We start from the raw sequence: 286,672 nt of genomic DNA on the forward strand, positions 1-286,672 counted from the left end.
CCGCAGTACATCACCGAGCCCAGCGTGTTCCGCCACGGATCGTTCGTGTACAGGCCCCGACCTTCGGCGCAGTACCCGGGCTATCCGCCTCTTCGGCCTGAGGCCGCCACGCCTTCCTCGGCGAAGCTAACCACGGCCCAGTTGGCGTACGTACTCATCGGATCCTGCACGGCACTCAGCGTGCTCTGCCTGGCGGCCGTGGCCGGCTGCAGCTTCCACCGCTGCCGGCGTCGACGGCACACTGCCGCGGCCGCTGCGCGGGCCGCAACGCACCTTCTGGACCCCAGCTGGTCGCTGGGCCCTCGCAACGTCGGCGGCACGTTCGGCCGCTGCAGGCTTCCGTTTGGCGCGGCGTCCAGCCTTCGGGGCGGCGGAGCGGGCCCGCCACCCAGCGAGTGTTCGACGTGTGTGCCGCCTCCCAGGTGCACCTGCGTGGCCGCAGCCGCCGAGTGGTCGATGCCCGTGTGCTGGACGTCCAACGACGAGCGCCTCGTGTGACGCGGGTCGCCATCGATCGTGCCGCCGTTGCCACAGGCACGCGACGCGGTGTGTATACCTACTTATTTCGGCGACTAGAAACATGGCGCTCCGCGCGCTGCCGCTGCTCTACGTGAACATGGGCGGCGAGATGCTCTACATCCTGAGCCAGAGACTCAAGGCGCAGCGGATAGACGCGGACAAGGCGCAGCGAGGTACGTGCCGCTTTCCCGGCGGTGGCTCGACGCGGCTCGGCTCGCTGAGCGCACGCTCCGTCGCGTGTTTCCCAGGCAGCGCCCCCCAAACAGACCGCAACGGCCCGCCACTGCTGGACAGGGACTTCACATATCGCTCGTGCGGTCGCTGTTCCGCAGCCTCGTTGCACAAAACCCGGCTACTCTCGCCGACGCAGTCTGCCGTAGACAATTAGTGGAGTAATCAGACTTAGCGACAAAGGAACGAATCAGGGTAGTGAGTCTTCGATTGACCTGCTGATAAGCGACTGTACAAACTATGGAGTTTACTTGTGCTTTGGAACCTTCGTGAACGGCTAGCATTTACCCATTGCCGTTGCTTCTGTGCACGAACGAAGCGATGTGTTCGTGTGGTTGTGGTCAGTAAGGACGCTGATGCGACTTGCAGAATTGAACAGTGGTCGCGTGGAAGGGATGTTGCATATTTCGAGCTCGGATTTGTTTGGACCGCGTTTTCCTGTTTGCAAAAGGAAATACACAGTAAAGCCATTTATATATGTATCTGACTCTTCCTCTAATTGCTGCACGTTTATTTCGTAGGCATACTCATGCGCTGCTTATCTACTTAGTTGGTTCCCTTGCTGCTTTTTATATGACATCCACACTAAGAAAAGAGTTATGTTCTGGGGTGATTGTTGTCACATTTAAGTGACCTTAAATGTAACTATATCCACGGATCACGTGTCCCACTTCCCTCTAATCTCTTTGTTACTCGCCTATAACAGTTTCATGCACGACAGAGATTGATGCTGACATAGACTTAAAACTGTAGTGATACCGCAGGAACTTTTTTCTGTTACAGTGGCTGGCTTCGTCAAAAGCGTTTTTGAAGTGCAAACCTAGGAGTGAATTAATATGCACCACGATGATCGATGGTTTCAATCCCAAGAATAGATATTCAGCTGTTCTTCATGCACAATCCAAATGCAGCTTCGTAGTCGTTGAAAAAAAAATCGAGTCCCCTTACTCTTACATGGTACCAATGCTGACGCCAAATTTCGTGAATAGTATTCCCTCACGCTAAACAACGTGGCCTCTAAACTTATAGGAAAATATTACGATATATACCCTTCACTTTTCAAATTTCAAAATATCATTAAAGATATGTCGTTTCAGAGTCGTGGTCCAGAGCTGGCTCGTATAATTTTCATCGATCTTCATCTGTACCTTAACACAAGTTCTCGCGTTTTTTGGCTTTTGCTCACCGCCCTGTCTTATTGTGGGCTCCTGCGTGCTTACTACATTTATATATAGAATGACTGAAGTGTCTGAGGAGTATTGTAGTATTACCACTATAGTATTTGTCTGTGGACTCTGGCACAGCAGGTCAGGGTGTGTCTAGGAATATTTTTCCTGTGGGGGGTAGGGTGAGGGGGATACTTTGGCAACTGGTGGTTGCTTTGAAGGCGGTTAAATTTGAAGCATAAAAATTTTGTTTGTTGCGGCCCTGCAGTGCAGAAGGTGTGATGAGCCTATGTGTGTCGGCAGGATTTTGTCTTGAGGGGGGTGCAAACCAGTGTTGCATCGCCCTGGTAAGCGGGAGGGGGGGTGGTCCCTTTTGCCCCTTCCTGCCGACACCCGTATGCGCACTTGCTGCCATTCGCCAACTGCATTTGTATTTTCAGCAGATGCCTCCTGTATATACGCCTAAGTAGATTTGATGCAATTTGAGGACAAGGGACCACGTATGCTGTCCCTAGCTCTGCAGTGTAGGCTGACAAACGCGTGCAATTTGTGGCCTAAAGGTACCCGTTCATGCCGTAGCCCGATTTTACCCCACCCCTTTTTTTTTCAGATGTATATAATTGTAGCTGCGATCAGACACCTAGTTTGATAGGTTTTTTTTAGTTAGTTCTAGCGAAAGACAGGGCAAAGGGAGACAGAAGGAGACATACGGTGTTACCCGGGTGTCTTCCTCTGTCCTGTCTTCCTGTCTTTTACTCGCGCTACGGTTTTTTTTTTTTAATACGGGATATCAACAAGCCCACATTGCGATCCTAGTGGGCAATGAGAAAAGCTCGTGTGCGAATTCGGAGCACGCGTCCAAAAATCGATCTCCGACCTTTTGACACCTATGTACCCATAGCTGTCGCAGTGGAATTGCCTATTCACACCCGTGCGCGCTAAGAGTACATGTGAGGAGACCATCAATCATCTGTGCCATTGTTCCCGCCTCAATATACCAGACTGCAGCATTTCCTGTGTAGACTTGGTCATTCGGATTTGATAGAACGAAAGCTCTTGGGAGCCGTCCATCACTACCCCCGGCAAAGAAGCCACAAACGGGCTCTGCGTCATGCTTGTAAGATGTTAGATGAGGGGTCCCAAAAACGCTGCCCGCCGACCTTCCGAAAGCGTCCCACATGTGACGGTCTTTTTTTTTTTTATGACTAGCTGTTTGTGACATTGCTTAACGGGGCTCGAAATATTTTCTTGTCTGTCGTGATTACTAACGCTTTGTTCGGTTAATCTAAACACATGTGTAGTTTTGTGTTTGCTTATTTGTTTTATGTGAAATTTCATGCGATCACCTTGTGTTGAAACCTAACCGCGGACCGATAACTCTATGCTTGAGTACCTATTAGTCACTGTTGCTGATCGATGTTTTTCGAATCCTGACGTTAAATCGTTTTCATAAATGATGGGTGCAAGAGATGCGGGAAGGACCCCCTTTCAAGTGGCAACCTTCGCAGACATTTTGTCCAGGATGGGCTTTTTTTTTTCTCAAGTAACCATACGCAATCATCGTTTCTCGCGCTTAAGTGTCCCATTACGACATAGCACAGATACAGTATATAGTGCATCGTGGCAAGAAATTTAATAATAATAATAATAATAATAATAATAATAATAATAATAATAATAATAATAGTGGTTTAGCGTCCCAAAACAGTGAAATGATTATGATAGACGCCGTAGTGAAGGGCTCCTGTAATTTCGACCACTTTGGATTTTAACTTGCACCTAAACCTATAGATACACGGGCCTCATACATTTTCTCCACCATCGAAAATGCACAAGAAATGCCAAGAGTGTATTCGCAAAACAAATAGTTATTCTTTTGAGACGAAACAAGCTCCACTAGGCGTAAATTTTTTTTTCTTGGAGCGTACACGAGCCCAACAACTCGAACGGCACGCATGAAGACGGTCTCTGGCGTTGCGCTCTTGTCCTTGGAATTCTTGTCCGAGGTACCACACGAACTGGAACGCGCAGGTCACGTCGCCTCGAATTCAAAACGGCAGTGATCGCATCGATCGCGCATTCGGTCTGTATAGCAATGAACAACCGCGGACGCTGCAGTGATGTCCGACATCGTGGCGGCCATGTTCGGAGGACGGCTGCTCGACGAGCTGTTTCGACCTCAGCCGCTCTACTCTGCTCGGGCGCTGCGATCGCTCTTCGAGAAGCTGACGCACACGTCTGTCATGCGACTTAGCCCCGCCAGCATGGACAAGGTGAGTGATTCCGACCTGTAGTTTAACCCATATTTATTTATTTATTTATTTATTTAATTATTTATCGATACTGCAGGCCAATATGCTGGCCCATGCAGGAGGGGGCAAATACAATAATACAATGACAAGGCATTCACGAAAATACTAACAATTCAAGAAGAAAAAAAACGTACAGTGCAAGACTCTTGCATCGCAAAACAATTTACACAAGTGATAGCAACGAAAAGAAAAAAAAATCTGAAGACAATAACAGGGCCACTACACACAGCATGCGATTCACGACACAATTGTAAGAAATGTTTAAACACTGATCATATTTGTACTAAATATTAAGAGAGAAGTTCATATCGCGCATGCAGAGGGCCTTGTGGCATTATTAATCGTTGGGCAAAAAGGGTAGATCGGGATACACACATATTGTGTGCACGGTCACTCCTTCCGTTAATTGTCGCTTACACTAATAATAATATCAACGTCTAATAATAATATTTCACGTTTCAAAACTGCGATATGATTATGACGTACGCCGTAATGGAGTGCTCCGGAAGTTTCGATTATCCGGTGTTTTTTTTATTAACGCGCACTAACACCGCAAAGTACATGCCTCTCCCATTTTGTATCCATCGTAATGCGAGAGATAGCACGTTGTTAGTTAAGACCTTGCTAATTAAGACATAGCTTACAATATAAGTCAGTCTTAAGTTCTGTAGTTAGTGCAGCTTCGCATCACTATAGTGCAAGCAGCCCACATTCTTTTCCCCTGTTTTTTATTGGAAGGAACGCGCCGATGTTATGACGCTTTCGACAATGAGCACGCCGAGTAATGGAAGCGAACGTATCCCACAAGCATTGCACGCAGCGGTTTAGCTTATATATAACGTTGAAAGACAGAATGTTTAAACAACGCATGCAGCAGTAATTATGTAATATGATAGTACTTTATTGGTCCTTATTAAAACAGTGCAAAAGGCGAAAGGCTCAAAAAGTCTTAACACGAGGGCTGACTGACAGCTGATTGCTTTATTCAAGCGAAACAGAAAAAGAACGAAGAGCAAAACATGCGCACGCAATTTATTCACATAAGGGTATACTACACTTGTAACATTATTACGTCTTCTTGCCTATTAAAAGGTGTCTGCCTAGTGTTCACTGAACCGCCTGGGGTTGTATACCCCAGAATTCATCCGCACGACCGCCGTTTATAGACACACAGACTCTGGCATAAGAGCGATAGCTGAATCATGGTGACATGTGTGTTAGTTGATTGCGTTACATGATTGCGAGTCGTTCGTCATGTGCATATGTTGCGATTCGCATGTTTTGTTCTTCCCTTTCTTTATCTGTTTCGCTTGAATAAAGTAACCAGTTGTCAGTCAGCGCTCGTGTATAGTCTATGTCATAACGTCTTTTGCGCTGAACGCAAACCCTTCTTAGCGGATGTTCACACGGGGAACCTTTACAATGATGTAGCCGTTGTACATAAGATTCCCACAAGTTGCGGCAAGGAGTATATCGGCATGTCGGGCCGTTGTATTAATAAGAAAGCATGCGCTGTTACTTAGAAACGATTCAGGTTCGCATCTGCCACATCATTGCAAAGATCGCTTGCACGAACCTCTGATGAACAGCTCGTGCATTTTACGTCCAAGCAAAGATAAGGGGACACGTGAACTAGCGGAGGCGATGTATATTAAGCAAACTGAAGACCAATGCATCATCGTCTCGTCTTTGTCTGTTTGAAAATGAGTTTGATTTCTTAGCTGATAGGTTGTGATGGGTCTGGTGCATTTTTTTTGTTGCGTCGTTTATGTAATTGTACGCATGCGAGGGGGTTTCGTAAGCTAAGCATCGATTTAGTAAAAGTCAGTTGCGTCTGCGCGCTTGTCCGTGTCCCTTCTTCGTCCATCGTCTTCGTTTTGCGCCTACGATTACTGTCCAAGCTGTGCACCAACTACAGCCCGTCAGCAGACGTTATTGAGTGTAACGCGACGGTAGCGTGTTTGCGGCAAAAAGTGCATATATAATATTGTGCACTTTTCAATGGGTAACAAATCGTACGTGGTTACTGCGTTTCCGTCTATCCGATTAGGGAATAAGAATAATTTATAGTTAAGGCATCGCGACGTATTCTCTTAGTCGCACTTCGAGGCTTTGATGGATTATTAGTGTGTTGTATTGTATTTCTTTGATCATGCTCTGAGTGGTGCTTTCGGGTACTTGGGTCCCGTCAGGCAGATGACATCTGCCTTTTGCCCTTGTATCCGAGTCTGAAGTAAAGACAATAACAACTGTCATGCGTGGCATTCACGTCGACGGGGGCTTTGCGTTCCTCGCGCGCAGCTGTACGACCTGATGTGCATGGTGGTCAAGTACCAGCTGTGGGCGTGCTCCAGTCCCCGCGACCTGCTGCCTCTCACGCTCAAGCACCTCGAGGCGGCTGGACCAGGCGGACCAGCCAGTCACGTGGCTGCAGCCGTCCAGAAGGTCAGCGTTGTCAGTCACGTCACGCACTGACGAACGCGCTTCGGCGGCGATAATTGGATGATGACGCCCCTCGACGCCGAACTGTCATTCATGTCCGCGGCTTTAGTCAAAGACGTCATATTTGCGAAACCATCGTGCGACGGAGGTGCGCTGTGCCGTGAGTTGTGGCCTGTGTTACGCCGCGAATGACATCATGCACCGCCGCGTTTTGGTTCAATCGTTCTCAACCGGACAGTGTGGCGCTGATCGCAATTCGTCTGTTTCAATCGATTTGGTAGCAATACTGGCAGTTATTTGCTTCATGTTTTTTTGGGCGCAACTGCATGAACCTGCAGTATTCGCAAGGAGCAGCGTGGTATGTGTGAAGAACGGTTCAGTATACAGGGGTGTAGGCAGAAGGGGGTACGGAGCACCCCCTTCGTCTGAAAAGGAGGCCGGACAGGCAGATGTGGTCGAGTCGAGTGTCATATTGGGGTCTGTATGCAATCTCGAAAAATGGGGGAGGGAAGAGGCACGGGCCAGGTTTGCCACCACCTGGCTGGCTTATTATAAAGTCTGTTATAATAAGTTCATACGCGCAATCAGTTCGTGCATACACCATATAATATCAGCATACGTATGTTATCGACGAATGCACATTGACGTGTAATGCTCAATCAAATCGTCGCGCTTCATTGACCAGGCCTGAAAATGACAACTCATGAGTACCTTCTCGAGTTAATTAGCTGCTCGATGATGGCCCGCTCAGGCTAACATCATTAGAGCACGCGTGAACCGCTATCTTCATTGCCCGAGGCACTACCGTACCCAGAAATTTCTTTCGGGGGGTGTTTATGTGTAGAACGGCTAACTTGGGTGTCTGGTTGCAACAGACGTCATCGTCAGGCTTACAAGTGTCGTTTCACTGCGCAGCATCTTGAGCCCCTGGACTTGGCTAGCCTGCAGAGGGCGCGCTACTCCCTGCTCCGCTTCTACCAGGACCTGCGTGTTCGGGTGCGTATCGCGTTTTTGGGGCCGGTTTCAGAACACACGCACGCATGAATGTATTCGAACTTGGCGTTTATCAACTTTCTCGTTTCCCCGGACCCACAGTTTTTCCCTACCGTGAGCATGAGAGCTGTAGCGTTCGTGGTTTGGGTATAAGGTTTGTGGCGATTCCTGCGAGCCTGCGGCTTTTCAGCGATCCAGGAAGGAAACGGGTCACGTTATGACACCGTTGCTGATGTGCCGTACCTGATGCCAAACCATAATGTGCGAGTCAGTGCTTTTTTTCATTGATCAGTGCATGGACATCCATCCCTGTAAATTGAAAGCGTGCATGTTTAGCTGTTTTCATTCGGTCTTTTCCGGAGCGTGATATGTAGTTTGAATTGGCAATCACAGTTTTTTTTTTCTTTGCTTGCTTAGCTGGCTACTATCTGGCATCACATGTGTATATAGTGTATGAAGCTTAGCACATGCCTGCCTGACGCAGGTGTCGGTGCTGCTTCGAAGTGGCGCACAGCGTCCGAATGGCCAGCTTGCCGTAGTTGCAACTCCGCCAGCGGGAGGCCCGCGCCCAGGAACCATCAAGTGCGCACGCTCTTCGTGAACGAGACACAAGCTGCCTTTACATGCATACACCTGACCCGGTTGTTGCAGGGAATGGGCTCCGGGAGGCTTCCTGCTGTCCGAGAGGAGCTTCGTGGTCGGCGACAACGGAGAGGCCGCCGGCACTCGGCCCGCTCTGGGCACAAACATGCAAGTGTTTACCCGTTCACATCCTTCACTGCGCCGCTCGCAGTCATTCAGTACGTGACGCCGCAGCCGGTAAGGTACTGTCGTGGTCTTCCACTGGACTGAATTACAGATGACGTAATTTGTTGCTATATTTGGTTCCTGCTACCAAGCTCGAAAGCATATGTCAGGCTGCGGTTTTACTTGAAGCTATCCTTTACTTTATAAGTAACACACGTAAAATGAATCCTTAAAATATTCCTCGGCAGCGCCTCGATCGCGACATCTCGTTTCGACTGTTGCTCGTCAACGAGTACATTGACGAGCAACACACGGGCATCACAGTACACGGGCATCAATCATTTTGCCTCCACCTCGATGCGACCGCCGATGCCGGAATTGAACATGCGACTTTCGGGCCAGCAGCAGAGCATCGTAGCCACTGATACACCGCAGCGAACTAAATACGAAAAAAAATCAAGTATGTGCTGCTCACGACTTTGTTCCTCCGCTTTCCGGGGAGTAGAGGCGGCAAGAAAAAAATTAAGAGTGGCTACGCGTTGTCATATCTGACTTCTTTCTGAAACGTTCTACGCACTGAGAAGTATATTAGATGCGAAGCAGCTTTTTGACTAGCCTGTTTAACGTTGTCCCTCCGTCCGCACCGCGCTTCCCTGGCCGAAGGTGTTGGGGCGGTGCCAAGCAGGTCGCGCCTTCCCTCGCAGTGCAAGCACAATGACGCCACTCTCTCCCTAGTCTGTCGCCGCGTGTCATCTCCCTCGCTTCACCCTCTCCAACGCTCGCAACGTTCGAGCGCACATCGACCGAACAGTCTCTATCTGCGATGAAACTTACACGAAACCCAAACCACCTCGCGTGTCTTTGCTAGTTTGAACAAACGTTTACTCTGGTAAACGCTACACCGAGTTTCGCTTCAGACCGTTCTTCCAGCACTCGCGACATCAGAGGTCTTCAACTGCCATTGTGGTCGAAAGCTTGCACGATAGCCTTGCACGTCAAACAATGGCGCGCAGGCCTGACTGAGTAAAGATATATAAAGCTAGGTTCACTTGAGGCTCCACCTTTACCCCCACCCAACGTTTCTAGATTACATTGCCCCGTTCCCATGCTCCATTCTGCGTTTTCTGTTGATCGACAGTAGGTTTTCATTGCCCAAACGCCGCGCGCTAACGTCTGTCAGTTCCCGGAAGAGTCCGCACTCGCGAGTTGCGCGCACGAGATGCACCTCTTCAGCGTACATACATACACGCATGCACGCTGTGTCGGCAGGTATTCTGGGGCACCGTCGGTGTCGTCGCCAACGACTCCACCAAGCACGGGCGTGGCCGAGCTAGGACTACTGCTGCGCCTGCTGGGACCTGACGACGAGGAGCCGGGACTCGCCAACCTCGCTCTCGACGAGCAGCTCCTCAATTGAGCGCCGCCGTTACTTTAGCCTGTCGTCTCGGCACGCATTTCTCCAAGAGCAAAATAAAGATCGATGCCATTTACGTTTATGCTGTCGTCGAACATTTCTTGTTGTATGTTTAGCCCACACATATAGCGAACAAGTGCTCTTTTCTTTATTATCGCGATTCAGTCTTGCCCTTACGGAATAATGCTTGCACTCGAAGAAAACCACTAAAACATCGAAATAGAAACAGTTCCCCCTTCCATATTTGCACGTTTTAACGGCTTTCTTCATACCTGCCCTTGGAGATTAGACACGGGAAGCCTGTTGCAGCTCCTTTTTAAAGCGCGCCAATGGCTCCACAAGAAACCTTCAAATGTACTCGCTGCTGTCCTTCAGAGAGGGCCGAAGAAATCCCCAGACAAGCTGCTGTTTAGTTCCCAGCGGAGTGGAAAGGAAGGCGTAATTTCGCTTATCGTCATCATTTCGCGCGTCACACACATCCCCCATTGTGCAAAGTACGCGTGCTTTCTGGAGCGTGCCGAAAATCTCGCACCGCGATAGCTGAAAGCTGCGCAGAAGCGTCAGCTTTTTGCGCATGCACTTACGCATGCAGTGTGTGTGTGTGTGTTGCCACGCGTGACACTTTAAAAGCGCATTAGGCTTGAGTACTTCTGAAAACATTGTTTTAAAGAATGACGCAGCAAGGGGAGCGGTACACACGAAGCCGCCGGGAGTTAGGGTAGGACAGGGGTGGGAGCCGTACGTGTGTGAGCATGCGCCATCCACTGCGGTGCCGAACTCAACTGAAACGCGGTTGATCGGTTTAAACATGCAAGCATACACGTATGACGCGGCGGCTCGAATCGACCCATCTAGCCTACAGTTATCTCATCGTTACGAGCAGCATACCTTGTAACTTTGCGTTTCGTGCGAGACGCGCTTTAGTAAAAATCGAACTACCCGCCATTTCAAGTATGCTGCGATTGGGATTGTTGTGTAGTAGACAGCGACCTACTTGACAAAAGACGCGTAAAAAACCTACAATATATTAATTCGTTTTTTTTTCACGTTATAAATGTTTACATTATAACTGTGTCTGTCTTATATGCAATAACTTGCAATAATAGGTTTGTTTTAACGTGCCGCGGCTGTTGTTCGGCTGGCATGTCGGCTGGTCACAGGTTGCTGTAACAGGCGGGCGGTTGTAGCAGCTTCGTTTATGATTACGCTATCCCGACTTTTGTCATAATAGATAGCAATTTTCGTGGATTTGGTCACACCTTACGCGCTTGTGAAAGCAAGGATCGTGAGTACAAGCCACATGTCGTCTTCCTTGACCACCTGGGCTGCGCTACGGAGGTAATCCTACGAGAAGTGAAGCTTCGTTTAGTTTTGCTTCGTAGTGTGATCACGGGCAACTGTCTGCAGCAGCGAGCGCCACGCACATACCCAAGCAGAACGGCTTAATGGCTGGTCGACAGTGACCTTGAAGCAAGCTTTTCCTGACGCGCCAACTAAAAAACGAAAACAACGTGCTCGATGGTTTCAGTCTTGGGTATCGTTCGTACTCAGCGGAGAACACAAGGTGCTTTCAGGAAGAATACCTGAATGCGCTCATTCACACCCATTCGTGCATGCGTATTAAGTCGGGATTTCACAAACAAAAGTCTCATGTAAGCTGTTTCTTGAAAGCAAGCTTGAACTTAAATGGTAAAATTGTGCATTCCACATTGTTTTTTGTAGCATATCATGTTCGCGTCATCCGTTTCACATCGTTTCTTTTTTTTTTTTTACCATGCAAGACGCATGGTCTTAGTAAGCTTCTGCTGTCAGCTGTTAAAAGCTAGCTTTAACTTTGGTGGTCCCGGTGTCTCGTGTAGCATCATATAATCCTGTCGTCGGTTCGTCATCGTTGTTTCTTTTCTTTAATCATGCAGGGCAAGTGGTCTTCGTAAGCTTCTGCAGAAGTCTCGAGTTCCATGTGGTAGTCCAACGCTGCGGCATTACACGCCCCGACGTGCCGTCCTTTATGTGCCAGGCAGCGATGAGAGAAAGATAACGAAGGCGTTCGGCCTAGATGCTGACTGCATGGTGCTGGACTGTGAGGATGGCGTGGCAGCCAATAAGAAGGTGTGGACTCCATCCGTACGATGACTGCATTGAAAGGATATACATTTGTGTCGTATGCGTACATTTCAAGTGTTTGTCTGCAGCAAGCTCGGCACTACTACAAGATCAATGAGAGTAAGGTTGACATAATGAACCAGAGGGAAGTGCACTTGATGAGTGCACCAAGAAAATGAAATGCTTACGCTCGTGAAAAATTATTATTATTGTCAGTACAGCAACCTAAAAAAAAAAAAAAAGACCTGCTTAAAGCCCTGTTCTACAAGGACTTTAGATGTCTTGTTATGCTAATGAAAACAAATCGTTGCATGAGCATGTAGGCTTCAAGTGTCTGTCATTCCTTAATAATAGCTATGTTTCTGTTACAGTAAAATGCTATTCTGACTACCTTTAACAGCAGAATGATAGCCAAGTTGACAATGTTTACACGTCCTGGCATTCTTTAGCATAACAAGTTGTCCAGGCACCAATCGGTGTTACTTTTTCTCTGCAGTTATAGGCTGATTACAACCAGCTGACGATGTCCCATTTCAGAAAGAAGCACGTGAGACAGTGGCTCGTGTGCTGGACAAAGGGGAGAGGCCACAGGGATGCAGAGACCTGGCGGTGCGCATCAATGCTGTAAGCACGGGCCTTGCAGAGGATGACATTCGATGCCTCCTGGGCGCTTCTCATCTACCCAACACGATGCTGGTGCCTAAAGTGGAAGAGATCAAGCAACTAGACTGGGTAAGCCATTAGCATTAAGGCGCCATCAAGGCCAGGCATTTTAAACTGTAAAGGTTTATTCACGCTAGTGGTCGGCAGAGGTCGCATGACTGACCGTGACTGCTGATCGAGAAGTGACTTACGGCAACTGACATCCACAATAGCTAGCGCAACATGCCTATCACCAGACACAGATGGGGCCATGGCTGTTTGATCACGCCATGACCATCTTGTGACTTTGTGATTCTCACGTCTGATTGATTCCCAAGTTTTGAAACAGCTGAGAAAGCAAGTACTGAGGGTCTGGAACAGTCACCTTATGACAAAAGTGATCATTCACGTCTTCTTGCGACTGGTTGTTTCGTGACCAACTCTGTCACACATATGCTGCGAGTTGCTGGCATGAATGAGCCTGAAAAAAACAACAACAATGAACTGTGGCACTAAATACTTTCAACCAGTCAGGCCGATGTATCGCTTCCATGAATTTGAATGCACTGCATTTTTGTAAATGAACAGCTGTAAGGAAAGATTTTTTTCAAATATGAGTGTCATTTTTCAACATTATAGGTTTCTTGTTCATGCGCTTGCTTATGTTGTCCGTCTTTGCACAATAATATATTTTTACAGTTTCCAAGTCAGACAAAGAGTTAGCAATAGGAAAGTAACATTTTACTATTGTTTTAAAAATACAGGATGACATAACTCGGCAAAAAGCAGTGTTTTGTTAGCAAGGTTGTGTTCATTGACAAGTGTAATATCATTTTCTCCTTTCTTTTTTATAATTAAAAGGCTCTCATTTTTATTCATTTGTGGTTGTGTAATCATTAAAGTAACTTGACCTAAGAATGCATGGCAGTTTTGTAGCTAAGCTCTACAAACAGAAGGTCTGTAATAGAATGCCTCATTTGAAAAGCAGGGGTTGGGGGTGTGGGTAATGATGCTTCTGTCTGGCCTTTGAGCTATCTGATAATTCGCACATGCCTATGACTTCAGGCACAGGGGGCTAGAATCGGAGCCACATTGTGCTCGGAGGCTGAACTGTCCTCACCTCATGCCAGGTGAGGGACCAGGTGGAACGGGCTCTAGGCGAGCGGCAACATCGACTCGAGCTCATCGTGTGCATCGAGACAGCACTGGGCCTACTCAACTGCCACCAGGTGCTCCAGCATGCCTCTTCCATGACTCACAGCCGCCTGCAGTTGGCTGGCCTGCTGTTTGGTTCGGATGACTTCACGGCCAGTATAGGTAGGCGCTTGTTAAGGCAAATATAAAGCAAAGCTTGTGACAAGTTAGAGGTTTGGGTGGCATGTGATATCGCATGTGAAAAGCCCGCGCCGTTAGCTGTTCTGGGAAAGAGCAGTGCTTAGAACAAATGGATGCAGTTGCACCGTTGTACAGTTCAAAAGTGGCCTGCAGCAACAGTACGTCACTATAGCTTGTTCACTGGAACTTATGGTATACACAATTGAAATGATGGGCCATGAATATTGCCACTTAGTGAAGAGGTCGTGGCTAAGTAACATGGCTTTAAAGTAGGTCAAGTCGCTCTGTGTCTTAAATCAAAAGCGTACTCCTACGTGCAGGAGCTCGTCGCACACCGGAAGCTACAGAAGTTCTAATGGCGCGTCAGCAGCTGGTGGTGTTGGCGAAGGCATACGGTCTCCAGGCTGTTGACATGGTCACAATAGACTTGAAAAGTAAGTGTGTAAGGTGCCTTCTGTAGGTGTGAATCGGGACAGCTGCCATGTTTCGCAGCTTTGAGGTGTTTTATTGTTTGTGTATGAGAGTAGCACTGCCAAATGTTTTTGTAATTTATTTCAGTGTAGCAACGTAACAGAATGTAGCAGAATTTTCTGGTGAAATAAACTTTTGAATCACCTACTTATTTTCTGTAGCATATGCAAGTCTGTTGCTAATCAATAAAAATGAGGACTTTTTTTTTTTGAGGGAGCCAGGGATTTAATGACCAAGTTTCAGGAAGCTTCATTTACCCAGTGTGCCAAAATGCTGAAAAAACACTATGAAGTCTGTGATGTCCTCATCAGAGGTTTGAGCACGGAATTTAGAAGAGATACTTTTGACATTGATAACTGTGCATAAACCTGTGGTGGCAAAAATAGCGACACTACAGTAGACTTTTCTTCAAGACTAACTCGAGGGACACAATAATTTGTTCGTTTTATTATAAGTGTCCCGAAAAACCAAATGCTGACATGCCAAGTAAACCCAAATAGGTTGCTTGAAAAACTGAATGACGTATACTTGTAATGGGGCGGAAAGGAACGAGAAAAAGCATTTATTTGGCTGAGCTTAATAAAAACTATGCTTTCAAGTAGATTATTTTGACTAATTTAATGAGTACTCGATTTGGTGAGTTCATAATAAATATTCTCCTGAATAAATTGCTATCACATTTTAACAACAGAACTGTAGTACGACCCTATTTTGACGATCAGAAAAAAAGCTAAAGAAGTAGATACAAGCAGAATGTTCCTTCAAAGAATGGAGAATTCATTCTTGTGGCTGTTCACTTTCTAAGAAGTTATTTTTTACTGGCTTTGATATCACTTTTGAATACGCCTGCATTGTGTACCGCTACCTTGACAAAGTCAGTATATACCAAGTTGCTTATGACAGTCTGCGAGCTTTCCTTTGAGCTTCGGATATTTTCTTATTTTTAGCAGTAACTTTTCCTGAACGACATGCAGCTGAAAATCTCTGTTGACACTTTTCTTGATCACAAGCCTCGAGCACACACAAAAGGCACGGTGCAGCTACATTTTGTGAGCAAAATGACCTTCCGTTGTGCACTTTCATAATCAAAAATGGAGCATCAAAATTAGCATATGTCATTGGGAACACATACGACACGCACAGGCCCTATGCAAAACAACACAAGCTGACCACAGCACATACTCAGATGCCATTGTGTGACTGCCCCTCTGATGGGAGTGCTAGTGCCGCATATGTGGTTTTCGTTTCATGTGATTACAATGCACAGACAATCTTTGTTCCCATTTTCACTTTCATTTGGCTTTTCTTGGCACCCCTTCCCTTGCATTTTCCCCTCTAGCCAAGCTCTTGTGCTCTTTTGTTCTCTACTGTACTCCTGTCGGCAAACTAAAGAACGTGAGGAGAATAGGAAAGGAGGAATGCTTTTTGTTGCTTTGTTCACTGATAATGCTGGCCCTTTCTCCACCTGCAGGCTAGGGCTTAGGGAAGCACCGGCTTTATCTGTTGACCTTTCTATTCCACTTATCTCGCTTTCTCCTTCCATGTCCCAATCTGCTTTAGATTTGCTTCGAGTTTTTGGGCCTGGAAGGTTTTTTTTTTTTTTTTTTTTCAGTTTGCTTTCTTTTGTTCACCTGAATGTCCTCATCAAGACTGTAATGTTCTTTGCACAGAATTCCCGTTGTTGTTGGTCGCTGAGAGAGGTAGTCTTATCAGAAGAGTCTTACACAGCTGAAGCGCAAAAAAGGGTAACAACAAACTAAGAGAGCAACGAGGACAAGCACCAACTTCCATTAAAATTTTATTGCAAACCACCAAGAATCTATACCTGTCACATGACATCACAGTCAAATCAATGAATGAACAAAAATAAAAATAAAACTCAAACAGCAGTGAATTTACATGGAAAAACCACATGCCAGTGAATTCAAGTACTATAGTTGTTTTTTTTGTTATTACTATGTATAGATGGCTTGGTGACGCAGCTTCGATTTGCTATCGCCGCCACCTCAATGGTGAGCCTTACTTTATTGTTGGAGTGAGCAGCCAACACAGTTGTTTTATCATACATTGGTTTGCACTTGCTCTGCGCAATGAGTCACCAGGAAATCATCAGATCCCTTTTTCACTTTCTGGTTATGTTCAAGGTTCAAGTCATCTCACATTGAGGCATCTGCCTGTTTGTCCGACGTAACTTAGACCACAGCTCGAAGGTGCGTCACATACTGCATTCTTCACACATTGAACAAATTCATTCCGGTGCTTAGTGTTACACTCGTTAAGAGGCCTTCTTACAGGATTAGTTCTTGCACATAACTGCGACAACTTATTCGGCGCAGAAAATACTACTGAGACCCCTGCCCTATGATCAATCTTCTTTAAATTATGTGAAATTCCATGCAGGTATGGAATCGCAGCCAAGTAGCCCGCTCTCACACCTTGTTATCAGAAGAGGCCTGTTACGTAATTCGTCTTAAGCATTTTTTTTGTTTTTTTGCATTGAGATTATGGGCAACCAAACAAACACTCCTGTGTTGTTAGTCCTAAGCGAGAATTCATCTTAACAGAGCTCGTCTTACTAGGCGTTTACTGTAGAATTTGTAGAGAATAATTCATCAGTCTTAAACTAACACATTGGCTGAATATAGCGTCCCTGGTAAGACTTTTCTGGGAGCTGAACAAATTTGAATCTTGTGGCCAGTCTTGGTAGCAGTGGTTGAACCATGGAGCTGCCGACAGTCAGGTGGAAGGCAGGAGGAGAGATACGTAGACTTGCTGATTGGTTGGCTTCTGTGACGACGTCAATAGTTAAGGAGACGGCACAGCGTTACATGCGAGCGTTGAGTTCACCAGACTCTGCTGACAAGCTACTGTTTCAGCCTTGTGTAAAACGCTGCTTAAGTGTGTGTGTGTGTGTGTGCGTGTGCAGATGAAGAGTTGCTGCTACGGCAGTGTGCAGAGGGGGCGGCCATGGGGTTTACGGGCAAGCAGGTTATCCACCCATCGCAGATTGCACCAACCCAGGAGGCCTTTGCCCCAACTCCTGCTCAACTCGACAGGGCACGGCGCCTCGTCGAGGAATTTCACCAGCACCAACGACAAGGAAAGGTTAGGAACCACCAAATCACCTAGCTGCTTGCGCTCATCTACATACAGACGGTGAAACTTCTGAGTGTGCTGAAGGAACCTCTGTGTTCCTGATATGGGGAAAAGAAACTGAGATTGGCAAACCGCTTTTAATTCTAGTACGACATGTGCAATTTTATTTTTGCAGGATAATGATCTTGTCAGGACATCTAGTCTAAATGGGACCATTAATGGGACTTTCTAAAACACAATTTCTGTAGCCTAATGAAATTTTATTGTTGAAAATATATGTGTTCCTGAACCAATTTTTCATAACATGTTTCTTAAAACAAAACCTTTCAAACAAGCAAAAGGAGTGTGTCCAGATTTGTCCACGTTGACAAGAGTTTTGCAGTACCTTGAAAAAAAAAAAAGCGTAGGCTTGCTCAGTCACGAGGAAGTGCCCAAATAATCTAGTTTGCTTAATTTACAGTGTCAAATCAATGAGGTAAACCTTAAACTTTCAAGATATTGGTGCAAGCAATTTTTCTGTGAAATCCATTTATTGTCGTTGTACTACCACAACTTGACTGTATCCAAATATAAAAAATGCCAGCATTTCTCTTAGATTCATTGGGGAGTAATGTGCATGCCATTCCAAATGATCCTACTCAAAAAAGGACCACTATTTATGTTCAGACAGCATTTTTTGAGCTAAAGCATGCAGTGGACAACTTCTGCTTAATAATTTTTTAAACATTAGTTTGTTAGTATATACCTAATTGGTGTTTTTCTTTAATCACCTCTCTAAATATAGAATTTTTTTGTTTAAGAGAGAAAACTATACGTATCTTCTGCTGGCATTGCCATATGACAATTCTGTAACAGTTGACTGTGCTGTTGTGATGGCGTACGTAAATCCGTTTTACAGAAATGTCCTCCCCCCCTTTTTTTTCTCTATTTTTCCCCCTGCATTGTGTTGTCTATAAGTTAGTTACTAATCATGCTACATTCATTGGTGGTCTAAGCATATTTGTAATCAAGATATAGCAGTGCGAGTACAGCTTGTACAAAATTAAGTAAAGTGTTCAAATGTGACATGCAGAATGTTCAAATAGCACACGTTTTCTATCATGTCATCTTGCAGGGAGCATTTGTGTTCGAAGGCAGCATGATCGACATGCCCAGTGTGCGACAAGCACTCAACATTGTGGAAGCAGACCAAGCTATTCATGGCAAGCCTTCTTAAAGCAAATAAAGAAAGCTTCATATTCGTGTAAACCCTCCAGACCTGCTTTGTATGATCACATGAGCTGAAAGAACACCAGCTAGTGTTCCAATTCAGCCAATCAACACCTCTGATAGCACAATATTTTTTTTCATTAAATGGACCCATCGCCTGAGGCACCACCAGACCATCAACAGTCGGTATGATGGCACAGGGGTTAATTTCCTCTTTTCCCCGCCTCGTCCGAATGAACATTTAATATTTTATTTGTTTATTCATTCACTAAAAGGATCATGAACAAAAATTTACAAAGGAGCTCCTTCAGGAGATGCCTAAGTCATGCACAAGCAATTTGTTTTATTGTACGTTGCTCCTTTTGTCGTGGGTAGTTTTTGTTTAATAGCGAAGTTATCATAGCTTGGTGTAAAATCTCCATCGTGACCCAAAAGCTGTAATCATCATAATGAGTATGGGCCTCAGAAATTGGGAGAATATTACTACTCAACCCTGGTTCACTAAAAAAAAAGAGAAAAAAAAAGCAACTGACAGGCATTCGTAAACCGTTTGGAATAACCCAGCAATAAAACTGTGCCCGCTCGTTTCAGTGTGGCAGAAGCATCTGTACAGAGTGCTTCGGCATATCTGCACCAGAGAGCATTAGGAACGAGAAAGACAACAGTGACTGCTACGAGACCTCCAAAGCAATGGAAGCCTTACACGTACAATGATGTGCCTGTAGATCTGTGGGAGGGGTGAGCGCTTGGTTTCAAAACATTTCCAGTCTCCAGAGTTTGAATATTTGTGCCGTGTCACTGACTGTCTATGGTTGAAGGGGAGATGCTGCTTGAAAAAATGTTTATTTTTTAGCCTAGGACAGTGTATTTCTTGCTGTTTACAAGGTTTTTGTGTTGATTTCTAATATGTAGTTAGTGAAACAGTACGCTGCTTATTCTTTTGTATCATGGCAATGTGTAAAATATAGCTGTAACTTCCCGCATTTTTTGTATCATAGTTTGAGTAGTAGTGGTTCACCGTACAGAGGATTTTCTGCATTTGGGGTTCTCGTCGCATAATGTCGAAGTTGTGGCACAAATCGTGTCTTACCTTTAGCTTCATTCTTTTATTAGTAAAGCATTCCTGCTTGTAACAACGTTTCGAGCGTCGAAATTTTCTTACTCATATGGGGCTGTGACAAAGCTGCTTAGTAAATGGTGCACATTAACAAGCCAATGGGAACAAGTGATCACTTACAAACACTTTTAAAAAATAAACGAATCAAGAAATCAAAAATAAACGAATCAAGAAATAAACGAATCAAGAGAGTTGTCGCTGCATCCAGTTATGTTCTGTAATACGCTGAAGAATTCCCATTCAGAGACATGAAAATTCTCTATTTCAGAGATTTTTTCCTGCAAACGTTGTCCAAATTCCCTGCATATTTTCCTGCACAACAGTACTGATTTCCGCCCCCATCCACGCTCACAGAGTCCATAATTACACGTGTCAAACGTACTGGCGACTTTTGAAATCGTGATTAACTCCTCCACTGCCGCACAACAAAAGCATGACTTTACTAATTCATATACTGTTAGTACACCGCACATTGTGGGCTTCAAGTCTAACACCTTTAGTGAACTAGAAATCGCTCCCCGTAATTATAATTAATATATATCAAGGGCTATGCTAGCGTGGCGCATGCGCCAAAACCGATTACAGCGGATGAAGGCGCACTGTGACCGTTACTTATCGGTCGTCATAGGATATTCCTGAAATTCACTGCGATATCACAAGGATTCCTTTTTTCCCTCTGGCTCAAAATTACAGGTGGAAATTATCCATAAGAGAAAAAATTACCTGCACGGAACATCACTGGCTGCATCCAAATGCATTACCTCATGTCGCACGGAATATTTATATTCCGTGCTCATTTCGCTTTCCGGGCCTTGCAGCTCGAGTATACTGAGAGTAAAAGCACTGCTAATAAGGGAAGGTGAAACCGAAAGAAGACTATAGTGCCAACTGAACAAGAGCGCTCTTTTAAAGTACTCACACTGTGACAGTCAAAGCAATTGGTTTAAGACAGATACAAAACACCCAGCTCGCTATTTAACGGCATCACCTTAAACAGCTATAAGTTTCCCTATACTAATGACACTAAACATCACTGGAGCCTTGTTGAACGTTAGAAAACACTTCCATAGCAACAGAATGCTACCGAATGTTGTTACACAAAAAAGCATTTCGGCAGAGTTGTGTGGCCCAGGTTAAAAATCGGCCACTGTCGGAGGGAAGATCATCCGCAGCATGACCATGGGTTTGCATGGCAGTCCAGTTCACTCAAAACTGGCTTGGCAGCACTGTATTATGCAGTATTGTTGCTCTTTGGTGTGTAATATGTTTACGCTGTTTCTGTGGTAGCACAACCGTACATATGCAGTCACGCTTTGTCCTCTTTTAGAAGGACGGAGAATGACTGGGCACGTCGGACATCATAAATGATATGAACTCAGCTTTGCTCATTTGCGCTGCGCTGGGCTGCGCTCTTTGTAGAGCTTCCGCACAACGATATGTGGAAGCTCTACAAAGAGCGTAGCGCAGTTGCCGAACATGCTGAGACGTTGGATCACCGGGTAAATTTCGAAGCGCCAGCCATCTTTGAAAGCGAGCCGAACTGGAGGAGAAGGTTATTACTCGTGTCATGGCATATACAGTGGACAGCCCATAACATCAACTGCTCTCTCGGAACCCTTTCCCCACTGTATACACATGGACTGCGCTCCACGGCAAAACAAGGGAGAGGGGGGTCGTTATCCGCCCCGTGAGTGCTTTGAAGACGCCGCTGCTACGTAGTCTCCGCAATCACCCCCGAGGAAGGAACCAAGTCGGTTTCGAAATGTCGGGTTTCTTCAAAACTTTTGGTTGGATTCTAAATCATCTCCCAATTCTATCTGTAATCGGGCTTTGTCTGTGACACAATTGATAATGATATTTTCTAGGGTTTTATGTTATAATCGTATTATATGTTACAACATAATATCGTATATTATGTTCGTATATATCGTATATTATGTTATAATCGTATTATAATTTTATGTTAAATGTGTGTCGCGAAAGCTGCGAGAGTGTTAAATTTTATTCAGCGTAACTTACGATGTTCGCATCAGCGACTTAAAGAATGTGCGTATTTGACGTGTGTATGACCAGTCTTAGAGTACGCCTGCGCTGTGTGGGATCCGGCGCAGGTATATCTTAGTGATTAGATAGAAAAAATACAGAATAGGGCGGCAAGGTTCGTCCTGGGACGGTATCAATGGCGGGAAAGCTCTACTGCTATGAAACAAGAATTGAATTGGGAGCTGCTTTCATCGCGTAGAAGAAAATTGCGATTAAAACTTTTATATCTAATATTTAATAATAAATCTGGAATCAATAAGGATATGTATTTACAGACGCCGTATTATTTGTAAAATCGAATTGATCATTTTTTTAAACTGGGGGAATACCGTCCCAGGACTGGAATTTTTGCAAATTCTTTTTTTGTCAGAACAATACATGAGTGGAATGGGCTCACAAGTGTCTGCTGTAAATGAAAATTTGTTTCTTTCGAATCTGTAACCCCCCTGCTATAACGCCTTCGGGCGCTGCAGGTATACTTCAAATAAAGAATAATCACGATATGATTATGTTTACACATTAATGGGCGAAAACAAAGCTCCAGGTTAGTTGCAAAAAGTCGATCGTTTGGCAGCAGCACTCACACGTTAGCCTTTTGTTTAGCTATACTAGGTCTCATGCCAAAAAATAAGCTCCTAGATTTTTGTGGTGTGGTCATTTCGAACCCGCGCTTTAATTATGCTCATGCATGTTTGTATGGATACACGCATGAGTGTGTAGAAAATGTCACATTTTTCAGAGGGTGGGCGGAGGAAAGGCGTTGAACTAAAGGTCTTTTAAAGATAGAGCAATTCCATTAACGAGAGTTAACAGTGTGTTATCTTTCCCTCGCTTCAAATTCTTTCTCCTTGGCACTTTGTCCCCTTTGATGGACCAAAGTACTTTCAGTAGTGACAGCGGCTTCACTCCAAGGTGCTAAGCATTAGAACACCGTTCGTGTCCACTTGATTCTTGGCCTTTTTATGTGCCAACATTTGGGTCAACTTTTAGGCAATAGCTTTTCCGCCTTAATGCTTGAAACAAATGACTGCTGGATTTTTTTTCTGCGATCACTTCCTTTGAAACAGCAGTTCGCGAAGCGAGGCATGCCAGCATAGGACATTTGCCAATGACTGAGTATTAAAATGAATTTTAACAAAACTGGTTCAGTTTTAGCAAGGCACTTTTGCTCACTAGAACAAATAGTAGAACTTATGAATGTGCTTCAGCAATTTTGTTACTTATGTGTGACAAAAAATTGAGTTTACACTAGTTGCATAAAGCTAAGGGAATACTTAAGCGAAAAATAATGTTTTTTGTACTATTAAGGGGTCCGCCCTACTCACGGCTGGTGCAGAAGCCTAGCTAATGTTCCAGCCGTTCACAGTCGTACCATGCACAATTAACATCCCCTTCCCATACCTCGAGTCATAATAGCTACGATTGGTTCGGGGAAATAAGGCAACATGCTAGGTGCGCTCTACGAAGGTAACAAAGGGTAGGCTTACACCCTTGGTTGTTGATCGCTTTGGCTCGCAGAGAAATCTGGAGTTCGTCGTCCCTGTCTGGTAGCTGGTGCCAGAGAGAGCGTCTCCCTGTCGGCACGCTCGTTTTCTCCAGCCTCCTGGTTTCCCTCTCTCTAACGAGGGTTGCTTTCTCTCGCCGAGGGAGAGTAACCCGTTTTCGGGAGCTCAGTGAGGAGGGGATAGCGCACGCCCGTCGCGGGGTGAACGGCCCTTCTAACAAGGCACTGCGCCGTGTCGCCTGTAGGCAGACAGAAATTAGGTGCCTTCTTCCTTTTCCTCACGAACCACTAACAACGACCCTTCAAAAGAGGCTTCAATGTCTCTTATCTCAACAGGACTGACGTGTCCTCGCAACTAGGCTGCCACAAAAGGGAAAGGAAGCATGGGCACGTGTGCTTCCCCACAACTATTAAGTTACAATTTTATAATGCCGATAACATTACTCGTACCGCGAGAAGACATTTGTCAAGCGAGCAAACCAAAGTTATCAAACTAAGTTAATTCATTGTTTCGCTTTAGTACCTAACAGCGAAGCTATTAACAGCGAAGCTATTAAATCTTAGGTTCTTAGTATGGCCTTCTTGGCTGATTCTAGGTCTTTCCTTGGCATAGACACAGTAGAGTCGAACCACAGCCTGTCCCAGACTTTGCAAGGATGCCCAAACTCTGGTGTGACAACACGAGAAGTTGGCTAGCTGTGGCACCGCCAGTAGAAGCGCGGGCCTTTTGTTGCTTGTACTTGGCTGGCGCGGCTGGCAAACATGGCACAGCAGTTGCACGGACTGTGTGCGTTGGTGGGCGTGGCAGATAAGCAACGGTACGGAGGCTTTTTTGAGAAGACCCGAAATTTTACTTTGAGATTCAAGAGGTTTGCTTTTAAGCAGCGAAAATGGGAGAACTGCTTTTAATTTTAGTATGACATGCAGCGCTTTAATTTCTCTTCTGGAGGGGTACATTAGTGCTGACTCTCGAGGACGCAAATTTTATGACTTAATGATAACTTATTGCTGAAAATATATACCAACAGCAATTACTTTACAAAATGTGCTGTACGTTGCTAATAAAGATTCTTAAAACAAGCTTTTTTTTAAAAAAACAAGATTTTTAAAACAAGCCGAGTTTGGCCAAATACGTCCTCACTGATGAGAGTTTGGTATTTTGAAACAATGCATATGCTTGCTTAGCCTAGTGGGCGAGTCCAAGTCATCCAAATTTTTTCGTTTACTAGAGTCAAGCGAATTAGGGTGTGGGTGTGCATTCTTTATTCTTAGCAACTCTTCTTCCGCCATCATTAATTTTGATCCGTGACCGAGCAAGGGCCTCCCCTCTGATTTTTGTCAAATCTTTCTTTACCGTAGGGGGTGGCGCTTACTCAAGATTTTACAGTATTTGCGAGGCATCACTGAAGTCTCATTGAAAGTGTTTTTTTATGTGCGTGCACTTATAACCTATGTTTGTATATAGGTACCTTGTAAGATGTATGCAAAAAACAAAATAATTTTCTGTTCCAGTTTTGTAGATTATCGTGAATTCACCAATTCTTTTTCACCCGCAAAGCCACCGCTTCTGCCCTTTCAATTTGCTGCGCAGCTCTCACTGTGTCTCCATCTATCTTGGCCTTCCACCTGATCAGATTACTGCCACGTGCTTATAAAACATCTCTGAAAAATCATTGCATTACCGACCATTTCTTAGTCTTAGCCATTGCTTTTCTCACAAGATGTTTGGCGCTAACTACCGCAATAGCTAGGAATAACTTTGTTCCAAAATGTAACAGACAAGCATTGCCTATTGCACTTGCATTGAAAATAAAATATGGGATCCTATTGCGCATATAAACAAAAGATAAAAACTGCCTATATTTGTGTGGTACAGTATAGGTGAACATGACTCTCTTTATGTGCCAATCCAACACTCGTAACAAAGATATGGCTGCTCTCAGAACAATTTCAGAGGTTGAATTTTACAAAAAAAGTACGTTCTCTTGCAACATGTCTAAAGGAGTGTACCAGTGCATGCTGATGTGGCATCAATGTAATGGCAACATGTGATACATTTGGTTTCTAATAAACGTAGTTTAAAAAGATTATCAATGTTTTTCATCATTCTGAAGAGCGATTGGGCAAGAAACCAGGAACATCAATCAAAGAAAAAAAACAGGAAACAAGCCCGGACTGTGAATTGAAATGTCACAGAGCAGATATTCTGTGCTTGTTTCGCATTTTCTTTCTATAATGTCCCTGTTTATTCACGCAAATCGTAATCGCTGTGAATTACGAACTTGCCTAATGCTCTATACTTCTAAATTAGAGCATTCTGTTCTAACACATCATTAAGAGGAACTGATGCATACCTATTCAAGTAGAACATCACTGAATGAATGAAGTAAACACATCAAAACTCTTTACTCAGCAGTTTCGATTTCTGGCATTTGATTTCAAGGCACACAGCAGTCGGAAGCACCCAAGAAAGTTAGAGAGGAATACTATTCTTCCAACGAATCGGGCAAAAGTCAACAGGCAAAGTTTGCTGGGCATTCTAGCGAGGTCCTTTGGAGGACTCGGTGCTCCGCAGAAGCCTGTCCTGCTTTTGGCGCCGAATCTTCTCTCGCAGTAGTCGTGTCCGCATGACAATTAGAGGTACGGGTTTTTTTTGATCCTGTCGTGCCCGCGTGTCCTGCAACTGGAGTGAAGCTGCCATGTCTATGTCATCTGGTATGTGGATGTAGCGTACTTGGCGTCCCTGAACAAAAAAGCTTGCGTAGTTCTTCTCACCGCTGGGGCCAACCACAGTCGCATCGCTCAGGTCCACATTCATGAACCTGCACCGAGTTGACAATGGACTTGTGAAAGCTGCTATTTCTAAAAGGTACTGAATGGCACATTCCATAAACCCTGAGGCACTTTCAAAATCTCTGCATATGTAAGTAATGTCTAGGCCTTTGAGCAAAAAAAGGGGAATTTTTTTGAGTGGCAGAAATTTTTTTGTTAGACACAATGAAATGAATCCGACAAACATGCCAAGGAAATTATTTGCTGCCTTTAACTGTACTGTGGTAATCATGGTGTAAATTGAAGTGAATTAAGGTGGCTGAAAATCCAACCTGTCAGTAGGATTACGTGATTTTAAATTAATTTCAATTCACATCATATTTATTAGTTAGCCAATGTACACAGCTGCAGCCTTGAAAAAGACTTCTCTAGTCGAAATGTTGGCTGTAGCAATGCCTCGTGTTCCAAGGATATTTTATCGCTTAAAGCTTCCATATTTCTGTGAACTTTTCCACGTTACTTAGGCCCTTGAGCAACACTTGAGTCACTGTGCCAGTCTGCTTGGAATTCTGCTGATAATTCACCACTTTGTATTTCCTATTATTTGCTGCAAATGTATTTGTATGATATATGCAAACGGGACTAGCGAAATTCGACTTTCTCTTTTTTTTTTTTTTTCCTTTCGTCGCATTTCACAGCCTTCGGACTTCAAACGTCGCTGCCCAGGAACACCGTTTTTTTTTTTAACGCTTCCGGTTCAGCAGTTTCCACAAAATAAGAAAATGCGGACGTATTGGCAAGCCTCACTGAACACATTTTTCGCAAGCTTCCGACCACATCGTATTGTTAGATACACGTAAAAAAAAAAAAAAAAACTGTGCATGGATGTCGTACACTGAGTGACAACAACATAGCCAGTGTGGACTCTCACCAGAGGCCCTGAAGCGGGCGAAGAATAATTAACCGCTTCAATTCATTTCCACTCAGAAAAGCCGGTGCGCATTTGAACCTGCCACATGATTACGCTACATAACAAGCGAAAGGCAGCGCTTTCGGCATTGTTCCTCGCATCTGTGTTGCTACCTCGTGCGAGTGCAGGTTCAATTAATTCTCATTAATTGTTCGCGTTTTCGCTGCGTGACCTGCGTGGAGTATGCTGATGGTCTTACGCGTCCACACTTTCAACGGTGCCCCAGACGCTTAGTTCGTTGCGCAGTTCAATCGTAGTCTGTCGGCCTCGCAGTGACTGTAACATCAACACCAACGACTTCGCCACCAGCGCCCGCTCCCTCGGAGTTGCCATCACAGCAATGAGAATGAAGTAAACTTAAATTTTTAGTGCATTCGGTGAGCTTTGTTTCCAGTACACACACTAGAGAGCACGTTATTCAACAACGTTTTGCAAACGCAAACTTCGCACAGATTCGCGCCATTTGAGCGAAATGAGGTGGGTGTCTAGTTTGAGCAAAGCCGCTCTTCCGCAGTTGCGTGCAATTTTTTTACCTAATTTGCAATGTTACAATGTCGCAGCTACTTTTTTAGGTACAATTTTTTTATTTTTACAAAACAATACAAACTATAGAGCGGTTTTTGTTTCGAAGTTTGTATTTCTCTACGGCAACGGTTACGGCCGCTGTTGGCTTCAGCACCCGCCATCGGCTTCCTAGTGGCTTCCCATGATCTGCCGTTCGAGTCGAGCGGCGCCCTCCGTTCTCTGAGCCTGTCTGAGCATTCGGAACTTCTGAAAGTATTCGAAGGGATGGCAACGACGCGATCGGTGATTGCTTTCGATGGTTGAGCCGGGCATTGAGCTGCACAAGGGTCGCTCCTTCGATCACCGCCATGAAGGCCGACGGGAAAGACGAGCCGGTGATCACCAACAACCGCTTCACGGCACTGTGCCTGGCGTGGAACGTGATACTGTCCATTCTCATTGTGATCCTGAACAAATGGGTGTACGTGTACGTCAACTTTCCGAACATCACCATGACCATGTACCACTTTGCGATGACCTTCGCGGGCCTGCTAGTGTGCCGCGCGCTGAACGTGTTCCAAGTGAAGAAGCTGCCGCTGCGTCATATGTTGCCGCTCGCCACGACTTTCTGCGGCTTCGTGGTTTTCACCAACCTCTCCCTGGGTCACAACACGGTGGGGACCTACCAGATCATCAAGACGCTCACCATGCCCACCATCATGGTCATCCAGCACTACTGGTACAAGAAGAGCTTCTCGCTGGGCATCAAACTCACGCTGGTGAGCGCATGAAAAAACTCGGCAGCGTTGTTACGCAGGCTTGTCTTGGGAGCATATATTTGAGACCTACACTATTCAGAACGCACGCGTAATGGTAAAAGAACGCAGTGTAAGCACCGGCTGCAACATCATTTATAAGTTGCGAGTTTACTCGGCTGCACGGTCGACGGTGGCTTTATAATGTTTCTGTGCGTGATACTCCACGTTGTCACTAATTGACAGTCTCAAATGAGATGCTCTAGTTTCCTACCCTTTTGAAAGTGGCAGCTTTCTTGCATCAATAATTCCACTCTTTATAGAAGCCTGAAGAAGAATGTAAGAGCGTTTAGTATTCATGCCGAGAACGCTGATGTTTATGGCAGACTTGTGTACGAACCTGATGCAAACAGGTCTGCGCAGGTGCCGCTGACGTTGGGCGTGTATCTCAGCACCTACTATGACATCCGGTTTAACATCCTTGGCACATGCTACGCCCTGGCCGGTGTGGTCGTCACGTCCCTCTATCAAGTGGTGCGTACTTTGTAACACTTGGGCATTTCGTTTGCATGTTGCATAATTGCTCATTGCAGAATTTGCTCTGTTTGCCTCGGTGGCACAGCGATTATAGTGTGCGGCTGCTTACCTAATAGTGGCAGGCTCAATCCCGGCCGCTGCAGTCAAATTCCCATGGACGCAAAATGCAAGAGGCCGGTGTACTGTGAAATGTCATTGCATGTATAAGAAGGAACACAAGATGAGCAAAATTTTGGGGGCCCTCGACTGCTACATGCCTCATAATCATATCGTGCTTTTGCCACCTAAAACCCAGAATAATATTATTATTCAGATCCTGATATTATAGCTCATCTCATCTGACTTGTTGGCAAGACGTGCTTTGCGACATGTGTAGACTAGTGCAGCAAGTAACTACTACTCCAAATCAGTGCAGGCGTTCTTCAGATTGGTTTTTAGAGTGTGTTTGTGCACTGTATTTGTGCTGGCTTTCAAGTACAGTCTAACCTAAATAATGATAAGCATGGGTATAACAAATTAATTAAATTATTATAGCAAAGTAGGTCTTTAATGTTTCTCACCAGTAGCGACTTGTCACAGTTATCCGATGCAACAAAGGCTGAGGTGTTCGTTGGTTTGGGCAGGTCAGTGTGACATACTGCAAGCTTAACAAGTGTAGAAGATGAACATTAGTAGAAAACTTAGACACATTACCAGTGCATCACTGTAAACCAAGGTTTATTCAGAAACAAGCTTTTTATAATGTCTCCCAGCACATCTGACAACCATTATCATCGAAAACAAATGAACTGCATTTGTACATATGAATTCATGTGTATTTCTATGAACGCTAACAGTTGCGTGCTCACCATGTTACCGACGGTAGCAATAACCTCACTTGTCTGTTTAGCACTGGTCCTGTGTGCATGCATTTTCCTTTAGCATTAATCTATTTTGCTCGTCAACATCATTGCTGTAACAAAGTCCTTTTTGTGTGAGATGTTCTGTATTTGCTGCCTTTGACCTTTGCAACTTTGAACCAAGTTTGTCGGAGAAACGCATCTTTGACTGTGGTCGTAAATAGTTGATTCTTTCATCTCGTGCAGTGGGTGGGTGAGAAGCAAAAGGAATTCCAGGTGAACTCCATGCAGCTGCTCTTCTACCAAGCGCCCCTCTCAGCACTCATGCTGGTGGTGCTGGTGCCGATAGTCGAGCCACCCTGGGCGCCCGGAGGATTCCTCTATCAGCACTGGAGCTGGCTGCACTTGGTGGGTTCCCTGGTGGACTTGATGTTACGTAGCTCGCTTTCAGCTTTCTTCTGTGTCACTGCCTGTTGGTTTCTTTGGTGGTTTAGTGCACTTAACAAGGACTTTATATTTACGAGCATCTAAGGTGCTTGTTAAAATAAAAAGCCCTAGATACCTTATAAAGAGTGAAAAATGATTGTCAGCGTCAACATGACTGATACAAAAAATAGTCATATTATGGCACCACCTCATGACTTTATCATAACATGATGTCATCACATGGCATTGTCAATTGTTCAGTTGTCTAATTACGAAGGCAGTGCAGTACCATTATAAGTGCAGTAAGTTTTGAGGGCCTTCAATTGTGGAAGCAGGGCACTACCTTATTAGATGCAGAACAATGTGGGAGGTGGAGGGGGGAGGGATCAGTACATCGGCTGAGAGAAAAAAAAAAGATGGCTTTTTTGGTGAATGCACAAGGGACTAAGAGAGTTCTTCGCGAAACAGCACTCGGCTGTGCATTAGGTGTCACTTCAGCTTAGCTTAAACCATTTGCACTAAATCCACTTTGACATAAATGCATGAGACTGTCTTGTTTTCGAATCCTCCACAAGCCAATAATGAAAGTGTAACGAGACTGGCAGTGTTACAGGGCTTCTGACCTGATACTGTAGTGTAATGCGTGCAGCAGTAGTGAAGTTCCATCAAATTAACTCATGACATGCCTTTACTGTGCACACCTGTTTTATGAATATCTTAAGTGGTGTACAATTTGGACCTTTCTGGGCCCTCTGGTTCTGCTGTGTCTCTGAGGCACTCAGCTTACACACATCTCTTGGCCGAGACTCAATGCTGACATCTGTTGCAGATGCTGGTGCTGTCAACGGGTGTGGTGGCCTTCCTCGTGAATCTGTCTATATACTGGATCATCGGGAACACTTCTGCAGTCACGTATCCTTTATGTTCACTGCCATCTGCTGGTGATGGCTGCAAAACTGATCCAGTTGTGTTTGCCTGGTAACCTGAAACTTAGGATCGATTCCTTTGAGAAGGCCTAGACAAGTATACTATTGTAGAAAAACATTCATTCTTTTTCCCTCTGTTTCTTGATGTTGCAATATGAGGCGGAAATTCGTCAGAGGGAAGCGTGCTTTTTATTGTTAATTGCAACCATGTGGAGCCGAGTCCCTCTATTCTTACTCATCTTGTTCCTGAAGCGGTCATGATTTGCGGTATCCTGTTACAATACACAATAATCATGCGCTTCAAGCATCTTCCGAAGCACGTTGAACGAACCAACGCCACAATATGTGTACAATTTGAGTGTTGACTTGACGGAAAAGTAGAAAATGTAAGGGTGTGTGAATATTCAATATTTCAAATATTTTTCAAATAGTGTGCTATTAGATTCAATCACCACTGGAGTTTTGCTATTCAAACTTCCCAAAGACAAATACAGTCAACGTCCGATTGAAAAAGACCGTTCATAATTATTAAATGCTTCACCTCATCATACTCTCGTATTGCTGCAAAGCTGCTTTTTATAGTCCACCACAGTCGAATTTCTCAAAGACAATCGAATTACAACTAAACCCCCCCCCCCCTCAGAGTTTTGATATGCTTCACCTCATTACATTATTGTACTGTGGCAAAGCCACATTTCAAGCTCTGTTATCATCGAACATGTATTGCCTCAAGAAAACGCCAGTTCTAACATGGAGATGATAAATGTGGCTTAAGTAGGGACTCAATTAATGCTGTTTTTGACATGAAATTCGGGCAGCAAGTTCGAAAAAATTAAACACCGAAAATTTTTAATATCCAAAATTTTATATGTTTTATATATTGATGTCTACGAAGCAGATTTGGAATTCCGGATTTGAAGGAAGCACACTTTTGTCCGTCACATCAGTTGGGCTTCCACAAGTGTTGAAAGAGGAGGAGAGGCTGAGCGAATAGCATCTCTGCATCTCTGTAGGCAACACTACCGTTGCTAAAACATAGACAGAAATACAGTTTGGCCTCTGCGTTGCCTCATTCTTGTTAAGAGAACTATGGAACCCCGTTAGTGCTTCATCGACCTATCCATAAGAAACGTTTTCATGTTACTATAACTCTCAAGAATATGCTTGGGAATCCTCTACAACTTTGCTTAAAAGTATTCGAAAGATATTCTAGAGGCATACGAAAAATATTTGAAAAATATTCGATTTGCGCTGACACTTCCATATTCGAACTTGCTCCGCACCCAAAATTTTGCTATTAGCTCATTGCACAGCTCTAGAAAAAAGTCTTTCTATCATAAGTGACTTGTAAATGCCTGTTGTATGGCTTGCACACTTTTTTTTGCTTTGCTAACCATCAAAAGAAATGCTATTATACACCAAAATCTAGAGATGGGCATTGTCATACTTTTGAACAATGTGCGAGTCAAGGTGTTCTGGATCCATCGCACCTGTTTTTTATGCCTGAGTGTTCACATAGTCTGATGAGACTATTTGATAACAAACTTGAAAGAGTAGGCTGTTGTGCTTTTGCGTCAGCAAACTTGCACACAGGAGGAGCATGTTATATTGCATCTTGAATGATGAGGTTTACCCACTTATGAGCACATTTAGGGACCTCTTGTGCTTTTTCGATGGTAACCTAATAATCTCCTTCAAGAGTATAGTGAAGTGTGATTGACTTGCCGTTGTTAACATAGTTAAAAAAGGCAGAGCACAAGCAACGAATTCGATGCATGCGCATTGTATGTGCAAACATATAGAACTTAGTTCTCATTCAAATTCTGAGATAAAAAAAAATACAAATACTGCATTGAAACACAAGACAGCATACTACAACTGGATAATTGTGCAAATGCTCTCATTATATGCTTAGCTATCCAGGCCCATATTATGTAGGGATAGTTTGGTTTAATGCTATTCACTTCTTATTATCTGTCACACTGAATGCCCGATTATGGTCGTAGGTGGAAAACAACATTTCTGAACCATTAAGAAAGGGCGAAAATAAAATTCTACAATTATATTGCATATGTAACATGGGCCCGCTTGCCGCTTGTGCATAAATTAATCCCTTGCTTTATGGGCAAACACTTATATTTAACACAGCCACATTGAGCATGTGTAACATCTTTGTTACATTTTGCGTTTTCGGCTGCTGACCCAAAAGTCATGGGATCGAATTCCGGCCACCGCGACTGCATGATGATAGAAGCGAAATGCGAGACGCCCGTTTACTTAGATTTAGGGGCAGGATACAGAACACCGGATGGTCAAAATTTCCTGAGCCCTTCATAACCGTAATGTGGTTCTGGGACATAAAACTCCTAAAACTATTATTATATCCCATGTTGAATTTATCTTGAGTGTATAGTCATAACACACATGTCGGCGAAAAATATGGCAGCTTTTCTTTACATTTTCTAACTTGTTATATCTGCGTTCTTTGTGCCATCAAGATGAAATGACAAAAATGGAAAAGCGAAAGGGCCGTGTATCAGGCATTCATTCATTTCTTCATTCCTTCCCTCTTTTGTTGCCTGTGAAATCCGGTTATTTCAGTAATGCCTCATTGTAGCATATAATAGTTAGAAAGATGCATCATTATCATGCTCCTTGACCATGTGGCCACAGCTACAACGTGGTGGGCCACATGAAGCTGATGCTCGTGCTCGTGGGCGGCTTCGTCGTCTTCCAGGACCCCGTACATACCGAGCAGGCCATCGGCATTGTGGTCACGCTGACGGGCGTGCTTCTGTACACGTACATCAAGGTGCAGCAAAGCGCGAAGGAGAGGCCGGTGGGAGCCAAAGCCACAATGGCATAGCCCTTGCAGTTGCACTCAGTCTCAGTCTAGCTACTCCGACAAGATCAAGCATAGAGCATACAGGATGCACCTGCTGCGGTGGCTGGCAGCACCAACATTTTGTTGCCGGTAGTGAGGTTGCTGGTTCATTTCCCAGCCTCGATTGCATTATGTGAATGCAAAGGTGATGTCACAGCCCTAGATGAGGGCCACTCCAGTAGGGTGGCGTATCAGTCGTGCTTCAGGAGGCCGGAGAATAGCACTGACAGTATGTTGCCAATAGCGAGGCTGCAGATTCAATTCCCTGCCTAGAGTGCACGTACACCAGTGCTCCTTTCAATCCACAGTTTACTTTGTGCCATGATTTTCGATTATGTTGAGGTGTGCCCTGTATATACACTCGAGCCCACCTGTAGTATTATGATCAACTTTTCTGCGCAAGACACGTTTGTTATAATTGGGCTTTCCCCTCGCATTTAGTGATAAGAAAGAGGAAAATATTGATTTACAAAGGTGGCGCTTACTGCATTTATGCATACTGGCAGAAATTGGCAGCTAAGATCTTTTTCAGGATTGTCAAGCTGGTGACAGCTCTCCCCGGTTTTTACGAGCTTTGAATGTGTTCATACGTAAGGCCCCTTTGAATACTCTTCACATGCGAAAGCCGTCATAGCTCTTCAAAATTGCTTCATTGTACCACTAGTCTTGCCAAGACATCTATGTCATTGGCATAAATGGTGTACTGTTTCAAAGACTTACGTTGACACTTAAGTTTCACCATTCCAAGCAGGAGGAAACAGGGCCAGTAAACACGCTCCGACTTTTTTTTCTTTTTCCACCCCTCAAACGAGCTCTCGTCAATTTATACAGTAGGCTGCGGTAATCACATTTTCCGTATATTACAGTAAGGCACGTTGTGCCGACCTTCTATTTCCAGAAACGATTTCCGCGCCTATTTCCTTCACCTGACCAATCTCCCTCCTGCGTGCAGTGATGCATGCTTGCCCATGGGAAACTTTACGTACGTCTGAGCTTGTCAATCGGTTCTTTGCTCTATGAAACTGGGCCTTGGCCCTGCAGTGATGCAGTTTTGATCACGCAGTCTGAAATGTCATTTTCTTGTGGTACCCTGTGTTGTTTTGTAGATTCTGAGACTACCAGGAGAAGCAGCATTGCCAGAGCCAAAGCCTCTGAGATAAAGAGGCATCTCCACTAAGGGAGGGGTGCTTCTCGAACGGCGCCCATGTTAGAAATATCGTGCTAGGTCGTTGGATGTGCACCGATGACATGTCTATGACGCTGTGTCACGTTGCCGAAGTGGGCAGAGTAACGACAGTGGGTATGCCTCCCCCTCCCAATATTGAAAAGGGGCGGCAAGGCCGCGCAAAAATTTGAAACCAGCTGGATCAGATGTTCCAACCCCTATAACTTCCTTATTATAGCATGTATTGACAAAACTCTTGCAGTAGCATGTTCACATAGCAAAAGTGCGCATATTTATTTTCATAACAATTTTTGTGATTTAGCATTGTTTTCTGGCTCTTTGAAAATCAATTTCCTTTTATTATTTACTGTTTTGACCTCTTTACGTGGTGCCTTTGGCATTTTCCTTCAATCTAAAAGTCAGACTTCAGGACACTGCTCTTTGTCATATATGGACTGCAGTGAACATAATCGTTACCATGCCAGCCACTATGTAATTAAGTGGATGGCTTGGCCTGAGGGCACTACTTCTTAAATGACCTGCAATGCTTATATGGAAGATCTGGTAAATATAATAGAACAAATGGTGCAACAGGTTAGCATGAAGGCAGGCTCAGACTTTAGTCCCACCGGAATCTCGTCTCTTAATCACTGCCCTTTCGAGATGGTAATATACGAACCATATGGAAACGCCTAATAAACATCTGTCTTATTACAGTCGTGTATCCCTTCCGTAATCACGCGACATTCTCAAATGGCAGATTTGCCTATCGATTCAGATCGTGTACTCTTCGTGGTTGATGTGCATGTTGACTTTGTCAGCACGATTTTCAAACAGATGAAGAGCTGCATCACTTGTGCATATGTTAGTTGGCTTTAGCCTAACTGTGATGTCCGGCTCTTTCCAATTGCACTGCTGGTATCAAACTACTATGGCTTAACAAGCTTCCTTGCAATGATAGGGAGCATGGGCACTCCACTAGCCATACAGTTTCATTAGCCTGTGTGATGTCTCTATTGCAACAGAACTTGCACAAGGCAAAACAGAAGAATGAGAAATGAAAAAATGAAATTTAAAATGACAGTGATTGGCTGCATTCAAGCAATATTCTTGGTCGGGGACCACTGTTTTGTGAAGCTGCTGCACTGTCCCAGTTTAGTATGTTTGTTGTATGTGAACCAACCAGGTGCTCATTTGCCGTAACTTCTCATGGAGCCCCTTTGGTTGAAAACAATTATTCTTTTGTGGCCATAAGCTCACTTCAATTGGAAACGTCATATGTTTCTTGAACTGCGCTGTTGACTCAAAGCCTTTTACAACAGTGGCATTCATGGCACATTGGCACATGTGTAGCTCAAAATCCAGTTTGGGGTCTTCAAAACATCACAATGTTCTCACTCCATGGTTGCTTTTTTAATTGCAAAGAATGAAAAAAGGTGTGTCTACATCTTCATTCTGTGGCCTGAGCTTTCCCATTATGCAATGCTATGCACATGTTGTGGCTTTAGTTCCCACCTACCGTACGTAGACTCTTTAGTACAAGCTGTCTGTTCCTAGATCACTCAACTGAGGACCAGCGTTGGTGGTGATTGGGTGGCTGATAGTTTGGTGGTCGCTGGCTTTTTCAGAAATAACCATAACGTGTGCAAGTACAACGTATAGAAGAGGGGCAGTGAAGTTATGACATGTCTATTTCCGATGAAGACAGTTTGGAATTTAAGCAGGAAGGAGTTGGCAGCGTGACAGAAAAGACACAAATGACTCAACAGAAGAGGTTGAGCATTGACAAGCTTCGTCATTCTTAACACCAGGCAACGCTAACGCATGTGCTCTTCCATAAGGAATGAGTTACTGCTTTTCATACGTCTGTTTCACTTGTCTGAGTGGTTGTGTCATTTGTCCTTGTTTGTTGCTGCACAGCTAAAGGAGACCACCAAAGCTGCGCTGCCTTCACCAGCCGAAGCCAAGCCGCTCATCAAAACCTAGTCAAATACAAACCATGTTCCTCTGCCTTACAGGCAGACCTCACTTGCAACAAATATGTGATCAGGATTTGTTACAGCCTGGTCACTTTTGTATTAAACACTTGTTTTGGTCACCATTTAGCTGTGTGTTTTTTTTTTCACTTGCAGACTTCTCTATGTCTTTGATAATGTAACAGCCGATTTCTGTTACCATATTAGTCTACTTCCAAGCAGTTAACTTCAACTCAGCTCATTCGAATTAGTCATAAAAAGTTTTGTGTTAGCTAACTGTATTATGAAACATGTTTTCAGGCTGCTGAGCTCGAATCAGGCTACGGGTTCATTCTTCATTTGCATGGCCAAACAATGCAGCTAAAGTTAACCAGTTAGGGGACAATACAAAAAGTTGCATGTCAGAATGTGGCCATTTGCAATGTCAAAGCTGCTAATCTGCAACACTGAAATTTTAGCATTTATAGTGCCTCTCTATAAAGCTTCCACATTATCCTACTCCATTTAAGACTGAGATATTTAAGGTGCACATAAAACCCTGGATTGCATAACAAGTTGTGGAATCATCACTTACTGCCAGAAGCTTAAATCTACACTGAACTTTGGTTTGATTTCATAATAAAATTAGGGGACCCTAAAGCTGCACCTTTAGGAGTTGAATGCGATAGTGTTCCTAGTGCGTATTTCAAACACTTAATGCATGAAACCTTTTCCAATTTGCTATGCGCCCACTACGTGGCCTTAAGGGAATAGGCGTGATAGCGTGTGTGCCTTTTGTAGTGGGGTACTGGCTTTCAACCATGGGACTATATTGATAATCGCATATTCTGACGTCCCTTGGCAATGAACGCTTGTACCACGCATTATTACAGAAATATTTCATGTTCCATTGTGAAGAATGTATAAGAGACGCGTGTGTTTGTCAAGCATGAAAGCTACTTTCACTGCGTTTCCAAGCAGAGGAAGTTCTTTTCACTTTTTTCACAAGCAGAGGCGTGGCCATGTGGTAGAACATCTGTTTGCCACGCAAATGACCGGGTTCGGTCTCCACTGGGACCAGTACAACCCTGGTTTGGTCCCCACTCTGCTCCAGGATTTTTTTATAATTCATTAATTTTTTTATTTGCATCATTCTCGATTTTTCGGTCACGCATAGGATAATGATTTTTTGCTCACAACCACCGATGCTGACACCGGAATTTCTGTGGAACGATCTCTTTAACGCTATCACATTAAAAATGTCTAAATGCATAAATGTAAAGAAATTTGGTGTTCACACTTTGATTAAAGCATATTTCATCATTTTTTTTTTTGTTATGACCATGTCTGTGTAGGTTACACCGGATGTAACACGTTCCTATGTTACTTTCATTATTTACAATACTACCAGCCCCAATAGGAGTTCTTGTATGGTGGTATAGACAATTTTGTGCATAACAGCTTGTAGCACAGCACCAGTCATTGCAGCAGCCACTATTTGAGCATCCTAGGTGGGTTGTCACCGTCGCCGTGATGTTCCGAGAAAAGCCTAAGCCCTGTATTCAGAAACGCTCCTTGACTTGCCCCCGCCATCAATGCAGGGCGTTTGAAACGCATTTGTTCCGCCTTGGCACCGCATGCGGGAGTGCGTTCGAAACGTGTTTGTGCTGCATTGAAGGCGATGGCAAGTTAAAGTCAAGGAAGTATTTGAATATGGGGGTAAGTGTGGTTATGCTGGCTAAGGAATAGAGCTTCTTCCAGGCTGCGCATGTCCAGGTGTTTTACCACCGCGCTGTCTTGAGCACCTTTTTGTGGTGAGATGTCGCCGGTCTTGATTTAATCGGTAACCGAACGTTAACACAAAACTTTTTGCGGCTAATAAAACGCGAGCATTACGTTGTGTAGGCATCTAAACAATAGCACGCACGACGATAGACTTGCATGCTGCACAAATATTACAGGACACGCAATTGCATCGAGCGCTAGCTGTGAACTCAAAATAGAAGTGGGCGCTTAGGGTTTGCGTGATCAGCGCATCGCACTGCCCCTATCGTAAAGCTTCCCCACAGCTGGCACCGAGTCGATGCGGGTGCGATGGGGCAGTTGCGATCGCGCAGGCGTTAGCTAGCTCGCGCCAACGTTACTAGAAAATTCTAGCAACGTTGGCTCGCGCAGCCACACGCATATCCCGGCACACCACAGTGCTGGACACAGCACAGGAAGTGCTGCACACTGTTGATGTTGATTTGACCGCAAAGATCGGCCGGCTCGATCGAAATGCGAAGAGAGTCATAGCGCGAGAACAGAACGACGACACGGAGACAAAACATTGAAAGGGGGAAATGGTGCATCTTAGCTGTTGTAACTACATTTTCACCACTGCGGTCTGAAACAGTATAGTAAGATTGCCCTTTCTCTTCTGCGGCGTTGTATTATTAGCGGAAGACTATCGTCATCATCATTTTAATAGCGGAAGCTATCATCATCACAAACGTGCACGTGTTTTCTCACGGAGCTTCCTCCGTGTGCTTTCTGCACCATGTTCCGCCACAGAACATCTAGATGTTCCGCTCACAGAGCGGTTCTGCTCGAGGCTAGAAGAACACGTGCGCCGATTTGTTCGTCGCGGGACGCGATAACTCAGGTGAGTGAGAGAACAATTATGGATTGTGGGAAAGAGAGAAAGAAAAACAAGGACAGGCAGAGAACAAAGAAAATCAGAGCTAAAGAAAAAAAAAACAGTTGCAGCGAGAAATAAAAAAGGCCGAAGAAAAAAATAGAAATAAACACAGACAAAAAGAAGAAAGAAACCAGGCAGTACGTCCAGCTCCGCACTTCCTGCAGGTGCTCCACTGTGTTTGATTACATCAACGCAACTAAAAGATTACCGAGCTAGTGAAGCCTAACCCTAACCTTGTCAGATCTATAGTTTATAATTCGTAGCTATGTCTATCAAAAACAAGAGATGGTTTGACCGCTTGCTCAGCAAACATTTTTGTTTTTTTTGGTAGTATTATTTTTAAACTACTTTTTCAGATTGGCTTCATTTTCAATATAGTTTCATTTAAGTATCCTGCCGCCCGGTTCTTGGCCCATCCCCCTCTGTGGGTGAGCGCCATCCATCAGAGGTCATCAGCATCCTGCAGGTTTCACGCACTAAGGCACGAAGCTGACTTATTCTTAGATATTGTGTTTATGTTAAATTTCTTGTTCCTCTGCGCTATATTATTTGTGAGGTCAAACCTTCCCCCTCTCCACATTGGTCACTTCCGAGGCCACTGACAATATGCGCGGTACGTACCATTTGCAAGCAAGAGAAATCTTGCATTAATGAAGTCGCCGTTATTTAACACGCTGCTATTTAGCATTCTGAACATTCTGCTATTAATATTCTGGCAGCTTTGTTTCCTTGTGAGGAAACACTACCTGAAAATTTGTCTCACAAATAAGAAAACCAACCGCAAAATTTTGGAGCAAGATCGAAACTAAAAATTGTCACGGGCAACGCAGTAAATAAAAGTTCGTCTGACTGAGGAACGCAGCACGTGGCAGTCGTACGTTGCCCATTCACTGAACTTTGATTATATAAACTGCATATGATGCAGTGACAGCGAATGAATCTAACCTTTAGATACTTCTTTTTTTCTTTTTCCGCGTCAGCACTTTGAATGACGTCTAGGAAGCGATCAATTGACCCTCACCAATTTTAAAAATGCCACGAAAGAGTTCGGTTTCCCAGTAATATTTTCGGAGAGAAAATTAAGGGCACCTTTTAGAAGCTCGCGACGACTCAGAACGCGGCTGCGGTAATCTCATTTTTCCACAGAACATCTACAATCAATTTTATGCTTTGTCTTACGCAATATTGTCGACAAAGAAAATATATTGCTGTCAGATTTTTTTTTTTTTTGCTGATTTACACGCTGAATCATGCGTACTAGCTGAACACAGGACTGATGATTCGATGAGCGGATGGTCTATAGCGATCCCGTATTCCAAGAGATGAAAAAGAATTTCCTGATAAATTAAATCGTCGTCTGTATAGCCAGTTTGTACAAACCTTGCACGTTCCTATTATCTACTTTTTTGGAATAAATATCCAATTTCTTACACCACGAATATGTTTCGTTTCCCAGTTATGCACTTGCGTTGCTTTATTACCCGTACATGCGCATCAGTATATGAAGATTTGAAAATGAAAGAACCTCCTGTTCTCCTCGTGCATTCGCATTCTGAGTAGCAAGAATTAGGCTGCGAACGGCGGTGACGCTTTTTTCGTTGCATAAACTTTAACCATAGAAACAAACACGTACCCGAGTCAAACGCCCGCAATCTTTTGGTAACAGATCCTCCAAGTCCGAATTGGTGCACATTTTTATTCCTTGTGCTTAATAATGTAACTGTTGCGCTTCGATCTAATCGCTCACGTTCAAAGCGCAACTCCGCAAAAGCACTGTTTCTTTTTTTTTTCTTGCTCGAGGGACGATAGCGAGGGGGGGTGACGCCCACAAACTTCAAACGGGCGCAATGGGTTCATGCAGCAAATCCTTAGAATTCGCTATCTTAGCCTACGTCGCAGTTTCGTTAAGAAGAAGCCTTTTTTTTTTTTTTTCCCTCATTCATTCAGTGCGAATGCACATGTGAGCGAAATGGATGCACTGTTGCGAATGCAGAATGCCGACACGGGACAGAAAAGTTTTCAGAGCAGGGTATCCGAGAACAATCGGCCACTCCCACCAGCCAACACACGCAACCTGGCAGTATGCAGACACAGCCTGTATTTCCTAGAGTAGCCTGCAGAGCTTTAACGGCTGTACCTATCAATTAAATGCTGCTTTGCGCAACCACGACCAGGAGAGTGAAAGTTTTTCTGAGCTCTCTGAACTGCGCGAATGCCTGCAGTGTTCTCCCCTTCTCTCCATACACTCCCTGCATGTGCCAGTTGCCGCTGTCAGCGCGGTAGCGCACCAACTGTTTGGTCGAGCCAGGAGTGGCTGAAAATGTCGTCCCACCAAAATGGGAAATAAAACTTCAAGTAACTGCAAAGCAGATCGCATGAAATAATCACGAAAAATGTTTTACATTTTTTGTAAGTGTTCCGGTGCACAAATTTTGTTGGTTATGTGTTTCTACCCTGATATTGAATGTTGTTTATCATCCGGGCATCTTCGGTTTCTACACTAGCATTGTGGGTATGATTCAAGATGGCGGCACCCATATTGAAGTGGAAGCGCGTTACAAATACAACAGGACCAGCGCCAAGGCCTCGTCATGGTCACCGAGCTGTTGCTATCAAAGATTTAATGATCGTGTTCGGCGGTGGCAACGAAGGGATAGTGGATGAACTTCACGTCTACAACACATGTAAGAACTTTGGCGGGCTCGGCTTCCGTGCAGCTTGCTAACATGGCGCCGTGTATTGTCTATGGGTGCAGGAGTTGGAACCGCACGAGCCGTGATTGTTCTCGGCACCCTTCGTTTTATTGCATAGTGGTCAGGGAAGCATATAAAGTTGCTTTGCGCGCGTTGCGATCCTTGACTGCTCGCTAATGAACGATCTGACGCTGATCGTAACGCACTTTCGGCGTCATATCCAACATGGCGGCGCCCTATGAGTGTCATGAGAAAACGTTTCGTGCAGTTTTCGTCGAGTGCTGTGAAGAAAAAATTATCGGACCGGCTCGATGTTGGCCGCGATGCCCCGGGCGTTGTTGCTTTGCGTTGTCTTCGCGATCTGCGGTGAACAGCAAAAGTGCGAGCCGATTGTGTTAGGCGGTCCTGAGAACTTCTCCCAAGATGGCGTCTGTTTGTACTATGTTCGCTACCATGGCGGGCGCAGTGCGCGCGCGCTAGTTGACGGAAGTTTGGAATATATAGCGTTGTTTTCGCACCATCGGCGTACTGTTAAGAACGCGTACGTCACCTTTAAGTTTCGTCGACTTCTGTGAAACGCTGAGTGAAAGCGGTAGTGTAGGGGCGTCTGAATGTGTTCCTGCTCTGTGCTAGTCGTCGCTCCTATGCGCCGGTTAGGCCTAAGCCGCGTCAGATCGTACGCGGCGCCTCTGCTGGTGGCTGGTGCGCTGCCGCCGGATTCTTTGCGGCGCCTTTTTTGTTTTTGCAGCAACAGTGTTGCCATTTCTACGTGCCGCAGTTATTTTCGGTTTCTGAAACTTTAGAAGCCAAAGCATAGCTTAAGATCGTTCCGATCGCAGTGCCCGTTATAACTTTACTCGGAGCTCTTCAGTGGTTCGTATTTGATGTGTTCGCTGGGTTTATGTCGCCCATTGCGTAATCCCGCCGTACAGTTTCGTTATATTTTTGAAGTTCAGCGATATGTGGTAGTCTTGAGCTGCAAACCATGGTGTGCACGTTGAAGACGCTCTCTGTTGCTGATCTCCGATGGTGTTCGAACGATCTAGGGTGACTTCAAGCGTTTCAATTTCATCAATTCCCTTTCGCTTTCATGGACACTGCTTTCTGGCAGTTTCAGATCCGCCAAAATTTAGGTTATTTGTAAACTGACGATGAGAAAGAAACTGGTCTGTGGAACGCCAAAATTCGGACAATCTGAATGGTGCGCATCATTATTTGCTTACAGAAACTTCGGGTGCGTGTAAAAAAAGTTTTTATGCATGGGAAAATGTGGAATGTAAAAATTAGGGCTCACACAAATTGCACCACAGCAATATATGGATAAATGTTTGCATGATTAAGAACTAGTGCATTTAATTCTTTCAGTTTTCACAAGTTAAATACGTCATGATTAGTTATCGAGCTTATTTTTTGAAATATTGCCAGAATGAGCAGTTGAACAGTTCTGGCTTCAGTTTAAATGGTGTAATATTAGGGTGGCATAAGGAAGCGGCCTTGGGGTAACTTTAAATGGTCATCTGCTGTTATGTTACTGGTGTTACTCTTGACCACTTACGTTTTGAGGTTTTAGCAGAAAAAATGCAGTGGTTCCTGGTTTTTTGCCCGCACACCCATCAACCACATGGAGGCCATTATTGACGAGGTGCCGCACAATGGGGCTCAAGGTTTGAAGCTTCATCTGTCTCGAATGTCACCCTGTTGATCAACGCGAGAGGGGGGGGGGAGATTGAAGAAATTCAGATATATTCCTGGGCACTACGAAATTCAGGCACAGGAATATCACCCAACCCAATCTCAACTGGGCCCGCTCTGTTCAGTGGCAGCAACGACAAACAGCTTGCTACACTAATCCCATCATTATGAATCACTTGCACCTTGATTTGTATACGACAGACTTTTGCAAGTGCTGCACTATTTTAGGGCCACACTAGCGCATATTCTCTAGGAGTTTCCATCACTAATTGGCAGAACTAGGGACACTGCTTCCAATTACTTTCGGGTGCTTTAGAAGGTCACCCTGCTCAGCCTGGGATTAGACCACGAAATCTGCGATCCAGCAGGACAAGAAAACCGCCGGTAGATGCGATATCTCGGCCAGCTCCTAGGCGAGAACCCAGCTTGGAAACCTGCGGGAACTCAACAAACTTATTCACTCGCTCACTAAGTTACAGCAGCTGCTCCTCTAGGATTTTTCGAGAGTCAATGAAAGGATTAAGTTGCAAAATACATGGTCATGTGTTGAGCGACCTCATACACGACAAAAAAAAAAAATTGGAAAGGGAAAGCCAACTTTACAGAGACATGAGCTGCAGTGGTGTACTGCATTTTGTTGTGCATTGTGCACAAGCACAACAGAAAAATACTGGAATTACTGTACATTAAATGTCGATGAGGGCCTTGTGAACACACTGAGAATTTAATCAGAACAGAAACAAACATTAGCATCTATGGCAAAATCAAGTAATTTAATACTTCTTACTTGAGCGACGACGACCACGGTGTCGGCGGCAACTTTCTTCACTCACGGCTCCCGCACTCGGCCACTCTTCAAAAAGTTGTGACCCTTCAGGGCCTTTCTGGACTTGATCTGCTCCCGGGTTTTCAAACTCGTTCTCGAACGAGAAATTTATAAATATCGCAGCTGTTGATGCATGGCCACAACTCCGCGTCACTTACACAGTCGGCTTTCCAGAGGTAGCGCTGCGGTGTAGTCTTCTGGTGAGGCTGACATCGTGCTCGACGCTTCCTGGAGTTAGATCTGCCTCGCCTAAGCACTCGATCATGCTTGTAAGTTACGCTAACGCCTGGAAACACGACTGCGCTGCTGCACTCCCCAGCCGCCTCTGACAAAAAAATGGCTGCCTACCCAGCGTGCATAGCGTCGCCGCCGTTCATGCAAGCTCCCTATTGTGATACAGACATCATCTTGTACGAGGGGGTATTCATTCATTGCCTCGTTCAAGTTTGGTAGGGGTCCTCGGGCATCAACGTCACACCAGTTGTATATTTTGGAAAGCTAGGCTGAGTGTAGTCATTCCATGACATCGTCATGTGCTGTGCTTCTTCTAGTTTCACTTCTATGACTTCATGCGCCCTCCTTTCAATCTTTTCTCTCTTTTTTTTTTCTAAGGCAGTCTTATACCCGAGTGAAAATTGTTTTTGACTGTGGTGGCTTTTGTGTCTGTGCTTGCAGCTACTAACCAGTGGTTTGTGCCACCGGTCAAAGGAGACATTCCTCCGGGCTGTGCTGCCTATGGGTTTGTGTGCGATGGAACGCGACTGCTGGTTTTCGGTGGCATGGTGGAGTACGGCAAGTACTCCAACGAGCTGTACGAGCTGCAGGCCAGCCGATGGGAGTGGAAGCGGCTTAAACCGCGGCCGCCCCGGGGTGCCCCGGGGCCCCCGTGCCCGCGCCTGGGACACAGCTTCACACTCATCGGCAACAAAGCCTTCCTCTTTGGCGGGCTGGCCAATGACAGTGATGACCCCAAGAACAACATCCCTCGGTGAGGGATGCTCCTCATGTTGAACGGAACTCATGGATGGAGCCAGTATTGGGAGATTATGAGGCTGTTGTGAAACATTGTTACAGCGGGTTCACTTGCTTAATAATTATGCCAGTGCTAGTAGGGTGAAAATTGGTTTATCATTACTATAGTAAATTATAACAATAATAAGCCTTTGATTGTTGCTAAGAAAGTTCTTGAAGCATTTTTTATCCTTTTCAAATGCCACCTATGAAGAACTGTCCGTAAATGTGTGAAATCATTACACGGTTACTTCAAAGCACTCAATATTTTGTTGCAACAAGAATAATGAAAAATCTTTTGAATGTATGTGTGTTATGGTAACTCATCCTAATAAATTTGTAATTAAATAACTCTTTACCCTGAAGTCATTGATGCTTGCTTTCAGCATAAACAGAACAAAATCGCGGGGTAAGAATATAATGCAAATTCATTTTTGCTTATGTCCATTTTGGGCAGAAAAAAAAATTCTGCTTTTCCCGTTACTTGCAGAATACTACACGTTGCACGGCTCGTAGAACATGGTACTGCCTTAAAAAAAAAGATACCATATGCAACGGTACACTGAAAAATCAAGATAATGAACACTAATTTACTATGCAGCAGGGTCAATTCATGTAAAACTCTATATATCTCGCTCTTTCTCAGCATCTTCTTGATGCAAATAGCAAGAACAAGTGGTGTACACAATTGTGTACATAGCATCTCAAGCGGTCAAGGTTTGTATAAATAGCTTGGCTGCTGCAAGTAGTGTGAGTTGCGCCATAATTTATGTGAAGCACCTTGCATCAAGAGCTGCGGTCACTTAAAGGATTTTTATTCTTATGCAGGCCTTCTCTCATCTTTGTCGATCAGTTGGGGCTAAGTTTTATCTTATGCAATCATACCTGTCACACGCAAGATTGTGGTGGCTGCAATCTGTGTAGGTGGGTGCATATGCCTATCTGAAAGCGGCCATGTTACAACTCTACATGCAGGTACTTGAATGACTTATACACGTTGGAGCTTCGGCCGTTTTCGAGCTCAATGGCGTGGGACGTGCCACAGGTGTTCGGGCAGCCCCCTCCCCCGCGAGAGTCTCACACGGCGGTAGCCTATCAAAGTCGGGAGGGGCGACAGCCGCGGCTCATCGTTTATGGTGGCATGAGCGGCTGTCGCCTGGGTGACCTTTGGCAGCTGGATGTGGACTCGATGAGCTGGAGCAAACCGCAGGTAGGCGGTGTGGCTCCGCTGCCTCGGAGCCTCCACTCTGCCACACTGATTGGCCAGCGCATGTTCGTTTTTGGCGGGTGGGTGCCGCTGGTGATGGACGAGAACAAGGCGTCGACGCACGAAAAGGAGTGGAAGTGTACCAACACCCTGGCCTCACTCAATTTGGACACTATGGCATGGGAGCCGCTGGCCATGGAGGTGTTCGAGGAAGCCGTGCCGCGCGCACGAGCGGGCCACTGCTCAGTGGCCATCAACTCTCGCCTGTACATCTGGAGTGGTCGGGACGGGTACCGCAAGGCGTGGAACAACCAGGTCTGTTGTAAGGACCTTTGGTACCTGGAGACCGAAAAGCCGCCGCCGCCAACTAGGGTACAGCTTGTGCGCGCCTCCACGGCTACCCTGGAGGTCTGCTGGGGAACCGTGCCCACAGGTTGGACTTGTTTGAAGGTTTCCTTTGTTGTGAGGTTAGTTTAAAGAATGGCAAAGTGGAGTACAGAGTAATGTAGACTAGTATATTTTTTAGAGCCCTTGTAGAAGGAAGGTCCTACTTCCATTTTACTCAGTTTCATCTCCCAAAATGTTGCATAAGTATTTCTCATTCTGTTGCAAATTATGAGATACATTTTTTTTCATATTTTGGTTGCTGTAGTTCAAGAAATGTCCTCAAACTTATTCGCATGAGTGAATAATCTGGCATGCAAGACTATACCTTTTAAAGGCCCAACTTGAGATGCGCTTTCAAGACCCACGGTGTCACACTTTGTTGATGTTGATAAAAGGGGCATTGGCCACCCACTTTCCACTTTTTATTAGTGTTTTGCTCTGACAAGCCTGTGTTCACAAGAATGAGCTTATTATTTTTGTTTTAGGCACCTAATTCTCTAATGGCCGAGAAATGGAATATTCAGTTCTGCCTTCTTTTGTGTGTTACATCGCTTGAAGGTGCTGAAAAGTGAACGGTCATCAGTGGGGCTAGTCAGAAATGACTAGCCCCACTGATGGCCGTTTTTGTAATCCTTTCTTGTGCCAATGCTTTTTTCTCTGACTGCATTACATAGATAAGGCAAGTTTATACTGTAAACACTGGAGTCTAGATGTGCTTTCAAATCTATTGTCCATTTAGTTTTCAATATTGTTGCAATGCTCAGCTTGATACCCATCTCGCATGATCTTGTGCAACAAAATTGGATGTGTTGGCATATCCAAAGCATCCTGTGCTGAGTCAATTTTTTGAAAGGGATAGTATCTTCGAACTGACCGAGAATACTGTTGAAGGTTGAAGTTGAGCAGAATATGAACCCACGGCCACATTTACGAAACTTGCTCATGGAGTGTCTTTGTCGTGTTGCAGTGGTAATGATGTGGCTTTTGTGTGGTATGTTATGACACTGTCAACATAATTTTGTTTTATTCTTAATTTGATTTTATTGCACAAGCAGCATTGCAATATTCCATATGGGAAGATAGAAACCATGTCCTTGTAAAAATGTGTGTTACGTTCGGGTAAATGTGGTATACACCCTTTCGATATAGGCAGCCCGACCACAGTGGTTTCATTGCTTCCTTTGCAGCGGACGCCTACGTGCTGCAGCTACAGCGTTACGATGTGCCACCGACCAACACGGTGCCACCACCTCCCGTGGCACCACCGGCGCAGCCGGTGGCTACACCACCACCTGCTGTTCCTGCTGCTACAGCTGCCCCATCTACGCCTCCCGCTGCGACTCCCGTTGCGAGCCCCAAGATAGTCACACCAACCCAGTTGCGCCCAGTTCGAGCCCCTGGTGGGTGTACTGGTGTACTTGGATTTGAAAGTGCAGCTAGTTGAGAAAAAATTTGTGAATATATAAATTCGCAACCAACTTGATTAATGATCAACTGCAGTAAAATTTAACTTTGACGCTAAATTTATGTCATTGAGTAGCATATACCAGGGAAGCTGTCTTGGTAACAATTGGCCTTAACATGACCATTTCTTTTTGTAAAGCTTCCTCGCCTCGGAAAATTTTTGCAAAACATGTTTGCTTTGATGTCATTCTGAGCTGCCACTTGGTTCTTACACTGCCATCTGCGTATCGGTGGAGAGCTACTACACCAAAAAGACGGACTTGTTATGGGGTCTTGGTGCTGTGCTGATCACATTCCGTCTAGAGTTTCATTTCATGTACAGTAGAATGCAAGAACACTTGAGTGTAGGTTAAACCCGAGTGCTCAAGCTAGATCTGAAGTCCTGCGCTACACTGACTCTTCTAAGCCACAATGTTTTGTTTTTGGGACATTAAATTAACTCTCCTCCTGGCTAACATGTCTGATCAGCCTTCCATCTAACGCTATTCGGTTATTTCAGTGACGCAGGTGGCACCACAAGGCCTGCCTCAGAAGCTGGCACACGGTGATAACAATCTGCGACGCAGCTCGGTGTTCAGTCTTGTGGTAGTCATGGGTGCACCTTCAGGCATCAAAACTGCGGCGGGCCCATGACCACGTATTCCCCTGCGACATACGCTGTCAGGAAGTGTATTACAGTCCAACCCACTTACCGTATTTACTCGAATAATTCTTGCACTTTTCTTGATGGAAAACGGGCGCAGAGTTGGGGGGGTGCGAGAATTACGCGGGGAAAGCTTTCCACGAAAATGTAGAGCAAGAAAAAAAAAAACGAAGTGGCTGCAAATCGAGATTCTCACACCAGCATCTAACAGCAAGCTTTGAGAAGTACTAATTAAAATTGACCTCAACAATAAAAGCAGAGGTTCAACACAAGGCAAGATTTATTTGAGACAAAAAAGTGCAAGCAAATAGTCGGCAATTGGAACGCCATACGCAAAGCTTGTGGGCGAGCGGTAGCGTTCGTCGCTCAACAGGAGCCCTCGAAAGGTAAGCGTAGGATGTCAGTATTGCTCTGATGGCTATTGGTAGCTGATGGCTATTTAACAGAATTGTCCGCAGTTTCCATCTGAAGAGATAAAGTTTACCATCAATCCCAGTATTAAGCACACGGCGGGCCCAACGCGTCTTGGTGGCTTTCAGCTGCCGTCGCCAGTAGCGAACACAAAACTCGTTGACTCCGAAGGGCCTACCGGTGGCCCCGTTGCCGTTTTTAGTGCACGATCAATCACTTTCAACAAGCAGCCGTGTAGCTTCAGTATTGCCCCGTAACGTGACAAGATTACCGACACAACATACAAAACACGCTGCAGCACGTAATTGCCGCTTTGGCTTGGATTGGATTGAATTTCCGTGCAATTGTAGCACCCCTGATGGTTAAGAGATGGCGTGCGCTATCATCATCAACGGCTGGAACGAGCAGACAATGTTATTGCGGCAATTTTCGGGGGTGCGATAATTACTCGAGGAAAAAAAAATCATGTTTTTGTTGGGCGATGGGGGGGGGGGGGTGAGAATTATGCGAGTGCGTGGATTACGTGAGTAAATACGGTGTTATGATCCCAGATGTAACGATCCATCGGTTAAAATGACCATATTTCAGTGCGCTAACAATTTTCCTATGCTACTCTTTGAAACCGAGTCTATATACAGGAAACATTTTTTAAAGCCTCATACATTTACAACGAACATTGGCGGTAAAAATATGGTGCGTAGGATGCGAAAAAAAAATGTTACAGGCATTTGAAGCACGACATAGGTGGTTAATCGCGTGTGCCCCGCTGCTGTTTACTTGCGACGAAGATACCGTAGATTGCAGCGAGCATCGCATGCAGACTTCAGACTTTGCGAGCTAGGTTTCTCACTTTCCAGTTGTTTCTTCGCCGGTAGACTGGAAGTGAGGGGAAAAAAAAAAGAAATAGGAGGCAGCATAAGGACTTGTGGTCAGCTTTCGCACAGCAAACTTGCGTTCTTGGCATCTACAACCACCGATTAACCAACAATGCCTTCGAACCAAGAAGCCATAAATGGGAGAAGCGATAACTTTCACTGCGACGCTCAACTCTTCGACACCACAATGAGTTGCAAAAGATTTCAGCTATTGCGGGGATCGGACGATTAGTAATAACGACTTCGGCACGGTTGTGGCAGTGCGTTAATGGATAAGCTTTAGAGAAGAGCGGTTGCGCGGTAGCCGGTGGCGATGAACGGGCCATTTTGACTTACCGCCGGCAATCTTATCTCAATCATCTGCAGATAGCTTCTCCGCATAGTAACGGCGGTCAAGCGCGTCATGCTGCCTTTAGCGTACCAGTCTTCAGTGGAATAGCGAGAGTTCATTGCGAACGGGGTTGAATTCACTCGGGAGCAAACGGGTGTTGTTTAACACACGAAAAGGCCTAACTTGTCAGCGGAGGGACTGTTCTTCGCACTTTTGAATAAAAATGCACAAGAAAAAAAAAAATGGTTTGGCCATTAAGTGGACGTTTTTATGGGCGGGTCAATATACAACAAATTACTGATATTACGGCGATTTATCGCGGCACTTTCGAGTTCATTATGAACGGCTTCGACTGTATTTGTAATAGCGTCTTTTTTTTCCTCTCACAAACAAGCGCTTAAACGCGCGAGCTCTGCTGTTTCCAGAGGACAGCAAACATCAAGCTAGCGCGACCGTTCCCCTGAACGGGTGTACATCGCCAAAAGTATCGGAAGGCGTCCAGGGCATGCCCTTACCCTCTACACACGCCACAGACTAACGCCCGTGCAGATTGGGAGAATGCGGGACATTGTAGTTGGGCGGGTCGACTACTTCTGTAGACGAACCAGCGAGACGAGTTCCTTTCCCCTAGCTACTGTACCCTAACTGTCGCTGTGGTACATGCTACATGCCGAACAATCATATTGAAATATTTGGGAAACCTGGAAGGATTTAATCAGAGGTGATAGAGGGCAGGGCGAGTGGCGAACTCGGCCAAGAAGTTATGATGTCGAATGGTTCGAGTCGTAGTGCGGTCAGTTGATCGTAAAGAATCGAGTGATGACACCATCCGTGCACTGTTTTGTTGAGAGTTGCCGGGATGACGATCAGCGCTGGTGTTCAAGTGTTTGCTGGAACAGAAATATTTGAGAAACGTTCAAAGGATTGTGGCTACACACTAGTGGTGCATATTCAAGACCTCGGAGTGTTCTTGTACAGTCTGTAATATACAGTTAAACCGGCTTATAACGCACCTCCATGTAATGAATTCCTCTATATAACGAAATTTTTCTATTCCAAGCAGTTACTCCATAGAAGCACATGTATTTGTGACCTCTATGTAACAAAGTAACAGTGGAAAACAACCTTGATATAACAAATTTTCCCCACGGACAATCTAGGAAGTTCGCCCCGGATTTGGTACGAGCATGCGTCTTCCGCGGGCACTTCGCCGCTGAAGCGCGAAGCGGTGGCTGCGCGCTTGGAGCAGCAGGCGAGAGCGAGCACTCGTGATTGCGCATGAGGCGGGCAGGCAAGCCTGCGCCCCACAAGCTGGCGCTGTTATCGTTATTGTCACCGTGGACGCATGCGCGGATGTGCCCCTTCTCCCACCAAACCAAAAAAGTTGGCAGTGCCACGCTTTTAGTTAGCGTCACATACGTGGGGCCACGCTTCATATGGAGGGCACTTTACCGAATGGTTTTTTGCGGTATCCGTGTCGCTTGTTCTTCGTTTTCGGCGCCATACATCCGTGCTAGCATGGTCTGCGCTTAGTGTGGCCTCCGACGACGTTCAGCTTTGCTCTTTGTTTTTCTTCTTTTGTCCCTAGCCAGGAGATGCCAGATTACGCACTGATAGAAACAGAGACCACGGTTGCTTCTATCTTGCGCCACGCCGCGAGTTTGTGGGACCATAGTTTTCGTGATTAGCTCGAGAAACAACACGACGGCGCATTGAATGCAGTGCAGTGGATGCGATAGCAACAAAGTGTAATGTTATACGAAGTACGACTGGCAGCCAACTCTTTTAGATCCGATATCGCGGAAAATGCTGGTGTAAGCAAATACGGCCGCTTAAGGAAGGTGCTCTTTTCACACAGTCGCGAAGCGCTGAAAGCGCGATAATGCTTGCCAAGATAACATGCTACTCAAATGACCCCCCCTCCCCTCCCCTGCGTTGTTTTATGCTCGTTCAAGGCGGGTCGTTTCCTTTCTGTTTGAGCATTCGACGTTGGTTTCAACATGCGGGGGGATGTTGTTATATGCGCCCTCCAGGCGATAAATGGGCGTGCTCATTTGTTCTCTGCTTCGGCAGCGCTTGCGCCCTTTTACCCGCTTGTAAAAGTTACGATGCACGGGGTAATGCTATCAATTTGGACTTTTCATGGAACATGGCGGCGAAGGCAAAAACCAGCAGAGAGCGTCCATATAATTTCTATCACAATAATACCGTAATTACTCGAATCTAACGCGCACCTTTTTTCCGGTTAAGCGAGTTCATAAATCGCATGCGCGTTAGAATCGAGTACGAACAAAAAAACTACGGTCAATCTATTGCCATCGCAAATCCAAAATGGCCGCTCCCTACGTGCGTCGGCATGGTGCGTCGGCTATTTCTGCCTATGTGTTTACCATGTGCGGCACTTACGTGTGCTGAGGAGTTCGTCATCTAGTAGTGCATTAGCATCGACGACGTGGAAGGGCCGACTCCAAAAACTCGAGTGCACCACGAGGCCGCTTTTAAAAGTGTGTAGAAACGGACGGAAATCGGGCTGCATCGCGGTCCTTCTCGAAACGTGCGTGCGGGACCGGCGGAAACAAAAGCAGAAGATTGTCGACAGCAAAGCTTCACGCAAAGGCTTCAGTGAACCACAGCAGGGTCGGTTTCCGCAAATTGAAGAGCTGCTCCGCGAGTATGTGCTCGAGGAGCGAGTGGCACAGCGGCCCATGACGACAGAACTGCTCCAAGTGCGGGCTATGCAATTAGTCTTAGAAAAAAGTCTAATGTGGAGCCTGTTTAAAGCGAGCAGGTGCTGGCTAATTAACTATATGAAGAGGAAAGGCTCTTCCCTCCGAAGGGGAACATGCATATGCGAAAACTTTTGCGGAGAAGTACGATGAAAAGCTTTACAGTTTTCAGAGGTTCGTCCTAAACTTGCGGCGCAACAACGGCTACCTGCTTGGGCAAATCTGGAATGCCGATCAGACGCCTCTTTACTTCGACATGCCTGGCACCACAACTGTCGAGAAGAAGGGGGCGAAGCAAGTTCGCGTGCTGACATCGGTCCACGGTAAAACTACAGTGACGGCAATGCTCTGTTACACGTCAGATGGGCACAAGCTTCGCCCGTACCTCATATTTAAATGGAAGACAATCCCGAAAGGAATCGTTTTCTCGAGTGGTGTGATCGTGCGGGCCAGCAAAAAAAAATGGGTGCGCGTTGCAATCGATGTCTTAGGTTTTTTTTTTTTTTTTTTTCGCGGTGGAAATCGGGTGCGCGTTACAATCGAGGGCGCGGTAGAATCGAGTAAATACGGTAATGCAGTTTTTTTATCACTAAATAACTGTTCTGGGTTTGCTCTGCTTTCAGTTCTGGTTTTGTTAAAATTCTGCTTTTATTTTTTAATTATTGCACCGAACCTGCATAGAACAAAACCCTCTTTATAAAGAATGTCTCCTGGAATTTGTAAATTTAATTATATCCGGCTTGGTGTTTATGTGATTGCATTTGTAGCACGATAAGTTCGTTCCCGTTCTTCTAAATACCCTCCAAGTGATTTTGTGGATTGTACCTGATGCCTGCCGAGTGTGCAAGTTTGTGTGATGCAGAGTGGGCCCGAGGTGAACTACAGGTCCGAGGCGCCACTGCGGCGGCATGCGAAAAGCCACACCTTCTTCTTTATTTAGCAGCCGGGCAAATGGTGTGACCAATTGCTTTACCTTCATTCAAACATATCTGCGTATCTTTAGCGAGGGAATGTATGGTCTGTGGCAAAACCTAGAGGGCCCGACGTCTTTTCCTAGTCAAGATGCCCACACTTGGAGATCGCCTCATTCTCATCCTGTCTGCCATTTTGACCTACTGTTGCGCCACCTACAGTCGCTGGAATGATAGAACTTTTGGGCGGCAAGGGCTCTGCATCTTCTTTCTAGTGTTTGTCAGTATCTTGAGCAGCCCCACAAAGAGGGAATTGGGAAACGGACCTTTAGCATCAAATTTTTACAAAGCCAGAATACTCCTGATGCACAAAATTCTCCATGTCAGCTTCACATGTTGTCCAGTAGCAGAAGAAAGTTTTATTCCACCACCAATGGCAAGATGGCAACCGCATTTTTCTTTTTTGTGCGTGTGTGATAAAGGCTGGTGCTAAGTTTGTCCACAAGCCTTATATTCTCAAGCTGCTGCGCTTTCGTTTTTGAAAAAATGATATGCATTTTCTTTGCAGCTTCATCTTGTTATGGGAATGTGCGTGGGAGACTTGGTGTTGTGTTTACTGTGTTGCAGGTATGGCCCAGCCGCAGACTCCTCCCCAGGGCTCAGCCATCCGCGTACCGGCAGCTGCGTCATTAGCATCTGGCCTACGAGGTGATCATTTTCTTATAAAAAAGTATGCCTTGTCAAGGTTTATAGATTGCATCAAAAAATTATTTTGGAGGCATTCCTCTTCACATTTCTTAATAAGCGTGGTCTTGTTTTAGATTCTGTAGAAAAGAAGGCTACTTAGCACTTACAGTAGGAACTTTTGTGTACAGTATTCCCTCTGTTCTACTGGGTGCCTTCCATTAATGCAGGTCAAAGGCATGGTATGGTAAGTGAAACCAAATTCGTGGAGTTGTCAACTCCTTTGCCACTATTATCACTGAGATGATGACAGAGTACATTTTCGTGCAGGTTGCCGATTGGAATGTATCGGTTTGTAAACTGAAGCTAATTACATTCGAATCTCGATAATTCGAACTCGGAAGGGCCCGAAAATGTGTTTGAATTAAAAGAAGTTTGAATTAATGAAAGCTAAGTAAACAGAGGGCTCTCCATGCAGTGGCGCCTGCGCATTGAGCTAACACACGAGGGGAAGTTTCAGAAGACTTACATTTATTCACAAATCACAGGACGCCCGTCATTAATTGAAGTACAATTTAACCTGCTTATAAGAAACCTCCATATAATGAATTCCTCGATATAATGAAGTTTTTCAATTCCTCGTCGTCGCTCCATAGAAGCACATGTATTTGCGACCTCTATGTAACAAAGTAACAGCGCGAAACAGCCTTGATATAACGAATTTTCCCCACGAAGATCTAGAAACTTTGCTCCGCGTTTTGGTACGTGCGTGCATTTTCCGCAACTGCGAAGCGACGGCGGCACGCACGGTGCACAAGACGAGAGTGAGCGCTTGTCATTGCGTGCAGATGCGCGCGAGGCGGGCAGGCGGCTGCACACCGCGAGCCAGCGTGGCCGCCGTTCTCACCGCCGTGGGCGCATGCGCTGGTGTGCACCCCCCCCCCCCCCCACACACGCACACACTCCAACCCCAAATAAAAAGCAGTGCTACGCTTTTAGTTAGTGGGCCGCGTTGCCTGTGGAGGGCGCTTTACGGAATAGTTTTCCGCGGTGTCCGTGTCCTTCGCTCTTGGTTTTCGACGCCGCGCGCGCGTGCAGTTTCACTGCGCGCATGGTGGCCCCGGCGACGTTCAGCTTTTTTTTTTACAATTTTTTTCGCCACCGCCACTATTCACCGGGTATATATATATATATATATATATATATATATATATATATATATATATACAGTCGATTATACGTCCCCCGGTCCTGAGACGGCCTGCGTTTTACGACGAATTGCCTTGGTCCCGGCAAAGCCCCCATAGAACTAATGTATTGAAAACCTCAATTCTACGAAGCTTTATGCCGGCCCCGCCTCGTACGACGCTTAGCTGGACTGTCCGAGAAAAAAAAAAAAAAACTACGATGACGCACGCAGGCTGCCACGCAAGCACACTGCGGCCGGATGAAAAAAAAAAAGTCGGAAAACCGAGGAACCGAGTTCATTCCTCCGCATGTTCTAGCACACTAACCGCGCTGCCACCACAGGACCTCTTCAATTTTCCGACACGCTGTCGGCCATAGCTAGCCAGAGCCAACGTTCTCCAGAGCTAGCCGGAGCCCATTCGTTTTGCTTAGTCACATTGCACTGCGCACTTTCGTTGGGGCCTTCTTTTTGTTTTGTTTTCTGCCTTCTTTTGGGTGGTTTTGTAGTGACAGCTGTGAGCAGGTAACATGGCAGATAATTTCAAGCTCGCTTTCTAGTCTGCGATAACTTTCACTAGATTTCGCATCATTGTACCGGACGTGTTGAACGGCGATTGTTGAGCCTGTCAACGTTTGGGACAGCTGCGGGAACCAGAACTAGCTGCTGTCTAGCTATCAGAGGGCAGGGGAGTTTTAGCCCCTCGCGACTGGTTGGAGCTTGCGCAGACGTACGTGCTTGCAAGAATCGAATGGGCCCACTGCCTTGTTGCCTTTCAGCCATTCCTTCACGCGTTTGCCTCATCGGTGGGTTGTGCGCCGCAGCTGCTGCGTCTACGCGCACAATTTTCAGTATTCGGACATTGGTGTGCGAGGAATCTTTCGAATTCTTGGTCGCGAGTGCTGCATCTCGCAACGTCGCGGAACCGAAAATCGCTGACGCTTGCAGAAAAGCTTCGCATAATCGAGGAGGCGTAGAAGCGGAGCGGAGCAACAAAGGCCAGCATTTCCCGCGACCTGAACATTCCCGAGTCGTCGCTGAAAACAATCCTCGCAAAGAAGGACAGCATCCTACTAAATGCGGCAAAGTTCGGCCTGAACAGGAAGGCCGCGAAAGATGGCAAATATGCTGCCATGGAGACGGCCCTCGTTGAGTCGTTGCGTCAGGCCCGCAGTTCAGGAATGGCCGTGGATGGCGCAATTTTGAAGAAGGCGGAGACAGTTGCATTGCGCTGCGGCATTGATGACTTTAAAGCCTCCAATGGCTGGTTGTATCGCTTTAAAAAACGCAGTGTTGTGTACAGCCGCTGCTGTGGAGAAAGTTCGTCAGTCAGCTCCGACACTGTCGAAAAACGGACTGCATTGCTGCCGGAACTGATACGGCAATACAAGCCGTCCGACTTGCTCAACGCGGACGAAACTGGATTATTTTATAATATGCAGCCAGAGCAGACATTAACATTCAAAGGAGAGAGCCGTCGCGGGGGTAAGCGAAGCAAAGAGCGTCTTACTGTATTGCTTTGCACTTATGAAGACTGCTCAGAAAAGCTTCCTGCCCTCGTGATCGGCAAGTTTGGGAAGCCGCGATGCTTCAAGAATTTGAAAAGGCTGCCGTGCCAGTACATGCAACAGGAAAGCCTGGATGACGGCTGCTATGTTTTCAACATATCTGCAGCAGCTGGACTCAAAAATGGGGGCTAAAAACAGAATTTTCTTCTGCTTGGCAATGTGCCATGCCATCCATTAGATACATCGCATTTGAGAAATGTGAAAGTTACATTTCTGCCCCCCAACTTCACTAGCCAGCTGCAGCCACTTGACGCCGGCGTCATCAAGTGCATGACGCAGAAATATCTGAAGTTTCTGGTGCAGCGTCGGCTGGCGGGCATGGAATGCAAGCAGTTGGATAAGAAGCTTTCTGTGCTTGATGCAATGCACTACATTGCTAGTGCACGGAACGCTATCACGCCAGAAACCATTGTCAACTGCTTCAGGCACTGCGGTTTTAATAGAAGTGGTGCTTGTTCTACCAGTGAAGCTGCAGTGCCTGTTGACGACGAACCAGACTTCGCCAACCTCGAGCTGCCTGAATCCTTCGCGGACTATGATGGTGCCGACGACGACGTTGCAGTGTGCAGTGCAGTGTCGCTGGATGACATTATCGAATGTGCGTCCTGACACTGCGGGAACTCCGACGAGGAAGAGATGGATGACACTGCAGAGGCTAGTGCGTCCGTTCCGACGTACACGGACTTGTTGCGTTACGTCGACAACATTCGGCGGTTTATTTGCGCACGCAACGAGATCGGCAACTTGCTGCCAGATGTTGCAGCTCTCGAAAGAAAGCTGATGCATCGTGGCTGGGCAAACTCGCAGAAAAAAAATCAGAGATTTTATTAAAAGGTGAGAATAAAGATTTGTTCACACCTCCGATAAAATGTGTGGTCGTCATTTTTTTCAAGTAATTTAATCTACCTTTATCGGAGCAGCGTAGATTTGTGCCGCGGACTTTCTTACGCATTATGTGACAACTGTTGTGGGGCAACAATGACCATCACTGCCTATATTCTTGTTTTTTCGATTATACCACACCCTGATTATACGACGATTTTGCGTGGTCCCCTGAAAGTCGTATAATCGAAGTTCCACTGTGTGTACGTGTATATATATATATATATATATATATATATATATATATATATATGGAAACTCAAGAAAGAAAAAAAAAAGCTGCCGGCGCTGGGCACCCTGGAGCTCCTCACAATGCGATGACGTGCGCTTGTCTCCAAAGCGTAACTTGCCCCATGATTGAGTTGGGATGGGTGCGCTTATCTTTCGGTGGGCACCTTCCTGTGCTCATCTCCAACATGTACTTTGCCCAGGGAATGAGTTGGGATGGGTGCGCTTATCTTTCGGTGGGGAAAGTCACTGTGGGGAAAGTTGGGCACCTTGGACTTTGACCAGAACGGTTGCGCTTAGTTGCCCGGCGCACAAAGATCCCTTCGCTCGCTGGGCAGGCGCTGTCTGCGAAAAGAGTGCGCTTTTCAAAGACAGCACATTAGCAAAATTACCTGGGGCACTTGTTAGTTGGCACTCATATCTGCACTTGTGATGTGCCTCGTTTTTGTTTAACAGCGTGTTAAGTGTCGAGCCATAAGCGTTGTTAGTTCGTTCTCGTCCTGTGTGTGTGTCATTCATGCGTGAGCCATGCGCTGCACGTTTCGATCTGCTTGCCGTTTTCAACATTACATTCAAAGTTGTTGCTATCACATTCATTGCTCCGCGCTTGCGGCGAAATTGTGACTTCCTAGTTTCGGACGACCGTGTCCTCACCACCACGGGGATGTCAGATTAGGCGCTGATGGAAACTCTCCGGGACCACAGTGACGACATATCTTCGAAGGTCAGCTCGTAACGCGCTTCTGTCTTGTGTCGCGCCGCAATTTCACAGTCTGGCAGCTTTCACGAATAGCCAATCAGTTCTGGTGACACGACGGTGCTTTGAATGCAATGCTATGAATGTGATAACAAAAATTGTAATGTTATAAGAAATCAGGCTGGCAGCCAACTCTTTTGGATCCGATATCGCAGAACTTGTAAAAAACGCTGGTGTGAGCAAATACGGCCGCTCCAGGGACAAGTGCTCGTTCAAGACGGGTGGTTTACTTTCTGTTTGAGCAATCGATGGCAGTTCTAACACCCGAGAAATGTTATCCTATGCAGTTTCCAGGCAACACGGGGTGTGCCGACTCTTTTGATCTCTGCTTCAGCAGCGCTTGCGTGCTTTTACCCATCGTGAAAGTTACGATGCGATGCGTGGGGGCATGTTACGGAACATGGCGGTGACTGCAAAAACTTGCCAGAATGTCCATACAATTGCTGTCGCAATAATATTGCAGTTTTTTACTGTAAAATAAGTGTTCTTGGTTACCTCTGCCTTCAGTCCTCCTTTTGTTTATTTTTTGAATTTTCGGGCCGAACCTGCATATAACGAAATCCTCATTATAACAAATTTTCCCGGGGAATTCATCAATTTCGTTATATCCAAGTTTAACTGTAATTGGTGATAAGCGTTTGCGAACGTTTGCCTTGCAGCGAGTCAATCAATCTTGCACGCAGCTGGCAAAGCATTTCTACTTCGGCTTCAGCATTCTCCTAGCAAAAGAAGTAGCGTGCGGTGTCCAGCGCCGACGCTCTCTAAAGACGACAAAAACTTTTGCGTAGCTACACAGCCGCAGCGTGGCCAGCATGTGACCAGAAAGGAGGAGCGCATCCAGGCAGAGAGAAGCAGATCGGCATTTGAGAGAAAACCATGGAGGAAGGAAAAAACCAACACTCCACGGCAGCTTTTTTTTTTCTTCTCGCGCGCATTGTTGAAAGGAGAAGGGTTACGTGGCAGGGACGGACAAGGGGGAAGCGTGGCACCGGCGCTTGAGGAACCCCCCTCCCCTGTCCTGAAGGCGCAGAGCCGTGCTCCCACAAAGGGCAAGGGCTGCAGAACATAGTGTCTTATTCCTTTCCTTCAACCACACATTCATGCAACCCCAGGACAGCTTTTCCTTTTTTTTCCCTCTCTCCATGTGCGGCGTTGAAAGGAGAAGGGTCTTTACGTGGCAGGGACGGAAAAGACAGAAGCTTGGCACAGACTTGTCGTAGATCGGCATTTGAGAGAGAGCAAACATTCCACCGCAGCCCTTTCTTTCCTTTGCGCGCAGCGTTGCTGTGTCCGAGGTGCTCACGCAGGATTGGGCGGGGTGCTGAGGGCATTTTCGTAGCACGGTATGTTCGAATTAATCATTGCACCGGGCGTTTTTGCCAATTGGAATACACGTAGCTTTGACGGGACCTCATCGTGAGTTTGACTTAAGTGTGTTCGAATTAATGAGATTCGACTATGAATGTGCCGAAACCAGTGGTTGCAAATGGAATGCAATGCAGTGAAATGCATCTACAACAGAATGCAAAGGTATTCAGAAATTTTGGAAACCTCGTACTAACTGGCAAAGTGTCTGGGACAAGCAAGGGCCATAACCATGTTTGCATTAGTTTTCAAACCATTAAGAAAATGCAGAATATGATACGTTGCTGAGTCAGGCATCTTGGGGCCCACTGATAAAGAACTGTAGGACTAGCAGAATGATAGTGTAAATAAGTTTTCATTCACTCTGTGGGTGTGCTGCTTTTCTAAAATTAAAATTGAGTGTACAGTTAGACTAGAAGTTTCTGCCCATAATGTACAGTTATCTTTGTGTGTACATTTGCATACACTCAAACCTTATAACAAAATCACATCTGGCACGAGAAAATTTGTTATAAACATATATTTGTAGTGCTGCATCTGTGACAGAGCTGTTTTTCATTTTCTTTGTTATAATCGATAATTCGTTATATTCGGCATGTTTGTACAGCTGTACCCCTTTATAAGAGACACATGCAGGGGAGTAGTTCTTGTCTCTTATAAGAAACGTCTCTTCTAAGCAGGGTACCACGTTATCGTTTTCTGTAGTCAATGCCCTATTTTGATATACAGTCAAACCCCTTTATAAGAGACAAATGGGTGTAAGAGACATCAGCGTGCCTGCAGTAAAATGTGGGTTCATAAGAAAGTACATACGGGGTACCCTGGTTATAAGAGACATCTCATATGAAAGAAAAACTGCTGTCCGGAGCATAAAGGGGTTTAACTGTTTGTGCAGTGTACTTCTATTCCCAGTTGTCTCTTGAATCATGGCATATTCGGTTGACCGCTTTGGTCGTCTGGCTAGGAGTAGTTGCCAGATGCCGGTGCAGAGGCAGCATACCAACCGAATACGTTGGCGATCTCGGAGCAGCGTGCCTGTAGCGCCACCGTGCAGCCAGTGCGGAAAGCTGCCGGGTAAACATCCTGCGCCGCATTGACAAACGGCGCCAATCTGTTTAGTGGACATCTCCAACAGAGCTGGATGTAGCGACAGACTTTCGAGCTTGCCACATAAAACTGGCAGCTCTCATTGTCCGAGCTGCTATCTTCAAGACAAAACGTGGCTGTCTGAGAGCTGCAGTAATGACTGCATTGACGTTTCCTCAGCCTTTTCTAGCTGCCTTCTTATTGACATAGTGCATTTATGGCTTTGTAGATGTGAATTCGCCACACGCGCTCGTAAACGCCGCTAACAATGCACGTGCATGAAGTATTATGCGCCTGGTGATTCCTCTTCCCAAATACGCGCTTGCGCTGTTGGCGCTGTTCATCTGATTCACCTGCTGGCAGCCACGTGATCCGCTGGTTTGTGTCATGTGATCTGCCCTCCCGGTCAGATCGCACTACGCTCTCACTTCTAAGTCTGAGCGTACAAAAGTGCTCCGAAAGAACCAACCGAATTTAGTCCGAGCACTCGAATTCTACCTCCTGAACGCTTGGCTACGTTTCAGAGCGCTCATAAACGCCTAACTGAATACACCATCACTTTCTCTTAACAAGAAGTTCAACTGTATGGAGTAAAGTGGCACGGAGCCTGGTATTTAAAAAGTGTTTATTGTACATTAGCCCGTCATTTACCCCTAGCACATATTTTGGGCTAAAATTCTTATGCACCGTGTTTCAGTGTACTGCCATAATCAATTCTGGACATTCTGCTTGTGCGCCTAATGTACAGGTACGGTGACATTGGTGCGTACTCGGACGCCAGGCGTGTCTGGTCAGCAACAGATCAGGGTCATAGCCACAACCCCGACTGGCCAACAAGTGGTCAAGACGGTCACTGGAAACCTACCCACAGTTACGGTGAGCCTGCAAAACACTGGTATTGGCTTCGGGGGGGGGGGGGGGGGGGGGGGACATAGAAGTTATGAGCACTTTTCATTTTCTGCGATCGGTCTCAGTAAAATTTGAATATCACCAATGTTGTAAAGTCGTGAAACTGGCCATGAAACTCCCTAAACTGTCAAAATTATCCAGGCTGTGTTAAAATGCAGGGAAGCCTGCACATACTGTATTTACTCGCATAATAGGCGCACCCTGAACCAAGCCGTGACCAGTAGCTCTGCACCGTGTTCGCACGTTTGCATTTGGATGCCCTCTTACGTTAACTGTAGCAAAGAAAAAGAAAAAAGGCCGTGCCAGCTCCACGGCTCGCAGAGTGAGGAAATAGGCCTGTTGCGGGGGGTGTCTTGAGTTTACTACCTTCGCACCGGCGCGGCTCTGGCCGTGCGCACTCTGCATGAAACGTGCGATCTCGTCCTTGTCAAGTGCGCATTGAGTTTCCTGTTGGAAAAAGTGTCGTCGTTATTGTGTCTGCTACCTTGTCCGCAAATTTAAAGGCTTTATGGCTTTCTGATGCGAGCTTTCGCCTTATCTGCCACTACGCGGGCTTGCACTAGCTTGGTGGACTTTTGTCGCTGTTGATTTCCTGGCAGCGAACTTGAACATTGTATTATGCACGCTGCTCTTGTATCACTGCTTAAGGGAGGACGCGGTGTTTGTATAGGAAAATGCGGCCAAAAAGATAATTTTTTTAAAACCACATTTTCAGTTTTTGCAACCATTCTTCTATCGAGATTCCAAAATATCTCCACTAAGAACCATACCCCAGCGACACAGCCCATCATGTTAACACATGGCGACACTCGCACACATGCTCTGGGAGTGTAGAAAAACTCCTCCGGACTCTACCTCAAACAAGTGGGAGAGGTCCCTCTGGAGCTCACTTCTCGCCGACCAGCAATGGGCCGTCCAGCAGACCCACGAAACGGCCGCCAGGTACTCTCTGTCGGTCCCTACGTGGGAGACGCCCACTGCGTCCTAAGCACGTCCTGCAGCACTGAAATAGTTTTTTCATTCCATTCCATTCTACTAAAAACCATCTGGAAGTGCTTTTAAAAATGTGTTGCACTTGCCGAAGTGGCGAGAATTATCGCAGAAGTCACGAAAAAAAAAAAAACGTTGATTCTCAGAAAATTTCAGCTCCGGAATGGCGCGACCGGGCTTCGTTGCTTAGGGCTCGTTGGAAAGAGCGTTTCTCTGTATTCAAATTCCGCGCCTCAGCTGGCTCCTCCATTCGAAAAAAAAAGTGCGCAAACAGCAAATGTCTGAAGGTCGTCTCGAAGCCTTCAATTGGCAGTGTATGCCTTGTTGTTTTAGCGCGCCTCGCCATTCGCCGAACCGGAACAATGCGTCTGCATTTTGCGTCTTGATGCGTCACGAGGTCACAGCAGTGGAAAATTACGCCATTTAGTGATGTGTGCGCACCTGTTCTGTCTGCACTGCAGAGGCACTCATTTAGAATTGTGTTGTAGTTAGACCTGTCAGACTGGTGCAAGCGAGAGCTCAATTACAAGAAGGCGATAATGCCACATTCTTCTCTGACTGACCCGTCAGACAGAACAGGTGCAGCATTTCGGACTTCCTGACGAAGACCATTGCAGAACCACTCTTTGTACTCGCAATCGAACGAGACATGTTTTCGTTATTATAAGGGGGCGTCGCGGCAGAGTTTACTGCTCGGAGTCTTGGCTAAGCCTAGCTAGCTCCGCTCACGATGCTGATACAAGCGGAATGCAAACTTTGTGAACAAAAACATCACGCCAGTGGACTAGCCACAGTGTGCTTTGTGGCAAGCAACTAATGAAATCTCCCAATGGCGCTTTAAAACAACGGTTGGACATATTGTGCATCGGCTGCGAACCGACCGGCCGTGCTCGCCGCGTGTCTACCGCCGAAAGGCAAGGCCGAACATGTTGTGCGCTGATTTGTCGTCACTGAGCCTAAGCATGTCAGCATATATTGTGCATCGCCAACGAATCCCGCCACTTAGAATATAGCGTGCCGACTTTCTGGACTCTGCGGCCCTGCATATCGAGGTGAAATAAAGCACTCATGTTGCAATACGGTATTCACTCGCATAATCCTCGCACTTTTTTCGGCGGAAAACCGATGCAAAGTTGGGGGGGGTGCGAGATTCACGTGGGGGAAAACTTTCCACGAAAAGGTACAGAGCGAAAAGAAAACAAGTGGTCGCAAATCGGGATTCTCACTACAGCAACTAACAGCCAGCTTTGAAAAGTACTGATTAAAATTTACCTCGACAATAAAAGCAGAGGTTCAACACAAGGCAAGATTGATTTGAGACACAAAAAGTGCAAGCAAATAGTTGAGAATTGGAATACTGTACGGAAAGCTTGTGGGCGTTGCGGGCATAGTGGTAGCGTTCGTCACTCAACAGGAGCCCTCAAAAGGTAGGCATAGGATGTCAGTATTGGGCTGATGGCTATTTAACAGAATCGTCTGCAGTTTTCATCTTAAGATATAAAGTTTACCATCAATCCCAGTCTTAGGCACACGGCAGGCCCAACGCGTCTTAGTGGCTTTCAGCTGCCGTCACCAGTAGCGAACACAAAACACTAGATCAGAAGGCGGCTATGATAAAAGCCGTCGAATCGGGGACCAAGAAAGGCAACGTGGCAAGAGACTTTGGCGTATCGACGAGCACACTGTCAACCATCTCGAGCAAGCAGGAGTCCATCATCGACGCTGTTGCACGTGGCGTAAAAGGGAGCGCTAAGAGGGTGATGGCACCTGCCTTTGAAGCAGTCGAAAGGGCCGTTTTTAAATGGTTCTTGGACATGCTGGCCGTGAATCTGCCGGTGAGCGGCGCCTTGCTGCAAAGAAAAGCGAGAGACTTTGCCTGCATCATGGGCTATGACAACTTCGTAGCAAGTTCGGGTTGGCTCCAACGCTTCAAGGAGCGCCACGACATTGTCGGGAGAGCGGTCTGCGGCGAATCGCAATCTGTCGACGAAGCAGAGGCTACCAAGTGGGTAAAGAAAACATCGTGCGGTTGCTAGAAAAATACAGCGCGGGGGATATTTTTAACGCGGATGAAACCGCTATCTTTTTCAAGATGTTGCCGCACAAGACGTTAGCCCTCAAAGGCGAGCCGTGCCATGGTGGCAAACAAAGTAAGCTGCGGATCACTGCGCTACTTTGTGCAAACATACCGGCTCTGAGAAGCTGCCAATTTTCGTAATTGGCGAAAGTGCATCCCCTCGCTGCTTTAAGGGGAAGAGGCAGCTCCCAGTCAAGTACGTAGCCAATCGTAAAGCCTGGATGACCAGGGAGATTTTTTCAAAATGGCTTTGCGAATGGGACGAGAAGCTGGCAAAGGCGAACCGCAAGGTGTGCCTTGTTTTAGATAACTCCACCACCATACCGCTGCCGTGCTTCAAAACATCGAGCAGCTGTTCCTTCCTGCCAACTGTACAGCAAAAATACAGCCGCTTGACCAAGGCGTGATTATGTCGCTGAAGGCAGGTTACCGCAAGCGTGTGATAGACAAGCTCCTGCTCAACATGAGGATGAAGCGAGACACCGATGTTGACTTGTACGCTGCGCTTGAAATGCTTCAGGCAGCGTGGATGAGTGTGACGGCGACCACGATCGCAAACTGCTTTCGACACGCCTCATTTGCCGCCGCACCAGATGCCAGTGATGAGCCATCAGACGAGCCCACTGTGCCGGACGGTTTTGCCACATCAGACGAAGTCGCTGCATCATGGACGGCACTTTGTGACGCCGGTGTTGTGCCTGACAGCGAGTCGTTTTGCGACTATGTGAGTGCGGACTCGGAAGTGGTGGCAACGGAGCAGCTCCTGGATGACGATATTGTGCGCGCTGTCAGTGATCGTAACGAAACCAGTGACGATGACTCTGTCGACGAACAGGAGACAAACGTGCCGACGGCGTCGGAGGCATTAGACGCGGTGGACGTACTGCGCCGCTACTTCGGCGCTCCTGGGGGCGGCGAAGATGACTTGAACATTGTGGCCGTAGCTGAGCGAGCCATGGTTTGCATCAGGAAGATGCATCAACGTCCAATTACAGACTTCTGTGCAGCTAAGTCTGCCTGAAACGTAAGCTGTGTATTTTGAAGTGCATTAAAACAGGTGCATGACTTTTTCCTGTTTATTTGGGAATGCGGTTATTTTGTTGCATACCACCGTGCGGCGGGATACTATTTCGGCCGCTATTTTTTTTTGGGTAAGTACAGTGCATAATATTTGCGGTAAATGCCTGCTACGGCTATAAAGAAATATTGGTTATAACGAGCAAATAGCGGCGGCCCTCCAATTTCGTTATAACGAGGTTCAACTGTACATTATACATGCTCCTTTTATGTGAAAAACGAAAGAGAGACTTTCCTTACCCTTGAAAATAAATTGAAAACACGCTTTCAGTTTCGATGTTAAGAGCTGGTAAATGAGGTGACCGGAAGTTTTTTTGGGTTCATGGCTTACGACCTTCAAACAGTCTATAGCTCGTGATTGCATTGAATTAAAGCATAGAATGAATATAGATTACTATAGACGTATAGATTACTATAGATTACCATCGCCCTCACAGACAACAGGTCTGTGAGGGTGATGGTTCTCTTATACTGGCATTACTTCCTTATGGGCTAACGGTGTCTCTGTGGTTCCCCTGAACAGACTCAGCATCAGGTGCAGCAGGTCCAGCAAGTGGCCGTGTCACCCTCGGTTTCAACCACCGCTGCTGCTGGGTCTGCAGGGCAGGCACAACAAGCACAGCAACCCATGTCCGGCATGGCAGCACTGGCAGCCGCGGCAGCTGCCACTCAGAAGATGACGACTGTGACCAGCACAACTGCAGCTGCGTCGCCAACGCCGGCCATCCGAGTGGTCTCCCCGTCAGTTCTGGCTCAACAGGGACTTAAGCTTAGTACCCTGCCCATTCAAGGTACAACCTCCGTATGCAACCGTAGCTTAATTATAAACACGTTACAAAGCCAAATTCGCTATTGCTTTGAGAAACTGTGCCTTATGCAGTAATACTTGGATCTACAAAACCCTGCAATGAATTATTGTGTATATAAAAAAATCCTAAAATTGCCTTGAAATAATTTTAATACACAGTGTAGACCTCTTAGAACGTGACCGTCTGTAGTGCAGAAGGGGTTACAATGCAGTCTTTTTGGACTCTTGTTCACCTTCCCGTGCCCGTGTATATGCATACCACTTATTGTTCAGTCCCCCAAAATGAAATATTGGTTATTATGCGGTTGCCAAAAAATCTTCGTGATTAACGCGGTAGCAAGTGCACATCTGAAAGTAGGCGTGCTGGGGAGCAAGGAACGAGCTCGTTACGAAGGAGAAAGGGAAGCCGAATTATTAAACGAAGGGCAGAGGGAAGAAAAAAGAAACAAAAAAAACACTGCATGCTGCGCGGGCTCGCCGATAGAGGAGGGCGGTCGCCTCGGCGCCGACGCCACTACAGTGTACTTGCGTCGCTAGCATGGCTCCAGTCATGTGCGTCAACATGGCACATCTTTATCAACCCCACTTAACAGTTTTCTGTCGAGAAAGCATCACAATTATCAAGGTTGCCACAAATATCGCTTTGGCTACCTCATCCGTCAATTCAAAACCTTTTACGACTTTATGATGCAAGCTTTTGCCTTCGCTGCCAGTGCACTGTTTCACGTAAGTTTGATGGGTTTTGTCGTTGTTTACCGTATTTACTCGATTCTACCGCGCCCTCGATTGTAACGCGCACCCGATTTCCAACGCGAAAAAAAAAAAAGTGACATCGATTGCGACGCGCACCCATTTTTTCTCGCTGGCTTGCATGATCACACCACTCGAAAAAACGACTCCTTTCGGGAGTGTCTTCCATTTAAATATGAGGTACGGGCGAAGCTTGTGCCCATCTGACGTGTAACAGAGCATTGCCGTCACTGTAGTTTTACCGTGGACCGATGTCAGCACGCGAACTTGCTTCGCCCCCTTTTTCTCGACGGTTGTGGTGCCAGGCATGTCGAAGTAAAGAGGCGTCTGATCGGCATTCCCGATTTGCCCAAGCAGGTAGTCGTTGTTGCGCCGCAAGTTTAGGACGAACCTCTGAAAACTGTGAAGCTTTTCATCGTACTCCTCCGCAAAACTTTTCGCATATGCATGTTCCCCTTCGGAGGGAAAAGCCTTTCCTCTTCATAAAGTTAGTTAGCCAGCACCTGCTCGCTTTAAGGGGAGACGCGGGTCGAAAAGTCGCGGTTTTCCGGAAAATTTTCGCTTTTTTTTTCCGCCTGTATTGGCATCCTTGGACTATAATCTATTACTTCTGAAAATATCAAGCTGAAATTCGCACGAGAAATTATCAAAAAATGCTTCCAAGTGGGCAGCGGTGACGCGAGAAATGCGCGAAAGTCGCGAAAAACGGCGAAGTTCGCGTCGTCCTGTCGCGAAAACGATGCGTTGGCCGCCATTTGCAATCGTGCACGCATGCTGCGAAAGCCGTATCCTTCATAATCCACTAGTAGCCAGTCTCGTGCCTTCACGCAGAATAAACAAAAAACGAGAAAAACAACGCGTACGTCACGCGTTTTGAATATCACGGCACACAGCGCGAGGCCGCCATTGGACGGCGGTGCGCTCCACGCTCCTCCCCTTCCTATCTCTCCGGCAAAAGAGCGAAGCCTCGGATGTCGCGACCGAGTTTTTCTGCGTTTCTCTGCATTTTTGCGTCATGGCAAGCCCGAAGAAGTGCAGTTCAGATAATCGAAAGTTCAGAACTCGCCACAAGTATCGAGGGAAACGGCATCGGACGCTTCGCAAAGCGACAGCGAACGACGATGTCGCCCCCGACCAACGCCCCGACGCTCCGACTTCGGATAGGCCTAACACCGTCACCGAACCCTGCGACAGTGGTTGTGAAATAGCCGCTGCCGTGGAATTCGTCAGTGCATCCCAAAGGAAGATTGGATTCTTCGAGAGTGAACGTAGACCGGTAGATGCTGCTACTGCGAACATGCTGCTTTGCGAAATCGATGCGCTGACGGCACTTGTGGCGGGTGCGCAATGCCCAACCTGCCGCGAACGGAAGCTCGGCTTGTGAGAGGCAGCTGGAAAGCGCAAAGGACTTTCGGCATTCCTCGAACTGTGCTGTCAAAATTCTGATTGCCCTGAATCTGCACTTTCGTTCACGCACACGTCGAGACGTACTGCTTCGGCCGGGGACCAAGGAACGAGCGCTCGTTTTGACAGCGGCAGCTCGCGTGACAGCTCTGCTGTAAACGTGAAGGCAGTTCTGGCAGCACGCGCTATAGGCGCAGGCCACGACCAACTTTCACGATTTTGTGCGATTCTCGGTCTTTTGGAAGCCCGATGCATCATAAGACATTCAACGGCATTTGCAAGAATCTCCATGGTGCGGCGGTGACGGCAGTGAGAAAAACTTGCACCAGGCACGAAACATCACGAAGGACGCAGTCGGCGGCAGAGATGTGCCAGTCATGTTTGATGGCACCTGGCAGAAAAGAGGTCATAAAAGCCACAATGGAGTGGGCACAGTCGTGTCCCTGGACACGGGGCTCTGCCTCGATTTTGAAGTTATTTCGAACTACTGCCATGCTTGCAGTATACACAGGGACCTTGGGGAGGATGAAGAGATATGGCGAGCTTTTCATCTTCCAGTTTGCCAAAAAAACACTGACTGCTCATCCCATGCAATGGAACCTGCGGCAGCTGTCAATATATGGCAGAGGACCTTGTCTTATGAAACTCCACTGCGATTCACCAGCTTCCTAAGTGATGGTGACAGCAAGGCCTACACTGCACTCTGCGAGGCAAATGTATACTGTGACACCCCCATTGACAAAGAAGAGTGCACGAACCACGTTGCAAAGCGCTTGGGAACTGCCCTACGGAAATTGGCAACGCCACTGCCACGAGGCGAAAAACTGAAAGATGCGACAATAATAAAACTACAAACATATTACAAGATCGCCATCACGAGCAACAAGGACAGTGTCCGAAATATGTACACTGCCATATGGGCATCATATTTTCATTGCTGCTCCAGTGATGGTGCCAGTAGCCACAACTTTTGCCCCGCGGGACCAAATTCGTGGTGCAAGCACAAGCGTGCGGAAGCACTGGGGGAGCCTGCACCACGCCACACCCCACTGTTGACGAAGGCTCAAGGATTGGCAATTATGCCTATCTACAAGCGCCTTACAGAGGAGAAACTCCTTATTCGGTGCCTTCATGGCAAGACACAGAATGCAGCCGAATCGCTGAACAGCAAGATATGGCTGCTATGTCCAAAAACAAAGTTCGACTCCAGAACAACTGTGGAGACAGCCACCGCTCTTGCTGTACTCTGGTACAACAAAGTCCACAGGGGCTTTGAAGAAGTGCTCGAAGGCATTGGAATTCTCCCCTCACAAGATCTGGCCACACATGGTGACCACTGTGACGTCATGCGCATCAGGAAGATGAACCTGAAGCAAACTGCAGAAGCGAGGGCACACCGTCGCAACTCAGCGAAGAGAGCTCGTGTTGAGGACACTGACCGCAAGAGCCGTGAAGGACCAAGCTATGGTGCAGGGGACTTCTAGACACTTGCAGTGCATTCAAGGCAAGGTACTTTTCATTGTGCCCCAATTTGATGCAAAAAGAATGATTTCCTAATAAATGCCAACTTTGCGAACTTTCAAACTTGTTTTTCTCATTTTCATTTTTTCTGACAGTTTCACGTTTTCCGGGCAGCCTTTTAGAAACTTATATTCATTGTATAGTAACGAAACTTGGCACACATATTCTTCAACACATGCAGAATGCAAATATCTACTCTAAATTGCAATGCCTACCAGCATTAGTTGTGAAAATATTAGCTTATTGTTTCAAGGGAGATTGAAAATAATAAGTCATTCAATACAATTTTTTTTTCTTGGTTCCAATATTTCTGTGACATATCTATATAGATATTTGCACTTTTCAATCTACCAAGAGTCAAATAAGATCAGACACAGTGCTTTTACTGAAAGTTTAGTACATAAAAGAGTGCCCGCAAAAAATGTAACTTTTTGCTATTGTTTATGGCATAACTCAATAATTATAGCAGCTACACAAAAAATGATTGCATATATGAAATCTGCATGAAAAACTATACTAATAACAAACTTTTCAAGTCTCTATTACTAGAAATAAAAAAAAACTTTTTCGAGGAGCGTCTCCCCTTAAACTGGCTCCGCATTAGATCTTTTTCTAAGACTAATTGCATAGCCCGCACTTGGAGCAGTTCTGCCGTCACGGGCCGCTGTGCTGCTCGCTGCTAAAGCACATACTCGCCGAGCAGCTCTTTAATTTGCGGAAACCGACCCTGCTGTGGTCCACTGAAGCCTTTGCGTAAAGCTTTTCTGTCGAAAATCTTCTGCTTTTGTTTCCGCCGGTCCCGCACGCACGTTTCGGGAACTCCGAACGACCGCGATGCGGCCCGATTTCCGTCCGTTTCTGCACACGCGATGACTGTTCTTTTAAGGGGAGACGCGGGTCGAAAAGTCGCGTTTTTTTTCCAAATTTCACCTTTTCTGTTTTTTGTTGCTTTATCATCTTTATACATTATATTTTGACATCTGAAAATATCACAGCGAAATAAGCATCAGAAGTCAGTGAAAAACGCGTCTGAGTGAGCGGCAGTGACGCACGGCATCACGAAATTTACACAAAACGGGCTGCTGTTCGCGTGCTCGCGGGGCCGCGAAGAGAGCTGTCCGCCATATTGCGGCCGCTGGCTCGTGTAGAGTTGTCCTTACTCTCCACGATCCCGGTTCTTGAAGTCTCGTACGTTCACGAAAAATCTAAAAAAAAAGCAACAAAAACAGTCTTTTCCCGCCGTTTCAAACCGCGCGCCACTAACGCAGGGCCGCCATTGGCTGACAGCACCCGTGTTTTCTTGCCGTAGTTCGCTTCACTGTTTTCCGGAGTTATTTTTCGCTGTTTTCGTGCGATGGCAAGCCCGAAAAAGGCCGTTGCCGACCATCGGAAATACAGAAGTAAGAACAAGTTCAGAGGGAAGCGGCGGAGGACGTACAAGAAAGCCACCGCCAACGAAAATGTCCGCGACGGGCCAGCGGCCGGTAGGCCTAACATCGACCACGGCAACGTCGACCATGGCAACTGCGACGACGAGATCAACGCTGCAGTGAATTTTGTGAGTGCATCGCAGAAAAAGATCGCGTTATTCGAAAACGACGTCAGGCCGAATGCCGATCGTGCCGAAAGCGTAGTGCTGTGCGAGTTGGGTGCATTGACGGCCGTCGTCGCAGGCGCGGCATGCCCCGTTTGTCACGAGAGTAAACTCGCAGTTCGGGCACCGAATAAAAAGCGGAAAGGCCTTTCGGCGTTTCTGGAGCTACACTGCGAGAATGCGGAGTGCTCGGAGAGCATCCTTTCGTCCGCGTACTCGTCGAAGCGGGTCGCGTCAGATGGCGGCCGCGGTGCAAGCAGAAGCTACGACAGCGGGAGTTCGCGTGACGCCTTTGCCGTGAACCTGAAAGTGGTGCTTGCAGCGCGTGCCGTCGGTATCGGGCATGAGCAACTTTCACGATTTTGTGCAGTAGTTGGATTGCCAAACCCTATGCACCATAAGACCTTCCATGCTATCGGCAAAAAGATTCACAGTGCGGCAGTGAAGGCTGTCTGTGAAAACATGCAAAGGGCACGCAGCGTCACCAAAGAGGTGGCTGGTAACAGTGACGTGCCAGTCATGTTTGACGGCACATGGCAAAAAAGAGGCCACAAAAGCCACAATGGTGTGGGAACTGTAGTGTCCTTGGACACTGGTTTGTGCCTGGACTATGAAGTGCTTTCCAACTTCTGCCTGGCGTGCAGTTTGCATAACGACATGGGAGGCGATGAAGAAACATGGCAGGCGTTTCATCATCCCGTTTGTGAGAAGAATTGCGACTGTTCTTCGCATGCCATGGAGGCCGAAGCTGCAGTGCGCATTTGGCAGAGGACTGTGGACTATGAGACACCCCTGCGGTTCACCATCTTCCTAAGCGATGGAGACAGCAAGGCCTACAACGGGGTCTGTGATGCCAACGTGTACCCTGACACTCCAATTGAAAAAGAGGAGTGCACCAACCACGTGGCGAAACGTCTGGGCACCGGCCTGCGGAAGCTGCCAACGCCACTTCCACGAGGGGAGAAGCTGAAGGAGACCACCATCCAGAAGCTTCAAACTTACTTTCAGGTGGCCATTGTGAACAATCGGGGAAATGTCCACAAGATGTACACTGCCATATGGGCCTCATGTTTGCACTCGTGCTCAACAGACGGTGCTGGAAGTCACAAGTTCTGTCCTGCAGGCCCAGACTCGTGGTGCAAGCACCGACGTGCTGAGGCGCAGGGCCAGCCTGCACCGTGCCACACCCCCCTCCTGACCAAGGCCCAGGGTTTGGCAGTCCTCCCAATCTACAAGCGTCTCACAGATGCGAAGCTGCTTGCCCGGTGCCTCCACGGCAAGACACAGAACGCGGCCGAGTCCCTGAACAGCAAAATATGGCTGCTGTGTCCAAAGACCCGGTTTGCTTCCCGGACTGCTGTGGAAACAGCCACAGCCATTGCAGTCCTGTGGTTCAACCGGGGCCACGCGAGCTTTGAAAAGGTGCTGGAAGAGCTTGGGGTGCTTCCTTCGGAGGCCCTGGTTACCCTCAGCGACCGCCGAGACAGCATGCGCATGCACAAGATGAATGTGCGTCAGACCGCTGAGGCGAGGGCACACCGTCGCAGTGCAGCCAAGAGGGCCCGGGTGGAAGAGTCCTGCCGCACCAGCCGGGAAGGGAAAACCTACGGTGCTGGAGAGTTTTAGACAACTGATATTCCCTCTGGACATGTGTGTATGTGTTCAGCACAAGTTTCGTGCTACTGCGTTTTTCATTTTTGTAAATACAGACTTTCAAACTTTCAAACGCGTTTTTCTCATTTCGCAATTTTGGCCAATTTGCATTTTTTGCGGGAAGTGTTTCGGGCACTTAGAATGGTCATACGACGACGAAATTTGGCACACACATTGAGGAGAGTGCGTAGGGTGCCGATATCTACTTGAATCAGCACAACCTATCAGCTGTAAATATCTATTAATAAATTTAATGGTGGTCGAGTGGAAAAAAAAGGGTAGTTTGCTACACAGATGTTTTTTTCATAGTTTCAAAGTTGGAGCACAATTTCTAGCTAGATATCGGCACTCTATGGCTAATAGGGAGCAAAAGGAGCCATTGAACAACTCTCTGCATGAACATTTAGTATGCGCGAAAGTTCCCGGAAAACTTATCAAGTTTCACCATTACTTGAAACACAACTCCCAAACTATTGCACTTATGTAAAAACTGATTACAGATTTGGAATCAGGAGGAAAAACTGCATCAGTGGTCCAATTTCTGAAGCTCTAAGTTGAATAACAAAAAAAAAGTGCTTTCGAGGAGCGTCTCCCCTTAAAAGCGGCATCGTGGTGCACTCGAGGTTTTGGAGTCGGCCATTCCACGTCGTCGATGCTAATGCACTACTAGATGACGAACTCCTCAGCACACGTACGAAGTGCCGCACATGAGAAACACATAGGCAGAAATGGACGACGCGCCATGCCGACGCACGTAGGGGGCGGCCATTTTAGATTTGCCGATGGCAATAGATTGGCCGTAATTTTTTTGTTCGTGCTCGATTCTAACGCGCATGCGATTTATGAACTCGCTTAACCGGAAAAAAGGTGCACGTTAAATTCGAGTAATTACAGTATCTTGCGAATGCGAACTTCGTACAGTGAAATCTCCTTAGAACGAACCACACATTAACGAACTTTTTAGATTAACAAACTTTTAAAAATCCCACGCAGACTGCTAGTAGTTTGAATACAAATCATTTCACTGCTACGTACTTCAGAATACCGAACTTTTCAGAATAACGAGTGTTAATTTAGTTCCGTGTTATATTAACGCCTCAGTACTACGAACTCATGTTCTGAAATCCGTCGCGACGACGACAAAGCGAACGGATGCTTTGCTTCTCGGAAGACGCACGACAGTGCGGAGCGGTGAAAAAACGAAATGGCGACTTTCTTTTTTCTTTTTGTTGAAACACCGACGCTGCCAGTTTACAAGCACAGTGAGGGGGAAGGCAACACGCGAGGGCAAGGTCAGCAAGGCAGAATGAGAGTTGCAGAGCAGGAAGCACGGGCGCGGAAAATCTGAGACAGTGAGGGAGCAGAAAATGAAACGCGAGGAATTTTCTTTTTTCGAGCTCTTTTTTCCCTCGGAAGATGGGATGACAGCCGCGACGCATCGTATTTTCCTTCTTTTGCCACTTCTACACATGCTCTAGGAGGCCCTGATTGTCATTCGTGTTCATCTCTTTTCGGTGATTACTTATCAAGTCCGCGAAGCAAGTCTGCATTCACGCTGCGGTACTACTACAAATGAATTCATCTCTGCTTGTGGCGAAGAAGCGGAATGAATTTTCGCTTACCGAGAAAGTGGATATTCTTCGGCAACTGGAAGGCAAAAAGCAGGCTGTTGTGACCAAAGAACCGAATCGCACCGCAGGAATGGGGATTTGCGGGAGGCCTTCGCGCTACAGTTTGTGCTTCATGTGTCAAACACACACACAAAAAACACAGACTTTTTTAAACTAAAGGTGCATTTTTCGGTGTTCACTTGTGCATTTGTTTCTTGTGAAAAACGAGTTCGAGGACTCACCGTTGTAAAGGTAAGTCGTTTTGGTCGGTGAAAAATAAATATATATGGTTAATATTTGGGCTTTCACTATAACGACCTTTCAAAATAACAAACACATTGCCGCGACCCCCTGAAGTTCGTTATACCGAGGTTTCACTGTATCACACATGCTGTTCTTGGTTCTGTGCATGAGTGCGATTTTTTCGATACCGGATCTTCATGTCTTGGACAATCTTCTCGCTACAACATCGTAGGTAGGCGTACAACAGTTAGGCGTAATCGGCATTGGTTAGGCTTCGGTAGAGGTCGCATGCTGTCTAAGTTGCGGTATGGTACGAAATCAACGAATCACTTTGTGGTGGCTGCACTTGACGGGAAGGGATACATATTAATGAAACTGAGGGTGGCATCTGTAGGGCTTGAACGCAATCTCATTGCGACACCTTGAAATCGGGTGCACGCCTGTGAAATTGAACAATTGGCATCTTTCAGCCCGGGAAACTTCGGACTTTATTCTGTGTTTCGGACTTGATTCTAAGATAGTTTCTGTGTAATGCGCATAATCGATGCGGTCTGAGGTATAGTCGGTAAATTTTCACGATGATGCTTTCTTTGTTAAACCCCCGACTCCCCTCCCTTTTTATGTTAAATTCGTTGGCAACGTGGCTCTTTGGACATTTTTTTTTTTTTCAGCATTTGGAAATTTAAATGGTTGTAAGCACCACCCATCGCATGCTTCAATTCTCGGGCATAGAGGATGTCTGCTCAACACGTTTTCCCCAACTGCGGCCCTTGGAAAAACTTGTTTTGATTATAGTGCTGTACCGCTTATTGTGTGAATATACGTGGCTTACGTTATAAGTGGTCTATACTGTATAAAATATTTTGTATATTCAATTACCTACACACAGAACTTTTCTGTGATGCGCTTCAGATTTGATGTCTCTAGGTTTTAATGTATTACATTTGGCTGGTTGTTGCTGCATCCTGCTTCTGATTGCCACAACGCCCACTGTCGCGTTAGCAAACCCGTAGCGAAACCATATGTGAAGCTTTTGCCTGAGCATTCGAAGGTTGGAAGAGGAAGCACATGTTTAAGTATTTTGTTCAAAACTAGTAGGGCATGCAGGCCCCGAGGAATTCCCTTGTGCCTGCTGTGGCCACTTTTCGAAATGAGATGCCGTATACAAACCAGTTCCTGGTTACGATACTTGTTTATGCATTGTAAAAACACATTACACAAAAGTGCTTGTAGGAAAAGACTGTTTCGCATATGAGGCTACATTTTTCTCATGTTGGCAGGGAAAACGAGGGAAAAGTACGGGCATGTAGAAGGACTTGGTTCACTGGAACTGCTTGTGTGTTCAGGGAGCCCTACTGGAACTGGAACCGTAAGGCTGGCTGCTCCTGGTACCCTGCTCAAGGCAGGCACCACCGTCGGTGGCAAGCAGATCATCACTGTGCACAAGGGGGCTGCGGCGACGTCCCAACCTCAGATTGTCACCCTCGTCAAGACTACACAGGGTGTCACTTTGGCCACGGTGAGAGAAAACTGTATGCAAAAGCCTTATGCGAATACAGTCGAACCCCGCTACAACAAAACTGCATACCTGCCAAGTCTCCCGGATTGGCCGGGAGACTCCCGGATTTTGACCGTTTTTTGCGGTTGTACGGTTGTCATGAAAATCTCCCGGAAATCGAAATTTCTGTGCCTGATCTGCCCGAAATGACAAAAAAAGCAGCTAAATCCATTCCAGGCTTTTCGAACCTACCTCATCTTATCATAAATGAGTTCATGGTAACGTACAGTAGAATCTCAGTGACGCGAAACCGCAGCAAATAAGAAATTGTTAAATTCCCCAGCCAAATTTGACTGTGTTTATTGGGTCTAAATTTGAATGTTATGAACACATTTCCTAATCGCGGTGGGTGATACGAACTTTAGTATGGAAATCGCCGAATGAAGGCCGAGAGCAGTGTACTCGAAGCTTCGGAAGTACGCGTGCGATTGATGCACTGCAGTGCGTATGATTGTCGTTGCCACAACTGCTGGAGACAAAACCGCGGTCGCTCTTGACACGATCATGTCGCTCTTGACACTGATCAATCAAAACAACGCTGCTTTCCGCAAACTCTGCGGATAAACCTGCGGCAGATGCTGTCGTAGATGGCATAAAATGACTTAGTTTTGAAGGGGCATGCGCGAACTACTGTTTGCCGCAACCGCAGTGCACAAAACCGTGGTCGCGGTGACGCGATAGCAATCTACGAGCTCTGATACACCAAAGTGGCACTGAGCAGCCATATTCCCGTTCGCTTCTGCGACCTCTACAACATCTAGTTTAAATGCAGCTGAGTACTGCTTCTTCGTACCGCTACTCATATTCAGTGAACGAAAAAAAAAAAAAAAGACCACTAAAGATGCAGCGCTATGTCATGTGGAGCAAAAAGTCTGAACAGATCGGAAGCAAATCACGAACTCAAAGAAAACAGACAGAGGAAAAAAAAAAAAAGCCTGCAATTGGATTTGGATGCGGATATGGCCGCATCCGGCTTCTCAAGCACATGCAAGCCACATGTTGCCAGACAGCGGCGCACTTTTATCTAGACACCACTATGTAAGACGAGAGGTGACTTTATCGTATTATTTTATTGAAAATATCTCGACTTATATTCGGGTTTATACGGTATGCCATTCTTATCATCCATCACTCGCAGTTAGCTGATTTTGTTGATAACGCAGACGAACAGTCGCTCTGATTAGTAGCCACACTGGCCAAGCGCGAACATAACCCAGCAGCTGCGTGACGGAAACTATGAACCGAGCGACTGAGCTTCAGCTTTGGATCATCTGCGGCTCAAAGCAAGCCAGTGGCAAAAGCAGGGCAGTCTCATTGCCATCGCTATCGAACTATGGTGGCGCCCTTTTGCTGAATATCAGTGGTATAGTGGCGGTTTCTGGTGGTGCCAATGCATGTTTTAGACTTCGTTGACGCATTTTCAGGCTCTGAAAATGCATCGAAATGTTAAAGATTGAGTTTACTGCATAAAAATAAGTGTCTGAGCCTGAAATTGCATTGTAAAATTTCGTTGTAGTGGGACGATCGAAGAAAAAGTGTTTGTGGCGACAATATTTATGCATTGACACCTATGGACTGCTGATGGAGAATCAAGAATTTCGTTGAAACGGCATTTGTTGTAGCGGTGTTTGACTGTTCTTCCAACAGCAGGAAGATGACTGCACTGTCGAAGTGTTGCAGCCGAATGGAATGCGGTGCAAAGTGATAACAGCATCGCTCAAAGGTGCTCGCCAATTGCGGATCACAAACTTCTTTTCAATGTAACTGTAAATAAGGTGTTTGTGTTTTGCGTCCCGCCGCGGTGGTCTAGGGGCTAAGGTGCTCGGCTGCTGACCCACAGGTCGCGAGATCAAATCCCGGCTGCGGCGGCTGCATTTCCGATGGAGGCAGAAATGTTGTAGGCCCGTGTGCTCAGATTTGGATGGACGTTAAAGAATTCCATGTGGTCGAAATCTCCGGAGCCCTTCACTACGGCGTCTCTCATAATCATATGGTGGCTTTGGGACGTTAAACCCCACATATCAATCAATCAATTTGTGTTTTGCATTAAATGTCCGTCACTCGTTGCAGTAACATTGTTAGGCATCGCGACCTATGTTTTAAAAGCAAGACGTTCCGGTGCTCCGAGCAGGTAAGTTCTGCTGTCAGATGATTTAATGAATGTGAGTGGTGCTTTGGTGCTGCTCAGTTCAGAACTCTCAGACGAACTTGGGACCGTTCAGCGATCCTTGGAAGGGGGGGGGGGCTGCGCTTCCGGCAATTAGTGGGCGATATGCCTTCCCGTCCTCACAAATAATAATTTGTTTGAAGCCAATCAACAGGAGCGTATGAAAAAGCCTACTAGAAGCGTTGTGATATCGAGCTAAGCTTTGTTGCTGTGCAAGAGCCACATAGCGTCCTTGCGTCTACTGTTACAGCACCGCGGTGCGATTTTATTGATAACTACTGCTAGTGATCAAGTCTCTTTGTAAACATGCTGGGGCATTCTCCAGCCGAACCAGCCTGCCCCATACTGCTGAGTGAAATCGAAACGATCGTCACATGTGCAATGCAATCAGGTAACCTCTCCCCCCCCCCCCCCCCCCCCCCCAACGCAAAGTCTTGATATTGCGGACTTCCGATAAAATGGACTTACTTTGCCGGATAATAATGGTTCACTGTAACGAGAGTAGACTGTAGTGATTCTGGTCGAATGATTTCAAATTGAGTTTGAATAGAAGATATACCACATATTATAAAGAAAAATGGACATATTTGTCATAACCAAACTAATTTGCATAATACAGTAAAATCTCGATGATACAATTACGGTTGATGCGAATTTCGCGATAATACGAATTTAAAGGTTGTTTTAGATGGACTAGATTGTATAAAATACACTGTGATTCAGTGTTATACGAATGGCTTCCCCAGCCACGGCAGAGGATACCAATGTATCATCTGCCATGGCTGGCAGATGATACATTGGGTCCGAGATGAAAAAATTGGTCCGAGAATAATTTTCCCGCCGCCAGTAGCATATCGCCTTTTTGCTTCACGGCGTTGGCTTCACCGGCTGCTCTATCTTTCAAACCACATGATGTCAACAACCAGCTGCAAATCAACATGGTGGCGAAGGCATCGGCGGTGGGTTGCGTCGACCCTATCGCGAACTACCGGCACGGCACACCACAGCTCACACCCTTGACACGGACGCGGTCGTCGAGAGCCTGGCTTAGATTACGATTGCTGATAACACCGGAAGTAGAAGGTGCAGCAGCAGCGAGCCGGCTTGCCCGAACGTGCCTTGCTTTTTGCTTTTGCACTGCCGGCTGAATCCATCGCCGCCGCTGCGTCCACTCATGTCATTTCAGCTGGCGTGTCTTCCAAAATAATATTAGTAAAGGTTTAACCTGCTTCTTTTTAGTGCCTTGTATGCATGAATATAACTCAGTACGAAGTTCATTGCTCAAGAAATCGGTAAAATGAACTGAATTCTCAAGCAGCGATGGCGGGGGTGGCATGTATACGAGGGGCAGAACGAATGTGAACGTTTTTGGCGGGCCCGGACGTGGTTTACCGGTCGCACTAGCATTTTCGCTTAAATTCTCCAATGAGAATTGTTCAGGACTTTTTTATTTTTTCGTGTTGACTTTGCGGTGCGGTTTTCCGGCTGCTTAAGTGAATGAATTTTCGATGAGTTCGGCCGCTATCGCTCGCTCTGATATCAACTGTGAACGCGCTGCAAGTGAAAAAACCGCGGCACCTAATTGATGGTGAAGGCAGGAAAGTTCAAAAGAACATCACAGACTTTTTTCAGCAAGGTGTAGTTGCCAGTGAAGTTCTTGTTCATAATTTTTATCAGCTTCAGGTTGTTTTTGGTTCATACGAATTCGAGCCGATACGAATATTCGATGCGCTCCCTTCGAATTCGTATCATCGAGATTCTACTGTATCTTTTGAAAGTTTAAAAAAGGCGTGTGCAAATTCAATTTTTTTTCTTTTTGCACATTTAGTGGAATGTATCTGGTAGCCAGTAAAATGTGTTGTGTATTAAAATTTCATTTACTTGGAGCATATAAGTCAGTGTAATGAGATTTTAAACTAGAAAAAAATAAATTGATGTGAGGTAAATACCTTCATACCTTGAAGTAGAGCTTCGCAGCAGTGCGCATTTCTTCTGGACATGTGTTTTGAAGGCTTAGCAGCATTTCACTGCAGTGAAACTACTTTTACAAAAGGTTACATGCAAACTAATGCACACCTGGCAAGATGCTTTCACTGCTTAGCACCCCTTAAAGGAGCACTGACATCAAATTTAAAGATTAAGATGTGCCCATCATTCGATCGCTTGGTATGCATAGGTCTGGTTGGCCAAATTTGAATGACATCCGTCGCGTAGAAGTTATTTTAATTCGATGTCAAGCAGCGTAGAAATGGTAAAGAGAAAAAATGGAAGATAGACTGCCCTGCAACATTGACATTAGTGCTACATGTTCGGTGTGATACATTCCACAAATACCATCCTGAGTGATGATGCCCTAGTAGTGGTGACATGTACGATCCGAGTGTTCTTATCGTGGCGCCGCAGCGCAGAAACGCACTCGCTCGTTGCGTATTATCTTTGTCGCACCGGTTTGAATGATTGTGTGAAATCAAGATGAAAACCTCCTTTACAAGAAGAGCGAAAGAAAAGAGCATGATTAAGGGGGGACGCAGCTTTGGGTGCGCGAAAAGTGGAAAAAAAAAAAAGAAACGATTTTTTGAAACTCAAGTTTTCAGTTTCTAGAACCCTTTTTCTATCTGGTTCCAAAATATCTACACTGAAAACCGCGCAGAAGTGCTTCGTAAAATTTATTTCACCCACTTAGGTAGCAAAACTTTTTCTGGAAACGGCGAGAAAACAGCGATTTTCAAAGAATTATAGCTTCGAGATGCTTGGGCCGGGAGCTGGCTTCTTGGGCTAATCGGAAAGAGCATTTCTCCGTGTTTAACCTTCCCGCCTCAGCTGGCTCCTCCCTTTTAACCTTGTTTGTCATTATACTGTGAGCAAATCCTTATGTTAGCGCTTGTAACGATTTTAGAGGCCTGAGATGCTTTAACTTAGGTCTTGAATATGTATACTTTGTATTTTGAATTATCGGTATATCGAACTATTTCGCGAACCCATTCGAGTTTAATATATCCGGGACCGACTGTTATTCGAAATGTTCACTACTTTTAAATTCGATTTGAAGCAAATTCAAGTACTGCATTACTTGTTCGAATATTCAATGCATTTGAATATTCGCGCGAGCGTAGCATACAGAGCATACAGGCAGCTTGTGACTGATTTTATGAACTGGAATCAGCCGCAAGCTGCTGTCCTGCTTGCGCAGTACGGCAAATGTGTAGAACAGTGCCGCCGTAGCCTTTGCTCCACTGCCGAGATGAGCTGTCCTCAAGCATAGTAAGTGAAAAGTAGTTCGACATGCTGTGACGAGGACCCTCCCTTTTCTTTCCAGATGCCCAAAGTGAGCCTGATCCAGCAAGCTGGCAAGGCGTCGCCGCAAGGCAAAGTGATTCCCCAGGGGGCCACTATTGTCAAGCTGGTCACCACGCAAGCAGGTGGCACGGCAACAAAGCCCACATTGATCACAACTTCGCAAGCACAGCAGCAGCCCACTTTGCTTGGCTTGGCGGTAAGTCTTGATAGGGTTGTGTGCAACAATCCGCTTGGTTTTCAGTTGCTGAGAGCTAGTTAAAGGCATAGGCTAAAAGAGTGTTAAGAAAAAAACTTGTACATGACATGAAATGGTGGGGTTTTCGGGAATTGGCCCAAGCTTCATACAGCATTTGGGGTAGGAGTTCAAATTGCCAATCTATTTGAACAGATTTCAAATTTTTAAGGTTAAGGGCATATTTAAATGAAAAACATTTGCAAATATAAGTTTTATCGCTGACAACACACACTACAGATGAGCTCTTTTCTCTTTCTGTCTGTCTGTGTGTGTTTGTGTGTGTTTACGTACGTGCACAGTAAATTCTTGGTGTTCAACATTTTGAAGCCCTTTTCTCTATTGTTTCTGTAGTACTCGTCTTGCTTTGGGGAGCTATGCCAAACTTGCAGCAAGCACATAAATTACTGTGGCAAAGTAGCAAGCACTAGTGGTGCAGTCAGGGTTGTTGCACTTGCCCTCTGAATGCAGTCAATCTGATCAACAAAGCAATCGGGTTGTCGTACACTGTAACTTTTGCTAGGCTTTTTTAGTCTTTTTGTCTGTGCTTGGAAGACGCAACAAGTATCGGAAAGGGAAATGATAGATGTAACCCTAAGGGACAAGAAAAGAGCAGAGTGTATTGGGAAACAAACGGTAGACGAAATCAAAAAGAAGTGATCATGGGCAGGGCATGTAGCTGAAGGCAAGATAACCACTGTTCATTAAGGATAACACATTGGATTCCAAGAGAAGGCAAGTGGGTGAGCGGGAGACAGAAAGTTAGGTGGGCAGATGGGATAAAGAAGTTTGCAGGTATAAAATGGCAGCAAGCACAGGACCGAGTTGACTGGCAAATGGGTGAAGCCAGGCTGATGATGATGACCTATGCTTGAGACACAGTTCTTCTTGGGTGCACAGGGTGCAACTGGGGCCAGCCCGAAGGTGACCATCTTGCGAACGCTGCCTAGTAACATAGTGACAGTGGCAAAACCTGGCTCGCCCTCATCTGTTGCCACTGTGGGTAGCAGCCCCAAGCAACAGCAGACCATCGTGATTGCTGCACCGAAGGCTGGTGGCCAGCCGGGAACCGCCAAGCTGCTGACGCAGGCAGGTGCCAAGGCGGGTCCTGGTGGCATCCTCGTTGTTACCACTCATCCACAGGGCAAGGCCACTGTGGTAGGCACCGCTTCAGCCACCGTTGAGGCTGGCAAGGGTGAGGGAGAAGCTGGTTCTTAGCATGCACAAAATGCTTTCGTAAGGCCTATAGCTCGAAGTTTTACTCCTGCTGAATTGGTGCTCAATGTGTCAAATCATATTCTCTCGCATGTAACTCGCAAGACAACAAATACAATTGCCGACCTATTTTCTGGACCTGGCAGGGGCCACTGAATAGTTTGTAAATATTGTCAAGTCGTGAAAATGAAGTTTATTTGAATTCTGAAGCCTAAACAATATCCTCAATGATGCCATGCTTCCTGCTGTTCTCAGGGGTGAGCAAATTTAGTTCTATTCGGGCTACAGTAACATCTCTGGCAGGTGCTTTGGCAATCGCTGCTGCCAACTGTTGCGGGTGGCAAAGGTGGTGGCAACATGGAATCAAGCAAACAAAACTTGATGCCCATTGCAAAAGTATCCAACTTCTCGCCTGTTTGGTGGGATTTGACTACACGGTTTGGGTTTCTTTTACCTCTACTGACACAGCACAGCACGTGAGCTTCCATCATTTCGCCTCCATCAAAACTCGAACTGTCATGGCTGTGGTTGAACCTGCGTGTTCCAGGTCAGTAGCCGAGCACCGTCACCACAAAGTGCTACTGAGCAACTGCGAACAGCAGCGAATGTGTGACGCGCACAACGGCTCAACCACACTTGCCACACAACTAACACAGCTGCATGCGCAATGACGACCAGAAAAACAAATGCCCAGAAAATAAAAACAACCTATGTACTAGCCTATTAATGAGGATATAAGGCTGACTGAATTACAGTAAAACATTGTTTTAACAAAGGGGAATATAACAAACTAATAGATATAACGAAGCAATTGCGATTCTTCTTGAAATTCTAATAGACGCCCATGTATTTAAAACCTCGTTTTAACAAAGCAAAAATTTCTTTGCAATGGATATAACGAACCATTCTTCGTCTGCAATGAACATTTACTGATCATTTTGGTATACGTCAATTCAATATCTTATAGCACGCGACGATTTACTTCTCATCGTGGCTGCGGTAGTTCAAAACTCGCGCCCTGCTCTGACCTGGAGCCGCCTGCGTCCTGCCAACACGCCTGTGGGAGCGAGTCTCTCTGCCTCCCCTTTCGTCAGGAACTAATGGACTCGCCTGCGCAGCAACTCACGCGAGCGTGCGCGTCAGCTGTCCTCCCCTCTCCTGTAGAACTCGTTGACCGGTCCGCACATCTGACCTCCTCCTCCCCTTCAGCACGGCGCTTGGGCCTCGCATGCCGCCCGGGCGGTAAAGATTGTGGGTGTCTTCCATGTCATTTGCTGTGGAAGAGCAACACCACCTCTATCGGTTTCTGCCGCTAGACACGAGTTGGACAACGGCAGCGGCAAACTTAAGCGCAAAAATAAACATTCGAGTAGAAGTCGGCAATGTTAAAAGCCCTCGAGTCTGGCGTCAAGAAAAAAAAAAAAAAAAGTGGCCAAAGGTTTCGGCGATGTCGCTGGGTGCCATGGGCGACCAGGCCCCTGACGTCGTCGTACGCTCTCCTTGACGCCGGCGTTGTGCCTGACTGTGACACTTTCAGCATATACGTTGGTGCCGATGCTGACGTGGTGACAACCGAAGTTTTGGCAGATGCGGAAATTTTGCCCGCGGTGACGAACCTGCATGACAACAGTGACGAATGTGTTGACACCCTGAGCCTAATGTTGACGAACCCGACATACCGACACCCACGCGAGTGCTAGATGCGACAGAACTGCTGTGCTGCTTCTTTGGTGCTTACGATGACGGCGAGGACGAACTCAAAATAGCTACTGCAGCTGGAAAAGCAGACATAAAGCGGTAATAAAGTGCATTGTTCTTTGTTATTTTGCTGTTTATTACTTTTTGACGGCCGTTTTTCTTTGCACGGCGGGTTGCTGTAATATTCGTTGGCATGTACGTTCTCTTTTGTTGGCTAATTGTCAATAGAAATGGATATTGGCTATAACGAACTAATGGTTATAATGAAGTAATTACGACTCCCCCTTCGACTTTGTTATAACAAGGGTTGACTGTAGAAAGTTTGCTTGTCAAGAAAGATCAGACATACCTCTGAAACTGGAAGATTGTGTGCTTCTAATTTTGGAGGCCACACAACTAGCCATTGCTAGTTGTGTGGCCTCCAAAACGACGTAGCCAACAAAAAGTCTAACATGGTGGCTTTCGAAATCAAGCTGCACAGCTCAAAACCGATTACCATAATTACTCGAATCTAACGCGCACCTTTTTTTCCGGTTAAGCGAGTTCATAAATCGCATGCGCGTTAGAATTGAGTACGAAAAAAAAAAATGAATATGGTCATTCTATTGCCATCGGCATTTCCAAAATGGCCGCCCCCTACGTGCGTCGGCATGGCGCGTCGGCCATTTCTGCCTATGTGTTTCCCATGTGCGGCACTCGTACGTGTGCTGAGGAGTTCGTCATCTTGTAGTGCATTAGCATCGACGGCATGGAAGGGCCGACTCCAAAAACTCGAGTGCACCACGATGCTGCTTTTAAAAGAACAGTCATCGCGTGTGCAGAAACGGACGGAAATCGGGCCGCATCCTGGTCGTTCGGAGTTCCCGAAACGTGCGTGCGGGACTGGCGGAAACAAAAGCAGAAGATTGTCGACAGCAAAGCTTCACACAAAGGCTTCAGTGAACCACAGCAGGGTCGGTTTCCGCAAATTAAAGAGCTGCTCGGCGAGTATGTGCTTGAGCAGCAAGCGGCGCAGCAGCTCGTGACGACAGAACTCCAAGCGCAGGCTACGCAATTAGCCTTAGTACAAGGTCTACGGCTAATTAGAACAAGGTCTAAGGAATGCGGAGCCAGTTTAAAGCGAGCAGGTACTGGCTAACTAACTTTATGAAGAGAAAAGGCTTTTCCCTCCGAAGGGGAATGGGCATATGTGAAAAGTTTTGCGGAGGAGTACGATGAAATGCTTCACAGTTTTCAGAGGTTCGTCCTAAACTTGCGGCACAACAACGGCTACCTGCTTGGGCAAATCGGGAATGCCGATCAGACGCCTCTTTACTTCGACATGCCTGGCACCACAACCGTCGAGAAGAAGGGGGCGAAGCAAGTTTGCGTGCTGACATCGGTCCACGGTAAAACTACAGTGACGGCAATGCTCTGTTACACGTCAGATGGGCACAAGTTTCGCCCGTACCTCATATTTAAATGGAAGACGCTCCCGAAAGGAGTCGTTTTTTCGAGTGGTGTGATCGCGCGGGCCAGCGAGAAAAATGGGTGCGCGTTGCAATCGATGTCTTACTTTTTTTTTTTTTGTCGTGGAAATCGGGTGCGCGTTACAATCGAGGGCGCGGTAGAATCGAGTAAATACGGTACTTAGTCTGAAGAAGCGAACTTCGAAACATAAATTCGTCCGAAAAATCGGTCGCAAAATGAATAGTGCAATGGGAACCTTGACGGTGCATCAGTGAACTCTGGAATATCCAACAGGTCAGAATTTTTCAAGTCTGAAAATTTTATTGGCAACTGTATACAAATATTTGACAGAAATGGCTTCATGGCAAACCTTTGCAGCTATGTCAGGAAGCTGGCTTTGGGGCTATAAGCAAGAATTATGTTTATAAAATTACCATGAGTTATTACTGAGCGGGTGGATAATATGTGAGAAAATATGTAGTACTGAAGTAGTCTTGACAATGGTCCAGAGCTAGTAGTTTGGTACTTGTCTCGAATTGGTAATGTGTAACATGCAGCCACAGGTAGCACCTAATCTCTGAAATCATAAGGTTCAATGCGTTCAATGCATCTGCGCCATTCTGCAGATGTTTACGTTTTTCCCTTTCTACCAGTATTAGAAATTGAAAGATTTGCTAGCCATTTCTGATGCTCCTGCTTTTTTTACTGTGAAACTTTTTAACTGTGAAAACTAATTATATATTTGAAATCAGCATAAAAAGTTCCATAAACAGCTCAAGTTTCATTGCTCTAGGGTGAATATTTAAAAAAAAGTGTCTTTGAGTAGCTTCTCCCCTTAAAGGCAACGTCTGCGTGTGGAAGTTCGTCGCACAAGCTGTTCACTCTAGGCGAGACGGCCATCTCTGCATCCAGTATGAAGCTTGCGTGGTGAAAACAGTTCCGAAAGGTCTGTTTCGTAACCACCTTCCACGAGTCTGCAAGCATGCCGAAGGCAGATCATAGGTGGACAGCGTAGCTTTTTACGCTGCCGGAGCACAGGCTGTATAGCATCATTTGGCTGTGGCCACAGGTTTGACTAAGCTACGACTGGCATTGGATTGGCGTGCGCTGGATCGTGGCGTTTGCGGTTTCGAGGGTACGGCAGCTGTGACACGGTAGGTTCGATGGTACGAAAACAACTGAAATGGCGGCGTCGATAGTGACTTTGAGTCTGTGTTTAGCGGTATAAAGTCTGCAAAATTTGATGGCGAAAGCTATAAACGTCTGGAATTTCTGACTTTAGTCTGAGTAGTCTGACGTCGACTGTACTCCTTTTGGTTCATCTCGAATACTTCAAAGTTTTCAAAATTTTAAATTCTATTCAAAGCAAATTCGAATACTATAATATTCATTCGAATATTTGAAGCATTCGAATATTCGCACAAGCCTACTGCTTTGCAATACAAAGAATAGCTTTTTGAGCATTCCGAAACTGTTTAGCAGTTTTAGATAGCTCACGGGAAGGCTAAAATGTTTGCTTTCGCACCGAGCTATTTTTTTTTTCTTTAGTTATTGGTATTGCCATTAATAAAGTTGTCATTGTGTGCAGGTGCCAAGACTACGTCAGTGAATGTGCTTCCGTTGTCGGCAGGCAGCCAGCTCAATTCCGTCTCTTCGCCGAGTGGTGTCAAGATGATCGTGGTCTCGTCGGCAGGCCTGACGGGCCAGCAAGCATTTACATTGCTTACTACAGCTGCTGGTTCTCGTGAGTGCCAAACACGGTTTCTCTGCGTTACTGCCACCCGGTGCTGGGCTGTGAGCTTGAGCCTTTTGCAAGTCAATCTGCAAAAGTCCTCAAGACTAGCTTGAGAACTCTTCTAAGGTGTTTTGAGTGAGCTTGTGCAGGGACTATGGCATCGTGAATGAAATTTTCGACTAAAATTTTCACAGGGATACCTTGATTCTAAAAACAAATTATAAAAATTTTGTGCCCTGTATACCATTTACAAAAGGGATTTCAGTGCTCTAATGTTGCATTCAAGAAGGGAAACGGGACAGTTCGTGTTTGTGAAAAAACCAGTCAAATCGTTGCTGTTACGTGACAGCGGAGATTGCTTTGTGATGATGATGATTCTGAAGCAGACTAGTGTCTTGAGCGTTCTCTCTATTTTCAGTCGCCACTGTTTCTGCTTCCTGGATACTTCGCCTAAAAATCTGTTACCGTCAAAAGGGTTGTGTGTATAGGTGTTTTTTAGCAGACTTTTTTAAAACAACTGTGGTTTACCTGCATTCATGTCTCCGCAATTTCTACGAATATTAAACATCACATTTCGGCTAGTGCATCGTTGTGATGTGTTAGATTCGAGTGTCTATGTATTCTTTTTTTTGTGTGCTGTATGTAGCTCTTGAGGCAGAGAACACAGGCGCTTTAAAAAGGAGGTTACACTGCAGGTTACACTGCAGATAGAACTTCTTTATTTTTTAAGATGAAACTTTCAGGGCATGAATGAAACACGAGAACAAGAGGAACTGTGAAATTTCATGAATATGTGTTTATTAGCAGCAGAGTTACCGAGATTTAAGTACCGCATTTAGTTGCATAATTTGTACACTCCTAATATTTAGCCAGCATTACTAAAAAAGGAAATACTCGCATATTTTGCTCTTCCTGACCCTCCTGAGCCAACTCTCCGACGCGCGCACGAGGCAGATTCGGACCTTTGAATACATTGGACAGACGCGCCTCACTGAGTAGGCGAGTGCGGTCATGGAACTGAAACTGAAGGGCTGTTGCTGTCACAGCTAATGTGTGCTGTACTAATGCACGTGTGCGCTTCTATTGCAGGGCCTGGTTTGACGCAGCTGACGAGCAGCAGTTCTCCCATCACGATCACCATGCCAGCTGGTCGGGGCCGGGGTGCAGCTGCTGGTGGGGGGCAGATTGTAGCATTGCCTGCGCAAGGATTGTTGCCCAGTGGGGGAGCCATCACAATCCAGGCCAAGCCAGGTGTGAGCCCTGCTCAGAAGGTGCTCACCATCATGACGACAACCAGTTCGAACACTCGGCCGTCTGCCCCACTCACTGTTGTTACTCAGGTGCCTGGATTTGGCTTCGCTGTATTTAGACTACATCATTTTTTGCTTTTATCTTGCCATGTGCCGCCTGCGGCATGCATGCTGTGGCAGGGTGTCAGAAAGTAGTGTCCAAGGATGAAATTCTGGCTTCCTATCAATGTTTTTTTTTAGGGGGGACACGGGTCATCGTTTGTAGCTTTTTAGTTTTTTGATTTAAGTTGGTGAAATTTGGCCTGCACACTATAAATCACATTAACAAGATGAATGAAAATTTTTGTGAAGATATGTTTTCTAGTTACCATTTTATGAAAAATTTTCAAGCTCCTCCCTCGTGGACAGTCTGGCGAAGTGATGAAACCTGCTAAAGTGCTGGAACAACTTTGTATATGTGCTTGTACCCGAAGACAGTGCCAGATTTTTTTATTGCCCTAAAAATTTTCTTTAAGGGGAGACGCTCCTCGAAAAAGTTTTTTTTTTATTTCTAGTAATAGAGACTTGAAAAGTTTGTTATTAGTATAGTTTTTCATGCAGATTTCAAATATGCAATCATTTTTTGTGTAGCTGCTATAATTATTGAGTTATGCTATAAACAATAGCAAAAAGTTACATTTTTTGCGGGCACTCTTTTATGTACTAAACTTTCAGTAAAAGCACTGTGTCTGATCTTATTTGACTCTTGGTAGATTGAAAAGTGCAAATATCTATATAGATATGTCACAGAAATATTAGAACCAAGAAAAAAAAATTGTATTGAATGACTTATTATTTTCAATCTCCCTTGAAACAATAAGCTAATATTTTCACAACTAATGCTGGTAGGCATTGCAATTTAGAGTATATATTTGCATTCTGCATGTGTTGAAGAATATGTGTGCCAAGTTTCGTTACTATACAATGAATATAAGTTTCTAAAAGGCTGCCCGGAAAACGTGAAACTGTCAGAAAAAATGAAAATGAGAAAAACAAGTTTGAAAGTTCGCAAAGTTGGCATTTATTAGGAAATCATTCTTTTTGCATCAAATTGGGGCACAATGAAAAGTACCTTGCCTTGAATGCACTGCAAGTGTCTAGAAGTCCCCTGCACCATAGCTTGGTCCTTCACGGCTCTTGCGGTCAGTGTCCTCAACACGAGCTCTCTTCGCTGTGTTGCGACGGTGTGCCCTCGCTTCTGCAGTTTGCTTCAGGTTCATCTTCCTGATGCGCATGACGTCACAGTGGTCACCATGTGTGGCCAGATCTTGTGAGGGGAGAATTCCAATGCCTTCGAGCACTTCTTCAAAGCCCCTGTGGCCTTTGTTGTACCAGAGTACAGCAAGAGCGGTGGCTGTCTCCACAGTTGTTCTGGAGGCGAACTTTGTTTTTGGACATAGCAGCCATATCTTGCTGTTCAGCGATTCGGCTGCATTCTGTGTCTTGCCATGAAGGCACCGAATAAGGAGTTTCTCCTCTGTAAGGCGCTTGTAGATAGGCATAATTGCCAATCCTTGAGCCTTCGTCAACAGTAGGGTGTGGCGTGGTGCAGGCTCCCCCAGTGCTTCCGCACGCTTGTGCTTGCACCACGAATTTGGTTCCGCGGGGCAAAAGTTGTGGCTACTGGCACCATCACTGGAGAAGCAATGAAAATACGATGCCCATATGGCAGTGTACATATTTCGGACACTGTCCTTGTTGCTCGTGATGGCGATCTTGTAATATGTTTGTAGTTTTATTATTGTCGCATCTTTCAGTTTTTCGCCTCGTGGCAGTGGCGTTGCCAATTTCCGTAGGGCAGTTCCCAAGCGCTTTGCAACGTGGTTCGTGCACTCTTCTTTGTCAATGGGGGTGTCACAGTATACATTTGCCTCGCAGACTGCAGTGTAGGCCTTGCTGTCACCATCACTTAGGAAGCTGGTGAATCGCAGTGGAGTTTCATAAGACAAGGTCCTCTGCCATATATTGACAGCTGCCGCAGGTTCCATTGCATGGGATGAGCAGTCAGTGTTTTTTTGGCAAACTGGAAGATGAAAAGCTTGCCATATCTCTTCATCCTCCCCAAGGTCCCTGTGTATACTGCAAGCATGGCAGTAGTTCGAAAGAACTTCAAAATCGAGGCAGAGCCCCGTGTCCAGGGACACGACTGTGCCCACTCCATTGTGGCTTTTATGACCTCTTTTCTGCCAGGTGCCATCAAACATGACTGGCACATCTCTGCCGCCGACTGCGTCCTTCGTGATGTTTCATGCCTGGTGCAAGTTTTTGCTCACTGCCGTCATCGCCGCACCATCTGCAAATGCCGTTGAATGTCTTGTGATGCATCGGGCTCGGAAGACCGAGAATCGCACAAAATCGTGAAAGTTGGTCGTGGCCTGCGCCTATAGCGCGTGCTGCCAGAACTGCCTTCACGTTTACAGCAAAGCTGTCACGCGAGCTGCCGCTGTCAAAACGAGCGCTCGTTCCTTGGTCCCCGGCCGAAGCAGTACGTCTCGACGTGTGCGTGAACGAAAGTGCAGATTCAGGGCAATCAGAATTTTGACAGCACAGTTCGAGGAATGCCGAAAGTCCTTTGCGCTTTCCAGCTGCCTCTCGCACGCCGAGCTTCCGTTCGCGGCAGGTTGGGCATTGCGCACCTGCCACAAGTGCCGTCAGCGCATCGATTTCGCAAAGCAGCATGTTCGCAGTAGCAGCATCTACCGGTCTACGTTCACTCTCGACCGCCTATCCGAAGTCGGAGCGTCGGGGCGTTGGTCGGGGGCGACATCGTCGTTCGCTGTCGCTTTGCGAAGCGTCTGACGCCGTTTCCCTCGATACTTGTGGCGAGTTCTGAACTTTCGATTATCTGAACTGCACTTCTTCGGGCTGGCCATGACGCAAAAATGCAGAGAAACGCAGAAAAACTCGATCGCGACGTCCGAGGCTTCGCTCTTTTGCCGGAGAGATTGGAGGGGGAGGAGCGTGGAGCGCACCGCCGTCCAATGGCGGCCTCGCGCTGTGTACCGCGATATTCAAAACGCGTGACGTACGCGTTGTTTTTCTCGTTTTTTGTTTATTCTGCGTGAAGGCACGAGACTGGCTACTAGTGGATTATGAAGGATACGGCCTTCGCAGCATGCGTGCACGATTGCAAATGGCGGCCAACGCGTCGTTTTCGCGACAGGACGACGCGAACTTAGCCGTTTTTTGCGACTTTCGCGCATTTCTCGCGTCCCCGCTGCCCACTTGGAAGCACTTTTTGATAATTTCTCGTGCGAATTTCAGCTTGATATTTTCAGAAGTAATAGATTATAGTCCAAGGATGCCAATACAGCTGGAAAAAAAAAAGCGAAAATTTTCTGGAAAATCGCGACTTTTCGACCCGCGTCTCCCCTTAAACAACATTAGTTGCATGTGCTTCAGCAAGCTGTGCTATTCAGTAATTGTGAAAATAAAACAAAAATGAAAGACTGTCTTCAAGTATGGGACCGTCAATGAGTGGAAATCGATCCAGCTATAGTCTGGCAATGCTTTCCACGAGCAATGCGGTTGTGGTCAAAAAAAACAAAAAAAAGGCGGGGGGAAGCTCACAAAGTTCTTTTTAAAAAGGTTGCACCATTATTAAATTGAAATGCAAACACCCTGAGGCTATAGTATTTGTACCCCCCCCCCCCCCCCCCTTCTTCTTGGACCTTTGTTTTTTGTGTGGTTCACTTATGCGTGCTTTCTAGAGACGCAGCCGATCTTTCTTGAGCCCTTTGTCGGGCAATGAAACCAGCACCGACACCCGATGTGTGTATGTAGTGTGTAGTATCTGAATGTCTGTGGTGAGCAGATTTGGTGCAATAAGGTTATACTGTACTGAGAGTCCACTGTATTCGAAATTATTCAGCCAAATCACTATTTGCCCATTCCTACCCAATATCCTGTGATGGTGAAGCCCCAGTAATTTAGTTGGAGGTTGTGAGTGCATCCTTTAGCAGATTGTTGCCCACTTCAGGATGGTGCGTAGGTCCCCTATGCAGTATCCTCACCGTGAGGGCCTTTAAGGTCCGCCTCGGTGAAACAGTGGCGTGGGTGCTCGGCTGCTGACCCGAAGGTCGCCGGTTCGATCCCAGCCATAGCAGTTGCATTTCGGTGGAGGGGAAACGGTAGAGGCCATTGTACTGTGTAACGTCGGTGCACGTTTTCAAATTTCCGGAGCCCTCCACAACCCCGTCTCATTATGTTATTGTGGTTTTCGGACGTCAAACCCCAGATAATAAATAATAAGGGCCTTTATAGGGGTAACTTGATTAAATTAGTAAATAAATAGAGCCCATTGTTTAGTGACATTCTGCTTGCTTCCAGGCGCTGAGTGGAAGTCTGTCGGCCGCTGGTGGTAAGGTGATGTTGATGGCAGCTGCTGGACAGCCAGATTCTGCCGGTGGTGGAGTCACCTACACGACATTGCCGTCTTCAGCTCTTGTCCAGGCGGCTGGTGAGTTTTGACTCTAGTATTGGAAGTACCACATGTTCTTGCATACTATTCGTGGATAACTTTTTTTTTTTTTCACACTGTCAATGTCGAGAAGAAAAATACGTATTTGAGTCTGCAAAGGTGGCTTCCAGGCACTCATTCACAGCTCTAGAAAAAAGCTAGCTTTGCAGCAATACATGTGGATCATTTTTGGAAACTTTCCTGCAAATCGTCATAATGTGAAGCTTATAGACAAGAAATTCTGGTATCTTTTGCCTGTCTCTGGTGGCATCCACATGGCACAATGGAGTCCCTCACTATTAAATATGCTTATCCATTTGTTTGTTTTAAATGCTGATCTCTAAGTTCTGTAATGATAACAATGTTAGGTATGACACTTAGTTTATTGTGGTCATTACTCTAATTTACAGTGGACTCCCTATAAATGAAACTCGCTTAAGGGGGGACACAGGTTTTAGAAGGCCAAAAATCGCAAAAAGGTCGACTTTTTGAAGTTGACATTTTCGGAATCTGTACCTCATTTTGCACCTATCTGAGAAGTTTCTAGCTTCTGGCGTCATTATTTCTGGCGCAAAATCAATTCATAACATCCCTGTGAGATAAATGTGAGCGCGAATTGACGCTAAAATTGCGCTTTTTCCCCGCCGAACTGTTGCCGTTGCACATGAGCTATCGTGTTCATCTTGGTCGTGTTTGGAAGGGTCGTTCTTCATTTTCAATTTCCCGCCACCGCTGGCTCGCCTTGCTCATTAATTTTTCAGCAAAAATGCATCATCGAGAAGCACTATCACGCGATTCTAATGGCTGCTTGGGGCACGTGACAAAACCTAGGCATCCAATTGGCCAAGTGCGTTTCCGGCATCTGCTTCACGATCGTGACGCGCACGGATATGCGCCATTCTGTCATGGTGCTGCTGTCTGCCTGCGGCAGACAGCAGTAGTTGTGTGTTACAGTAATTTGTGAAGCGGGTGTGGCGATCGTTTGTTGGCTGTGAAGTTCAGGAAGAGCCCCGCTATGGCTCAGGACAACAAGAATAACGAACTCGCCGCAGTCAACGGCGTTCGCCGAGTCACTGGTGTTGGCCTAACTCACGTACGAGCCCATTGGTTGCCAACAACGTTACTGAGGGCAGCTTTGTTTTACAGTAAAGCCTCATCAGTTAGAAGATGGCAAGTAAAAAGCAGAAGTGAAGCTACAAGAGATATCAATCTTTGTAGTGACGGGACGGAAGTGCAGTCTTATCGCCTAACGTGCTGATGCCGCGATTCCCCTTGCCTGACAAAAGGACCTTGAACTGCGCGATGGATCGTCAAGAATGGAGTACGTCCCGCATCGACGAACAACAGAAATTCAATTCGTTCCCGGTGAACGTGCTCGCCGACCGCGCAATGGAGGCTACTGGCAACAGGTAGACTGCTTTTAACGACGTGTTCGCAACGTTGTCGCGGTCTTTACTTAAAAATGCGGCAGTCTTTTGTGAAAAGGAAACTTAACACCTCGGCACTCATGTAGCCTCGAAATTGATCAGCGAGGGAGCAAGTTTGGTTTGCGACATCTACGGGTAACTCATTCTGAACAAGCCAGAAAACATCGCCGTGTAATTCAAAGGATCAAGGATGACGTGTGCACATTCGTCGCACATCGCCGTCACTACAGACACCGAACTGATAAGCGGCCTTGTGGCAGACGAGCACACGGCGACAAATTGCTACAAGACTAGAAGAAACTACACGGTCGTGCAAACAATCCTATTACATTCTAGGTGCATATTAACTGACTAAAAGTACCGTATAAACCGGACTATGGCTCGAGTGGGAACATTGGTCGATCCCTATGTTCAGGTCACCGAAAAAAAAAAAAAACAACCCAAAACTGCCTAACCACATTTATTTGCGAATTAGGCACACCGCACCCCGATCGTCGAAGCTCCCCTCAACCACCATCGCCACTGCTTCTATTCGTCCGACCAAGCACCACTGTCTTCCGAAGAAGAGAGTTTGTCGCTGGCCGCCTCTCACAGTGCGTCGTCCTCCGTGCCATCCAGCGAGTTGCTGATGCAACAATTCTTGAAAGCCTTTTTCACCATAGAATCTGGCAAGGAACGCCAAGCGGAAAGCACCCAGCCACAAACAGTCACAAGCGGAGGCCTCTGTAGGCGGCCCGTCGGTGTCTTTGGGTTGTCGCTGGACATCCACTCTTGGTACTCCAGCCGCACTTGGTCCTTGAACGGCTTGTTCAGCACAACGTCGAGCGGCCGGAGGGTGGACGTCATACCACCTGGTATCACGGCGAGATCGGTTTTCCCGTCGCCGAGTGCGTGTTTCACAGCGTTGGTTAAGGGGGGACATGGGTCTTTAAAATTTTTTTTCTGTTTTTGGCTCAATCTTGACCAAACCTCACCATCTTGGACAGTTTTTCATGCTGATTTCAAATATGTAATTGTTTCTGAAATAGCTTCAGTGGATAAAAAGATATTAAGGGGGGACATGGGTCTTTAAAATTTTTTTTCTGTTTTTGGCTCAATCTTGACCAAACCTCACCATCTTGGACAGTTTTTCATGCTGATTTCAAATATGTAATTGTTTCTGAAATAGCTTCAGTGGATAAAAAGATATTAGCATCTGTAATTTAATTAATTATGCACTTCATTGGGGGCTTTTTGGCAACTTAATCAAGCCAGATCCAAAAAATAAATGCATAGCCCCAATGCTGAGGGCTTTCTGTATGGGGTGATGCCATTTTTATTAATTTTTAGGCATTATATAGATAAGAAAACAGACCAGCACTTACAATGGATATTCTGTTCAATTTTCGCTCATTACTATCCATAATTGTAATTAACAGTATGCTTCTAGAGTAATCAAAATAGCATCACCCCATAGGTAATGTTATTACAAATAAAATGATACCAAGTTTGTCATTCTGAATCAACAGTAACATATAAGAAAAACCCCTAAGGTTTAGTGTGGTGCACAAAAACATCGAACTGAGAAAAACGCATTTAAAGTTTCTAATAACTGTAATTTTTGCTAAAGTGAAGCTAGAGCAATGAAAATGGCACCGTTGTATAGCTCTACATTATGTGAGTATGGCTGTACCAAATGTGTCAATGCACCTTCCCAAAATATTTGCCACAGCTCTTGTAAAAACTGTGTGCTGGCCATTGAATCAGTATAAGGAACCCAGTCTACAACTTTGTGGCTGTTCTAGTGCACTGAAAAACCAAAGGAAGACACATGTTATATATAAAAGCATCGCCCTTTTATACATAAAACACTATTTCAAGTAAAACACACATTTTTGTCCCAGACATCCTTACAATTCTACAGCATGCCAGGTCTGTATGCAGTGTCTCTTGCAGGCTTATGTCGCTTTGCAAGTGTTGCCTTTGTTGGCAACACTTGCAAACAGGCAAATAACAGGCACTTGCGCCAGCGAAACGTCGTCTGAATGTGCTGCCTCCGCAATAACAGGCATTTCCGACAGCCCGTTGTCGTCAGAATGCGCTGCCTCGGCCATCTCCGCCGTTCTCGGTGGCGCGCAGGCCGCTCCCTTCTGCCGCGCATTCCACGCTCGCTTTCGTTTCCTGCCGAAAGCTTGACGAGTGTTCTTCTTCAGGCGAGCTTCCCAAGCCATGCCGGCGAAATGCAGAAAGACGTATACGTCGGCGACGTCGGTACACGAGCGGGTAGCAGACAAGATAACACGCACGAGAGCAGGCGCCGACGGAGCAAAAACAAACAAAAAAAAAAGCGCGAGACGGAGGGGGCTCGCCGGCGCGCGCGCGCTCTAGCCAATCAGCGGTCCGGCAGACGGCTTCGCAAAACGGGCGAGGGCAGTCGTTGTGTTGGAGCTACGCCATTTTGAGAGCCCGCAAAACGCGCACAAAGGAACCAGCTTCAAAACAAGCCCAAGATGGCGCCGATCCGCCGGCTGCTTCGCTGGCGGCGCGCGCGAGAAGTTCGAACAAATTTTCTGTTTTGCGGGTTGTTTTGCGACTCCCGTGATGGTTTGAAAATAGATTTTAACCTATTTTTTTTTTATCGAATTTAGCGTTAATAATTTGAGGAGAGGTGCTTATAGGTTCAAAGATTCGAAAAATGCGTTTTTCTCAAAATCGATTTTTTGGCCATTTTTTACTTTTCTAAGACCCGCGTCCCCCCTTAAGTGACCATGAAACGCATCTAACACCAGCATGCTGCGAAGACGCAGCAGTGCACTAGGCCGACGGTTCCGCACTACTCTTATCCATTTGAGCATCATGGCCTCGTACATATATCCCTTTTTGCTGACGCGAACGACAACACCGGCGGGAACACTTCCTTTGTCATTGTCTTGTGTTTGAAAATGATGAAGGGTGGAAGCTTTCTACCATTAACCGTGCATGCCAGCATGACGGTGAAGCGCGAGTGCTCGTTGCCAGTGGACAACAGCCTCACATCCTTGGCGCCACGCTGCGTGATCGTGGTCGACGAAAGCATGTCAAACCACACGGGGGGTCTCATCGGCGTTGCCAATCTGCTCCATCATGTAGTCGTTCTGCTCCCGAAGCCGGTTCACGAAGTGCTGAAAGTTATAAGCTTGTTTTCGAACTCCCCGGGCAACTTCTAACGGATGTGTGCCGCCGAAAAAAAAAAAAAAAAAAACCTTTGCATCGCATAAATTGACGCACCCAAGAGTTTGGTGCACGAAACTCTTCTCTCGTGAGCCAGCTTCTCGAGCGAGTTGCACTACTTTCTTACGAATGGTATCCACGGTCACTGGCAGCGAGTGCGCACGAACTTTCCGCACAAAGTCCAGCTGCGGATGAACGGCACTTCGTCCACGAAACAACATTTTTCGAGAATTGCACATCTGCAGCTTCCTTTTCTGCGCCCTCCAATAGCGCACGCTTTTTTTCCGATACACTAAAGCGGCGCTGAGCAGCCATATTCCCGTCCGCATCTGCGAACTCAACATCTAGTTTAAACGCAACTGAGTACTGCCTCCTCATATCGCTACTCATATTCAGTGAACGAAAAACAAAATACCTCTAAAAATGCAGCGCAATCTCAAGGGGAGCGAAAATTAAAACACCGGAAGCAAATCACGAGCACAAAAAAAAAAAAAACACAGAGGATAAATAAACAGCCTGCGATATGATTTGGATGCAAATATGGCCGCCTCTGGCTTCTCAAGCATGTGCAAGCCACATGTTGCCAGACAGCGGTGTACTTTCGGCTAGACACCGCTATATAAAACGAGGGGCAACTTTAGCTTATTATTTTATTGAAAATATCTCGACTTATATTCCGGTTTATACGGTATGTGTGCCATGATATTTTTTCTCTCGGAACGGCGAAATAAAGTTTTAACAGCATTTTTCTCGAAGCACAGAATTTGACCAATTTCTTTTGCTAGTTTGGTAAAAGTGGACCTAGGGCAACTAGAGCTGTAATTATGTTTGCACAGTGTAGCTAAATGTGCACAAAAAACAATGCTGAGAGCCGATTTCGAATGGGCAGCTTCATCTTTTTTTAATTTTAAATAAATATTTCTGTTTTTGGTTACATGCAATGAACTTTATTGTGCTTTATTTCTAGAAGTACTCGTTCAATTTTCGATCACCTTGCAGCGTTGCACTTCTTAGCCTTTCTAGTATCCATATATATATATATATATATATATATATATATGTTAATGACGATATAATTTTAAGTAAATACATTGTTACGGTTAAAAATGTTAGAATTCTTTGTTTTTTCTTGGTTTTCTCAAAATGGCAATTTCGTACACCCTGCATGAAAATTCCTGCAATATATCGGAAACTATTACAGATAGCAGACTAATTTATTTTTTTTTAGCATGAAGCTATATGTTTGGAGCACACAACACAGGGAGCATATTTTGATTACTCTTGATGCAAGTTTTTTAAATTAGTCTTTTGTGTGGGCACACAATGGCCACATTCAGAGCTATGAAGTTTAGTTTACTAAAGAGGCTGGTGAATGTTTGCAGCGCTATTTTGAGCATGCGGCTTGTCCAGAATTTCTGGATAGTTTTTCAAGCATGGGTGCGTACCATGTGAAACAACAACTCAAGCTTGCCAAACAAACCACTCTTCACTTTTTTTTTTCCTACTCATCCTCATGAGTAAGGTGAAATTTGTGCAATTTGAATAAAGGTCTCGGTTCACTAAATAAGTGTACTTTGTTTAAATGAAACTTCTGATACATGGAACAATTTTATGGATTCCCTTCGAATTCAGTTGAAGAGGAGTCGACTGTATTTGCCTAGCTGCAAAACATGGTGCGTGTATAAAATTCGGAAAATCTCTTTTGAGTGCATACGATAAGCTTGTCTGTGATGTGTGCTGGGACTGGTATTAGGGGCTTCTTTGATGCCAGTCATGATTTCTGTCGTTTATATTTCAGCCCAGCCAACAGCTGTGGACACGGTGCTTGATGAGAGTGATCTTCAGGTAAAGAGTCATGAATTTCTCATTGGAGAAGTACAGCTTTGTAGTCTTCTTAAGCTCCGATCTGTCCTCTTTACGAATATGTCAATATGGTAGCACTTTGCCTGGGGAAAGCTACGAATTTGCATTTTCCAAAGCCCAATTTTCTCACTGTATTTGATGGCAGCACACTGTTATGCCCTTTTCTTTACTTCTGGTGCATGTGATGGTCTAATATTTTACCAACAGGTAAAAGTCTTGGAATTGCAGAAAAAAATTATTTGAAAAATTTAACATTTTGACCAAATTTAGCATTCCCATTGCTCTGTCTTCTGCATGATCGAGAACACTTCTGGTAACACTGGTCGGCGTCGGAAAGGTACATGTGCTGGTTCCATTATCAGCCATCTATCACTTCGGAATACATTTATTTATTTATTTACACATACTGCAGCGCTAAGTGCGCTATGGCAGGAGTGGGTGTACAAAATACGCGGAATTTTAACAGACAGGAATGAAAATTATGTAAACAGGTAACGTAATACAGATGTGTGGTTATACAAAGTCAAAAGTGCACAAACATGTGATTAACATGAATAAAATAGAATAAAGAAACAATGCAACTCAAGAGCTAACACCAATGGCAAATAGATGAGGGTATGTTACAGACGCATGTCATGGATGTCGGCTTGAATATTGGATGATGGGCGTGAACGAATAGTACCAGGTAACGAATTCCAGTCATCAATAGAACGGGGGAAAAAACTGAACTTGAACATGTTAGTTCGAGCATAGTAAGGCGTTAAGTTTAAGTTGTGATAGCTTCTTGTCGTTGACTGAGGTGCAAAGTTTATGTAGTCCTTGTCATTTGAAAGTTTAACCAAAGACGTCACAATGCTATGCAAGAATTTTAATGACTCTATTCGGCGACGCGAAGAGAGCGAAGTTAAGTTCAGTGAAGAAAGAGTAGAAGAGGGTGAAAAGCTGCGGTCATAGCGATGACATATGAATCTTACAGCTTTTTTCTGAATTGCTTCTAACCTATTAATCTCGCACTGCTTGTACGGGTTCCAAACGACAGATGCGTAGTCTGCTATTGGGCGAATGAGTGATTTAAATAAGAGAAGCTCATTTGTTGGGTTATTTATTGCATTGAGCGTACTTAAAAGTTTCGGTAACTATAGCGCACAGTATTGGACTTGTGCATTTCTTATGGGCAGGTTTGTGTAGCTTCTGACCTCATGTGGGGTTCTCAAGTAACTCTTTGCTAATATTTCAGGGAGTTCCAATGGAGACTGATGCTGACAGCACTACAGATCCAGCAGCCATGCAGTCCGCTCAGGCCTTGCTTGACACCATGGTGCCTGTGAAGATCACTGCTGAAGGTGTTTGTGACGATGGTGTCCAGTCTGCTCAAGCTTGCACGGATGGCATTCACTGTGGAACACCAGAGCCCTGTACAGATGGTATCCATTGCGGTACACCAGAGCCCTGTACTGATGGTATCCATTGCGGTACGCCAGAACCCTGTAATGATGGTATCCATTGCGGTACACCGGAGCCCTGTACAGATGGTGTTCATTGTGGTACACCAGAGCCCTGTACTGATGGAATACACTGCGGCACACCTGAACCTTGTGCAGATGGCATCCACTGCGGTACACCAGAACCATGCACAGATGGCGTCCACTGCGGCACACCAGAACCATGCACAGATGGCGTCCACTGCGGCACACCAAAACCATGCACTGATGGCGTCCACTGTGGTACACCTGAGCCCTGCACAGATGGTATGCACTGCGGTACACCTGAGCCCTGCACAGATGGTATGCACTGCGGTACACCTGAGCCTTGCACTGATGGTGTTCATTGTGGTACACCAGAGAACTACGACTCACCTGAGCAGCCTCGCTGCGCCAGCCCCGAGTCTCCATGCAGAGTGTCCCCCGGGCTTCACAACAAGTCCTTGCTGCGGCCTGTGCCCATACGCATGGGTGTTTGTGTAGTGGCCTGCTCGGACCAGGGTGAAGAGGGCGAGGGGGAAAATGGGCAGCCACCAGGTGATGACTCTGCTCCAGTTGACAGTGGAGGTGGGGGTGGAGGAGAAGGGGAAGAGCCACCAGGGCAGGGAGACGACGCACAGGAGCCGCCAGCCCCGCCTCCACCAGCGGACTCAAGTGGTGGGGGGGACGAGCCACCTGAAGAGCAGGGATCTGGCAACCCTGATGCTGCCCCTGCTGATGTACCTGAGCATGAGGAAGAGGAAAAACGTGAGTCCTCTTTCTCCTCTCATTATTCTGCCTAATTTGCTCATTGTGGCCTGTAAAGCACTCTGGGGAGTTTGTTGTATTTATTACTGTGTAAATACCTGCAGTACCATAGCCCGATTTGTGGTAATAATTGTGACTGAGAGAATTGTTAAGAAATTTCATGTGGGGATGCGCTTGTCACCTTTTCAACCTTCCTCACATGGGCTGCATCTTCAAATGAGCACTGACTAAAGCTCCTCTGTCGAAAACTACCGTGCTTTCAGTTCTCCAAACAAGGCAAAAGTGCAGGGTAAAAAGTAGGCTTGAACTGGTGAGAAGTTGAAGGAGTAAGAATTGCTGGGGAACATATTTGCTAGAGGGTTTCTATATAGCATCATTTAATTTAATGACTCTCGCAAGGATTTTTTTTATCTTGTTACAGATACAGACAAGTGCTTGTCACGTCTGCTGAAGGGATGCATCTTGTTAACATAGCACCACTTAGACCACCTTATCACCCTTGTCGGGTTTTAGTGCATTTGCCATGCTAGGCATGTGCCCAAGTTTCATGCTAGAATTTTGATTGCGCCTGTTCTTAGCCGAGGGTGAAGGGGAGGAAGAGCCGGCCGCAGGCGGCCTGTCTCTGGAGACGCCTGGTGCGCTGCCTCCAGACCAGATGTGTGTAGATGATCCACCTCCTCAGCAACCGGCGACATCAGCCGAACAAGCAGCTGACGGAGGCAAGTTGCTTTTCTCACAAAGATTTCCGAAAAGGACAGACCATGTTACTCCTATACCTGATAGAAAATTCGTTCTCTAGTCCGCGTTATGTATATGCCGTCTACTGTCTTTGTTTTCATACCATAATGGATCCTTAGTATAACTGAATGAATGAGTGAACCAAAGTATGTTAGCGTTTGGTCAGCAAGCAACTTCCCCAAAAAAGTGGCATGCCTGGTGAGATCCTTGGGCCAAAAAAAAAAAAAAAATATTCATAAAGGAAAAAAAAAATGAAAGGTAGGGCAAGTGTAAGGTGCGTGCCAGCAATTGGTCAACACAAACTCATGACGTAGGTTTGTTTACATTGCCCCTGCATGGATCTTGTTGTCGCGAGGCGCTTTGTATCGCGAGGCGCTTTGCATCACGCTCAGTTGCGCAATGTCATTGACATGAAAAATGTTCTAGGCCATATTTGTCGTTGATATCTCGTAGATGTGCATCTCTCATAATCATATGGTGGTTTTGAGATCTTAAACTCCACATATTAATCATCAATCTCGTAGATGTTGCGTATGTCTCCACATAAATCTATCTCGCTCATTATCTCGTCTTCAAAATTTTGTGTCAGTGCTGATTTAAAATGGCATGTTTTTCTTGTCAGTGCTCATTTAAAATGGCATGTTCTTTTCTTGGGTGAGCCGAAACAATTTTTTTCGAGCTCGTTTTGTGTCTCTAGCTGACTCGTATGCACATGCATTGCAGCGGATCCACGTTTGATATATCGATTCCATAACTTCCTATACTTAGCCATATTTCACGGAGTTAACTTTCTTCCTTAAGGGGGAGGCTACCCCGAAAACCGAACTTTTTTTTTCACGATATTTTAATGAGACTTTCAGGCTATATTCACTACATGAAAACTAGAAAAACTGTGAAGTTTCATGAAATTGTGTTCAGGGGTTCTAGAGTTGCTGAGGTCTAACTGGGTGGTTCACTTGTGTGCCTGAGGAAGAGCCGGAAGAAATCCCCGGACATACCAGAAGGCTGAAATTATTTGTAGTCATCCCTGGATAGATATCCTAGGGCGCTAAAGAGCCATTTTTTTTTTTTTTCAATTTTTCCTCCAAAAATATTTTATGCAGCTTTGAATTTGAGTAGCCAGTGGGTATGACATTTATCAAAAATAATTGTTTATTAATAATGACACCTGTAGTGGAGCATACGCACTAACGCGTATGCACCTTCCAAAGAGAATGAAAAACCCTGTGCTCTGATTGCGCGAGAACCTGTGCCGCCTTTGCCAGACTTGCCGTACGCCAATTTTCCGTTGCGACTTCATTGCGACTTCTCTGTTCGAATAAACATCATCGCACACCAATTAAAAAAAAAAGCTTGTTACACCCTGGAAAACTCATCCAGGAGCAAAATAAAAGAAATGGCACACAAATCTGATTAGTAGTTCTTGAGAAATCGCTTTCCTCAGCACCACAAATAGCTGAACGATCCATTTTGAGAAAACGGGCTTTGAAAGTTCAGCACATGTGTTTTCCTCAAAAAGCTCCAGCAGAGAAGCTTGAAGTGTCCTCGTGCACTCTTTTCCTCTTTTGTCTTCCCTCCAACTTTGTCTAAGTGCTGTTTAGAATTTTTTTTTCAGACGTAGGGCATCTTTTTTGAGAGCCTGCTGCATCAGTTCAAATTTTTTCTGCGTTGCTGGCGTAGATTCGAGTTCAGCATGAACGGCGTCTCGATGTCTCGCATTCGCATCGATATCTTCCTTAGTTACGAAATGTGTCCGCAGATGAAGGGTCACCATTGGCCCTGATGCAGACGAAGTTCTTGGTCTGGCGATGTTAACAACATTCAGTGTCACGTTCGATGGTACCGATTCAGAGCATCTGCTGGATCCAGCGATCTCGGACACGTTCGATACATTTGTGGCTCCAGGTATTCATGGTTTGTCGGATTCTGGACAGGTGGCAGCCAACAGCACAGTTTCGCCGCCACAAGCATCTACGCACTGGGCACTTGCAGCAGAAAAGCGAAATTTCGATTCTCGTAGAATCCGCATAACGTGTTTTTGCACTCCGAACTAGCGCATCGTCTTCGGCTTTGTTGCCGGTTTCACGCACAGCAATAAATATAAAGGGCACAGAACTTGTGCAAAAAGAAAAACGGAAAGAAATTGGTTGAAAATAAAGCGCAAGGCAAAAACTGCCCGTAAGCAAATGTCTATCGATGCGGACGGAGCAGAAAGCAACAGAGAGACAAGCGCGCCGGACCTGCCATCACAAAGAGGGATCGCCCCCGCTTCCAGCGCAGCAGCCAATGGCGGGCGCGCTTTCGCTCATGAGATATGAATGAGCTGCAGTAGCCAATCGGTGCTCCGCATCGCATCTTCGGGGAAGTGCCGATAGCATCTCAACTGCGTCGTTGACGCCATTTTGAAAGGCGGCAAATGAGAAAGAAAAAATTCGCAGTCAAAACAAGACCAAAATTGCACGGGACGGCCGCATGCCCCCGGACTGGCGCGCGCGCAAGTTTGGTTTGATTTTAGCTTTTGCGCGTGTCTTTGACGCTGCGGTGGCCTCGAAAATAGCATTTTTTTGCACTTCGGGGTTGAATTAGACACTGATATTTACTGAACAGGTAGTTTATGTGACGTACAGCCCAACAATATGTTTTTTTCGAAAACAGACTTTTTCGCGATTTTTCGGTTTTCAAAGGCCACGTCCCCCCTTAAAGGTTAAAACCGTCTAACAAATCGAAATCGTGTATGAAAGAGCCCTGGCAGCAAAGTGCGCACAGATCCTTGAATACTCTTGCAAATTTTTGTTTTTATAGGGCCACTCACCAGGCCCCATACCAAATTTTAGTTAGTGGAAGTTGTTGGTTGTCCGATGAGGAACATTTTGTTTCAAAAGTTTTCTGAATTGGTTCATCACAAGCGGAGAAAACAGGTTTTTTGAAGCGGCGTGAAACGAGCATGAGAGGAGGCGAGCTCAGAACCCGTGCCGCTCCTCCGCGTAGCCTTCGCAAGCCAAATCTCTTCCCCACCATCTCAGGCACTCGACCAAAAGGGCACATGCGCATGACGTGCCCAAACAAGTCCAACCCCCGAGCACACGAGCGGCGTTGTTTTGTTGACCAGCGTTATTTTGTGGTTTTCTGCCTGTTTCTGCGATATGGTTTGGAGATGCTGGCTTAGACGGGATAGAATAGATGAGCACAATGAGTGCGCGAACGCATAGGAGCGGTCCACGGCGGTCGTCTGCTCGATGCGCCGACTGCAGGTACACCAACGCATGCGAAACGCCGACACATTAGCCCTACATCTTGTTGCGATTCACGGGAGAAAAATGGGAAAAAAGACTCTCACATTCCCTTATTGTGTCTGATTATTTATCTAGAGCTTTATTAATCTCTTCAAGTAACAAATTACATAAACTATGCATGCCGTGTTAAATAATCTTTGCCATGTCACGTGCCACTGTTTGCAACGTCAGAGCAGAGTCGTCTACGTAGAGGACCAACTTCACTGCATTGCCGTGTACGTAGGGCCATTCATACGCGCACATCATACCCTTATTCTCTGGGCGCGCGCCAGCAGAAGGGATGAGGAGCAGCATTCATCTTGAAATTTGACTCATTTCCGCGGCGCGCAGCATTGCAAATTTTGGCAGACGTGATCATGAACGCCTCGTCTACGCATTGTGCTTGTCAGCTCAAAATTGTCAAACCTGGTGAGTGGCCCTTTAAGGCCCTTGAAAACCTTGAGTTTTGGAGAAGTCATTGAAAAAGCTTGAATTTCTTGAAGGATGCATTTCAATTGGTATTTGTAATCCTGAAAGTGGTTTTCGATGCTGAACTTTTGTTTTTTTTTTATACCTTTAGCTGACTCTTGGTTGGCAGCTGGCAACATTTGACAATGTGCGTCTCGGAGCTGCGTTCACCATACACATTGTGACAATGACTGGGAACGTCACCGCTGGTTCTAGCGGAAGTAAAATCTGCTGCGAGCGCAGTTACTCTATAGTTATCGCATGCCCATCGTTTTTGTCCAACTTGTGTGCGGGCTCAACCTAGTCGTGTCGTTGTGCTGCCAGCACTTTTTGGAATGAGCATGCCTTCTACGCGTTAGTGCAAGTGATGTGTTACAGTGGACTCTCAGTTAATGGAAATCTGTTAAATGGAACTGCTGCTTAAATGGAACAACTGCCTTTGATATGATTGGCTTCATACTTGAATGCTGCAACCCAGCTCACCTCTCAGTGGATGAATTTGCTTTAAAAAGTCACATGAATAGTGCCAAGCATATTGGCGCAGTCAAAAAAGGGGCAAGGAAGTGTGCTAGAAAGCTACCGACGCCTGGGTCGACAGGGCAGTCCACTACAGCGTCTCTGTTACAGTCGCCAAGCCTGAACGATGCTTCTAAAACGCACGAGCTTGTCACTGACGCAGAAATTCTTTGGATTTTGAAAGTCGTTACATCCCACTTCTCGTACTGGTCGTCAACCCAAGCAGGGAAGTTATTTCGACGCATGTTCCCAGACAGTGATGTGGCAAAGGCGTTTTCTTGCTGTGAGAAGAAATGTGCCCATGTGACATGCCATGGTGTGTGCAACTTGAAGGGGTTGAGGAAACAGTCAATAACTTTTGAATGGTTCAAGATAACTACATGATTCTTTTTGCTAAATGTTCTTGGACAAGGAGCTATAAAATATCAAATTTCAATAAGCATTTAAAAAAAATGTAGAATGGAAGGTTGGGACCTACCTTTACTCGGTTTTAAAAATTTGGTTTAGAATGATTTTTTGGGACAGTTGGTGAAACGCGTCGTGTGACTTTGCAGCGACGTCTGTAGGTGCTGAACCGTCTGCGGAAGCCGCTGCCTCTGCCACTGCTGCTGCTGTTGCAACCGCTACTACAGCTAATACTACTACTGCTGCTAGTGCGGCGGCAGCACCCGAGTCTGCCATGTGTACAGACCCGTTGACCACGTTGGCGTCGGCGGCCGTTTCAACAGCTAGTAGCACTCCTCCAACTCCAACTACGGCTCCTGTGCTTGCTGCTGCTGCTGCCACCAATGGCCTAGCAGGTTCCATCAAAACTGAAGAGGATGTCAAGCCTCCCGTAAGCAGCTGCTTGAGTATTGGAGCACGTTTGAAAGCTGTGCATGTGGGAAATGCTGAGTTATGTTGCAGTTGTTATCAATGCATGCATGAATTTTATTCTAGGTTTCCTATGATGGCTTCTTGCACATTGCTTAGTTGACAAATATGTGAGGCACAGTTTTGAATTGTCTCACTATAAAAATTGAGTTCTGGGGCTATACTGTGTAGTGCCATATGTGTGTACTTATCAGGCCTTCAAGTAATGAATTATTTGTCATTTTTCATAATGAGTAGGTTGCACGCAGCACTTGTGTTATCAATTATTTTTTTAGAGTTTAGGGTTTGCAGAAAACACTTTTATCCAAAGGCGCTGGTGTCTGTCAAATCAATGCAAGCCATGTGTTAGCAAGAGTGAACAGTGGCGGGTAGGTTACATTTGTGATCGACATTTATTGCTGCATTAACCTTTTCGTATTATCGATTTGTGATGTTTGCCCACTCCACGTGCACAGGTGGAGCTAAAAGCCACTGCACCAGCACCACCTCCAGCCAGCGTTGGTAAGCGTGATGGCATGTGGTTCGACGTGGGTGTGTTCAAGGAGACGTCGTGCCTTGTTTCGCACTTCTATCTGCCTTCGGAACAGTCTGAGCAGCAGAGGAAAGATGAAACAGATGTAGACGTCGTGTCTCTAGCGTCCCATTCGATGCTGCAAAAACAGGAGCTGCTTCCTGGCACTGCTTACAAGTTCAGAGTGGCCGCCATCAATGCCTGTGGTCGGGGACCCTGGAGTGAAGTGTCCGCGTTCAAGACTTGCCTGCCCGGATACCCCGGCGCACCTTCAGCGATCAAGATCAGCAAAGGCTCTGACGGTGCTCACCTCTCATGGGAGGCACCGCAGGGTAATCCTGGTGATGTGACCGAGTACTCTGTGTACTTGGCAGTGCGTTCGGCGACGACTGGCGATGGCGCAGGTCCTGCCAAGACGGTGACCTCGAACCCATCACAACTGGCGTTTGTGCGAGTCTACTGTGGACCCCAGGCAGCCTGCACTGTGGCCTCAGCCTCCCTGGCTTCGGCACACGTGGACACCACCAGCAAGCCAGCCATCATATTTCGCATTGCGGCCCGCAACGACAAGGGCTACGGTCCGGCGACTCAGGTCCGGTGGCTTCAAGGTACGTGGTGCTACGTTGACGGCAGTTTGTTGTTGCTGAGTAGCGAATACAGTAGAACCCCTTTATGAGAGACACTGATATAAGAGACAAATGGGTATAAGGGACATCAATGTGCCTGCAGTTAAAATACAGGTTGATGGGAAAATGCATACATGGTACCCTGCTAGTAAGAGACATCTCATATAAAAGACAAGAATTTCTGTACAGAGCATTCCTCTCTTATTAAGGGGTTCAACTGTAATGCTGTGGCAGGGTGCAAAAAAACGCAGAGCATATACTAGCACATGTAATTTCAGCTTTATCTTGAAGGACACATTAACAGCATCTTTAATGTGTCCTTCAAGGTAAAGCGTTAATGCGGCTCCCCCTGCTGTTGTGAAAAATCCTTAGAACAAGAGGTGTTGCTTGAGCCAAAGTTCCGCCAAGTCCGCGTGTCGAAATGTTAGCTCCAGCAACACCCTTTGCTCCAGATCTCTTTCATCACTTCAAGATTCCATCTTCCCCTTGTAACTTACTTGAATTTCTCTCTGCTTGCTGCTTGTGTATGGGTGTTTTGAAGCATGCATTTTTTTGCATTTGCCACAAGTTTATCTAGTCAGGCTTGCAGAATTTTAAATGAGGTTTGTGGAATTTTCAATTGCTGGTGTGAAGCCTGCTGAAGCTGTGTTAAAAAATTAACTCTAAGATGTTCTGAAGGAGGTAGAAAATAGGTCTCTACAGTGGCTAGTGTATTTTTCTGCAAGCTGCCGTTTTTCTATTGTTTGTGAGCAGCACCATTTGAAGTAGGCTGTGAAGAGTTGATGTAATAAAGCTTGTGAAAAGCAGATTTTGAGCTGTGAAAGGCCCATGTTGGAAACAGTTTTTTTTTTTCCCCAGACAATGTGACTCTGAGTGCTGGCCGGGGGGCTGGAGCGGCTACAAAACGACCGTCATCTGATGGGTGAGTCCCGTGGAAGCTGATGAGGAGTGCCGACTTATTTGCATCTATTCTTGAAACTTGGCGCACACTGCAAAACATGTTGGGACACATCTAATGGTTGTCGAATGAGGGTTGCTATTGGTGCCAGCACTTCGACTAAAGGACTTGTTTTCGATAGAGCACCTAACTGTTTGTAGCATGCAAACAAGTGCCGCCAACCATCTTGCCGCCAGCCAGGGGCATGGAGTGAGAGAATAAGCTTCTTTTGATGATGATCTGCTAGTATTTAGAGTGAGGCTGCCATAAATGCATAACCCAATGGTTTCTGTCCTCGCATGCATTTGAGGAGTAAATGACTCAAAGGGCAATAAAAATCATTCAGTGAAACCTGCGGTGTGGCTATCCTCGAAACTTATGCCTCAGCATGGCAGCTGTGAGCACGTTCAATGTTCCGTCTGCTGACAGATTAACAGGGGTGCAGATACTAGTGCAAAACCAATCATATTGTAACGCAGACTGAAAGGGCAAGGAAGAAGAAGAGATCGGACGCTCTCGAGGGATGGCGATTGGGCAGTGACGGTAGAGCGCTGACATTTTTCAGTGTAAATAAACCCATCACATCCGTAACAGCTTTGGTGGAGGCGCTGGGTAACTTGCCATCCTGGACCTCGCTGCAGAAGTTCTTCGAAGAAGCAGACGCTTAGCTGGCCTACCCCCAGACAACATCAGCATGAACGACGACACAGCAATGCCATTGACGTACTACGCTGCTGCATCCACCAGTGCCACCGACACGGCACAAGGTGGCCGTCGACCTCGACAACCAGACTACTGGGCACTTAAGCCACGAATTTTCTCAAGTAAAACTGACGAAGACGTGGACGCTTGGCTAAAACACTTCGACATAGTGAGCCGCTACTACGAATGGGGTGCACCGGCGAAGCTCGTGAACGTAGTATTCTTTCTTGCTGGGACAGCCTTGCTTTGGTTTGAGAACCTTGAACATGTCCTCCCCACTTGGGATATATTTGTTAAGGAACTGAAGGCCTGCTTTGGGGACACGAGTTCCACGAAAAAGAACGCTGAGCAAACGTTGTTACGTAGGACTCAGTTGCCCGGCGAGACGTGCACAACCTACATTGAACAAGTATTGAAGCTTTTTGTGGGATTGTCAACGCAAATATGTCTGACGAAGACAAAGTTGGTCATTTGTTAAAAGGCATCGCCGAGGACGTGTACAATTTTTTGATAACAAAAGAACACTCCTTCGATTTTCAGGCAGCAGTGTCGCGCATTCGAGGCGTTCAAGACCCGGAGAATTCTACCCAAGTTCGGGCGCTTGGACAATGTCCCACTGTCGCAAGTATGGGCGTCGCCACCTGCGAAGACATTCCCTTCCTCGTACGTCGGGTAGTTCGAGAAGAGCTCGTACGACTTCAAGCAGGTGACGTTCACCACCAATGCTCGTTCGCCGCGTGCCCCGAACCACCTCCCTACTGGATGCAAGAGCGTCACGTCGAAAACCGACCACGCACAGAAACTACAGATTTTACCCCGCGGCTTCCGTTTTCCCCGACGGGTCGTGGCCACCACCGGATGTCATCATCTCGACGTGCCGCTGCGGACCTCCGACCGTCGTCAACCAGGCCTCTACCAGAAGATTACTATGCGGCATCACAAAATGTTCCTGTGGAGCACGACCCACCTCGGCGTACTTCTGCCACCTCTGCTCCTGCTAATGTAAGCCTATAAGTCCCCGTTTGTTACACATGTGGTCTCCCAGGGCATATTTCGCGCTTCTGTTCTAGACGGCCGCCTGCTGCACCGCCACGTTTTTCGACGTATCCGGCTCGTATGTACGAAACACCTGTGCCGCCACGTTTTTCGACGCACCCGCGTCGTATGCACGAAACCTGGACCACTCACCCGGCCGACCACCGTCCCCGACAGCAATGGCCTAACGAATTTTGTAGCGAGTCCCCCGCCTCCGACACGGTCCCGCCGGTCGCCGTCTCCACGTCGTCGGTCACCTTCCCCGCATCAGCTGGGAAACTAACTGGTGCGACCGATGGAGGTGCGGTCGCGGGACGGTCAGTTTCGCCAATTCCTCCTGCTGTGATGTTGATGAACAAAGTGCGTGTGTGTATAGACGGTGTAGATACTCTTGCTCTTGTAGACACTGGTGCTGCTGTTTCGGTTATGAGCCTTCGTTTCAAACATCGTTTCTTGGGTCACAAAGTTATGTTCGCGTGGAAGAAACTTTTCGTGGAGGTGGAGGCGAAGCGTTATGCCCTGTTGGTATTTGTTCAGTTGTACTCACGATTGGTGGACAAAATTTCTGAGTTGGATTCACTGTACTGGCTCGCGCAACTCATGACGTCATTTTAGGGATAGACCTCCTTCATGAATGCGGCGCTACGCTTGACTGTGGAACTGGAAAGATTCTTCTACAAAGTACGTTGCCCGCTGAAATAGTTGACGATTTTCCGACTCTGCCCATCGATGCTCTTTCGTTGTCTGAAGATGTGACGATCCCTGGTCGGACAGCAGTGTTAGTACCCGTATGCTCTTCTCATGTCCGCTCAAGACCCTGCACTGGACTTGTGGAGCCTGATCATGCAAACGCCATCAAGAAGAATGTGCTGGTCCCACGCTCTGTCCTTACAGCCATCGACGGACATGCTTGCTTGTGGGCGCTCAACGCAGCCTCAGAGCCTGTTGTTCTACCAGCCGGATTCAAACTGGGAACGTTCGAGGAGCAGGCCACAATTGACGTCAGAATGGTCTCAGAGTCTCTAGCCATCAGTCAGACTGCGTCCAACTACTCAGCCGAGATTAAACGTATGATCAATAAGTCGTTGCCTTCTTCCGAGCAGAATGTCCTTGAGGAGGTACTTACACGCTATGCGGGAGTCTTTGATTTCACTCAAAACAAGCGTTGTTCCATGCCGCCCGAATCCCGTATGCACCACCGCATCAACACGGGAGATGCTACACCGATACGCCAGAAACCCTATCGCGTATCCCCGTCAGAGAGGCAAGTGATCGCCGATCAGGTCAATGACATGCTGCAGAAAGGCGTTATTCAAGAGTCAAGCAGTCCCTTGGCAGCTCCTGTTATATTGGTAAAAAAGAAAGACAACTCTTGGCGATTTTGTGTAGACTACCACCGTCTCAACGCCGTCACAAAGAAAGACGTGTATCCGCTACCACGCATCGACGATGCTGTTGATTGTCTGCACTCGGCCGCATACTTTTCGTCCGTCGACCTAAGGTCTGGATACTGGCAAATGCCAATGCATCCGTCTGACAAAGAGAAGACTGCTTTTGTCACGCCTGATGGGTTATTTGAATTCAACGTTATGCCGTTTGGCTTACGCAATGCCCCAGTTACCTTCGAGCGATTCATGGACTCTATCCTTCGCGGTCACAAATGGGAGATATGTATGTGTTATCTCGATGATGTAATTATTTTTGGCAAGACATTCCACGAGCACAACCATCAGCTTAGCATTGTTCTAGATTGTGTCAAACAAGCTAGTCTCGTTTTAAACGCAAAGAAGTGTCATTTTGGTGAGCGTCAAGCCCTTGTGCTTGGATATCTAGTCGACAGGGACAGTATACGACCAGACCCGACTGTGGATCTCTGACTGTGGATGCTGATGATGATGATTTCGACGACTACCTGGCCGCAATCTCATCCAACTTCCCAAATTTGGACGTCTTCCGTCACGAGCAACAGCGTGACCCTTCGCTGAAACCAATGATTGATGTGGCTCGTAGCTCTAAACGCGCCACGCCATTCGTGATTCATGACGCCCTACTATATCGCAAGAATTACTCCAGCCATGGTTCCACACTACTCCTCGTCGTGCCAGAATGCCTGCGTCTTGCGGTATTCCAAGCCGTGCACGATGACATCACATCTGGGCACCTTGGATTTGCCCGAACGCTTCACCGTATCCGACAACGTTTTTACTGGCCTCGACTCTGGAAGACCACCAAGCACTACGTCGCAACTTGTTATGTCTGCCAACGCCACAAACAACCTACCACACCATTGGCCGGCCCACTGCAGCCGGTTAAGGGGGCAAACTGCTCATAGAAATTTTTTCTTTATTTCTTCAGTGATCTTGATGAAACTACACAGAATTATGCAGTTTTTTCTGCTGATTTCAAATGTTTAATTAGTGTTTCTGTAATTCATCTTATTCCTGAGATTACTTAAGTTCACCCCCTATTGTTTAAGGCCGCCATAGAAAAAAGAGGGCTTAATTAAAAGTGATATTATAAATATCGTAACATAGACTAATGACTATAGGTTGAAATAATGCTAGAGTTTTTTTGTTTTTAAACCTTTCTTATTATTTTACAGCAAAATGAACTATCCGTTTTCAAGAGCAGTTGAAACTGTGTTAAAATTTTGATAAGTAATTAATTAAAAAGGCTTGTTCTCTAAATTCTGCTCCCATACTTGCACCCTACACACATACAGGTTTCTATTGCAAAAAGAATTATTGTTGTACCTGCCCTAGCTGCAGAGATATTGAGGCCTCAAAATTGAACAGTTGTAAATATACTTTTTTGAGAAAAATGGAAAAACTGAAAACACACAGCTTCTTCAAAAAGCAACAATCATGGTGTAACAATCATCACCATTCGAAAAAGTCGGCATAGATTTACTGGGCCCTTTCCCCAAGTCTACCACTGGCCGCCGCTGGATTATTGTGTGCGTAGATTACCTGACGCGGTATACTGAAACGATGGCGGTTGCTTTAGCCACATCATCTGATGCGTCATGGTTTCTTCTACACTCGATCATACTTCGTCACGGAGCCCCTCGTGTGGTGATAAGTGATCGCAGCTGACAGTTTACCGCTGGCGTTGTTGAAGAGTTGCTACGGCTTTGTGGGTGTCAGTATCGCCATTCCACGCCATACCACCCTCAGACTAACGGCCTCACTAAGCGCACCAATCGTACCATCATCAACATGCTTTCAATGTACGTCGCAGCGGATCACAAGAACTGGGATGCCGTATTAACTTTTGTTACATACGCCTTTAATACCGCGAAACACGAAGTCACGGGTTATACGCCTTTTTTTTTTTCTTCTCTATGCTCGTCATCCCCAAAGTTTTCTTGACACTATACTTCCTTTTTCGACGAACAAAAACGCCAGTGTCGCGCAGACTTTGTGTCGCGCCGAAGAAGCTCGTCGACTTGCTCGGCTCCGAACTCTTTCCGCCCACGCTCGCGCGAAAGACCGTTACGACGCAAAACACCCGCCCGTGACTTTCGCTACAGGTGATTTGGTCTGGCTGTGGACGTCTGTTCGAAAGAAGGGACTTTGCCAGAAGTTTCTTTCTAAGTACTCAGGACCATTCGTCATTACTCAGTGCCTAAATATTCTGAGCTGTCACTTACGCAATTGCGAAAGTGACAGCTCAGAACCGGCGTTCGCGCAAGACGCAAATTGTGCACATTGCCCGATTGAAGCCTTACAACAACCGATCGCTTCTACTCGCTCGGTGAGCTTCGTCTGGCCCGGAGGAAAATGTAACGCGGACTGAAAGGGCGAGGAAGAAGAAGAGATCGGACGCTCTCGAGCGATGGCGATTGGGCAGTGACGGTAGAGCGCTGACATTTTTCAGTGTAAATAAACCCATCACATCCGTAACAATATCATAGGCAGTTGTTCTAATTAAGCAGCAGTTGCATTTAACTGATTTGCATTTGTTGAGAGACCACTGTAGTTTGTATATACCGTATTTACTCGATTCTACCGCGCCCTCAATTGTAACGCGCACCCGATTTCCACCGCGAAAAAAAAAAACGTAAAACATCGATTGCAACGCGCACCCATTTTTCTCGCTTGCCCGCACGGTCACACCACTCGGAAAAACGACTCCTTTCAGGAGCGTCTTCCATTTAAATATGAGGTACGGGCGAAGCTTGTGCCCATCTGACGTGTAACAGAGCATTGCCCTCACTGTAGTTTTGCCGTGGACCGATGTCAGCACGCGAACTTGCTTCGCCCCCTTATTCTCGACGGTTGTGGTGCCAGGCATGTCGAAGTAAAGAGGCGTCTGATCGGCATCTCGATTTGCCCAAACAGGTAGCCGTTGTTGCGCTGCAAGTTTAGGACAAACCTCTGAAAACTGTGAAGCTTTTCATCGTACTCCTCCGAAAAACTTTTTGCATATGCATGTTCCCCTTCGGAGGGAAAAGCCTTTCCTCTTCATAAAGTTAGTTAGCCAGCACCTGCTCGCTTTAACTGGCTCCGCATTAGACCTTTTTCTAAGACTAATTGCATAGCCCGCACTTGGAGCAGTTCTGTCGTCACGGGCCCCTGTGCCGCCTGCTGCTCAAGCACATACTCGCCGAGCAGCTCTTTAATTTGCGGAAGCCGACCCTGCTGTGGTCCACTGAAGCCTTTGCGTGAAGCTTTGCTGTCGACAATCTTCTGCTTTTGTTTCCGCCGGTCCCGCACGCACGTTTCGGGAACTCCGGACGACCGCGATGCGGCCCGATTTCCGTCCATTTCTGCACACGCGATGACTTTTCTTTTAAAAGCGGCATCGTGGTGCACTCAAGTTTTTGGAGTCTGCCCTTTCACGCCGTCGATGCTAATGCACTACTAGATGACGAACTCCTCAGCACACGTACGAAGTGCCGCACATGGGAAACACATAGGCAGAAATGGCCGACGCATGTAGGGGGCGGCCATTTTGGATTTGCCGATGGCAATAGATTGACCGTAATTTTTTTGTTCGTACTAGATTTTAACGCGCATTCGATTTATGAACTCGCTTAACCGGAAAAAAGGTGCACGTTAGATTCGAGTAATTACGGTAGTACTACCTTGTCACTGGCCAAATTTGTGTGTGTTCTGATTACCTCAGTCCCTTAGCTATTAACCTGGTTTCTCACAAGATTTTGTTTTGTTTTTTTTCCTTGCAGGAAAGGAGCGGCTACCAAGAAAGTGAAAAGTGAAGACTCGTGAGCAGCCTGGCAGTGACCAGGCTTGTTTTATTTTTCGGCTTCTTTTAGCCCATCAACGCCCGTGTTACTATCATCAGTTATGTTTTGATCATCGAGTTTGAGGACGTTTTTAATGTGAGTGCCCTTGCTCTCCTGTGTCTCAATTTCCTGTCCCCACAATTGTACATAATGAGAATTGTTGCTTTGCATCCACGTCTCTCCCTTGGGCAGGCTGAGGGGCAGGGGCGTCTGCGGCTTGGGCCTTCGTGGTGGCTTGTCCAATGTTGGGCAGCGTCTGTAAATATTCTGTTTTCTTTTTTTGTTCTTATTTGTGTTCCATATATGCTAATCATCGCAGCTCAAAAGCACCCATCTCACAATGCATTCATGCACATGCAGGCATTATTGCTGCCAAAGGTTTTCATTTCCCATAGTCACCCTTTGCCAACTAGCGTGATGCTTGTAAGTTGCCTGCGCGACGTCCCAATGTCCTCCCCCTGCCCTGTCCCCCTCTGATGCGCACTTCTGGACGACGATGCCCCAGCCTTCTGTCAATCATCGCTGTTTTTTTTTTTAATTTCTGAATAAAGCCATTGTAGACAATTACATCCTGTATCTCTTGGTCATTTTTTTTTTAGTGTTACTGCCTTCTATACTTGATTACCGCCATTGCTAGCTCTGCTCACAGTCATTGCTGCGACTCCCACTAAGAGCTTGCATAAATTTTCCACCCAATAGTGCTTGCTCATTTTTGCGACTTCAAGCACTGCTAGAGTGTTTCAGATGCAGTTGACGACCAATTTCCTGGGTGCCTGAATTTCCGAGCATGCCTGATTTTCCAGACTCATCCTCGGCACTGTCAAGTTTCTCAAGAGTCAATACATTAAACAGTCCGAAATTTCGGACGTTTATAGCCTTCACCATCCGATTTTTCGAACGTTTTACTACTAACCGCGGGCTTGAAGTCGCCACCAACGCCACTACTTTGGTTGCTTTGGCCTCGAACCCAACTCTCATTGTAGGTGTAGCTCAGTGCGGCCAGTAGCACTACTGCACCGCGGCTGCTGTACTATCGATACCGCAGTTGCCACAATCTAGTGAATGCCAATCCATTGCTAGCTATAGCCCATTCAAACCACAAACCTCACTGTGTTCATTCGCATGTTGTTCTGTTAGCTTTGCAGTAGGTTGTGTGCTGCAGCTCGTTATCTTCAGCTTTCACGTTTCCCGACTGTCTGCATCCATTGAGTTTTTAGCTGTTTCGTGCTGCCTTTTCGTCAAGCTAATTCGCCGTTAACAACGATGGCGCAAAGTGCTCCTTTGTCCTCATCTTCGAACTGCACGAATTCCCCCCCGCGAGCTTAAAATGGAAAAGAAAGCTGCCCTCATCAAACAGGTCCAAAGCACCTGGTCGCAGGCAGAGGTGGGGAGGGAGTTCGAAATTTATATGCAAACTGTTTCAGACCGTGAAGAACAAGGCGAAGATCTTGGAAGTGGCTGCCAAATAAACCGGGTTTGCCAAGAAAAATGCCAGTCAGGGTGTTCACCCGAAGCTCAAGGAAGCACTCCTCGTTTGGCTCAATGCATGATCACTAACAAAATCACGGTGTAGGGTGACTTCCTGAAGCAGAAGGCGGAGGGTTTTGCGCTTCGTATGAACGTGAAAGATTTCTAGTCAAGTGATGGATGGCTTCGAAATTTCAAGAGCCACAATGACTTCAAATTCGAAAAAATTATTTTTCGTCACCAAACAAAACGTGGTAGCTGAAGAACCTCCGGTAAAAACTATCCCTCAATAATTTGACAATGCCGTGGACACCTACATCAAACCAACATGTGTTCATCGAAATGTATTATATAAAACTGAGCTTGGATTGTGCATTATACCATGAATAAGTCGAGCTGTCCTACAAGTTACCTTCGCTTGCACAAGAAGCTATGGCGGGCCCCATCGTGCGCTGGGGGTCTGTAAAGCTAATTCTACTGATAATTTTCCATGTATTCAGAGGCATCACGAAGTTATTAATGAACTTTACGTGTGCAGAATCGGCAAGTCTGAATGTGAAACCATCTTGGCGTTAATTACAGAGGCATCTACTAACTGTGCGCGCGATATAGGCAGTGTTTTATGGTTTTTAAGCCAGAATTCTCGCTTTAGGAGGAAGGGGTCGTACATTTTCGTTTGGCGTAACACAGGCAGAACACGCAGCATAACCAGGATATCGAGCGATGGTGTTAATGTAGGCATATACTATATCTAGCACAGTCAACTGTAGCGTATTGCACGCGTGCTCGCGTCAAAAACAATTCCTCCTGTTCTTCAAGCGCCTAGATGGTGGTAAAGAGCACAGAAATTACTATGCTGTGGCTGGGGAAACACATCAACACAAACCACATCTAAAAGTTAGAAAGAGGAAGCAATTAAGCGAGAAATAGAATGGTAGAGAAAGAACATGGGAAAATACAAAGGAAAATGGAAATAAAGAGAAACATAGAAGGGAAACTGGAAAAGAGGACAGTAAAGAAAGTGGAAACCGAAGAGACACGAAGGTTGCCCAGCTGCGCACTTCGTTCGGGCTTGGCACCACCTGGGCCAAGCTGCCGTAATTTTATTTTTGATATTGATATGTGGGGTTTAAATAAAGGCCAACTCCGGCGATTTTTCGAGGTGAATGAATCTCAATCAAATTCATTGGGTACGTTGCTTTGCACATTTGTGTCATTTATGGCAAATTACAGGTCTTGAGAGACGCGCTGATTGAAAATGAATTTTAAAAATTGCCTTGAAAAGCGCACCTCTCTTGTCAGAATTATTGGCAACACTGTCTGTGACGTCATTTTTGGCATGTCGGCGGAATCGACTCAGCCGATGGCATCGCTACTTCGGCCGCTACAGCGTTTATTGCGCTGGCCACAAGGTGACGGCGGTGGTGTCCGGCACGGGTATACACCTTTTCACTGGAAGGGAAAAAACACCGCCATGATGGGCTGTGCGCGGGAATACAAAGGCTAAGGGCGCAGCGTTGTCAGTGCATTTTTGAGGGGACGCGCCAATTTGCACAGCCCAAGGAGGGCTATGGCGGCGCCCAGGGAGGCGTTTATGAAAAGGTGAATAGCACGGGAAAGCTTTCTTCCTTCCTCTTTCGTGTTTAGCCGGCGCTTCGCTGGTCTAGCTTTCACTGTTTTCATACTCCGTGCCGGCGGGACCAGTATATGGCCTCCGGTTCTTACCAAATAGTACGTCATACGCAGAAAGGGTGCCCGGTTGGGTTTCGGTATTGCACCTTTCTGCTTATTAAAAAATATTTTCGAATTTCCTGAGCGTTTCAACTATTGAGCTCGTGACAAGAGCATCTCGGGAACATAGAAACACCATTACCTTGACATGGTCGAAAAGTCTCCGGAGTTGGCCTTGAAGGTCCCAAAACCACCATATGAATATGAGAGACTCCCTTTATTTTTGTTCACTCGCATTTAACGTCGTTGTGACCATCAGCTGAATTATGGTGTTCCGAAAATGTATCAAGCTTCATAATTTACTGTTTACGTGTGAACGTACTTGAGTTTGAAAAAAAAAGGCGCGGGTTCGATTCCCTGTCACTGCGGTGGCTTTATTTTGGTCGCGGTGAAACGCGATGAACACAGGTGTACTTAGATTCAGGTGCGTGTTAAAGAACCTTGATCGGTAATCTACCACCATATAATATACGGCATGCCTCACGTAAAACGCCAGTAATCATTAGGGGGCTTTCGAATAGCGTACGCAAACACTTGCGTACGCTATTCATTGCAGTCGCTGCCACAGCGCATGCGTCATAATGCTAACCGCCGTTCGCGTTTGCGGTCCGCCCGCAAAAAAAAATTCTGAAATAGCGTGCGGTCCGCAAAGCCTCTTTGCGGTGAGCAAGCATGCGTCAGCGTTTGCGGGGCCAAACGCTATTCCAAAACTCGGATGACGCCCATACGCTAACGCTACTGCCCACAGTCGATGCTAACGCGAGCGATGCTGAAAGGACATAATTGGGGTGATGACGTCTGCACAAGTTGCAAGTCAACAAATTTTGTGACGTCACGTGACATCGTACCTTTGGCCATAGGTGGTACCGATCCCGGAGGCACCGCGCAAAACAAGGTGAGGGGCGGATAGTTTGCAATGCTTGCTATCACAGACGCAATGCAAAAGCTCAAGCGTTTATGCAGAAAGCTTTCGTAGGGAAAGGGAGTATCAAAACAATGACTGAAAAGATAACGGTGGCTTTCACTCTCAAGTCGTCTTATAAGGCGATTGCATAATAGATAGTTGTAGTTTTTTTTTTTTTTTTGCATAGCGTTAGATTGAGCGCTCTCTCCCACCGTCCCGACGCGGGATTTTATGCGGAGAATTTCCTTTCGCCCTTGACATGGTTACGCACGCGGCGGTGATTACAAGCTGTTACGACAAGGGAAGGAGTACGCCTTTTCGTAGGTGAAGTGGCTATCGGGCGGCTGGATTACAGAGGAGGGGCAAATTGCGCGCTTATCTTAATTGGAGCCGCTGCGCGGCATCGCAGTGTGGCCATGGCGGAGCGGCAGACGCGCCACGCATCGAAGTGAGTCTCTCATCTCTCTGTTTTGAATGTGTCCGATCGAATCCTCCCAAGCTGTACGTTGACAACACGCGCAATGAAAGTCATCGGTTCTCAATACGTTGTCGAACGTAATATAAACTGCGCGATCATGCTTGACTCATCATCAGCTACGTATCAAGGGCGCTGCGTCGTATAACACAGCATCGCGAGCGTCCTCACCCTTTCGGGAGAGTCGAAACCGCGCTATCTTGTAGCACACTGTATTCTAAACTTTTTACGAAAAATGAACGCGAGCGTGATCTTCTGAGCCCACGTATATACTATATACCTTCAATTTCGCATTTCCTTGATTTCGTGGCTCTCTATGTAGTGAAGTTGCGTGAACGAGATAAAATGAAGAGATTTTAGAAACCTATAAGGGTTGTTGGCAATCCTTCCGTCTCCCCCATATACTAATCTGCCGCCTGATGAACTGCTGCGCAGTAAGTAAAAGACAACTATTACTCCACCCACGTTACCTACATAATCATTTGCGTAGCTAGGGAGCTGGTTAATATGGGGATCCGCTCCCCACACCCTGCTGATTTGGACATTTTGCGTGTTCATCTCCGTACAAGCACGCGCCTAACCGCTCATAAAGGAAAGTCGCACCACCCTAGCCACCGAAAAGAAAATCTGGCGATGCTCCTGAACATAATTATAAAAAACCCTCGTAAAAATTATTTTTCCATACTCAACAACAAGATCAGTTCGAAAGGTTTGAGCTCCAATGTTGACTCTCCTGTTACTAACGCTTCATAATTAATTGGGCGTACATACGGAGGGGTTTTTGTGAACTTTACTGTTTTTTTTCTCTTGGAACGGGAACCGGATTTCGTAGTTCAATAACCTGATAGTTCATTGCGCACCCTATCATTTCAATTGTAATCTGTAGTTCTGTCGCGATTTGTAGTGATATCATGCGCATTGCTGCTATTGACCTTCGTGTACTCGTAGCTTATTAATTTGAATTGTATAGATAATAATAATAGCAATAATAATAATAAGGTCAAGGGTTTATGTGCTAAAACCACGATGTAATACGAGGCATGCCGCTGTGGAGGGCTGTGGAAATGTTTACCATCTGTTGTTCTTCTACAGTACACTGTACAGTGTTCTGTACAGTTCACTGACATCTCACTGTACAGAGCTTCAGTGTTTCGCCTCCTTCGAAATGTGACCGGCGACCACGTAAATGATTGGATGGTGCTTCTTCTATGATCTCCATAGGGATTGGCAGAATTCATAAATAAATAAATGTATAAATAAATAAAGGCAGGAAGACAGCCATGTAAGATTGCACTCAAGAGGTGCCATTATTCGGACGACTCATCACCCTCTCCCAGTCTACAAAGAGGTGCGGTGTCTGGAGCCGCCTTCGTTGCATTTAGGCGCTGTCGCCGCTGATCCAACGGCACTTATTTTAATGAACCCGGATGAGCAAGCCCGCATGTTGAACATCACCTGAACTGTTTGATCCTTGCACAGCCATCCACGTTATATTTCCAGCTCGATCGAAGTGACAGAGTTGACGGAGTATTTACAGGAAGGAAACGACTTGACGGCCGCGAGCGTCCTGCACATCAGTGAGCACTGGTAAGAAAAATCCCGTATCGTTTTGATGGCTGACTTCATGCGATATGTGACCTAATTGTGGTTGGCTTCTCGCGGTATGCCCATTTTAGAACGTCACCAAATGTATGGGGGTGGTGATGGTGGCGGTGGGGGTATACCGCTACTATTAGTTGTGGTGGTGGTGGTAGTAGTAGTAGTAGTAGTAGTAGTTACAGTATCCAAATGGAAATTTGGGGCAATATTTACAGTATGTCTAAGTATACAAATGAAAAATGTGGGACTATATACATCCTTCGAAGCAGCAACAGTGCTATTATAGTCCTTATGCGGTGTCTGGAGCTTTTTTTTTTTTTTTTTTTACACCGTGCAGTCAATAGCGCCGTTCGCCGCACGTGGAGTTTTTCTGACGCGAGAAACGTGGTATGCGTTTCCAGCTCTAGTTGCTGGCGTGCACGATTAAAAAATACTGTCAAGTGAACAAAACAAACAGCGTTTTACAACGGCGTCTTAAGCTCACATTTCCGAATGTTCTTGGGAAGTGCCCAGCCAGCGAACGGTCGAGAGTGAGGCGCGAGTGGACGGGAAAGCGGGGCGCAGGGAGTAGAGAGAGAGAGAGAGAGAACGAATAGCGAGAGAAAGAGCAGCGAAGCACTGCACCTACCCTCTCCTACACTCTCTTGCCCCACATGCTCCGGTTGCTATAGCGGTAAGGATAAGCCCGCCCGCGCTGCGGGCGGGTGCGTCGGAAGGCGAAACGGTACACCGACAAGAAAAGAACACAAAAGTTTCCTAGCCTCGAGGGAACCTCGAGTGAACCTAGTGTCCTTTTTTTGGTGGATGTCGAGCATCCTTTTTTGGTCGAGTTTCCGTCAAACTTCGGCTTTTAGTGATGGCGACGGCGATGGGTACTGCTTGGACGCCACCGAGATTCGCATCAAGTCCAGCGCCGCCCGGGCGTCTGCCGGCAGCGGAGACAGCGAGGACGACCTATGGTTCGAGGAGTCCATCCGGGCCACGGCGCTGCAGGTGTTCGTGCCGTTCCTGGCAGCCGGCTTCGGCACGGTGGGCGCGGGGCTGTTGCTCGACATGGTGCAGCACTGGCCCGTCTTCCAGAACGTCACAGAGCTGTTCATCCTGGTGCCTGCGCTTCTGGGACTCAAGGGAAACCTCGAGATGACCATGGCGGCTCGTATGTCCACACAGGTGTGCGGCAAGCTTCCACATGTATGCGCAGTTTGCACGTGACGTCACAGACTAGTGTACAGTCATGGCGGTCACGATGACGACAGTGCACCATAGTTTCAAACTTATATCGCTTTACATCATATTTTCAAGGGGTCGTGACGTGGACGAAGACGGCAGTAGGCATCTTCAAGGTGAAACTATTTGGCCGAACTTGTGACCACGAAACGGAAAGTTAGACTACAGCAAAACACAGTAAACAAAGATAGCAGTGAGCAGAGCGTCGGCCGTCGATAAACTGATCCGCGGCAAGGTACTACGTCGGCATTTGTACATGCGGCGTTGAACATTTGAGCATTATGGCTAGTGGGCGCGTTTGTTCTTTAAATCAACTCAGCTGTCCGCGTTCGAGCGCTCAAGCCCAATAAATGAGCCCAAGATTATCTCGAACACTCTCAGACTTTCTGGTGTGATTTGCGCTAAGTACTATCTACACGTGCGATGGGCCGGCAACATGAAACACAAAAAAAGGAGCATGCGTGGCAATATGACGCTTATAATTTGTTTATCTGATTATATTCTAAGAAATGGGCTGATAAGAAGGGTGTCTTTTTGTCCCTAAACGACAAATGTCATTTAGTTCGCTCGCATTACTTTTTTTGGAAGATTCAGCGCTTGCCATTTTGCATTCATGAATGCCATGTCACGCTGACAACGCGCATGTTGTTAGTGACTTCGAAGTGCTGGGCGTGCCGCAATAATGCTAGAGAAGGCACACAATGCATAGATCAAAAGGACACTTTCTTAGTCGCACCTCTTGTTTTCTATTAGAGTATATTACCGATTGGTCGCTTGGCGTGTGGCGCAATTGTCGTCCTTTCACGGTTCTTGTTTGGTCGGCTTCTCGACGCGCCAGTACCCGCAGAGTAGACCATGAAGATGCCAATTAAAAGCATCTTTAGGCTCCTTTGACCGGGCTAATTAGGAAATACATCTTCGACGGTTCAGATGGCTTCGCATGTGTACTTGAGATTCGCCTTCGTCAAGATCTAGTTAGTGGGCAAGCAAAGGTCATTCATCGAACAGCGCTTCAGCATAATGTGCACCTGGGCTTGAGGACGTGGTTTCGTGAAGGAAAATGGCGTCTAAAATTACGGGTAGAGAAACAAGACCTGTATTGTCGTGTACCTATTTTCTTAACAAATATGAGTTCAACATACAATTAGGCCAAGGAAACCCAGCGGGAAGGGGGACACTGATTGTGGTTTTGCATTGTGTAGTGCAGTAATCATATAAATCATTATAAAATAAATATATTATACAAATCATTATAAAATTAATAAATTTTCGGGAATAATCACACTTTCCGTCAGTGGGATACGATTCCGAACCTTCGACCACGCTTGCCCTGCTAGCTGTCTGGTGAATTCATTTGGTTGTGTTCAACAATTAAGGAAAGGAATCGTTCGGAAAAGATTCCCTTCTTTCCTTAACTAGTGGTTTTGCGCACTTCAGTCACGAACAGTGCATGTAAGAGACACAGTGAGTCAACTGCATTGCACAAAGCACATATCCACACTTTCAAGTATCACGTCGTGTACGCTTGCGCGAACAGGCCAACTTGGGCAACATGGACACGCTGCGCGAGCAGTGGAAGTCGGCAAGCGGCAACATGGCGCTGGTGCAGTGCCAGGCTACGGTGGTGTCGCTGCTGGCGTCGCTGTTCGCCGTCATGATGGGCTTCATCACGGAGCGCCACTTCGAATTGCGAAACGCGCTCATGCTGTGCGCCAGCAGCTTGGTGACGGCGAGTGTTGCCAGCCTGGTGCTCGGTTCCGTCATGATCGGCGTCGTCATCCTGTCGCGTAAGCACCACATCAACCCGGACAACGTAGCCATTCCCGTGGCCGCTTCGCTCGGAGACCTGACAACGCTGGCGCTGCTCGCGGGCGCCGGATCGCTGCTTTTCGGCGGCACCGAAGACGTGCGCCTCTACCTGTGCGTGGTCATTTTTTTCCTGCTGTTCATCCCGCTCTGGGTGCTCATCGCGCGCAGCAACACCTACACATCGTCCGTGCTGTGGAGTGGTTGGATACCCATCATCTCGGCGATGGCCATCTCCAGGTTCGTGGTAGTGTGTCATTCACTTTTATTAGAGTATTATAGGCTTGTGCAGCGTTATGAATTGTGGAGGTGGGGGGGGGGGGGGGAAGCAAGTTGCACTATGCACAGCGCCGACAGTAACAACGAGCTCGACAGCAAGCAAGCTTCGTTAGGGATACAAAAATGAAAATGGAGCAATTAATGGCCGCGCACAACGGCATGACCTTGGTCCCTGGCTTTGGGGGCTAAAGGTAGGAGCCAAGAACATCGTGAAGATTACACGGTATTAGCTAATTTGCAGATTAACTGGCGTGTTAAGCTCATTTGTAGTGTATCGATTTTTAACAAGCTAAAAAAAACATATGATAACGTAACAGGTGTCAACAGTGATAACCGTCTTATAACGCAACATTGGGGATTCGCGTCCTCCATTATTGTCAAAAAAATTCATGGCCACAATCCAGAACATCACAAGTTATGAGTAGTGGCTTTGCTATCGCAAACGGCCTAGACCAGCGGAGCTGGTGGAAGCCCACTAAAGTACCAAACCACACCGTACCTCGTTTAGACACAGGAAGACGTCCTCGTCTGTCTTGTCTGCAGAATGCTGGCAAGCGATGTGATCGTAAATTCATCTTCGGGCACCCTGTCGAACGTCTCATGATACCTATTCGTAATCATGCCAAGGGCTTGTACTTTTAACCTAGCAAACAAGGCTGCCGAAATGTTGCGTACGTTATCTTTTGGCTGGTAGAAAGTAATCTCCTAATGATTGGTCAAGTAAAGCCCTTCGATGTTGGGTATTCAGACAAACGCAGCACTTCGTCTGCACCATCAATGTTCCCGGTTTTCAAAGCATTGGCAACGTTGCGTCGGGTCACTGAGGTCTCTAATCTCCAGTGCAGTTTCAATTTCCTTTATTGGTTCGAGACAGCCTTTAGCGCCGTGACCATAACGCCAGCATTTGGTGCATTGTATAGGACAACGCGTAGCTAGCGCTTGGCAAGCAAGCTTCATTTTGGGAGGGTCGGAGGTGAGCAAATTTCTGTGGCAAGTTTACGACGCAAGAAACTTGGCGAGGTTCTATCAGCCCCGCTGTAACATGACAGTAGAGGTCCGACTGAGCGAACTTCTGGGGCTTGCTTAGCGCCCTCCTTAAAGAGAGTGACGGAGGCGGGGGGGGGGGCAGCCGCCTCTCTGTGCTACCCCCTCCCCCCTTGCGTACGCCTACTGCTTCATGGAACCGAGAGTACTGCACGGAGGATACAGACAAAAAAAAAAACGAAGAAATCGGCAAATATTTACTTTTTTTTCATGACAACGAACATGTCTCATTTGATTGTTTTTTTCTTCTTTGACCACGTTGATTGTTTTATACGTGACAAAGAAAGGGAGAAGCACCTTGCCGAATAAGCCCATGGGTTTTCGCTGGATGCACGCTTTATATTCTGCTATTGGTCGCCCCACGCCCGTTGGACCGGTGGTGAATAAATTTACGCTCACGCAGCCTCGGGGGTTCCATACTGGACATGACAGTGCCGACCTTCGAGAATCTGGCCGTTTTCCAGCCAGTCATCAGCGGTGAGTCTTTCACAAAGTACGGTCACTTGTTTTTGTGCGTCCGTGGACTCGTGGTCGGAGCTTCGTATACGTCTGATTTTTGTCATGAGCTACAAAAACACAGCTATCTGCAGGATATTAGTGTCGTTTGCTATTTCTACCTCAACACGGGCATGCCCCAGAGAACTCTTCCAGAAGCTATAGTATCCACTTCAGCCGTTCAGCAGCAAACGCCGGGAACACTTTCTTAGATCGAACTAGGCCCATCCTCTTTCTTCCTCCACCCCCTCCCTCTTTTTTTAAGGCTACATGCGCCCGTTTTCTATTGACTATGTAACGAAACATAGGAAGAAAAAAAAACGCGAATAAGATAGAAAACAGCAGCGTATTGCCATTTGTTTTCATAAGTCTGGTTTACAGCAGCGTTTAAGCTCTGCAACACTCTGGATGATCTTTGCGCTTACACGGCGGTAAATTGTATCGGAACCATTTTCTCCGAAGTAGAAGAATTGATCGGGGTCTCATTTCTTTGCTAGACCCGATAGGTTGTGTCTTGCTACTCACCAACCAATAAAAAGTTTTATTATTGTTTCAATGATTGCCCGACGCAGTTTCATACGTACGGGCTGTTTGTCAGACAGTATGCACTTCAGGAAGGTTGCAAAAATATGATTGGGCTAGTCGGTAGTAGGTGCGGACACTTTGGTAGTGGGGCAACACTTTACGAAGGAGGGGTACAGAAAGAACAGGCACTTGTGGGTTTTTTTCCCTTTCTGTATCCCTTCTTCGTAATGTGTTGCGCTTTTTACAATGATGTTTTATAGGTTTAAATAAATAATAAAAATATATAAATAATCTGTACTATCGTGCACATGCAATAGCTGACGAATCTATGGGGCGCTTGTTGAATCACCGCTCTGGCGTAAATGCAAATGCTCCCAAGAGAGATGCTGACGCCAGGCATGCCCGCAGGTGTGGCGGGGAACCTGGTGGCGATCCAGACGAGCCGTCTGTCCACTTACCTGCACCAGCGCACCAAGATCGGCGCTCGTCCGATCGAGGCCGGAGGCGGCATCTGCCTCGACCCCTGCTCGGCCTTCTTCGGCAAAGGTCGCAACGCGCGCGCCGCCCGCGTCCTCATGATGATGGTCCTCCCTGGTCACCTGGTCTTCACCTACACCATCAGCTTCGTGCGGCCCAGCCGCATGGCCGTCACACCCGTGTTCCTGCTCGTCTATTTCTCGTCGGCGCTGCTTCAGGTTTTCCTGCTGCTGTACCTGTCGCGATGCATGGTGTACTGGATGTGGGCCCGCCAGATCGACCCTGACAACGCCGCAATCCCGTACTTGACGGCGCTAGGAGACCTGCTGGGCATCGGCCTGCTCGCTCTCTCCTTTCACCTGCTGCGTGCTTTGGGAGACGTCAACGCCATGCCGCAGCAGCTCGCGGACGTGGAATTTTCGACGGAGCCGACCGATGCAGCACTGGCAGTGGACGGTGGCTGATGCGGTACGGTCTTGTGGACCCTGTCTCGAACTCAGTGGAGTAACGCTTGCTCTCTGACTTCGCCGGTGACACATAATCGAATCTCGGCCCTAGAATTTACCCGTTCCCAGTTGACAATATTCAGGCAAGATATATGGAGAGCGGGCATCTTTGGTAAGTGTCTTGACAGATGGGCGTGCAGAATTAGTAGACGAACAAAGGTAACAACGTGAAACAGGGCAGCCAAGCAATCGCCTGAATGCAGTGCAACTTACCGTGTAAACGTGAAACACTCCGAACATAATCTCCTTGTGGAATATTCTCAATTCAGTTGTAAAGGGAGAAATGCAATTTGGACAAGGCTTCTGAGAACCTATATCAGGATTTCAACGAACTGGTACATGGCAGAGCTGTATTGTGATGCCAGCTGGTGAACATGGTTACCAAGCATTGGAACGATGTATTTCAATTCTTTGAGAGAAAGTAATTTCGTTTTCTTTCAGTATTTCCCATCTCTGCCTATATTGTCAGAAACTTTAGGTTTCCGATAGTTATAGCGCGAGAATAAAACGACGACACAGATACAAGAAGGACACGAAAGACACGAGCTGCCACACTTTTAGGTTTCCCTTGTCTACGCAGAAATTTGACCATCTTGGAAAATGAAAAACTGTTACTGAAGTATTGTCAAACAATTATTCGTACGAGCTTTTCCGAACCGTTTCTGTGTGGATCCGGTAAGTTTGTTTCTATAGGAATACCTCACCGTAATTTTTTGTGCTATACTCGCAGTCGACTGGATGTTCTATTTGCGAGATGAAATGTTTTTCTTTTTATTTCACACGATCATACTGTCGCTGATAAATCCATCTTTATTCTTGCATAGTATGGCGGGAAGTGCCTAGGTCTGTTGAATAAAGAAGAGGAAACATATCCTCATCCGTTTATTGAAGATTAAACTAAAGAAATGGTCGCACTTTGTTGATGATGGCGTCTCTTGAACTCGGAACAAGGTCCGGAAACAGGACACATTGGGAGGTGAACGTTTCACGCAGTCTCACTGAAGTAACTGCTCGGGTACGTTGGTAAGACATGATAGAAACTGGAAGCGCATAGCACTAGGACAGAGAGGAAGCCTCAGACGCAAGAGGGCTGACCTAAAACAATACTTTTGGAAAGAAGCAACCATTTATACGCATGGCGAAAAACTCGTGACACATCACATGTGCCACCCACCGATAATTTCTATCCATTCACATACAAAAATAAAACCAAGATAGATCTTTTCCTACAGTATGCACTCGTGCGTTTCAAGACTATTCTCTGACCTCGCATTATGCGCTTTTAGTATCTACCACGTTGCTGTTTTCTCAAACGCAATCGCTCTTTGGTATACCATCCCGCTGTACGTCGCTCCATCAACAGCCTGTTTCACGAGTGTTCAGGAGAGCGCCGACGCTGCTGTCGTCGTCGCAGAGGTTGGCCTGGTGGCTGCCAGTACAGGCTGAGCTTCAAGCTGATGTCTCGCGCGAAGGTGTCGGTCCAGGTCTCGGCGGCGCACCAGTCTTTTGGCGCACAGCGCGCAGCGGTAAGGCGAGTCCCGCTGCGCGTGCAGGCGTACGTGCTTGTTCAGGTTGGACGGGTCGCTGAACGGCCTCCGGCAGAAACGGCACTCCAGGGGCTTGTGACCGGTGTGAGTGCGTACGTGAATCTTCAGGCCGTACCTGCGAACAAGCGCGCACAGCTGTGTTTAGTAAACGGTGCCGCTCGGATCACATACGACATACCGCGTTTGAAGAGATAGGCACTTTCAAGAACTGAGCCATTCAGTGGTAAAGCTTAAAAAAAAACGGATTGGGTTCTCGCATTGCACTGTTGCGGTGTATACTGGGCAGGCCCGTGACTGGTAGGGACGGGTGGGGGGAGATGTTATGGGGCATATGACACTCCCCTGATTTTTTTTCGTTCTTTAGTTAGCTTCCCAAGTGATACTGAAGGACTTCCACGCCTGCGCATCGACCACCAGTCACCCAAGTTAGCCGTGAAACACAGAAATACCTCCCGAAAAAAAAATTCCAGGGTATGCCTTTATACTGGGAAAGCGCTACTTTGAAAAAAAAGTTGTAGTAATTGTTCGTATTTGGCGAACTGGAACATACTGCTGCAACGGGGAACCACCTGGTCGTAAGATGAACGCCTGACATGTCACGTGGTAGTGACGTTGACGACGGCAGCAATCGGCGCGTGCAAGATGAAGCTCTTTATAAGGCCGAGCTGTGGGCGGGAAACGGAAAGTTAGACTGCAGAAAAACACGCTGTACAATGATAGCGGAGAAAAAAAAAGCATCGGCCGTCGATAAAACAAATTGTCGCTGGGTTGCGTCGTCTTTTATGCATCAAGCATCAAACTTTCTAGCCTCGTCACTGGTGGTCGCGCGGGCACTTGAATAAGCTGGACTTCTCGCGTCCTGCACGCAATCTTAACAGAACTATCTACTGCAACGGTGAAGCTTCTCGAACACCGACTCCCGCATTCCGCTGCTCGACTCGAATTTCGTCCTTCACTTGACAGAGTTGAGCGCAGCGCCGCTGCTCGACTGAAAATGATGCGGCGCTTCTCAAGAATCGCTGCAGATTATCGCTGATGCGCCGTCACTTGCTCCGCTTAGACGGCGCCCCCTTCGACTTTCTTGAGTCTAACCACCGTATTCTAGAACGTCCCTCGACTCAACACTCCACCTTCACTTGAGAAAACCGATGGTAGCGCCGCCTGTAGTCACGACAAGTCACTGCATATCAGCGATAATCTGCTGCGATTCTTGAGTAGCGCGGCGCCATTTTCAGCCGAGCGGCGGCGCAGTGCTCAATTCTGTCAAGTGAAGGGTGAAAGTCGAGTCGAGGAGCGTTTGTGAATATACGGGCCTAAGTAAGTGTTGAGTGAAGGGACGTTCTACAATACGGGCGTGAGGCGCGTCCTGTGCCGAGCATTTCTCTCAGTCTTTGTGGGTTTAAACCTAGCAAATGAGTATAACACGCGTGGCAATATGTTCAAGCGATGTGCAAGATTATACCATGGACTGCGGCGGGCGCGGTGGAATCTGCGGGACGTAACCATCCGTGGTATTCTTCAAAAGCTGTTGTGGCCACTACGCGTGATGTGAACTTCAGACACAGCTTCTGGCTGCCAAATCGCAGAAGAGGTGACGACTCTTCAAAAGGTAAGTATATATACTCACAATTCATCCCAAATCGGTGCTTCTATAGGCTACTATTTCTAAGCCTGCAGTTGTTGCCTTTCCCATGGCTGACACCCAGCGAACATATCAATCCGGAGTGATGGCAATCTCAAACTAAGCCAAGATATGCTGCCGAATATTGAATAAATTTTAATCACATGGTGCCAACAGAAATATCTGACATGAGATTTAGATGACCGATAGCCGCTTTATTTCTTGCGTATTTGGTGTCGGATGTCGCCGCCGTCACCCCGTTTCCTTGGTAGATCGAACTTGATTTTCCCCCATCAGTGACTATTAGTCATTCGACAAGTCAAGCAGCATTTCTTTATACGTTCGCAAGCTGGCTGAAGTTTTGTTTCCTGCCTCGCTCATCGTTTACCTGAAGGCAGGAAGATGTTTCTGAAGCACCTGTGCATCGAAGACAATTAAAACAGCACACTGACTACGATTAAAAACGAATAAAAGCCAACCGTTTCGGCCCCCGTACGGGAGCCATGTTCACAAGTAAAAAAAATGTGTGTGAGCAGTCCGGCTATGCATATTACAAAATGTGACGTTAGCAGCGTGTGTAGGCGTGTGGAAAGTTTTCATCATTACGATTCAATGTGTGCGCCGTTGTCTTGATCGTGATCGATTCGAGATGAACCCAATATGACCAGTTCATTTCTCTTTCTATTATTATTGCGTTATCCCAATCTGTGTCCAGACGTTTCCACAAATTCGGCCAGCGCATTCGATGAGACCGTCTTATTTTCTGACGTCATACATATGCTGTTTTAGCATTCGTGAAAGTGTTTTTCATTAGATGCGAAGCAGCTTTCACTCGGGGCTGCGTCCGTCCCTTGGCGACCGTCCGCTCCACCAACTGCGCATGCCCCAACTCTCCCCCACTCTTCGCGTAAGCGCGAGGAGGTGGGAGGAGACGGGGTCGAGTAGCTGGCAGAGCGCTGCCTCCACCTCGTTTATCCTCTCCACTTTATCTCTCCGCCACAGCTGTGCGCTCGTATTTAATCATGCGTGCGCTCGCTGTGTTGCGCTCTTTTTTGCAACGACGCTATGAACGTCAAGGTTGGCGCCAGTTGTAGCGGCATCGGTAACATACACGAAGCATACAAATGGAAACACAAGCGATCAGCAGCGTTGCTTCGCATCCCCTCATGGTCCCTTTAACTGGAAATGGTGTATTTTTTTTTTGCTTTTAATCGGGGTCAGTGTGTTGTTTTAACTGTCATGTTGGTTCCTAACCAGGTGGATTTCCGCCCAACTACCTATTTCAGCACCTGCACATCCGTCACAAGAACCCCCAATAGTGTCGTTGAAGCGCACTTTTTGTATATTCTCGGGTCGACGAACACACTCCGTACTGTCGGAGCAATATCGGGGTCGAATACCGTTCGGCCGAATACGGAGATACGCTCACCTGCGCGAGTAGAGTTTCCCGCAGAAGGCGCACGCGTGCCTGGGAGGAGGCGCCAACCTCGGCGGCTTGGCGCCGCACGCGTCCAGCGCCAGGTGCGCCTTGAGCGGGTTGGGCTGCTCGAAGGCGGCGCCGCAGTCGGGACACGCGTAGCACCGGTGTCCGCGGATGTGCGCCGGCGTCAGCGCCGCCGGCACGCCGAGCTCGGCGAGCAGCGCGGGCGAGAGCCAGGGCCGCAGCTCCTCGCCCGCGCCCAGGGCGCGCGTCGTGACGAGCGCGAGGCGACCGCAGGCCAGTCGCGACACGGTCGCGTTCTGCTCGTGACAGTCGCGGGCGAGACGCGCGCACAGCGGGTTCGCGGTGGCCGGCAGGAGGAGCTCGACGCCGGCGCAAGCCACGGGCACCGGTCGCGTCACGGGCCGCGATCCGCGGGCGTCGACGAGCATCCGCCGCAGAGGCTGATTGCAGGAGGGCGTCGAGAAGGGCCGAGACCGGCAGCCGGCCGGCAGTGGTTGCGCGGCCACGAGGGCCGTCTCTTCGCCACCGGTACTCATGAGGGTGCCTGCGTATCCCGGAGCAAGTAAGGAGACAATTGAGTCAGTGACAAGAGAAACGACTTTTGGCACGACGCCGCTGCATCAAGGAGGTGGATGTAGCGGCACTGCCGGCGTAGCAACCTCCTTGAATTCTGTTTTTGTTCTTTGTGATTTTTTTTTGCGGCTGGGAAATTCTTGTTGTTGCTTGAAGCCCCTCTTTGTCATTTGTGCAACCACTGTTATTAGTTGCTATGTTATTACTTGCTTTGTATTTTTATTAGTTATTAGTTGCTCTGTAGTTGCTTTGTATTGTGACAGAAGTATCACCCACTAGCATTTTTTCCTATGTACCCCCCTTACTCTATGCTCCGTAATAGAGTTTGTAAGGTATTTTTAAATAAATAAATAAATAAATAAAACTGCATCAAGGGCGCAGCCCGGGATAACAAGGAAACCACACATTGAGGGAACACAAAACTATACAGCGTCAGAGCACAATTGACGGCGAAAGATAAAATTTTGACGTAATCTATCAGTTAGGCCAATTTCTCATTCAGAGAACATGGCGTTTCACTTGTATGCGTGCCCGTATTCTCTACTGTTTATTTTTTTTTATTGCGACAGACTTGCCTTTAAGGCATAATATTTTGTTAAATGTGTGCCCGCTGTTGTGTATGAAGTGAAGTCGTGTCTTGTGGAATATGTTTTCATGTATCCAGTGGTTGTAGCTGGCTATCGCTGTAGCGAAGGCCAGCTACAACAGCTACTTGAGCGAGGTGACGGGAGCGTTCTGGCTGCAACCCTTTACATGTCCATGAAATGTTCTATGTATCTGCTTGGTTCGCCTCATACTTAGTGCTATACGTTTTTTTTTCTTTGATACATATGTAAAATAAAACCACACTCATTACTGTCCACAGTGCGCAGAAAAGAAAGAATGAAGCTTTTCAATCAAAATATGCGAACTGTGCGCTTATATGAGAAGGCGTCAATGACAGAATGAATATCAGTCGAAACACAGTGAGTTACACTGCAACGTGCACGGTATGCGGCAGAGCTAAGGATGTAACGATATAAGAGGCATGATGGTCACAAAAAACGGCACTTTTCTCGACACGTTACGAAGTCGTCAGTTTTTGGCCACCGTGGGGCGCAGCCAGAGTGAAGGCACCAGACCGTTTGTTCGGCAAGCGATGCAAGTAAGAACCGCAAGCACGGCCGTCCCAGGAGCTCGCAGTAACGCGAGAGCGGAACGCCGATGGACACTGATGATTGATAGATATGTGGGGTTTAACGTCCCAAAACCACCATATGATTATGAGAGACGCCGTAGTGGAAGACTCCGGAAATTTCGACCACCTGGGGTTCTTTAACGTGCACCCAAAACTGAGCACACGGGCCTACAACATTTCCGCCTCCATCGGAAATGCAGCCGCCGCAGCCGGGATTCGAACCCGTGACCTGCGGGTCAGCAGCCGAGTACCTTAGCCACTAGACCACCGCGGCGGGGCACGCCGATGGACACTTGAGACGGGCGCGCACCTGCGCAACGAAGCCACATGGCCGATGCAAGGACGCGGCCGTGAGTGCAACCGCTTCTGCCCAAATTGCCTGCGCATGGATTGCAGATAAAAGCGAATTTTAAATGCGAAGCATTTCTTAGCGAACTTCGGCGACTTTGAGCGTATCTATCTATCTATCTATCTATCTATCTATCTATCTATCTATCTATCTATCTATCTATCTATCTATCTATCTATCTATCTATCTATCTATCTATCTATCTATCTATCTATCTATCTATCTATCTATCTATCTATCTATCTATCTATCTATCTATCTATCTATCTATCTATCTATCTATCTATCTATCTATCTATCTATCTATCTATCTATCTATCTATCTATCTATCTATCTATCTATCTATCTATCTATCTATCTATCTATCTATCTATCTATCTATCTATCTATCTATCTATCTATCTATCTATCTATCTATCTATCTATCTATCTATCTATCTATCTATCTATCTATCTATCTATCTATCTATCTATCTATCTATCTATCTATCTATCTATCTATGTTTGGGTGCTATCGTGGTCACCCCCTTAACTTGGCGTGAACCAAAAGTAGCATGGGAGGGTATGACGCGCTGGTCATGACATGAATAATGTCGCAATCCCGTCGCGTACGTCGTCAAACACTTCCCTCCAGACAGTGGCACATATACCCACGGGCGGGTATGTGCCACAGGTGATTGACACTTACTATACACCCAGGAATGACGATAACACACATGGGCAATTTTAACGCGTGAGCGTTAAGCAACACCCGACATTGGTAGCGACGACCCAATTAACGAAGGCACAGAATAAATGTCATTGTTAAGAGAAACCTGACATAGGCAGGGTTGACCCCCCACTGATTGCAAATAATGAATTTCAGGGTCCCCGCAGGAATCGAGTCAAATTATTCTGCGTGGAAGTCAAGTATTCTACCACAGAGCTAGCCAGGTTTCGGAACTACTTTTCAAATAGACGCTAATCTTCGTGAAACGTCAATAGTGGTTGCAGTGCTGCCTACCCAGTTTTACAAACATTACATATGTACTCCTTTGATGGTACTCCTTTGTCGGGTTAACGTCAATCGTGGCTCGGTGCCATGCGCTGAAGTTGATTTATGTAGCAGTGTCCAGGGCCAGCATCTTCGTGAACATTAGCGCTTCATATCAGCTTCTGGTGATGCTAATACGCATGTTCCCGCTGACATCGTTGCGCAAGTGCAAACAGCTGGTTATATAAAAATCTGGAACTCTTCAACATATGTCTGTGCGTGCAACATTTGTACCTATATTTAGCCTCATTTCATGACATGTCACTAAAAAAAAATTGCAACAAGATCATCTTTTCTCCCAATGCTTCGCATAACGGTGACTACAAGGTACGTGAGATCCGCTGAAATTTTTTTCCTCGTGTGAAGCGTGGGAAGGAATACGCCGTGACCTGGAGGTTCAACTTCAGGCCATCGAAAGAATCCGTTGTATAGCGCATCGAAGACGGGACAGAGAAAGCACATAACACAAACACAGCGTTAACTTTCAACAATGCAGCTTATTCCGAGAATCAGCAGTTCATATACCTTAACATGGTGCTTGACAATTCGCGTGATCAAACCAGCATTAGTGTATCTAAAGGAAATCATCTTCGGATACAGTAGATAACCAACAAACCCGCCGTGCAACCTTAGTTGACTCCACCGAAAGAGTACAAGAGGCGGTTGCAAGTCGTTTCTTAATTGCGTATGCGTGCGTTCAGGGCGGTTGACGGGGGGGGGGGGGGTTGTCGGAAAGTCTGTCCTGTACTTGGAGAGCCGAGAAACAAAAGTGGACCGTTGTGCGAAGCAAGCCATCGCTTCGTTTTCGCTTGTTCATCCATTATGAAGCATTTTGTATATTAAACTCGACCAACAAGAATTAAGTGGGGGTCCCATCGCCGGGTTCCCACAGTGTGGAACTCTGCGCACGCCTGTGCCCAGTAACATGACCCCAGGACCCCCTTGTCCCCCCCCCCCGCATGTGCGGGGGGGGGGGGCAAGGGGGTCGGCCTTGCTACGATGATCTGTGCTTGCCCATCTCGAGCACACTCTAATCCATCCCATCCCTGAATATTACCTGATATTGATCACCACTACTTACATCATATGTAATGGTGACTCCTTTTATTTGGCACCCATTGGGAATGATTATACATAACTGAAGAGAGCCTTTCACTTCTACTGCGATTTGTTTGTTCTCCTCAAGACTTGTGATTTTTTTAGCGAAAACTGTATGTAACAGAGTGGACGTGGCATCTGAACTTTTGTGATGACGGGGGTTTCGGCAGTATCGTGAACCGTTGGGTTAGTTGGTGCGTCATTATACAAGGAAGAAGAGAGAAGTGCGACGAATAAGGACGCCCGACGAAAGAAACGTATGTGCTGACAGAAAACACGGTCAACTTGCTCAGTGAGGCCTTAAGTATCCCTTTACCCATTGATAGGCATGCTTTTGATTCAGGTGGAGAGGCGAATTGCACGAATCGCATGGCCACCGGACCGGACGGCAAATCTGAAGGGCGGGAAGTTGGGTGGGCTTTGCAGGCAATGCGAAAAGAGATCGACGAGTTGACACTAACGTACAAAACTGTAATATATATGTCTTCGTTTGATATCCAGGAATCTTCGTTGCAAACTAGATAAGAACTTGACAATCGAGATAGGAAGTGAATCAATTCACAAGGCGAGAAAAGGGGGAGGGTGGTTCTAACGCTGTGCCAGGAGCCACATTATAGTGCCCCACGGGCAGCAGGTTGCATACCCCTATACCTTAGCAGTCTACAACGCCTGCGCCAAGGCTCCAAAGATGTGATGCGAAGCTTTACCTCTTCAGCTGCAGTGCAGGCGTTTAGAAAATCATGCAACAAAGCTAAAAGTGAAATGTTAAAGCATAAACGTAGAACACCTCTCGAGCATTTTGAAGAGAATGCTGGGCAGACGCGCAGAACAGCGTGTGTATGCTTCGGTGCTCGTAAGCACTAACAAAAGCTGTCCCTCTTATCGGTTTCTGTGTCACACACTGTATACTTGAAGGCGGGTTTTACATGAGAGCGACCGTCTAAATACGTAGATTCAGTGATGTCGTTTTGGTAGTTGATTGTTTTGGTGTTGACTTTGCAACGAAAAAAAAATCTAGAAATCCACTGACTCCGGCGACAAGTTTATATTTACCGTCTGCGATTTATGAACAGAGGTAGCTTGCAGATATGTAAGTACACGGTAAGAAATGACGCCGCCATTTCTCAAAGCTAATCTATCGGGACATTTAAACAGGACGAAATTGGCATTAACCGCTCAGAATATGTCAAAAATATGTCGGAGCGGCTGTCCATTCAGACCTTTGTCGAATTTCGCACGTGAATTTGATAATTTAGGTCGAATGAGATTAGTCGAGGATATTTTCCGAAGGCTTAAGTTACTTTGACATTCGAAAATTAAGCATTACCTCAGCTAAGCGTTGCTCGCTTTTGTAAACCTTGCAGGCTGATGTTTAGACAGGTAACAATATTAGAGCTTCTGTAACATTAAAATCAATTACTTACATTTTGCTAATGTAAGTAAATAAAAGAACGCACTAACGCTACCAGACTATGACGTTCTCATGTACGACAGTTAACCTTAAGTACCACTATATAAGTGTGAACTACTAATCCACAAATCAGGGTTAAATTAACGAACTGTACATAGACAAACTTCCAGTGCTATTCAGGTACAATCACATTTAGGCATGTGCAATTAACAGCGGAATACCAATGCACATACCAGGTTATAATTGATGAATGAATCAGTTTCTAGCTGTAGTAATTGGACAACAAGATCCTACAAAATTTTGATGTCTTGATGCACTACAGTTAAATGCACCTCTATATAAGAGCGGAGTGCTAATGACCACACAAGTGTTAAATTAATGAACTTCAGGTAGAACCAACTTCCAGTGCTACTCGTGTACAAGTTACATTCAAATGAATGTAGTTAATAATGGAGCATCAATGTTAAAGCGGGGCTAAATTAATTTATTAATTAATCAGGTAGATCGGAGTTGCAATACTCACCGTGTGTGAGCTTCCAGTCGGTTGCTTTGCCGGCCGAACTTTGAAGTCGCGTGGAGCGGCCGCCTTTCCCGGAGGCGGAGCCATGGGTCGGTCCCGAACGGAGAACCAACCACCCGCCGCGGCACCCCCACCACGCGGGCGAACCAGCTGCATGGCCGACGCATGGTCGCGGTGGCTAGTTTGTTCTCGCCTGGGGGTTGTGGGGATCTTTCGAATGAAATGATAAAATAAATAACAAAAGAAGAAACGACTTTTTGAAACGAGCGCCGTGTATTCGTAGCGAGATCAAACATCGGTGCGCCGGCCACCAAACATCACATCGTCACTGGCGGATGTTGCAGGTGCTGACAGTGCTTGCGTGTTATGGCGACAGCGATATGACGGAGCTGTTATTTTTTTTTTATGGCGGATATGTTAAGCTTTTCGTCACGCCGCCTGGCGTGACCGAAAACTATCACTGTCGTGAACCAGCTCGCGTTCTCTTCGTCCTCTTCGTCTTGCGCTTCGCTCGGAGAACGCGTGCACCGGTTTGTCCGGTCTGAGATGCAGAAGTGCTTGTATGTTTGTATGTGATATTGCCGCACTGCCGAATATACATAGAGTTGTAGGCTATTGAAACTGTCCGAGTACGGGTTTTTTTCCTACAATCCTGCCATCTGTCTCTCACAAAGATGGCAAATAAACTTATTATTATTATTATTATTATTATTATTATTATTATTATTATTATTATTATTATTATTATTATTATTATTATTATTATTACTCTAGTGTGCGAAAGCCAGAGTACAGATAGGGAGAGTGAGAACGAGAGATATAGAAAGGAAGAGTGAGTAAGAAGAGAGAGAAAAACATATTGATAGACTGAGAAAGAAATATTGATTGATATGGGGGTTTAACGTCCCAAAACCACCATATGATTATTAGAGACGCCGTAGTGGAGGGCTGAGGAAATTTCGACCACCTGGGGTTTTTTAACGTGCACCCAAATCTGAGTACATGGGCCTACAACATTTCCGCCTCCATCGGAAATGCAGCTGCCACAGCCGGGATTTGATCCCGTGACCTGCGGGTCAGCAGCCGAGTACCTTAGCCACTAGACCACCGCGGCGGGGCAAGAGAGAAAGAAATATAAACTGATAGAGATAGAGACAGACACCACAATGAAGAGAAAGAAAAGAGAGCAAGCGTGTATGGTACAGCTATAGAGGTGGGAAATTGAATTGAGGCGGAGAAGGAGGGAAGGAAAGAAGGACAACGCCACCTCCGTATTCCTCAGTCTTTGCACCGCCAGTGCGTAGCTGCTCCAGTTTACTTTATTTTCAAGACAGACTTCAATGTAGGCTGGTGGTAGTTGATTTTGGCTGTTATTCGTAAATATCGACAATATGTTGTCATGGCAGCATTGTATTCATTCACTCTGAGTCCACTATTCAAGTTGTTGATGATGATGATTAGATCCCACAACCACTCCGGCCTATTGATCAAGAAACCGATATCTTTAAAAAAAATTGACACGTGTGCATTGTGTGGCAATTCAGGAATTTCTTCGCTGGTATTCGAGGCCTGAGCTTACCAGATGGGCCTCCCATTGATCTCTGGAGCCGACAGCCTAAATTGTAACTGTAAAAAAAAAAACGTAATTGAAAACGAATTTACGTAGGAGTGCTCGAACTGCAGAACGATGTTACTTGCAAAAAAATTGGGATACATTATTTGTCTGTAAAAAAAAAAAACATGCTTATATTTGTTTTTAGCCACAGATACTTTAGTGTTCAGCGAGTTCTTAAGGGAAATTCATGGGAAAAGAGTTTTGGAATTAACACTAGCCAAGGAGAAACGTCGCTAAACTTGCACTGTTGTCCAACCTATATATATTTTAAATATTTTTTATATACATAATTTCATGCGTTGAGGCGCAAGTATCACTAGAACGCTGATTTATTTCGTTGCATATTTTGCGAACATATACTTCGATTCCTGTGCCATGAGGATTACCTTCAAATGCGTTGGAACTTTAGCGACTGCAATTTGAAAATTACAATCTACCCCACAGCATAATTATTAATAATGCAATGAGAACCTTTTTTTTTTTAATTATTCGATCATGCATGTTGACGTAATATAAAAATTTCGACTACCTTTTAGATGTATTCGAACACAATTGCAGAACCTTTCCAATGGCCCCCAGGAGATTCTTTTTCTTAATCATTAGATCTTAACAACCTTGAGGACATCTTTATACCATCCGCGCGCGGTTTTGACTGCACCATTCAGCATCGACCACTCTTGTGTTAGAAACTGCTTACTAATACTCAAGGGCTGATATTACCATGGTTAGTGGTTGCAGACTATTTTCTTTTATTATGTAAATAATGTCTAACTACTGAGTGAGACCAGCTAGCTGCCCTTTTACAACTAAGCATGAGAAATTTGCTTAAAAATTTGCATTCCATGCAATGATGAACTTAGAGGGAAGGTTCTTTACAGATCAAGTTAGAAATTCTGCTTATGATGGATGCTAAAGCCTTAGAGCAGTGTATCAGAATTACACTGCGCGCACAGTATCGATAAACTATCGCAGTGGCATGCGCAGTGTATTTGAGTAATTACGACTGTCGGTATGTCACACCAAATAATTATCTGTACTTCTTAGTGACCCTTTCTCTGTCCTTCTCTCATGAATGAGATGCAGAAATAATTCATTTATTGCAGGGCGCTGCACTCTGAGCAAACAGCACTCTAAAGAACGAACCCAAAAGCTAAAATTCACGCCGCAGTGGTAGGTTGAGGGACATAGGGAAATAAATGTTTATTTTCGAAACAGCGTTTCGGGCGATGCCCGGTACCACTTAGAGGTGGAAGAGGGCTCCCTAGAACAGAAAAACTCTGGCTTCAATTGCCCTCCTCGCCCTGGTGGTGAGTTGCCGCTGGTCTTTCACGCCTTTGAAGGCCGGCTTGGTAGGTTGAAATAAAATGAATGTTAAATAAATATTCGGCAGATGAAACGCCTTGTGGATATCGGTTTAATGCGATGCAGCCGTCGAGTAATTGTCTATGCTGTTTTTTTATGTTTCTCTGATGCAAGCGTTACGAGATGGATCGACGTGTTTTTGTAGTTCTATGCACATTGTGGGATTACAAGAAACGTCGACTACACCGGCGTTTAAAGGGTAGCATATATTTTGTGAAGATTTTAGCGCGCACACAGTAGAAAAAAACGGAGAGAAAGAAGACAAACGAGCGCGAACTTACGACTCAATTTATTGATGAAAAGAACGTACTCATACCCTGTCCTTGTCTATTGTGTGCGCGAATAATCCTTCCCAAAATGTATTCATACGAACTCGCCCAGCTCTCTATACTTTTGCACTAACATATGGTCTGACGTTACATCAGCCCTCACGTTAGAGCAATGACGACAGTATTGTTGAAACGAAGCGCACCACATACGAATATCACAAGTATAACTTTCGTTAGCGTGTTCCTCCAGAGTCGGGTAAAGTTTTAATATAGCTTGCTAGTTCATAGTAATAGAAGTATAATGTTTGTTAGAATACTATAGATGCGTAGCCAACGCTGCAACACTTTTGCCGATATAACCCGACATGACGCCTTCATTATAGGGGTACATATGAAATGTTTATTGCTTTTTTACAGAATTAAATACCCAGAACTGCAACCAAAATCGTCGTGGCACAAACATTACGCCTGAATAGAGTTTTTTTTCTTTTTTTTCAAAGCAGTTTAAAGAGCAGGCGTAGTTCCGTGGTAGAATACCCGACTGCCACGCATAATGGTTGGGGGTTCAATTTATGCTGTGATACTGATTTTTATTCTTTCAAGTCCTCGGCTAAACGCTGTTGAAGTCGGTTTTTCTTAATGTTTTCCGAATAATAATTCGGTAATTTATATGTTCCAGGGTAAATAGAAACTGCCAATCGCTTATGGCGCCATACTACGGCGGCCCTTTGCGATATGGGTATGTGCCACACGTGTCTGCCGGAAAGGGTTTGACGACATATAAGCGACTGGATTTTCACGCTATTCACGTTATGACCAGACAGTCATATTCACCCAACTCTTTACCCTCCCATACGAATTTTTGTCTACAGGCGATCATGAGAGCACGCTGACGTAGGTGGATGGATAGATAGATAGATAGATAGATAGATAGATAGATAGATAGATAGATAGATAGATAGATAGATTGATAGATAGATAGATAGATTGATAGATAGATAGATTGATTGATTGATTGATTGATTGATTGATAGATTGATAGATAGATAGATTGATTGATTGATTGATAGATTGATTGATTGATAGATTGATTGATTGATAGATAGATTGATAGATTGATAGATTGATTGATTGATAGATAGATTGATAGATTGATAGATTGATAGATTGATTGATTGATAGATTGATTGATTGATTGATTGATAGATAGATAGATAGATAGATAGATAGATAGATAGATAGATAGATAGATAGATAGATTGATAGATAGATTGATAGATTGATTGATAGATTGATAGATTGATAGATTGATAGATTGATAGATTGATAGATAGATAGATAGATAGATAGATAGATAGATAGATAGATAGATAGATAGATAGATTAGCGGGCCGCTCGCACGTTGGGACAGGCAGGAAGTATCTGGCCGCGGCATCATGGGCCCCTTGGATATCCCATTCATTCATTCATTCATTCATTTGTGGGGTTTAACGTCCCAAAACCACCATATGATTATGAGAGACGCCGTAGTGGAGGGCTCCGGAAATTTAGACCACCTGGGGTTCTTTAACGTGCGCCCAAATCTGCCCTTGGATATCCCGAAGCTGACAGTGACGGTCCGTACTTTTGATGGCGGAATGAAATCCTTGTCTTGAGATGATTCGCCCCTTGAGTGGCTTGGGTATGGAAGGGCAGTCCCGCATCATGCGCTCAAACACGCACCCACGCATGACCCCTGCTGCACTCAGGAGATGTACCCATATAAACCGAAACATAGCCGGATGGAGGTAGACATATGTCTGTTGGAGTCTGAGCGTGGTTTCTTGTCTTCTGGTAGGATGCGAATGGGGTGAAGGACAGACTGGAGGACCCAGGTAGAACTGTGTCACGAGGTATCAACCAAGCTGTGTGGGTTCCATGTTAGTCAAAAGCTTAACTCATCAAGATTCTCACACGCAATGCGTACTAATCGTGTTTTCTCTGATACGTTCGATCGCACAACTCAAACGAGATACTCATTGAAGCGGTATGTGCCTTGGGACAGGAGAAGAAGCACGAGAGCCGGGGGCAGGAAAGAAGAGAAGGATGAAGTTAGAAATAAAACAAATTAAGATGGACGCCAGTTCCATACCGAAGCTATAATGCTGTTCCGTTCTTTTAAGTAGGAACACTACAGTCATAATGAAATATTGGGGGCGCAAATTAACGGGACACAAGAGAGGAGACAAACGAACGCAGACTGAAACATGGTTTATTCGATGAAGATAATATATACCAGAAAGACAAGATTGCAAAGAGAATCACAAGGGAGAAGGATACATCACGGTCAAGTGTCGTCCAGAAATGAGATTTCATAATCTAACAGCGTGACCTGCAGGTCGGGGGATCTTATCCCGGCTACGGCGGCTGCATTTCCGATGGAGGCGGAAATGTTGTATGCCCGTGTGCTCAGATTTGGCTGCACGTTAAAGAACCCCAGGTGGTCGAAATTTCCGGAGCACTTCACTACGGCGTCACTCATAATCATATCGTGGTTTTGGGACGTTAAACCCCACATATCAATCAATCAACGATCTAACAGTGATAAAGACGATGAGCTGACACAAATATCAATATTCTTTTTTTTATGAAAAATGCTTCCGCAATCTCTCTAGTTTAGGTGTAAAATAAAATTCATAAATAAATTCATAAAAAGAATATTGATAGTTGTGCACTTGTTATATTGTGAAATTTCGTTTTGGACGACCGACTTGGTGGATTGTGGTGGATCCTTTTCAGAGCCTTTTCAAAACACTCATAGAATAACTACTGCAAGCACACCTTCTTGGTACACACTAGGGCATTAATAATAACCGTTTGGGTAGTAGGCCGGCATTCGCTACGCTATTTTTCGTCATTTTTCTGAGAAGCGTGGTATCCGCTAAACACTTGCAAGGAATTTTGTGCCAGTAGTCCATGCAGTGGCTGAAGACGAAGAGGAAGTATAGCTGAAGTGGGTATGCACCACAGTTAATAGGGAAACAAGCTTCTGAGATGGTTTGGAGCATTGGACGGCCCTCTCGTTACGCTATTTGCATTGTTAGACGACTGTTTGTTATTTAGCTGTTGTAAAACGTTTTATAAGTCGTATTGACGCGATTGCTTTCCCGACATCAAGCCTGCCTAAGGCAAGTTTGACAACAAAGTACAAGCACTGGTGTGGCTCAGTGGTAGAATACTGGGCTGACGTCTACCGGACCCTGGTTCGAGCCCCACTGTGCCATTGGTGCTAGGTCTTACCTGCCTAAAGCAAGTTTAACAAGAAGTTACAAACACCGGCGAACTGAATGATAGTTGCTTAAACATTCAATTCCACTTTTTCCATATGGCTGTAGCTTTGATACTGCTCTGAAAAGTGAGGCATAGAGAGTGTCAATTCGTGAAGCATACACATAAACGGGTGCATAACTGCTTGTTATGCCCTTTAGGTGGGTTGAATTATTGTGAGTTATAGACACCTAAGCGGGTAGAACTGTGTGTATAGTTTGCATACGAACTTCGCGTTACTACAGTATGCTAAGTAAACACCAAATCACCCAGGAAAAAGTTATCTGGAAAGAAAAGTTCATTCCACACCGCCAGTTTTCCTTAGCTACAGTCGTTCTGCTTGCTATCGTGGTGACTATTCGTTTCTTTTAAGAATTTGGGCGAGTTCGTGGAACTTCATACTTGAACAAGTAACGCACTGAGAACATGGGCACGAGAAAGAAAAAAAAAAGATATGAACAAGACGACCAGACGAACGCTGACCTGGTCTGGCACTTGTTTTGCCATCTTGCTCCTTGATGATCGGTTTATAGATTGATTTATAGATTGATTGGTTTATACACAAGGTGCGCCTCTCATCTGCCCTTATCACCTCTTATACATCGGCATCACCAGCCTTTCTGCGCGTGCCGGACACGTCGCCGGACGCGACAACCTGAACCACGACCTCCGCTAAACACGCTATACACCACCCATTCGGGACTATACGGGCGAGCGCTCGGGGAATCTGTTAATGGAAAAGTAAATGGCACAAAGACGACCGCTTCATCAGCGGAGGGAGCGACCGCGTCTAATACGCGCCCTGGCGACGGGGGCGATCATCATCGGCGGTGGTCGCGGCAGGGGCGCACGTCGGAGTCACCGGGGGCGTTGCTTAGTCACGGCGGAGGCTGCTCCCTTCATCGGCCAGCGCACGTGCGGCAGGTGCTGAGAGACACTCTTTGTGCTGACACAGCTGCGGTTCGGCTTTGGTTGCGCGCTCGATTACAGCCTCGTTAGGGACCGGCTCCGGCTGCTGGTCGGCCGAGGGCCCTTTTGTGCTCGCGCCGGCTCAGCCCCCTCCGCACTACAACACCACCTCGAAAACCTCGCGGTTGTCAGCGGCGTGTTGTTACACCGGCGCGGTGCCGGGACAAGTGGCTACTGAGGGTGCCCACACCGAAGGGCGAGGCGGACCTCAATCTGGCGACCCCCGGGTGGAGGGGTGTAGATTGTACAAACTGAGATCCGAGCTTGGCACCGCCTCTCTGCCGGCTGCCGCTTTAAAATCTTCCTCTTCATCCTCGGCAGGCTCGCGAGCCGGCTGCTGCCTTCGCAGGTCTTCTGCACTACTCCCCCCCTCCCCTCATTCTGCCACCCCTTCAGCTCCCTCTCTTCCTCATACAGAGTCGCTGAAACACCAGACAGCTATATCACTTCATGGCTCCCATTCGCGAAGGTTCGCTGCCCCCCCCCCCCCCCCCCACCACCACGAGCCCTTCAACACTGTGGTCTTTTTGTCTTTAATAAAGCTGCCCATGGGGTGCCGTTATGGAAGCGTGCTCTCAACAACTCATCACCTGGCCTTGTTGAAAAAAGGAAAAAAAAGAAAACAAACCGAGACGAAAGGAAGTTAGATCATTCTTTCCACCCGCGAGTTAGTTAGCCACTTCCCTTACAAAATGTGCGTGATTTTAACTTCACTTCGTTAACTTAAACTTCCATCACAATGCGCCACGGTGTTTTCATGTTGCTGGTTTTGTGGAAGTAGATACCTTGATAAATCACACTAAAGACGTGCCCACTGACCTGGCGCTGTTTTCGCCTACATAAGCACATGTGCCAATCACAACCGCAGCTTCTGGATTATCAGTCTTTATGTTTTACTGTCGTGTTTGAGGCAATTTTGGGTGGCTTTGTTTTCCGAAACCAAATTAGGTGCACCCGCAGGAATTGTGTTACAAATAAAATTGGGCGTGATGCCGTTTTGACGGACCATGTTGGAAGGCCCATGTGACACTAGAAAAACAGTGATGTAGAGAGAAAGAAAACATTTATTGATTGATTCTATGGTTAATTAATTAATGCGAGAGGATCCCTTGGTTTGAGTCCGCATCTGTTGCTGCTGTTTGATGTGCAGTGATGCTTGCCTTGCACAGCAGTATATATAGGCGTGCCACAGTGCAGTGTGGGCAGTTGTGGCTGTGTGACGTGGGGTTTAATGCCACGAGTAAACTTATATGCGCCTTGAAGACCCCTGTAGTAGGCGCCTTCGTCTTTCATTAGTTTGAAGTGTGGGGGAGGGTATGGCATGCGTTCAAGCCGATCGTGTTGTATCAACGATTTCAGTTCATCAAAACACGCGCGAATACCACACGGTATAATGCGCCGGTGCTTAAACCATGTTCAAACGAAGGCGTCACAAGACTGCGCCGTAAACCGTGAGCGATCAATGACATGCAGGACGCGCGCAGATGCCCTAAGATGCCCTGAAAAACAACGCTTCACAAATAACATGTCAGAACGGTCGTCTGAGTGAATTATATAGATTGCGGAAATACCTTCAAGGATTCGTGTATTCGCTTTGTTCGGCACAGCTGCTCGCAATTGCATTGTTCCACGCATTGTGGCGGGGGCTGTGAAAATAGTTCACCGAACGGCGCTGGCGCAGCTGCCTTGAAGATATTCGGGCCACGTCTCAGCCCTTCTTCAGACGATACGGGCTTCCCAAGCAAACTTAACGTAAGTGTTTCCTTCATCGCATGAACAGTGTGTGTGTGTTTCTTAGCTCAAGTAGAACAAAAAAGCAGAGAGAAAATACAATGACAATGACCGAGGCTTTGTTACATTGACAGTGTGCATGAGTGTGTACGTGACATCGATGCGAAAAAAAAAAAAGATTTGGCAGCAGGGATCTAATTAGCCGAGTTGCAGCGTGGTTTTAACTTTGAGCTCGGGATATAAACTCTGTCATATGAATTCGACGGGGAGTGTAGTGCTAATGCCCTTTATTTCATGGACGCACGTGCATGAGTTGCTAGATAATAAGCTGAAAGGGATCCTCGCGCATTGTGCAATTTTAATCGTGCTGCGGCTCAGCTTCGAAAGTTTCGACCCATTTACGTAACTTTTCGCCGATATGGCTTCGTCCTACTCCAGTGCGCGCACTGGCAACACATCACTTCAGATATGAGCAGCTGGGTGGGGGAATTTACCCACAGTTTACTCAAACCTTTAAATATATCGTGTGTATTTTTTCTGTGTATTTTCGGCGTATGACTGTATGAAGTTCCATAATGGGGAAGGGAAGTGGGTACCCACATGCCACATGCACAGAAAACCATTTTTTTAAACTTCCTTGCACCATGTTGCTCTGACACACAAAAAATGTCGCCGCTGTGCACGACAGTTAAAATGATTTGGGCGAGTGCACACAAAAAGAAAGAGTTGAATCCCCCCTCGCTCCGGCTATGCCAACAGTCTAGGGTATTACGCTGGTGGAGCAGTTCCTGGCTGCGCTTAAGTGGGTATAAAATCCGAAAATGATCGTAGGCTTAGATTTTGGCCATCTTGAAAGAACTTTAGGGGACCCAAATACATTCAGAGAGCTCCGCTACGGCATGTCCCATATGATCGTATTGCTGTTTCGACAAGCAAAACCACAGAATTAAAATGTGTAAATCGAACTTTTGTGTGCGTGATTTATATAGGTCTTTCCAGCTGGCCCGCAAGACTGACAAGGGACCATGGACAGCCCGTGGCTTGCGTTTCTCGCTCTCGCACTCTTGTCCACTTCCTCGAGCTATGCGCACACGCTGGTCAAGTCGTTCGTGGCCAGCTCCTTCCAGGAAATGGAGACCGGTCCACACGGAACGGTGCTGGGTCGACAGGGATACCACGATTCGTCAGGCCACGGACGCTTCATTTCCTACGTGGTCGACAGGGAAGGCCGCGTCCATGTGAAACACGACCCATCGGTGAAGGCTATCCTGACTCACATGGAGCAGTCGGCACTACCGCATGGCTTTCACCAGTTCAGGTACACACAGATACGCCGGACTATACATAGTTGAAAGGACCGGGAGGCGTTATGCACCACTCACATACTGTTTATATGTGCCGTGAACTCTTATTCGGTCTTTTTTGCACCGTTATGCTGACGTACGCGCACGCTTGAAAGGGAGAGATTTTGTAATATCTTACATAAAAATTATTTTACCAGCAGTGACGTAAATCAGGGAGCTTGCGGGGGAATGGGGGAGAGTCAGGTGTCCGGACGCCTTTTGTGTTCAGGCTGCGGGGTATACCCTTTGCAAGCGTCCTTCCTTCTTCAGATTTAGCTTTCGAACATCATATCTGAATATGATGCTCACTCGGGGAAAACCAACTGAAAGCTGAAGCACTTCCAAACGGCGGAAACGAAGTACGAAAGTGAAATCTGCTTTTCCTTTCAAAACGTACTGAGGGCACGAGCTTCCCAAGATACTGTACGGGTTACTTGTGACGTGTTGTTCATTACGCCACGCTTCAAGATGCAAAGCAACTAAGGAATCCCGATCATGTGCTGTTATTCACAAGTGTTGGAGATTGGGCGAGTTGGTTCGTCGTACTTGAACTCGTATATAGCGCATTACGGTACAGAAGAAATGGTCGGACAAAGCGCTAAGGTATACACTCTGTCCGCTCTGTCCTCTTCTGTTGGTCTGCTGGACCAGTTATTCTTTACCGCAATGCGCTATACCAGTTCAAGTCTGCCGTTATTTTCTTATGCCGGGTATTCGTTGGAAGCTATTGGCAATGAAATACGCATCCGATTGTTTCACCACGATTGTGTTATTTAAGAAAGAATCAGCGTTGATCATAAACAAGTTTTACAAGAGAGATTTCAGGGCTAAATTGTGGGGGGCTGTGTACAGTGCAGTACAAGATATTGACCTGAATTTAGAGGAGCTATACGTCCGCGCAGTATACAGCAAGAAGTACGATTACTTTCACTATATGGTTTACCCCGAGTGGCATATTACCTAGAGATATGCCCGAAATTGGCTGCTCAATAGCTTCCTGACCGGGTGCAGTGGCGTAGGTGCGTGGCACACGGCTTGTACAAACCTCACCCACTCCCCTCCCTTGAAAAAAAAAAAAACCGTTCTTTTACGGTAGCATACAGATTGATTAATATGTGGTGCTTAACGTCCCAAAACCACCATATGATTATGAAAGACGCCGTAGTGGAGGGACCCGGAAATTTCGACCACCTGGGGTTCTTTACAGTGCATCCAAATCTGAGCACATGGGCCTACAACATTTCCGCCTCCATCGGGAATGCAGCCGCCGCAGCCGGGATTCGATCCCGCGACCTGCGGGCCAGCAGCCAAGTACCTTAGCCACTAGACCACTGCGGCGGGGCACGGTAGCACACAGAGCGCGACAGCCACCCTAACATGACACTCGACCGCATCTGCCAGCCCGGCCCCCCTTCAGATCAAAAGTGGCGCCCTTCTCCCCCCCAAAATTCTGCCTACGCCTTTGGATAGAGGCACATTCATTTATTTATATACCCTCAGATCCAGAGGAATTGGAGAAGGAAGTGGTTATAAAGTAAACAGAATACACATATTACAAAATTAGCAAGCGCCTAACATTCTAATTATAAAATGTTAGCTAAGGTATTCTTGAACAGTTGGTGACTTGTGATGGAGGTTACAGATGCGGAGAAAGGCGATTACACTCTTTTGATGTCCTTGGTAGAAAAGACTGAAAAAAAAAGGCGTCAGTTATTCTAAAACGAACGCGTACCTATTGGCATGATCACTTTTTTTCCTGTATTTGAAAACGAATAATAATAATTTTTGTACTATTGAAAGTAGAACATTTTTGTAACGACCAAAATAGCCGCCATTGCAAGATGTGTGTCCCCCTTTGTTGTTTTCGTGGAATTATGCCACTGCTTACCGGAGTCCACCAATCTGCCCCCTCCTTCCCCATGGTTAACCTACAGTAAACCAACAAGGTGCACTCGTACACACACGCCAGTGCATGCACAAGTAAATAAACAAACATCTCATATCTGCTTTGAGATTTCACTTAATTGAACTCGATGCATGCTGCCTAAAATCGCTGAGTTAATGAAAATGCGTCCTCACTTGCTGATTCACACTGCGTGACTGCAGCTGACATACGACAAACTTTCACTTGGAGGCAGCTACATGTAAAGCATGCTTTTCGAATAATCATCACACACATTGAACCAAACCATGATTTCAGAGACGTTGATATATTTTTTTCTGCACAATTATTTTTTCCTTCATTAAATAGCCCGAGCGTTAGCTTTTGAAATTCACGCTCACTCTTATTTACTGAGTATATAACGACTCAATAACAGGACACAAATGCAGAAGACGCAGAAGAAGCCCATAGCCAGAGGTAAAACGGAGGCACTACCTCCCCCCCCCCCTCGAAATTCGAATCAAGCGAGATGTTTTGCCGAGAATAAATATGAAAATAGGGGAGAAATTCCTAGCTACGGGCCTGACGCAGAAGCTTTCATTAACTTGATTAGTGGATATTATTAGCTTTAACATTAGAAAAAACACTATTCATCGTAGCAAGCTCTAGAATTACATTGTAGGTTTTGCTTACCTAGGCCACTCGATGACTGAAATCGATTGAATACACTATGTGAAATGCTTGTTGTTTACTTCTAAGACACATACTGGTATTAATAATGGTATACATTTTTTTATCTGTAGCAGGCCACTACTGAATCCCGCTTTGGGTCTGTCTTCGTTGCATCTTCTACCGCGACTCCACCAACCATTCATGTGTCTCCTGAATCCTTGCAGCGCTGATCCATACTACAACCGGCATAGCGATCAGTATATGCAAATGATGCACGGTATTGCTTAAACTCGCATCGCATTGCCATCCAACGAAAGATTCCCGTTGAATCGTAGCACCAAATATTTCTTGCTGGAGTTTTGTGTTTAGTCGTCAATAAAAGATACAAAAATTAGAACATGACTTTTTCGTTTTGCGTTTGTTTATGCTTGCCTGGAGGATTCAGTCGGCGAGTCCAATAGCTGTTCCTTATAAAATGCAGCGCCAACGCATGATGTCACCAAGCCCAAATCGCCACATTAACCAACACATCAATATATTATAAAAGGGCTCATTCCCAATGTGTTCTTTCACAAACAGGTATGAACGCTTCGTTTTATGATTAAAACCGATAGACAGACAGACGGACACACACAGACACAGATACAGGCAAAGACAGACAGACACAGACAGACAGACAGACAGACAGACACAGACAGACAGACAGACAGACAGACAGACAGACAGACAGACAGACAGACAGACAGACAGACAGACGGACGGAGACAGACGGACGGAGACGGACGGAGATGGACGGAGATGGACGGAGATGGACGGAGACAGACGGACAGAGACGGACAGAGACAGACGCGGACAGACGCGGACGCAGACAGACAGACAGACAGACAGACAGACAGACAGACAGACAGACAGACAGACAGACAGACAGACAGACAGACAGACAGGGCTCCTTTTCTAACGCGTTCTTTCACAAACAGGTATGAACGCTTCGTTTTATGCATAAAACAGACAGAGACAGACAGACACAGGCAGACAGAGACAGAGAGACAGACAGACAGACACAGGCAGACAGACAGACAGACAGATAGACAGAGACGAACAGACAGACAGATAGACAGACAGAGACGAACAGACAGACGGACAGACAGGCAGACACAGGTAGACAGAGGCAGACAGGCAGACACAGGTAGACAGAGACAGGCAGACACAGGTAGACAGAGGCAGACAGGCAGACACAGGTAGACAGAGACAGGCAGACACAGGCAGACAGACAGAGACAGGCAGACACAGACAGGGACAGACAGACAGACACAGACAGGGACAGACAGACAGAGGCAGACAGACAGAGGCAGACAGACAGACAGGCAGACAGACAGGCAGACAGACACAGACAGACACAGACAGACGCAGACAGACACAGACAGACACAGACAGACAGACAGACACAGACAGACAGACAGACAGACAGACAAACAAACAGACAGACAAACAAACAGACAGACAGACAGACAGACAGACAGACAGACAGAGACAGAGAGACACACAGACAGACACACAGACAGATAGACACACAGACAGACACAGACAGACAGACAGAGACGAACAGACAGACAGACACAGACAGACACAGACAGACAGAGACAGAGAGACAGACAGACACAGACAGACACAGACAGACACAGACAGACACAGACAGACAGACAGACAGACAGACAGATACAGACAGACAGATACAGACAGACACAGACAGACAGACACAGACAGACAGACACAGACAGACAGACAGACAGACAGACAGACAGACAGACAGACAGACAGACAGACAAATCCCAGAGAGCGAGAGAGAGAGAAAGCGATTACAGACGCGCGAGTTTTCTCTAATGTTTATTTGAACTTCCCGCGTGAGCACAGTAAAATGTAAGCCTCCCAAATGGTTTGTCTGATTTCGTACTTTACTGTTAGTGCCTAACATAAGTAATAAAAAGTTTGCTAAATAAAATTATTAGGTGTATTTGAAATCTAGAAATAACGTTCTACTGCTTTATTTACATTTCCTTTGAGAGTTGCTTTAATCTCTGAGGTCACGTGCATCACGCCGGCAGGCCTCGCAGATGGCAGCACCATGTGCACAACAAACCCGCTCGCCCAGCGATGTTGCGATTACGGGCTACCTTCGGGTTCGTTCGTAACAGGATAAACTGGCTCCCGTTACGGCATCTTCCTGTGCCACTTTTATTCGATGGCGGAAAGTGAGCTGAAGCGTATTTGCCTGCGACCCAGAACTTGGCCGGGCGGCAGACTCTTGTGCTCGTAACCCATTTGAGCCGTCGCATGGAAGTGACAGATTGTGAGCGCTGGCTCGCTGCGCGTAGCCGGTGAAACCATGGAGGATCAGGATCTGGCGATCTTGTGTTTCCAGCACTGCGAGAAGCGTGCCAACGTATTGTGTCTGCGTTTGCCGAAGTGCTGCCCCATCTGTGGCCTCGAGCTCGAAGACGCCGAACTTCGAGTGCCTCCGTTCAGGATACCGTATCCTTTCCGAAACTCGCAGAAATCCCCGTGCTGCGTCGTCATCAAACCGTCGAAAGGAGACTTTCTGCAGTAAGGGCAACGCCACATTTTAGTCAGATATTATTTGTGTCTCCCGTGCGCACTGTCACACATGCACGCTGTGTCTACGCTTCCTTGCGGTGTTGTGGAACCTTGTTACGCGGTTTCAGCTGGTTTAGCTTGCATGCTCCGCGAAATAGGGCCGTGTTTTACTGAGGAAACACGAGTGCATGCTTGGCAATGGCTTGAATGGTGGTACCTTTGTTGAGGTCTAAAGAAAATTGCAGCCAACTCATGCCATTCGAACCTTTCTTTGCAGTCTGTATTCGAGCTCATTGGACCTGCATACCGGAGTGACGGATTCTAAAGGTAAAACTAATGCTGATACACAGCTTTGCCTAACCAACTTACTCAGTGATTGGTTGCTATGATGTTGCCGTTTAGAAGTATGCGTAGGCAGCGTCCCGGATTTGTGCTCCGTAATCGCCCGCGAATATTAAATTTGGTGTTACAAGCTCCTAATCGATGGGTCATGCTGTTCAAGTGAATTTTTGCCTTAGTTCACGCCTGTGTGACTGCCGCTTCGATAAGTAGATGAATTGTAGTGCGTGACTTAATATGTAAAGAAGTTTGTGAGAAGCTCTCGAGTGCTTGTTTTTTTTTTTTCTTTCTCCATCAGGTCAAGTTCACGAGTATGACAAGGAAGGACTCAAAGTTGCCAAGCAGTCCGCCTGGCCGCAGTGTATTGCTGTGCCTGTCATCACGGACGAGGGAACAGCCTGGCATGAATTCTGGGATTACACGTTGTCCGTCACTGAAAGTCAGGATGCGTGGGACAGCAAGAGGTGTGTTGTTGTCTTATGCAGGCAATGTTTTGCTCATCTCGCAGCTGTTACTATCCTGAACTGTGTTGAGTGCCTGCATGCTTACTTGAGCTTTTGTGCCGTTCTGTTTTCGTTTTATTTTATTCCTGTTGGTAAGTTCCTTTCTTTTTTGTTTCTGCAGTTAATGTATTGTGAAGGAGTGTTTGCTGATTTAGGAAAGTCTGTGAAAAAATGCAAGCCTTTGCAGTACTTGAGCATGCGATGTAGACTCTTGGTACTGATTTGCTTGCTGTACATCAGGAGTAAGTTACCACTGCTTAGCCTCCCGTGTCAAAATGCTTTAACGCGAATAATCCTCTGCTTCATTTCAGCCACTTTGTGGTTGGCAGGCTCTCGTCCTGCCTCAATCTGGGCCTCCTTAAAATTAAGAGTGTACAACTGACATAATCTCTGTTTTCCTGCTCAACATTTCAATCCTACAGCTAAGTGTTGAAGTATGTGTGCCAAAAATGCACACACACTTCCTTCATGTCAAAGCAAGCTAGCACTCTAACATGTTGTATTCAAGTTGCATCGTCTTTGGCAATGTGCAACATTTCAGTGCTGCTACTTTCCTTGTTGCAGCCAATGCTACATGGAAACAGTGCAACATTGTACTCTTCCTTTGCAATCAGCCCGAGAGGAAGAGGTCATGACATTCATTTCCCGTAGTACAGATATTGTTACTTTTATGTTGTCCACGTGACACAGATATGGCTATATATGACTTTATAGCACTTGAATTGCAGATCATTTTACAGACGGTGCAGTTCATTATCCTTGTAGAACACAGCTCTCAGAGTCTTGTAATGTTGCCCATAATAGACAGAGTGGACACAATACCATCATTATCATGCAATATTTGCGGTTTTCAGTTGTCATCCTGCTGCACACATTGCACGTATGCTTACGTCAGAAGCAGAATCAATCGCAGCACACAGTCGTATCCATCCACTTGGTGACATTTTGTACAGCCCCAAATGACCAACTAACTGCAAATTGCTTTGCATAATATTGACTTTCAGTGTTTGTGGGATCTGCATAGCTGTTCCTCGAGTCGCTCAAGTACCAAAGCTTGCGTGGCCTTTTAAAAGTTCTTAATAATCACCTTGAAATATATAGTAGAACCACATCATTGCATTTCTGGGGGACAGAGCAAAACGAACACATGAACTGAGAAAACACGGCATCTGATATAAATTTTTCACTCAGGCAAATTTTCGTTGGCGAGCAGAATGTGGCAGGACAGAGTTCCAGCTACAAAAATTTTTTGGCTTGTGTCTCGTATGGCAGAAATATTAGTCTGTGTCAAACTTGTATGTTCCAACGGACTATTAGCCACTTGCCTTAATATCAGTACAGCACTATGAGATATTTATTTGTTCCATGTGAAAATGGCACCAAACGATGATACTGTAAGCATTTTCAGCAGTGACATGTGACACTATATGTATAGAGGCTATCAAAGTTGTTGGATCTAACATCTGGGAAGAAAAATTTAAAAAAAACAGGAAGCCACCGTAGGGCATGTAACATTATAAGAGCATGAGAGCCGGTGAAAATGCAACTGGGATACGTGAATTATGTTTTACTGGAACTTTAATTTTTGCCGTGCTAGTTTTTAATAGCACTTGAACATAGACACTGAAGATGAATGCCGAATACCATAGATTTCTCATGAAACTCTGAAAAGTGCTATGGGAAACCAAGATCACCCAAAACTGGTAGATTTCGCCTTTATGTTGGGTGCTTTACATGTTAGTATAAGCTGCCATGGCCTTCACTATTTATCCTTATTATTCTGTCACTGCTACTCAGTTTGTAAATCTATTGACCACCCCACTTGGATCAGGAATGTGCTGTATTGAATAAATAAATAAATAATAAACAAGTTTACTTTTGCATAAATTGATGCTCATCAAAGTAGTTTTCTTTATTCCAGGTACGATGAAAAGGAGCACAACTGTTACTCGTTTGTGATAGCGTTCCTGCGAAACCTACAGATACCACAGCTGCGACCATCACTGAAGGACAAGCTCACCTTTTCCTCAGATTTCCTCGTCCCGCAAACAAGGAATGTTGCCCGGTACATTGCACTTTACAGAAAGCTCATGCAAGATGGCACTTACGTCAAGCGGTGCGAACCATATCGAACACAGACTTCAGTCGTTCAGTAAGAATAACGAGCACAGAGCGGAATTGCGACGAAAGAAGGGGCCGGGACTTGTATTGCTCGATCCCTCCTCCTGTTGTTCCCGTCTTCCAATTTATGGTTATTTATCTTCGCTGAATATATACGACTGAGCCCAACTACAGGTAGTGTCAACAATTGTCTAGTGTCTTCTCTCATTAGGTAGACCTATAAGTGTTACTGAACAAAAACAACTGAATTTCACGAGCATGAAAATTGAGAATTTGCGACTAATTAGCCAACCTATAAGCTGAATATGGTTTATAAGGTACACTCGGACCTCATTATAACAAAGTTGCATCTGCCACAAAAATACTTCGTTATATCCAAAAAATTTTTATAAACTAATATTCGTAACACTATATTTATGGCGAATCTAGTGGTCGCTTACTTCGTTATAACCATTATTTCGTTATATTTGAATTCGTTATATTGAGATTTGAGTGTATAAGTGCTCTGTATATAAAATTAAATTCTTTTAAACAGCTTGTAAATATCAAAATAGAAAATAATGCGATTAAATTTACTGTGTTAAATGAGGAGAAAAAGAATGGGTGTCTGAGCTTAGTTTTCAATGCCATTTCCACCTTCTATGTGTAGCTCTCAACACTGTCTGCGATGATGGATATTTTACAACTAGGCCAATCAAACAGTTGATTTAAAAGACATGTGTGTGTTCTCTTCTGGAACATTTAATCTTTTTTTTCTTTGTCTTTTGCAAAATATTTGAAAGAAGAAATATTCCGACATATGCTGTTGCTTGGCGTCTGAAAAATAAGAAGCCCGCCCTCACTGGCCTTCAGTCATTGTTGTACGGTGATTTACATTCTTGTATAGCGTATGTTTTTACTCACATAGGTTGAATCTGCATGTGCTTTGATAATGAGACACAACCCTTGTTTGATTGTGCATAGTTCCAAAGTTATGCGTGATGCTGGAGCAGGGCTCCAATTTATTACATTGCATTTCATATGTGCAGATGTTCTCAAACTGCTAATCTACTCTTACCTCCCGGTGTGTGTCATTTTACTTATGTGCCAGCATCGCTTTACTTTGGAAGCTTGTGTGCTCTTACTTTTCTTATTACTGTATTATCTGGACCATAGTGTGCACATGGTGCATAATACATGAAGCCTGATTCAGGCAAAAAATAGGATGCCTCTATTTAGATGAGCAGATTCGCTGTATAGTTTAGAAAGACTAACTTCATTTGAAGATGCTTTTTCTTTTTGTTTTTTTTGCTCATGCATGCGCTCGGATAAACTGAGCTTGAAGCGAGCTCTTTGTATATTTCTTTAGTAGCGCTTGCTCACGTTTTGCGAGCTGTGAATATGAAGTGAATGACTACATTGCAAATATGCTGCTATAGACGTCTGACTCAGTTTCGTTGCCACACAGCGCCACCTGTAGGAACAGTATTGTGTAGCACAAAGTTGGACTTACCTGAAAAATTTGCTGTGCAACCAGGTGCAACTAGCGTGTGTGAAACAAAGATTGAGCTAAATATTGCACGTGCTTGCTTTAGTGCACAAGCACGTGCAGTATTCAAAAAGCGAGCTATGAATTTCTTTCTGCTAGTCAGATGACCTACCAAATTGGCATGAAGTGCTAGCCGGATAACTCGCCAAAGCACTGGCAAAATGAGCAGACGCCACAGCTTTGCACGCTACAAAAAACTTCACATCCAACGCTGGTGTTGCATTGTGAATTGCCATGAATGTACAGGACTGAAAATGACGTTTAGTTTTACTGAATTTGGTAGCTGTTGTATGAATCAGAATGGCGAGAGTGTAGGATATGGGCCATCGCGAATGTATTGGGTGAGCGAAATACTCGCGTTCTCCTTAGCTGGTCACTTGAGAAGTGTGATAATGTGGCTCTTATGTTATTGTTTTGAGTAGCCCTGATGCAGAGCTGTGGTATTGTTGACTATGAAGCCCGGCAGAGCCTCTGATCATGGTGGCTGCCGTGTAGAAGTTAAATGCATACGGAAGGTGCGCATGATAAACATAGGGCACAAGGTGCTAACTCCGGAACTCTTCCGCCATCAGTGACCAACTCTGGGCCGTCCAGCAGTCCTGCGAGGCGGGGGTGATGCAAGGCCCCGACATTCATAGAGTTTCCTAATATAAACTAGAAGGAACTCTGGCGCTAGTGTCTGTGGGAGCTGCAACGCACGGCGCTTCAGCGAGCTTGGGAATGACGGGTAGTACACGCATTTGTCTAATCTTCGTACTTCTGGCCTGCTTCTGGCTCGGTGTGTGTTTGTGTGGCTTGGAGCTGTTTTTCCATGAAACGAAAATCAGCAAATGTTTAGCGATTGCACTGCACCACCTTATTCTTTTAGACTTACCTTTCCAAGTGCGGTCACAAAGTTCAAAAGGGTTAAATTTTTTTTTTTTCAGATCAATCAATCAATCAATCAGTTTATTATTATCATGTCATAAAAGGATGTTACAGGGAGTAAAATATACAGACGAGGGCCCCAAAGTACACGACTGCAATGGGACCCGCCGTGATGATTACAAATAGTAAAAGCACAAGCAGCTGTTGGAATCGTAGAAACAAAAATATACAAAGCAGAATGAAAATAAAAAGGCATGGAATCAAAAAACAAATAATACAGCATAAAACAACACGAAGAAGATAGATCAACTATTTACCAGGTACTCTTTTAATGAGTTTTTAAATGAAATTAAAGAAACACAGCAATAAACGAAGCGGCAAGTGCGATTCGTCACCCGCAAGTACGGAGACTAGGCAAATGTGTGTACTACCCATCATTTCCATGGTTGCTGAACGATCGCAGCGACAGAGTCCCCTCTAGTTAATTTTGGAAAGCTCTATGCTGACATCCTCATGCAGGAGACCTAAGGGGCTCGGTTAATGAAAGCTCTGCTGGACTACCAATAAGGTTGCTACGAACCACCAAACCACAACTTCCCATAATCTGAACTGGTTCTCACCATACAGAACCGCGCTCTTACATTTTAAAGACTCAATGTTCCGGTTTTAACTAGTGAAGTCCAACACGTGTGTCATACAACTACTAAATCGCAAAATGTTAGTCATGAGTCCATCTTCAGGTTTATTTAGCCCCGTCATTGCTGGCCTCGTCATGGCCTCGTCATTGCTGGAGCTATCTAAGAGGCCATGGTTTTGCCTTTGGTTGTACCCCTAGAAAATGAACATGCACGTGACCCCATTTGCAGAATATACAAATGGAGGACGATCGTAAACATAGCATTTGAAGATGTGTAATAAAGTAGTGCAAAGCAAAGGAAGCAAGATATGAAGGCAAAATGCCACTTGAAAGACGAAAATTGCCGATGTCATACGCCCCTGATACAGCAAACATACCACTCGTCGTAAGATACATAGCTAACTAAATTGATCATGTATGTACTTTATCGCTTTGGCATTACATATGTACCCTTATTGCAGAATTCATATCGCAGTGCTTGCCTCGAACTTAACGTCATGCAATGTTTGCTTGTATTTGCGAGTTGCAGAGCACCGAAGTATTTTAAACATTTTTTGCATTGTGCCCGCAGTTCCTATCATGAGCTTCCTGCTCATCCTCAAACGTCTAGGGATGAAAGAAGCTTTCCAGATTCTTGATTTTCAGAAAACTGTGCCTGAAAACGAATGAAAAAGGGGTTGTATTGTGACTTGTGCACATTTGCTTATAGATGGCTTTCATTGCACTACCCAGTTAGAAGCAGGGCAGTAATGAGTGCGATGATATTTTTTGCAGTGCCGCCTGGGCGGGGTCTGACGTCTATATTATTGTCAAACTCGTTTTGCTAAGTGAAAATTTGTGGGAGAGATTTCCAGGTGAAATCTCGTATTATTTTTTTCCAGTGTGCTTTGGTGTACAATGAATAAAAGTGGGCACAATCTGCTTCTATATATAGTCCATACGGTACAAAATTGAATTTTCAAACTTTCTTAGTATGTGGACTATAGTAGTTAAGAAAATACACTGATCCATCCTTATAGTGTGTAGCACTCCCCGTTCGATAAACACTTTGTTTTGTTTTTTCGCCTATCCAAAAGTATGTCGCATATACTGCCCGATGTATGTGATAATGAGACTTGAATCTCTATAACTCTTGAATGCTTTTGGGATGGGGTCTGGTACAGTTTATGAATTATAAATTATAGTTTTACATCATGAGGTTATGCCGAGACTTTGGCAGATACTGTTGTGGTTTAGACCACGCTACTCTCATGCCAGGTGGCTGTCTAGTGTGTGGCCAACTAGATTGGTTTCTGGTTTTTGGTTGTGGTGAAATTGAGGTTGCTCAGTTCTATCTGAAATTGGGTTAAAAATATTCAGTTATGTATACACATAGTGTACTCAAGATTTAACCTCTTGTATAGTCAATATGAGTATAGTGGAATAATAATTAAGGATGTTCAGATTAACATAACTAATAAAAGTGATGTAAAGCTAAAACCATTAGTATTAGAGAGACAGCAATAATGTGACATGGCTGTATTTTATTAGTCACGGTAATCCTTGTTCATAAAAAGTTTAATGTTTGTGCCATAGAAAACAAGATTGCTAGCATACCATAATTGCATGTACCGTGCCCATGCAATAATATGCGACAGTTTAGGGATAAGTAATGCCCATACTAATGTTTCTAGAGTCATCAGCTCATTTGATATTAGTGTGAATTCATCTCAAACATAGAGTCAACATTACCTTTAGTAGTCAGATTGGTAACAATCTAATGTAGCTATTCCAAACAGTTGTACATACAAGTCATTTTACTAAATTGTCTACTAAATAAAGAGTTTAAATAGTTTTACTAAATAGTAATAAATAGTTGTTTTACTGAAGGAGGCACATCAGAAATTTGTCTAGTGCAAGGGCAACTTATCTGAACAACGAAGTTAGAATGCTCACAAAATTACCAGATACTACATTCATAGATGCTACACTGGAATCTGTGATGCAGCTCTTGCTCTAGCACATTTTATGGATATTGTTACATTTTTAAAGGTCCTATGACAAGTGTATGGGACAAATATGTAACATGGTTACTTTTATAATTCCTTTCTTTCAAAACGCTCTCTGTATGGTGCATATGGTGGGCTTTGTGGGGCAAGAATTGTATATTTAATGCATAGTTTGTGCATTGTATTTACCATTTGTATACAAAAATGGAAGGACACAAATATAACTGTTAGCAAAGTGCAATTACGAAGTATACTGCTCACATGCTGGACTTGAAAAGCTAATAATTTTGTATTAAAGAGATTATAATATGCAGTATTCTTGCGTTGAAAAGTGTCTTTTAGTGAATTTGTTTGAAGATGCAGATCACTGTTACACATATATGATTCAAAGGAGTTGAGAATGTGTTTCTACTGACATTTATAATTTGACATGGTGAGTATGTTCACCTGGTTGGTCGTTACATTAAGAGTGCATCTTATGGTGTACTTGATTTGAAAAATATGCATGCACTCTTGTTGAGTTTTTGTGCTAAGATCAGGGGTTCATGTTAAACATGCCTATTTTGGGTTACATGCACTATTTTCATTTTGTATTTTACTTGAAGAGAGAGCCCTTGGTCGTCACTGATATGTCAGTCTTACAAAGTCCCGGTTTGTAACATGCAAGTGGTTGTGGTGTGATTCATTTCATGTATTTTGATGTATATAGCGAAGTGCAATGTTCCCACCTATATTTGTGACAACCTACATGTTATAAAGCATGCCTTAACGTTCGAAGTTATATACATGTAGTCAATAAAATCCTATATTTTCTTATTATGTTGCACATGTTTGTTTTTGGTGCTGACATTGTGCTTTTGTCAGGACTAAGTGATGCAACATCGCTTCACCTGGGCAACCGGGAAGCTCTCCAGAATTTTCGTAAAGTTCAGTATCCTTGTCTAAGTGTTCTCACGAGTATTTCATCAAGATGTAAGAAAAATAAGTTCTGTTCATAAAAAAGTACTTTTCGTTGGTCCCCGTCACTAAACTTTGAAGTTTTTTTTTTTAATTCGAAGCATTTCTTTGTGTACTGCAAGCACTTGTGGTGTCCATCTGCGTATCTGTCTATCTAGCCGCTTACGTGTGGGGGCTTTCGTCATCGCCCCCTTAACTTGGCGTGAACCAAATTTAGTATGGGAGGGTAAGATGGTTTGGCGAATATGACGCGCTGGTGAAGACATGAACAATGTCACAATCCCGTCGTGTACATCGCCAAAAACTTCCCGCCAGACAGTGGGACATACCTGCAGGCCACTGGTATGCGGGTATGTGCCGCAGGGAATTGACACTTAGTATGTACAAAGGATTGACGAGAACACACATGGATAATTGTAACGCGTGAGCGCTAAGAAAAACCCGACATCGGCAACGTTGACCCGACGAATGCAAAAAAATAACTAAATGTCAGGGTTGATTTGATTGATTTGTCCCAAAACCACCATATCATTATGAGAGACGCCGTAGTGGAGGGCGCCGGAAATTTCGACCACCTGGGGTTCTTTAACATGCACCAAAATCTGAGCACACGGGCCTACAACATTTCCGCCTCCAACGGAAATGCAACCGCCGCAGCCGGAATTTGATCATGCGACCTGCGGGTCAGCAGCCGAGTACCTTAGCCACTAGACCACCGCGGTGGGGCTAAATGTCAGGGTCCCAGCAACAATCGAACCACAGTATTCCGTGTGACAATCAAGCATTATACCACAGAACCACGCCAAGTCTCGGAACTACTTTTCAAATCGACCCCAATGTTCGTGAAACGTCAGTTGTGGTCACAGTGCTGGCTATCCGATTTTATGAACATTACGCGAATATGTGCGATACAGCCGTCACGTCGGGTTATCGTCAATTGTAGCTAGGTGCCATGCGCTGAAGTTGATTCACGTAGCTGTGTCCATGGCTACCATCCTCGCGAGCACCAGCGCTTCATATCAGCTTATCGCATCTGGTGTTGCTGATACTCGTGTTCCTGTTGGCATCGTGGTGCAAGTGCAAACAACAGGTTATATAAACATCTGCAAATCTTCAACATATGTCTGTGCGTGCAACATTGGTACATATATTTAGTGCCATTTCATGACGTGCCGCCTCCCCCCCCCCCCAGTAAAAAAAAAAAACTGCAACTCGGTAACCTTCCCTCCGCATGGTTCGCATAACCTCGATCATTGAAGGTACGGGGGAACTGATTTGATTAATTTGTGGGGTTTAACGCCCCAAAACCACCATATGATTATGAGAGACGCCGTAGTGGAGGGCTCCGGAAATTTCGACCACCTGGGGTTCTTTAACCTGCACCCAAATCTGAGCACACGGGCCTACAACATTTCCGCCTCCATCGGAAATGCAGCCGCCATAGCCGGGATTTGATCCCGCGACCTGCGGGTCAGCGGCCGAGTACCTTAGCCACTAGACCACCGTGGCGGGGCAAGGTACGGGGGATCTGCTGAATTTTTCGTTTCAAAGTGTATGGCCGAAATTACGTTGGAACACTCAGCGTTACACTGCTTTGCCAAGGCTAAGTACAAGACGCTAGAAAAAAGTTTTGGTTTTATTTATTATTACTTTGCAATAAATTACATTTGCAGTGAGAACAAGGAGCTCCGAATGAATACTATGGCAGGCAGAATTCGATGTCTCTCTATTTTTTTTTAAACTGGACAACGCAAGTTAAAGGCCAGAAAGGGAACTGCTAAGCCAGTGTCAAAGGGATGACATTGGGGAGTTCTCGAATAGGGGCTCCAATCGTTTTGGCGCCCCTAAGAAATATCGTCGAGGCCACTACGCATGCGCGAGACCCAGAAAAGCATTTTTAGCTTTGCTTTGAGGACACTATATCATTTTTCGAATTCAGCGGGAGACCCAAAGCCTGTTCCAAAAGCTTTGCGTCAAACGAGCATGACGGCACCTACTTAAGCGACAGCTCTTGGCGCGACTCAGAATAGGGGGAAGTGGCGTAGACAGTTTTCGGAAACTCTTTATCTCCTGCTTGACCTCGAGCGAGTACACGCAAAAAGTTTAGGGGGCCCCTATTCGTAAACTCTCCGTGCAGTTCTCACATGACCTTAAATGATTAACTTTTTCGATTAATTTAAACGACACAAAGCAACACGATTGCCATGAAGGGACGAGCGGCACTGCTGGATAAATCTTTGACCACATGACCCGTCGCGTTTGTCTTGTGGTTATGGTGGTTTACTAATGACCAGACGGCCGCTTTTGGATGGACTTTGAATGCTAGAGGTCCGCGTAGTTAGATTTAGGGTGCACGTTAATTAACACCAGATCACCAAAATCTGTACAGCCCTCTATTAGAAAATCATCTATAATAACATCGCGATTTGGTGACATGAAACCCCAACAGTTGGTTACGACTATAGAGTATAAAGTTGGGCATGTTGGTAAGACATACTTAATCGACGTAAGACATACTTAATCCCTTCTGTCCCTTCCCTTGTCCTATGTTTCAAAACTACGCTACGTCGATTAAGTTGGTTACGCCGTGGGGGGTTTATTGCTTACGGCGTTCACCCGCTGACCCGAAAGTGGCCGGTTCAATCCTGGCATAGATTGCGTTTCGACGGAGTCGGTATACTAGAGACCCGTTTATTGTGCGCTGTCACTGCTTGTTGAAGAACGCCGAATGCTCGAAATTTCCGAAGCCCTCAACTCCGGCGTCTCTCAAAATTGTATCACGGTTTTGAGAACGCTAGAACCCGCAAATTTGTAATAAAACCTCAACGATTAATTTTAACCTCGTGTGGTTGTCTGAAGCATATCAAAAGCTTTGTTGCCTGCAAGAGTTTACTACAGTGTGTAGCTGTCGAATAGGGCACCGTGGCTGGGATCCCAATGCGAGGCATCATATTGGAGACTTTATTATCGTACCCCATACCACATCATATGATGGTTTTGTGTCGTTATACCCCGCACATCAATCAATCAAATACGAATTCGAAACCTTGTAATATGCCGCAGAACGTCATAGCATCAAAGCCTGCTTGGCTAGGTACCGTGGAAAGCTTGTGAACTGACGCATTAATTGTTTTGCGTCACCTTATAACAAACCAGCTGTGACAGAAAGAATTATTTGTTGATACTATTGAAATCAGTTAGCATTGGCTGGGAAGAGGCTTATTGTGCGAGGTACCCCACTCGGTAGAACGAGTTATCGCGTAATGTCCCATGAGGTGCAGTGTGGAGCCAACGTTTTTTTTTTCTGGCTGTCATTTATGCAGAACTGAAAATTAGTAACAGCGGGGAAGAGGGTCATGGGGGAGGGGGTCACAACGGCATGGATAGTAATATATTACAATTACGTGTTACGACTCACTTTACACCGTAAGCTGAATGTAAAAACAATCTTCATCCCGCCACTAGCATTCTAGTCTAGCTCATAAAAACGAACGCTCACAAATAAGCCAACTTTCCTGTTTTAATATTTCATTGGCTCGCTATTCTAAGTATCTTCTCCAATCAGATCGCCGTTAACAGATGAGGTACAGTTTTGATTAAGTTTTCTTCTTTTTTGTACGTAAATTAGGAAAGACTTGGTGAACAATGTAGAACTCACTTCATGTTGCTTTGTAAATGTACGGAGAAATTTGTTTTCTTTGTTTTAAGTTTCACTGCAGTTATAAAGCGGCCTTCGCACCGCAAGGTTACGTCGCAAAACAACAACAACAACAACAACAACAACAACAACAACAACAACAACAACAACAACAACAACAACAACAACAACAACAACAACAACAACAACAACAACAACAACAACAACAACAACAACAACCATATCTTTAAGGGAATGCGTACGTTCGCGAAATTTTTTGCGAACAGTTTATGTATTTAAAAGTTCACTTCGGGGTTCTTAAAGCTCTAATTTTCAGTAATGACTTTCCACGCTCAGCTTTGTTCAACAAATCAACGAATTTACGATTCGGAAACGTACCAAGTATCGCAAATCTAATCTATGGAGCAATGCCTGTAAAGCTGGCTTCTGCAAGTAGCACACCATCTGAACAGAAAAGTACCCTTTCGGGTAGTGAAGCTCCGTTTTTGTTGCATTTGTTTTGTTCTCTTCTTATTAGTGATTTATTTACAGAAAAAGCTGTGTTTATTTTATAACAAGCTTATAGTAGATGCTTAATTAGTATGGTCAGGTGAACTTTCACTCCATTCATGATGATAGAGACAACACAAACAATAGTTTAAACTTTCGAATAGTTGAAGTACCGTGTATAGAATAGCACGTGGAAGAACAGGGATGTATTCAATGTTCTCAAGCTTTGAATTTTAACTGAGTTGATAGAACAATAGACGCCAGCAGTAGCAACGTCTGATACATGCAGTTCTGTTGTCTTGATACTGTACAGTTCTGATGTGGTAGTTTGTCGAAAAATTAGTGAATAAAGAAATATGGCGTTTTTTTGTTAAATCTCTCCTAACACAGGACTATTTAACAACGTAGTGTACAGCGAGCTTGGCGAAACTGTCTGACATAATTATTGCTTGTCGACTGGACGGTGGCACGACCGATTCTAACTTGGCAGAAGAAGCAGCTTGACACGGCACACTAGACAAGTCCGCCGAAACTGGCCGAATGAGGTCGCAGGTGAGCTAAACGCGAGCTCGTTGCCAGGAATGCCAAATGCGGACTCGGCAAGAACGAAACTGTCGCGTGAGGCTAGAACGACGCGCTGGTGGGCACCGCGGACGCAGAGCGAGAGGTCGTCCTCCTCTCCCAAAGCGCGTCGTCCGCAGCGCCCCCTCACCGCGTTCTCTCCCGCGGCTCTGCTCCGCGGATCAGGCCCGAGAGAGTGGGGCTCTCGTACAGTACCCGGTGTATTATCGGTGCTCGTTGCGTGTGTTTTGGGATGCGAACCGGCCGGCCGCTTTCGGATTGTTGCCGCGGCCCCGTGACTGGACTCTGACGGCTTCCACGCGTCGCCGAGAGGGCAGCCGAGAAGAACACCTCACGGGAGGAATCCGAATGAGAAGACCGGAGCGGGAGCGGCCAACAGCACCGAGCGCCGCCGCCGCGGTGGGCCTCTTCGATCCCGTGGCTGCTCTGCTGCTCCTCCGTCGTCGACCGCACCGATGCCCGCCACCGGGCCTGCCGGCCGCTGTGTGTGATTGAACCGACGGCTCTACACAAGACCCGTGGGCAAAACTGTGCGCTACAAAACGACGTGACGTGCCCATTCTGCAACCTCTCTTGCGGTGCAGCCTCGCCGCTGCTGCTTTTAGTTTCCTTGGCCGCCTCCCCCCAGCCCCCTCTACTCGGCGTATCCTCCCCGCTTTCCCCAACTTTTTCCCGCTCGCGTTGGTGTGTGCGGTGATCGTACGACGACGATGGCCCGTCGAGATCGGCCGGCAAGAAGGCCTCCCCGTGAGACTGCGACGCCGGAACAGCCGCACCATCCCGGCGTTGCGTTCGGGAGCCGCACGTCGACCCGTGGAGCGGCCACTGCAGCGGCGGCCTCCTGCGGCCTGTCCGAATGCGCTAACCCTCGTTCCGAGCTCCGGCGACGCTAAGCCTGCCGCGCGAGCCGTGGTCTGCCTTCGGCCGTCAGTGGTCGCCGCCCGGCTGGAGTCAGGCCTCACAGACGACGGCCCTGCGGGCCGACCGCCGCTACCGGGACTCGAGGAGAAGCCGCGCTAGCAGAGTGTACGCTTTTAGGCCTGACTGAGGAGAGGGGGGAGGAGGAGGCCGTCTTGTGTTGTTTCTTTCCGCCCCGTCGGAGACCGGTGGCCGTGGGTGCGAGTCGGTGTGCTCAGGCCTGCCGGCGGCCCTCGCGTCAGCGCGTCCGCCCAGCGGTAAGCCCTGCCCTAGGGACGGCCGGCGGCGCCCGAACGGTGCGGTGACATGGCAAGCTGGCGTTGGGACTGACGCGTCCCGCTGACAGCCGCCGGGTCAGGAGCGTCGCGTCGTCGGGCGCGACATCGGCGTCCGTCTCCTGCGGGGTTCCAAGACGCCGCTGGGACGCGGCCCCGTCATCGCCACCGGCTCGCTGAGCGCAAGCGGTGGCGAGCTGCTTTCGGTGCTGCAGAAACATGGCTTCGTCGGCAGCCAAGCCTAACATGGGCGTCGGTTCGAGTGAGCCACAGCAGTGCTCCTCCGAGCCCGAAGAGGAAGCCAGTCCGACGTCGGCCGCTGGCGCTGAGGGCTCCTCCCAGCAGCAGGACGAACAGCAACAACAGCAGCAACAGCCGGAGTACGAGACGGGACACGGCCACTACTTCACCAAGCGGACTTTCCACAAGCCCACGTACTGCCATCACTGCACCGATATGCTCTGGGGACTCATAGGTCAAGGGTACATTTGCGAAGGTACGTGATCCTTTTCCCCTCGGTGCTGTTCGGTTCGAAAGAAGTGCTCTAAGCAGCGCATTGCTTTAACCCAGTCGCAGAAGCATCTTGGCCCTAGCCTCATTGGACTATGGATGACCTGTCCAGAGCACACGCACTGTCGTGATATCGTTCCAAGCACTTTTAGTGCTTTGAAGCATTTAGACTTTAGTTCTTTGGTAAGCATTACAGAATGTCCAGGGAAGCACTCATTACCGAAAAAAAAGCGATTGCGAAAACTAAACCTTTGACGCTATAGGCCTAGACCGCACGTTGATACTATGCATTTAAGCTATGCCATTCATTAGTGAACAACTTGTACTGTCACTCATTGTATCGGTTCATGTACTGCGTTTATATGCAGGAAAATGTTGTCCAAAACTTTAAACTTTCGTTCTGAGAAGAAAAAATTTAATTGATACACTGAAAGCGCCCAATGTTTGACGCGCATAAGACCGGGATGTAGGTCTTAAGTTGACAGCATGTTCAGAGACGCCATTTTTTTTTTAAAGACGTGTACGTTGAGCGCACAGCCAGCGTTAGTGATTGCATAGTTTACGTTTGCTTATATTCGAGAAAACACTGCACACACATTGCCCCGCCACGGTGGTCTAGTGGCTAAGGTACTCGGCTGCTGACCCGCAGGGCGCGGGTTCGAATCCCGGCTGCGGCGGCTGCATTTCCGATGGAGGCGGAAATGTTGTAGGCCCGTGTGCTCAGATTTGGGTGCACGTTAAAGAACCCCAGGTGGTCAAAATTTCCGGAGCCCTCCACTACGGCGTCTCTCATAATCATATCGTGGTTTTGGGACGTTAAACCCCACAAATCAATCAAAAACACTGCACACGATTCTAGCATGCCCACGCTAAGCTCTGTCGTACAATATTACCGGATTACACTTTGAACACGTTTTTATTAACGACGGAAACGTTCACACGAAAGGATATAAGTTAAACTTGAATCAACACTATAGGCGCACGCAGCGATCCTCGGTTGCTTCACATTTTAGCATGACGAGTAGGCCTAATTTAGGAACATTACTTCCCGGCTTCTTAACCAGGCGTTTGACCCGTGCTCATGGAAATCTTCGCTAACCATTTTTGTCACTATCATGAGAACCCATACGACTCTTTTGGATCGATGACACTGCTATAAGTGTATTTCGAGCGGTCTTTTTAAAGGAATTAGAGGTAATAACAGCGACGGTGCTATAAAAAGCAGCAAGGGCTTCGCCTTCATCAGCCGACAGCTTGAGGATTAAAAGGAAAAACGTGCGACCCTTTTCGAACCGTATAAGCTTCACAAGAACGCACGTGGCTCACTGGTTCTTTCCATCCCTTCGCATTACATTAAAGCACAATGGAGGTTGGTTAGCTCGTTATCGTAGAAAGCGGTGCGTCAGAGTTTCTTTATAGACTGTAGCACGACGTTCGTGAAAACCTTTCGACGGTACCAGCCGCTGCGTATGCGTACATCGGGTGAAAGTTGTTACTTGATTGCCGTCCAAAGTCTGATCCCTGCATTACAGCCACACCATTGAAAAAAAAAAGAACTACATACGCTTTAATGTATTCACTTGTCAACGCACGCCGTATTTCAAGCCTTTTTTGGAACACTTGGCAACTCAGCGTCCTTCGCGGAAACGTATGGTCTCGTTATGCAAATGAGCGCGTTGTTTGCCGCGGAAGGCCCAGGAAAGCATGCCGGGTTATAAATTTAACGTCGTATACTGTGTGCCATGATTAAAATACAATGCTTTATTTGTATAGCAGCGTTGTCATTCTTACAAGGCAGGATGCAAACTGTGTTTGGTCTCTGCTTCCTGTTTTTTTTTCGTAGGTTGCCATGGTTACTTACCTCTTTTTAGGGAAAAATTAGTGTTTCTTTTACTCCATAGCAGGTGGTCTTAGTACGTGGAGGCTATGTGTTTGTTTTAAGCTTCACTGGCTCCGTCTCTTTTTACTTATCTTTCTCTTTCAAGTTGTTTCATCCAGATCTTTGCTATCTTCTGTAGTACGGTGTGATCATTTTCCAGTTAGGAATACTACTACTACTACTACTTCTACTACTACTACTACTACTACTACTACTACTACTACTCCTACTAATAATAATAATAATAATAATAATAATATTAACGGGAGGCAACCCTAATTATTCGCTCGCACTTTGACGTTTGCGTGCCCTGTTGTATTCGTTGGGTTCAGTTCGCGTTACGTCGCGTTGCCGACGTAATTTTCATAGGCCATGTAGAAAAAAAGCTCGCGGTTCAGACGTGCTCCGCCCGGTGTTGCCACCATCCTAACTGCTCACAAAAAAAGCTTCTGATTTTTCGATCGACTCATTCAAATATTTGCATTAGTTACCCTGACAGTTAACTGTTGATTATCTTCAGCGCACTTTGCTCCGATGTCGTATGTATGCAACATAACTGTTATCTCGAAACGGAACCATGCATTACGTTGCAGCTTTGTTATTTAAAAAACAAACACGTTGATCGAATATTCCGAAAAATGAAAGTATAAGCACTTGACCGGAAGTGCTTGAAGCGAAAACAAGCGTGTTGCTCGTTGTTGATGCCACTAACAATAGCAATAAGATGGCCTAGCGTTAAAAAAAAAGCGGCTTGAGAACGCTGATGCTGTGGATGTCATTCATGTAAACGTTTAGGTAGAGTTTATTTCTTCACCAAGAGCAGTGTAGCCAGGCACGGCGCGCTGTCGTTCCAACCAGTGTTGCAACAGGAAACCTTGAGCAGCCTGTTTTTCACTGCGAACTTAGACAAGGCACCATTTGAAAAAGTTGCATGCTTTTCAAAGGAAAATGAGCCAGGGATAATTACTCGCGCAAGCGTTGTGGAGGACATGGTGTGTGTGTGTGGGGGGGAAGGGGGGAGGAAATCACGCTATGTTTTGTAACAGCGGCGCCTTCCAATCTTCGGTATGTTTAAATGCATGACCGTGTTGCATTGCGGTGGAGCTGACCTAATTTCTCCTTTTCCCTGGGATGGTTCTAAAACTTTTGCTGCCATTTTCTGTGGCATATGCACGTGGGCGTATTTTTTGCAGGTTTGCATATTTGAAAAAAAAATAACAAACGTGCCGAGAAAGAGGTTGAATGTGGCCGCAGTTTTTATAACTAATTGGCAAGCTGTTGAGATCAAATCGGCGTGGCCCTCTAACCCGTTATTTGCCAGGGAGAAATAAAAGGTGCCCAATTTCATGCCGAATCTCCAAAGCTGAGTGTAGGACTCAGCTTTGGAATTATGGTGCAGCCTAATTATGGTTCAGCAAAGTTTCGACGTTTCACAGGAGCGTGGAACTAGGACTAACTCTGTGTCTCTTCTTTGTTCGTCCTCTTTCCATGCGCTGTGAAACCTTAAATCATGCTGAATGTTGTCTTAATTTGACCCCCCCCCTTTTTTTTTTCTTCTCTAACTGCAAGGGTTATCATAACATCCATTCGTCCGTAAGAGGTCCCCGAAATTTCCTTGGCTGGGAACCACTGTATTACGTTGTCGACGACCGTTCACAAGATTGCTCTTTTCATTGCCTTAATCTTTTCTCTCACTTCGATTTTCCGCAAAAGCAGGATGCACAGCCAATGAAACGCGGTTTTGTTTAGCCCCGCCATGGCCGTCTTGTGGCTACTCGGCTGCTGACCCGCAGGTCGCATGATCGAACCCCGGTGGCGGCGGCTGCATTTTCGATGGAGGCGAAAATGTGGTAGGCCCGTGTGCTCTGATTTGGATGCACGCTAAAAAACTCCAGGTGGTCGAAATCTCTGGAGCCCTCCACTACGGCTTATCTCATAATCATATGGTGGTTTTGGGACGTTAAACCCCTCATATCAATCAATCAATCAATCAGTTTTGTTAAACCTCGAGCTGGCTTTAGTTTATCGCATCGTCTTTTTTCTTGTGAAGAAAATGGTGAAAGCTCCATCTGTGGATGCTATTTAGGATGACCAGAGCTTCTTGGGCAGACGAGCTTGCTCCGAGCTCCATGGCATGAAGACAGTGCGGAGTGCGTTATAGCAGCGTTGTTAAAAATGGTTAAGAAAAAACAAACTCGTGTGGCGTCGAAAACGCATGTGGGACACTTGCGGCGGTTATCAAAAAAACACGACGTTCGAACCCGTCAGCGCCGCCACTCAGTCAGCATTTTGACAATGCAGCGAGGTCAGCGTGATTGTCGCGCTATGTTTTTGCCAACTCGGTACGCGCCTCCCACAGGCGTCTTCGTGGGCGGTTGTATTTTTTTGGGCAGGTTCTTTCGTTCCACCTGCAGCATGAAAATTTCTACTCTCGAAGACAGCAAGGGGGGCAGCAGGGGGTGTCAGGGTGCCAGCAGCACTCTCGTGGGGCTTGTTTCGCTGCTATCAAACATTGCAGATAAATATAAGGACAGGCGATCACCAGGGGCGCTCGAATCATGGCGCAACGTGGCTGTGAGCATAGAGTTTCATAACATTAACTAGATGAAACTCTGGCGTTGCGATCGTTCAGCGAACGTGGGAATGATGGGTGGTACTCGGATATGCTTATCGACTTCGTACTTTCGGGCGGCGAATCGCACTTGTGGCTTCGTTTATTGCTGTGTTTCGGTTTTGTTTCGAAGGAAAGGAAGAATGTTTTTGAACTTCGGGATCCGATTTGAAACAATTCTTTATTCAGCTTTCCTAGTGAAAACAACTTCAGTCTCTGGGATATTACACAGAATAGTGCGACCTAAAATCACAACTATTCATATTTAACGTTACACTAAAAATCATCTGAGAATTATATTAGCTCTTACTGAATATTAATCATAAATTCAGTATGTATGATCCGCCTGACTCATGGGCGATCCCCCAGAGTGGGTAGGTGCCAATGATCCAAGGAGTATCATCATCATCATCATTGAAATGGTAAGCCTAATAGATTAAAGTGGTGAAGCGCAACCGCTGAACATTCGCTGATTTTTGTTTCGCGAGAAAACAGCTTCAAGCCACACGAACACTCACGGAACCAGAGGTACGAAGATTAGACAAATCCGTGTACTACCGATCATATTCTCATTCATGCTCGTTGAAGCGCCGCGCGTTGCAGCTCCCATAGACACTAGCGCCAGAGTTCCCTCTAGTGCATATTTAGGAAACTCTACATATGACTGCGAGTGGATACGTTGTGAGCGCGGGAAAATTGAATGCAATACATAGCAGCCACGTGACACCACTTCTACTTCTATAGCGTGCGTGTGTGCATAGTTTGAGCGATAAAGCTGATAGGTTAATCTTGCCTCTGGGCGTGAGCATTGCTTCTCGGCAAGAGCAAACTTGTTGGGCGTACCCGATATTCTCCGCGGGCGTCTGTCAATCAAACGTGAGTTTCGCCAAGCTCTGGTGATCGTGCCCCCTGTAACATTTTTTTTTTGCCAACTAAGGCATATAATGGAAATGCGTCTGGCTAGGAAGGTGATGCTTCATATATATGTGGTATGGTATGGTACGGTATGGACAAACTTTATTCAGGTCCGTCGGAACGTGAACTAGCACGTAGGGGGCCGCTTCCACGTCGGGACAGTTGGGCCTAACCTCGCCCCCAGGTCGTGGGCCCGTTGGACAGTCCACAGCTACATCCTTAAATCCGTACTGCGTAGCGCAGCATCCCGTTTGAACGATGTAACGTCTTCAAGCCGTAACGCAGGACAGCGCCAGAGCACGAGTTCTAAGCTGGCAAAGTCTGAGCAAAGCACGCATTTATTTGACGCCCGAATTTCTGGATAAATTTGTTCAAGAGTGTGGGACTGGGATATGCGCCCACCTGCAAGAGTCTGAGCGTTGATGCCTGGAGTAAAAAATAATTGGTGCGTTTTCTCAAACTATCATCATTAGGCACCTAAAAAAACAACTTCGGTTTGTCGAGGAAGTCTGCAGGATTAGGAAACTTATGATAGGAGTTTATGAGTCGGTGCGTCCAAGTTAAATAATAAAGAAGAGAAAGATTTCAACAATTACCGTATCTTAGCTTTTTTTTTTAACATTCTAATGCGTTCACTCGTATAAAAAGTTCGGGCGAATGCCTAATGAGGAAATTTATGCGTTTCGCGTCTCTATATATACACCAATAATGGCAGTTTGAACAAAGCTAAGTAAAACTTGCTCTATAGGTTATAATTCCGCGCCGGGGCCAGATTTCTAAACACTGATTACGATGCTTTAGATAGAACACACTCAGAAATAGCCCACGTTCGTTTATGGGGCAATTAGCGATAGATCGTGAAGCCACTTCCGGGGGCGAAGTTATTATTTTATCTTTCTTCCCTTCCGAGTTTAGCAATCTTGATGGCCTGAGATGTCCTGCTAGTGGGAAAGCCATTTCCCATCAGCTATATTATCGAGAGTTTAGCAACGATGGCACGTTCTCAATACCGAAATTTCATTGTCAGATTGAGCGTTTGCGAGATATCGAATGAGCTCATCGTTGGAAGCGTGGTGAGGCATTTTTCTTGTTTTCACACACACACACACACACACACACACACACACACACACACACACACACACACACACACACACACACACACACACACACACACACACACACACACACACACACACACACACACACACACACACACACACACACACACACACACACACACACACACACACACACACACACACACACACACACACACACACACACACACACACACACACACACACACACACACACACACACACACACACACACACACACACACACACACACACACACACACACACACACACACACACACACACACACACACACACACACACACACACACACACACACACACACACACACACACACACACACACACACACACACACACACACACACACACACACACACACACACACACACACACACACACACACACACACACACACACACACTTTCGGCCACCCAAATCTGAGCACACGGGCTTACGGCAGCCCCTAAAAGGGCGGTGCGTCTGCCACTCACACGTTAAATAAAGCCGTGGCAGGTGGTTTCTGTTGTAACCATAAGTAATTATTCAGAGCCAGTACAAATACTATGCCCACTAGAAATTGAAATTTCTTTGTCTCTATACCAAAAGTAGTTTGGTTTACTAGTTATCTCCAAATGTTTATTTAAGTTGGGAAAGAAGTTCAGGTTCTTGACCAAAAACCAGCGACGCAGACATGTCTCTGTACAAAGAAATGTTCTACATACCCCATATACGCGTAAAATACTTGGCAGAACAGAAATGCGATAACAAGGAAGTTTGCTCAATTCGCATCTCATGGCAGCGTGTGAGCTGAACGCTGCCGTTCTTATGCTCTTTTGGAGCCCTAATATTTGTCAATACGACCTCATCAAGTGTGAGGCCGAGGGATGGCTTTCAGCTCTCCCATAGTAGAATACTAAACACTCTAAATCGTTACCCACGTTTTCTAAACACTCGGTAGGGCATCTATATTAAGATGGTAGAGCAACGGCTGTGGGTAGTGCTTACTTTTGTTCTTACGCCGTAACCAAGTGTAGACGACCTGACTATTCGTGCGCGCCTTCAATATATATGTTGCAGGTTCACGTGCTTACCTTTTGTCTAAGCCGACATCACCCATTTGAGGAGCTTGATCCTTTTGCTGGGGGGTTGTCTCTCGTCGTTGCATCAGTGTTTACGCTAGTGCTCATTGCTGCCGCTAGAGGCGCAGCTGTGCTATTCGTTTCAAGAGCACTCACTAGAAGGCGCGCCGCCGCTCAGGTGACGTTCGCTGCCCTCTCAGCGCGTGCTATAGTTTGGTAGGGGACTGCTATGTGGCCGCGCCTATATATAGCGATCGCTCTCGGCGTGTTTCCTTTCTCTTTCGCCGGACATCACTCAGTAAGCATCGACACCGCTACCCACCATGAACACCGCAAAAGCCAAGGTGGCGGCGCGAAGAGCTCGTCTTCAGCACCCTTCTCGAACTTTCCACGACATCCTATAATTTAAGACCCTCTGGCTTTGTACTTTATGAATCACAAAGCCATTATACTAAAGGAAAATGTTCCTCCAAGCTTATGTGATCCGCAAATAGGTTATTGAACAAAATGTATATACTGCATCAGTATGTAAATATCTGCATATGGTACATTAATTTGCAAATAATAAATATTATTTAACGTGTATATTGTCACAGGGTCGTGACGTGAACTAAGAGAGCAGGCTCCAGGTCGAAGGAGAAACTCTTTATTCGGGCCGAACTTGTGGCCACGCAAAAGGAAAAGGTTCCAGAATAAACTGTACTGTTCACGAAGTGGCCGTAATCTTAACAAAATGATCTACTGCCGTGCCAAAGCTTCTCGAACAGTTTCGGCGTGGTTTGCGCTGAGAGTTACTGACAGTGAAACGGGGTGATAACGAAACACGAGGAGAGAATGTGGCATTATACAATCACACCACAACAACTCTCGTTACCACGCCTTTATATGATGATGATAATTGAGCATATATACAGAGGAGTCAAGGTTTAGCAAGCTCCTTCAACATTATTCGATTCGTTGATATGCGGGAATCTTTTTTCACCAACACTTCCCCGTCTTCCACTCTGTTCAAATCGTTACGATAATAGCGGACATCGAAATTGGTCCTAATTTCACGCAGACTGCCGATTTGTGTCACTTGAGACTGGACGATATGTATCGAAGATATATTCTGAGGAAAATGAAATGCGAACTGTGTCTTTCGCGTTCCTCTCCGACCCGGTATAACGCCTGAGCTCTCTAATGACATCTGGTTCAACCGCTGTGCATATACGCTGCACCGCGGCCAACGTTTTTAGATACAATATCTAAAAACGTTGGCCGCGGCTGCACGCCCGAGCTGCGGCGCTCGCCTGTACAGCGGGCGCTGGGCCAATCTAATGGCGGCAACTGACGGACGTGGATTGATGGCCTACGAAAAGAAAAATGCTCCGCAGAGAGTATGACGGCAGGCAGCTGAGGTGTATCCACTCCACCTTCTCTCCACTCTTTACATGCGTTCAATATTGAAAAGAGGCAAATGACTTCCGAAAAATGTTTATCGAAACTGACTTCCGAAAAATGACTTCCGAAACAATGACAATAGATATATTGGGAAATATGTATGGTGGACGAGTAAACACGATCAGCAAAAATAAGATTTCATAACTGCTGTGAAGTTTTGCCTGTAACACCACGAAGTAGTTCCGTATCGGTTGCATGCCCCGCCGCGGTGGTCTAGTGGCTAAGGTACTCGGCTGCTGACCCGCAGGTCGCGGGTTCGATTCCCGGCTGCGGCGGCTGCATTTCCGATGGAGGCGGAAATGTTGTAGGCCCGTGTACTCAGATTTGGGTGCACGTTAAAGAACCCCAGGTGGTCAAAATTTCCGGAGCCCTCCACTACGGCGTCTCTCATAATCAAATGGTGGTTTTGGGACGTTAAACCCCACAAATCAATCAATCAATCGTATCGGTTGCACGAGTGATGCTATCTATCTATCTATCTATCTATCTATCTATCTATCTATCTATCTATCTATCTATCTATCTATCTATCTATCTATCTATCTATCTATCTATCTATCTATCTATCTATCTATGTATCTATCTATCTATCTATCTATCTATCTATCTATCTATCTATCTATCTATCTATCTATCTATCTATCTATCTATACTGCCCTCCACTACGGCGTCTCTCATAATCATATGGTGGTTTTGGGACGTTAAACCCCACATATCAATCAAAATTACGAGCTTGCGGTATAAAGTTATTTTCTGTCCCGCCTTTTTCTGGTCGGCGCGCATGTTACACAAATCGAAACCATCACTATCAAATCATCTCGTTGCACGGGACGCATATGTAGTATACTGTCCAAATACTTGCTGTCGTTCAAACTTAGAACCCAGGCTGATGTATGGAAATCCTCTCCCTGTCTGCCGATGTCTACGCTCCTATAGAGGTTGCTTCTTTTCTGATGGCGCTTGTTCTTCCCCGCTTTCTCAGTCTTCTACATACAATGACATCCTTGTCACTTCGCTTTACAACAGGGTTTATGTTCATTACAAAGCCGAGAAACCTGTCTCTCGCCTCCAGGACGCGGAGTACCCGTTACTGTGATGCCGGTTGTAGGCTATTAAACAAGCTTAAACAGGGAACGGTACCATTTTTGGAAACGGGTGGGCAAACTGATTCTAGAACAACGGTTGTAGAAATCTCTTATGTACACGGGTTATCTCACAGAAAAAAAAGGGGGAGGGGGAGTAGCTGAAAGTTACGATGTAAAGGTGGTGTTTTCGTCAAAAAAAATTCGGAGGAGTGTGCGCGTCGGTTAACCATGCAGAAATGTGACAAACTAGGCAATGTACAAAACTTTTGTACATTGCTGAGAGGTATACTACACAACACATTATTTGCACATTTAACAAACTGGAGCTTGTGTTTAATGCAATATTCCGGCAATGTAGCATTAAATACAACCTCCAGTTTGTAAAGTGTGAAAATAATGTGGTGTGTAGCATACCTCTGACGTGTGGTCGTGTGTATTTTGGGCAGACTGTGTTAACACGAGGATAAGGGAGAGTATGTCGAGTTGAAAAGGTCGCTTTAATACACATTAACACAGCATTGCAATGACTGCGCATGTTCGCTTTGTTTTAATAACACCACTTGAGAATATAGGCATCGAAACCGAACTTCGAGAGAAATAACGGAAGCTTATCACATTGACAAGCTGAAAGAAAAGTGTGTTAGCCACCCATTGGTTGCCTTACTCGAGAAACAAATTTCGCTCTTGTCCGCTGTTGAGTGAGAATGTGATCGTAAGTTGTGCCATGTGCGCAGTCCAAACGTTGTGTTGACCAGATTGCGCAGATCTGGGGGTTCTTGAGTGAACGTTTTCAAAAAAACAAACAAGTTGTTAGATTGCGCCCGTCGGTGTGTCTCTTCTGTGTTCCCGTGTGCGGAAATATTTCAAGATGAGTATGTTCAAGCTAGGCCGGATTGCAGTTTTGCTTGAATTTATTTTTTTCGGCACTGCACATAATACTACACCAGCTCACCCGCTGATGCGTCATTTTGATCTTACTTTAGGTTGTTGTTGCTAGCTGTTCTGTTTGCTCATTTTCTATCAATGACACCCTTGATTCAGCCTTCGACCATTCGACTGAAATGTCCACAAGGATCAGTGCTGGGCTTCTCTTTAGCTGATAAATCGGTTACACAAGATTAATTTGGTGACTGGCGTCGGGATCGAAGTGCAGTAAACCAATTTGTGAAACTGTGGATTGGTCTAGATATTATTGTAAAGGTTGAAGACTAGGCGTGTTGGTAAAGCATGGCTGTATTGTTGATTGTATAAATTTAGCGATTGTTGTGCTTATCTTTCTTGTGTTCTGTGCAATTTGTGCGCTATTCAGCCTATGGCCTAAATAAGCCCTTTTAAAGATAGATGAGCCCAAGCTTTGACCGCTCAAGCCGACCGGATGAGCTGCAAGGGGCGTACTTTGTTTGTTTTTTTTGTCAGAGAAGTGAGTGGGTGACCGAACCAATACGGAAGCGGCGCAGGCTGCAGCAGCGGTTTCCTTTTTCGGGAGGCAGCGGGAGAGGGGTCGGGATGATCGCCGGTGGCGCTTGATGGCTGTTCGTTTCCCTATATTCCTAAACCCCGCTTTAGCGTTCTCGATTCCTTCGAGCTGCGGCAACGCTTCGATATTCGGGGCAAAGAGGAGCAAAAGCGGGCTCGCGAGCCCTATACGGGCGCTCTCGTATCGCTTCTCTCCTCTTATTGAACATGGCGGCGCCGGAAGCCGCCATTTTAACTCCGGCGTCGTGTACACAGGCACTCACACACGCTTACACGCAATGCTCTCCGCTGGCGGAGGCTGAGGAGGAGTTGGGAAGAGAGGTGGCGCGTTGGCGGCGAGGGAGGAAAAAGAGGGTCGATGGGGAGAAAAAGGGAAAGCGGGGTGCGAGAAGGCGGCCGCCAGCGGGCGATCGACGTGCTGCGGGTCGGCGACGGCCAGGCCGTAGCTGCGTACCCATTTCGCTATACGGGCTTGCTGATCCGCGGGGTTTCGGAGCACGTCGGACGACGACTTCCGCTCGTATCGCAGCTGTAAGGAACTCGAGGTAGCGATCAGATAGCCATTGATAAACAAGGCGCTGACCGAGAAGTCAACGGGTGATAATACCGCAAAAAAAAGTGAGGAACTCTTTCTTTACAAAAAAAAAAAAAAAGAGGAACAAGCGGCGAAAGCTGGGATGTACCTGCATGACCTGCTTCTTTTCTTTCTTCCTGTTGCATTGCGTAATGATCCATACTAACAGTTTCCTTCCTCGATTCCGCGAATTCGACCTGCACGCACGCGCGCATCATTGCAACTCTCCATTTCCTATAGAGGCAACAACTACGGCCATGCCTTGATAGCCGGGTAGCATTGGTATGTGGAAACGTGAGATGGCAAGCGACCTCGATAACGATGTCGTATAGACACACCAGAAGTGGCTGATCGCCGACCGATCCACGATCGAGAGAGCATCAATGCTTTGAAAAACTGCGCACGTGAATACGCATGTAACCGACGCTTCATCGATATCCGCATTTTTTTTTTTTGGCACTCACAGGCGCCGGGTTTCTGGAGTACAACGTCACCACCACCGACGCCACCGGAAAACTGTCACTTACAACAATAGCTTGCCAGATTGACGCTTCGTTGAAAAGGTACCGGAACAGTTTTATGGCTGTCCCATAGTGGAGTGGGTATAGTGTTCTAAAGCGTTTACAAATTATTCTAAACACACCTCCAGGTTCGCTTGCGCAAGAAAGGCTGAGGGTTAGTTCGGCCTACTGGCGTCTATACATAGTTATCTTTCAGGGTGGCGCTCAGCGGATCGTTCACCACTATCGCTTGCCTTTGGCACTCGCTTCTCATAATCTTTAGTATTCTTTTGCCACGCCCAGTTAAATGAGCAAATCCACCAAACAGACGTAGGACCTCGTCTGGCAGGTGCTGGCAGCGGATGCAGAAGGAAAGTGACGGAGCCTGGCAATTGACAGAAAAAGAGTGGAGCCACTGAACATGAATTTAACGTAAAACATTAAAATAGCCCAATGTAAAAGAAGGAAGGAAGAAAAATAACTTTATTTGGGTCCTACGGAACGTGACCTGAAGTACTAGAAATATATTTTAGCATTGCCATTTTTCGGGAACGTTGGTAAATTGAATTCAAAAAGATATTCAGCGCTAGCAGTGTATGACGTAAGAATGACGACACCACAGTGCGCTAACTTTTAACCTAGACTGGGAGACTACGTTGAGTTTATCACGCTGGTTTAGAACTCTTCGTATGATTTCTCGTTGTTTCTGCCTAGGAGAAAGCCGGCGTGCTCACCGCTTTGGGACGTTAAACCCCTCATATCTATCAGATCACCGCTTTAAGTTAAAGGTAAGGTCGGTTGCTGATGTAACTTGTCGACCCTTGTTTATCGCCTACAGTTTTTTTTTTTGCTTGGGAAGATTAGTGGAATAACGGGGGAAGATTCACAATATTACAGCCACAGGAGCGAATTGATACCGTTAACACGCCGCAATAAAAGCTACCGAAGTCACTGGAATCACAGATCTCTGCCGACAGCTGGACTCGATCATATACTATGTGCGCAGCTTGTCCTTGCTTCAGGTAAACATCAGGCGTATACACGCACGTTGCATCGAATTAGCAATGTGTTAAAGAACAGAGATCTTGGTCGTATTCAGCCATTGCTCGGGACGTGTAAATTACTTCCCGAGGCACGGATAAATGCGCTGAAGAGTTGTCTTGTGAAGCACTGTTGTCATTACACATTCACTATAGTCAATTAGAGCTAGTGGCCAAGGTACTAGGCTGCTGACCCGCAAGTCACGGGTTCAAATCTCGTCTACGGCGGCTGCATTTCAGGTGGAGGCGGAAATGCTGTAGGCCCGTGTGCTCAGATTTGGGTGCACGTTAAAGAACCCCAGATGGTCGAAATTTCCGGAGCCCTCCACTACGGCGTCTCTCATAATCATATGGTGGTTTTGGGACGTTAAACCTCACAAATCAATCATTATAGTCAATTAGAATCTCCAGTATTGTTAATGCATTTAACTCGAATGCTTCTACACGTACTGCTTGCGTAGACGCTAACAGAACGTTGCAGTTTACTAGGTCCGCAAATAGCACTCCTATTATTTGTTAACACCGCTTTGTCGTTCCTTCAATCAAGAAAACGGACGAGAAAGAAGTACCAATCCACAAATGATGCGCGCCATAACACATTTTATTGTAATCCGTAAATAAACGAGAACGCTTACCGCTTACCGTACGTTGTTCACCCCCCCCCCCCTTTTTTTTTTTAGGGAAAGGGGGCTTTTCTGCGAAATCGCCCTTTCATACGAGGAAGCTACCTTTTACGACACTCCAGCCTCGATACATCGCGATGTCTCGCGCCGTTTTCGCATTCGGGAACAAGCGAGCTTCTCTGTACCATGCTTCGGCGAAAAGCGTTAATAGCGACCGCCCCCCGAGTTTATTTTTGGCTTTCAACGGCACTCCACTCGTGGCCCATTTCCGGATCCATCAGCGTAGTTTAGCACGTCTCTGACGGCAGCTGGTCGCATTCGAATTTGCCGTTTCACTCCCCCTCTCTCCATCTTACGCCAGCTCTCCGCCGCGAGTCCTATCTCTCTACAAATCGTAAAGGCCGCCGCCACGCTGAACCTGGTTTCCAGGTAGCAAACTTCGTCGGCGTTTACGGGTGCAGTCGCGAAAGGGAAGAGTATCGGTGAATCGAACAAATTGTCATTTTTCTTTGTTGTCGACTTCGTTTTGCTTTGTAACCATGGCGCAATTGACGGGTGAGGGAGGGGGAGGAGGGTTGCGCGTAACGACCTGCACGTGCTGGGCGGCGAGACAAACGCGTAGGACCAAACAAGGTTCGCTCTTACGAACCTCGCTTACGTCAGTGTTGTGCTGCCCTCCTCGATCGAACGTCGCGTTGGAGTGCGCCGAATATGGGCCAGGTGTTCGTTCTTATCGTGAGCTGCTCGAACAAGGCGGCACGCTTTGCTTGGTTATCTTATGATGTGTCTGCGCTAACACCGCGCACCTTGCCGCTCGCCACACGAGAGCGCGTCGCCTTGTCGCCGACCGCGTATATGTGCAAATAAACCACGGAGCTCTTTCTTTTACTCTTTCTTCTTTTTCTTTTTTTTTGTGAACTTAAGGATTCCACAATGTTTTTTTTTAAGAGGGGTTGCGTCGGCTATGACAAAACTGGGAAACTGTTGCTTCGCTTACAAGCAAACAATGTGCAACTCAGAACTCGAACAGAAAGGAAGCAAGCAAAACAGGCAATTCAACGTTTCTTTGAGTATGCTTGCATTCGTGATGGAGACCAACTCAACGACAACTACACCGTGCGTGCCTGCGTGTGTGTACACGTATCTGCGTGCGCATTTGCGCGCATGTGTGTGTCCGTGTTTGTGCGTGTGTGCGTGAAAGAGAGAGAGAGAGTATGTGTGTGTGTGTTTAGGCTCTGCGCCGTGCTCCTGACCGGGTTGCAGAAATTAGGGGCCTTTTCTCCTCTTCTAACCACTACCACCACCATACCTTCGCAAACTTTTTTTTTTTGCCACAAAAGCTTTTGCGGGACGACTTTTACTCGCCTCGCGCAATAGGTTATCTTTACTTTTCCGAAGTTATAATCCACTGTATGGTTAACCAACTGAACTGGAACAGACGTTTCCAAAAACGCGGTGACAACTAATCCGCTTGTCTCTATAGAAATAAATAAATAATAAAATAAATAAATAAATAAATAAATAAATAAATGTCCACGTTGTGATAGCCTGCTGTATAAGCGTAGCAGGTAGTAAATTACCACATTTTGTGAAAAATATGGTTTGCTGACTCATCGGATTTCTGGATAATTTTAATGTACGTCACCAGAATCATTGCCACTTTTGACCTCCTGGCTGCTAAGCGCATTGCTTAAGTTCTTTCTGAACATCTCTCAGAAGTTTACACAAAAGTCCATAAGGTTCATCGTGAACTTAAAGTTCTGTGGTATAATTTCAGTTATCACTGAAATTAAGTTAGGCACTTGATATATTGTAGTACAGCTGAGCGATTCATAATTTTGCAGGAATAAATTTTGAAATGTAGAAAACAAACTAAAAGCTGACATTTATTTTTTTTAGGTTCGTGGGCGTGTCTGTGTATATGCATGGCACTGGTGTGACTCGTTCACAAACGCGCAGGTATAGTGCCAAAAAACGCATTGTGTGTCCAGTACAGTTACACCAGAATTACATTTTGTAACGTCAAATATAAAAAATAACCTGTTCTTCGTTCATTACGATTTTCGTTTGTTTTCGGTTCGATAATACGCATAGACTGTGGACATAGTTATTTAATATACACCTTCCTGAAATAATTTCATCGCTGACCTTTTGAGCCTACTTCGGCTGCGGGTGATGTGGTTTGAGTGTCGGTTGCTCGTATCCAATCAGCAATGCGCTAACATAGATTGGTTCCCGGAATAAGAAGTTTCGCCAATTCATGCTAATAATGCAGTGTTGAACTGTTGCCCCGAATGTGGAAATTCAGTCAATCGTGGTTGTGTGTGGTTGTTACGGGGGTCGGCTACTGAACTGGAAGGTCGCGGTGTCGATCCTCACCACGGCGGTCGCATTTACATGGAGGCTCAGTGCTCGAGCCCCGTGTACAATGCGATGTCAACGGGGTGGGTGTGAAACTTTATCGTTGTCCGGCAAGACGCACGTAGGGTGCAGTGTGTGGCTCCCACGTCGGGACCGCCAGGCGAGGCCTGTCAGCCGCTCCGCGGGCCTGCTGGCCGGTCCAGAGTTGGTCGGACAACTAGAGGAGACAGCTACACAAAGCTGCCTCTCACCTGGCCGAAGTAGTATCGGGCTTGGTGTGCATTATCTTTCACACCCACAGCGCCCGTGGAAGCGTGGATGCACGCTAAAGAACACGAGAAGACAAAAATTTTTGGAGCTCTATAATACGGCATCCATCGCAATCGTATCATGGTTTTTGGACGTAGAACTCCAGGTATTATGAATGTGAGAATTTCAAAAAAAAAATGGTGTTTTCTACACGTCATCGTGCTTATATTTGTTCAGCTTGTTTTAGATACTGTTCGTGAGTTTCGTAAGTTCGATCGTTTTCGCATCGTCCATATGTGGTGGAAGAAAGCCGTTGACATGCCTCTACGATTCTGACTCCCCGAGATGCCGACAACACCATAAACTGCCGGTTCACTTCATTTTGTACGATTCTTCTTTTTTTTACTTGATCCTAGACTATTTCTCAACCACTAATAATGCCACATTTACATGCCGCGATTGTTACCCTTGCCACCGTCACATATAGCGTATAGGTAACTTGCGTTTTATGGCCTATATATGTTGCGATTTGTGGCAGAAATACCCTGATCACCGGACTTACATTTGGAGGACATGTGCGCTTGTTAGTGGAGCCAAGGCACATTTCTTTTTGCCATCAGCTTTATCTTGAATGTTATAACGTTCCCCATTTTCTCGCAATGCAAATGTAACTTGAAACATTCGACGTATTATTGTCTAAATCGTCTTCACTCACCGTGATATGCGGCTGCTATCCGTAAGTGATGCGCTTTATTTGTTCCACTTTTTTCCTTGTAGTTATACAACTGTAATGATTGATATGTGGTGTTTAACGTCCCAAAACCACCGTATGATTATGAGAGACCCCGTAGTAGAGGGCTCCGGAAATTTAGGACCACCTGGGGTTTTCTAACGTGCACCCAAATCTGAGCACACGGGCCTACAATATTTCCGCCTCCACCGTAAATGCAGCCGCCGCTGCCGGGATCCGAACCCGCGACCTGCGGGTCAGCAGTCGAGTACCTTAGCCACTATAGACCACCGCGCCGGGGCACTCATACAAATGTAACACACAGCAGTATTTATTTTTCCGAAAGCTTCTTTCTTTCTTTCTTTCTTTCTTTCTTTCTTTCTTTCTTTCTTTCTTTCTTTCTTTCTTTCTTTCTTTCTTTCTTTCTTTCTTTCTTTCTTTCTTTCTTTCTTTCTTTCTTTCTTTCTTTCTTTCTTTCTTTCTTTCTCTTTTAAATGCTTTAACTCCTGACTTTTCGCTCTTATCGGTTGAGTGCATGCCTCTGCATCAGCTGTCCCTAGTAATAATAATAATAATAATAATAATAATAATAATAATAATAATAATAATAATAATAATAATAATAATAATAATAATAATAATAATAATAATAATAATAATAATAATAATAATAATAATAATAACATAAAAGCTAAGGTTATAATTGTGACAGACGCCGTAGTGCACGGCTTCAGAAATTTCGACCATATGGTGTTTTTTAACGTGCACTGACACTATAAACAGACCCTGTGCCTTACTATTTCAGTACTTTCCAGCGATACCCTGTCCTATAGTGCATAGACGTTTTCACTAATTTTTCTTTTTTCTGGTGACGGCTTCCTTATTGAGTGGTCTAGATAGACGCCAGCACCGTCTCCTCAAGGAATCCACTAATACTGACTCTCGCGTTAATAGCAATCACCGTGACCAACATTATCAGCGACAGCATGTGCTGGTTCGTTAGCCTACACCGCGCGGCAGATGCATGTAGAGGAGGTCGCCGCTGACTTGCACGCTCTAGCACTTGACTACGCTTGCACGGAAGCGCCTAATCTTTTCTCGGTTGTCTTGGGAATCTCCCCCATCCCCCTCCCATGCCCAGGGTAGCAAACCGGCTGCCTATAGGCTGGTTAACCTCCCTGCCGTTCTTTTCCTTCCATTTTCCTTCCTTCCATCTTGGGAAGTATACGGGGGATACTATTCGGAGACACAATCGCAGTTACGGTTGCGTTACGTTCTTGGCCGGCTCGCGCGTGCGCACTGACTCCACCGTTGGCTCTGCGTGCGTCGAGAAGTGGTTCCGGCCTGAGCCGGTGAGACGGCGCACGACATCGCACTGACCTGACCCTGCGGCCAGATCAATACCGTCGTTCGTCGCTCGCAGTTGCTGGATTCTGTCGGGGCTTATTTCTGAGAATCGGACGGACAGTGGCCGTTGCCGCGGTATACTCTGGTAGCACGTTACCTGGTTTTACCGGCAGTGCTATATTGGCGCAGTCCTGTCGTGTTCGGTTTCTTTTTTCAGTTACACGCGTATGGCTTGTCGGTTCCTACTGAAGATAATAATAATAATAATAATAATAATAATAATAAACTCTATGACCACTTAGCGCAGCGAAAACGAGAGAGGGCCATTACCTTTTGTTTCTCTTTTTTTCTTTTTTTTGCAATAAGTGTTCATGCGTTTTTATAGACCAACAGTATTCAGTTCCATTTCAGTGACTCAAGAATAAACTGGCAGTGTTGCATTAAAAATGAAAAAGAGAAACTATAGAGCTCCAATACTACGAAACCTAAAGGAGTGCGTAGCATGGTCACTCGGCGATTCCCGTTCGTAGAGGTCCTACTTCTCCGTTTACCTATAGCCGTCGATGACGTCAGTGTTTGACGTAAGCACGTAGGGTTTACCCGGTATTACTAGAATGTTGAGTAAAAATTTCAAACTCATTGTGCATCATGCGCACTAATTTTCAATGCGTGTTATCGGCTTCCTACTTGTTACGGTAGTTGAGATACGTGTACTGTGCAGCGGGTGTGGTCAGTTTATTCCGCCTTCCAGGTGTAGCGACCAAGTGCCTGTGAAGTGCGAGCGGGAAGAGCAATCGCGTGCTCTGCAAGGCGTTGGCGCCCTCTCTTGTACGGCGCAGCAGTCAACCGCATGTGTACGGAATTTCTTTAACAATTTTAAGTTAATCATTGCGATTGCTGGCAGTTATATTGTTTGAGACCTTCTTCGCTTATTTCAACCCAGTTTCAAGCACTGATTGACATGTTTTAGGCATGTATTAAGCTCTTAATTGTGAGCGTAATCATGCGACTTGAGATCTATGGCTAGACGACAACAGGGCCTTAAACTACGCAATTACTAAAAAAAGAGAGATAAGCAGGTGTTTGAATGGTAGTCATTGTAGAGTTACTTGTAGAGCTACCTTGGATCAGAATATTGCGCGTTCGGAAGGGTAATGTTTCTTTGAGTGACAAATAACAGTTAGCCTTTAAGTGAAAAAAGTCAAGAAAATTAAATGGCAATCCACCTTTTTTTTTATTACCAGGCAAAACGCACTGATGCGCCAATTGGACCGAGACAATGTATTTTGCTCTGGGTTTTTCACACCTTATAGGTGCAGTTGGCACATCGACTAAACTAAATTTCAATAGAAAACCGCGCAGATGACAGACACTGGAAGCATTTGTGACATGTGTCTATCCTTCTCTCTCTTTTTTTTACTCCCCCTCCCCATGTGTAGGGTAGCAAACTGGACGCATAGTCTAGTTAACCTCCCTACCTTTCCTACATTTCTTCTCTCTCTCTGTACCTTGGTAATAGCTATCTTTCGTATGGACTGAATTGCTGTGCTGTGTTAAGTGCCATTCACTGACAAACCCTCGTGATAACATGCAAACATGGACGCCATTGCGATAGATATTAGTGCAGCTTCTCTGAGCTCCGCCAGACGAATGCATAAGCCTGAGGAATGCCGTGTGACCGTCTAATCATGCTATACGTACGATGAATACTTTCATGCAGTTGAATCGAAAGCACGTCCATTGTTGTCGATAAGACCATTTCGTACAGAATAGCAGATTCTAATGTGACGGGTGAATTTTCTTACAGCCACTACCATATTGCACGCAGTACACTTTCAGAAAAAAAAAGCCCTTTGACACGTTTTTTTTTTTTTTGGGGGGGGGGGGGGGTTATGACTTGCCATGTGTTCGGCTCTCTTTAAAGAGACGCGTCAACTCTCCTTGAATAGTTGCACTCTCTTTGAAAAGCTGTGGAACCTAGAAGACAATCACCGTGCCTCTACGTGGCAAGTCAGGGCTCACGGAAAAACACACATTCTGTCACATGGTCATGACTGCATGTGACGAAAGCAACAGTAAGCTTCTTCAAGGTGAAACCCTTTATCTGGCTGAACATGTCGCCGCGTAACGGAAAGTCAAATTGCAGCAAGCAATGCACGCTCTAGACTGGTATCGGTGCACAGCGCGTTGCCCCGCCGCGGTGGTATAGTGGCTAAGGTACTCGGCTGCTGACCCGCAGGTCGCGGGATCGAATCCCGGCGGCGGCGGCTGCATTTTTGATGGCGGCGTAAATGATGTAGGCCCGTGTGCTCAGATTTGGGCGCACGTTAAAGAACCCCAGGTGGTCAAAATTTCCGGAGCGCTCCACTACGGCGTCTCTCATAATCATAGCGTGGTTTTGGGACGTTAAACGTCCCACATATCAATCAATCAAATCATCATCGCACAGTTCGTCGGCCGCCGATAAACTGATCTTCGTTGGGACGCGCCGTTTGCTATTACGCGTGGAGCTTTCCAGCCTTACCTGTGGTGGTCACGCAAGCTCTGGAAAAATCTCGGTTGTTTGCGACCTGTGCGCAATCTCAACAAATTGATTTACTACACATGCGAAGAACGTCGAACACTGAGGCGTGATCTGCGCCGAGTATTTTTCAGTTTTTTGTGGGTTTATTACGAACACATCAAAATAACATGCGTGGGGAAATTTTTTTTTATGTAAGCGTACGATATGCAATTGCGTAAGCAGCAATAACTCATTTCTCAAAGATTGCGAGGGTTGTGCCAGTTTTGAGAGCTTCGGTGGAAGTCTGCTCACATCGATTAAGAAGGCTGCGCGGTTAAATAGCGTTGGTAGCACAGAAGCTCGCACTCGTCAGCGGTGCTTAAGCACACGGGTGAGTTGCTTCTTTCTTTAGCAGCCATTAAATGGCTATGCGGAACGCGTCGAGTTGAGTACCCAGAGGCGTCGCCGCTACGCTTTCAATATTAAGGCCTCACTCACCATAATGAACGTCGCGTCCACTTTACGGGAGCGGCCTCGTGAGCCCTTCTTGTGTGCGCCACGGGTCCAGCGTTGCAACGCAAACACAGGATATGAGCCGGGAACGCGCCCGCTAAAATAAATGTTGCGTCCCTTCCGTAGCCACATCTTGGGGCGACTGCGTGCGTATGCCGCGTCGTATGTACGCCGTTGCTGGTGGTTTTCGGGCGGCTTTGTGTTGTGCATGTAACGAGCGTTTAACTCAGCCAGTTGACTCGCTTAATGTACGAAAGAAAGGGCGATATTGAAATCGCAAAGTTCAATACAAAAATGCAGCCATCGCGCTGTCTGAATCGAGGTGGAATAAGGACGATTTTTACGCGGTAAAGATGAATAGCCAGTATTAGGGAACACCATAGTACACGCTAACGAACACCATCTTGACTACGTTATCTAGTGTCGCTAATATTCGAATAAATACGGTAGTTCAAACCGGCCTGAAGTTATCCGGCTTGTCTTCATATAAATCGTCGCCGTAATACACGGTGATTGCAAGCAAATAAGATAGGCCCAGGAAGATATCTTGAGAAGATAACGCGATGGCGGCTATTCATGGTGAGCACATGGAAAGAACGGATGAATTATTGAGCTGGTGTTGCTAGCGTGCTGCGCTAGGTATTTCATCAAACCTGTTTGCTTTTCAAAAGAACAGTTATTTGTTTTGCAATTACATAGGAAGCATCGGAGAAAGTATCATCATGAGCCATGTGAGCTGGAACACTGAAATGAGATTTTAATAATCTTAGTGGCTAAACGCAGTTGCCTAGTGCAAAAGTGTTCACGACACTAGAAATGTTCAAGCGGAGAGGTATCTCTGACAATTTATTATGTGATATTCAATCAGCACATTACAAGTAAGTACTCGATAAAGATGAATTCTGTCTTTCTGCTTATATTGCTTACAATAGTACATTAAAAACAGTGCTATTCCTACACACTATTTTTTTTTTCTGTGACGTCGATCTTCGAAGCAACTAACGTGAGTTGAACATGCGAGTTACATACGAAGGAAAACAGCAGTGCACTTTTTCTTGCCTTGTTTACGTTTTACAAGGTTAAACAGCAGCGCGTTGCTAAAAAAAATGAAGTCGTAAATAAAAAAAGGTCGACGCCAGATGGAACCAGCATTTCTTTTCACGTGCTGCGCCTCACGTCACCACAGTTTCGCTTTGACTGCTGGCGGGTACGGAAAAGTATTTTTAGCCACACCATCTGTTTTCAGACAGCGCTGTACTATGCGCCACGTGCTTGAAATGGCGCGCTGAATATATATATGTACCGATACCGACGAGTGGCCTTGAACGATTATTGGACACAAGCGGCGGAGATCGAGTTATCTTTAGCAAAGCTTGTTAGGTTGGCTTCCTGTAGCGGTGATAAGCACTCCGTGGAGCACGCTTTACAGAAACAGCGTGCTTGAAGAGGGGCAAGGGTCGCAACTGTGCGCGAACGCTGACCGGCCGATAGTCTTAGATGCCTTATCAATCGCGAAAATTGACTGTTGGTGAGGGCACAGTGGTTGAAAAATGTCGTCACGTGATGTCGTCAGCATATGAAGTTATCACGAAATCACAGATCACCATGATTTGTAACGTCATAATCATGTCACATTGTGACGTCACTTGACACTTTCGCTTGGTCAAATGTGGGCCGATCACCGAGGCAGTGCAAAACCAAACAAGGTGTAGAAAGCTGGCAATACCTTCGATCTTGGAGGCAATGCAAAACACTGTTGGGCGCTGAAAGTTTTCGTGAAGGGCAGGGGACATCAATACGTCTACCGAGAGGAAAAAAGACGACTTTCGTTTTCGAGACGACTTATCTGAAAACCTAAGGTGCCTCGTGAATTTTGAATAAATGCGGTAAAGTTGTTTCTGGTTCTGCTTGGTTCGTCGAGCATCAGTGTCCTGCAGACGATGACCTTTTGGCAGTTCGACCAAACAACGAGACAAAGATAGTCCGGACAACTTAAATAAAGGAATTTTCTAGCCCCACCGAGCGGCTTGTATTACTACGGCAGGCTGAGACGTAAGGTTCAACACTGTTTAAGATAGCAGCAATGTTTGGTCACTAAGATGGATAACTAGAACGTTTAGTCTTTCGGAAACGTACAGTTGCGTGTCTTTGTATCTAAGCATTGCAGAGCTGGCGGCAGAAAGAAATTCGGGGAAGTTTGGGTGGAAGGGGGGGAGGGGAGTGACCCTCAAGCTACTTGCCTGCTCCCCTCTGCTTCCTCCTTCCTCAGTCGAATAGCCCCCCTCCCCTTCATTCTTATCGAAAAAAAAAATACCGGTGCCGCAATGCATATCGGTGTCACCCGTTCTACCACGTACGCCAACATTTTCTAATGTTGTTATTTCAAGTAACAGTAACTTTGTCTGCCGAATTTGAGTGAAACCCGAGGAACATTCATGCAAAATTTCTGAATTGGGCTGCTCATCGCATAAAGTTGTAACAAAGATGTGCATGACAAGTTCCACAGTTTGTGGACTTGGGTGTGAGCGAAATCTTGGCTTACAAGCTAACGCTCGGCGTGAATTCGGCTGTGCCAAACAGGGGGCACTACGGACGCGGGGAAAACGCAGTTTGCGCCGAATCTGTAACAGGAGAGGAGGCCACTGCGGCACCAGCAGGAGGAAAGAGGGGGACAACACGGACATTTAGTTCCAAACGTAACACATCTCGGGCTTGGCTCCTCACATTTTTTTGTTTGTTTCTCGAACTCTGTTGCCAGACGGTGGATCAATATTTTGCCCTCCTTTGCTCGTCTCACCACAGTCGTCGCTGCGTTCGGGATATAGCTTTGCTGCGTGTCTGCAGGAACGGCAAGAAATTTTTTTCCCCGAATAACGGCCGTGCCGCTTGATGGAAACTATCGATGGCGTTCGGCATGTTTGTTCGTGAAACGGGCAGATATTGTGCGGACCTCTCTTCAGAGAGCAATTCATTAATCTTGTGACCGGCATTTGCCAGGAAGTTTGAGAATGTTCTGTGCGAAGACTGGATCATTGATTGACCGATTCGCTATCAACTTGACTGATTGCGATTACTTACCATATCTGTATGTTTTAGCCTACCCAGGTCGTGACCTACATTATGAAGTCTAGGAAGATTTTGATCGCGCGCACTCACATGTATGTATGTATGTATGTATGTATGTATGTATGTATGTATGTATGTATGTATGTATGTATGTATGTATGTATGTATGTATGTATGTATGTATGTATGTATGTATGTATGTATGTATGTATGTATGTATGTATGTATGTATGTATGTATGTATGTATGTATGTATGTATGTATGTATGTATGTATGTATGTATGTATGTATGTATGTATGTATGTATGTATGTATGTATGTATGTATGTATGTATGTATGTATGTATGTATGTATGTATGTATGTATGCATGCATGCATGCATGTATGTATGTACGTATTGTATGTATGAAAAATGAAAATATTTATATTTAACGTCCGAAATGGGCACATAACCTCGTGAGAGATGGTGTAGCGCCATGTGCCGCAGTAATTTGGCTTAGTTTGGTTCTATTTAACATTGCATATCAAAACATTGACACACGACCATATTCTTCAGCTTTTCATTATTTTTATGAGACTTCAGTTGGAAGTGCACCATCGGGTATTTCCTCAGTGCGCTTGTTTTGTTACTGGCAGCGATATACGGAAGTGCGGCTCACATAACTGAAACGACTAGGGATCTACGAATGTTAAAAAAATTTGGATAACAAATCTAACAACGTTTCATTCGATTCGGTACTTGAATCAAATAGCGCATAATCGAAATGCCGAATATTTTTCGAATAACTTTTTCTGAATAATAAGCTACAAAGAAAAATGCTCGAAGGAATGAGACTGGGAACAGCGAGGTGATACTTTTATTGTTTTCATCATCGGATTACCCAGATGCATACAGCCCATGTACTTACGGCTGTTTTGACACCCTGTTGATTACAGGATAGGACATTTTGCTTTTATAAAGCTCCAGTGTTGCAGATGCAATAGTGTCAGCTTTCAAGAACTATATTTACTGTAAAGTTAATGATGACGTTAACCCATGAAAAATATATCTAACTATCAGTTTTATTAAAAAGCTGTAGACAAAATACATTAAATACTACAGTCGCTGCTATATTACAGCCGACAGTTTAAAATATTTCAGAGGTTCTAGTTGCTGCATAGTTAAAATAATTCTCATCGCACCGCACCAGTCATGCCCTGCAAGTCAGCCGTCCGCGCAACCACACCGAGACATTTTCTGCCGCTTTCTTTCCACGGTGAACATCTGAATGGAACGACCTTTTCTACAACATTGGCGTCATGACCTGCCCGACTTTATTATGACTGAAGTAAGTATGCGCCACAGTTAATAGGAGAACAAGAACAAGCTTTTGTAACGAGTTGGAGCATCGGACGGCTCACTCGTTGCGCTGTTCACACGATGCGACGACTGCTTGTTCTTTCGCTGTTTTAAAGCGCTTTCTAAGTCATGATAACGCGATTGCTTGCCCGACAACAAGCCTGCCTAAGGCAAGTTTGCGAAATCCCAAGCACCGGTGTGGCTCAGCGGTATAGAGTACTGGGGCTGGTACCCAGCGGACTCGGCTTCGAGTCTCACTGTGTCATTGGTGCTAGGTTTTTTTCCCCTCTAATTTCGCCCGATGTGGTTACGGACACCGGTGGCGCTGGCAGCGGCGAGGGCGGCGGCGGACACCAGCGCTGACCCGAGTTGTGATCTCATAACAGGTTTCGCTGTAAAATGACGTGAAAGGTCCGATGGAGTGAGCTATAGGACGGAATCGGCAACCCCCATTATATGTTCAGGGTGGAGATGGGAGGGAGGGTACTGTGACCCTCTTTCTCTGTGCTCACGGTGATGCCTATCTGACGCGCACCGTGCAGCTGGCATAGAGGTTCCTATTCCTCTACGGCGAAAATATGGAGCGCCCACGCGTTACAGCTCCGGCACTGTCGATCGTGGGAGGATGACGCTTTGATCCGCTGTTTTTGAAGAAATGATGACGTAGACACCTTCCCCCGCGATCTTCGAGGAAACATGTGCTGCTGCCGGTGTGCGACACAGAGACGCCCACGACGCGGAGCTCTATCAATCACTAGGCGAGAAAACGTGATTTGTTCTCTGGAGTTTCTTTTTTTTATTTTCGTCGCTCATAGAGGCATAGTAGGAAGTAAAAAAAAAACAAAAAGAAACACGTCATTGAGTTCTAAGTAGCCGATCGTGTTAACTTGCTGAAACAGTCAATAGTCTTCGGAAGAAAGGCTGCTAAAAGTCAGTCAATGTAGTGCGGTTCTTAATTTATACTGAGTTTTATTTAAAATGCTGTAATGAATACAGCATTTTAATTATACCTGCTTGTACGTGGGTTTCATGCCACTTGTTCTTGTTACGGTGCGGGGCTGCTGACCCGAAGGTTTTAGATTCGATCCCAGTCACTGTGGTCCCATTTTCGGTGGGAGTGAAAGTGGTAGAGGCCCGTGTGCACAGATTTAGGTGAATGTTAAAGAACTCCAAGGTGGTTGAAATTTCTGGAGCTCCCCACTACGGTGTGTCTCATAATCATATAATTTTTGCACGTAAGACCCCTGCAATCATTATTACTTGTTCTTGGTGTGAGCCGACAAATAGTTACTGCTGTATTTATTAGAGTATTACAGGTAGGCATGGGTTGGTGGATGGGCGTAAAACTTTATTTTCCGCCAAGACGCACGCTTGTGGGCAGTGGGTGACTTCAACGTCAGGACCGCCAGGCCAAGCCCGTCAGCTGAAGCAGCATTTTTCAGACGCTGGCCCTCTGGTATATGTATATGTATATGTACGTGTAGCTGAAAGAAAGTACTTAGTAGCGTATATGTACATGTAAAAGAACACGAGTCACCAAAAGGCAGGGAGAGTCAGTGCCAATATACGGGAGCACGCAGATGAGCCTATATGTCGGGGCCATAAAACTGTGTTATAATTTTTTTTCTAAGCCGGAAGAATTCATTACATTGTGTTTCCCACACGTGACGATAACTGTTGTAGTCAGTTTTAGACGAAATGATTTCTTTCTCTTTCATCAATCAACTAATTATTTGATCTCAGAACTCATCCAGATTCAGAGCTCAATACAGATTCCATATCTGATTTGTTTGGTAAATAGTTAGGGCGTGCTTTCTTTGTGAATTTTATTTCGTCTGATGTATGTGAATCCTTTGCGTCAACCCAACCTAGTTTGATAAGATACACCTCAACAAGGGTGATTAGATATGGTTTGATATGTTCCTGGCTTTGCGATTTGAATCCTCATAAAAAAAAAACTATTTTGACATCGTTGATATGCTTCTGCTTCTTAATGTGTCCGACCACAATGCCACTAAATGTCATGTATTAAGACATTTATCGCGTTTAAACCTGGACTGAGCCCATTTTGTTGCTTTGAGGATTTCACTTCTCTGCGATGCGTGAGGTTTTCCATATATTTTTTATTCGTAGCAGGCTGCTTGACACAAGAGTGATAATAGCAGATTAAAGCCCTGTTTTACGCAAGCACTGCAACTGTTTAATTGCTGAGTAATTTTTCGCAGACCAGCTGGCACAGTTGTTCTTATCAGCTGTGCGTCAGTTCAGCCTCGACGTGTTCGAAATAAGTAGAAAGAATCGGAAGACGCAGTCACGTCTGCTTATTAATATATTCGCCTTGCACCTCACGCATCATGCCTCTTTGAAATGCATTTATAACAAAGAGCCTACTTAGAGATTCATGTACCATGTCGTTATGGTTTTTTAGGACAAAAAAATAACAAAATTGATGTCCACAGAGATCGTATAACTGTGACATTGGCTTGATCGAAGCGTATTGAATGTTCCACAGAGGTGGAACTTCAGCAGGCTTACTGTCGTTTTCTTCTGTTTTTCTCTTTGCAGTTTGTAATTTTGTAGTTCACGACAGATGCCTCAAGACTGTGGTTTCTCCTTGTTCAACTATTGCAATCAATGTAATCAAAGTGAGTATGAATCCACTTATCCTCATTACACTCTGCTTGCATTTTGTCACGGCAAGGGTAATTTTCTACCATTGTTGTTTAGGTTTGAAACAAATAGTCAGAAAAAAGACGACTAATTATTACGTGCACCACAAGCACCTAACGAAGACTTCAGTTGAAAAAAAAAACGTTACTAAAGAAGATTATGGTAATTTATGCATGCGCCAGCCTTTTTGTTTTCGTTCTTGTTCTTATTTTACGATTTTGCTTGATTTTATGTGGTGGTATCTTTTATAAAGCATTTGGTAATATTACTATTCTTTACGTAAAGAGTGTTTTTGTAAGTACAAAAAGTGAATTTGAAAATTTCAACAAAGGAGTATGGCTTGTAAACTGAGAAACGTAGAATGTTAACGTTCAGACCTATATGAGAATAAGCGGGTTATTCGCTTTATTTTTACTTACGTTGTTGAGCAGCAACGGCAAATATTTCATAGTAATCTGCTGTATGAACAGTGCTTCAAATGCGTCTAATCATCTTCACACTTAGTGTTATGTTCAGGCTCGGCCGGGCCATACTTTTTCATTGCTTTTCAAGGGCTCTGTGCAAATGATATAAGCATGGACATTGGAAACTAGGAATAATCTCTAAATCATACATTAAGCATTCGATAAAGTATTACTATTATGACTGCAGTTACAGCTATATTACTATTGATATTACTGCTATTACTATATTACGACGTCGTCTCACCCTCTGACATTGTTTTATTTCCTACAGAACCCAGTGCCCCACTGCTGGACGGAAGCAGGCCACCTCAAAAGAAAATTTTGCAATGTCTGCAGGAAACGAATCGAAGACAACTGTGCAGTTAGGTGTGAAGGTGAGCGTCCGTTGAGTTCTTGTTGAAATGTTTGGACTGCCCAAGCAGCAAACAAGCCGCAATGCATGACCTCTGTGAACACACTGACGATGCATCAAAAATTAAGAGCGGTTATTTGTGTGGAACGATGTTCGCTCAGTGTCTTTGGACTATGTTCCCTGACTTGATGTCTTGCTCTTCTCTCTCAATGCGCAGTTTGTGAATATTGTGTGCATTTGGAGTGCCAAGACTTCAGCGTTGCGGACTGCAAACAATGCGCTACTTATGCTCCAAGTAGAAATAAAGTGAGTATCGCACGGCCTGCCCAGACTGCGGTACGATGTTCTCACCCGCAAAACCGTTGATGAATTGATTGAAAGAATGTACGAAAATGACTCTAGAACGCTATAAAGTATAGTGTATTTTGTTGTGACTGCAGTATTTTACACGACTCACTTTATCACTCACAAAACGGTATCGGCACTGGTGAAGTAATGCAGGAAAGTGTTAGCGTACTGTTTTTCGCGCTTTCTGAAGTGTAGCATCCGGTCAACTTGCATATTTTTCAGCTGTTTGACGCGTTTGGTTTAGTACCTGAAGGCGGTTTATTTTTTTAGCGTCATATGGCATTACATTTAAACAAAGCACGGTGGTCAGTCAGTTTTGAGCGGATGTAGAAATACGTTGCTCTTCGAATAGTAATTGATGGGCATGTGTTCTTTTTTTTCACACTTTTGGCACCCAAAAACATGCCATACAATCCTGTCACCGTTTTTAAATGCCTCAGTGCGTTTCTTCTCGCACTCAAAAAAAAAAATCACCACTTAGATGTGGATGTTAGGTAGTGAAGATTCTTTGAATACATATACATTTTTTTATGCAATTGACCAAAGTATTCTGGCAACGGCTGTCCATCCTGTTCATGCGTTATTCCATGAATCGATGTGGCGAGGTCTGACAGAGCCCGTCTTGGAAGAAAAACACGGCACACACCGTAGTGTCAGGAATATATGCGATGTGATGTTTATTAACAGAAATTACGCTCGCCAGCCTAACTTTAGAAAACTAGTGTTGCCAAATAATACAATAAAATATCAGTGTAAATCACACATTGTAACAGTGAACGTTGTGTCGCTCATGTTCGACACACCGCGGGTATCCGCGGGAACGAGCCGCGGTATCGTTCACACGGACCACCCTTGAGATACGACCGTCACGAGTCATGACCCCGCGTAACCTAGCTCCCGCCAGATAGCGCCACTGGCGTCACCTCTCGCCACCTCTCGTCACTGGCGTCACCGAGCGAGAGTTGCCACAACGCCAACTCTCGCTCGGTGGGGACCAAGGAGGTTATACTAAACCTCCCTTTTGTTTTTTTCAATATACTTCAGGCCTTCTCGGTCCAAGCAGGAGTGGTAATACAAATCTGTCGAAAGTGACAGTCACATTAAAAAGTAAAAAAAAAAGAACACAAAAAAGTTTAATGTTGGATGGTTGTTAACACTTTCAAAGATAGTGTTTATATCACATGTGAACATAATACAAAAATGTAATACACTGAGTAGAACAAAAAAAATATCGTTGATTTCTTGAGCGAAAGATTCTACCGTTTCAGAGTTCACCGCATGTGATGGTAGACTATCGCAGTATGTTATTGATGATGGGAAAACATAGTTTTTATGAATGTCATTTTGACTTTTAGGCAGTCATGTTGTCTTGTTGTGGTTAGTTCTTCAGGAGTGTCCGAGGGGTTGAAGGAAATGTTGTGTTCCGTATATTTTGTAATGCTCATTACACAAATGATACAGAAATTTAAGTTTGGAAATTATTCTGCGCCGATCAAGACAAGGCTTGGGGGTGACTAAGCTAACTACGCTTACTACGACGCACGGGCGCCATGAGGCGAAAACGACTTTGCTGGGGGTGACACCACCTCCACAGAGTTAGGCTCGTGCGTTTGCATACGACTGTGTGCCAACTACAAGGGGCGCGTAGGACTCGGTTTAGCAAGAATGGCGTTTCCAATCGTTCCTGCTCGTAAAGTTGTGTGCGCGAGTCGCTGTTGATCAGTAATAGCGTTGCCGCCCGCAACTCTGCCCACTTTGCAGCCGTCGGTGATGCAGTTCCACCACTGGCGGGAAGGCAACTTACCCGCTAATTCCAAGTGCCAGCTGTGTAAGAAGACCTGCTGGTCGGCCGAGTGTCTGGCCGGTATGCGATGCGAGTGGTGCGGCGTGACGGTAAGTGCGAGCCCGTTTCCGGAATTCTTTTTCCTTTGTCCTTCGATGTTGTCAAGTGCGGCTGCAGTCACGTTATGAATTAGGGCAACGCCTCCTAGAAAAACTATGCCTGGAACGGCGCTCTCTTTTCAATTGGGAGCCTCCTGCCAGCACGCGATCTCGGAGGCCATGCCTCCTGCCTTGTGTTGCGACCGGCCGCCGCGTGAGACCGCTGGCCTCCGTACCGCTCTGTCACGTGATATTACCGTACCGCTCTATCACGTTACATCACAGCTGCTCGGAGGCAACTGTGAGAGTATTGCTGTGTTCGCAGAGAGAGAGAGAGAGAGAGATTAATGAAAGAGGAAGAGACAAAAAGGACGCTATTTTCTGCCTCCCGTCGCGGGGGCACGGCTCAGCGCCTTTAGGGATCGGGGAAGGGGAAGTAAAGATGATAGGAAGAAGAGAGGAAGGAAAGAAAAAGTGAATGTCATGGCAAGAGAACGTCTTGTCAGTACAGTCAGTAGTGCGAGTGAAAAGAGTCCGTCTATAAGGCGGCGAGGTCCGCGCAAGCACAGAACTCGAGGAAGGCTCGAAGGGCTTTCGTCTTCGAGCGCGCGGGAAAAAGTATGTCTTCCATTGTTTCGGCAGGTAGTCCAAGCAGACGATAGCGGCTTACCAGTGCGCAACGCTCAGTGGCCAGGTCAGGGCAGGAGCAAACAATATGCTGCAGCGTTTCGTCATCACCGCACCTTCGGCACGCTGGCGATGAAGAGCGACCCGCGGAATACATGCGTGCCGCAGGCCAGACGCTGCCAGTACGCAGGCGAAGCAACAACCGCCGCTCGCATCTGTCCAGGCCGGTCTCCGGAAGGGATGGTGGAGGTTTGCCGCTTGCCACCCGTGTGTCAGGGTGGGCCGTTGGTAAGAGCTTCCGCAGTCGCTGTTCGCAGGGGGCGGCCGTCAGAGGCGCTCGCCTTCGTACCGAAGGAGGAGGGTAAAATCAGAGGGTGGGGCAGCGCGTTCGCAGCTCACGTTCCAGGTATAATTTTTATATAAGGCGTTGATAGGGCCGCTGAGCTTCAACAACACTCTTCCTCACCGCGACATGAATTGGCCTCTCTGGTGCAGTACTTGGACCACTAGTTTGCTCGTGGCATTGAATCAAGTGAAGGGACCTGAAGCTAGAAACAGAAAGAAAGAAAAGAAAAGATGTTTCGGTCGTAGATGTGAATTACAGAGGAAACTGTGAGCATTCAGTTTCCTAGTATACAACAATGAAGCTGGGCCTGCCACGTATTGCTTTGGGCTGAGAGTCGATGGTGTACTACAGCCACAGGACGCGTGGCGACACAAAGGAAGTTCTATTGACGACGGCAGAGAACTAGGCAGTGGTCCAATTATGAAGTTTGCAAGTAAATGGTAGTATAAGAACATTCATTTGGACTAATTAATCAGTTCACGCTTAATTCAATAGTCTACGACGTCAGTCGTGATTATGTAATAGCTGTTACAAAAACTGCTACGTATCAGTCTTCTAAAAGAGCCGCAAAGATCAGAATTATCTGCATATATCTTCCACTAAGCTCGGTAAGTTCTTTCTAACCTGTTAACACCGCGGCGAAGCTGCTCTTGTTCGTCATTATGCGCGCCATGATTCATTGCGTTCGGACAATAATGTCGCTTTGTACATTGACTCTGGTCAGACTTATGGCTTACGATTTACTTTATTCGGCTACGCATACTCTGTAACTCAAAGACAGGGGTAAGAAAACAAACATTTTGTTGTATCATGTTCTATTCTTGCCAATCCCTTCGGCGCTGTAAGCATGCGCAAACTGCGTCTGATTCCGCGATGATGTTGTTGTGTGGCGTGGTCTTATTGGGAGCCACACGATGTAAATAGTCGACGGGAGAGTGGGGCCAAATAAAAGCTCGAGAAGACAGAATGTAGCGAGGCATTCTGAGCTATCTTTGCCATCTCGTTTCGCCATCGAAACAGGGCACTAATGACGTGGCTCGCTTGAAGAAACAGAGAAAGGGGGAACGGTGGGGGGGGGGGGGGGGGTACTCTGTTGGTTTGCTGCTTTGAGCCGGCGATGCGAAGACAAGAGGGCGAGCTTTATCCCGCGGGATACGCTGCGCTTTGTGGGCGTCGACATAGGAAAACAAACACGCGTCAATCGTGGCGTTCCTTGCGCCGCGCAGTCGAAAGCGTATATCGTAGCTGCGTCTCCATGGAGCGGGGGCGTAGCGACGTCCACATCGGTGAGCGGGCTACTGCGTAGATGTTGCGAGGGCAGCGTGGAATGGTACCAGTATTATGAAGTAGAAACTGCGAAAAAAAAATGTCGTTAAGGGTCGAGTTACAGCCAAAGTGAGGAGACCAAAGGTACGTTGTGGCCTACTACATAGTTTGAAGCACTAAACAGCGAAAAGAGATTAGGAGATATTGTCGCAGAGTCGCGATCATCTTTGCAGATCGCGAAACAAAAGGACAAAAAAAGAGAGAAAAGGGTGAGGGGTACAGATTCAGGACAAGGCACTGACGTCACAACGTTGTACCGACGCCAAAGCGGCCTCCGTGATGTTGTAGCGTATAGTGTGGAAGTTGCGTGCCCTGTTGATTCACTCACCCGCTAATTTCTTTCCGGGCGTGCCGAGAAATCGGCAAACGGGACGGCGCCAAGCGATCGGTGGCTTTACGTGAATGCCCTATACTGAAGAGAAGCTTGTGATAGCAGCTGCACTCAAAAACATCGCCCGAAACGCTGCGTACTAATCAACCAGCGAAGCTGAAACGTGCGACTCCGATGTTTCTGCACGAACTTCGATCTACCGAAGTGTCTTCTGCTGTACATTTTGATGTCTATGTCACCACGTTTAAGAGCTGCATGCTTAAAGCTTAAATGATATAGAACACCTAAAGGCTTTTATGGGTAGAAACTCACGCTGCAGTGGGTGTCATACGTCGACGAGACCAGAAGAAAAACTAGTGCAAGGTCAGGGACCCTTGGAGGCAGCGTATGCTAGCACTGTTTCTTCGCTATAAATTCTGCGCATTCACAAAACACCACATTTTCGAACGTATCAGCTGCGCGCAGCTTCCCTGCAAAAGCTTCCTTGTGCGAGTTTAGACCTGTGGAAGACGTTCCACAGTGCTTATATCCAGGCGCATCCTTTAAGAGCAGCGGCTCTCACTCTATATCTTACGCCCGAAGTCCAGCTTACAGCAATCGCCTTTCTGCCCTTCCTGGTGCGCGCATAGCATATCCACTTTGCCCGTGCCGTCTATTAAAGGCATCACAACTCTCCCGTCTACACATGCTGGTATTGCTGCTCATTTAGCGCCGGAACTTAGCAAAGGGGGGGTCAAGAAAAAAATAAATCGAGCAAAAGGAAGGGATACATCGTTCCGTATAACCGGAACTCTTAAAAGCTTCGAAAACAAACCGGCCCGCTTTGCAAGCGGTGTGTCTACGCGGGTTTTGGTGAGCACAATACAGCTGAAAGCTGTCGAGTCTCTCGGCAGTGAAGCGCTGGCGAGAGGTCAAATTGTTCGATCTTGAACGAGAGGCTCGCGTTCAGCCTTTTGTTTGGAGCCGTCCGTCATTGAAAACAGAGGTGCCTGTTCTATTTTCTGCTGCTGGAAGGAATAAACGTGAAGTGTTCGCTGTTACTTTGCAGAAAAATAAAAGCAACACCTGTTTCATTAAGGCAACTGCAGCGTGCCCCTGAATGCAGCTAATTCAGCTAATGCAGATTCTTTGTGCATCCGCTTTGTGAAACGGAACGAAGCTGGTATGTGATACAGAGATATAAAGTGTGACGTTAAAGGGCTCCTAAACAGCCCCTAAAATCACAAAAAAAAAGAGTGCGTTACTTTTTCCGTTCGTTTTCCGCCTTTGCGGCACAATTAGTGGCAACAGCAGTTTGCTAGCGGGACGTCATGATGAAACAGACCCCCTCGTCGATATACGAGATATATCTGTTGGGAGTTTAATCCTACTTTCCTTTGCGATGCAGTCACATACACGCTCGGCCTTGTATCGCCCGACTATCGTGCGCGATAAACTGATTTAACGTCGTTCGCCGCGTTCGCGACTGCGCTAGCGGAGATAGCGATGGGTCATCGAAAAACGCGATATTGTCGCGGGCATAACGCTTAAGTTCTGCCATTGCACGTGTTTTCCGAAGAAATAAGTGGTGAGGAGGAAGTGTGGCGAGAAGGAAGCCATCTTCTCGTATTGTGACAGCTCCGTCATGTTCTATATATAGTTTCATTTAGTGGCGGCACTGGTGATACAGCTGTACTCGGCTGCTGGCCCGAAGGTCGTGGGTTCGATATCGGCCACACTTAGATGAAGGCTACACAGTAGAGGCCCGGGTACTGTGCGATTTCCGCGCACGTTCGGAATCGCCAAAAAAATGGCCCAAAACTTCCGCAGTTCTCCACTGCGAAGTGTGGCAGTTTGGGCTAGTTGGTATGACATGACGATAGCTATAGCGCGAGAGCAGAACGACGACAAAGAGACAAGAAGGACACGAGCGCGACTGATTTCTTGTGCTTGTGTCTTTCTTGTCTCTTTGCCGTCGTTCTGTTCTCGCGCTATAACTATCGTCTCCACGGTGGCGTGCATATCGTGGTTTCGGCACGTTCAGTCCCATAGTTTTTAACCTGTAACGCAAGTTTCCACTTACAATATGCCACTTGCGCGTCGAACAGCCGCCCATGCGGTCGCGTTCCCACTGCGCAGGCGCACGCCACCTGCTACCGGACCCTGTCGCAGGAGTGCAACTTCGGCGTCCTGGAGAGCATCATGCTTCCTCCGGCTGCCGTCAGCATTCCGCGCACGGACGTTCCCCTGGAAACCATCATCGGAGTGGAGATGCGGAGGAGGGAGACACTAGCGCGGGCCACTTACCCCAGCATAGGCAAGTGTCCTCCGCTGGTGCTCGTTTAAACGGGCACTCAAGACTATAACGCTGGTAACGCTGATGGTATACATTCGACTGATTTCTTATGCCACGTGTTACGGCTCTACGACCTTGTTTTTTTATCGACGCGAACTCTAATCGAGGTCGAAGCTGATGTGGAAGGTCGCCGAACCATAGAGAAATATACTACATAAAGAGTGGCCACTGGCGCCTTTTCGCGGCCCAACAAGAAAGGGTCTGACCAACGGCTAGATGGCGTGCCCATGCTTGCTTTTACTCCTTTGTTAAGGCATGTAATAGCCTCCTCAGGAGGACATTGATTACCAAAGTTTGACGTCAATTTTTTGTACATAAGAAATTTTATTAACTTGTGCAAGTTTCTGTATCCGCTGTACATCATGTTCTGCTTAGGACGTTTAATGACTTACAACAGAAAACAGCAGCGCATGACTAGAAAGTGTTGTCTTTCTGAATTTGTTTTGCACAAAGAGGCACAATCATGTATTTTAGATGTACTGTACGTGTATTCCCTTTGCGGACGCATGGGCGTGTAGCCTACACTAAACACACTCGCTTTCGAAGCATGAGGGTACGGGTTCAAATCCCAGCACCGGAAAGGAAAAAAAAAATGTTACTTTATTTATGCTGAAGACATTACCGGGTCTGACCAGCCACTTGTGGCGCTGAAAGCAGCGCAGTAGCTGGGCCGCAGGGCTCTACGGGATTGTCCGGCTCTTTATGTAAGTATGTTTCTCTATGGTCGAACAATTAATTTCCTCCTGGAGCATTCAAGAAAGCCACGTGACCGCGATTCCATCGGACTTCTGTCGCTCTTTCAAAACGATGCTGATAGCGCCTCCGAATGCTATATGAGCTAAAGTGCTTCCGAGCTCTGGGTTGAGCCAGTCGAATGTGCTCGGAATGCTGGATTTTGAAAATTTTTGAGAGTATGTAAAAGCATGCATGCCGCGAGAATGCTTTGGAGTGCTCGAAAGCGACGCAAGTTTCGCTGAATTGGTGAATTTACACTCCGGGACTCAATTTACGTGTGTCGTAAACTTTCTTCGTGGAGTGACGTCAACAAGCTTAAGAGGGTATGTAAGACAAGCGCATTGATACTATCCGATAGTGTTGATACTGTCTGATTCCATAGTTGAAGCTGCCTGGTGTATAGATGAACGGAACGAACTATTGTCGCTTTGGGCAATTACATGAGAGATCTGTCTATAGCACAATTCGATGGTGTTCCTCGAAGCCGTTGAATAAGAAGTGCAGTATTCAGTGTCGCGTGCGTGTGTGTGATGCGGGGCTTCTATTGGGCAGAACTATTCATACGAGGAGCCATAATTTTATGGAACCGTGACTTTCCACGCCACTTGAGCTTACGTTATCTTATAGCATTGATTTCGCTCGAAAAAAGAAAACCGCGATAACGAAATATTTACGTTGGTTTACCTGGTATACGTATTTGATAAGAAAAAAAAGAAACATTCACAGACGACACTCAGAAAGCAGGCTGTGTTCGCATAGCTCTTGCGTTTAGAAAAATTTCAAATGATTCAGGGTATCATGCGCTCCACTACGAGAGAGTAGCGAACTACTCACTACTCGCTAGCTAACAAGGCAGAATAACATGGTAGAAACAGCGCAATTACTAATAGAGTCGGCGTTCTTTTCTTAGCGCTTGTTCCATTAACTTTTCTTTTGACATTACGTATTGCGTTATTTTGCTACAGTGCAGGTAAGACCCATTGTCGTTGTTTGCAATTACAATTTGGCTGTACTATTGCACACTTCAGAGAACGCTCCCTATTGTCTGTTCTCTCAATTTTTTTTCTTTCACGCAATTCTTTCTAGTAATATTTAGATCATGGTCTGTTGTACTATACATGACTTTAAATGTTACGCTCATGTACCTTTTACTCTATAAAAAAATGTGCATTTACATAAGTAAAGGGAAAAAAATAGGTATGTCGTGCTTAACCTTGTGAACGCTACAGGTACACACAGACTGTGACTGAAGTGCTGCGTGTCTTAAATTTCAGCAAGAAGCATATCGGAGGAATTCTCATCGACAGGGGACCTCAAAAGCAAAGAATTCGATGATTATCCGTCACCAAAAGAAAAAGATAAAGATGAAGGTACGTCGATGCTCCTTCGCAGTTTCTCATATTCTTGTTCATAATGATGGAGGCTGGCTCTCAGTAGCATGTGCAGTTAAGCGTTTATTCACCATACTTACAAGTCTGAAAGCAAACGCCTTTAATTCACCTCCCTCTGCGTTCTGTATTTTTTTTGAATTTCAGAAATAATCAAAGTATACGACGGTAATGCCTCCATGAAGAGAAGGATGTTTAGGACAATCACTGTATCACGCAATGCAACTAGGGAACAAATCATCGTAAGTACACCACCACTGACTTTGCGGTCAAAGCTCGCTCTCTATATCCGATGATGAAGAGCACAGAGTCTGCCATCGCAACCACGCTATCATAAACGGAGAGCCTGGACGTATCCGTAATTCAATAGGGTGTCTAGAGGCTGCACGCGGCTCATTCCCGGGAGCTACAGAGCATGCGCAGACACGCATTAAATGAACATGCGCATTAGTGCTGGCGTGCGTAGTTGCGTGGGAACAAATTAGGTGGAAACCTAGCCTACGTTTCCTGCTGCGTGGTTGGTGACACCAAGTTCCTGATGCTGAGAATTTCGAAATTCAATTTGCTCGCTTTTACCCTATAGCTTGCCCTAATACTTATTACGCTGGTGGGGTTGCGTCTACTCTGTGCTGCATCGTTTACTTGCACAGTCACTAACGGCACGTAAAAGCTGCGTGAACTGTATATCCTGTAAAAATTTTGAACATTAAACACACCTATTTTTTTTCTCATGTCCATAGTTGATTCGCATTTGTTCTTCCAGGGTGCTGCATTGCGAGCATTCCATATATCTGGAGATCCAAAGCACTACTACATAACCGATGTGTACGGTACGTGACACCTCTCATTCACATAATGTGCTAATGGTCACCGTGTTGGTCTGTGGTCTGGTCACTGTGTTGCCGTGTAGGTCTCTCCGAAAAACTTTTGTCCCGATACGCAGGACTGTATACCTTGTCTTACGTCAAGTTGGCGACGTCAATGACGAGATAGCGCAATTGCACCACAATACGTCACCAAGTTCGTTACTTGTTGACATTGTCCATGTTTCTCGCATGAAACCCTATTTCTGTCACACTTCTCCGGACTCGCGCTGAGATGGGGCTCCAACGCCCCATTCAACGCCCGGGGGTCCTGTTACGGAGATGAAGTAAAGGAAGAGGAAGGAGACAAGCAGCTGACAGGCACGCTAGTGTGCCAATAAGCCATAGAGAAACAACATGACATAGCGTATCAATGGATACCAGGCCACTGAAGCATTGATGGAAACGACCGTGCAGATGAAGCAGCCCGAACTGCTCATGATGATGCCCCTTGTGTAGCTATACCATTATCAAGAACGGACGCCGCTGCAAGGCTTCGATCACTTGCACGAGAACTGACACTCGCTCAGTGGAATTCACCGGCATTCACCAACGTCCGCCTTCATAATTTGGACCCACACCTACAGCTCCGTCTTCCATCAGGAATAACCAGAGCAGAGGAGACACTTTTGTGCCGTCTGTGGATTGGGGTGGCCTTTACGAATGCTTATTCGTTTCGAATCGGAATGGCTATAAGCCTGACATGTGACAATTGTGGCTGCGCAGAGACTTTCTCCCATCTTCTCTGCGAGTGTCCCCGCTTCAGCGTGCCAAGAAAAGAACTGTCAAAAGCTTTAGATAGAATAGACAATCGCCAATTGTCGGAAGAAAGGGTATTAGGACACTGGCCGAGACCGTCCTCTGCACGCAAGGCATTGAGAGCGTTGTTGCGCTTTCTGCGGGCAAGTGGTCTTAGAGACAGACTGTAAACAGAGTCGTGGATCGTCTGATGACCTTCTCTCTCCTTTTTTTTACAACGTCTCTTCTCACTCATCCTTTATCCCCCTTACCCCCTTCCCCAGTACAGGGTAGCCAGCCGGTCTGAGAACTGGCTAACCTCCCTGTCCTTCCTCATTTATTCCTCCTCCTCCTCAATAAGCCATTGTGACTCTTGCCTATGGTTTTTCCTCAGTAAATGCATTTTGTATGGAAGTCATCAGCCCCGTAATAATATTGTGGACAATTAGCCGTATGTAGAGCGCACATTATATGAATAGATGAAAACTCATTGTCGGCTAGGCTGAAGCTACTCGCTCGTACAACCGCTATACGCCTTGTACTCGGCTAACATAGGGGTCTGTTGTTGATGTTGTTTTTCTTGTAATAACACTCTCCACCTTGCGTCATGCACAGCCAACCATTGTGTTTCAGACCCGAACGAGAAAGAACTGGGCGACTTCATGCCGGTGCAAAGCCTGACACGGAGGGAAGGGAAGCGGCCTGCCATTTTCCTCAGGTATCGACCTCCCAACCCGGACCAGGGATACGTCAAGGTCTTCCCCGGAAAGCTCAGGTGAGTCTGGAAATGGTGTTCAATCTGTTGCCAACACATTCCGGAGACTTCGGTTACACCGTTTCTCTATACGCCTTCACTGCCGCAAGGACACACAATTAGCAGTAGCCTTGAACTCGTATAGCGCATTACGGGAAAGAAAAAAAGAAAATGGCCAAGCGGACCGACGCAAAAGGACAGGGCGCTAATTTCCAATAGCAAATTGCATCAGGTATGTAGACTTGCGCAAGCATACAAAAACACCCGAACGTAACGCCATGACTAGACGATGCCATTGCAACGTCGCAGACCAAAGTTTCTCAGATTGTTCGCTTGAATAAAGAAGGACACTTCATGTTCAGATGGAGTGGACGAAGGGACGCTGATACTTCTGATGCGCCTCTATCATTTCTCGGGCATTTCGTGACGGGTGCTTTTTTGCCACTTCACATTGATCAAACAAGGGCGAAAATCCACAATCGCGGCAGTGAATTCCAATGTGTCCCTGCGTTGCTTCGTGCACATTGTAATGGCGTACTTTAGCTCACTCTGAAATTAGCGCTCTGTCCTCTTGTGTCGGTCCGCTCGGCCGTTTCTTCTTTACCGTAATGTCCTATGCCAGTTCAAGAACGACTAACCAACTCTCCCAATCTTCAACACTTGTAGCAGTAGCCCTTAGGTTACAACTGTGGTACAGTACGATGCTGTTTGCAGAATGACTAATGGCTTGTTGCTTGAAAACAAACAAACAAAGAATTGTGAGATTGTGAGAATGAAAAGTAATTGGAGAGAGCTCTAGTCATTGACTTATGTGTTTGGTAGTAGCACTGGCACGCCGGTGTTCACGTTCTCTGGTGTATTCCTGTGGTTACGATTTTGTTTCGTCGCACTACCGATGCGGATCCCATAGGCCACGTAGAAAAAAGCACGCGGTTGAGATATTCTCCGCCAGGTGGCGCAACGATTCCATCCGTTCACAAGGAAAGTCGCTGCTCTTTAAAGAAACTCATTCAGTTCATTTTCATCAATTATTATGACAATTATTTGGCTCTTTTCATAGGTAAATTTATACTTTATATTATATATTATCCAACATAACTCTTAGCTTGAAACAGGGCCATATATTTCGCACCACTTTTATTTTTTTAATAGACTCCTTTTAAGAGTGAGGCTGTTTAGCTAACCGTTTCTTGCTCACGCCATACCAAAAAACTATCATCACCATGAACCGATTTGCCCCACAGAAATTGGATAATGTCCCTAGTCACCACTTCTACACTAGAAATAAAAGTATTATCGTCAAACAGGTACGTGCCACTGTGCGGCCTACCAGAAAACTATCGTTATCATAGATACTGACATTTACCCGTTCGTTTCACTCAGTCTTGCCTCGGGTCGAAGTACAATAGTGAAGCAGTGAGAGGTAGTTTTATGGCACCCACTCTTGATCTTCTGCAAATGATGATAGTGTTTTTTTTAAGTTGTTGGAAAGTAGTCTGGCCATTTATTGCTCCAATTTTCTTCTTTTAGGTCTGCGGACATTTACCGCGTGATTCCAGTGACAAGTGACACGAGTGTAGAAGAAATTATGATCCAGGCTCTCGAAAAATTTGGACTAGACTCTTCGGACATCAACAAGTTCAGGCTATCCGAAGTCACGCTAGACAAAGGATGTACGTATCAATCTTCGCTTTAAATAACCAGTTCGCTTGGGACTCAGCTTTGCAATTTGAACTTTTCTTTCGTTTTCTCCCGCAGCTGTTCATGAAAGAGTGATGGACAATCAAGAAGGTCCTTGGGTGTTGCTTAAAAATATTGCCAGAGTAAGTATCAGCTTAAGCACAAGATAATTTTTCATTATACTCGGAGATTACATATACAACAAGCTACAGCGTTTGCTAAACGACTCAAACGACTTAAATAGTGTCCTTGCAACTTAAAATATGTCGGTAATGTGGTAAGGGTTTAACTTAAACATCTTTAGTGTTTCTTCCTTTTTTTACGCATTTCTTTCGACCATTTCGGCCACATCTTATAAACCTAAACATAAGTGCATTCAGCGTCAAGAGTTTAAAGACCGCGAGACATAAAAATAAATAGTCAAGGTTACCTGCTGCGGCAGGTAACTTTGAATTTCATCTTTACATCCAGCTACACACTGTGCAGTTCCACCGACTACATTGACGAAATTCAAACTTTTCTCTAATGTAGTGGTCTCTTAAATTTTGGCGCCAGCTTCATGTGCATTCTTGCTGTCGTTTTTTCTTCTCTGGGCAGGAAATATAAAAAAAACGGTTGGCAAAATATAAGTTTTTTTTTTATAGCAAATGAGTTCCGCGGCAATTCTGCTTTTCTTCTGAGTGAGTTCATTTAAATATTATGGTCATTACTGAAATACGTTCTCATTCATGGTCTCATACTACAACCTCGATGGGTTCTCGTAACTTATTCGAGAGGATTTTTGAACTGCGGTTTAAACATTGTAGCTGGATCGTTGTGGCGTAATGGCTGCCACGTGTTTCATCCGCTCGTTCACATTATTCTAGGAGTCAATACGGCAGAAAGACCTGACCAGGTTCTACCTCCAGCAAAAAGAGGATTGTTACAGCTCTAGCGTTGCCCTTTTCGTTGGAAACCTTCCACCAAATCTATCCCAGAGGCAGTACGAGAAAATTCTAGTAGACCTTTTAGGAAAACGTGAGTATCGCGCCTGGCTGCATGCGCCATTTTTTAATTAATTAAAGTTGCTACTAACAATGTAGTCTCACTACATGTCTTTTCTGAAGCTTTCGGAAAGCTCTGCGTAGCCTCTTATTTATATGGTGCCATTTTTTTTCTTGTAACCCTTTTTGAACAATTTCCATCAAAGTCGTGCAACCGACTTCGCTACTGCAATGATCAACTACAAAAATATCGCTTACAGATAAAAATCTGTAACTATGCTTAGGTGTTGAAATGTGCAATGTATCTTTTTTTTTCTTGTCAGTAGTGCTCCTATTCTCGATTTTCATGTTTCGCGAATCAGTTAAACACCTTTTAAAAGCCCATGCGTTTGTGGTAAAAAACAAACAAACTGGACAACCATTATCACATAGCTTTATTGTTTTCCTTCATAGTGACACTTCTATAAAATTGTTTACATTGACTGGGTACGTATTCACTGAACAGTAATCAAAGCAGTTGAATTGTGTAAACACAGTGCACCACCTGTTTTCTAACCAGCGTCTGTTCACTTCTTTTTTTTTTCTATCTTTCTCTGTACAGCTTATAAATTTAAGCAGATAGGTCCAATTTATTACGAGTACGGTTCCCTGATCATCACCTATGACAATGCTGACATAGCAGTGAAGGCTTTTTACATGCTGAGGGAGTCAAGCTTCGAAGACAAAAATCTCCTTGTCCTACTCCTGCCCAACACTATCCCTGAGATGATCCCCGAAGGTGTCAGGGTGAGTACCTATACTTTCATAGCAATGCACACATGTGTTGGAGGTTTTGCAGATGAGCTATCTATGCGACGTAGCTCTTGCGATTGTAACCTTTTTCCATTGTTACGATACCCTAGTAGGCAGTTCGTATAATCTAAGTTTATCTTTTTTATAATGTAGCAAGGGTGGCTGTACGATATTGTGAGTTTATTGTAAGCAGCGCCCTATTAGCAATTTTTTGTTTCTCTTTCTTTATCAGAATGCCTTATAACTTGACATGAGGGCGTACTACCTCGTGTGTAGCATTTTACTTACCTGTTTTTGTTTGTATTGCACATTTTAGATGTTTATGAGAATTGCTGCACCTCCCTTTCCACTATATAACGCCCATTGCGTGCCCTGAGGGTAAATAAATGAAAAAAAAATTAAGCGCGAACTATTCATGCATGACGTGCGTTATTTAAAGTTTCTTACGGAGACCATATGGAAGCACTAGATTGAAATCGCTCTGACTTAAAATAATAAAAAAAAGATTGGTTTTACAGCCTTTGTATGTGCCCGTCGCGCTCAGCTCGTCTAAACTTCCTGATGCGAGATTTCTCACTCTTTTTTTTGTTTACTTACAGCCGTTACTGGTATTCGTGAACGTGAAGAGTGGAGGATGCCAAGGCCTGGAACTCATCACATCTTTTCGTAAAATGTTGAACCCTTATCAAGTGTATGATTTGGAGAATAGTGGACCGTTACCTGGGTAAGTTATGTCTGCGAGGGTTGGCTGTATAGACCAGTACTTATCCGTTGATGCAGTTTGATACAAAGGTTTCTCGGTCGCTTGCTCAGACCAGTGTTTATAGATTCATACACTACCGCGCGAAGGTTACTGAATCAGTGCGGTGGTCATTCAGTAATCATTATATGTAGCGTGTTTTTGAATCACGAAATCATCAAGCGCGCTTGCGAAGTTATATGGCTGTACCGTAAAATGTCCTCTTCCTAATTTTTGCCTTACGAATGTTGTATTGATGCAACTTATTCCATGATTTTTAACATGTGTGGACATCTGATGAAGAACCCCTTTGAAGTTAAATTCAAATAAGTGGTTTCAGACTGTCGTAGACCAATTGTGTTTAGAGCCCAATTTTTTAAAAGATCTGGTCGATTACTTGAACGTCTGTCCTCGACAGCGTCACTCACTCGTAAAAACAACACACAACAATGTTAGAAATTTCGGCAGATGTTACCTAAACATCTCATAAACATCATCAGCATTTGTGTTATTCTGCGACGCCGGCTTTTAGTTTTTTTCTTTCGCTTGTGCTTGTGCCGAGCCCCTGCAAGGTCACGAAACATTGAATGAACAGTCAACCTCCGGAGTAATAAGCAAGTTTCTGTTTTTTGCGGTATATTTTTGCTCACGTTTCGGCATCTCTTTAACTTTAACGTAGGCTGGCATTGGCAAGACAGCAGATTGCTGCCATCTGTTTTCTACAGCTACATTTTCAGGAGGGTTGTACATGAATGATTTCGCTAATTGATTCCTTCACATAAATAACTTAAGCTCTTCCGCACTGATCTATCGCTGATGACACCTAGGCAGACTGCAACTGTATTATATCGTGAAACGTACGGTCTCCAGAGTACCTTACCAGTTACTGTAAACTTTTTTTTTTGAAAATTCGATTGGTTCTGGCATACTAGAAGTCCAGCACGTAAGATATTAGCTTTCAAGAATCGCAGATGGGTTCGTATGGTCTTCTTGGCTCATGAAGCACGAGGCCAAGGTTTTTTTTTTTTTTTTGTAAGAAGCTGATAAACACATCTACTCAAAAACGCACTCGAGAGTCTCGCGTTGTTGTTCGAAGCGGGGGCAGGAGCTGATAGATGGTACCATCCCATTTGCACTCCGCTCACATGGATGAATGAGTGTGTAAATACAACCCTGCAAGTAATTCGAGGGGCTTTATTATAAGAAACTATAAGAATTGACACTCATGATGACGGAGTTAGACAAGGAGAGCAGAAAGGTGGGTCTTAAAATTAATCTGCAGAAAACGAAAGTAATGTACAACAACCTCGGAAAAGAGCAGCCCTTCGAGATAGGTAATGGTGCACTTCAAGTTGTAAAAGACTATGTCTACTTAGGGCAGGTAATAACCGCGGAGCCGAACCACGAGATCGAAGTAACTAGAAGAATAAGAATGGGGTGGAGCACATTTGGCAAGCACTCTCAAACTATGACAGGTAGATTGCCACTATCCCTCAAGAGGAAGGTATATAACAGCTGTATCTTGCCGGTACTTAGCTACGGAGCAGAAACTTGGAGACTTACAAAGAGGGTTCAACTTAAGTTGTGGACGACGCAGCGAGCAATGGAAAGAAAAATGGTAGGTGTAACCTTAAGAGACAAGAAGAGAGCAGAGTGGATTAGGGAACAAACGGGGGTTACGGATATCATATTTGAAATAAAGAAGAGGAAATGGACATGGGCCGGGCATGTAGCGCGTAGACAGGATAACCGCTGGTCATTAAGGGTAACCAACTGGATTTCCAGAGAAGGCAAGCGAGTTAGGGGGAGACACTAGGTTAGGTGGGCAGATGAGATTAAGAAGCTTGCGGGTATAAATTGGCAACAGCAAGCACAGGACCGGGTTAACTAGCGGTACATGGAAGAGGCCTTTGTCGTGCAGTGGACGTAGTCAGGCTGATGATGGTGACTATAGAGACCACGTGACGATCGCAGGCTGTACGTGTTTCGGCACGTGCGCGACTACAAGATCCTGGTGTGCGGCGGCGACGGCACCGTCGGCTGGGTGCTCCAGTGCCTGGACAACGTCGGCCAGGACTCCGAGTGCCAGTCTCCGCCGTGCGCCATCGTGCCGCTGGGCACGGGCAACGACCTGGCGCGAGTGCTGCGCTGGGGACCCGGCTACACTGGTGGCGAGGACCCCCTCACTCTGCTCAAGGACGTCATCGACGCCGAGGAGATCCGCTTGGACAGGTGGACGGTGGTCTTCCACTCGGATGAAAAGCCGGAGGAGAAGCCCGGCTCACTCACAAACAGCTCGGGCTCCACGTCCGAGGACAACACGGCCATATTCGTCATGAACAACTACTTCGGCATCGGCATCGACGCAGACCTTTGCCTCGACTTCCACAACGCTCGGGAAGAGAACCCCAACAAGTTCAACAGCAGGTGAGTCTCTCTTGTTGTGGTTGTTTTCCTATTGTTAGTGGCGCATACCCACTGTGGGGGATGGGCCAAGAATCGAGTGGTTTCAACATTTACTGTTCATATTTGGAATGATGGAGGTTTAACAGAAAGATTGCCGATAGTCTAGGAAAGTGTGGTGCTAAATGTAATGCATACAAATATTTACATAAACGAATTTATTCTCAGAAAAGAGCAATAATCAGATTTTATACGTATATAATTATGTGAACCTGTTAGGATAATGAAACTGGTTAATTAGTCAACCTATTAGTTTCATCAATATAGTCCCGGATGGCCGCGCATACTATCGCATTAGAGAAACCAGAAATGGAAGCTCCAAAAGACAAAATGACAGGCAGAGATAAGTGCATACCAATACCACGCAGAAGTATTTCTAATAGGGTTTTTCGTAATGTGTTAAACCGCCTGCAGGTCAAAAAGAAATGGTCTATTGTTTCCAGTTCATCACAGAATGCACACAGTGGCGAAGGTGCCTGAGCAGACCTCTGTTTCATGTCGAACCAGCTGTTGAGATGGCGCTTTATGCGTGCTCGAAAATCACCAGGAAAGGTGCGGGAAAAGCTCGAACGCGCTTGTGCCCATGCGCTTCCTAGGTGAACGTGTCTTTTTGCGCACATCCCCAAGGAGGGCCACGGAATAGGATAAGGTTCATAAAGACACGTCAACAACGCAGAGTACGGGGAATGATACGGTTCACAAACATACATGCACAATGGATTATGGGGAGGAAGGGTAAGTGTCACAACACGTCCACAAGGATGGACGCGACAAAAGGAAAGGTTCGCGAAGACACGTCCACAAGGAACGATATGGGGACAAGCGCAAATGCGTTAGTCCCCGTGCCTTCCCCTGTGAACCTGCATTTTTTTCGCGCAAACTTTTTATATCAAGTCTCTAATGCAAAATAACAACAACGCCGACCAAGGTGAAATACACAAAACTTAAAAAGACGTTTTGGCTCCCCACACGGGAGCCTTGTTCACAGTGCTCCCGTGTGGGGAGCCGAAACGTCTTTTTAAGTTTTGTGTATTTCACCTTGGTCGGCGTTTTTGTTATTTTGCATTATGTTTGTCCCCGACCAGACGGGATTCCGTCGGACTCTTGACTATATCGAGTCTCTGTTCGATATGTCCACGGCCTATTAGCTATCACCTAGTCCTTCTCTTCAGCTACTGAATACTGCTTAACGTAAATCTTCAACTATTTTGCAGACTTCACAACAAGGGCGTGTATGTGAAGATGGGTCTCCGCAAAATGGTGAGCAGGAAGACCTGGAAGGATCTGCACAAAGAAATCCGTCTTGAGGTGGACGGAAAAGTGATCGACCTGCCCCCTGTAGAGGGTATCATTATTCTCAACATTCTCAGGTACGTGTACCTGCGGCGGTCCACTACTTGAAGAATTTCGTGTTATAGCTAATTTAAAATTAAAATATTACGTACGATTCGAGCAAAGATTTTTAAAAACATTTTTGTAATATAAAAGTAGGCGAAACGTGATGATTTAGCTTAGTGATATTTTTTTTTTACCTAGCTGCTGTCTGAGCGCTTTGACAAGCTTTGTCGGAAATACAGCTAAAGTAGTTTGAATGAGTGAGCACGATATGTTTGAAATGATTGCTCAGAAAAACTGAGGTTGACAAGAAACTGTTGAACCATATGACACAGTTTTCCACTGTTCCAAGGGTTAACATCCGCATGTTACTGGTTTGTTTAACCATTTAACCTAGAAATCATTTTCATAGAATTCCACTGATAGTTTCAGATTACTCGGCATGAACTTTTCAGCTGATGCCTCAATAGCACGCTCTTTGACAAATATTAGTAGCAATCACGTCTATCGATCTCGTGATTAGATTTTGCAAATGTAGAAACAAAACGTTTTTTTTTTTGGTGCCTCGTTTGCGTCGAAGTGATGTCAACTAAGCTCTTGGCTTGTTTCTTGTAATCGGACTCTATATATTACAATCTAATATTTTAGCTACGCTTTTCCGTGTTTTTCTTTTCTTTTTTCTCTTTTTGGCGCAATAGACTCTACATAATGCACCGCTACGTAAGCCTGTAAGAACTACGTTTATATCAGTTGCTTCCTTTCTCCACATTTACGCTATAGCTATCGTGCTTATGTCAATTGCTGGCCAGTTGAAAATGGTGGCGATGATTTTTGTCACAATATTCATTTTAACTGGTTGGCGACTCGTAACCATCTGACCATTTCGTTACGTATTGCGATAGCAATTTTATCGGCATTCCCGGCGCAATCATGCCGTCGCCGTGAGGTATACCGTATACAGGCCAAGTGCGATAGCATGAACCCACACCTCCGTTATTCTACGTGCGAGTGAAATCGTACGGGCGAGAGCAGCCTATGAGCAATTTGTCGCTATCCCTGTTTTGCCCCTGATGTGAACCTAACTCTCTTACTTCAGTTATCACCGTCTATGGCGCCCCGACCATCTAATAACTTCCTTCTTCGTAGAGCTTCTTTGTTCACGCTGCACGGCTATGTACACGTTAAACGATTGCCTAAACGCCGAGTGTCCTCTCGTGTGGTCGCAGTTGGGGTTCCGGTGCTAACCCCTGGGGGCCCGAGAAGGAGGACATGTTCTCGAAACCGACGCATTACGACGGTATGCTCGAGATCGTCGGCGTCACTGGCGTCGTCCACATGGGCCAGATTCAGAGCGGGCTGCGCAGCGCCATCCGCATCGCGCAGGGGGGCCACGTGAGTTATACTATACTTGCACGCTATTTGTTTGTCTATGCGCCACAATGGCGGCCGTTGACGGTTGGTAACCAATCAGCGGTGTCGTGCGCACCGGTTCACTACTTGGTTGAGCGCTGTCGTTGTTGAGATACCTGTCGGCCTGTTCAAGTTGCAATCCAGTCACAGCGGACGCGTTCAAACATGATCTTGTCATTTTACGCTTTCAATCGTCCATTAGTTGCTGTTGAATGATACGTACTTAGATGTGACAAATTCGTGGCTCGGAATTCGTAGCAGGAAGAAAAAAAAACAAGCAGACGAAAAAGCAACGAGACAGATTTGGGGCAAAACAAGCAATTCAATTTTCGGTTCATTTAGCCATTGAATGAGTCGCATTCGGTGCGGCTTTACATCTGCATTGCAAGAGCGAATCGGAGAATTCTTACCTAAATGTTCAAAGTAGAAGCACAAGTGCAAGCTTGCGGCACTGCTAAGTTTGTCCTCAGCAGACGTTATGCATACAGTTATCAGCGTTCGGTGTTTATTATCGGCGTTTGGCATGCTGTACACAATCTTGTGATAATTTTACTCATAGCAACGTTCTATTTTGCGCGCATGCGCGAACATGCGTAAGATCTGGGCAAAGAACAGAAAATCAACAAATCGAGTTGCGTTTAAGAAGTCGTCTTTTTCTCATAATACGTCTTTCTGCGGAGAAGAGAACGTTACGAGTAAGTTTCCCGATGAGACTTACGTTCGCGTAACTCGTGTGACGTGTCGACACGGCATCATGTCAAATGACGGGCCGTTATATTGTCTTTAAAGAATGATCGTAATCTACCACGTGTGCGTGTCCTTTGTTTAGTTCTGCGATACCACTATAGCTTTAGTTTTGATGGGCCCGCGCGTACACGTGTGGCATGCAATTCGTGACACGATGTTATCGACCAGATAAAGAAAACAAGCAGCGGAACACTTAGACGATTATTCTTTTGTGGACAAGTCAAGTGGTCATTTTTTACTTTTTTCCCCCCCTTTTTTTTCTGCTTACGCCCGCTGCTCGGGCAGTGCATTTCCACTGCCGGCGCACTCGATCATTGAACGCGGGACGCTTTAGCTCATAGCTCTGGTCCTCTGCCGTCTCGACTTTTCAGTTGCGGATACGGCTAAACACGGAAATGCCTGTTCAAGTAGACGGTGAGCCTTGGATTCAGGGGCCCGGTGAAGTCGTCGTGCTCCGATCGGCCTTGAAGGTAAGCCTCGTGCATCAAGCGCTACGCACATTCAGACCGAGAGTGTTCCATGGAGACGTGCTAGAGCGCTCAATGTTCTTCGAAGCTTTCGCAAAGCCCAGAACGGTATATAGCTTGGGCTTGTTGGTACCTAAGGTGAGTTGAATAGCGCACACACGGGAACGGAGTTCGTAAGATGCCTTGATCGTGCAGTGTATCGGATCCTATCCAAAGTTGGACATTAAGCCAGTCCGCTAAATTCCCTAACGATCGTTTTAGAGAGCACCATGGCAATGTCAGAAAACACAAATACGATCCTTTAGATGTGCACTGCGGCACATGTAGTTGTCAGCCTTATAGTTTGACAAAGTTCACGTGATTGTCAAGAGTAACGAAAATTAACTCCGTCAGATTATCACACTCGGAGTGGTTGAGCGGTTAGGCACACGGCGTGTTAACGCGCCTTCTGTTAGTTCATCTGGAAAAAAAAAACTTGCGTTTCTTCGTGCCGATTTCAGATAGTTTGCAGTCATGCCTATGTGACGAGCGTAATCGCCTCACCCAGTTTTGTACATTAGTATTTATCAGTGGCGGGAAAGAAACTTTTGTTGAGAGCTAGCGCTATTGCCGTGTAGCTTACTGAATCCCTGTCTAACTGCGTGCTATTATACTCGCGTTCTACAAAGCAATCGCTTAAGAACATTCCGCCGCTGTGGCACAGTGGCTACGGCTGTCGGCTGCTGACCCGGAAGTCGCGGATTCAATCCCGGTCCCGGATTCGATCCCGGTCCCGGAGTTCACATTGATTCGGTGAAGGAGAAGCGCTAAAGGCCCGTGTACTTCTCGGTGCACTTTGAGGAGCACCAGATGGCCGAAATTCCCGCAGCAGCCCTTCTCTGCGGAGTGCCTCATAATTGCGTCGTGCTCTTGGCGCCTAAAACCCCAGAAAAAAAAATTATTACATTAGAACATACCAAAACACGGGAACACAAGACCTTCGTTGATAACATTCTATCAGTAATGAAACAAACTTGTCGATTGAAAACAAACAATATACTATTGGAAGCTCTGCCAAATTAGGACTCAATATTTGCCGAAGTGGCGATTTTGTCCCAACTGCGCATGCTTACGTGGCATCGCATACTTAAATACACCTGGGGCTGTTGTACGTGCAAAAAAAAAAAAAAAAGACGATATGATTATAATGCATGCCGAAGCGGAAGGCTTCGGATATTTCGACCATCTGTTGTTCTTTACGCATGCACTGACATTACAGTGCACATTTCGCCTCCGTAGGAATGCTACCGCCGATGCGGGAATCGAACCCACGACTTTCGAGTCGCCAGCCGAGCACTATAACCACTGTACCACCAAGGAGCATGCGCAAATTCAATTGTAAAACACGCCCGCTAAATGTGGACGCTATAAATAATCTTTAAAAAAATAATCCAAGACATTCGTCTTTACTTATAACTGTACTGAAAGCCGTGGAACACTCTCTCGGTGATCAGTATTGCCGAGCATTTTTTTTTCTACCACACTTTCTCACTATAGGGTTGGTGTACGTATGAACAGCATGCCGACTTAGTCATACACTGCGGCTGACAGTGATTCCAAAGTGGTTTGGCACGCTGTTAAAACATTGCACGTAGAACTGCTTTGCTACAGCCAATGACTTCTCTGGTATGGTAACTATAAAGTTAAGCAACACCAACCAATGGTAGAGTCGGTGCTTTACTTGCAAGTGCTCGTTTTTGTGTTTGTGCTAAATCAAAAAGAAGTTGCTGCAGATTAGAAAGGAAAGATGAGGATTCAGAGTTTTGACACAGCTGTCGCTGATTAACATTTTTTTGTTGGTTTCGTTCGATGCGTTATTCGAATGGTTGATTCAGTCCTTGCCTGCCTTGCACATCCTCTGTATGCTTCCCTGAGAAACACAGTGAGCATGTGTCGTGAATGTTCCCGAAGTCAATTTGTCCCTCAGTTTTCTTCTCATTCAGTATGTTTCTCTTTAATTTTTTACTATTAGCTACACACACACACACACCACTCCAAGGTACCAGAACCAGTGCGAACGTTTTTCTTTCTCCAGTCTTGCTAAACATGGCAGCCAGTGCGCATAACGACACATTAACAATGCGCGCGAATTGAGGTTCAAGCAATTCAATTTAGCAACTGCGGTTCCCGTAATTGGTCGACTTGCTCATTGCGGCAGCTCAGCATAACACGTAAAGAAAATGGCGACCGAGCTGAAGTTGCGTTAACCCAAAATGTCTGCGGCAGTTGTCGCTAAATAGCCTGCTAAGTGTTTGGAATATGCCAAAGCCATACTTCGCATTGCTTATGCACTAGCCTTAACTGCTAGCGGCTAACTGTCTGTAAATTATAATGCGTCCGGGCTACTGCCAAACATCCCAGGGCTTGCCGCTCACGAAATTTCGCATCTGTGTGCTCGCCTCAATTTAGATTTTCGTGTAGACGGTTTTGCACTGTAGATACGCAGACAGCCATTTGGACGCGAAAATCGTCAGTCTCCTTGCTGTGCCCGCAATATTTTGAGTGTTATAGTTCCTTAGTTTCAAGGATAGCACAGAACAAAGCCATGACGGTTAGATTTCGTGATTTCACTCTTGAGTTTCGTACAGAACACGCTTCTTGAACAGCACCCGAGAGTGACAAAGTCAGTCTGTATTTGCAAGGCAGGCGTAGATAACATCAGCATCCCGAAATTCACAGATCTCTCTGCAGTATATGCCGGGTAGAATCGAAGCGAGATTACAATTTTTGGTACTTTTTAAAAATCTTGCTTTTTGTTCTGCTTGATTCTGTGCCACGAATGTATGTATAGCTGAAGCACTCGCACACTTTTTTTGCTTGCCGCCAAAGGACCGTTACTCGGAACCCTTTCACTCACTTTTCTTTCCCTCCCCCTTTTCTTCTCCCCACCCGCTTCTCTTCCTCACCTCCTTGTTTCACGCTACGTCGGCTCACCGTTCCGTTCCAACCCCACCGTTTCTCGCCCCCACCCCAATTCTATCTTCCTCGTCTCTTCGTTACACCGTCTACGCTGCGTCGGATTCGAACCTGCGAACCAAACAAATACACGTTATCGTGCGCTTTCACATCACACAAAAAATACAACGACGATGAATCGGCTCGAACGCGCTCGCCACGACGCAAAAAAACTCAACAAAAAAAAACACACATGATACTTTAAATGTCGAACGCAACACACGCGTGAATTGCGGCGTAAACGCCGTCCAGGCCACCATGCTCAGGAAAAGCAAGATGAAGCGACGCAACACGGAGCCCATGCTGGCCTCGTCGAGCGGCGAGAAGTCCTCCGAAGACTGACGAGGCGGGCAGCGGCCCCGGCACAAGACGACGACGACGGCGTCATCAGCGGCGGTAGCCACCACCGACGCCGGAGCGGCGACGAGCGCCGCGCTGCAGCCGCCGGCGCAGCATCAGAGTCAGTGGGGGCGATCGCGCCGTGGTGGCGGAGAAGCCAGCGGCCGGAGGCGCCGGCGCGACGCGAACCCGGTCGCTCACGGCGTGGTGCTGGCGTTCTTGCACGCCTGCTGTTGCGGCGCCGCATACCTGCTCGAACAACGCTCTCCGCGCGACGACGGCTGATGGCCGCCGGACTCTCGCACAAATTTTCTCTCTCTTCCTCTCTGCATGGGGAGGAGGGAGAGGGGGCGGCCGAGGTTGTGAAGGGACGGGAACCCGCTGACGCCGTATCGCCGCCGCCGATTGAAAAAAAAAAAAAAAATAACGGCCCATGTCGAGCTCCTGTCGATGCTGCTTCGCTTTGACCCCCTCCTGCGCGCGGGGACGGCCGTGCGCATTTCCGTCGCTGAGAGCTCGCCACGTGAGACGAAGAGACGCCGCCGCTCACACATGTCACTCTCTCTCTCTTTCCTTGAAATCCGAACACGTCTCGGTCTTATTTGTACGACGACGATTTCAGTCTTGTCGAGCAAACCCCCCGCCACGCAGCCTCACTCTCGGGACGAGGACAAACGCAGGGCTTGCTGGAACCCGTCTCGGTTTCTTGTACAGGCCGCACGAGCGCCTTCTTTCTCTCGGCCACTGAAACAAACCCCCACGGTTTTGCACTGACGACCCACTTGTCTAAGGCTGCGCCATCCCCTCCCTTCCAGCGTGGAGAGGGGAAGGTGTGCGCGCTTTGTTGTTCTTTAGGGCGGCGCGGCGCAATATGTGTGTGACTGCGTAGCGCGTGTGCCTGTGTGTGTGTATGCGAGTGCGGGTGAACGCTGCGCAGCCGGCGTAGCACGTCTCTGTGGCGTCGACACATTTTAGGCTTGTTCCTATTACGGCGCGACCGGCCTCGGTCGTTTGTAGGCTGCACCCCGCCATCCCTCTAAAAGGTCACCGCAACGAACAAGTTGGGCATGCGACTTTGACCCTCGTTTGGTTCCATTTCTGTTACTTAGCCGCGCTGATTGTAGAACCAGTATTGCCCACTCTGACGCGCAGTAAGTGTAACGTTCACGAAATTTTCGACACATTTAGACGAGGTTCTTGCTGTCTCAGTTGATCTTCGGGCACACTCCGATAATTTTGAAAGAAAACGGTCCAGATGGGTTGAAAGAATTGCCGGAATACAGCGCCATAACTTGAGAGTCTTTTTCATTCGTTCCGGCTGGCTGATGGCAGTCGTGCAAGTGCTAAACGTGGAATGTCGGGAAGAGTACAGTGTAGCTCTTGAAACTGCTCACTTTAGATGGCCGCGACGCTTCTAGGAGGCATGTTCCAAATGAACACCTCTAAAGACACACGTTTCCTCAGGTGCTAAGATACAAGTGAGTGGCGCTTGGTGTGTGAACGATCCTTGCCGTTGCATCAGTCTCGCTTGTATAAAGAAGTCGCGAGAACCTAAAACTTGCGGTGCAATGGTCAAGCCAGCTTTTTCACTCGCTTTTTTTTTCTGGACATCTTTTCTTTTTTCTCTTCTGGCTCCTCATCTTAATTTGGCTGGAGAAAGCGCGACGTACCGATCCTAAGCGCGGGTTTCCCAGCGTCCAAACCCTTGACCAACCCTAACAGTCCAGGATTAATCTGCACTGCATTCTCTGTTCACTGTTTTCTTTTTTTTTTTTACCAGATCGCCAAATAGGTGTTATTTTTTCGAGATTCTTTATCTCGCTGGTTGCTCCCGCGCGTTTGAAGAGAGTCGACTAATTGCCGAATAAGGCAAAATGAAGTACAAGGAAGTCGTAATAGAAGCGCAGAAAAAGAAAAGACGAACACGATTCATTTTTATTATCATTTTTCCAGCATGTCGCAAAGCTGTCTTATAGTTAGCGGGTAGGCGACTGGAGTTTATGGATTCTGCGTGGCGTAGCGTCGTGAATGCGCTGTTCGTGACAAGAGCATAGTAGCCCTTCCGATGAGTTTTGCGATACAATAGTTTATGAAAACTACAAGGTTGTACAACACTTGAGTACCCCCCACTCGTTACATATTGTCGGTGACGAATCCCGTTGATTGTCGTCGCGAGCGGTCGAACTGCCAGGCTCTGTGAAGTACTGGTTGGCACGATCGTGGCCTCGGAGATGAGTTCCGCTAGAGCATTGTTCGCGCTGCCGGAGCTGATCTCGAAGGCCACGGCGCGACGCTCGTACTAAGCTTCCGCACCCCGGGGCACGTGTTTAAGTGTCCTGGTTTCCCGGCTCGAGAAACTGCTAGTTTCATCGTACTACACCTTTTTTTTTTAAATTCGTTTCGAACGACTGGCACTGTAGTTGAATTCCTAGCGACGCTAGTATTAGTTGCGTACCTAGTATAGGAGGTAGACGTACCTTTGCATTCGGGGCGTTTCCAGCTACTGCGCTAGATACTAGTTTTTGATAGGACTGAATTTTATGTAAGCTGTTGCGTCGTTATAAACGAAAAGTTTCAATGAACGCTAAGCTTCCTTTCAAACCGAAACCAACACTATAGATTACTGTTATAATTAGCCACATGTAGCGCAGAGAAGCAATACCCTCAGCTTACAGCCGAGTGCATTGACTCTAAGAACATACATCGACTCCTTCACAGCATGGCGAAAGAAAGATACTCTCGGGGCCAGCATTGTGAATTAAAGAAAGAAAGGACAACTGAGATGTCCCATTATGCTCTCAGTTGCCACGTGAACAAATCCAATGAAGTGCACGTTTATTCCAACGAGATTACGTACAGGAGCGCCCTGTATGCAGAGTCCATAGAATAAGAATAGAGGGGGGTAAAAAGGAGAGCTGTATGAAATGCATCGTATCCATATAAAAAGAAATGAAGGAATTACACGAGGGGATGACTCTCTGCGAACAGATGTTTTACACGGTAGCCACTCGACACACTCACACACGAGCCTTGAGTTTTTTTTGTTTTTTTTTTCAGGTGCTGCGTCAGTGTAACATTCTCTCGTGCGCTCATCCACAGCGGATTTCGAGCTCTGAGCTTGTACATTGCGCGTTCCTCTCGATTGATTTAGAGCGTATGACGTGGCTCTATTTTTCTTTTGAAATTGCGCGTACCCCAGGAGGTGTAGCTGTTTGCGAAGTGCGGTCTTTCTTACAGGTATTATTTTTCTCGTGTCATCAACGCATACGCGCCGTTAATTTAGTGCGGCTTAGGAAGTGTGTCTGTAGAGCGAGTGAATGAATTAAAAAAAACGGCGTGGTCTGCATAGACTGTATAGACTTGTGAAGACACGTTCTTATTCAACCTTTATTCTTTTTTTTGTCATAGGAATACGTTAATAATAGATTATGCAAACACATGCGAGTGCTAACATTTGTTCGTGTATTAACGAGTGTGGCGAAAATATTAACGGTCATCTTGACTTGCAAATAAAACAAAAAGGGGGGCTTTCTTGTCTGAAAAAAGTCTTTCGAGTAGTTTTGAATGAGCCGTGCGTAATAACGCACCCTCGTTAACTACGCTTTACTTCTATACTTTTTTTTCTGCGGATTGTTGGCACTTTTTTTTTTGTAACAGAAGTTTAGTTTAGCGTTTCTGCAGTAAACAGTTCTGTTAGTGTCATTGTTTCCTTTTTAATGTTGATACCAATGAGCGTTATCCAATAGGACAGCTATAGTCATAAGAAGTAGCTTATTTGCGACGGTAACCGTGCAGTTTTCAGAGATGTTAATATAATAAATGCCGCGCCATACGTTGCTTTAAACGCTTCAAAACGCTCGCACACTATTGTAAGGCGACTACGCTTGCCTTTTGTAATATTTATGCCGAATGATCGAGAATGAAGAAAATCGTGAACGAGATCCAGGAAATTGTTCAGAACTAATGAATTCTATATTTAGTGCTTCCGCATCGGAATTCCTTGTGTACCTATGCGCACTAACTCTGTTTGAAACCCTGAATAAGTTATTTTTTTTTTCAGTCACCGTCATAAAAAGTCTCGCTGTTCGCATTGACCTGCCTCCGTTAAATTCTCACCCTTTTACGGTTAACTCAGTCTAACTCGACAGCCCATACGATAACTGCTAAACATGTGCCTAGAGGTATAGGCCATCATCCGTGGATATGTGAACTCTCAGCAAAATCAAAATTTCCCCGAACTATTAATTGCTAATGAGCAAGACTGTGACGTCGGCTTAACTTATAGAGAGATACCCCTCGTTTCCAATCAATCGCATTGAGAAAGCACTGAGATAATACTACTGCAAAAGAAGCACTCGTTATTGGTTTCTGCGGCAGTTTTTCAATTGTGGGACTTGGTAACTAAAACGTAGTGAGCTAGAGTATTTTTTTTTTTCAAGCTCTGCTTGTGCCTGTTGGTTATTCGTAGATCTGAAACGCAAAGCGTTCAATAGGTTCGTGGTTTTTCTCAACTCACACTTTTTTGAAGTCACGAAAGTCATGTTAACCGTGTTGGTTTAGTCGGGCGTTTGGTTTTTATTTACTGGTGGCACATACGTACCTTGGGGGATCGGCAATGCATCGGTGGAGTTAGAAGAAAGTAGTTATTAATTCCGACTAAAAGGGGAATGCCTACATACTAATTCATACTACACACCAATTGGTATACGAGTTCTTCGTTTTTTTACGAGGTTCCGCGAGTACTAAAGTGCCACGGAATCGAAAATGACAAGATTGAAGTAACAAACTATTTGGAAACTGCGATGCAAATTAAGGCATTTTTTTCTTGTTTCTCAAAGATAAATTAGGACAGCGTACATTTTGCCGGACGAGAACAGGAAAATTCGTGACACGTAGACGTTTTTTTCGGCCTTTCGTAAAAGTGGTGCCTAAGAAAAAAAAAAAGATTGAGTAATGATGGCAAAATAATGCATTATCCCCACAGAGGGCGCTTGATTAAAATAAATAAGCGGTGTTTTTGAATTTAATGTGGTATTCTGAACACATCACTTTTAGTCGGGCACGTGGAACTTCAGGATTCGTTTTAATGGACTTTATGCACACCAGCATGAACACGTTGCTTCGGCGTGTTTTTCCGTGTCGGATCCCCGTCGAATTAGCTTCTGGTATTGCACTCGGCTACAAGAGTTTTTTTTTTTTTCTTTAAGGAATGTTTAAGTGCCTCTTCTACTTCTGTACTTTTTGACCAGAATATTTTTTCAAAAGTCGCGTTGCATGGCGCTTAGCTTCTTTCTGTCTCAAGACTAGAATTGCCCCTCACACAACCACGTGACAATATTCGCAAATGCTGCGTGCCGTGCTGTTACATAATCTTGATTCACGGTACGGATTTACCGTACTACGTACATGCGCTAAGCCATCTTGCAAGAAAGAAAGAAGGAGACATCACGAGACTAGGCAGGAACTAAATCTCCTTACTTGAGACGACAGTCAAGACCGACCCACTTATGGAGCTCAAACGGCGATGCACTTACATATAGTTCTGCAGATGTTTCGGATACAACTGCTCCGCTGGAAACTGCTCTTTCACGATAACGCTTTTCTTTTCCGCGTTAGTACTCTCCAGCCGAGAACATCACGTGTGCATGCCTTTCACGCGTAGCGGCAGTGTGCCCGATCGAGTGTGGCGGCCATTTTGTTCTTTAATTTACCTTCCCCTCTCTAATCTCTCTATCTGCATGCATGCGCGCGTGTGTCTGTTGTGTGTGTGTGCGAGCTACAATTGCGTGCGTGTGTATATCACCCTAACGAAGGGCCTGTAAATAGCAGTCTATACATAAAAAAAAAAAACACTACCTATTTGTATAGCTAGGGTGTTTTCTTATCTATATCGAGTTTGGATCTTGTGCACCTGACAAAGACGATTAAGAAACTGTGACGGCGACGCGGGAAAGAAATGAAAAGAATTGAGAGAGAGAGAGAAAAAAAAATATGTCGCTCGCCGAGCCACCTACATCATTCCTTTTTGACTCTAGGTTTATATGCTTTGTAGAGTCTCTTTCCAATAGTCTCGCCAGGCGTCACGTCATAGGCAGTCATGTGCAATGCACAATGTGAATATATTATACTTAATAATTGTTGTTCCGACGGATAATGCAGATGACACGATTGTACCGCGCTGTGGAGAGAGAGTAAGGAAGAAACCAGTGACGTCACGCGCAGAGGCAGTCAGTCTTTGTGGTTTAATAGCTCTCTTCAACGACGACGGTGGTTGCATTTTTTTTTTGATGCCAGGTTCTTCTAGCGCGAACCTCAGACGCGGAAGGGAAGATTTTAAAACGAAAAGGTACGAAGTACAGCTCTTCACGCCGTAGGCATTACTACATACATTAACTGCAGTTAAAAAAAAAAAACGCGATCAATGACAGGCAAGTAGCTATGTTTTCAAAGCGAGGCCTCTGTAGCGCCGGTCCATCCTGGATGACGCACTACTAATGGAAAAAAAAAAAAAAAAATCCCGGCGTACATAAGACTATGTTTCGGTGCGAATTGTATAGTATGTGTTTTTTCTTCCGAATTTTTGTTATATATTTTTTTCTTTTTCATGCTCGAGTGTTCATACGAAGGTTCTACTTGTAGTGTGCGTAAAGAGGGATTTTGGTTGCTATCTTCTCGAATAAAGAGAGAACAAAAAAAAAAGTTTAAAGCTCTGCAGATGTATACGTTATACGTGTCGTCGTTTCTTATCCCCCGTATTCACAAACGCTCCTCGACTCGACTTTCACCCTTCACTTGACAGAGTTGAGCACTGCGCCGCTGCTCGGCTGAAAATGACGCTTCGCTACTCAAGAATAGCAGCAAATTATCACTGATATGCAGTGACTTGCCCTGCCTAAAGATGGCGCTCCCATCGGCTCTCTCAAGTGAAGGTGGAGCGTTGAGTGAAGGGTCGTTCTAGAATACGGGGGTTAGCGTGCCTGCCTGCGTGTCTGTGCTCGTCCGCGAAAGTGCCTTCGAGCCGCGAAGCTTCGGTATCGCGCGAAGGCACGCGTCGCGTTTGTTAGTAAACTGCATAGACCTGCCCCGTGTTTGTACACAGGGGTGGGCGCCGCCGACACACTGAGGCGCTCGTAGCAGGCTCCGCCCAGCCCAAAGCGTGCCATCACCCTCTATAATCACCTGACAACTGCCGCAGCAGCTGCAAGGCTGTACCTCCGAGCACAGCGCATCGGGGAGCTTCGGGCTGGACGGAGCCTACGCGTCGCTACAAGCGCCTCACTATGTCGACGGCGCCAACGGCCTCGAGGACATACCGTGGCGCCACCTACGTGATGACGTCACTCATAAGATGCCGGGTTGTGTTGTCTGCTAGAACACCGCATTTCCTGCGCTTTTGCTGTGGACGCCGTGCGCGCTTCCCTTTGTTTTGAAGCTCAGTGCTCAAAAAAAAAAAAAAAAAACGGTAAGACCTGATAATACGGGCAAGCAGACTACGAATCGGTGCACCCGGTGGCACTCTAGTGTCTCGTTTGCATCGTAAAATCGCGACTAAGAACCGGTGCAACCACGATGGACGATGCAAGTGGTGTCGCGAGAGCAAAACTGCCGTATTCCACAACTACTAACGCAGCAAGGCGAGCTCGCGCATCCTATCCGTGACGTCAAAACGATCGCAGCGCTGGCCTCTCTAGTGGAGGCCCTCGCGGCCAATAGTCGGTTAGAACTTTACACGTCTGCGGCACTTCCTCCTCGAAAGGTGGATGCGCACGAGCCTGGCTCAACGGGCGTGGATTTCAAACTGACGTTGGGTGGTCGGTGGCCCCTCCTCGGAGAGCTATATGCCGAGTCACGGCCGGGCTAGAGGAGCGACATGCGCGCACTCTGCTCCAGTCTGGCCGTGGCCGAGCGGCTTTAGTCGCAGAGACTTTCGACGGCCCAACTTTGGTCATTCAGGCGGGGCCTCTGTCGACTTCTTCAATTGTATCTGGCTATAGACAACTGAGTAGGGAGGCGAAGTTGAAGCCACTTATACCTACATGTGCGTTAAAAAAATCGAAGCCACTCACTCCTTCGTGTAGAATGTACTCATAGCAAACACGACGGCATACTAAAGCTGCAGAAGAAAGGGAACTTATCAAACTAATCGGATTTGCAGAAGTTCATAACATCTGTGTAATAAGAACAACGGTTCGTAGATTGACACAACGTGAATGCTGGCCTTATTGTTGTCGAAAGTATGGGGCAAGCTGTCCGCCTAAGTAGTTTTCTTAGTCGTAGTGTTCCAACCATTAGAATCACCCCATTTGATTCTCTGGGCCACTTATGTGCACTCCTGCCACACGAAACAATGGCTTTTTTTTTCTTTCTATCGGGTGAACAGGGGCTTGCCGTATATCTACGTGACACTGCGGATTCGTAGATTTATTTATCAGTTAAAGCACACATGGTTCTTGTGCCAATAAACACCATCATCTGTCGAATCAACATAGAAGTGATAGGTACTTCTTTATCCTAATCTTACACAAAGTTCAACTCCCGCTTCGCTCAGACAGAAAAGACGTATAAAAATTCCCAGCATATGTACTGGGTGAATGATGAAGAGTTCGTGGCGAAGCTCGTGAAGCATTCATGGTTACAGCGTGAAATATTCAGTGGTTTCGCCCGGCAGTAATCAAAGCGATAATGTGTGTGAAATTTTATTCAAAATTCAATGACTAGTTGACTGTGATAGGGAATCTTGCACGGGCGTGACTTTAAAGTTTGCAAAGACAACGCCTATGAACGTTCTCCTGTCCGTGGTGGGGTTTAGTCGACGAGCACGAGCCGCAGCGGCTTTCCGCAACCGGCGCTCCTTGTCGTCCCTGTTACTCCAAGCAGCGCAATCTGGCAAGCGCATTCGTACAGAGTACAATTTACTCGTACGGTGACGATCCGTGAAATGACAGGTCGCCGCACGGCGTAATCCCGCGCAGCAGCCAATCGGAGAGCAGCTGCACCGCCAACGCCATCTAGCGTACCTTCACCCAACCGCCATATTGCACGCTTGCATATGGGCCAGTGCCCTCTCGGAAACTAGACGAGAAATGGAGATGACGACACAGAGTGTGTACAGCGCCATCTTGTATATCGTCACCCAACTGCAGGTTGCATGCATCTCTATGGGACAGAGCCTTCTATTGTACAATAAGGAAATACTATGTGGGGTACGCCGGATGGATCGACGATCGACAACCGACCAGGTCTCGCTATAAGGAGCTTCGCCCCTAAAAGCAAACGGCACGTCGACGACTATAGTAGCGCTGACGCACATAAGAGCTTAGTCACAAACATTGTCGAAGCTTTTACGTTAGAGTTAGTATTTGTCGGTGCGATCGCAAAATATCGCAGTGAAATAATGCAGGAACCGTGTTCAAAACCTGCGATTGGTGCAGTGTCAGAAGAATCTATGACCACTCAGGCAAATAATTTATTAAATTGATACACGTGCTTTCGGATAACGTTACACAAGTGTTGCCACTTTGTACAGTGGGGATAACACCGGGGGATGATTCATAAACAGCTTCGACTACAACGAATTTTTCTCACAGTGGTCATGCGAAGCACACGCAACGTACTCAACAAGGCCTTGTTACGAACTGATAATTTGAAGTGCCTAGAGACCGTGCGGCTCAATAGTGTCAGTGCTGCGTTGTGGTGGTTCCACATAGCGAATATAAAACGGGCATCTGTGTGGGCTGGTAGTGAAGTGGCGAGGTAGGTTTTGATCACTCGATTTTTCGCAAATGACAAATGGTCAATGGCTCAACAATTGCGAAGACATGCGTGACAGCACGGACGGCGGATACAGTTGCGAAACTGAAGCTGTTTTAGCTTCCTAATTGTGCAGAACATCGTTGGGGCAAACTTAAAAGATGTCGCGCTCTTCCGAGTCCTTTCTTTCGACGTCTTTTAAGTTTGCGCCAACGATGTTCTGCACAGTTACACACCAACTAGCCCGGCAGCATACGTTACTGAGCCTCCTAACACTTCCAGCTTTTGATCAAGCGTATGACGGGAATCTTGCGAGTTTGGAAAGACAGCAGGACGTAGTGGTCTCCCTGCGTCGCATCAAATCTGAACGCGTTTCAACAGGCATCCGCTAAAAGGAACGTTCCAGCATGCACTTTCTAGACCACCGAGGCCCGATGTAGTATTACAACGTCGCTCTTCGACGTGCAGTGACCCGAAAGAACAAGCGTTCCACGAGATACGTAATTCACTAGACCTTGTGGTACATACGCCCTTCCAAAGCCCCTTCCGACATGAGTGCAAGCGCACCTTCAAGACGTGCACACCTAAGCTCATTTGTACCAGGCACGCTCGCATGCCCTGCTAAGCAAGCTGGCCGCCATCAGTCCTGCCCACGCAAGTGACTGTAGTCGACTGCACATTTTGCACTAGTTCTTCCATGCACTCACGGACGACGTGTATGACTTGCTATCTTCCTATGTTGCCACTTCGTTCTTTCTATTTACACCACCAGTCTTACGTTGGCCCTGCATCTTACACCTCCCGGTCCCCACTATCTCTGTCCTAAGCGTTATCCTTGTACGGCTGCTGTGTTTGTCTGTTTTGATGAGTATCCATCGTCAGGCAACGAAACAAAATGCACAGGCACGGTTTTCATCAAAACAGCACCCACTAGAAAGCTATTTCAAGGTTGACAGGGCATTCTGTTGGTACTTCCCAGAAATCGAGACCCCTGGCCGTATTTTGTAACGATTCATTTCCTTTTCAATGCTCATTTTCTTGTTTTCATTTGACGATTTCGACGTGATCCTAGTGAACGACAAAGAAACGAAGCGCATCGTTACAAATTAGTCTCCGCAAACTTCAGACTAACCCTTAGAATTAGAATCGTTTCACCCTAGGCACGAAATCTGGAATAAATGAAAATATGGAGCAACTGCCCCACGGGTATTTCTCTTGCAGACAAACATCTATAAGGGGATGACAAAAATACACATACGCATTACAACTCTATTATAACTTTTCTCATCGCTGGTGGTGCATTTAGTGACAGACATGCCAGTTTCACGTTTTACTGGGTCAATTTTTTTTTTGCGCGAACATCATTCCAGGTTCACATGCATCGCTTACTATTACGTTGACACTATTTTTGATTTCATCATTGATTTCAGCTACATGTTTTCAACCGAAAAAACAAGTGAAAAAGAGAGACTTATCCAGAGGTTTGTAGAAGGAAGGGCAAGCAGACCACTACTGCCATTCTTGCACGACACACTTCGCACGTTCACTCAACAGACCAACGCTAAAAAACAGTAGCACACGTGGAGAACATTCATAAACCACCGCTGTACGCAAGGTTACCTCCTACAGTAAAGCCCCTTCTCCACTGAACACAGAAAACGCATGGAGGGGCTTCAGTCCCGTCACCACCACTACCAGGAGAAGACAAAGAAAGAAAACATGCAGCTACGTGGCTCCAGCCAGTCACGCGGTAGCATCCTTACATTGTCCGCGTGCTATCGAATCGCTGTCTGCCATCTGAACGCGTGAATGCAGCTACCACACCGCCGTTGAGCGACTCCCGTACTGCGCCAGTCGGATCCCCCCTGCCCGAACCTTCCCCGTTTCTCCTTTTCTGCACACTCTTCTTCTCGCTGCTCTTTAGCGCCTAGGAGGCTGGCGCCCTCTCTTTAACGACTTCTCTCTCATCCTCCTCCTTCTTTCCTTTATCTTACTCTTCATTTTCCTGTCCGGTCTTTTCCTGCTCCTCTGCTTCTCCCGATTCCCTTCATGCCCCGCAGGCCACGATGCTCAAGAAGAGCAAGAGCAAGATCAGGCGCCGAAACACTGAGCCCACCATGGTTCTGGCAAGCCTGGAAAGCTCGCAGCAACCGCCTCCGACGACCAGTACGAGCCACACCATGGGGCCCTTCTGAAGAGGGTACTCCGTCGGACTCTTTCAGCCAGGACACTTGCAGTGCGTGTGTGCTGACGTTGCGGCAGTGACGGTCCGCGGAGGGGGGGGATACACCGCCCCCTACGTGATCGAAAGCCAGCCTTCGGGGTGCTGGCTTCCCTGATTTTATCCTTACTTAGTTTGCATGCAGCGGGACAGTCAGACGCCCTGTACTGCTCTGCAGATCAACTGCCGCTTATGTGAGGCAAAAGTTCATCGCCGACGGCTGTCTATATAGCAATGTGCCATGTGGAACTGAACAACTGGCGCTACACCAGGGCGCTACACGTGGAAGCGATTTGTTGTTAGTGACGTAGATGACCCTCTGGTCAGGGTTAGTGACTTGTTCTGGGAGGACCCCACTCGCTCTCAGCCGGACGCACCTCAAGACTAAGCGCGCGAACACTTCTCCTTGGAATCGCTTGCGGCACGTAAACGTGGTTTCGTCATCACTTTCGCTCAGCTTGTCACACTATGCAAGTGCTTTAAGATCACGTGCTCACTCTCAGTTAGCAAATGGCAGAACACACGAGGGCGCAGTAAATGAGTCGAAATAATCGAGAGGTATTTTGCGCTTTGGCGACCGTATACGCTTGAAAAAAGTGAGGCACGAAGCTATATGTATAGGCTAGTTCCAATGGTAGCCCGACAAGATAAACAAAAAAAAAACAAGGAAGCTTTTACCAGAATCCAACTGTTCCTGTGTGACCAGCGTCAGCGGTCTGGGATAGGCTTAAAACGCCGCCGGTTCTGTTGAAGTTCTCATGCTTCCTGTATTTTCTGGCCCGCAGCCCATCCCAGTTCTTGCGTCGCGTGCTCCGCCCTAGAGTTCGGCGAATGCATTCTCTCATTTGGTTCTTCGTGTCTCAGAAGTGGATGGCCTGCGTCTTCGCGACTGTGCTCGTATCATCTAATGTTTCCTTTCGTGTGTTCTCGTAGTGCAGTGTGTATCCGTGGCCCCCGGTGACAGCAGATGTCTTTGGCCTTCTGCTGTCGCCTTCTGTTCTTCTCCTTCTCTTTAGCGTGATTCGTACTGTGCCGTTCCTCCACGCCTTGCCTGGCTGAAGTACTGGGTTGCATTGTAGACTCGGGCGCCATATGCGGATGCCACTGTACAGGCAAACGTGTCTTGTGGCGCTTCCTGTCCCAGTTTTCAGCGAACGAAGCTGTTTCTTTCTGCACTGTTGTTCATATAAACTCAAACCATATCCGAGTCATTCCAGCCTTTGGATGCGTACAAATGGAGAAAAAAAAGAGATATATACCTATACGCTGTTCTACTTTCGCTTCGATGTGGTTTGTTGGTCCTTCAGTGGCATTCCGTGGGCTCGAGAGTTCGAGCGGGCTCACAAAAAAGTTACAGCACTTGCTTTTGTAGGCTATATACATATATCCATCTCTATATGTAAATACGGTAGCTACTATGACGAGGTTTTATCCTTCAGTTCACAATAACTAAGTGACCGTAGCTTCATTCCTTGAGGTGTAGTTGCGAAGTTTTCTATAGAGCACGTGTTCTTAACACCCCCTTTACGCAGGCTATTTTCAACCTAGGCAAATATAGGGAAACACCCACTTTTAGCAGAACTGTGTATATAATCCGTGTATAACTCGAGAGCTGGTGTTAATTGTTGTGGAAAACGCATAAACAGACACGTCTCTCATTTGAAGCTAGCACCGCATCTGCAAGACAGTATAGGTGAGCAGTTGACGCTCCGATTCCGGTGCATTGTCAGGCGTTTGTACGACTATAGCCTCGTGCTTTCAGCAGTGGAATAGTACGCGACAACGCACCGCTGGCGTAGAAAACACTCCCCCAGAGTTACGTTATAACCGGGTACGGCTTTGGAAGGAACATGTCGCACAAACGTTTTTGATATGCAATACAGAAAAGCATTTGTTTGCGGAGAGTTACCGAAAGGAGGTAAAACAAAAGGTGCTTAGGGCAGCCTCGTATGCACCCTATTACAGAGCCGCCAGCATATTTTGATTAGACGACATGTACTAGACTATTTTCAAGGACGGCGCACACTTGTTTCTCTCCGTGCTTAAAACCTCGATGCAGAAATACTTACATCTCATTCAGCAGAAATCATGTCTCGTGGAGATATTGATTCTTAAGAATTAACTGCTAGATATCTGTAGCTTGTGAATGTAGACACTCAAGGCTGAGATCATGTACAGCCAGTTGCAAAGAGTGTGGTACCGCATTTGTGGCGTTGAAAACAGGAGATGTACGTACGTTGCAACACACACTGAACAATACATGTATAAATCAATATTTTATACGCGTAAAAGCAACATGGTTGTGCGCTATTAAGGTAGACGTGTGCCAGTATCGAAAAGATCTGCCTCAAACACACAAAAAATATTATGAAATTTCCCACCCTGAATGCAGCTGGCGTACCGAACTTATTCCTACAATTTCATCGGTGCAACGTAGGTGGTCGCCTATGTAAGCTAGTGTAAACAAAGAAATGGAAGTGCTTCTTTGAGTTATGGAAATGCCCTTGCACGTGACACTGAGAAGCTCGCTTGATTTTTAGCAGCCATGCAACACACTTTCAACGCACACCTTCTCATGTATTTACCCGTCATAATCAAGGCAGTGCTGCTTTTCAGATAGAATATAGCATCTACCATTCGGCAGCGTTCGGGAACTTCATATTCCATCGCCGTGTTTTCCAGCCGTCAGGCGCCCCACGTATTGCCCAAAGATCTTTGATCCCCAGTCCAGTTCCCACTCAAACAGACCGGGCCGAGTGCCTCTGTTGTACCCAACGTAATTAGCCAGCGCACGCCCCTTTCTTGCTTGGGCACTGTTGTAGAACAAAGCGCCCCACCAGAAGCAAAACTCGCTTGAGTTTTCTAGCAAGATGCGTAGTGAACACGTGCATCTTTAGGCATAGACATACAGATACGACGAAGCGTGCACTGCTTTGTAGGATTGCTAATTAAAAAAAAGGTTTAATATGAAGTGAAACACTTTCTTTTCGTGGCACACAGATAGGACTCGCAGCATGTCGGCTGCTAACATAGCATAAAAGTGAAAAAAAAACTGTCCACGAGCTGTACACATGTTGATAGTCATGACAATAATAAACGATTTATGTCAAGGGAATGCAATGTGGTCTATGTTCTTTGCTTGCGATGAATAGCAGTGGTCGTAAAAGGGCAGCCACAGCTAACACACAACGTTTCGAAGAGACCTGCGCTTGTCAGGGCGCAAACAAGTAACGCTATATCGGTCATAAAGCAACATTTGAGTCGCAACTCTCTTCCTATCCTGTCCGTATCTTTGTTCGCCAGCACAATGTTTCACAGCATTCACGAAAACCAACTAGCCCAACCGTCAACGTTTGGTGGAAGAAACATACTAGGGGAAATCGTCGCTTGAGAACTTCAAGCCTAGTCGTAAAATATTTAGAGAAATTCACCTTTGTCTCGTTACAGGCAATACCGATGGAGGCGGAAATGTTGTAGGCCCGTGTGCTCAGATTTGGGTGCACGTTAAAGAACACCAGGTGGTCGAAATTTCCGGAGCCCTCCACTACGGCGTCTCTCATAATCATATGATGGTTTTGGGACGTTAAACCCCACATATCAATCAATCAATCGTTATAGGAAAGCGCCATTATTGGTCGGCTAGCCATGGTTGCGTCTGGTGCGGGACCCAGGAGGTACCGCACACTGCATTTCGGGGAGGTGCGGCGTCAAAGAAACTTGACTTGCCTAGGTTAACGAACCCATGTGTCGCTGCCTTTTAGCTTTTAGATGCGAAGCAACTCTTTGACTAGCCTGTGTAACGCTGTCCCTCCGTCCGCACCACTCCCCTCGCCGCAGGCGTTGGAGCGTTGCCAAGTAGCTCGCGCCCTCCTAACAGTGCGCGGTGACGCCTCTCTCCCTCGCCTGCCGCGCGCTCGCCGCGTGCCAGCTCTCTCTAGCTTCACCCTCTCCACCACTCGCAACGCTCGAGCCCATTCCTCACGTGGGCATAAGTGTGTAGTGTGTCATGAGCGCTGTAGTGTGTCATATATGCTACCTTTAGGTAGCATATACAGTAACTTTAGTGGGCATCATCTCACCCGCACCACCTCTCTCGATTTGTCGGCGAGAAGAAGCCGCGAGATGTCGGCGCCGCGAGAGTAGCGTCGACGGGCGGTATGCCGTCGCGGCATGCTTTCCGCTAGTGTGTGCGTACCTTCCCCAGCTGTCGCCGGCGTTGCTAGGGTTAGCGAAGCCAATTACGTTCGCGAGTGGCAACGTCAACACCGACAAGGCGCGAGTCGGCGAAGCCGAACGCAAGCGTCGGCAGTGGAAGACCAGCGACACCGACGAGGTGCCAGTCAAGAACACCGATCGCGTTCCAGAATACAGACGACGCGTGGGTAACACCGACAACGCGCGAGCCAAGAAAGCCGTGCGCAAGCGTCTTCAACACGTCCCGGCTCCCTTGTGTTTGCGTTTCAAACAAACGTTCATTCGAGTAAGCGCTACACCGAGTTTCGCTTCAAACCGTTCTTCCAGCGACGCCCGTTTCAACCGTGTCAACGCCGTGCGCACCGCTGCTGCTTCGCATCCCATCAGGGTTTCCTTCGGGCAGATCGACCATGGTTTTTTTTTCTTCCCCTTGGTCCATGATATAAATACAATATAAACATCATACAAACCACCGTTCGAGCACAATTGAACAATTAGTCTCCATCTTCTTGGATTGTCTGTATCTTTTCTTAATTGTAACACGTGGGAGGTATGGAAGACGTCGCCTTGGACACAAGACTTTATGCATGGATAGACCGGTAAGTTTTATGATCCGATCGAGTGAAACGTACTGCGGTGTGCTGCCTGAAAGCCTGACCTTCGGAAGGACAGGCTGTCCGTGTTGTTGGTTTTGCTTTATCACTGCATGTTGATTAAAGGAAAATTAGACACGAACGTACAATAAGGCCATACCTTGCTGGTGTGTTTCTAGTCACATAGATATTTTTAGAAAAGTCACTCTAAATTTACACGCAGGAAGACAATGTAACCACAGATCGAGAAGATTCCACCAAGAAGAGCGGAGACAGCAAAATTACACTTGTTCGTTTTCTATTGGTATAATATCGGTGGCAGTGCCAGTTCTGTCGCTAACATTTAGCGCAGTGGTGAGTTATTAGTTCGTCTAATTAAGTGTAGGAATGAGGAAGTAAAGAGCACTTTTCACGAGCTCCTGCACTTGGTGCAGAACGTTTGAGTGATCACCAATATAGGCTACCTTTGCACCGTTTTTGTGCGCATCGACAACAGCCAAATATCTGTGGACACTATTCTTTCAAGTGCCCGAGAGAAGACATTGCAACAGAAGGCGACAAAAGCACTGTTGAAATTCCTACGCGACACGGACTTGAACAAGCGGCTGTAACAGCAATGTCACACACCACGAAAAACAAGACTGGACTATGACAGAGTGTGCGCGCGTGTGTGGCTTACTGTGCCGTTTTTATCTCTCTTCCCTCTCTCCTCTCTATCTTTCATCTACCCCATCCTCCTCCCATGCGCAGGGTAGCAAACCGGCTGCCTATAGACGGCTTCGATGTTTGTAAACAAACTGGCTCGCGCCGAACGGCCTACCCCGGTAGACTTCCGGTGCGGCATTTCCGGCAATGCTTTTTCGATGGTTCCGGCGGTGTGTTCGTGGTGTGTTTGGGATCGCTGCTCTATTATTTATGACGCATTCTTTAGGATGTGTTTGGAGCAACATCAAGCGGCTACAGGAAGGGGCTCGACGTAGCACACGGCATAGCACAGGCGCGGCCACTGCTGCAGGTAACGCGGCTCGCGTGGCCTACGGACGCCGTGAAAAATATCCTTCGTGGCCTTCCGATAAGTGCGGCCCCCTGCTCCGTTTCACCTCTGATAGTGGTCGTGCCTGTACAAACAGAAAGATACATAAATTCCAGGACACGTTTGTCAGCGAACTTAATTGGGCCAGTTGGTTGTGCATGTGGACGATGTGGATGCGCTTTCGAGACGCGGACCGAGAATGGACAGCGCACACCTGTCTCTTCCCTGTCCACATTTCAAAGCGCACCCACATCATCGATGTGCAGGCGAAAAGTGAAGTTGTTCAACTCAGATTTTCGACTAGAACTGAAAACCTTCCTCCTGTTGAACGCCGAACACATTTGTATTTTCTTCTAAGCACACAACTTTAGGATAAAACGATTATTTCTGCGCCTGTGTCACACCGGACACTTATTAAAGAGATCAGCGGCGATCGAAATCGCTCGCGATGCGAAGTGTTCGTGCGAGTGAGAAATTATAAAATTTACTGATGTGATGACTGCAGCTGCAGGGTCACGTGAAATTTTATGTTTTACTCACGTGTAAGCTACTCCTGACCCACACTTTCAAGTTGAACATACCTAAACCGGCAGTTCATGTTCACACGCAAAAGATAAATGAGCTTGAATGAGGCGATGCTCATTAGCGGCAGGAAAACAGACGATGAGTCATTTGCTCGCACATATGAGAGCCCACTCGCCGACGTCACTTAAAAAAAAAAAAATGAAATGCAACGACAACAAAACGTGGACACCTTGACGTACATTGTGCGGCGATTAATATTAAGCGCGTCTACTTTGTGCCCCATGTTGTTTTGAACAGTACTCATCATTTATATAGCTCAAGCTATAAAATAAACACCTTTGCGATGGATTTTCAGTGTTAGCTTCTACGTTTTGCTACCCATTTCCCGCGTCACTACACTTATCTGCCACGGGAGGAAGACGACAGTGACTGATGTGTTCCCGGTAACGGGGGCCTTCGACTAGTCTAACGTTTTAGTATCGCTTCTGTGCCATTAGTCTGCGCTGAGCTTTACATTGCTATCAAATAGGCAGAACTAACCTACGCGCTCTTGGTGGGAATCCAGTTCTCTCACGTAATCGCTGCAATGTAGGCACTCTTTATATCGTCATCGGTCAGAAGACATAGCGTTTTGACAAGCATATAAAATTAATTCAGGCATGTAGACTGCATCCTGGCTTGACACTGCTGTGCTCGAGTTGCCAGCGCTTCATCAAAATAATTTTATCTGCATAAAACACCGGAACACAAGCAGCCGCGGCCAGCAACAAACGCTAAAACCACGCAAAAACAAGCTAAACCAGAAGTTTTCAGGGGTGGTTTCCCGGTGAACGCACAGCGTTGCCAGAGACTGGCAGGCTCTGGCGAAACCGTCTATAGGCCGGTTAACCTCGCTGCCGTTTTTTTTTTCCCCCTCCAATTTTCCTTCCTTCCTGCCCCGCCGTGGTGGTCTATTGGCTAAGGTACTCGGCCACTGACCCGCAGGTCGCGGGGTCGAATCCCGGCTGTGGCGGCTGCATCTTCGATGGAGGCGAAAATGCTGTAAGCCTGTGCGCTCAGATTTGGGTGCACGTTAAGGAGCCCCAGGTGGTCGAAATTGCCGGAACCATTCACTACGGCGTCTCTTATAATCATATGGTGGTTTTGGGACGTTAAGCCCCAAATATTAATTAATTAATTAGCTTTGCACCCTCATAAGGATCGCGCAAATGGTGCAAAATTTATTGTTTGCAAGACAAACAATTTGTGGGTGTCCACCTGTACACCACGAATGATATTCTTGTCTGCTTACTAGCATCCGGCCGGGAAAACAGAAGGCGTATGGATGACTATCCTTCTACCGCATGTACGTTAGAGGTCAGGGCTGAAGAAACCCCGAGGCGGAGCTCCACCTTAAGTCGTTCTATCTCAATAGGTAACGAACAGGGGTGTGCGACTATTCGAAAATGTAGAATAACGTACGGAATGGTGTTCTGTTCGATTGGATATTTCAATCGAATGGAGTGTGTTATAAATACCAATATTTTTTTTCTAATGTTCCAATAGTGAGCACCGACGAGAAAACCCCGATGTTGCGAAATGTTGGAACAGCGAGGGGTCACTTTTACCAGATTAAGGTGGCCAGTCAGGCTTGCTGGTACATAGATATGGCAGGCTACATCGCAAAAGAAAAATACACAGTCCATGTACTGAAGGAACATCAACGACGAGATGATGGTGACAACACTTGTTGTTTCGGTTTTTTCCGTCCATTGTGAACTTTTTGCGCTGTAGTGTGTCATTTTTACCAGTTTTGACAATCGAATCACCAAGATGCATGTGGCCCCTGCTCATAAGGGACTATATTGATCAATGAATCAAGGTGTTCACGCCTAAAACTAGCGTTGCTGAAGTGAGTGTCTCGTCATCCACTATCACCGTAGTGAGATTGGTCATGGGACGGTGGGCAGTACGACTTCATTCAAACACATACGTGCAATTTTTGTACGCTTTTACACGATTCAACAACAGACGCAAGTGTCGTGCCGATTGATGTCAGTTTTCTTGCAGATGCAGTATTCAACAAGGATTCGCATTTACCTGCATGCCGGACCATGATGCGAAAACTTTGCTTCTTTAAACGTTCAGCTGCATGTGCGGTTTTGGGTACAACACTGAGTACAATTCTCATGCCTCAGTTTCATTTAGACTGGTGAAAAAGTGCCACCTTCAATACCTCAGTCACGGCTGTATTCCCGCGTATGTTTACAAAACATTTCTAATTATCTAGTCACTCATGCATATCTGCTTATACCTCGGTTCACATGTACATAGCAGTAATAGTTTTTGTCGGTTAGAGGTCACCGTAATGTTTCTTCTGTAAAGTTTGTTAGCGTGTTTTGAAATTCTAGAGATGTTCTGAAAACGATGGTAATATTATCCAAAATGTATTCGAATGGTATGCAGATTCGTTTCTGCATTTGATTAGGTGTCACTGCTATTTAATTCGTACTCGATTTGGTTCTAAAATTTGCTGTTCGCACACGCCTAGCAATATGGTACATTCATTGCAGCTCCGTGGCTACACCGGCTCGCTGCTGAGGTCGTGCGATCGATTGATGTCGCTATATGCTAGCTATGATGACAGAGTGTAAAAACGTTGACGCATTTAATTTTGGCGAAGGAGTACGGAAACAAAGAACTTTAACATCTTGTATTTTGTTTTTGGCTTTCTGTTCCAATTCGCAGCTGTTGGCTTCCTTATCAATGCAGGAAGCCTTATGGAGCACGGGACAGTTACTTATTTGGAGACGTTTACATGACGTCCGGTCAAAATTTCGGCCTGAGAGAACATTTAGAAAGGCTACACTATAGAGTTACCGTATATGCTACCTTTGGGTCCCGAAGGGAGCATGTAAACTCTAGGCGTAGCCATGGGCGCGGCAGAGGCTTCCAAAGGGGCCCCAAAAGGGCAGGGGAGTTTGTTCATTATACTTCTTAATAATGTTGTTTGTTATACCCGATATTCGTTGTAACGGAGAGAAAAAATTAGATAGGCAATCCGGCTTGCGCAAAATTGTCGTTCTCGACGCTGATCTAATCTTCCTTGCACAGCTGTAACCGAAATGTTTCAATTACATGTGCATATGTATGATACACGCTATACACTTTACGTTTTCGCACGTTTTCGCGAAGTTTTTTTTTACTTTTACATTTTTACTTTTACTCTTTATCTTAGGTCGTGTCCCTGTGTTACATCGACACATACAAACGCGCGCACGAACAAACATGGCTAAACCTCTCCCTTACCCCCCACCTACCCCCTATTCAGAAAATTTCTGACTACGCAGCTGGCAACAACGTTCCTCCTGCGGCCACTGTGTACAGCTCTGAATATCTCTCGACACAAACATAAGTTCGTCTACGGTGCCGTTTTGCATGCGGTCAGACAACAAACAGGTAACCGAAATCGTCGTGTTGCTGCGCTTGCCTTTCTGCAACTTTGGGACGTTAAACATCACATATCAATCAATGGCTTTCTGCAAAGCTGGACAAGTGGCGCCATCATTCGTCGCATCTCGAGCTTCCAAAATCTTCCCGTCCGGTTTCGACGGAACGTGGCGCAACGATGCATTTTTTTCATCGCTGGCTGGTCGAAATTTCGGCAAAGATATATATATATATATATATATATATATATATATATATATATATATATATATATATATATATATATATATATATATATATGAACCCTAGTTCATATATAAATGAACCCTAGTGTCGCTTATGCAAAAAACAACAAAAAACTAAAACGTGTGCCTGCATTAGACAGGTTTCACTGCGATACAGTGGTGACACATGGGCAGCACATTGCATGCTTGTCGCAACGTCAGCGCGTCGTGATTTGCCCATTCTTTATGGGAACATAAATACATTAATTAAGGTCAGCCTTACGGGATCAGCAGTGTATTCGAACTTCTGATCGGCGGTTGCTTCAGCATTATGCGCACTTGCACTGCTGGTGAACTTGCCTGCAGCGCCTACTTCAAAAACGTTAATGATCATATTTTCCAGCCAAAATACATCGCGGATTTCGTCACACTGGCCATTATTCAATTATTTATTTTAACAGAAATAACGGACGAATGATCACATTATGACGCGCTAACGCTTTGAGGAGCAGGTGGCAGGCTGCCCGCGTATCACTATTGTGTTGCAGTGAAGGACATCTTACCCGCAGACGCCCATTTTAGACGAGTATTTATTATTATTATTATTATTATTATTATTATTATTATTATTATTATTTTGTGCCTGCCCTGCACTTGCGGCAAATTGGCTGGTACTGCAAATGACACCTCTGGTTGCTTTCAATTATTCAAAGTTCCCTGCATCCTACTTGTTGAATGTTTTGTCAATTCAAAAAACACGCTTAATTCGAAGATTTTTCACGGTGTCGGTGACTTTGAAATACCAAGGCTTTACTTTGTTTTCTTGTGCAAAAATCAACCAAGAGACATAAGGAGCGTTATTTTTATAGTTGTATTCATGTTACCAAGACTGAGTCTAAATAGGCATTGAATACTCATATTTACTACCCGAATGAACTTTTCGAGACATCATCTTGAAGTACCTATCTACATGCAAGAAGGAATGTTCTGGAAAGCAAGATTTTCAGTATTGCTGAAGGCTACAAAATGGGCTTTGTGAGACCTTTCAATTGAATGAACTTTCAACTGCAAAGTGACCTCATCAAATTCAAGCTAAACCGTTTCTTCTTTTGGTAGGCACAAATAATGTGGCCTGATTCAGGTAACCCTTGTTACCTGAATGTGTGATATTTGGCATGATGGAAGTGCACCCATTGGTTACCAACTGAAGCATCTTTTTGTGTTATGTATTAGCACCATATGAGTGATTTCACAAGTGAAAGCTATAGTTGATGCAACACATCATTTCCTACGAATCAAAATGGGAAGCGTCAGTTTTAAAGTGTTTGTAACATGAGGAAGCTATCCCGAACGAAAACTTATGCAATTCATGTATTAATAATTGGATATGTTTATTCAAACGAAGCTGCATAAAATTTTCTGATAGTTTTCAAACTGGCTGTTGCTTTATGCAGATGCAACAGTCAGTAGCGTGTTGCTAATATATGTTGTTCCAGCTTTGGGCTCTAAGCTCAAGCAACAGCACTTTCGTGCGACAAGTGACGAATTACGGCTTTCCAGAAATGAGTGATCGAGCAACTAGAATCGAGAAATTTGGGCATAAGATGGCTCGTGTTGTTGCTTGTCGCTTTTCTGTGTATTATTTCTCATGTGGGCTTTGAAATTTGTGTTACCTGTGAATACAAGACAATAGCTTAAAATTATAACAGCCAGCACACTATATAGATGACACTGTCTGTGACTGACCTTGCATCACTCGAATATTCAAGGTTTTGAACTCTGGCCAGCTTCACAGCTGTGGTAAGAGAGTATCAAAGCAAGTCGTACTCGCAAAGGATATATGGAAGTTAAGGACAAGAAACAACCAGTGCTAGAGGTCCATCTTTCAGGTGCATTTTATTCGAGTGCAATGCAGGATTTGCTGCAACTTAGAGCGACACTGCGAGAGCTGCATAAAGAACATTAAAATGATGCTACACAGAACATCATAACAAAGCAGTTATCAATAACAAGTGTAAATAGTATTGCTCTGTACATTAAGAAGAAAAAACGGGTTTGTACACATCAAGACAAAGCACAGCATAATGTACTATACACGGAGGACGAATGAGAAATTTACCACTAACACTTGTCAACAGAGTAGCATTGTAACTGAATTTAATATCTGTAATAGCATTAAGTATAGATTTTCCAGGTATTCCCAGTGCACAAAATATGGACATCAAAAAATTCAGGGTGTATAAATTTTTGTAAAATTTTGTGATGCTTCAGCTAACATTTTCATGGAAATGCAAATAAAAAAGCATACAAAAAAGAAATTAGCATTGATTGAAGCTGCCTCCATTGCACTGCAGTGACTAAAGCTAACAGCTGAAAATTGCGACAGTGTGATTGGAAAGACTAAACAAGAGCTGAGAGACAGCTACTTATGGTTTTATCTTTGAGTGCTCCTGAAAGACATGGGCCTAGAGTGTTCATCTCTTTTCAACATTCCTTTCACACTCGATTCGCAGAATGTACCTTGTTACTGCAAACCTCAAAAAGGAGTGGTTCATTACAGTGTTTCTTGTGTGCAGCACTACACTGGGAATATGCGACGTCAGAAAGCCAGGTTTTGTTTTTCTGAGAACACGAGCAGCTGTGAAAAAAAAAAAAAGCAAATAGGAAAGATAGGCAAGTACATTTGCAGAAGTGACCTAGCATATATGACCTTATCTTTCTGTACTTCACACATGTATAAGTAAAAAAAGAACAGAGTCAACATTATCAGGTAATTTTTAACTGGCAGTACTTGATGGACGCTTGCTTTACTGACAAGCACACAAAAGTATATTATTCAAGAAAGCATTTCTTCATGACAATTTTTAGCAAATAAACAATGTTTTTTCTTTGGTATTAATGTGGATGATACCAGGCAAGCTTTTCACAATGTAGCCTTAAGTACAATTGTTGTGTAAAAGTGGGAAACAATTAGATTTAGGAAAACTAGTTAATTATGGCCGCATTGGTACTTTTTGCACAGCAACAGGAAGGAAATCTCAATGAAATGCTAGAACAGAATTGGTATTGTGAAGACGATCGTAGCAAAGATTGCATTTTTACAAAAGAATAGAAACACGTGTTTCACGAGATGGTTTTACTAATAAAATAACGCAAAGCCAAGCATCCTCTCAATCAAGGTTCATAATGTATTGAGATACCGAACAAGCATCACCAAATATTTACATTAAACCTTCCAAAATCAGCACTGCCTCTTAAGGATGCCTGGTGCATGAATGAGCACGTGTACTTTTATGCTTGGCCTGAATACGCAAAGAAGCCATAGTACAGAAAAACCAAATAACCCATAATGATTCGCCCAAAGACACGATTCTGATGAAATATGTTACGTGTATCACTATCGTAGGTAGAACTACCACAGCACAACTTCCTTTTACAATAAACGTGCATGTGTGGAAATGTACTAACAACATAAGCTACTTCACGACTTAAGCCTGACTAATGACCAAGCTCCTTCACTTATCTTAAACAACCCAGCGAACAATCTCCCCGTGGATGCATGGTCAAAATAGAGCACCAAGTTTCAAAAAGGTGTTGTAGTTTACAAAAAGCTCACCAACTGCCGTGACTGCTGTGAACATAGTGCATATATTGCGTCCTTAGAAACTCGTACGTTGCATTGATGATGCCCCACGACACTAGTGCCCGAGTGTAGTTAAGGTGCACGCCGTAGAACATTTTGCGCAAGCTCTTCCGCTCTGCGTAGGTCTCCTTGAATACTGTTAACATGCTAGGGCGCGGAGGGCCATACTGCACTTGGATTATCGTCTTAAGAACGTTGATGGGATAGAACACTGTGCTTACAAATGCGCCTACCATTGCGCCGCTGAGAAAGTCACTCAGTGTCCGCTGCCAGAGAACCGTCTTGTCCATCGGCACAAGGCGTCCCATTTCGTCTCTTAGGCTAAAGAACATAAACGTGCTTGGGCCGTTCCGGAGAAGAATTGGTGTCAATCCCCGATAGTACTCCCTGATGCCATACGGGGACAGGAACTTGAAGGCGTCTATCGTGTTCTTGAAGCGGTGATGGTGTTCCTTGTCCTGCAGCAAGGCTTGAACCCTTTCCAAAGGAGTGAGTATGGCCTCTGTGGAGCCAGCCATGAGGCCAGCGAGGAACTTTACGGTGAGATCGCTCGCCTCGGGGAAGTGGTGAATTGTGAAGCGACTATAACCACTGAACGTGCCGAACATAATGGAGACCGATATGGTCTTCTGGACGAGCGGCGGCAGGCAACCGCGGTAGAGGTGGCGGAAACCTTCACTACGCAACTGGTCGAAGGCGTGGTTGGTTCGCACGCCGTGCAGCATCTGCCTAAACATCACCTTGTTCATGGGAAAAGTGCAGATTATGTTTACAAAGGCGGCACCCCAACCGCAGACGAAAGCGCACATGTCATCGTCGGTCGTGGTGATGTGGTGGGCGGTGTGCCCGCGATTCTGCAGCGTGACGGATCCCATTCTGACGTTGACGTCACACAAACGGCCACGATGAATGGGTAGGCTATTTTCACATTGCAGCAGCTGCAGACGCTCAACCTGCAAGAGGATGACATTGCGTCACAGACACGCTCACTTTCTCCTAAGTAAACATCAAGAAATTTATCAAGAAACCGACAAGCAAAGAAGTGCCCCAACGTATACAAGTACCCAACACAATCTCTGTACTTGGGTCGCGGTAAAGCGAACATTAAAGCACAACTGACAACGTTGACCTCCCGAATCAAGGTTAGCGTATAGAAGTGCTACTCACGTCTTACAAACGCTTTTATTTGAGAACAATATACTTTAAGGTCGGGAATGCGACCTGTAGTCGTTCGGCCTTAATGCGACGAGATCGAAAGCAGTTACTTCTCGCACCACACGCTACAGAGCGGTCCCGAAAACTTGTAAAACCACGACCTGTAAAAACGAACCGGCTTCGGTTTGCCAGCGTTGTTTTTTCGAGCGTAAACATTGGGCCGCAAGGACTTACGTGCTGTGATATTTAGGCAGTTCCTTTAAACTTCCTTTCGAAAATATTACGAACGGCAAAACCATTAATATGACAAGAATCGCTGCAACGTTCGGGACTTTCCTACTCGAAGGAAATTCCTACGTCGAAGAGCTTGACGCCACAAGGTTAAAAACACGAAAGCAGGCAAAGAGAGAATAATAACAACAAAAACTCTAAAATCACCGTGGCAGAGAGCACTTCCGATTTCTATCTGGCATGCATGCTTATTGATCAGTCGCATACTTACCGCACCACTGGCTGGAAAAGCAGAAAGTGTCAGGGCGTGCGGAAACTAGTTGCTTCCTTCAGATGTCTTGTGAGTAGAGGGAGCATTTGCTATTAAACTATTCATCACCTGATTTCAATCGCCTCTTTGCTGATAAAAAAATAAAGACAGCTGTAAAACGCCACTGTTGCCACCAGGGCAGTTCTTGGCTGGAAACACGGCGCCACACGCATATGAAACAAGAAAAAGGAACAATTTCGGCAGTCCAAGCACGCATAACAATAACAAAAAATTGCGTTACGCAGCCTAAGCGCATATGCTTCGGAAATGCACTAATTTTTAGTTAGTATCTAGTAAGGAGTCCTGCAGAACCCACTTGACATTTTGCGACCTTCAACATTGCGATCGCTTTAATCCGAAAAGCTTAGCAGATTATCTGCGCCAACTTTCGCAACACTGTGCGTTTTATCCACCACTACACGCGAAGCCGAGCCAAACCGATCCAGTGATGATTGCACTGTTTGGAACGGTTTTGATCTAGTTTGGAGTATGTGCCAGGAGATTCGATGATAGTAGAGCGGTTTGACCCTGTTGAGTGGTTAATAGCACATATTTGCATTTACTAAAGATGGTCCAGCTTACTGTTTTCAAAGCGATCGCAGCGTAGTTTCTTCATCGTGACAAAAAAGCAGCTTATAGCGATGTTGAGAAATGGCCGATCAGTTCCGCAGTTCGCTGTTGCTTCGCGCTTCGACGGCTGCACGCTTGCTGCGCCTCACCGACAGGCTCGTGCTTGGCGAAGTAGTGCCGTGGCTTCAAGACTGAACGGGCAAAACAGGCATGGGAAGTGGGTAGATGCTTCCTTATGGCTACCTTTCTCAAAGGTAAGTGATTTGTATGTTAGCAAACATGTTGACGTTTGTGGCTTGAGACTAATTTGGTTAAACAACTCTTAAGTATTTCTTCTTATTGAGTTATTTAGAAAGTTTGTTCCTAGCTTGTTTCGTTGGTTGCTTGTACGTTAACTGCATTACTTGATTATAGCACATCGGAAACTCAAGTATTTCACTTTGACTACGCTACGGGAGACGAGGTGCTTATTGCTGTGAGCAAGCGAAATTTTTCGTTTTTAGCATAAGTGGGTGTGTGACGCACATTTCAAACTTGTTGCGATCACATAGCAAACTCAAGTAGGTTAAGAAGGCGTAAAAACGATTTGAGTTTCATACTAGCTTGACAACAGACACTGTGCAACCCACAGCGAAATGATATTTTCATCGGAGCTCTAGGTGCTTGCGGCTGCTCACAAATTCTGCATGCGAACAGTACTTAGCAGCATACTTTGATCTGGGTGGAGCGTCGTGCGCACAATTACTGACCTTTTCCCATTCTGAAAAGATGGTGAAAAGTATAAGTATATAAAAGTACCTGCAGCCTCGACTATTTAGTGCTATGTAGTGCTGTCAAAATCCTGCATTTTTCACAATACATTGTGTTATCATGCTTAAGCATTAAATGCCTGAAAATTGGTTTTTGCCTACTCTTTCAGGGTCTGCCGATGACCTTTGGATCTGCTAGTATGCCTCCTGGATGATCACGGGAGAATTAGTGTTTCCTTGAGACTGATTTGGTGAGACACCCTTTAGCATTTCTTCTTATTGAGTTATTTTGAAAGCATGTTCCTTGTCTCGCTGGTTACTTGTTGGTTGACTGCATTGCTTAACTATTACAATATGCATATTATCAGTGTACAATGTTGGTCAAGTTAGTACACTGTCGTCCTTTATGAAAGGGTACGCATGAGCAAGTGTCCTGCACTCTATAGTGGTGGCCTACAGTGCTATCAACCGACATTTAAAGAAAGCATGGCTAATTATGTATCGCCTATTGTCAAACAAAATAATGAGTCATGGACACTGGCAAGCGATGCTAAATTACGATTCCGCTCTATTCTCGCAACAGAAAATGTCGCGCCCAAAAGTGGGCATTCTTCAGCCATCAGTTGATGGTGTTGTAGAAAAGGAGAGATTTTGGAGGTCAGATCATGACTTCACTACGTAGTCGGCGTCCCTCATCCGGGACACTGAATGAGGAGGCCCCATCTCACTCTCATCTCACCAGAGTCTGTTGAGACTCCAGCGAGGAGCAGTTGAGAAAGGTAGTCTCCCATGCCTTGCTGGAAGTGGTGGAAGAACAAGGGGGTGGGCTGTGAGCTTTTGTACAAGGCTACACTGTGTGGAAGATATGGCAGATCTCCCCACAGTGTGAGCACCATTCATCTGTGTTCAGGTGGAAATGTTGCATAATTGCAGGACAGAGTAATATACTTGTCTGCAGGCACCTTAAAGTTCACTCCTCCACCTTACTCAGCCCCTTCGCAAAAGCCAGGAAAAAGTGGCGAGTGTTGCGTTAACATGAAGTAGTCTCACTGAACTGCAGCAGCAATTTATTGGCCTCCGAGTCGCAAGAGCTTGAGCGAGGAGTCCGGGGGTCAAGTGCCCGGGTGGCCAGGTCAGCGGCTTCATTACCTCGTAAGCCCTTATGGCCAGGAGCCCAAATTACACATTTCAGGCTTGGATCAGCAGCAGCCTGCCTTAGGATTTGGCTGGCCAAGGGCCTTTACACGCGCACAGCCGCAACGCACATGCAAGGACCCCTGCCGCAAGCAAGCGGGTGATAAATAAGCTAAGCCAATTGGCCACACTCTTTCACCCTCTGCTTGGGTGCGGCAGGTGTGCCGGCACGTGCGTTGCGGCTGTGCGGCGAGTGCGTGGAACGGCCCTAAGGGGGATATCTCCGCTGAGAAGTTGTCCACCTCGGTGGAACAGTGACTACGGTACTTGGCTGCTGACCTGAAGGTCGTGGGTTCAATCCCGGCCATGGCAGTTGCATTTTTATGAAGGAGCGAAGGTACAGGTTTGTGTAATGTGTGACGTTAAAGAACACTAGATGGTCAAAATTTCTGGAGCCCTCCACTACGGCGTCTCTCATAATCATATTGTGGTTTTGGGATGTGAAACCCCAAATATTGTTATCATTTATGATCCCCTGCAAGTAATAAGCACACGCTCTGTGGGAGTCTGTGATTATGATTTTTGAATTGGGATCCGTGACAGCAAGTGCTATCGCTACGTCCTCAGCTCACTCTCAATTTCGCGCTCCGAAGGAAAGCTCATTGACATGTTTTGCTTGCTGAACTACAGCAGCTGTGTCAAGTCCCATGGGCAACAGCCCTGCTATGGCACCCACAGCATATGGCGCTAGAGTTCTGGAATACGCTCTGCTTCCTCTTGAGTGTAAATGTGTTGGATATGTAAGCGGTTGAACAGGCGGTGCCCGGTGATTGTCTTCATGTGCCGCTTATATTTATTCATTAGGTGGGCCTCCCACAACTGGTAGGAGTTCAGCATTCCCAAGATCGTGAGTTTCAAGTTGGAAGTGGCCACTGGGAAATGCAGTGCTTGTTTAGTTGCCTCAAAAATGATAGTGGCTATTATTTAATTTTTTTTGCCTGTTAGTGCGAGGGTATGGAACGCTGTAAAGGGTCTGGTTAGTCACGAAGACACCGGTGAGCCAAAGCATGCCCCTGCCCTGCAGACTGCCTTGCTTATTGAATATGCAATGAATCATGCACCCTACCTGTTCGCCTAATTTCTTGAGTTTTGCTGTAGTAGAGTCTGGTCTGGCTCTGTGGTTAGTGAACAGGCCCGGAATCCGAAGCTCCTCCACCTCTCTGATGGGATCCCCAGAAAGAAAGATGTGCATTGCTGACTAACCCTTCGGCTTCGCTCAAACATGCAAAAGCTCTGGCTCCGCCGCAGTGGTCTAGTGGCTAAAATACTTGGCTGCTGACCCGCAGGTCGCGGGATCGAATTCCAACTGCGGCAGCTGCATTTTCGAGCGAAAATGCTGTAGGCCTGTGTGCTCAAATTTGGGTGCACATTAAAAGAACCCCAGGTGGTCAAAATTTCCGGAGCCCTTCACTACGGCTTCTCTTATAATCATATGGTAGTTCTGCTACGTTAAACCCCACATATCAATCAGAAGCTCTGATTTGGTCGGAGCAGAGTAGAGTCCACAATCATCGGCATATGCTTCGATTATAGTTGCAGCCTGCTGAAGGCGTTCCTGTATTTCCCCAAGACTTCCACCAGTGGCCCAGATTTTGTCGTCATCTGCATATACTGCATGCTGAGTGCCTTCCACCCGGGCCAATCGACTTGGGCAGCTGCCATAGAGTGCTTGCTAAAAACTGGTGTGTTTCCTTTCATAAAGGGCGACAGTGTACATGTAAAGAATGCGGAGTCGAGCAGAGGATTTGGTAGAGACGAGGCTGTATACAGGACAGGGGCTCACTTCCCATTGAGCATAGGTTTGCAGACTCGCTCGTAAGTCATCTCACTAAGGCTCACTCGGACCAGTCTGTGAGGGGAGTCAGAGTGAATCACACAGAGTAGAATTTTGGGAAGTCTGGGCTTGAATGTGTCCATATGAGTATAAATTTTGTAAATATGAATGGGAGGGATACATAAGCAAACAGATTTTCTGAGTGAGTTTGAATGAGGGCTGTGGCTCTTGCCGACCTGCGAAAAAAAGAGTGCTTAAATGGCGGCAATGGCGCAGTGTAATGCGGCTGTGCATTTCTGCTCAGTGCATGAGTTATGAAGAATGTTTGAGGGTGGCCTTTATTTGTCTATCTGTGGTGGCACATACAACCAGGCACCTCCTCCATCAGCCCCAACTTTGTCTACTGGAGCAAGCTGCATCGTTCATTACAGGTTTCCTTATTACAGCAGCAGCCGCTACAGATTTAGATGCTGCCAACACTACACTGTCATGGTGCCACACATCAAATTTCCTCTCTTCTTGGCCTCCATGTGTTTCCTCTGCTTATCTCGTTACTTTGAAGGCAGCATTGTGCAATGCCCTCCTGGCCCTTAGGGCATCCAAATAAATAAATGTATAAATAACAATAATGAATGTGGGGAGTGTTTGCTGAGCAGTGTGAAACAACTAGGCACGTGCATGTACTGCATGCATGTAAGCATTCCCTTGCACATCCTTTCACTTTCACAGTCAAGGTTGCACAACTGTAGAGTTTGGGGCACTGCAGCATAAGTGAGATAAATGTGGTCATTGATAACGGGTGTGTATTTAGACTTTTGTAGGTTCAGTCATCTCGCTTTCCGCTCCAGTCTAGCGCTCGCTCTGCCCTACTCTTGTTCTTTTTGGACTGCATGAATGTTGCGCTCATTGCTTTGCAGGAGCTGCCCATTGTAGCTTCAGCATGACTGGTGAAACATCATGGTCGCTCGCACATTGGGCTATGCATCATTGCTTATGGGAGTCTCCGTATTGAGTGGCCAGACTTTCTGAATTCCGGACGTCTCGTGCAACTTTTTAGAACGCCAAGGTAAGCCATATTACTGTAGTGCTGCTATGAATTACGATTGATTTGATACCTTTCACTTGGGCACATTGTTGCTATCGAAGAAGGAAAAAAAATAATCTAGGATGGCATGTGTTACCAGGCAGCTAGCCTTGGCCAGCCAGCTTGCTTAGACACTACTACATGATGTTCTCTCCTAGACTTATCCACATGATGACCTTTAGAGAATAGTTTTCTTGCTGCTGGTAGACTGTTTCAAAATACTGTTCGTTACTCTGTAGCTATCAGTTGCACCACCATTACAACCATGGTCACAATCAAACCTTGCCTTGTGCTTTCTGGTTTACTTTTTTGTCCACACTCTGCAAAATGTGTTGGCTAGAAATTACTGCTTGCACATAGTATTGTGAGGACCGATTTCCCACTAATCTTTCTTGCATTGGTGACTTTCGTGGTGATTGATTTGTGGGGTTTAACGTCCCAAAACCACCATATGATTATGAGAGACGCCGTAGTGGAGGGCTCCGGAAATTTCGACCACCTGGGGTTCTTTAACGTGCACCCAAATCTGAGCACACGGGCCTACAACATTTCCGCCTCCATCTGAAATACAGCCGCCGCAGCGGAGAATCGAACCCGCGACCTGCGGGTCAGCAGCCGAGTACCTTAGCCACTAGACCACCACGGCGGGGCGATTTTCGTGGTGCATAATTGCTATGGATGCATATTATGCCATGGTACTTCGTTGCATAAGTGCTATGGATCCATTTCGCACACGCACCCAGCGGGATGGAGATCCAACCTGGACATCAAAGGGGGAGCACAACTTTCCCATCCGTCAGCTCCTTTGTTCTTGTAGCTCGCTCGGACTCGCAAATGGTGCCTTGCGCCTGACGTGAATGCATTTCGTTGCCGTTTTCAAACGCTAGGGTGAAGAGCGGTGCGGTGTGTTCGCGCTGGGTCTTACTACGTCAAGCCATGCCTCTCAAAGCCAACGCGATGAAGTTTGCCCTCGCTCGAATGATCGGGCCTTGTGGTCACAGATCGTGAGAACACGCAGCATAGTTGTGAGGGCCCGTTTCTCTCTGCTGTGTGCCACCGTGAATCTCTTTTGCCCAGGGTGACTTGCTCGCGGCACCCTTTGTGTTGTACTTTTCGTCCTTGGCGTAGATAAGCCTCGTTTAGTTTCCCGCCGCCTTTTGCAACAGGCGCTGTACTGCGGTTTTGGTGTTGCCGCAGGCAATAAAGCGTTGCCACTTGTTTGAGAGCAGTACTGTGTACTTGCCACGCTGTTCTCGGTGCCTTGGCAGTCCTAACGGGTGTGTGTAGGGGCGTTAGTCATGCGAGGTGGAAGTGAACACGGCCCTGTTGCTCGCTAAGACCAAACTCACGCTTGTGGCAGTACTTCTTTAGGATATGTGTACACTACACTGGCGCCCAACATACACTAAATGTTCACCATGGCAGACATTGATATTATTGTGATGCTGTCACAACATCAGCATTTGCTGACCGCTGTTTTTCTGTGCTATATGTATTCAGTAGTATAGGCAATCAACAATCTTCTCATAACGGATGAAATCACAGGTATTCCAGTAAAATCGCTATTAGACTTGCACCTCTGAACCTAAAGTACACAATGCCCAGATAAATCTGTTGTTTCTGTAGACTGGCCAGGACAACCCTCTTAGTGCCTATCGCAATGTCTGACAACTCGTAGAACAGTGAGGAGCTTCTTTGCTGCCACTGGCTTGACGTGACTTTCACGAATGCTTGCTCCTTTTGGATTGCAGTGGCCAACTGCCTTACAAGTGATAATTGAGAGAGAGAGAGAGAGAGAGATAACTCTTTATTTAAAAGCTGAGAATTTAGCCAGCCTGTACAAATAGCTGACTTACTACTATGCACGAGGAAGGGGATTGGGGATTGAAAGTATGGACAAGGAGAAAGAGAGGAAAAAGAAAAGTTAAGATATTAAGATAGAAGATAGAATAAAAAATAATTGTGATAATTGTAACCATGAGGAAATGATTGCTAATTTTTTTTAAGACTGTTCCCCTTTCAGCCCAGCCAAAAAAAAAAGCTTTAAAATGCAAATTGGGGATTAAATGTAGGGATAAGGAGAGAGAAAGAAAAAAAAGACAAGAAGTTAAGATAAAAAATATAAAGAATGCCAGACCTGCGCAGAAGGCACAGCATAGTCACAGCAAAAGCTAGAAGAGAGGCCTTTCAAAGCTTTTTCTAAACACTCATTGGGTAACTGCTGCAAGCACACTAGCCGGGTATCCACTTCGCCTTTAATCTGGGGCTCTCACCTTGAGGTTGTTTTTGGTTCCAGGCTGTATTCCAGTGCTGTGCCTGAACCTGTGCCTTGACCGGAAGCTCTGCTGGGAACAGTAGCCGTGCCTGCGGTGCTGACACTCTTCTGCGGCCACGCCTCGTGTTAGGCCACCCACGCCGTTATGCCACGATGTCGTCGGGGTCATCAAGACCGACCAGTAAGCCCTACTGCTTTGCTACAACTACAGTTCCGTAGACTGTGAGTGCTTGACTGATGACAGGGTCGAATAGACTCTAGCATGTTCATGTCTATGTTATAAATGTTAGTGCCGGCCATGTCCTTTGTTTTGTCTGATTGAAGTGTCCCTCTGTGTCTTTTGGTGCGTTCTTCGTTTGGCCAACCTGTGCTCACATTCGGACTCCCACTCATGTACAGAGATGCTCAAAAAAGTGGACGAGGACCTGTCATGACAGTTTGGTTAGTTGAGCATTGGTTGCGTAATATGAAGGTTGCGAGGTCACATCCAATAAAATAGGGGCTTTTTATTCTACTTCGGTTAGGGGTGTCCGAACAGCGGACTTGGAACCGAATCGAATATTAATTGTAATTGAATACTGTTCGAATAGTCTTGAAATAGTAAGCATACTATTTTTACAACAGTCTTAGAACATAACATTCTGTTTGAAACAAACATTCACAAACATTTACCGAAGACCATTACAATTACCTTTAGTTGATTCAAAATGCAGTCGAGCCCACATATAACGGCCCCACATAAAACGAACTTTCGCTTGAAACCAACAGTACTCGCCTGACTGGGGAAATATACATAATTTAAATCGCACATAGTCGCACTTACAACAAACGTCTCTGAGCACCGCCGATCGGTTGCAGAGAGTGAAGTACGGCAACTTTCTGGAACACCACTTTCGACCACCGATAAGTCATCGGCGAGGTGTTCATAAATTCTTATTGTTAAGTGCCAACCCCATCTCCGCAACCCTCTAGTTGTCGCTCTCTCCCACCATTTTTTGTTATGCACTATTCCGTCCTTTGCCCCCCCCCCCCCCCCCCCAACTCTGAGCACCCCGCATCGCCAGACAAGGCCCGTATTTTTATACTGCCTTGTATATAAAAAGTGAGAAAGAGTGGAGTTTTGAGACGAACCAATCCATCCAGCGAACAATATGGTGTTGGTAGTCTTGTAGCAGCTTGCGGTGCGTGCAGATTACGTCAGGGATTAAAAAAAGAATGACCTTTAGCGAACCAAAGTTTCATTCTTTTGGCGTTCTGCCGTTGGGTCTAATTATTCAAAAACTATTAAATACATTTGGTGTTAGGGTTATTTTCAAATATGTACTAGCATTCGAATCGATTACTAAATAAAATACAGTGCTGTTTAATTTATTATTCAAAATTTCCAGATATTTGCACACCCCTAACTTCAATTCCTTTCAGTTCACACTACACTAAAGTTAAATACACGTGTCTTTCATGTTTTTATTTTTTTTCAGCTTCCATGTTTTGCTTGGCTTTTCTTTGGGCAGGAACAAAGCTAAGGATGCAGATGCAGCCAACCTGGCTTCTTTTTCGCTGAGGTTTTTGCTGCATCCAATGAATCGGTGCACTACCAAGAAATAAATGCAATGTTGATTGATGACTGATATGTGTGGTTTAATGTCCCAAAACCTCCATATGATTATGAGAGACACTGTAGTGGAGGGCTCCGGAAATTTCGACCACCTGGGGCTCTTTAACGTGCACCCAAATCTGAGCACACGGGCCTACAACATTTCTGCCTCCATAGGAAATGCAGCTGCCGCAGCCGGGATTCGATCCCGCGATCTGCGGGTCAGCAGCCGAGTACCTTAGCCACTAGACCACCGTGGCGGGGGGCAATGCAATGTGATGACGTCCATCGTCCCAGTTTGCTCCACAGTGAATGTTACGGTGCTTGACAGCAGCAATATCTTGTGGACTCAAAGAGATACGTGCCACAAATTTTGGACTGTTTTCTGTGTGTCAATGAAACACCATAGAAACGTAATCATATCCCAAACTGCTGGCACCGCCTCTCAAGCGTTTTTTATCAGTAGGCAGGGGACCGACTAATGATACAGACACGACTAACCTGGATCATTTTGAAAGACAATAGTCTTTCTTAGGGATCTTCGACACAAAATATTTGGTCCGTCTCGCTACCTGCCTGTCTGTACATTTCTCTGTTTTTCCACCGGTAACGGTACCGTGTATTCTAAACGGCACCAGATGATACTCCGAACGGCCGACCCCATCCGCAGCACCCATCAATGCTGCTCAAGATTCAGGGTTCATACTTGTGTGATTGTCAGTTAAAAAGCAATTATTGCGCATACCTGGGGCATCATAACAACACATATATATTCTGCACGTGCGCCTTTACTAGAAAAAACATACATAAGTAATTCTAAGGACCGTAGCGTTTATCACGCTGTGCTGACCATGCAACGCCCTCTCCCAAAGGCAAGTGTTTCCAACGCTTTGCTAAGACAACACGGTGGTGGCACCTACCTGTCGCCTTGCGTTCTACACCTTATCACCTCAGAGACGGGCGCGCACGCCGCGCGCTCCGTTTTTTAGGATAACTGCTAGATAGCGCTCATGTCTCACGTGTGACGTGACTTGATGCGTTCGTTCGCCTCCGCTGCACGCTCAAGGAACTCCAAAGCAGCGCCTCCAGAATACCATTCACCAATTTTCTTGCGCAGAACATGAAATAAACGTTTTGATAATTCTCTCCAGACGCAAGACTATCGTCTTTCGACGACATTTGCAGATTAACATGCAGATATGGGGCCATTTTTTTTTGTGCAGGTTAGTAGAAAAATTACTAGTCTAGGCCTTAACAGCGATTCCTTGTGTCAGGTTCTGGTCCCCTGCCCAAGGTTGTTATGTGAATGTGTCGTGGATTGTTTTGATTCATTGTGTCTTTTGGTTCTTTTGTTAAGATATCGAAAAGAACCCCGGCCTTACAGTTCCTGAGCTATTGGCAGCAATTCTAGGTAATCAAAAGGAGGCACACATGAGCTTACATCTATGTGGGAGCTTAGAATGTCACATTAGTGAAACTAACAAGAGGTTAGCCTGAATTCAACAGAAGCTGCTGTCATGCTCAGTGATTGTACAAAGGGTAAAAGAGTGTGTGCTTCTCATTTCAAGGTTTTATCAAAAGACTGAATTCTTGCTAAAAAAGATGATCTTGAAATAGAAATCAACCAACATTTTTATTATTTAAAGATTAAATGAATGTGAAAATGAAACGGTGGATATACTGAAGGAAGTTGTTTTTAAAGCATAGTGGGATATACCCTGCAAGGCGTCTTGGACTAGAAGTGAAGAGGTTAGCATTGTGTGTGAGCTGTGCTCTGGCTGTACACTGATTGCTGTTATTTCCACGTAACAATATTGTTACGGTGCAACATAGACATGAACCAGGGCAGTGGTCGCCAAAGATGAAGATGATGAGTACCATGCACAAGTGCTCCACGTTTACTCGTCGTCATCTTCGCAACCATCGCCCTGGTTCATGTCTATGTCGCACCATAACACCATCTTTGAAAAAGATGTAGGAATTCAAGTAAACAGTCTTGAATGCATAAATGAATGTCTGAGCAGAAAGAGAGTGGGCAAACTGTGCCCAGTGATGTGTTTTTTTTTTTATTTCAGTGAAAAAAACGCAGCTGCTAAAAAAAGGCAAGGGAACTCTAAAGAACACCGGATACTGGATGTCTGAGGACTATACTAAGAATTCAGAACATAAGAAGCAACTCTGGCCGACCGTTAAAGATAGCCGCACGCCTGAGGATAGAGTTGGTCTGAAGTATGTTAGGCCGGTTATCAATCCAGTGACATATGTGTCAGATAAGAAATTGAACAGGTTACACAGCCTTGTTGAGCCTGGTACCAACTCGGATGGTGGCATTACACAAGTTAATGAAAGTCATTGTGCACCTTGCAACCTTCGAGTGGTCACCCAAATGGCGGCAGAGAAACTGCCCACAGGGCTAACCAGACTACAAACGACACAAGAAAAGATCACAGACAGGGCATCCAAATCACAGGGAAACGGCACGTGTAGTTTACGGCTACTCTGTATAAATGTGCGATGTGTCATGAATAAAATAGCTGAACTTGAAGTGCTGTTTTGTGACCTCGACTCATGCGTTACTCTGCTGACACAGACCTGGTTGCACATTGAAGCGAATGATAACAAAATAGTTCCTTAAATGTACAAGATATTCAGATGTGACAAGCAAACCCGAGAAAGGGGAGTTGCTATTGTCATTAAAAAAAAGCATAAATGCGACACTTTTAGGAGAATATAAAAGCATCTCTTGCAAATTTGATTTATACAGTAAACACATTGTTGTTGGTGTTGTATGCTGCCCACTGATAGCAGAACTTGTTTTTTTTTTAAAAGGACCCTGAAATGATATTGACGATCTTTTACAAACACATTGGGCCAGTAGACCATGTCCCAAGTGTAATTTAGAAACTGATTTGAGCTCTCTGCGTAAACTGTGTAGTTTATTACAATGCTTTGAAGCTGGGAATCGCTCCAGATCGCTGCTACTCAGCCAAACACGTTTTCAACTGCCCATACAACAAGGGACACGCTCCGCCCCACTGACGTCATTGTTTCCAGCTAATATGATTGGCTGTGGAACACGCATCATGGACTGCCGGCATCAGATCGGCGGCGTAATTTACGCATATGCGGTCTCATGCCACATCGTGACGCAGGCGCCGAGAAGGCGGAGCTTAGCCCTGAGCGCTCGAAAAAAGAGTTGAGGGCAGTTGAGGGTGAAAGGTGGAGCAGAGGAGAAGAGTACTTTTTAGTACTCGTAGCTTCGTTAATAATGGTTGTTTCGATTGAACTCTGGGGACAATGATTTGCTCTACTGGTGGTCTAATCAAAAATGGAATGGGAAAAATTTATTTCAGAGACCCTTTAACAACTCTACGATTATGTGCAGCCATTCCGGAATATAGCATAAAATTAATATTAGCTCGGGATTTCAATTTACCTGACATTGATTGGTCAGCAATAAACCTGGCGGGCATAAATATTAGGCACTCCCAGATTCTCATTAACATTGCTGTTTTGTGTAGTCTCACTCAGATTGCTTCTACCCCTACCAGAATCACTGCTACCGCAAAACAAATTCTTGATTTACTCTTTATAAATTCAACTATGAGATGCATCTTTGTTGTTGCCACGCACGGACTCTCTGATCACGAGCAGGTATTTGGTACCTCCTCCTTTCAGAAGCGTTACAGCAGAAGTTAGGCTGTGAATACTGTGACATACTTCAGCAGGGCGAATTATGAGAGTATCTTTAACTATTTAGGAATGAGTCTGGAGTGTATTGATGATGATGAATATGTGAATGTACTTGGTGCAAATTCAAACACATTTGTTTGCATGCTATTGCCATGTTTGTTCCTGACAAAATTACGAAAAAAGAAGCGGAACCCCTGGGTTATGACACAGATGATTCACATGGAAAAAAAGCTTATAAAAATTAGATGCTCAGGCCAGCCGTGGGACTCTACCATTAGCGCATGAAAGGAACACTTAAGGCAACTATTAAGCCGATGTTGATTGTCAATATAGCGGTCTAGAAACTTCGTAGTGTTAATTTTGTGCCAAGGAAGTGTTTATTTTGAAATAAAATCACGTTTTAGTGGTCCGCATTGGGTTAGCGCACTTCAAATTACCCGCCTCAATCGAAACATCTCATGTCAGTGTTGCCGTGCACAACGTTGCCCGGCTTTATTGCGTGGCCGCCAGCACTGGTAGCAGCACAATGAAAGTAGCAGGAGCCACAGGCCTACAGCAGCAACAACAGCCATTGGACAATTTCCTGCTATGGCCTCCAAGATGGCAGATGTGCTTGATTCAACTGGGCCCCGCTACGTGGCACTACCTGTCCAGTATAATCAAGCCAAAATTGAATTTTCAAACCACTCGCGCCATTCTCCATAGTAGCGTCCGGCGGTTCTTTTTTTTTTTTCATGAATGAAACAGAAATGAACCAGCAGCATTTCATTACCTCCCTTGATGCATGGAAGGTTCTTTATTTAGTGCAGCTAGTTCGATTACTAGGGATATATTGTAGATGGTACCTCTCATGTTATCGGGATTATTTTGCGAATGTCCTACGCAGGGCGTATATGTTCTCGTGCATTTACATTAATTTCTCAGTAAGTAGGGCACTGCTGTTGATAATATTGTCATTTTAGACGTCCTACATTGACCTTTCATTCTGACGTAAATTGTTATTTGACTTTTGTGACTAAGCGCAGCACTGAATACTGAGGGTAAGAAAGCTAAGGACACGTTTTTTGCTACCACTTTAGTCAACTTGTTTAAGGAAGCGCGAGCGAAATTTTGGAGCTAATTAGCAGACAGCAAATCCAGTATTGTGACGTGCTTTGACATGCTGCCGGTGTTCATGTGTTCCAGGTTGACTCGTATCGGGATGTGTCATTTGGATGTGTCATTGGGATGGGTAGTACATCAGTTGGTGGCTGCACATGGCGCCTTTCTTTGCGAGAGGAGCAAGAACAGGCGTCACAACGGGGAGATCGTGCCGATGTTGAACAGAGATGCATCAGTCGCGTTGAGGGCTTCCTGTTCATTTGAATTGCACATCTCGAGTAAGCGTCTGATGTAAGGTATCGCATAATACTTCACGATGAGCCGCATTGTGCCACGACAGCGAAGTGACAGGCATCGATACTCGCAGCCGCAGTGCAAATGCACTGCGGCTGCGAGTATCAATTGATAACCTGAGTTAATTTTGTATCGATTGATAACCTGAGTTAATTTGCAGCTGCGAGTATCCATTGATAACCTGAGTAATAATTGATAACCTGAGTTCACGGAAGTGATGATGCAGTTTGTTGTGGTAGAGGCAAATCTGCTTCTCTTTCCTGAAACTCACTTGATTGCAGTAAGCCTGACTATATGAGCGCTACCGCTTGGAGCGGATGTGACATAGTGGTCATTTGGGGTCTCAGTGTGTGTTCCTGGAACCTCCGTGCATGAAGAGACGTAATACAATGCTGCTTGTTCGTTTCTATTTGATTTATGAAAAAAAAAAAGCCGGACGTTATTATGTGGAATCGCGCAAGTGGTTCAAAAGTTCAATTTTCGCCTGGTAAAACTAAAGCAAGACCGAGGGACTTTAGGTGAAACTGGACAGGTCGTCCCATATAGCGGGACCCAGTGGAACCAAGTACGCCTGTCATCTTGGAGGCCATGGCAGGAAATTGTTCAATGACCGTAGCTGCTGGTCTGGCTCCCGCTACTTTCATTCTGCTGCTACTAGTGTCGGCGGCTATGCAGTAAAGCCGGGCATAGTTGTGCACGGCAACAGGGACGTGAAAGCAGTGATGGAGGTGCTGCTCCAAAGAGCAATATTTTGTAGTTATTGTTCTAAACCCGCTCAAAAATGGTGTTGGCAAATTAAAGAAACAATCAAGTTGAATCGTGTGACCACCCAGTGAGCCTAAACGAAACCAAAAGCAAGCTGTATACACTATCATCCTATTATATGCTATGAAGTGGCGTAAATCCAGAAAAATCGCAAAGGGTGACACAAATCAGAACATGGCGGCCATTTCGTTATTTAAGAGGATTTGCATCTCTATTTATATAGGAATTAAAGGAGTCGTGAAAATGTCGCTCTTGAAACGACAATGCAGAACCGGCGGCATCCACCCGCTCCAACTAAATAGGCATCGTCAGCGTAAGTAGAGTAGACCTGCATGGAAGCTCTGCCTATAGAGGAATGCTAGACTGCATGGCACTTGCGAATACTCGCAATTCGGAACACTCTTTGGCGTCTTTGCTATGCACAATCCGCATCCCATAAGAACGCTGTTAATATGACGTGAGCTGCAGAGATCAAGCTAGCCAGATGGGCGTCCCTTGCGTGCACTCGCAAGTGTCGTGCAGTTCCGCGTCCCTTGATAGGCAAAGCGTCTATGCAGGTTTATTCGGGCTGAGGTCACCTAGTCAGCGCGTGTGGCTGTTGATGGTGCCGCATTGTTGTGTAAAAGCTTTCACAACCCATTTAATGGTGTCTTCGATTGGCAGATTCGGAGTGACCGACGAACTCTGCGCCGGAGCACTCCACTCTGGGGGAGAGGAACAGACGGGAATCTACCAATCGAACACACGCGCGCCTTCAGGGTCAGAATGAAACGTGATATGCGCGTCTCTCTTTTTGCATGAGAGGGCACGCTAAGCAAAGCGATGCTACGCTAGCAAGACGTGAGCTCCGACGCGAGGCGTAATTGACGTGACCGGCGTCCGTTGGCCCGCCCAAAATTGGCACCGCTTCAAGGCACGGGCCGCTTGCGACTTCAGGTCGACTCCGCCGATTTTCGTGGAGTAGAAAAAGTTGCTCAAGTGGAGTGGATCTCGCGACGGAACTGCTCAAGATCTCCCAATGGAACATACAGGAAGCACTCTCAATCTGCTAATTGAACAGATTTGCTCCGCATGGAGCAGAAGAAAGTATTGCCGGAAGTGCTCCGAATCTGCTAATGGATGGATGGAAGTCGTGCTTTGAAAAAAAAAAAAAAACGAGCATGGGGTCCGAGCTCGAGCAAATGCATTGTTCCATTCGTGACGTGACTCCAAGTGAGCGTTCGCCACCTCGCGGCCGCGCCTAGAAGCGGTGCTAACAGGGTCAATCTTGAAAGGAGATATGTTACCACGTTGCGCGCGCGAGCCCGGAAAAGAATAAAGTGATGTCCAAGGACTACTGCAGTGTGCCGCTCAATGCGTGGCATCGCGGTACAAAGATGACAATCAACGCATCGTTCAATACATGGTGATTTAGGTGTTCCCTAGTTCTATCGCTGCCCAAAGGATGCAGATGACGCGCGATGGAGAACTGTGCAAATCAGAAACTTTCTTAGCAGAAAGAAGGTGACAAGCACTACGGTAATTTGTTCCAATCAGTTTTCTCGCGACGACTCAATTCTCTTCGGCGAGTACATCATTAGTTAGCGTGTGGGCATTCTTATTAATATTCGGGCATTTCTAAGCGTGGAGTATAGTTTCGTTTACGTAAGCAAGTGCTTTAGGAAATTTGATGCGTTGTACGTGTGTGAGTGTTCGTATTTTTCGCATATGCTTGTTTTCTGCGCAAGTCGTGGTGCTATATACCGATTCTCAAACGAAGCGGCTGTAATCGTTCCTCCCGAACATTTCTGATTTAGCGTGTGTGTATATATACACGTGCACACACGTGCGTGCTTAGCGTGTGTGTGCGTATGTTCGCGCGTGTATACATCATGTCTGTGCATTCGCAGTGAGCTTTGAATATCAAGTATACTGCCAACACGAACAAGCGAGAGTTCGGAAGCACACGGATTCATTAGAAACCTAATAACACGGATCGGTGAACGAAAAAAAAAAAAAAGGAGCACTCAAATGACAATCGAAACTACGATTTACCTTATCTCAATTGAAGATACATTGGCACACACATAGCTGCGTTCTGCAATCATGTGAACGGCACGCGTCTTTAGCTTTTTTTACGGGACAACGGAACTCAATGGGATACATGCAATCGGCAGCACCAGTCGCAGCGTAGTTACCTCGGAAACTGTTGAGGCCTCGCCTGCAGTGTAGCAAAGCAAAAGTGCTTTTCGGAGATACCCGCTACACATCAGCAGCTGCTTTCTTCAAACTCGAGCTTGCTAGACTGGTTTTGCGACTTGAAGAAAATCTAATGTGGTTCTTCGAAGAGGCTCGATGTTTGTCCACACAGCACAACTATTTCCGCTGTTTGCCAGTGGAATCCTTTATGCCGATGAGAATCCAGCACCATTTCGCCTTAAACGAAGTGACGCTATCCGACGCCACAATCGAGGAACTTTAGCATGGCGCTAAGCGAAAGTGCCGCGTTGACGCCGTTAGGCGCAGCCATAATGGTTTTTGCGGCAAGTGTTGCCTGCACACGAAGTGTTTTATGGAGTTGCGAATTCAGTCTTTAACCCTTCTGCGATGTCCATAGTTCACACTGCTGAGGGGAATTTAACACAGGTACGCAGTGAAAGAAAACAGCCTCTTAAAAAGTTGATTGCGCTATACTTACCTGTTACCTCAATTACATAATTTGCTAAAGCTAAATCTCAAGGGGGACGCTTACAAGGGGTGTCGTCCCCGTCCTAAACACAAGGCACGTCGAGACCCCCGTGACCCCCCCCCCCTCCATGATTTACACCAATGATAGTATACCATACTGCTTGTGTACTTGCTGCATACTAGCATACTGCCTGTTTAATGATAAATGTAAATATTTATGAGATTCTAAACGATGATTTAGATTTCAGGAGTCGTTAGGAACATGCATCTGCTCCGAAAACACTAATCGCCACCCTAAACTAGCATCAGCTCCGAAAATCAATGTTGCTTCCATCACTTTACACTTAGAGACGGGAAATCTGAAGTGTGTTAACGCGATTCGGACCACTAAAACGTGATTTTATTTCAGAATAAGCACTTCCTTGGCTCACTACGAGGTTTCTGTATACCACTATTTCCGCAATCTACATCGACTTCATATTTGCCTTTAGTGTCCCTTTGAGAACAACGAAGTGTTTCATTTTTCGCGAGTGCATACCCTAATTACACCAGGATTGCGTTTCGGTGAGTTGTAGTTCAGCATTACGCTAGTGGTTCCACTCCTGTGCCGAAGAGTGCCATATTAGATTTATGGTGCTACCCTAACAAAAAAAAAAAAAAACAACGCAAATTGCGCTGCCCGCGGAGTGTCGGGTTTGACGATTTCTATCAACGGTACTCGCATGCCCACCACAGTCGCAATAATGGCCACAGATCAAGAATTATTCTGAAGACAACATTCGTGCTCGCCTCCCGAATAAGCTATAGGCACCGGAAACTATAAGCGCCAGTTTCGGTTTCAGGGAACATGTGCGCTCGTAGCCGTTGCCTAGCCTGAGAGCTGTTTGAAGAACTCGCTCGCTGGATTTCGTGCCGACCGGTTGTGCCCCCGCGATCTCCGACGACAGCGCAGCTCTGTCCGACTGGGCTTGCCCTACGCCGTCCCCTGACGCCGACAAGAGCTCTCGCCGAGTGGTGCCTCGTTCTCGGACTCCTGCGACCGTGTCCATCTTTCCTATCTCCTATTTACTTCCGTCGTTCGCTGTCCCTGCGCCTCGCTCTCTCATTCCTCTCTATGTATTTACCATTTAATCCTATCATTTTAACCCTCCTTACCCCATTCCTCGTGAGCTACTGTTGAAGTGTCCTCCCCCCTTGAAAGACAGTTACGTGACTCACTTTTCTCTTCTTTTCATTTAAAATCACTCACACTCTCACACACTGTTTGAACGAAGTGAGGTTAATGTGGACGTTCGCATTTATTGTCTTTCGCCAGTTTTTACTAATAGAGAAATTTTATTGAACGATAAAGAACTCATCTTTTGTTTATTTGTCTTTTTCATTTTTCAATAAATCGGGCGGAGCGCGGGAAGACTTTTGTTTAGCGCTTGCCTCCGCTTCCCCTTGTTGCCACTTGCGCAGAGATATCACATGTTGGATCGTGCCCTGTTGTCTCGCTCAGTTATGAGTACGACACATATAACGTTTGATGTGGCGTACAGTGAACGGAAGCAGCAGTAAGCTTGATGAATCAGGTAAGCCATTGGACGAAGATAACTAAATCGGGACATATCACATGTTTTGCGCAGCTCTGCAGTCTGTTAACTCGGGGATTTCCAGTTCCGCGAAGGTCTTTGAGGTTTCCTGTTGACAACGAATGAGCACAAGTATATGGGTCTATTATTGGAGCAGCTATTGATTTTTATTGAGTGCATGATTAAAACCAGTTCTCTGGCAGCCTCACTGCAGACTGACATCAACGCAATGTCACTAGAATGATTTGGTGACGAGAGCATATATCTGCTGCTCATAAAATGTTTCAAGATCGGATTGAATGCGTGTTGATTCGGCTGCAGAGTTTGTTCATCCTGTACTTTTGGCATGTATATAGTTGAAACGACGAAACGGAATCGTAGCGTTCTTTTCGTTTATGGCAATGCATACAGCCAGTTATAAACTTTGGGGGCCATTATTTCTTATGCTGTCCATGAAATACATGTGATGGACTCACTGATGCTTTGAGAAATAGTTGGAACAGGTAATGTCGCTGGAACCAACGTTTTGAAAAGTGAACATTTATTTCTCAAGGCAATGCACTGGCGAAAACAAAACTAGTCGAATCATATTTTTCAACGACATTCACTGCTCAACTGTTTCTCTTCGCTTCTGGCCTCTGTCTTTACATGAACATCTGTCCTGTTTGGGGCTCCAGATCTGAAACAAAATGTGTTAGCTGTCATAAAAAGACGTGATTCAGTCAAGTACGACGTTGCCACACCACTCGGGAATGTTAACTTTCGCATGGGCACGGATATTCTTAAATCTTTGTTTGCTCACTTTGTGCATTTCTTCAGTTGTGAAGTAAAGCTGCTGTTGCAGATTGACTCTTTATACTACGTGCATGTCTCCGTTTTAGTACGACACGTGTGATACAGAAAAAAAAGACATCTAAAACAATGTTAACTGATTTTAACGAATGGCAGCGTTGCCCAAGCGGCCGGAGGACGTGCAAAATAGCGCGAACACATTCCGCTTGCATGCGGAGAGGGAAGGGACAGCTTTCGTTAAGCTTTCGCGGTAACCCACGCTTCACGCCCTTTCCCTTCATTTGCTGATCTCACCAGTGCCGTCATGAAAGCAGTTTTTGTTTGTGAATTATTTTTAGTAGAATACACGGCAAAGGGGGGTGGCTGCCAGTGATGGAAGCGGCTCAGCCGCACCGAATCGCCTTGCGAGATCGCGTACCATGGAAGGTATAGGAAGTTTCCTTACCCTGGTGGTGGAACTCCTTTCCACGTACCATAGCAGAGAGCTTTAGTTAGGCGGGTTTACGAGGGAGCTGAGGGGGCAGCGGAGCACGACCGGATAATAAACCAACTTTTCAGCAGTCAGCTCTACAACGCTGCCATACTAGCTGAATTCCGTTTTATGCAATTTGTTGTGGGTTTTTTTTCTTGACACGTCTTTACTCCGTCATGTCTTATTATGCCTACTGTACTTCATCTTGTTTACATTTTCGCTTTGTTTCCACTTATTACTTTATTTCATAATTGTGCGAAAGTACTGACCCCGTTTTAGAACCCTTAAGGTAAAAAAAATGAAAAGTAGCGATATCGCTAAGGATCGATGTGCTCGAGCTAGCTACAGCGAGCGAGAAAATACAGCGACAGGAACGAGACAGCGTGGCTTATCACGAAAGATGATTTATTTAAACACATGCGCGGTCCAGGGAGTCTTGAGGCTCTTCCGGGATGCTGGAAGCAGTGTCCGCAGCGATGAAGGCCGTGCATGCGACGGAGAAGCGCAAGGCAGCAGTGAAAGGCCAGGGGGGGTTGGCAGCGGGAGAGGCATGGATAGCACGAAGGCAGCAGGAAATGGTACAGCCACGAACACCGCCGGCGGCTCCAGTAGATGACCTGGTAGGCCTGCTGTGACGGAACGAAATTGTTTACCAGACACACGCGACAGTTAACTAGCTGAAAGGACAGCGAAAATTCAGAAGGGCACTGCGGCAAAGACATGTACACACAAGTTCTACACTCAATGTGGCCTTTGTAAGCACTTTCGAATCGTATTGGTTTTGTAGGAGGTATGCTTACGCCGAAATTCCCGCCATTCCGAAGACTAGCGATGAATTCACGCGGCAGGAAGGCCAGGACCGAGAAACACTGCGCAGCCATGTCCGGAACGGGTTGGTCGGATGGCGTCTACACCGAGCGTCCGAAGACCAGGAAGTCGTAGCGAGCCACCTGGGCAAGGCTGTCCGCCGAGGGAAATCAGTCCGAGCAGGAGTGGAAGGGGTCAGTCATCTGCAATTGCAGAAAAATATAGAACGTTAATGTACTCGCAAGCCAAAGTGCTATTTACTCACCCGAAAAGCCACGTGAAAACACGCGGCGTGGGAAACGTTGCAGAAAGAACAGCGACTCGGAAAAAAATGGAGCTGCCGAAAGGCGCAGCGAAAGAGCGCACATGATAACGCTGCCCCATTCACGGCCGCTATGTCAGCTTGACTGCGCATGTGCCCGGAGCCTGTTCCACATCGAGTCCTGTTCTCGGCACGGTTTGTCTGGGCGCAGTGTCAAGATGGATGCTGGGAGTCGCACACATGTGTGCCAAGACCCACGTGCGGGGAGTCTGAAAAAGTGGGAAAAAAAACAAACAATTAGGCGGAAACGTAGCAGTAAGGACATTATCAGCTTACCTGAAGAGGCAGCGGTTTAGCGGAAAATTGAAGGCGAGGCGCGTTCGTTGAAAACACGCGAAAAGGCGTCGAAGAAATGCGGAAAAAAAAAAAGCCGAGGCTGCAAGGAGAGAAAACATTAGGCGAGGACACCACAGCATCCCTGAATTCCGAACGCCGAATTGCGCCGGGTAAGCACTTATCGTTCAAGAGCACATCGGGCGCGCGGGCATTCCTTGACACGATAACGTGCACCGTTTGCAGCGGGCTTTCGGAACGAGCACTGCTCGTGACGCAAACGCAGGAGGGGGGCAAAACCTGAAGCTAATGTTGGGTGGACCTAAAGCTGATGTGCAGAGGCACCCCTCGCGCTTCCGTCACTGACAGGACCCGGCATGACGACGAAGGTCCAGGAAACCTCCAACTAACTACGCGTTGCAATAGTGCACGCAATTCCGTTTAACTGCAAAACGCCAACTAGGCGCATGGTTTCCTGAACAACAATCGCCCTCGCTAGCAATGATTCTGACCTTTCGTTGGCGCAACACGTTGTCCTCAGCCAGGTCCTCGGCGACGTGGAAGCGGTCGTGTCCAGCTGTCCTCGACGAACGGAGGGAGGGTCGAGAACGCGCACATAGTTCGGCGTGAAGCACCGGTCTGTATCCAGCACGGGTGTCACGGCCACGCAGCAAAGAGGGGCGGCAACGAGTGATTCTTCAGGTCTGCTGCGTATCGCGTTTATAAAGACCAAATTAACCATCGCGCGCAGGCGCAGTTGGCGCTGCTCGTTCTTGTCAATTTTAGATCTTCATTCCCGATAAACAGAGGCGGCGCTTGCGCGCAGACACGAACCGCGAGGCTTCGCTACTGCTTGTTCGTTTTTTTTTTTGCCTAGCTGACTTTTTGAAAGGCTCGTTTTTGCGTGTAGACAGGCCTCTCGTCTCTGAAGAATTGCCCATACTAGCTCCCAGGTGATTGATTGATATGTGGGGTTTAACGTCCCAAAGCCACCATATGATTATGAGAGACGCCGTAGTGGAGGTCTCCGGGAATTTTGACCACCTGGGGTTCTTTAACGTGCACCCAAATCTGAACACACGGGCCTACAATATTTCCGCCTGCATCGGAAATGCAGCCGCCGCAGCCGGGATTTGAACCCGCGACCTGCGGGTCAGCAGCCGAGTACCTTAGCCACTAGACTACCGCGGCGGGGCTAGCTCCCAGGTGAATTCGCAGAGTAATGATAATAAAGAAAGATACTTTCTCGAGATTTTTCATCTATTCATTTTGATTAAAATTGATCTGTAGCCTATAGCTGATAAGATTAAATTTGATCTGCGGCGCTGTTGTTCTTTTTTTCTAGATCGCAATAAAATGACCGGGATCAAGCGTTGCTACAGGCATGCAGGTGTGCTTTAAATCGGCGCGGTCGCCCAGTCTCTGAGGAAATATTCCTAAAATCTATCCATCCGACGTACGCAAACGCATCTTCGCGTAAGCGCGACAGAAATTGGTTTTTAAATGCGAAGCACTTCTTAGCGAAGTGCAGGAAATTTGAGTGTTTAGATCTATCTATCTATCTATCTATCTATCTATCTATCTATCTATCTATCTATCTATCTATCTATCTATCTATCTATCTATCTATCTATCTATCTATCTATCTATCTATCTATCTATCTATCTATCTATCTATCTATCTATCTATCTATCTGTCTGTCTGTCTGTCTGTCTGTCTGTCTGTCTGTCTGTCTGTCTGTCTGTCTGTCTGTCTGTCTGTCTGTCTGTCTGTCTGTCTGTTTTGGAAATGGCTCAACAAACCTATGCCCCCTTCCCCCCCCGCCCACCCCTTTTGGTCCGTGTGCCCGTGTGCTCAGATTTGAGTGCACGTTAAAGAACCCGAGGTGGTCGAAATTTCCGGAGCCCTCCACTACAGGGTTTCTCATAATCAAATGGTGGTTTTGGGACGTTAAACCCCACATATCAATCATCAATCACCCCTTTTTTTTTCGATTTTTTCCGCCATCACATATAGCGCCCAAAATGGCAGTCGACCACATCTGCCTTGCATGCGGTGTCTCTCATAATCATATGGTGGTTTTGGGACGTCAAACCCCCCACATAAATAAGAGAAGCTGAAACGTGCCCAGAAGCACTGCGGTAACCCAGCCTCGCTCGATTTAATTCAAATTACGCTAATCTCTTTGTTTTATTACTTTCGTTTCCCTCTCTCTCTTTTGTACAGTGCTTCCTATCATTTTCATTTGTCCCTTGTTTTCTAGCACAGCAGAACAGCGGCTAATTTAAGAACTGGCCAACCTCTCGTTTTTTTTTTTTCAGCTTCGCTTCCAACTTCGCCTCGACCTGGAACAGCTTAACTTTGTAGTTTTCGCTGCCAGCCAGCAGGATACTGTCTTGTTTACTCAGAAAATGAAATACCCTAAATGTACCATTTATTCGAACCGCGTTGCATTTCACTGCTTCAAATATTCTGCCCTAGGAGCCTCCTCATTATATCATTCTTAAAGGCACCGCTATAAAAAATATCTAATGGAAACAGCGTGGTTTCGACCACAAGTTTGTAAATTACCATCATTAACTTATCATCATTGTAAAATTTCTCGACAGCCGTCAAACTTCTTTTTTTTTTGCATGTCAACAGAATGGGTGGGAGCCATAAGTGCAGGTCGTCATCGTAATCGTCACCATTACAGTATGCCGAGTGAAGAAGAAGAAGAATGTCCGTGCCGCCGCTGTCGCTGCTTCCTTCTATAGAAAACCTCGGAGACGGCGAATGCCCAGGCGAAACGGACTGTTCGTTCCAGTGCCCGTCTCGCGCTGAGCTTCCAGCTGCGTCGGGGCGAGTGCTGCGCGCGATCCGGTGGCCACGGTGCATCGCCGTCGCATCGACGTGCTTGCTGGCCGTGCAGTTCACTCTGCTCGTCGGCTTATTCCTCCTGCCCAGGGCCAAGCCTCCGACGTCGCTGCCGCCTCCCGGCGACGAGCGCACTCACCAGTCCCACAGCTGCCACCAGCCGGAGGAGGAGGAGAAGAACCGTCTCAGGTAAAGTGAGCTTTCTAGCTCACTTTATCTCATGCACGCGTCGCGGAATAACCAAGGTTATCGAGAGAAGTACTAAGTGCACCGTATTTAGGTTATCGGGCGAAGTGCAGTCGGGCGCGATGTGAAAGTTATCGCGCAAGCATTCACCAAGAACTACAACTGAGCCACCTCTCGGAATACTTTTTACAAGTGAGGATGGTATCACACAAGCTTCACTCATTTTTTTTTCTTTTTTGCTGCTCCTTCAGCTGCGATTACTCCCGTCTTAGGAAGCCGAAAGTAGTGCCAAGCACCAGCTTGTCCCTGTCTTTCATACCGCGTCCAAGTAGTGCGCTCTTATTTTAAAACAATCATGTATCACCAACTCGCCCAATCAACCATATTGACCAGCAATTTTGTAATCACCAGCGGAGCCCACCAAGAATACACTTGATTGTTACGAATAGAAGGCTCAAAATAGAGAGAAAAGGCGTAGAGTTCGTTGTAAGGCGATTGTTGTAGCATGGAACAGCCGACGAGGGAGAGAATGCGCAATCTTGGTTTTCACAGTCTCAAAACGGGCCGCTATAGGCCCCTGGGACGTTAGGCTGGTCAGCGCTCGTGCCGACCAGCCTGTAGAAGGTGCACACGCTCAGTCAAAAAGTAGAAGTCGAGAGACCGCGGCAGTAGAAAATAGGAGGCGACCCTAATAATACTTGTATTAGGCGTCTGGAAGTAGCACGTGCACATTCGGGTACCTTGGTGTACTCCTTGTGCTGATTTTGTGTTTCCCATACTAATCAAGTGGTTCTCAGAGTTCCCGTAGCTAGAAGCGCGCAGTTGAGACCTGCTCTGCCAGGTACCGCTGAAATCTTACCTGCTCCTAAGAAAAACGCCTGCTCTTTCAATGAACTTATTCAATTATCAATTCATTAATTATTTTGCCAGTTTATTAGCCATGACTTTAAATAAACACATGCTATTATGTTATATCTATCTAATATAACTCTTAACTTGAAACAGAACCAAATATGTTGTGTAAGCATTCATTGGACATCATCTTGTTCATCTGTAAATAAGCAACATCAGTCTTGGCGTCGTTCGTCTTTGTCGTCGGCGCCATCTTGCTGTTCCTGGATTGAAGCCTCGGCTGAACCGTGTTATTTCAAATGGTGGAAGTTCATCCCGATTCACTCGACCTCTCTTCATCCAAAGACAATGGAGCTCCGCTCAGGGCGCCGCTTACGCCAGCAGACCACCATGTCGCAAGATAAAGCGACAGTGTTAAGTCATGTCGTCCAACCAGATTTAATATTTCAAACACATTTTCTAAACAGTCGGAAAACGGGAAGTAGTTGTTCTGTCGAGAGGGCTTGCACGAGGAAAAGCCGTGTCAATCGTCACTCGCGCCTCTAGAAAATTACGCAAATGCTGTCGGTGTGCAAAGTTCTACTAGTCGAACTGTCTGAATGTTACACACCGTGGTGGCCTAATCATATAGTTAGTTGCCGAACTGGGGCGAGAAAATTGACAGTTAATGAACAACCATAGTGGCTCCGTTCAAATCTACCTTCGGGGACGCCAAGAAATCTGCTAGTGGCAATCTGGAAGCTCAAAAATTTAAAGTGAAGAGAGCCACCATTAAAAAAAAAGTGTTCTTTTCTACACAATGAAAGGGTAACATTAGGATTCTGCGTTGTGCGTAGTACTTCTGAGCACTAAATTGGTTTAGCGATCGTGGTGCCATGTGAGTAACCTTGAGTAAAATAATCCATAGTAGACTATGAATTATCTTATCGGTGAGGGTGTTAAAGCGGAAAACATGCGCTGCCGCTCTTCGACGGGAGAAGCTGACGCGCATATTCGCAGTTAGTTTTCATCCGATGGTTGGAGTGGTCCTCGGCGTTCCGCTTTCATTCTAGCATTTTTTTATTCGCTTCCGTAAGTCGCTGCCAACGTCGCTGCAGTTGTAGGTGTAGTAGTTGTACTGCTGTAAGGCGCCGAAGGAACTGTCATATACCGGTGAAGGCATCGATTCCTGCAAGTTCCACGGCTATGGCAGGTAGATTCTTTTTGCCAATACGCGCACATTTGCTATTTTCGTCGGTGATTTCCCTTTGAGACATTGTTACCGCTGTTAGTGTTGTGTATTTGTGTACTGCCTTCATTTGCACTGATCCTGCACATGTTCGAATGCCCGCGCTTCTCTCGACTTTCGCTCTACCGCAATTTTCTTGCGAAAAACCCTACCTCTTTGTGTCCTCAGCTTGATCGCACAGTATCGTAATGCAATAAAAACAGGGGGTGTTAAGCCTTGCTCGGGGAATGCAGGAGCTGTAATTTGATACTTTCACTGAAGAACCTCATTTGCTGATTTTGACGACTGTTTTGTAACGATAGTTCCTGCAAACCAGACATGCTTTTCTGTTCGTTTTGCCTCTGAAAACGAAGTGCCGTTTGCGAACTCTCTATAATGATTCTAACACGATAATTTCCTTTTTTTTATTGAAACCTAATTGATAGTTTGCTACCTATAAATAATATTGTTCCCCAAACTCACTCGTGAATTATTTCTATCGGTGCCAGCTGCCAAGGAATGACTTTCGGTTCCATGTAGTCTTTGTACACTGTCGTCCTTTGTGAAAGGGAACACGCTAACGCATGGCTTGCGCTTTGCGGCGGCTGCCTACAGCACCATCAACCAACAGCAAAAGAAAACACGTTCGCTTGCAGCGTCATATGTTGCCAGAAAAAAATAAATAAACGAGTTATGGCCGATAGACAAGCGCTGCTAGAATGCACTCCATCTCGGCTCATTTCTGTAGTGCGTGGTCCACTGCCAACATATCAAACGTTGTGCGCGACCACGGCGCAAGCTGCAGTAATCGCCGGAAATCGCTCGCCGCGCGAACGGTGAGGGAACGTAATCTAGCAGCGCTTGTCTGCCGGACATGACTCGTTATCCTGCTTGGCCATAGATGACGCCAAAAGCGAACGCGCTTTCTTCGCTTGTCGGTTGATGGCGCTGTAGGCAGCCGTTGCAGAGCGCAGGCCACGCGTTCGCGTGTTCCCTTTCATAAAGAACGACAGTGTATGCGCACAAGTACTGCGTTCCGAAGGGCGCTTTGGTGTGCTGTCTTGCGTATCGGCGCGCTTTAAACAAGCGGGGGAAAGATAACGAGACACCCGTAGCCTTGCACGAGCCCCGATCTTTTTCGCGCACTTCTGTTTCGAAAGAATAGCCATAGAATAAAGAATCAGCCGATGCAAGTGTGTAGGCGCATACACACCCGGTACGAAGTGAAAAGGGCGGTCGTTCGTTTTTTTCCTTACCTAAAAAGCAAAAAACAACAACAAGAAATTGTTCCCCGCTTTCTGTTTACGCATGCAGCGCCATCTCTTAGGTGCCCTCGGCAGTTCCATGCGCTACGGCTGCTTATCTTGCGTACTGTCGATATGGCTACATCCCCTTCTCTAAATTGGATCTTTATTCTATGAGAGTGGGCTACGTAGGGTTCCTCGATGGGAGGCGCGCACACATCGAGGCACCCTAAGACTACGGGAAGCTATCGCTAAACAACCGCGCGTATTAGGAAGCTCAGGAGTTTGTTGTTTTCGCGGTATTTTAATTGCACTGCTGCTTCTCGCAGGCTTTCGTTGATTAAGGAGGGGATGCAAATAACGCGAGCATAGCGGCGCGCTGTTTTTTACTGGGGCTCTGACCGTCAATCAAATCTGGTAGGTTGTCTTTGATTGTGTCACGTATGAAGACTTTTTTAAAAATCATTCATGTAGGCTACACAGCTTAAAAATGTAATTGCGAAACAGCATAGAAGTTGGGTACAGCATGGTCGCGTTTTTTTTTTTTTACGCTATTCCGCGGGCCTGCCATCTGTTGTCAGGCCGAGCTGCTGGTTCGGTGCCTCCATTCGAGTTTGACAGTATTCGTGTTTTCATATTATGTTTCGGGCAACTGCAACCTCATCATTTGCATGCCTCACTGTCGTGTTGTTGTGTACCACTCTGCATATCAAACGCAAAGAAATCAGATTGTCTTTCTTTCTTTCTATTTTTCATTAGTGACAAAGAAAAAAAGGAAAAACTCACATGTTCTTTTGAGACGACTGAGAGGCGATAACCATCTTATTCCTTACCTTTCCATTCATTGTATTGAACGTTCATCTTTTAACTGAGTAAGGGCGCGCACAAAGACACGGACACCCTATAACAAGAAAATGCACACAACATAAGTGCCACTCGCAACTAAAGTTCATTCGAAAGAAAGATTGGTACATATGTATCACTTTTGTCACAT

The 286,672-nt window shown here is 46.0% G+C and overlaps 13 protein-coding genes across 23 annotated transcripts in view; 9 read left to right on the top strand and 4 right to left on the bottom strand.

The window, feature by feature from the left end:
* Positions 1–441: 441 nt before the first annotated feature.
* OSCP1 (Organic solute carrier partner 1) lies at positions 442–9,900 on the top strand. Its single transcript, XM_075894996.1, has 7 exons — positions 442–692; positions 4,035–4,189; positions 6,530–6,673; positions 7,586–7,666; positions 8,148–8,245; positions 8,315–8,413; positions 9,680–9,900. Exons 1-7 carry the CDS (start codon positions 581–583, stop codon positions 9,825–9,827), a joined length of 837 nt encoding a protein of 278 aa, XP_075751111.1. The 5' UTR covers positions 442–580; the 3' UTR covers positions 9,828–9,900.
* A 1,041-nt stretch (positions 9,901–10,941) lies between these two features.
* On the top strand, positions 10,942–18,719 carry LOC119174885 (citramalyl-CoA lyase, mitochondrial). The gene is made up of 7 exons (XM_037426002.2): positions 10,942–11,162; positions 11,741–11,933; positions 12,465–12,659; positions 13,700–13,886; positions 14,225–14,338; positions 17,302–17,480; positions 18,586–18,719. The coding sequence occupies exons 1-7, from the start codon at positions 11,125–11,127 to the stop codon at positions 18,685–18,687; spliced, it is 1,008 nt and encodes a 335-aa protein (XP_037281899.2). The 5' UTR covers positions 10,942–11,124; the 3' UTR covers positions 18,688–18,719.
* A 7,012-nt stretch (positions 18,720–25,731) lies between these two features.
* Positions 25,732–27,562, bottom strand: LOC119174884 (U7 snRNA-associated Sm-like protein LSm10). The gene is made up of 2 exons (XM_037426001.2): positions 27,286–27,562; positions 25,732–26,166 (listed from the first exon to the last, which is right to left on the bottom strand). The coding sequence occupies exons 1-2, from the start codon at positions 27,417–27,419 to the stop codon at positions 25,884–25,886; spliced, it is 417 nt and encodes a 138-aa protein (XP_037281898.2). The 5' UTR covers positions 27,420–27,562; the 3' UTR covers positions 25,732–25,883.
* Positions 27,563–27,813: 251 nt separating this feature from the next.
* Positions 27,814–37,223, top strand: LOC119174883 (solute carrier family 35 member E3). Of its 2 annotated transcripts, none has more exons than XM_075895001.1 (6): positions 27,814–28,369; positions 28,769–28,879; positions 29,968–30,129; positions 30,977–31,059; positions 33,747–33,912; positions 37,043–37,223. In XM_075895001.1, exons 1-6 carry the CDS (start codon positions 27,959–27,961, stop codon positions 37,106–37,108), a joined length of 999 nt encoding a protein of 332 aa, XP_075751116.1. In that variant the 5' UTR covers positions 27,814–27,958; the 3' UTR covers positions 37,109–37,223. The 2 variants fall into 2 exon arrangements, with proteins under 2 accessions (XP_075751116.1, XP_037281897.2); XM_037426000.2 differs by having other exon boundaries at positions 33,747–33,885.
* A 5,040-nt stretch (positions 37,224–42,263) lies between these two features.
* On the top strand, positions 42,264–120,228 carry Hcf (Host cell factor). The gene is made up of 20 exons (XM_037424741.2): positions 42,264–42,441; positions 45,644–45,956; positions 46,955–47,619; positions 48,761–48,973; positions 55,562–55,642; positions 63,439–63,566; positions 68,267–68,534; positions 78,673–78,845; positions 84,368–84,544; positions 85,481–85,775; positions 90,531–90,686; positions 91,767–92,017; positions 96,296–96,425; positions 102,840–102,886; positions 104,142–105,132; positions 105,711–105,851; positions 110,681–110,961; positions 111,455–112,118; positions 112,995–113,058; positions 119,999–120,228. The coding sequence occupies exons 1-20, from the start codon at positions 42,282–42,284 to the stop codon at positions 120,039–120,041; spliced, it is 5,241 nt and encodes a 1,746-aa protein (XP_037280638.2). The 5' UTR covers positions 42,264–42,281; the 3' UTR covers positions 120,042–120,228.
* A 3,946-nt stretch (positions 120,229–124,174) lies between these two features.
* LOC119174882 (solute carrier family 41 member 1) lies at positions 124,175–133,507 on the top strand. Of its 3 annotated transcripts, none has more exons than XM_037425997.2 (6): positions 124,263–124,608; positions 126,115–126,222; positions 127,089–127,404; positions 128,999–129,507; positions 130,994–131,067; positions 132,019–133,507. In XM_037425997.2, the coding sequence occupies exons 1-6, from the start codon at positions 124,577–124,579 to the stop codon at positions 132,549–132,551; spliced, it is 1,572 nt and encodes a 523-aa protein (XP_037281894.2). In that variant the 5' UTR covers positions 124,263–124,576; the 3' UTR covers positions 132,552–133,507. The 3 variants fall into 3 exon arrangements, with proteins under 3 accessions (XP_075751118.1, XP_037281894.2, XP_037281895.2); XM_037425998.2 differs by having other exon boundaries at positions 124,264–124,608; positions 126,136–126,222; XM_075895003.1 differs by lacking the exon at positions 130,994–131,067 and having other exon boundaries at positions 124,175–124,608.
* On the bottom strand, positions 133,384–138,052 carry LOC119173960 (uncharacterized). The gene is made up of 2 exons (XM_037424740.2): positions 137,191–138,052; positions 133,384–134,255 (listed from the first exon to the last, which is right to left on the bottom strand). Exons 1-2 carry the CDS (start codon positions 137,739–137,741, stop codon positions 133,973–133,975), a joined length of 834 nt encoding a protein of 277 aa, XP_037280637.1. The 5' UTR covers positions 137,742–138,052; the 3' UTR covers positions 133,384–133,972.
* Positions 138,053–152,490: 14,438 nt separating this feature from the next.
* Positions 152,491–156,918, top strand: LOC142817689 (uncharacterized). Of its 3 annotated transcripts, none has more exons than XM_075895004.1 (3): positions 152,491–152,640; positions 153,609–153,937; positions 156,648–156,918. In XM_075895004.1, the coding sequence occupies exons 2-3, from the start codon at positions 153,645–153,647 to the stop codon at positions 156,802–156,804; spliced, it is 450 nt and encodes a 149-aa protein (XP_075751119.1). In that variant the 5' UTR covers positions 152,491–152,640; positions 153,609–153,644; the 3' UTR covers positions 156,805–156,918. The 3 variants fall into 3 exon arrangements, with proteins under 3 accessions (XP_075751119.1, XP_075751121.1, XP_075751120.1); XM_075895006.1 differs by having other exon boundaries at positions 156,651–156,918; XM_075895005.1 differs by having other exon boundaries at positions 152,537–152,640; positions 153,619–153,937.
* A 1,706-nt stretch (positions 156,919–158,624) lies between these two features.
* On the top strand, positions 158,625–167,907 carry LOC119174881 (MKRN2 opposite strand protein). The gene is made up of 4 exons (XM_037425996.2): positions 158,625–159,117; positions 159,386–159,435; positions 159,746–159,911; positions 161,872–167,907. The coding sequence occupies exons 1-4, from the start codon at positions 158,900–158,902 to the stop codon at positions 162,104–162,106; spliced, it is 669 nt and encodes a 222-aa protein (XP_037281893.2). The 5' UTR covers positions 158,625–158,899; the 3' UTR covers positions 162,107–167,907.
* A 5,022-nt stretch (positions 167,908–172,929) lies between these two features.
* Positions 172,930–245,110, top strand: LOC119174880 (diacylglycerol kinase theta). Its single transcript, XM_037425995.2, has 20 exons — positions 172,930–174,466; positions 203,483–203,562; positions 204,323–204,425; positions 204,621–204,709; positions 206,513–206,644; positions 211,381–211,558; positions 213,607–213,702; positions 213,868–213,962; positions 214,484–214,550; positions 215,955–216,096; positions 217,606–217,748; positions 217,834–217,898; positions 218,622–218,772; positions 219,340–219,524; positions 220,130–220,254; positions 222,244–222,696; positions 223,947–224,102; positions 225,294–225,459; positions 226,596–226,694; positions 241,835–245,110. The coding sequence occupies exons 1-20, from the start codon at positions 174,190–174,192 to the stop codon at positions 241,967–241,969; spliced, it is 2,937 nt and encodes a 978-aa protein (XP_037281892.1). The 5' UTR covers positions 172,930–174,189; the 3' UTR covers positions 241,970–245,110.
* Positions 245,111–253,864: 8,754 nt separating this feature from the next.
* On the bottom strand, positions 253,865–257,601 carry LOC119174879 (mitochondrial nicotinamide adenine dinucleotide transporter SLC25A51). 2 transcript variants are annotated; one of them, XM_037425994.2, is made up of 2 exons: positions 257,294–257,601; positions 253,865–256,589 (listed from the first exon to the last, which is right to left on the bottom strand). In XM_037425994.2, exon 2 carries the CDS (start codon positions 256,509–256,511, stop codon positions 255,606–255,608), a length of 906 nt encoding a protein of 301 aa, XP_037281891.1. In that variant the 5' UTR covers positions 256,512–256,589; positions 257,294–257,601; the 3' UTR covers positions 253,865–255,605. The 2 variants fall into 2 exon arrangements, with proteins under 2 accessions (XP_037281891.1, XP_075751124.1); XM_075895009.1 differs by lacking the exon at positions 257,294–257,601 and adding an exon at positions 257,026–257,280.
* A 20,713-nt stretch (positions 257,602–278,314) lies between these two features.
* LOC119173473 (uncharacterized) lies at positions 278,315–280,307 on the bottom strand. 4 transcript variants are annotated; one of them, XR_012895309.1, is made up of 5 exons: positions 279,845–280,306; positions 279,336–279,435; positions 279,003–279,268; positions 278,731–278,940; positions 278,315–278,559 (listed from the first exon to the last, which is right to left on the bottom strand). XR_012895309.1 is itself a non-coding variant. In XM_075895008.1 (3 exons), the coding sequence occupies exons 1-3, from the start codon at positions 280,072–280,074 to the stop codon at positions 279,131–279,133; spliced, it is 468 nt and encodes a 155-aa protein (XP_075751123.1). In that variant the 5' UTR covers positions 280,075–280,307; the 3' UTR covers positions 278,730–279,130. The 4 variants fall into 4 exon arrangements, 1 of the variants encoding a protein (XP_075751123.1); XR_012895310.1 differs by having other exon boundaries at positions 278,315–278,556; positions 278,731–279,268; positions 279,845–280,307; XR_012895308.1 differs by having other exon boundaries at positions 278,731–279,268; positions 279,845–280,307.
* Positions 280,308–284,176: 3,869 nt separating this feature from the next.
* Positions 284,177–286,672, top strand: part of LOC119173959 (chitotriosidase-1) — a 14,843-nt gene continuing 12,347 nt past the window's right edge. Inside the window, exon 1 of one of the 2 annotated variants that reach the window (XM_075895010.1) lies at positions 284,177–284,419. The gene's annotated coding sequence lies outside the window, so the exon portion shown is untranslated. The remainder of the gene's footprint in view (positions 284,420–286,672) is intronic. The other variant, XM_075895011.1, reaches the window with a different exon arrangement.

Source organism: Rhipicephalus microplus, chromosome 5, assembly GCF_043290135.1.
Source record: "Rhipicephalus microplus isolate Deutch F79 chromosome 5, USDA_Rmic, whole genome shotgun sequence".
In the NCBI taxonomy this organism is placed as follows: domain Eukaryota; kingdom Metazoa; phylum Arthropoda; class Arachnida; order Ixodida; family Ixodidae; genus Rhipicephalus; species Rhipicephalus microplus.

Excerpts from the sequence above, each read along its gene's own strand:
- LOC119174885 (XM_037426002.2), top strand. The coding sequence starts at position 11,125 with ATGTCGTCTTCCTTGACCACCTGGGCTGCGCTACGGAG. Across the intron at positions 11,163-11,740 it reads ACCTGGGCTGCGCTACGGAG|GGCAAGTGGTCTTCGTAAGC; the intron begins GTAATCCTACGA and ends TTAATCATGCAG. Across the intron at positions 17,481-18,585 it reads AGCACCAACGACAAGGAAAG|GGAGCATTTGTGTTCGAAGG; the intron begins GTTAGGAACCAC and ends GTCATCTTGCAG.
- Hcf (XM_037424741.2), top strand. The coding sequence starts at position 42,282 with ATGGCGGCACCCATATTGAAGTGGAAGCGCGTTACAAATACAACAGGA. Across the intron at positions 68,535-78,672 it reads TAGTACCCTGCCCATTCAAG|GGAGCCCTACTGGAACTGGA; the intron begins GTACAACCTCCG and ends TTGTGTGTTCAG. Across the intron at positions 85,776-90,530 it reads CACCGTTGAGGCTGGCAAGG|GTGCCAAGACTACGTCAGTG; the intron begins GTGAGGGAGAAG and ends CATTGTGTGCAG.
- LOC142817689 (XM_075895004.1), top strand. The coding sequence starts at position 153,645 with ATGGACAGCCCGTGGCTTGCGTTTCTCGCTCTCGCACTCTTGTCCACT. Across the intron at positions 153,938-156,647 it reads CATGGCTTTCACCAGTTCAG|CAGGCCACTACTGAATCCCG; the intron begins GTACACACAGAT and ends TTTTATCTGTAG.
- LOC119174883 (XM_075895001.1), top strand. The coding sequence starts at position 27,959 with ATGAAGGCCGACGGGAAAGACGAGCCGGTGATCACCAACAACCGCTTC. Across the intron at positions 28,370-28,768 it reads TGGGCATCAAACTCACGCTG|GTGCCGCTGACGTTGGGCGT; the intron begins GTGAGCGCATGA and ends AGGTCTGCGCAG. Across the intron at positions 30,130-30,976 it reads ACTGGAGCTGGCTGCACTTG|ATGCTGGTGCTGTCAACGGG; the intron begins GTGGGTTCCCTG and ends CATCTGTTGCAG.
- LOC119173960 (XM_037424740.2), bottom strand. The coding sequence starts at position 137,741 with ATGAGTACCGGTGGCGAAGAGACGGCCCTCGTGGCCGCGCAACCACTG. Across the intron at positions 134,256-137,190 it reads GGGAAACTCTACTCGCGCAG|GTACGGCCTGAAGATTCACG; the intron begins GTGAGCGTATCT and ends GCTTGTTCGCAG.
- OSCP1 (XM_075894996.1), top strand. The coding sequence starts at position 581 with ATGGCGCTCCGCGCGCTGCCGCTGCTCTACGTGAACATGGGCGGCGAG. Across the intron at positions 693-4,034 it reads CGCGGACAAGGCGCAGCGAG|TGATGTCCGACATCGTGGCG; the intron begins GTACGTGCCGCT and ends CGGACGCTGCAG. Across the intron at positions 6,674-7,585 it reads TGGCTGCAGCCGTCCAGAAG|CATCTTGAGCCCCTGGACTT; the intron begins GTCAGCGTTGTC and ends TTCACTGCGCAG.
- LOC119173473 (XM_075895008.1), bottom strand. The coding sequence starts at position 280,074 with ATGGTTAATTTGGTCTTTATAAACGCGATACGCAGCAGACCTGAAGAA. Across the intron at positions 279,436-279,844 it reads ACGTGTTGCGCCAACGAAAG|CCTCGGCTTTTTTTTTTTCC; the intron begins GTCAGAATCATT and ends CTCTCCTTGCAG. Across the intron at positions 279,269-279,335 it reads CTAAACCGCTGCCTCTTCAG|ACTCCCCGCACGTGGGTCTT; the intron begins GTAAGCTGATAA and ends CCACTTTTTCAG.
- LOC119174880 (XM_037425995.2), top strand. The coding sequence starts at position 174,190 with ATGGCTTCGTCGGCAGCCAAGCCTAACATGGGCGTCGGTTCGAGTGAG. Across the intron at positions 174,467-203,482 it reads TCAAGGGTACATTTGCGAAG|TTTGTAATTTTGTAGTTCAC; the intron begins GTACGTGATCCT and ends TTCTCTTTGCAG. Across the intron at positions 217,749-217,833 it reads AGTCACGCTAGACAAAGGAT|CTGTTCATGAAAGAGTGATG; the intron begins GTACGTATCAAT and ends TTTCTCCCGCAG.
- LOC119174879 (XM_037425994.2), bottom strand. The coding sequence starts at position 256,511 with ATGGGATCCGTCACGCTGCAGAATCGCGGGCACACCGCCCACCACATC.
- LOC119174884 (XM_037426001.2), bottom strand. The coding sequence starts at position 27,419 with ATGGCAACTCCGAGGGAGCGGGCGCTGGTGGCGAAGTCGTTGGTGTTG. Across the intron at positions 26,167-27,285 it reads ACCGTTGAAAGTGTGGACGC|GTTCATGAATGTGGACCTGA; the intron begins GTAAGACCATCA and ends AACTCGGTGCAG.
- LOC119174882 (XM_037425997.2), top strand. The coding sequence starts at position 124,577 with ATGGCGGAGCGGCAGACGCGCCACGCATCGAA. Across the intron at positions 126,223-127,088 it reads CTGCACATCAGTGAGCACTG|TGATGGCGACGGCGATGGGT; the intron begins GTAAGAAAAATC and ends TTCGGCTTTTAG. Across the intron at positions 129,508-130,993 it reads TCGGCGATGGCCATCTCCAG|CCTCGGGGGTTCCATACTGG; the intron begins GTTCGTGGTAGT and ends ACGCTCACGCAG.
- LOC119174881 (XM_037425996.2), top strand. The coding sequence starts at position 158,900 with ATGGAGGATCAGGATCTGGCGATCTTGTGTTTCCAGCACTGCGAGAAG. Across the intron at positions 159,118-159,385 it reads TCGAAAGGAGACTTTCTGCA|TCTGTATTCGAGCTCATTGG; the intron begins GTAAGGGCAACG and ends CTTTCTTTGCAG. Across the intron at positions 159,436-159,745 it reads CGGAGTGACGGATTCTAAAG|GTCAAGTTCACGAGTATGAC; the intron begins GTAAAACTAATG and ends TTTCTCCATCAG.